General features: G+C 40.5%; 9 protein-coding genes across 24 annotated transcripts; 8 read left to right on the top strand and 1 right to left on the bottom strand.

The window, feature by feature from the left end:
* The first annotated feature begins 48797 nt into the window (after positions 1-48797).
* LOC125885915 (galactosylceramide sulfotransferase-like) lies at positions 48798-54166 on the top strand. The gene is made up of 3 exons (XM_049571746.1): positions 48798-48912; positions 50856-50995; positions 52988-54166. Exons 2-3 carry the CDS (start codon positions 50868-50870, stop codon positions 54132-54134), a joined length of 1275 nt encoding a protein of 424 aa, XP_049427703.1. The 5' UTR covers positions 48798-48912; positions 50856-50867; the 3' UTR covers positions 54135-54166.
* Positions 54167-91032: 36866 nt separating this feature from the next.
* Positions 91033-130128, top strand: LOC125885909 (phospholipid-transporting ATPase ABCA1-like). Of its 4 annotated transcripts, none has more exons than XM_049571732.1 (49): positions 91033-91206; positions 95210-95318; positions 96373-96466; positions 97608-97749; positions 97983-98101; positions 103027-103148; positions 105605-105796; positions 107796-107885; positions 113097-113340; positions 113451-113590; positions 113683-113799; positions 115182-115376; positions 117044-117252; positions 117336-117512; positions 117605-117827; positions 118094-118315; positions 118422-118626; positions 118756-118869; positions 119059-119233; positions 119355-119486; positions 119581-119720; positions 119833-119970; positions 120087-120316; positions 120409-120481; positions 120624-120826; positions 121000-121048; positions 121241-121345; positions 121625-121773; positions 121880-122004; positions 122597-122695; positions 122808-122997; positions 123104-123198; positions 123311-123343; positions 123452-123557; positions 123808-123882; positions 124497-124666; positions 124782-124959; positions 125133-125248; positions 125355-125499; positions 125650-125773; positions 125890-126019; positions 126200-126383; positions 126533-126639; positions 126992-127133; positions 127346-127480; positions 127616-127719; positions 127842-127934; positions 128069-128312; positions 128403-130128. In XM_049571732.1, exons 2-49 carry the CDS (start codon positions 95253-95255, stop codon positions 128544-128546), a joined length of 6804 nt encoding a protein of 2267 aa, XP_049427689.1. In that variant the 5' UTR covers positions 91033-91206; positions 95210-95252; the 3' UTR covers positions 128547-130128. The 4 variants fall into 4 exon arrangements, with proteins under 4 accessions (XP_049427689.1, XP_049427686.1, XP_049427687.1 ...); XM_049571729.1 differs by having other exon boundaries at positions 121241-121354; XM_049571730.1 differs by having other exon boundaries at positions 91033-91210; positions 121241-121354.
* A 1240-nt stretch (positions 130129-131368) lies between these two features.
* Positions 131369-133599, top strand: spink4 (serine peptidase inhibitor, Kazal type 4). Its single transcript, XM_049571755.1, has 4 exons — positions 131369-131507; positions 132344-132375; positions 132816-132928; positions 133417-133599. Exons 1-4 carry the CDS (start codon positions 131456-131458, stop codon positions 133460-133462), a joined length of 243 nt encoding a protein of 80 aa, XP_049427712.1. The 5' UTR covers positions 131369-131455; the 3' UTR covers positions 133463-133599.
* Positions 133600-134001: 402 nt separating this feature from the next.
* Positions 134002-142579, top strand: stra6l (STRA6-like). The gene is made up of 18 exons (XM_049571745.1): positions 134002-134239; positions 134548-134620; positions 135025-135125; positions 135331-135461; positions 135576-135696; positions 135810-135855; positions 136056-136181; positions 136358-136431; positions 137659-137767; positions 137893-138046; positions 138255-138330; positions 138500-138581; positions 139000-139048; positions 140495-140612; positions 140726-140845; positions 141194-141357; positions 141616-141759; positions 141985-142579. Exons 1-18 carry the CDS (start codon positions 134211-134213, stop codon positions 142191-142193), a joined length of 1926 nt encoding a protein of 641 aa, XP_049427702.1. The 5' UTR covers positions 134002-134210; the 3' UTR covers positions 142194-142579.
* Positions 142580-143080: 501 nt separating this feature from the next.
* Positions 143081-161289, top strand: tdrd7a (tudor domain containing 7 a). 6 transcript variants are annotated; one of them, XM_049571733.1, is made up of 22 exons: positions 143081-143186; positions 144858-145065; positions 145232-145376; positions 145505-145622; positions 145745-145849; positions 146231-146268; positions 147022-147062; positions 147432-147602; positions 147866-148594; positions 148838-149034; positions 149677-149869; positions 150048-150159; positions 150340-150551; positions 150882-151016; positions 152343-152426; positions 152584-152718; positions 153184-153294; positions 156178-156358; positions 156646-156815; positions 158219-158412; positions 158606-158766; positions 160297-161289. In XM_049571733.1, the coding sequence occupies exons 2-22, from the start codon at positions 144862-144864 to the stop codon at positions 160527-160529; spliced, it is 3669 nt and encodes a 1222-aa protein (XP_049427690.1). In that variant the 5' UTR covers positions 143081-143186; positions 144858-144861; the 3' UTR covers positions 160530-161289. The 6 variants fall into 6 exon arrangements, with proteins under 6 accessions (XP_049427690.1, XP_049427692.1, XP_049427696.1 ...); XM_049571735.1 differs by having other exon boundaries at positions 143102-143186; positions 144861-145065; XM_049571739.1 differs by lacking the exon at positions 143081-143186 and adding an exon at positions 143344-143541 and having other exon boundaries at positions 144861-145065.
* A 3778-nt stretch (positions 161290-165067) lies between these two features.
* On the top strand, positions 165068-192592 carry tmod1 (tropomodulin 1). Of its 3 annotated transcripts, XM_049571749.1 has the most exons (13): positions 165068-165366; positions 171363-171446; positions 171619-171702; positions 171941-172077; positions 176883-177039; positions 180300-180416; positions 182613-182702; positions 184516-184646; positions 185655-185762; positions 186143-186286; positions 186827-186971; positions 187720-187819; positions 190297-192592. In XM_049571749.1, exons 4-13 carry the CDS (start codon positions 171955-171957, stop codon positions 190313-190315), a joined length of 1134 nt encoding a protein of 377 aa, XP_049427706.1. In that variant the 5' UTR covers positions 165068-165366; positions 171363-171446; positions 171619-171702; positions 171941-171954; the 3' UTR covers positions 190316-192592. The 3 variants fall into 3 exon arrangements, with proteins under 3 accessions (XP_049427706.1, XP_049427704.1, XP_049427707.1); XM_049571747.1 differs by lacking the exon at positions 171619-171702; XM_049571750.1 differs by lacking the exons at positions 171619-171702; positions 187720-187819.
* A 1091-nt stretch (positions 192593-193683) lies between these two features.
* Positions 193684-218182, bottom strand: cplx2l (complexin 2, like). The gene is made up of 4 exons (XM_049571754.1): positions 217901-218182; positions 216378-216462; positions 198393-198571; positions 193684-195377 (listed from the first exon to the last, which is right to left on the bottom strand). The coding sequence occupies exons 2-4, from the start codon at positions 216406-216408 to the stop codon at positions 195186-195188; spliced, it is 402 nt and encodes a 133-aa protein (XP_049427711.1). The 5' UTR covers positions 216409-216462; positions 217901-218182; the 3' UTR covers positions 193684-195185.
* Positions 218183-245791: 27609 nt separating this feature from the next.
* gne (glucosamine (UDP-N-acetyl)-2-epimerase/N-acetylmannosamine kinase) lies at positions 245792-270347 on the top strand. 5 transcript variants are annotated; one of them, XM_049571740.1, is made up of 15 exons: positions 254699-255143; positions 261753-261776; positions 261887-261958; positions 262154-262302; positions 262492-262738; positions 262994-263201; positions 263294-263446; positions 263540-263752; positions 264405-264492; positions 264822-265032; positions 265563-265692; positions 265803-266024; positions 266365-266547; positions 268578-268694; positions 268883-270347. In XM_049571740.1, exons 1-15 carry the CDS (start codon positions 255105-255107, stop codon positions 269116-269118), a joined length of 2292 nt encoding a protein of 763 aa, XP_049427697.1. In that variant the 5' UTR covers positions 254699-255104; the 3' UTR covers positions 269119-270347. The 5 variants fall into 5 exon arrangements, with proteins under 5 accessions (XP_049427699.1, XP_049427701.1, XP_049427697.1 ...); XM_049571743.1 differs by having other exon boundaries at positions 261753-261793; XM_049571742.1 differs by lacking the exons at positions 254699-255143; positions 261753-261776 and adding an exon at positions 245792-245948.
* Positions 270348-272946: 2599 nt separating this feature from the next.
* Positions 272947-285277, top strand: clta (clathrin, light chain A). Of its 2 annotated transcripts, XM_049571752.1 has the most exons (7): positions 272947-273231; positions 273979-274007; positions 275879-275996; positions 276269-276380; positions 279195-279248; positions 282530-282565; positions 284063-285277. In XM_049571752.1, the coding sequence occupies exons 1-7, from the start codon at positions 273054-273056 to the stop codon at positions 284232-284234; spliced, it is 699 nt and encodes a 232-aa protein (XP_049427709.1). In that variant the 5' UTR covers positions 272947-273053; the 3' UTR covers positions 284235-285277. The 2 variants fall into 2 exon arrangements, with proteins under 2 accessions (XP_049427709.1, XP_049427710.1); XM_049571753.1 differs by lacking the exons at positions 279195-279248; positions 282530-282565 and having other exon boundaries at positions 272949-273231.
* Positions 285278-288358: the final 3081 nt, after the last annotated feature.

The following is a 288358-nucleotide window of genomic DNA, read 5'->3' as shown; positions in this document are numbered from 1 at the left end:
AGCCTAATGTGATATACTATACTCACCTCCTACTCATAGATCCAATCAAAGCCTGTATTTTAAGGCTGAGTGAAAATCTAAACAAATATTTAAACAATAAGCCACTCAACACATTGTACAGTGATTTAAGAAGAGCTTAGACACGTTACTGTAGAGCACACAGAATAAGCCTGAAAAAGCTTGGCCTTGGATGCCTTATTGCTCTTAAAAAGGCAGTAAAACACTCCAGTTTGAAAACAGAGGGAACATAAATGTTGAATACATATTTTATTTTTAATGAGAGATATCAAAAAATGGTTGCTAAGCAACACAGTCTGTTTGACGTTCCCAGTATGATTCCAGAAAATTTGCCTCTCAATTATTTCTTTACCCTTTTCTTTTTCTATTTTTCTTTTCTTCTTCAAAAATGTGAAACACAAAGCACTGCGCTCTGATGATTCTCATTCTCAATTATTCTTCCATTTTAAGCAGTCCAAACAGAACTGCAAGTTTTCCTTTTGAACTGGTGTTTCCCTGCCATGGTGTTAGGTGCTCAAACTGCTCATTTATTACAGATGTCTGAAAAGCATCTGTAATATCTCTAAGTGTTTATCCCTCTGGCTCAAGTGGAAGTTTGAAGTGTTGTAATATGACTAAGTCATGATCTGTGGTAGTCTCTGTACGTGTAATTTGCACCTCATAGCCAGACAAGTAGTTTCAGTCTTGGACAATTCAGGAAAAAAAAGTATTCCCTGGGCTGTTTTTGGGATTGTTGCCACCTGAAATGATTTCAAATTGCAATGTATGTTGCGAAAATTGCAAAATAGTTGTGAAGCTATCCAGATTCACGACCTATTATTATATCAGAATCAGAATCAGAAATACTACTATTATTGATCCCTGAGGGGAAATTATGAATATATGCATGTGTTTCCCACGGAAATTAAGCTCTAGCAAAAGTTCACTAAGACAATACTTTTCATGCTCAGGCTGTAAGTTTCTTTCTCGATGCTTTCTTAACGCTTGTTAAACGTTAGCTTGCTTGGGGCGTCGGTGGCTTAGTGGTAGAGCAGGCGCCCCATGTACAGGGCTGTTGCCGCAGCGGCCTGGGTTCGACTCCAGCCTGTGGCCCTTTGCTGCATGTCACTCCCTCTCTCTCTCTTCCCCTTTCACACTTATCTGTCCTATCCATTAAAGGCAAAAATGCCCAAAAAAAATCTTTAAAAAAAACCCCAAAACGTTAGCTTGCTAGCTTGCTGCTGCTACTCGCGTCCATGTTCACCCACACCCGTTTACACTGTGCCGAATTGGAACACAACAACGCGAAATTCCTTACTGCATCCGTACCGCGCATGTGTGTACGGTTTAAACGCGGAAAAGAGCTGCGCGAATATTCTGCAAATCCGTCCCGCATTTCCGCATTGCAGCAGTGAGAATGAACCTTAAATATGGTTCTTTCTCTGTTGTAGTTCTTTCTTGCTGCAGTCATCCGCGCCCTCCACCTCCCCTCCCAGCCTCATTTGCCTCAGCAGTCAACAGTGCCTCAGAGTCATCAGCCACCCCCACCACCGTGTCTGGACTCCATGAGGGGATTTATCTTGCTGCTGCTCAGATGTCCCTCGATCACAAGTGCCAAAGACTTCTGTTAAATCTTAATCAGCACAAATCATCTGTTAATCTGTGCACTCATATTCTATGTTATCTTTACAACACTCTTCTTTCTCTCTTGATTGAATCAGAATCACAGATGATAAGCTGTTGCTGCTTTCAGCCCAGCGCTAAAGGATGCTCCAGTGAGCTACTCTCCTCCTGCTCTCTCTGCCCGGTTAGTGCAAGCTTACACAGCAGCAGCTGCCAACATCCAACACCGAGACATTAAATGGTCAAACAGCCTCACACTAACACCAAAGCAGTTCAGCTCTGTTGTTAAACCTGTTAATATTAGTGGGTAACATTAGCCATGTGATGCCAACAGTAAACCTTGTCACTGTGTATGTCACTGTGAGGCCATTAAATACATCACGGCATGTAGACTGATACATTTTTTCATTGTATTACCAGTTTGTTCAGTTGCGTCATTTTGTCTTCACTGTGTCCTACAGTCGTATCTCACTTGAACTACACTGCACTGCCCCTACACTTTTCAGGGGTACTGCTTCGTTTTGACCATATCTGCAAGCTTTCAGAAAATAAATACAAATATTTGACAAAATAAAAGCAGAGTATGGACAGAAGAGTCCTTCCATGTCCACATACTTATCTAACATTATGCATCAATGAACTGTTTGGCAACCAAAATACTTAGTTGAGGTCAGGGAAAGATCATGACGGTGGTTGAAAGAAAAAGCTGATTATGGAGAAAATGTGGAAACCCATCCATCATGCCTTCATTCCAGACAGATAACAGTAATAAGTAATATTGACAAGCCAGTAGAAGAACTTGCCAGGTAAATGAAAGAACAGGTTGTTTTAGACGTATGAAGAAAAGATGATTCATTTTTATATAAGTGTACCTTTGAAATAAACAGAGACTTGGTTTGTGACTTCTGTGTCTGATATTAAAGATGACAGTCTTTATTTCTGAATCCTGCCGTCTGCACAAACAAGCATTGATTTGTACAGAAATTGCAGCAGCACTTTTAACTTGCGGGTCATCTTTTCTCTTCACTGCATTAGATGTAACCTTGTGTTGCTCAGTGATACAATCAGTTCCGTCCTATGTGCATAGATAACACAGGAACAAGAACATACAATGTACACTTTGCTCAGATGATAGCTTAAAAAGGCTCTGAAGCACTCGCCTTGGATTTATAATTGCGACATTATCATCATGACTGGTGATGCCGTACTCAAAAGAAAAAATTGTGGTGTGTGTGTGTATGTGTGTTGTGTTTGCACTGACTCTGAAGCATTTTTGGCCTGCTTATTTTGTTGCAGTGACACAGTGAGAGGAGATGTGTGCAAAAGATTGACCACTAGCTGTGGCTGGTGACCAGAAAGAAACAACCAGAAAAAGTTCAGAAAATCAAGGAAATACACGGGAGACATAGATGGAGAAAATGACGGAGACTGCCACAGAGATTCAGAGATACAGAGACTCATTGGATGCTATTAAAAGTTGAGAGGCAGACAGAATGAAACAATCCAGAAATGAGAATTTAATGAAGACATTTGGCACTTGTCATTTTTATCCCTCTGCATCTCGTTCTCCCATTCATCTCTCTTATCTATCTCTTATCCCATTCACTCTGTTCTCACACAAACATGCATTCACTTGAAACACAAGCGGCACACTTAAACAATTCACTAAAAAACACACAGCCACTGCAAAATGGAAATAATGTGCAAACACAAGTAAATAATCAGTGTTTTTATCCTAATACATGCAGTGCTAACACATACAAACACACACATTAATAGGCTTTTTTAAAAAACAGTTACGCAAATGCTTTAACCTACATATATATTCATACATGCAAGCTTCAACATGTTTAAAATGCACATGCAAACTAAAACAAGAGTTCCCAGAGAGGGCAGTGGAGTGTTTTCAGTTTAATAACCACCAAGCTAAATTAGCTTGAAGTTTTTTTCAATCACTTTCAAAAGTGTGATAATGAGACTACACACACACACACACACACACACACACACACACACACAGAGCAAGAGAGAAACATACACTAACACAATTTTTATTCATTTCATCAGCCTCAGTGTTTGGTGAGGTAATAAGTGCCTGTTTATATGAAAAACACCCCGCAGAGATGTAACACTAACAGAAAAATCTTTCACACATAAACAGGTGCACATAAACACACGCGTACCGTATACATTATGAATATTGTTAACACACGGCCACATTAAACACACGCTCAGCAGCAAAAATGATCAAAAAGGTGTTTCGCTCCTGCTGAGATTTGTAACGAAGGGAACATGGATATGAACACAGCGTCTGTGAGGCAGAGAGAGAGGGCAAGATGAACAAGAAGAAAATATGTTGAAATAAAGAATAGCTAAAATAAAGAAACCCCATACATGCTCTCTTTTTTTGGTCCCATGGTGACATATTTTTGAAGCCTTTCAGGAACCATCTCCTATAGGACAATTTGCATTGAGGCTCAGTAATTACTGTCAACATGCATGTCTATAGTTACACGCTGCTCTATGACACTTCGATTATTAAAATACATTAGACAGACATCATGTAAACAGCACCAGAAGACATGTCACAGGAAGAAAAACATGGGTGAAAATGATTGTAAATGGTAAAATGGACTGCACCTGTATGGCGCCTTTCTAGTCTTCTTGACCACCCAAAGTGCTTTTACACTACTGAGTCACATTCACACACGTTCACACACTGGTGGCCAAGGCTACCACACATGGTGCCACCTGCTACTCAGTAACTATTAACACACTCTTAGACACCAATGGAACAGCCATCTGGCGCAGTTTGGGGTTCAGTATCTTGCTCAAGGATACTTCGACATGCAGACTGGAGGAGCCAGGAATCGAACCCCTGATCTTCCGATTGGTGGATAACCCGCTCCATAAGATTGTTGTTTGAATTCCATTTAGCTGCTTAAGTTTCAGGGTCCTGGTATGTGTTTCTTTGCTCACAGACACACTGTAATTACTTCCTGGGACACTTGAATATCTGCTGTGCAAAAAGCCTTTTAGCAAAGCATAAGTTTCATTACAACATGGAGGGAACACATATGAGATGGGGAGTTTGGGGGGGTCCTCTGCTAGATAATTTTGCCTCAGTTCTCGAGATTCTTTATCCACCAATTTGTGCCTTTTCTGTATCAGGTTATAGTGGAATTATCTTTAATTTCATCACAATAAAAGTCCTCTGCTACCAACAAGCTCTTATGATACTGTGCACTTTTGTTTTTGACCTTTGCCAGTCATGACTGCTTAGCCTTTATTTGCTTATAGTCTAACATGATTAATAAAATAAAGCTTGAGAAGCAACATGTGATAATAGAAGGTCAGCGTATTGACCATATTATTGGCAGCGTCAAAACTGCACCATTATTGATGGCTCCACAAAGCACAGGGCTCATTATCTGCCATCAACACACTTGCAGTGTCACATTTCATTAATGAGTGTGCATCACGAGAGGCCACCCAACCAAAGTCTGGGATATTTCCCTTGTCCACAACTCAGCTGGTATATGTAATTGATTATATTTATTGTTGATGCTTCTAAATGGCTCTAATATCAAACAAACTGAAAAATGACAAGTCATTATGCTTTACAATATCCCCTTATGTCCATACTAACCAACAACAATAAAAATGGTTTGACATCTCATTTTTGGAATTTAACCCATAGTACAGCTACGGTATACCCACACAGATGTTTTCACTAATTTTGCCTGAGTAGAGCTCCTCACAGTGGAGAGTGACTGTGATTGACTGACTGACCTTGATTGACACCCTCATGTTGGTTTTGTTATACCTGCGAAGGCATGAAAATGATAATAGGTGCCTAGAAATGGTAGACATCTTTGACATGTCATAGCAGGAGCAATAATGACTTTAATAATGGCTGCAGTCTGTCTAAGTGTTCCCGAGCCCCCATACTGTACATGCTTGCTCATTACTGTTCATGTAACTGATTACAAAAACAACCATTATAATTATTATCAAGAATGTAAACAATTAAATGTTTCTTTTTTATTCATCCCTTGTATAAGTAACTTGACTCTATAGACCAGGGACGTCAAACTCATTTTAGCTCATGGGCGACATGCAGCCCAATTTGCTGTCAAGTGGGCCAAAGCAGTCAAACCATTACATAATAACCTATAAATAACAACCTCTTCAATTTTTTCCTCCAAGTACAAGTACATGTACATTCTGAACGTTTATCCATTTATAAAACAAATGAGTATGTACAAATTCAACAGTATGTCTCCGTTTTTCCACATTCAGTCAATCTACTACTCACTGTCATTACATGAGCATTTCCTTCATCATTTCCCACTAAAGTGGAGGATATTGAAGAAGCAGAATAAGTTACCCCCAGCCTTAGAAATCATGTACAAATCTCAAGTTTTGTCAGTGCCTCAGCAGCAGGGTTCCACCCATACTGTTTTAAGATAGAAGTCTGACACAGATTCTTTTAGACTTAAGCTACTGGTTGACAATATTTTGCATTTTGTATTCATTGTTATTTTAGAGAACCATTTTCAGTCAGGGTGGAAAAGCCAGTATTTTACATGAAGTATCTGCTCTCTGTTTAAATTGCTCCTGAAACCTGGCACTTCTTAGCCTTCACAATTGCATCAATATTGGGCCAGTTCTGGCCCCCGGGCCGTATATTTGACACCCCTGCTATAGACTTTCATCATAGCTAATGTTCTGACACGTAATAGCTGTAAAAAGTCTGGTGTAATTAATAAGAATAATATTGGTTGTAGTCTTGTTCCAGTTCTGGGGCCATGTTGTGCAACCTGGCTCTATGGTATTAAGGCTTTAATAGGGCAGTTTAATGGAACAGAGCCATCAGTTACACTTATGCTTTTTTCTTGCTATGTCTTACATGACATAGGTCTGTTACACTGTATTTCTGATGTTTGCAGTGGTGTTTGATCATGTCTGTAATGGTGCAATGGTGTTTTTTCACAGGCCCTGCACACACCCAAGGGTTTTCAGTTATTCTGGCTGGTTAGACCTCTGCTAAAGCCTCTGCTATGTGCCGATAAGAATGATAAGGGTTTATAAGCAGTCCCATTCTACAACAGGCGGGTCATGGAGATATCAATCAGGCAGTCTGTATGTACCCACACAGAAGTGAAGTTTTACCAGGAAGACTGAGTGAAAACACCTGTGGCAAAGCATGAGTTGACTTACTGTAGGTCAGTGTGCAGTCTCACAGGAGCATCTCTCAAATGAAAAGGCCTGCAGCTAAAGACACTCAGAGGACACTCTTAATAAAATACCGCCGCCAGGATATATATATTAAAATTTGCCCAGTATAAATATTCTATAGCTGACAAGTGAGCTAGATAGCTAAATGTCCATTTAAAAAAACAAACAGAAAAAAACCTATGTCTGTAATTAGTGGCACCCTAGCCTACTTTTAATATTAGTTGATATAGTGTTGTTGTTGTAGTGTTGTTGTTTGTTTGTTTTATACATTAGAGGCCATGTTCTCTGTGCACTCAGTCTTAGAGCTCTGAAATAAAAACTTAACGAATCTGTGACATTTATAACCAATGTAACAATTATTTATTAAAGGTTTATTATGCAGGAAGTCCGGTTACTGTTTGTAAACAGTATTTCCAGCAAATAAAACACTGCTTGGCTCGCAAATTTGCATTTTTTAAGCACTGTGTCCGCAATTTTCGTAGCTTCCTCTTTGATAGGCGCTGCTTACCGTCTCGTTCCTGGTCTAGTTACTTATTTATAAAGTCCCAACCTCACCTGCGCACTGTGCCCTGAGGCCTGTACTGTGAAGTAAGCTTTGGAGTAACTAGCGAGGTAACTTCAGGGTTGACTCAGGGTTTGCAGTACCACGAAGCTAGTTCTCCTTTTACCGGGATATATCACCGTGGCAACTTATGCTGAACAGCTAACCTGCTCCGGAGCAGATTAACGTCAGGGTATGGGATCACAGCCTGTCAACATCCCGACCTCTGACCAATCAGATCACTGAAGAAAAAGTATCCATGGACAAAATTCCAGAGTCTCAGGTAAAGAAGAGGAGCTTATACATTGTTACAGGTCAGTAGAATCGCTTCATTGTCCCAGGGCTCTATTTCCACTGGGTTTGAAACAGCTTCTAACAAATGGAGATCGTTTACAACACTAAACACATGACTTTACCAGGTACGCACGTAATTTAAGTCTTGGCCAACGGTGAGTTTTTGGATAGGGTTTTCAATGTTTCTAGATTTTCCTTTTTAAGATTTCAGATTTTCGTTTACATCTCAAGTCGTTGACATTTTGCTGTCTTGTTGTTGTCGCAGACACTTAAACTAAACTAAAACTAAAACTTAAGCTACAGTACCACACACTAAGAGTGGGATGTAAAGTGATGATTGAGATGGATTACTTTTGTATAAATCTCTACTTTTTTTTTGTTGGCAAACCCTGCATCATATACCTTTAACTGCAAGACATTTTTCAAAAAAGTAGCTATGATTCATTGACTCTAAACCAATCTGAGTCAATCTCTACAAACATCCTATGCCATGTTTCTCCACTGACCACAGTCATGTTTAGTGTATTAAGTTAAGGGCAACAATAATAGTATAATATATATGGTATATTGTTTATTTGTTGTTTTTTGTGCTTTGTTGTATTTCAGATAGCCTTGTGTAACATCTTGGCCAAGGGACTGCAGATGAAAAATAGCCTCTTGGCTAATTCTGGCATTTTTATACCATGTGTATTTATTAATTTGCACTGTCCCTTCTTTAATAAAATAAACTAAAATAGTATAACTATAACTGTAGCATGAAATACAATAATGTACAGTATTTATTTATTTAGTATTTTGTGCAGCAATTCTCACAGCTACAATAATACCTTCCTGTCACAGTGTGACTAGATATAGTTTTTAAAAAGCTTACTCCCTTTGTGCAGATATGTTTCCCCAGCACCTCTTATAGGCAGCTTGTCAAAATAGCTATTTTACTTTATACAGTCATACATAATGAATAATACCCCACACTGCTTTACTTGTTTGTCCTGCTACCTGTACCATATATAAGCAGTTACTGCACAGTATGTAGAAGAACTGAAATGAGTATGAACATCCGTAAATACCGATGTTTCACTGTTTCAGTTGGGTTTTATTTTAATCTTTTACAGGAGCATTTCCTGCTGAAGTATCTCATTAAATCACTCTGACATTAAATACTACAACCCTGAGAGACTTGTGGATTCTACCAGTGCAGTGAGAATGTAAAAACATGTCCTGTTTGGTAAAGCAGATCTGTGTTCTGTGTTCAGGTTAGTTTACTGTCATAAGCATAACCATTAATTCTGCCGCATAGTAAGAAGCCTGCTCTGCTAGGAGTTACTTTTTATTTGTCCTCCATATAACTCTGAATAATACATATTTGGTTTGTCAGGTGTGATTGTTTGCAAAACACGCGTGGGACTGTGCAGGCGTAATTTAGTAAAGGAATGTCAATCAAAATATTTCTCAAATTTACATACCAAGATTAAAGCTTCAGGCGGTGAAATGTTTCTTATGAAGCAAACAATATTGGGCAGAATTATATTTCCTCACTGCAGATTTGAGATGGCGTACACTTGTTGTCGGTGGTGTTCGACAGATGCCTAATAGACCAAGTGGAAAGCTGACACTGCAGCTCATGGAAAGTTTCAGTGCCATTACCTCCCCTGCTGCTCAACTGAGCTGGCAAAATTTCTCAGCAACCGGCTTCAAAGCGAGGATGTATCCTGGCAAATTTGGTGGTCACAGTGGTCACATGACACTGAACACATCAGCAATTTCATCTGCAGGAGCCAGAGGCAGAATATTCTATTCTTTGTCTGAATCTCTATGAGATTATGCATTTGGGCTCCTCTTGTATTTTGGCTCTGTTGCCACAAATGTATGTTTTATTTGATCATACAACATTCTGTTTATTGCATGTTATAAATATCAACAATATCTAACCTTTTTAATTGAAATTTCTTATATTAAATTAATTATTGTCTCCACTGTAATGTTTTATTTCTGTTTGATCTCAATAATGAGCATACTAGGACTGATGTAATGTTCTTTCATGTAATGGTAATACTGTTGTTATCCCATACATGCCAGTACAGCTGGCTGGATTTCCTTAAAATAAAAATGAATCATAAGTCAGTGACAGAAGGAGATACAGATGAGGGAGAGGGGAGCAAGGGGAGGCTGGTAACAAGATGGAGAAGCCGAATATCTGGATTTGTGTTGCCATCTCATGGCCATGAGGGGTAAAACAACATAACAAGGCAAATGCGTCACGAGCACTTGGGCTATTTGTGACTGAAAATGAGGGCAGAAAATAATGGGCTCATAACACACAGTAACAAGCACCCTCATCACCCAAATCACTTTAGGAAACAGCTGGGCAGAGAAACACAGCTTTTGTTGTAGTTGGACAAAAGTGAACTGGACAAACTGTACCCACCGTATGTTTAGTTCAAATCACTGGTTTGTGCTGGTATTATTCTAAAATAAGCACTGAAAAGCGACTAAATAGCTTCAAAACAGTTCTACCCTCTCAAAAGCACCACCAAAAAGACACAGAATACAACCGCTTCACTTTGGTGAGACCTTTGGTTGGACAGATGTGACTATGTGTCAGGTTTTGTCTTTATCAGGTTATACAAGCTTTCTATCATTAACAGCAGCAGAGCCAACTGCAAGTTTGTTACAGTGATAAAACATGAAATGTTGCATGTAAATCATTTCTGTAAAAGACAAAACAAAAGGGACAGTTGCAAATCTTACAGATCTTTGGGGTGATTACACACTTGGTTCGATACACTCTTACAGTTGCTATAGACTCTTGGATTCCATTTGTCCTCAGCTTAGCAGATCTTTGCTGTTTGTTGTTGCTGCTCTTGGAGTAGAATCTTTGGGACAGTTTAGGATTTTAAAAATAAGACATGCAGTTGATTTAACTGAACCCTTTACCTGGCTCCATTTATTACAGGAGCTGTATACTGCATTTAGAGCATCTTTGTGATTCAGAGTCTGAGCAGGGATTGTCTGCACTGGCTAGCTAGCAGCTAACAATGCTAACAGCACAAACAGCGCAAACAATAGCCCCATTTCCACCAAACACTTTCGGTATGGTACCTTTGGAACCAAAAATGACCCTTCAGACCTAGACCTAGACCTAGATCTGCTTAACTTTTCCACCACAAACAGTACCCTTAAATGTGGGCAGGGTTGTTGTCACTCACTGCACCATCTACTCACTATATTTCCTCATCACCAGTGAAACAGAGGGAAGTCTGCACCTCATTTATTTTTTATTTTATATACTTTATTAATCCCCCTGGGGGGAAATTCAATTTTTTCACTCTTTTGTCATTAACACACAGTTCCGAAAGACACACACATGCACAAGCAGGACCTATACATGCACAAAGTGGAGAGATGTCAGAGTGAGGGTCAGGCGCCCCGAGCGGTTGGGGGGTTCGGTGCCTTGCTCAAGGGCACCTCGGCAGTGCCCAGGAGGTGAACTGGCGCCTCTCCAGCTACCAGTCCACGCTCCGGACCAGGGACTTGAACAGGTGACCCTCCCGTTCCCAACCCAAGTCCCTATGGACTGAGCTACTGCCACCCACATTATTGTCCACAGAAAGAGGTTACACGCTGACATGTTCAGAACAAAACAAAACAAGCTGCAGTCAGAGTCTCTCTCCATGGGATATTTTAAAAAAGTAGGTTTGTGCATTTAGTCCTTCTCAGGCAAGCTCAGGGGTTTAGTGTTGCCAGAGTCAGCAGGGATGACCCTCCACACACTTTTTTTCTCCAAGTGAGGAATAGAATATATCCCGTTGGAAACTGATATAAACGCTTGAAGATCCACTCATTATTACAAGTGTATGTCATATATAAACTAAAGTCATGGTCAAAGCTGTCACAGAATTTCAAGGTGTGTTGATTGATTCATGTCGTCACCTCATGTGTTGAGTAACATTACAAGTTAACATTCCACCTTAAAAGACGCCGGCAATCGGCCCAATGAATGAAGTTATTTTTTTAGCAAAACATCCTTTCATTTTATAGTTACAGTTTACTAACAAAACTCTCCACAGTATGAACAGTGGTTACATGAGCCTCAAAACCAGCCACAACTCAGCCCTGAGCAGAGTGACCCTCCTCTATTGACCAATCAACAGACTGCAGTGTTCACAGCTCCACCTTTTGGTACCAGATCTGTGTGCTAGGTACCTCAACAGAGGGGGTGACCAAAAATGGGGACAGTCGGAACATTTTAAGAGATATGGAAATATGATATGGTTGTTTTAAAACACATCTACTCCGTCTCCCTCATGGTGGACAGTCATTCTCAGTGTTGTTAAGGGTTCAAGTTTCCACCTCACACTTGTGCAGCATACATACATACATACATACTGGATCATGAACTAGCAGTTTGAAAGTATGCACTATCCTTAAACTCAGATTGAAAGTGAGCACTGACAAACTTTTTCACTGCAGCAGATGAATATGAAAACAGTCTAGTGTCAGACTCTGCATATACATCATTCAAGGTCAAACATCCAAGGGAAGTAACTATACGTATAATAACAACACACATTTTATGGGTGGCGGGTACTTCAGTAAAAGAAAAAGAGGAAAATAATTTCCACCCACAACGGTCCCCACATTTGACTAATTCTGGACCCATCAGGGACTGGGTGTGGACAGTTCTATGCTATTTACTAAATCGATGTCAGGTTGATGTCTGCATTACAAGTACTGCCGTAATGTTAACAATTTCTCTTGCCTTTCTACCGTCACAATTCCTGCTGCATGCTTTAGGTTATCTCTGAGCTAAAAAGAGATCCATCAGAGATAATGGCAAACCTGGAGAGGATCGGTTTCTTCTCCATTATGTTTTTTTCCTTTCTTTCTTTTTTATTTCCTGATGAAACATATAAAAGTAGGATGGGGATGCTTCATGAGGAGACGTCAATCAAACAGACACCCCATTTGTGAACATTTGATCCAGACGCCTGAAATTTGCATAATGGTAACTCGAGCTCCACTTTTGACACTTCTCTCCCCTGCTACGTTTGCAATTCTTCAACACTTACCTTCTCTCAACCCTGCAGAAAATGTCTCTGTCTGCCTTGTTATACTTACGGCAAAGAACCAACTTCATATGTCGCACATTAAAAGATGTCTCCTGTCTCTCCGTAGCTTTATGTTACTTAGCCAGAAAAATTCTCACTGAGGTTTAACTCAGCCAATGAGCTGATTTCTGCATCTGGAGCAGCTCCCTCCTCCTACAAATGTTTGTTGAACTAAAACTCCACCTTGCTTTTTTTAAGATTAGGCTTATGGAAACACTTATAACAAATGGGCAGGCGCAGTCTTTTAGCTCAAAGGTGGGACAGCTAATGCCCCTGCAGTTCACTTAATAAAAAAGCACACACACATACACACACACACACACACGCACCAAACTGGATGGATAGACCATCAAAGTGGGGTTAGACTCTTAGGTGCTCCATGTCCTTTGAGTCCTTAATTATTGCACGCCTGCAATTTGTTACCCTGAAGGAAAACCAGGCTCACCGAGTCCTTGTCCTTGTGCGTGCAATGCACTTAGTGACTCTTAATGCTGACATATTTGTACTTCTGTCTCCTGCTGATTCAATCTGTGCTGTGAGAGTTTGAGAGTCAAAGTGTTGACACATTGATAATAAAACGTTAAAAGAACCCTTTTGGAATTTAATTTACCTTCTTCTGTGTGTTTTGATGCTTTTCTTTTATCTTTACACAGACATGCCTTTTCAACTCACTCCACACAGAGGCAAAAAAACCCCCCCACACACAAGTAACATGAAAAAAAAATTAAATTTAAGATGTATGTCATGTCAGGTGGTCTGTGAGTTTGCCCCAGCTGTCAACACTAAGAAGAAAAGACTGTGTGATTTCAAGCCATGGACAAAAGGACAACCGCTCGGCTGTAAACTGGAGCGTGATGGACACCATTCATGAGAAACGAGATCAAGGAGAAAACCTGCTTTTCATATTTCAAGCTTCAATCAAGGTTAAAGTCTTTGCTTTTTTTCACCAAGGGGAGTCGAGTTAATATATACAGTCTGCTGACTGATGTTCAGAAATAATCAAAGGGCCTGTCTGAAATGATTGACAGACTAGCTTTTGCCCCCACATACACAGGTTGACAATTGACAAGGTCTTTATGTGGCTGCTGCTCCAGTGTGATCAATGTAAGCTGTGTGTGATGAATATTTGCTGAGCTCCTCAAATCCTCTGGCTCTGTGATCTTGAAACAATTTCACGATGGCAGTGTTTGAAACGGGAATATTCCGAAAAATTAAGTATCCTCATTTAAAGTTTTTTTTTCACTTTATATGTTTCTTTTTCACTGTTCATAACCAACCACGGACACCTCACAACTGTCACCCACCCCCTTCACACACACACAAATACACGTGCTTTCCTCTGTCTCTTCTCCTTCTCCTTTAGGTGCTCGTCAGCATGTTTAGCACAAAGCATTGTCCCTCATTTGTGTGTGTGTGTGTGTGTGTGTGTGTGTGTGTGTGTGTGTGTGTTCTCCATGTGAATGTGTTTGCCGCCTGCAATGAATAATTAGTTTTGCCTTCACACTGAGTTTGTCACACTGTGTTTGTGTGTGCGCCTCTCTTTGCGTGGGAGTGTTGGCGGAAGAGTTCATTTTCATTTCTTTATATAGAAACACATCAAGCAGGCAGCTGGATATTTTGGAAAAAGGCTCTGATGGTCTGATTCAGCACAAAGTACTGATATAGATATAATGTGTGTGTGTGCGTGCGCGCGCCAGTCGTGCACACATGTTCGTGTGTTTGTGTATGTGTAGCTGAATGTAGGACAGTTACCTTTGTTCTGGCATCCCCCGTGGATATCATGGCATTTCAAGAACACACACACTGGTACACAGGTGCGCGCACACACACACACACACACACACACACTCAACAAAATTACCAAATTCCCTTCTCTGCCTTGACACTCCACTGCAAGTTCCACTTAACCACCTTTTGCATCTTGCTGGCAATTTAAAAAGCTGATTAGCAACCTAATCAATTATTGATTGTCATTTCACTCCACAAAGAATATGCCAGAAATAACCCCCCTCACCCCTCTCATGTCTTTGGGCAAGAACGTGTCTTTGCAGGGGCGTCTTTATTGAGACAAATGATCCTGTACTAACTGTTTAGACACATTATCAAATCCAGGACACAGGACCAATTCACACATCGGCCCTGGGACACATTCAGCTCTGCAAATGTCACCTTGATGAAGCCATCTTAAAGAATACAATACACAATCAGCTTGTATAACACAGTGCAAAGTGAGTGGTGAATGAACTCATGGGATTGTTGTCTTTAAGTAAACTGTTGGACAATGGAGATTTAAAGCAATGAACTCATAAGGATAACCTTTACCGCTTTTTTAAAGCAGTGCTAATTTGGCCACTTTAATTCTGTCTTCATGCAAGTGTGCTGCATGTTGCAGCTGGAAACAGGGCTGATGAGAGCATGCAGTACAAACGAGCCAATCAGTGGAAATGCTGGCAAAAAAAGTGAATGTTGGGAGTTGGTTCATTGCAGTAGGTGGCGCTAATTCTCCAGTCAACTGCCACAGCAGAAGAGGGCACGACAAGATGATGTAATTAAATAATTGCCAGTCAAACCTCAAAGAAAAAATAGTGGATGCATACCAAGGGAGAGAACATTGGACAATTGAAATTGAGATTTTTGAAGAACTTATATTACAGCTGGTGTTCTTTGAACAGTTCTAGTAACAACCCTGTGTGCAAACAAAAGCATAGCATGTTAAAAGCCTTGAGGGACAGTACGTCATGTTGGTGCATCATCATTTATTGCTGGAACTGTTTCCATTGTATTTACCTTTTATCAGTATACAAACTTTTCAACCTCTCCCAAATGTAAAAACCTTTCTGCAATGTTTTGAAATTTTCTTTTTTTCAATGTGCAATTGAAAATGCGCATTTAAAGAGGTGGATGGAAATGTGCCTAATGTTTACACACTTTAATTTGATCCAATATCGAACCCATGCAAACCAACAGGCCACTAAAAAGCCTGTTTACTTATAGTCACTAATGGAGGCATGTGTGAAAACCAGCAAACAAGTGATCATACCGGGTATTCTGGCACATACAGGTGTAAAAGCTCGAAATATATCCATCCATCCATCCATCCATCCATCCATCCATTTTCATTTGCTTATCTGGGGCCAGGTCGCAGGGGCAGCAGGCCGAGTAAAGCGCCCCAGACATCCCTCTCCCCAGCAACGCTTTCCAGCCCCCAAGGCATTCCCAGGCCAGATGAGATATGTAATCCCTCCAGTGTGTTCTGGGTCTACCCTGAGGCCTCTTACCAGTGGGATGTGCCCTGAACACCTCCAGCAGGAGGTGCACAGGAGGCATCCTGATATGATTCCTGAGCCACCTCAACTGACCCCTTTAGACATGAAGGAGCAGCGGCTCTACTCCAAGCTCCCTCTGGATGTCTGAGCTCCTTGCCCTATCTCCAGGGCTGAGCCCAGCCACCCCACGGACGAAACTCATTTCAGCTGCTTGTATCCCCGACCTCATTCTTTCGGTCACTACCCAGAGCTCATGACATTAGGTGAGGGTTGGGATGTAGATGGACCAGTAAATCAAAAGCTTCACATTCCAGCTCAGCTGCATCACTGCAGAAGACGTACCAAACCGCCGATCCATCTCATGCTCCATTCTACCCTCACTCGTGACCAAGATCCTGAGGTTCTTGAACTCTCTCGCTTGAGGCAATGACTCTCCCCCAACCTGGAGAGGGCAATCCACTGGTAAAGGTACAACAATGCATTGAAAATGTATCTTTTATAAACGCTTTGACAGGGTGGATGGGTGGAAGGCTCAAAGAAGACAGAAAGAACTATAGTCCCATGTGGGATTCATTGGGGGTGTAAACTCCATTCATTGTAGATTGCTGGATTGCCTAAATTAGACACAGACAGGCACAGAAAGACAGAGTGGTATAATGAAATATGATGTCAACCCATCAATGTAATCAGTCTATTTGCCCTGTGGGCTAGCTCAATAATGGCTTTAAAATTATATGCTGTTAGAGATGGCGGTGACAGAGAGTGAGGGGCATGGAAAACTGAGATGACGCAAATAAAGTGGAAGTGTGAAGACGGGAAAGTGAGGAAAGGAAAGAAGGAGCAGATAAGTTTAAAAAAAGGAGGTATGGGGAGATAAAGAGGAGAGGAGGTATGGGGAGAGGGGAGAGAATAGGGAGTCTGAGAAGAAGTAAAGTGAGATGAAGGGGCAGGAGTGAGATCATGTCAAAGCAAGAGGGCAAAGAGACAGATGAGAGATGGAGTGGAGAGGTGAGGGGATGAGAGGAGGTTGGGAGTTCATTATAGTAGACTATACACGCCTGCACTCTCTAGCAATTATCTACATATAGTGTACGAGAGGGGAGGTGGAGTTTACTGTGCCTCTCAGGGGGGTGGCGGATAGCTGATGCTGTTGTCCTCCCCACTGCACCCCACCGACACCCAATGCATATGTGTGTGTTTGCCTGCCTGTGTGTGTGCACGCTAACAGAGTTTTACTGGACTCTCTACAGCGCTGCAGTCAGCACTAATTGTCTAAAGTAGATGTAGTGTTGGAGAGCGTGAGAGAGTGATTGGAAGAAGAGAGAGTACGGGGGGAGGAAAAAACAATTAAGAGACTGAGATAGATTAGGTGCAAGTGTGTGTGTGTGTGTGTGTGTGGTATCTTAATGTGCCCCAAATGGCCTCACAAGGTTAGAGTAGTATCTGATTCTATAAGATGCTTCTTAGGTTGAAGGTTGAAGAAAATATGTTTCAGGTTTCAGGAAATGCAGCTTTCCAGTTTTAGAAATTTCTGGACAACACTGACATTTTTTTTAACAATTAAACAGTTACAAATAAATTGTTACATGTCATCAGTAGATAGTGTAACAATAAGCTGTCAGGTTTGAAATGAAATGAAAAGCTGATTTGCCACAAACTAAACTTTAGGTTGAGGATAGCCTTAACACTTCAAAGATCACATCTATAATTCATTATGAGGGAATTTATAGTGAATAATAATGCATTTATAATGCTCTATGACTGCACTCATAAACACATATAATGTTTTCTGATGCACTATATCAGCAGTCATTTTAAGTGTCAAGTGTTTTATGGATGCTCTTGAGTAGTTTTAAACCAGACATTAACTGAAGGGGGTATAATGCATTATGAATACCTATACTCACCTAAACACACAAAAACTGCAGTTCCTCTAATGGCCACTTGAGGCTGGCTCTAGAAGCGAGTCCATCCCCATAGATCCCTATGTTAAAATGCCTAACATTACAGCAGAAAAGTTGGACATGTTTACAGCCTGGTACAAAAAATGATTTTGGTTCTTACAGTTAGCTTTCAACATTCATGACAACCGTACGTGGGTGAATTTTCATATAACTCACTCGTTTACATTTTATGAAGCCTTAAAGTTATGCATATTTCAGGGCTAGGTTGCTTGAGTAACAGGCTGTCTGCAAGGCATTGTTACTGGCCCTTTTTACACAGTGATCGCACGATAGGGCTACTACACGTCAGCGACGCTTTCTAAAACAATAACAAAGGCAACAGTAATCGTTTATCATCTCTGTTATGGTGGTTGATATCGTTTTCTGCTCGGAGGGTAAAGAGCTCTTGATCGTCATTGTCTCCCCAGTTGTAGACATTTTGGGCTGCTGTTCTTCTTTGTGTTAGCTGCTAACTGCTGCTAGCTGCTTTTCAACTCCCCCTGTGGTTGGTTGCACACATAACACAGTTTTGTTGATCTTGAACAGTGGTTTGCAGCTTAGCAGCCGTTTTGGCAAGGTGTCCCTAGTAGCCAACACACAGCAGACAGAGTTGCAGTGTAACAGTTTTTTGTATCTATTTCTTCAATATAAAGTAATCATGAATATTGTGCTCTGACAAATGTTTGCACTCCTCCCGCTCCACTCTTCAATTGAAACATTCCCCTCAGGCCTGCTTTTTAAAATGCTGCTAGCCAATAAAAACCCCCACACGTCCCTTTGGTCTTCACATCATCTAGTACTTTGCTAACAAAGCTAAACGAACTGTAGTTGAACTCTGTGCTGTTTATATCTTTGTCTGCTGTCATCAACATGCACAGGCATTTCAAAGGGCCGATTTTCCCATTTAAAAAATAGGTGGTATTTTTTTAATAAGGCCTTTTCCCCTCTAAATAATAGTAATTGTTCTCATACTACCCTACGACTTTTTTTTCTGCCCCACTCTTCTTAACAGCTGACCAAGTGATCAGCATTGATAATAAACAGAAGCAAAGGAGTGTGTGGACCGAAAGAGAAAGGATATTAAATAAATCCAAGTGTATGTTGAATGTGCTGTACAGAAAATGAAAATGTGACAACAAGACATTAAAGAGAGGAATGATAATATGAAGACGGTGGAATAGAGATAACGTCCTAATGATAATGATGCTGTTTTCCCATGTCTTTTATTTATGCTGCAAAGACTCATCTCCTCTGTACGCACATCCACTCGAGTATTCTCGAGCCATATGGAACTATGCATATTAAAGGAAGAATATTCTCAGGGTGTGAATATGAAAATGATGGTGCTAAATTTAGTGTTGTTTATCTATGTAATGTTTTCCACTACTGTGACCAGTGATCCCTATGCATTGTGGGCTGCATTTCAAAGTGTTACTAAACATTTGACCACGTTATTTTATCTGTCTCTGATCAGGGCAGTCAGTCACTGGTGGTGAACTACATGTAAATCAGGTTTTCCAGATTTTAATTTAGGGGAATGCCAGATATCCTAAAACAAATAGTATGAATTTATAGTGGGTAGCACATTTAACTGAAAAAAAAAAAACCCCTTTGCTTATGTTGGAAGATTTTTCCCTTATGATAATTCCCAACTGCATATTATGATTCACCCACACTTTAATTTCCATTTCATTTCTGCTTCTGACAAATGAAAAGAGAATTCAAATTATTTTTCCCAAACAAGTGCACTTGGGGACGAGCAAGAGAGCAACATTTACTTGCTGCAGGAACAAGAATGATTTGAATTTTGGCTCCGTCTGAAGTCTGAAGCCCCCCATAGAGAGTAGCTTTCAGTTGAGTTTCTGGAGTTGCTGTCATTTATTTTGATTAAAAATGTGCAGTAATGCTGGCTTAAGATTTATGCTCCATCAAGGAGAAAGAGACAGAGAGAGATAGATATGGGAAGAATGAGAGTCTTGCATTGGATTAAAGTAAAAAGTCAAGTTAGGGGTCACCAAGATTACCTTGAAGCAAGAGAAGCCAAAACGGGAGAAAAATATGCTCATAATAAAGTGTCAGTCAGGGCAAAAGGCCCTTCAGTAAGACACTTAATCCAGGGGCACTGGTCTCCTGATGATTGGCTTTACAGCCCCTGACAAACAAAACGCTGTGCAAAAAGTCAGTCCTCAGTATCCGAATATCCAATCTCTGAATATTTCTGACACATAAACTACTATTCAGTGCAACAAGCTATGGTCTATGTTTAGAAAGACGATGAGAAAGACACACACACACACACACACACACACACACCCCTCCCTCTGTGCTCCATGATCCCTCCCTTCCGAGTTTGTTTCCCCTTCCCCTCGGAGCCTCCTAACGACACATCCCCTCCCGCATAGCAGCATACAGTTACATACAGCATAGTTATCATAGGCTGACCAAACATCCTCTTTTGCCCAGACATGTCCACTTTTCATGTCCCGTCTGGGGCGTCCGGGGGGTGTTTATAAACTGATGATAATGTCCGGTTTTCCGTGTTAGTGTGTGTGTGTTAGAGTGCAGCACGGGCCGCATATTTCTGTCCGAACCCAAACCGAGCCCGACATTATTTAATGACCAAAGCACTGAGTTTGTGTCACACAGTGGTTACAGGCTATTTAACAGGCCGGGCGTGCACCTCCATGTTTGAGACGGGAGTGGGAGGCGGGAGGTCCGACACTTCTAGTGAGAGGAGAGGGAGAAATAAAACAAAACAAAATAGGAAAAACCTGTCTCCCTCTTTTATTTTATTTTCAGCGTTTAATCAAGGCGGAGGCGGGCGGCTGGAGGTCCGAGACTTCCAGCGAGGGGAGAGGTAGAAACAAACAGCCAATGTGTGTCTGTGTGTGCTATGTTCAGGTGTTGTCACCTAAATAACAGTGCCCAAGCAATAAACAGGCCAGACAATAGGATTTTATTTATTTTTACACTACATTTTCAGTGAAAGCTGACCGAATCCAACCCGAGCCCGAATACAATTTATAGCTACATTTCTGACCAAACCTGGCCCGACCCGTCGGGTACCGTCGGGCTCGGATTGCCACACTCTAGTGTGTGTATGTGTCCCCTATTGGGGCCTATCTGAATTTCTGTCTTTGAGAGATATTATTTTGTAATATAATTGAATTTTCTATCCATACATATAAATTTTAAATATATTAAAATTATAAGGCATCTTTGAGTAAACTGAGAGTATCATTTAAGTAGGCTATGTCGTGGCCGTCCTCTTTTTTGGAAATCAAAATATGGTCACCCTACAGTTACCTATGTCACAACATCTACAATAAAAACTAAATATTATCTGTTCAAAACAAAAACTCTGCTGTGTCAACATCACTTTTCAGGCCTAGATCTTGCCAGAGCTTTCTCCATCGGTCAAAAGAACTGAGGAGACAGAACATGGCGGCGCGTGAGAGTGCAGCGACTCTTAGCTTTCTCATATATAGTTTTGTCCGCGTTTTTCTGCTCATGTCGAGCATCGGCACCCGCTCATACCTGATGCTACGCTGCAGCTAGCAGGCCGCACTAGCCACCGGCAGGACAGAAACATTGAGTCCGGTAAGAGGAAAGGTGGGGGAGTTGGTATGTTTATCTCCATAACAACTGGTGTAACAACGGCAGGATCATTGCTCACCATTGTTGTCCAGACCTTTAGGCTCTCTCAATATCCTGCAGACCATTCTACCTGCACCGGGAACTGAGTGTTGTCACCGTCTCAGCTGTCTACATACCACTGGATGCTAATGTTAGCATTGCTCTTAGCTTAGCAACCATTGTAAACAAACTACAGCACGCTCATCCCGAGGGCCTTACAAACCGCTTGTACGTTCAAATGTGGTTGGGACGAGGAGCAGAGGAGTGTCAAAATGGAGCGAGGGGATTAGACAGAGGGTAAGAGAGAGAGAGAGAGTGCAAATTTGAGAAGGAGTAACTTTTTGGTTGCTTTTGCTCTTCACATTGTGTAGCTAGCATTATTGGGCCATAACCACCATCTAAATGATGTTAATAATAATGATCAGTCTTTCTAAACGTAGACCATAGCTTTAAGTTAGGAAGTGTATCGTCAGTCGAACCCTGGAGACGGTCTAAGTTCTATCCTGAACTCTTAAAACAGCAACTAATCTGATATAAGCAGCATCTATTAAACTGCCACGAGGGAGAAACCGGCAATCAACGATAAACAGCAATTTCCCCAAAAATCTGTATTTTATAATCTAAACCAACTAAGCTCTTATCAATATAGAAGAAACCTAAATAAGGAGCCCTGAGATAATTCAGTACTGTCAAGGAGACTGATGCATGAAAACATGTGATCTAATTCACTGTTGGTCATGACTATCTGCACCAGCTCATTTCTGTGTGGTGTCACTGGGGTACAGTTATCAAAACATGGCAGAGAGACTTCATGACCTCGGGTCCTCTCCCTGCTGAAATCTAGAAGAAATTGAAATGTGTTCATCATACGAGTTGCTGGTATTCTCCTGTGTAAAAATGGCAGATAGCAAGTCATTTATGTAAGGCGGCTGTTGAGAATATGAAGAATGTTTCTGCAGATGTGGTGATAAAACTAAGAAAAACCAACAATGACTTTTTAAGGAAATAATTTATCAAAGTTAATAAGACTAAAATTGTGGCCAAGATTATTGAAGACATTTTTCATTACTGGCCAGTTTTTGATACTTAGTTGGTTCTCAACAACAAGACAAGACTTTAGGTTTGATACCCTTCCCTTGTGGTGTAACTAATAGCTTATTTTGCATGGTGACGCAATTGCCAAGGGTTTCAAGGCATCCATCTATGTGATCCAAAAATAATTTACTCTGACGACTAAGTAACAAATAATCAGTTTATTAGCAGGTAGTCATGGAAGATTGAAAATGCCCAGATGAAAACAAATCCAATGAAGAAATAAAGTGAAATACAACATATGATTAAAAGCATGACAATGAAAACATGTTAAAAGAAGAATTATTTAGCTTTTTGTCTTTAATAACTGAATAAATTATTTTTTTCATTTTTTTTAATGCCACATTAAAATCAAATCACAACACTGAAAATAATGTGAAGAGGAGTATTGCATTTTGGTGTTGTCCAGCAGGTGACAGCATAGACCTGGAATGCCACGGAATCCAGTCAGCAATCTCCAGGGCTGAAACATTAAGCCAACAGGGAAGTGCCAACAACTGCAGTTCCTCGAATGGCCACTTGAGGCTGGCTCTAGAAGTGAGTCAGTCTCCACAGAGCCCCATGTTAAGATGCCCAGCATTACAGCAGAAATAAAAATGTTTACACCTTGGTGCAAAAAATGGTTTTGGTCTCTACTGCTAATTTCAGCATTCATGACAACTGTACAGAGATGAATTTCCATATGACGTATTTGTTTACGTTTCATTAACAAAGCCCCTTCATTATGGATTTGCATTTTTACAAAGAACCACACAACAGTCACATCATGCTGCTCCAGTGTGTGATTTTAGGTAGCATGCTGGCATTGCTGAAGCAAAAGAGGCATGATGGATGTGAAATGGAACAGTGTCGGCCTCTGGTGTGGTATATAACATATGCGTCAGTAGTGCTTAATGAACAATAACAATGGCATTAACATAGCAATAACAATCATTCATCATCTCTATTATATGGCTGTTGAGCTTGTCCTTTGCTTGGAGGGCAAGGATCTCCCAGACCTCGTTGTTTTACCAATTGGCAGACATCTTCAGCTGTTGTACTTCTTCTCTGAGTTAGCTGCTAACTGCTATCAGCTGTTTTTTTTTTAAATCTCCTAGTGGTGGGTTGCACACATAACACGTCAAAACATCACACACATCTCATCCATTGTCCCATCCTGCCAGCTGCCCCATTTACACAGACCTTGCTTTGGCACTGTTACTACCTTTGATGCCGGCTTAAAGACAAGACAACTCTGTCCCCACATTCCGTGACTGTACCTTTTATATAGAACAACGAGGCAGCATAACAATATGAAATTCCCGCCTTGAAGAGATAGTGTAATGCAGGATTTATACTTCTGCATCAAATCAACGCCTTAGCCTGACATTTACCTCCCCAGAAATGTAATTACACATTGCAGCAACGCAGACCTCTTGTCTATTTTTGTAAGCTGAAACCATTTCCTTCAGTGGAACCAAAGCTTTAATTTACTTTATTTTCACAGGTTAGAAACAATAAATTTTGAAAACAATAAAGCCTCCACAAAAACAGCATTTTAAGTCTTGTGTGAGATTTATCCTGGCTTCATATGAGCAGAGGGAATATCTGCTTGTCGCTGTGTTAACTTATACAATGTAAAATGCCATAGACTTGTGCGAAAACGTTAGCATGTTGTTCTTTCGGGAAAAATGTGTCCAGCAAAAGTCTTTTGTCTGTGAATGCTGCCAGTTATAGTGAAGCCAACTGTGTGCTTGTGTTTGAAATTGTCTCTATTAAGACATGTTTAATGTGTGTTTTAGGTGTGTCTTGAATCAACTAAACTTTACAGCACTTCACAGAAATCTCCTTCGCCGACTAGTGTTTTGGAGGTGTAACTGCAGAGTGACAGAGACACATTCCTGCACAAGTATAAATGCTCACAATGGCGTAGACCACGGGCGTAGGCCACGAGCGTAGGCTGAGGCATAGGCTCTGCATAGAGCTGATACACAAGTATAGATCCGGCTTAAAAGGGGCTTGTGAATCAGCTCCTCCACAGCTCCACCCTCTCATCCAAATATGGTCATTTCTGGTTCCAGAAAGCCAAGAAGGCAACACCACAAATGCCAAACTTGAGGCTTCAAAACATGAGTCTGCAAACTAATGGGTGACATCACGGTAGCTATGTCCCTGCCAAACAAAAAAACACCATCTAAACAATCCTATGTTTCATTTTCTAAATATTTTCTTAATCTTTCGTAAATAATATTTCGCTAATTACCTATTAATGGCATACCATCATGTTGGCAATTTAGTTTTTCTTTGTGTGTACTGTATTTCACCATTCAATCACTCCCAATTTTGTAAAATGTTGCAGTGGCAATGCAGGATGGATGAACCCTGTGTATTTTTGGAGGAGAGGAGAGATAAGACAAGAAAAAATATTCAAAACCTTTCTCTCTAAAGGTCCCTTTGACAGGTCAACCCAGAGGCAACCTCTCTCTCTCCCTTTCCCCCTCTCTCCCCCTCTCGTAATCGACTTCATATCCAGACTCTGTATGGTGACTCAGGTTACATTTCTCTGCAGCAGCTTCAGGATATCTCTCCAGACGATCTGAATGTCAGCCAGGAAGACCAGTGACACAATGTAGCCATCTGACTCACCGAGACTTTTTATTGTTACCAAGTGGACATATATATACTCTCCCTGCACCCAGACACTAACACACCCAGAGGTGCACACACAGTCATGTTCAGGCATACACACACACAGAGAAGTGCTATCATGGCAGGCAGGAAGTCAATGACCTTTGGCTTTTGTCAGTTGAGAGGGTGAGTCACACATATATACACACACGGGAGACACACTCCTGATGTATCTGTCTGCAACCACAAACATGAATAAAGAAATGAAGAGGCAAACAAGGAAATTCATGTTAATCAGTGTTGGGCACATCACTTAAAAAGAAATCAATTACAGATTATACATCACTTATTTTGCTTTTGCATATTACTCAGCAGCAAAAGTAATTGGTTACATTGCTTGTTATGCGAGCCTTGTTAAATATAGCCAAGCGGCAACCTCCAGGGCTGAAAAATGAAGCCAACTCTTAAGTGCCAAAAACTGCAGTTCCTCTAATGGCCACTTGAGTCAGTCTCTACAGACCCCAATGTTAAAATGCCCAACTTTAAAGGAGACATAAGCATGTTTAAAGCCTGGAACAAAACACAAGCTAGGTCTCCATATCTAATTTTGATTTTTAATTTTTATGTAACTCACCTGTTCACATTATATTCAGGCCTAAAGTTATGTATAATTCAGGGCATGGCCGCTTTGAGTGACAGGCTCTCTGCGAGGCGTCACCACAGTCTCTGAGTCAGAGCCACTCCTCCACAACTCCACATGCTTGTCCCGTCATGGTCACATCTGGCTCCAAAATCCCAGACAGCGATTGCCCAACTCCATAAACTATGACACCTTCAGCCTCTGCATCATAACATATCCAGCACCACCCAGCTGGCACTGGATGTCATTATGACATCAGAAATATGTTGGACTCTCATGTTGGACAGATGTTAAATTTTGATTGGGATGAAAGTTGGGTTGATGATATTTTAAATGTCTAATGATGTTAGTAGTATTGTAGTACTCGAGATCGGTCTTGGTCTTGAGACTGGTCTCGAGACCATTTTTTGAGGGTCTTGGTCTCATCTCAGAATCGAGGGCATTTTTATTTGGTCTTGTCTTGGTCTCGGACTGGACAGACTCAGGTTTTTTGAACGAGACCGGTCGAGACCACCACTGATGCTTTTTGTCCGTGCTTTACTGATAAGAGTGAAAAAGACCATCTCAAAAACAGCTAATAACTTCAAATCATTGGTAGCATAAAGATTTCCCCCAACTGCAGCTGCTACCTGCCCTGTGTCAGAGTGAGTGACTGACATGCCCCCTGCACACAGAGGATGGAGACGGCAGGAGGAGAGGCTGTATGAACTCTAAGATTTGTTTCATTGTGCTCTGCAATAACAGAGCAGATATTGTTTTTGTTGTTATATTTATTTAACCCTATGGGCCCGAACGACGCATAGTGCGTCCAAATTCACACCTGTTCTTCTCTACTGATTTTCTCCTCGACCGTCAAAGCGAGAAGCCACGCATATCACGTGAAACAGCGGAACTGTAGCTTTCCGACAAGGCCAAGCACTTGTCGGTAGTCCAATGTTTTCACAGCGAAAAAAAAAATGATAAAGTTACACTAAAATTATGTATAACAGAGCTTTCATACAGCTCTGCACACACATTACTCTTGGATGGATTACTCGCGAACACAGGCTCGCACAGAAATGCCATGCATATCATGAAAGCGCAGGACTAGAGCTTTCTAGTGATACCACACACATCATTGTACTGTCATCCCATCACGCTATAAATCCAGATTAATTGTCTACAAAATAAAAACCTAACGAATTTCTTTACAACCCATTATACAGATCTTGTTATCAGTCACTTCATATAGTGAGAAATATCGTATCTTACCACGTCTTAGGCTTGTGTGTGTTTCTCCCTGTCTATCCACATTTGTAGTCCGGCTTTCAAGATGCAAATATCTCCATATTGTCCAGTTGACACTCCATCAAACTTTGTATGACAAGACCAGCCACTTCACCTTTGCGCACCCAGACAACAGTAGCCTAATTATGTGTGCATGACAGGGCCGTAGCCACCATATACATTGAGGGGGACATGTGTCCCCCACCAATGCCCAAAATGCCCCCCCCCCCAATATATAACTGAAACTGAAAAACAAATATTATCTTGGAGGACATCATTGCACTTGGTTGACTATTTTTCTATTATCTTAGATGTAAATATTGCATGTTCCCTTCAGATAAAACACATTTTTGACTTGTGAATGAGTCAATGGAATTTCTTGCAATAATTAAATAATGCTGGCAATCATGTCCGCCTGGCACAAACCACATGTTTTGGACAACTGTGAAGTGACAGAATGTCCCACCATCATGGTTCTTATAATGCCAGATTCCAGAGAGTCTCCCCTCTTCATATATGGCAGAATATGTCATTTTCCAATTTGCTATGTTGCGATACATGTAAAAATGTAAGAATTTAGTCACACAGATTTGTTTTTTTTCATTGATATACAAATTAATATAAAATACAGACACATAGAAGGACATGAAATGATGGCAAATCTGGTTAGCCCAGATTGTCCTGGAAAAAAAAACAAGATATAGCATGTGTATGTAGCCTTTATAATGACTGTGATATGAGCTTAAAAGTAAAGGCAGCAAAAATACCCCAAAAACGCCTAGGGCCCATAGGGTTAAAAGCAAACTTAAATTAAAAAAACTCACATTTTAATGATTTTTATGATTTTCCTTTGATATATATGGTCTTGGTCTTGTCTCGGTCTCAACCTTCAAAAGTCTTGGTCTTGCCTTGGTCTCGACCTCTAAATGTCTTGGTCTTGTCTTGGTCTCGGTACCCTCTGGTCTCGGTAATGTCTTGATCTCGGTTGGTGCGGTCTTGACTACAACACTAGATGTTAGAACTTCACATTATTTGGACATTACTGTTGTACATGTTGCAGACGTTGGGTTTTCTCCATACCTCACGATTAAATGTTGTTATTCTAACATCAAGATGACATTGGCATGAGATGTTTGAAAGGTATTGGACTTAACAACACAACTTAAAACCAACAAATAACACTGTCATCTGTCTTCAGTATTCTACATCAAACAGGCATTGTCAGCGTGGGTTTTCTCTGGATACTCCGGCTTCCTCCCACAGTCCAAAGACATGCAGGTTAATTGGTGACTCTAAATTGTCAGTAGGTGTAAATGTGAGTGTGAATGGTTGTCTGTCTCTCTGTGTCAGCCTTGTGATAGTCTGGCGACCTGTCCAGCGTGTACCCTGCCTCTCGCCCTATGTCAGCTGGGATAGGCTCCAGCCCCCCGGCAACTTCCAACAGGAAAAGTGGTTACAGAAAATGCATGAATGAATCAGTATCTAACGACATTGTTGGCCAGACCAACTGATATTAACTCTTTTCCCTGATCCCGATAATCAGCAACAAGATGATCCCAAAAATTGTTGAGGTAACAACGCATTACTGTATCTGTAATGTAAGTAGTTACAAACTGTATCCCTTACACTACACATTACTGAAAAAGTTATGACTATAATGCTTCACAAAGTGATGTTTTACTGCCCAACACTGATATAAATGTACATGCACATATAAATTACACCAAACATATATTCTCCCCTCCCCTCTGTGGGTCAGTTCAACAGACACACACACAAAACTCACAGCGTGAAAACAACCTCAAGACACTACGAAGCAAAAGAGATTGAGAATGAACAAAATCTGAGACAAAGATAAATGACAGGAAAGATGGAAAGAGCAATAAAAGAAAAGAGTCATAAAAAGGAAAATGTTACAGCAAGAGAAGAAAAGAGGAGAGGGGGAGATAGAGAGGGGAGAAAGTAACTCCCAGCAGACTTCGGCAATTAAGAGCACCTCTTTAAGGAAGCTCTCAGTGACTAATGGATGAGACACACAGACATACACACACACACTGCAGGGGATGAGTGATGGGCAGATGTAGACATTTAACAGCTTCTTTAGTACCATCTTTGCATCTTTTCTTTCATTTTCCTCCCATCTCCTCCTCAGCTTACTTGTAATAAAATCTGAAAAACATTATCTTCCCGTACACTGTTTCCCTGCCTGCCGCTTACACCTCTCTTGATATTATTAAACAAGGGAGGTGTGCACTTCACACAAGAGGCACAGATAATAATTGGAAGTTTGTAAGGCCATCGTCACTACCAATAAATACTGAAAGATGATGTCAGTATACATTAGATGTCTTCCTTGCAGCATGCTACTTAGGAAACAGTTTCATTTCATCACTTTTTGTGCACAAAGACAAGTATTTGTTAATGACCACAATCTGTATCAGAGTTCCATTTGCATAAATAGATTGACTCTGCAGTGTCTCAATTAGCAGCAATGGGATGCTTTACTTCAGCATGCAGCCCCACTTTGTGATTTAGGCTGATTAGATGAGTGTGTTTTTACATAACTTCGGCATCACATTAATGGTTGTTCACTGAATCTACATTTCTGCTTTCTCTTTGCGATGTAGCAACACTGAACTGTGATGAATGCAACATAAATGTGTCTGGCTGGATTACCCAAACAAAATGATTCCCTGTATTCTCAGAATCAAATCAAAGTAAGGTTCAATGTTCAGCGTTTTGCTGTGTGCTGTTGTCCAGCCCTGTCTGCTTTACCTTCTGAGCCCTGAGTGCACCAGCAGCTGTCTCATGTTGTTACAATCAATCCACTTGCACGCATTGCAACATGGCTCATAGTATCTATATTTATCCACAGGTCCTGTGGCTCACAGCGAGGGCCCCGACCGGGTTGTTTGTAGTCTGGAGATTAGAGGAGCCTGCTTGTGTTTGGAAGGTCACAAGTCACAAGTTCAAATCACAGTCCAGGCGTAGAAGATGTTGGTGTTGCAAGTTAAAAATGCTGTTAGTAAAATATGGCTCTTTAGTAACATCTAGTGGTAGCTGTTGGGTACAATGACAAAACTTGAGCTACATGTCCTCACCCTTTCTTCTGATTCTTTTTCTTCTTAACCCCAAAAAGATTATAGCCAAAGGTAATAATACTCTTTTGTTGTTTGTGTGATGCCAGTAACATATAAATTTCACTTTAAATACTTGAGAATAAAACAATGGATAAAGAAAAGTACAGTAAAGTATAGTCTACATGCTAAAAAATCAAATTTCTACATGTATAACAATAAGCATGACAAAGCAAATTCATTGTTAAGGTACAGTTTATTTGCCACTGCCCATAAATAATTACAATTTACCCTCTCTGGCAACAAGTCCTCAAACCCATACGACCAAATGCATCATTTGTTCCTACACTCTTGTATGACCTACAGGGACATGTCCTAAATTAGTGGGCCTAACAAGTAGGTTACCTTTAGAAAAGTCATTGTTGAGCATCATCACCACAGACTGTATAAAATAATTGATGCAGCCACTGTAACATCACCATTGGATTTGTGTATTCCCATTTTGTAGCCTCATTTTGGCTGTTGCCATCTTGCTTTTTGGAGCCAGAAGTTACCATGTTTGGACAAGAGGGTGGAGAAAACCCTTACGCTAGCTGCTAGCCTAGTTAGCACGGTTCATTCACAGCTATGGTTAACTGGGGTCCATGTCATTGGTCCAACAGCCCATTGGTTCGACATCCCATTAGTCCGACTGTCCGTGGTGCTGAACGGCTCGCGACAGGCATATGATGCGCCGCAACCGGCTTTTTCATTTTAACCCACACCATGATCTTTTCCTGACCCTAACCAAGTGGCTTTTGTGCCTAAACCTAACCAGACCTTAACCACAGGGCATCATGATGATTTCGGAACAGACTTCGGAACATTGAGTTTAATATGGTCGGAACAATGGGATGTCGAACCAATGGGCAGTTCCCGGTTAACTGTGGTAAGACCAATGCTAATGCTAGTTTTAACTCGTGAAAAACAGGCTTAAAACCAAAAATGAAAATATTTTTACTGGGAAAAATTGAAAATCCAACTCCTTAGGGGGTCTGTTAGTACAACCAAATGCGACTTTTTTAGGTGACCAAACTGTTACAGTTAAATTTAGTGAACTGCAAACACTGTAATAGTGACGGCTACAGCTAGTCCTATACTCCGTGAATGTGCTGTTACACCATAGTTACATCACTGAAAGTGGTCACACCCTTAATTTTGGACAACTTTACATCTTAATAAAATGTCAGCAGGTGGGTAATATAAAAAACCCTACCCCATCCTGAATGTCATGAATAGGGAAATCAACTAAAGAGACAAAAACTGTTTTTTGTACCAGTCAATAAACTTTTTTATTTCTGCTGTAAAGTTGGGCATTTTTAACATGGAGGTCTGTGGAGATTGACTTATTTTGGTGCCAGCCTCAAGTGGCCCTTAGAGGAACTGCAGTTTTTGACACTTCTGGTTGGCATCATTTTTCAGCCCTGGAGGTTGTGGCTCAGTTGTCACATTAATGGAGGCCAGCCTAACGTAAAATTACATATATCATGACTTTAAGTGTGTAATATTACGTTAGTTTAAATAAACTAACTTTCACTCGGCAGTGACAGCAACAGCAGTGGGAGCACTGTCCTGTGTTTGTTTGACTCATCCATCTGCCCCAGCCCCCTCCCTACACAGTCTTTAGCACTCTTTATACTACATCACCTGACTTCTCTCTTTGCTCCCATCATATTTTATACGGCCACTAGACTACTAAAAGCAAATATGGGTTGGAATTAGCTACTTGTATGTCCTATGGTGTCAGTTTTTGAGTTGATGGCAGTCCAATTTCTGGGGCTCAAAGTGAGGTGAAAATATTACAAAAATATTTGGCACAGTTAGAGGCACCAGAGGGGGGTCCAAACTTAATAGAGTCCACTGGCCCTTCCATGTCCTCTACCCCCCCACCCCCCTTAGTGGAGAGCACACTATAAGTTTCCAAGATATTTTGATATTGTCAACGAATATAGAGCTGGACAGCTTGTGCCTGTGCAAACAGCTTGAAATCTCAGCAGCCACAAACAAAGGACTGACTGGCACTGATCAGCAACACTTACAAGCCTTCAACGATAAATTACAGTCACTGCGTGCAGAGGAATATTACAGATTGCACCTTAAATTGGGTAACATTCTCCCCGAACAACTTCTGCAGTGCTGATTGTACTGAGCTGCCAGCAGTGGTGATTGCACTTCCCAGGTGTGAACATGCTGAAATGAAGCAAGCTCTGTAACTTTTAACAAGCTCAAGAAAGCAACTGGGAGCTGTAAGCTGTGCTTTACAAACCCTCTTTTGCAAAGGTAACAAAGCTGTGTCTTTCCATTGAACCAATTTTGCTCCTATACACTATTGGATATGACTTAAGAATTACAGTTGATGCATAATGATGAGAAAGATGATTGGCTATAGAAAAAGATAACACATTAGCTTGGAGAGACTGAGTTGGGGTACCTGAAATGGCATGAAAACGAGCATAAAACACCCAGCCACTCCCCATGCTTCATTGCTAAGAGCAAGGTTATAATTTCTTTCATATCATTTTAGTTTTGATTTTGAAGTTGTGATTGAATCATTCTCTCATCTGGTGGTGCAATTACATTTTTAATGGGAAACTAAATTGAGTTGAAATTGTTCCCTGCATTAAAAAAAGCACTGCCTGCCACTTTGATTGAAGGATAAAGTCACACTTTCCTTCTCACGTTTCCCCTCTCCTTTTTCATGTTCACTCCACCTGTCTTTAGAGATTCATCTTATCTTGATGCTGCTGTTTATTTCCACACAATCCTTTGTCAACCATGGCAGCTTTTGAAGTGGCAGACTGAAACGCTTTGCCATGCCCGACTGATTAATCACTTCATTTCTGTGTATGTGCTGTCAGTAAAGTTTCACTTTACTTTATAAACACTCAGGTTCTCATCATCAATAATGTTTGATATTGTTTTATCGCTCCACTTTACTATATCTTTTTGAAACATGCGTATACGCCACAGTCACAATTCACTACCAGCGCCACCTACAGTGATGGATGATGATGATATATCGTGATAAGATAGATGATGATATCCTGCCTGAACAGAGCAAACAGGAGACGCAGTCAGAGAGAGAAAAAGCAAAGGTAATATTAGATAGCGGGGGAGGGGAGGGTGGCTCTGAAAAAACAACAAGAGGCAGTATTAAGAGAAAAAGTGGAGATTAACAAAAAAGTATGTGCAGATCCTAAGATGAAGAAAGTGCTGAGATACTTAGATAAATCATACGCTTTCAAATTATTACCTCTCTTCAGTACAGTTATTAAGGTCTTATTTTTTGTCCACTGTGCAGTAAGAGAATCTTTGTGCTTCGTGACTTCTCTCATTAATAGAAAACAGGTGCAAAATGAGCAGTAACTGCACCAATGAACACTACTGGACTTCAGATGCCCAAATAATTAATTTTCCGATGTCCTGTGTTTGTATTCTTCCCATTTTTAGTTTCCAAATTGTCATCAGCTAATTCAATGAGAAATCACTGCAATTAGTTTTGTATTAAAAAAGGACTTAAATTCTTGAATCTGTCTCTATCTGACATGCTGAAGTAAGAGACCGCGCAAGAGTTAAAGGATTAATTAGTGAAAGAGACCAAATGTAAGTGTGTGTGTGTGTGTGTGTGTGTGTGTTAGAGACACTTACACAAAAAATAAAGAGAGTGAGAGTGGAAATATCCTTGTGAGACCTCTGTATTTACTGCACTGTTAAGCAGCATTCATTTATCTTGTGAAAACCTGCAACACACACACACACACACACACACACGCTTATACACATATGGCCCAGTGAGGGCCTTCTCCCCAGACAGCTCCTCTAATTAGCTCCATTTAAATGAATGGGTTAAGCAGAGTTCTTTTTACAGTATGTGCTGGCACTACTAATGCAGCTTATTTCACTGCCACACACAGACACAAACAGACACACATACTTCCACAGAAGTGTATACACATAGATTTAAAGCACCATTTCCCCCCTTTTTTTCAAATAAATGGAACAGAGGCATCCAGGTTGCTTTATCTGGATTTCTATGCAGAAGAAAAGCTGGCAGGGCTGTCGTGAAGGAGCTCCTGTTTTCGTATTGGTATGGGTTTATCTTACATTAGAGAGCACTGACGCTAAAAGTCCGCACAAAACCTAGATGTCACCCAGCTGCTTGATGTCAAGACAAACAGTGACATAAATACCATAATCACCATGACTCATAAGACGGGTAAAAGCAAGGAGAAGCATGTGGAAAAAACAATGAGTTACAGCAATAAGGAGGTCGAGAGGCAAGATCCCAGGCTGTTCTCATGCACTGCTCAGGTAATGCACCAGAATTTGTATATAACCCATGTAATAAGGAAGGTTGTAATCACTTTTACTTTGCTAAATGAAATCAACATAACTTCATGTTAAGTACATAACTTTTTGCTAAGTATGTAATGTGACAACACCCAACCATGTTTCTTTTCCTAAACCTAACCTACATAACCTTACTTATAACTCACCTAAATGTAACCTATGTTAGTTTACTTGCCTTAACCTAACCCACATAACTTAATGTTAAAGGAGCAATAAGCGAAATTCATCATTCCTAGATTGAAGGAATTAAAAAATTGCTATGTGAAGAACTAAAGGTGTAATTTCATCTGGAGTATAGCATGACCTCACACACCCTCTCTCTGTGTTGATCTCCAGTCCCTTGTTTACAAACCGGTCCGGCTGCGCGTTCATGTACGTTCATGTGAATTATTTTATTAGCAGCTCTGTCCCAGCAATGGGTCAGGCGTTATGGTTGTGTTAGGCAGCCCAGCTAACATTTGCAATTAGCATTGTAAAATGTAGCCTGGCGGGCAGCCTGGCGGGCTGTTTCCCTGCCTACTTCAATGATGATGGTCCCTGTAATAAATGTAATATATTGGCCGAGATGGAGGCGAGGCTCAGTGACTAGAAGAGCTGGTAGAAGCGCTCCATAGCTGTAAGTTACTCCAGTAGCCGTAAGTGCTAACTCCAGGAGTTAATGCTAATGTCCCTACTCTTCTCCGTGAGCCATGAACCGGTTTCACTTTTTTCCCCTTTAAGTAACTTTATGCAAAATATGTAATGTGGCAACGCCCAACCATGTTTCTTTTCCTAAACCTAACCTGCGTAACTTTACTCATTTAAACCTAACCTATGTAACTTTATTTGCCTACATCTAACCAACAAAACTTTACATTAAGTACGCAACTTTATGTTAAGTACGTAATGTGATGATGCTCAACCAAGTTTCTTTTCCTAAACTAATCTATGTAACTTTATTTGTCTACACCTAATCTACGTAACCTTATTTATTCAAACTTAACCTATGTAACTTTACATTAGGTACTTAGAGTGACAATGCCCAACAATGTTTCTTTTCTTAAACCTAACCTAAATCTGACCTATGGAACTTTACTTTCCTAAACCTAAATTACCTTAAGCACATAACTTTACGCTGAGTACATGATTTCACGTTAAGTACGTAACGTAGCGACGCCATTCATGGAGAATTAATTCGTTAGATATCATACATGAGGATACATTGCAGATCCAAAGAGGAAAGTAATGATAAAAGGAGGGAAATAGCATTAGATGGAGCAAGTATAGGGGAAAGAAAGAGTAAGGAGCAACAAGGGAAACTGGAGTAAACAAGATTAAAAGAAGAATGAGAGACAGAGGAACGATAGTGGAGAGATAAAGAGGGTGGAGACAAGAAGAGGACATGAAAGTACGGCAGATATGTGTGGCCTGTATTTCACAAAGGTGTTTAAACCCTATTTAAAAACAAAATGATGAATTTGAATTTTAAAAATGATATGGAACAAGAAGAAACTCCCACAATTACCTTTCCTACAGGTTCAAACTCCCCCAGATCTGGCACTGTAATAATAACTACCCATCTCCTGCAGACACTCCTCTGTCCAAAACTACATTTACTGTGTTTTATTGCCAGCTTAAGTGTCTTAACAGCTGCCCTGACCCTCACTAGAGTGACAAGAATACTGCTGACAAGACACAAACTTTATTCTTTCACACTTCTGGTCGTAAACTATACACCCATAGACCTCGAAAGTGTGGAGGGGGGCACACACCCTTTCAGCAATGCAAAACAATACAAAGGGCCTCAGACCCTGTATGAGCTGTTTTAAATGGCAGCATTCGCCAAAAACACAAGGCCATATAATTGTACATCTCTGGTATGATTCTTTTCTCCTCCTGCTACGTTTCCTGTCTGTACTGTCACTCTCCACTAGAGACAAAATGCCCCCAGGTATTTTTTAAAATTCAGAATCAGAATTAGCTTTAATGACCAAGTATGTGCGAACATACAAGAAATTTACTTCTTGTATGTTCACACTAAAACAATAATGGCACAATAAAACAAGAATGTACCAAAATTCACTGCTAGTGTTTTGAATGACTGTTTAGTCTGAGAGTTGGCAGTTAACTAGCCTTAAAACAATATTATTACATTTTCCTCTTCACCATATCCTCATTCTGATCCAGAAGCCCCCAAACAGCTGAAGCCACGTTAAGCTGGGACCCATACATATAATGCTCCAACTGGAAAATAAAGTTGCATGGACAAAAACAGGCACGTCTGGGGAGACAACCATTCACACCTACAGTGAATTTGACATTGACCACATGTGTTTGGACTGTGTGAGTAGTTTGGAGCACCCAGAAGGTCCTGGATTTCAACCCAGAAAAAAAAATCAGGAATTATATCATACTATGACCATGGAGCCTGAAACCATCCTGACATGTCCTGGAAAGTTCAAGTCAGAGTTGAGGGGGAAAATGGATACAAATAAATTAAGAGAAAACAATCCCAAGAATTCTTCTTCTTGATCAACCATTCCTTTAAATAGGACACATTTAAACACAAATGGGAAATAAAGCAAAAAAAAAAAGACATTATGCACAAAAGGAAGACACCCAAGAGATCAGTTCTGTGTAAGACAGTCCTTAAATCCTGAGTGAAGTTTATTGCTGTTTATTGAAGTAACTTAAGAACCTGAGTCAAACTCGTCAAAAACTTTTAAACAAACTCTGTCTTACAGTAATGAGCACACTGGAACAAAAACACACATAATTCACGATTTACAAGTCTCCCCTTCATAATGAGCATAAATTCTTATTATTTCCTTCCATCATTCATCATTTGACATCCTTCTCTGTGGCATTAATAAGTCATGGACATGCTTTTTGGGCATAACACCTCCCAGTACGCTGGCAGGGGAGGCGGGCTGGTGAGAGAATGCGTGTACCTCCTGAAATATTTAACAGCCCCGTGTTCTGCAGCTGTTAACCTGCATGCACTGTGTGGAGACATACTGTGTGTGTGTGTGTGTGTGTGTGTGTGTGTGCAGCATATAACCTGATTACAGCTCTGATTACCTGTTGGGATGGTATGAATATTTTAAATCCTACCAAATCAGGTCTGAAAGTCAGTGATGATGGAGATGTTAATGAGGATGATGGTGGAAATAATGATGATGATGATGATGATGATATTTGTGTGATAAGTCTCCAATTATTTATTCCATTTGCTCCTGTTTCTTTTGGACGTCCTCAAAAGTTTTGACTGTATAAGAGAAATTATTTACGTAATTACTCAAAAGAATGATTTACTTATTACTTATGATTACTTATGATTAGAAATAATCGTGAAACAAGTTGAGCTGTGTTGTTTCAGTCCTTTAAATTCCTCCACACATCTCCCATTTTTTCAGCATGATTTTCAGGCAGGATTTGTATTGAAAAAAAAAATCTCACGAGTCATTATTTGAATAGAAAAAAATAGAAAAAAACTCTACCTGTTCATAGTTTTCATTGGCTGATGACCACCCAGTTGCCAGAAAAATCATTGGTATTGGGGATATATTCACACATAATTATATGGTGGATATGTTGAAACTTCATGCTTCAACAGTGCTGTGGTTCACATGTGGTGGCACAATCTCATCAGGAAAACCAGAGATGTCCTGGTAAAAACCAACCACTTTTCATGGCACAATTCCCACCAACTTGTCACACAAAACACCCCCGTTTGACGCCTAAAAAGCAAATTACAATACACTGATGGGTTACTACAAAACACCATTTGGAGCCTGCAAAGCCACTCGAAAAACACAAACAGGTTGCTGCAAAACACCCAAGTGAAGAGCCTTAAAAGTAGATGGTAAGACATTGACGGTTCACTACAAAACACCATTTGGAGCCTGAAAAGCCACTCGAAAAACACAGACAGGTTGCTGCAAAACACCATTTGGAGCCTAAAAAGCCACTGGAAAAACACAGACGAGTTGCTACAAAACACCCAAGTGAAGAGCCTAAAAAGTAGATGGGAACACACTGACAGGTCACTACAAAACAACCACATTTGGTGTCTGAAAAGTTGCTGTAAACACGTTGACAAGTCACCACTAAACAACCATGTTTGGGGCCTAAAAAGTAGATGGGAACACAGTGACAGGTCACTACAAAACACCATTTGGAGCCTAAAATTGTCACTAGAAAAGCACAGACAGGTTGCTACAGAACAGTCATGTTTCAAGCCTAAAAAGCCACTGGAAAAACACAGACGGTTGCTACAAAACATCCATTTTTAGAGCCCAAAAAGTAGATGGGAACACATTGACAGGTCACTTCAAAACACCATTTGGAACCTAAAAAATGCCACTAGAACAACACAGAAAGGGCGTTACGAAACAACAAAGTTTGGAGCCTAATAAGCCACTGGAAAAAAAGACAGGTCGCTACAAAACACCCATGTTTAGAGCCTAAAAGTAGTTGGAATACATTGAAGGATCACTAGAAAACACCATTTGGAGCCTAAAATGCCACTAGAAATACACAGATAGGTCACTACAAAACAACCAAGTTTGAAGTCTGAAAAGTAGATGGGAACACAGTGACAGGTCACTACAAAACATCATTTGGAGCCTATAATTGTCACTATAGCCTAAAAAGCTGCTGGAAACACATTGATGGGTTACTACAAAACACCATTTGGAGCCTAAAATGCCACTAGAAAAACACAGATAGGTCACTATAAAACAACCACGTTTGGAGTCTGAAAAGTTGCTGTAAGCACATTGACAAGTCACCACAAAAATCCATGTTTGGAGCCTAATAAGTAGATGGGAACACAATGGGTCACTACAAAACACCATTCGGAGCCTGATAAAGCTACTGAAAATACACAGACCAGTTGCTACAAAACACCCACATATGGAGCCTCAAAAGCTGCTGGAAAAACAAATGGGTTGCTACAAAACATCAGTGTTTGGATCCAAGCCACTGGAAAGACAGCAATGACTCGCTAAAACACAACTGGGGCTGTTTTGCTCTCGAACAGTGGTCTGCAGCTTGGCAGGTATCTTGTAACATGCCATTCACCATCCCTTCCATTGTAGGTCATTGGCCTCAGCTGAGTTAACACCAATAGTAGTAGCAGTAGTGATGCAATTATGTAAAGATAATATGTGGTTTTTTTTCCCCATTCAAATCAATTGTTACATTTTGAAACCAACTCTTTTAACAGGAATGACATGTTGTGTCTGAATGACTTATCACTATTCTAGTCAACTTCCTGTTAAATTTTGTTGTGCAATGACACCAAAAAATATTTTGGGCAGCTTTATGTGCCTGAACAAGAAAAATCAATTTCAGGTATACAAAGGACTACAAACAAAAAGCATAGGAGGAGAAGAAAAAAAAAAGTTAAATGAGAATATCCTTTTGAGTATGGATAGATGAAAGAAGCTTCTGTGCGGACACAGCAGGCCAGTCACCCTACCCATACTTGTAAGATCAAATCAGAAATAAGAGGTTTACAGTCAGATAAAGCTCAAGGCTCTATGATGCAGAGCTTCCTGAACAAAGGCTCACTGGCTGGGGAGAAAACAAGTTTCTCTCCAGCTTCAAATAACAAAAAAACACAAGTTGTTCCTCCTCTTAGTCATTTGAGCCCACTGAAACTATGTGAAATCGCATTTGTTGCAAAGTAAAATGTTGCTTTGAAAGCAGGACAGGCAGCAAGAGAATGGAGGCAAAACTAGCGGAGAGAGACGGGAAGAACAAGAGAGGCAAACTAATTAAGGAGAGAGTGGCAGAGAGAGAGACAGGGAAGAGAAGGAATTGAGTCAGACGGCTTTATTTGTCGGATGCGTGTGTGTTTGGACATGCTTGTCTAACTTCTAAATCCTCTGCAAAGTCAGAGGAGTCTTTCATTCCCAAGATGAGTAAACATTGGCCCACGTTCTGTCATCACGACTGCTGCACCTTCAACCAAAAACAGCCTGTTTGTTTCTCTTTCTCTCCCCGTGCCAAGAGCCCATTTTATAAAGAACAGATAGCAAGAGAAAAGGAGTGAATGTTGCTAACAAAAAACTGTTTTTAAAAATTTAAATATTGTTCCTCACCCCTCTGCTTAATGAGAAAATACAAAGGGAGGCAAGGAGATAACACATACAGGCCATAATGTTCACGCTCCCTCACACACACACACACACACACACACACACACACACACACACACACACACTCGCCCATCTCTCACTGTATGGGATGCACAACTTATGAATAATTCATGTTCCAGATGTGGTTATTATTAAAGACATGGTTCTGATTTCTCATATTCTTACTATTCATATGCAAAGTTAATGTTTGGTTAGCTAGTAGGATATCCTTATTCATTTATTTTGCTTGGTGGGGTGAGTTTATCGCCCATCCTCCCTCCCTCTGTCTTATCTTCTTATTCACTCCCCAGCACCCAGTGGAATCTGCTGCAGTGCTGCAAACATATCAGGAAACACATGTACCCTATACGTAGCCGTTACCTGCTATATTTTTCGCTACAGTATGATACAGATACAGGAAACCCAAGAGAACATATCTCTCAATACACTATAAAAATCTTATCTACTTAGCTCCATATCCATCAAAGCTACACTGAAAGTTTATGGGACCAACAACTACAGTGTTATTCTTCATGACCTCATCCCAGCTCTCTACAGTACTCTGGTGAATTGCCTGCTGCTGTTGGTTTGCAAGCCACCAGAGCGCAGGAGATACTGAGGTAAATATTGGCCTGCTGGACCCTCAGGGCAGTTGTTTGTCCATAAAACACAGCTCATGCTGCACAAGCTGTTTGGAAAAATTTGATGGAAATTGGATGCGTTTTGTGGAGCTGTAAAAAAAAAAATGGTTGTAATATACTGGAGGTCGCCTTGTTTATAGAGGACCATTTCAGAATCAAATGAGGACCCCATCTTTTATTCAAACTACTATCTTGGCCTCAAACAAATACTGTAAACAAATACTGGGGTGCAGTACTGTTCATATTACTGTAATGATGAACACAACAAAGGCCAGAGGTTCTTCGTAAATAGTTTGTGGTAAGCTGAAACGGTAGGGATGTTAAGGTGCCTCTTGCTTTCAACCTAAATCCTGATTATACAGTATATATATGATTATAGAATTTTCATTAACATATATTAAATTTAATAAATAATAATATGACAGGGGGCGACACGGTGGTGTGGTGGTTAGCACTCTCGCCTCACAGCAAGAGGGTTGCTGGTTCGATCCCGGGCGTGGGAGCCCTTCTGTGTGGAGTTTGCATGTTCTCCCCGTGTCAGCGTGGGTTCTCTCCGGGCACTCCAGCTTCCTCCCACAGTCCAAAGACATGCAGATTGGGGACTAGGTTAACTGGTGACTCTAAATTGTCCATAGGTGTGAATGTGAGCGTGAATGGTTATTTGTCTCTATGTGTCAGCCCTGCGATAGTCTGGCGACCTGTCCAGGGTGTACCCTGCCTCTCGCCCGATGTCAGCTGGGATAGGCTCCAGCCCCCCCGCGACCCTCAAGAGGATGAAGCGGTTAGAAGATGAATGAATGAATGAATAACATGACAGAGCTTTTATTAACATTAACACAATGATAGCACAATTTTTGCTCAGTTTGTGGTCACTAAAGGGAGATTTAGTGCGGCAGACCCTACGGTGTAGCCTACGTGGCCTACGCGCCATTGTGAGCATATATTCTTGTGCAGTGGTGTGTCTGTGTCACTCTGCAGTTACACCCTCCAAAACACTAGTCAGCAGCGGCAGAGTTTCTGTGAAGTGCTGTAAAGTTTAGCTCATTCAAAACATGCATTAAACATGGCTTAATAGAGACAATTTCAAACACAAGTACACAAATTAGCTTCACTATAACTCACAGCACTGACAGACAAACACTTGTGTTAATCCGGACACATTTTCCCCACAAATATAACATGCTAATGTAATTAGCACAGGCCTATGGCATTTTACATTGTCGAAATTAGCCTAGAGGCTAGCAGACTTTTCCTCTACTCATATGAAACCAGGAACAACAGCAACGTTTAACAAAGGTAACGTTACAAAATTCAGCTCCATTACAACTCACAAAGTGCACTTACAAACAACTGTCTTATAACACAACACTCAACACATTTTCCCAACAAATATAAGATGCTAACGTTATTAGGAAAAGCCTATGGCATTTTACATTGTATAAATTAGCCTCACAATCAGTAGAGATTTCATCTGCTCATATGAAGCCAGAATAAATCCCAAAGTATAAATCCCTGAAGGATAAATCACTCACAAGACTTGCTGAAGAATGCTATTTTTGCGGAGGCTTTATCATCGACACAATTTATGTTTCTTATTTGTGAAATTAAAGTAAATAAAAGCTTCATCTCCACTGAGGGAAATGGTTTCAGCTTACAAATATAGACAGGAGGTCTGCGTTGCCGCGATGTGTAGTTACATTTCTGGGGAGGTGCAGGTCAGGCTACGGCGTAGCTCTGCATCAACACAGAGGAAGTATAAGTATAAATCCCACATAAGACCACTCCAGTTTAAATATCAGCTGTATAAACAGCCATGGCTGGAGGCATTATGTTTCCTGGTTGTCTCTCCGTCTGTTTATCTGTCAATCTGTCTATCCCGTTCTCGTGAAGTCAATGGCCTCTAGTTTTGCAGACCAATGGCCTCTAGTTTCGCACCTGCGCTTCGCCAACTGGGTGTGGCCAGGCGGATTTTGCAAGTTTGGCACACCGTAGCTACTCCTCTTTCCCACCTCCGTCCCTCCTACCTGCGCCAGAAAAGTAGGAAAGAGGGAGGAGAGAAGGCGTGGAGTGGGTTTTACACACATCACACCAATCAAATGAGCCCCTCTCCTCGCCCTTAAATGCGCCACGCAAAGGCGTAATGAGAGTTTACTCAATTCACCATGGCACAAGAGAGCAGCAGCGTCAGACAGCCAAACTTCTCCCAGGAGGAAACTGATGTTTTGGTCCGGGAGGTCCAAGCTCACAGTGTCTGAATATACGGAACTGCGAGCTTGGACCTCCACGGGCTGATGATGCAAAGGTAGCCTGAGAGGAGGTCACCACAATTGTAAATCAATGTTGCGTTTCTCTTGTGCGCGCGCGCTCTCTCTTTCTCTCTCACAGTCTCACTCTGTTTCTTTTCTTTTGACTTTTCTAAGATGACAGATGCTGAATATATACTCCCTATCTGATGCTGTGGCTGTTTGTGGTTGGCTGAGAGGGATGTGAACTCATTAGTTTGCAGCTGTGTTAATCAAATCAGGTTGGGTTTCCATTACGCGTGCCAAACGTACCAAACGGTGCCAGTCCCCTTTGATCTGACATCAGATGTGACGGGACAGTCGGTATAGAGATACATTTATGTGCTGATTGCAGATAGTTGCATTGAATAGTGGTTTTCTGGCTATTTATTGCATCGTTAATGTGCCTGATATTCTGGAAACCTGCCTGTGAGGCTTTGGTGACGTGTGCACACTGTCCGCCCGTCAGCCAAACTTCAGCTTACACCGGCTGCGCTCCGCCTGCGCTGACAGTAGACCTGGTTTCAGCTGGCAAGCTTTTAGCGCACCTTCGGCAAAGCCTTTTGGCACGAAACTGTCACTGCAGCAAGCTGGATCTGTCGACACTTCACCCTGCTGCGCCGCCACACCCATCCCAGCGCACCTCGGTCTGCCAAACTACCAAACTGAGTGTGCCTCGGGTTGCGCTGCTCGAAACTAGCTCTGCGCACCCTGCGCCGCGCCGGGAAACTAGAACCCAATATCTTGAGAATACCTTGACGAAATTTCTTCAAATTTGGCACAAACCTCTACCTAAACTCAACAATGAATAGATTTTGGTGGTCAGAGGTCAAATGTTAAGGTCACTGTGTCCTTGCAGCTGTCTCTACAAAAGGATCTGGACAGACATGAAACTGTAACTGCAACTTCAGGCATTTTAGTTTAGTTGATGTTATGTTTACATGGAGCAGATTCTGAAATAAATTTCCATTTAATCAACTGGTAAACTGGGGAACAAGGGATGAGGGGGGTGAGTTTGGGACAACAGCCCATTTTTGCCTCGGGACTTCCTAGGGGTTTTTCCATCCCTGGATACCATAAATCCTAAAAAACATCAATATGGTTTTGAGATGCAGCTGCTGAGAGTTCAGATCAACAGTGGTCAGTGCTGTCGCCCCCTCAGCAGCATGGAGGGCAAAAACAGAGAGTGACGGAGAGTGTGTTAAAAAATAAATACATAGACTGTGTCACTGATAAAAAACAGAGTTAAACTAACTTTAAGTTTAACAGTAATAATGCTAAACTTAAAATGTGTAACTCACCCAACACCACATCCTGACTGATGGAACAGCTCCAGTGATATTATGTTTGTTCATGGATTGTCAGATCATCATCCTCAGTGCAAGTCTTCAAATCTTGAGTGATACACTCACTGACCACTTTATAAGGTATACCTTGCTAGTACCAGGTTGGACCCCCTTTTGCTTTCAGAACTGCCTTAATTCTTGGTGGCATAGATTCAACAAGGTGCTGGAAACATGTAAATATGGACCAAAATCTCTGAGGAATGATAGCATCACACAGTTGCTGCAGATTTGTTGGCTGTACATCCATGATGCGAATCTCCCGTTACTCTATTACTCTAAGGTTACTCTATTGGATTGCGATCAGGTGACTGTGAAGGCCATTGGAGTACAGTGAACTCATTGTCATGTTCAAGAAACCAGTTTGAGATGATTTGAGCTTTGTGTCATGGCGCGTTATCCTGCTGGAAGTAGTCATCAGAAGATGGGTACACTGTGGTCATAAAGGGATGGACACGGGCGGCAACAATACTCAGGTAGGCTGTGGTGTTTGAACCATGCTCAGTTGGTACTAAGGGGCCCAAAGTGTGCCAAGAAAATATCCCCCACACCATTACACCACCAACACCAGCCTGAACCGTTGATACAAGGCAGGATGGATCCATGCTGTCATGTTGTTTACACCAAATTCTGACCCTACCATCTGAATGTTGCAGCAGAAATCCAGACTCATCAGACCAGGCAACGTTTCGCTTCAGCAGGTCATCTTGACCATGTCTACCTGCCTAAATGCACTGAGTTGCTACCACGTGATTGACTGGTTAGCTATTTGCATTAATGAGCAGTTGAACAAGTGTACCTGATAAAGTGGCCTGTAAGTGTATACCATATACAGCAAAAGATACACAACCCGATTTTAATGCAGAAACTCATATTCCAACATAAAAGAGTAACGATTGTTTCTCCACACATAAAGTGAAAAGGGCTGAGTGTGATGGAGCGATGAGGACATTTTGTCAATTGTGTTTTCAGTAAAAATTCTCTGACTCACAGTGTCTGATTTACGAGCAAGTGATGCTTCATGTCTGTAAAAACACAGTGTAACAAAATTCATGTAAACACAGTGTAGTTGTTAGGTTTGTGTGTGCACACGGTTTCATGGTAACTAACACTGATGACTAATATGTAACACAGTGAATACACGTTTGTAATTTTTCACATTCATCAGATGAAACACATGCTGTTTATTTTCCCTAAAACAACTTCACTGTCTACAGTGAATAAAATATAATAAATCAATGTCAACGTCTGCTCAAAACTGAAAAACGAGTTCATTACCACAGATGAATGTTGTTTGTAAGCAAACAAAACTGATTTCAGTTTAATGACCTGAAGTATAAACACCGTCTTTATGGTCTTTTTTTAGGAACAGAGAATAATTGTCGCTGTGAAATGACTTCTGCTACAGATTAGTTTCTGAAACACTTAATTATCCTGCAGTATGTTAAGATGAAAAAGGTTTTTTATTTTATTTATTTATTTATTTATTTATTTTATGGTGTTTCTCATTTACAGATCCATAAACTCCACAGCTGACTAATGAGCAGCAGTGCGGTGCTGGCACAGCAGGACTTAAAGGGAACCAACACAGAACTGACAGTGTCACTCAAACAAATTCCCAAACTAAGTGTTTGGCTCTGTTAATGGCATTCAGACTAGTGGATTTCTATTTGTGTTCTCCAAATTTGGGCAAAAAAATCTGCAAGCCTTGGCAGCAGTTGGAGACTTTTTTGAAATGGGACGCCAGGCAGGAAACTTCTCCTGCAGAGTAATTGGCACGGTTCCACCAAACTTGAAAACCATGGTGTTTTTGTTGCTTGAGCTTAAACTCTGAAACTAGTGACCATTTCCAAAAGCTGAAACAACAACAACAGCCCATCATTACAGTTACTCCTACAACTGATCTTTATCCTAATGAACTTCTCAGCCTTCCCTAAACTGTTAATGTTAATATTCCTGTGACCATCCTCAGTAATCTCCATGTTATTACACAATCATTTCACTGGAGGTCACTGTCACACAACTGCTGTACAGAAAGAGATGCATTTGATGGAAAAGGTATTCTCTGTTGCATGAACAAAAGGAGAACAAACATCTAGAATGCCACAAAGTGTATTGTTCACAGAAGAGCAACATTGTTGGAGGTACTGTAGTATTCAAAATACCTAATAAAAATGATCGTTATATTTGCATCTGCACTGTCATAAAATGGAAGAGATTGTTTTTCAAAGGAACTCACTGACAGCTGCATGTTGTAAACTAAAGTTTAAAAAAGGGGAAATCATGCAGCGATGACCATAAATGATCATAAATGATGTTATCTGATATTAAAGCCCTCTGGTGCCACTGGGGCTCAGTGCCTCTTAGTGTGAATAGAATACACAGATGTTTTGCAAAGGGGCTAATTATTGTTATGTATATAAACCAAAGTGTATTCTTTTTGCCCTGACTGCTTGATTTAATGTCCTAAACAGACTCTAGAGTTCAACACTCATGCCACCATGATTACACCTGCATAACCTGGCACAGTGGTATAACTCAAAGAACAAAGATATGTTTCAAAAAGCCCAGAACAAACTGTAACAACACCAGTCCAAGGAAAAAATGGCCACACATCATACATTTTGTAGAAAACTACAAAAATAAAACCATAAAAACAAGGTTTGAAATACGCATCTCTGCCTCCGTACTGCCTCAGCCCATAATGCAACAGGCAACATGCAAATCATTTTCAAATGAAAGTTACTTTTTTACTTCTGTTTATTACATTTTTAATCAATTTTTAATGACAATGCATTTAAATGTTAATGAATTCAATGAAAATATAAAAAGTATTTCAATTAAATTTCAGTAAAAAATGTCTCTCAGACAGTTACACAAACTAATTAGGTTCAGTCCAAGGACACATATTAACACAAATATTCAGCAGTTGAAACTTAATATGACCCTCAAGATTGTGCAAGGTCTATGTGCAAATTATTTTACCAGCTATTTTCAGTATGTTCAGGACTCTAATGAGTATGAGTGTATCTAATGTGAAACAAAGCAGTCTAAAAAGTAAAGAAGGGAGAAGCACATTCCTCCACATGAGGGGGAGGAGCCGAATAAAATCCCAGAGGAAATTCAATCTGCCCATTCTCTGAATAGTTAACAAAACAAACAAAAAAAGAAAAACAGCAGAAAATGGACGGTTCTAGGTTTCTGGTCTGGTTTCTAAATTTAAGTGTTTTTTAATTGTACTTTATGACTTTATTTCTTTTTCTCAAGTGCATTGTTGTAAAAATTGGATATTAGAAGCATATGTCATTCCCTATTTCTGGCTGCCTCCCCGGCTAGACTTCAGGACTGTATTGGAAATAAGTCATGTGACTTTATTCATGTATTAATGAATTGAATTTTAGATTGATTTATCAGATACATTTAGTCAGTCAAACATGCTGTGAACATGTGAAAGGTGATCTTCTAAAATTTGAAAAGAGCAGCAGCTGTGTCAGTTAACTTGTCCATTTTCAACAGTCTGCAATAAATTCATAAAGCAAAGATAATTTCTATTTCCATTCTGAGTGAAAGGGAAATCACCTCAGTTTGGTAAAACACTCAGTTGAACGATGAGATGAGGGCCTCTGCTGAGAGGAGAGGATACTGCAGTGAGGCATGACAGCTGGGATACCTACGTCCTGCCTTGTCTTTGCACCTGAAACACAAAGTCTGATACCAGGACAGCTTTTTGTGTCCAATCTGATTTGGTTACCGTGGAGATAGCAAAGTTTGGGCTCAGAGTATCATCCAGACTACAATAAGGTAAGCAAGGCCATAAAAAGATAAGATATGCAATAACCGCCATGACAAGACGAAGTTTGATATGTGAGTCCAGCGACTGGCATGCCACATAAACAGTAAGTGTTCACTTCCTTCTCTGTAAAGCTAACGAGATGTTTTGATTATCATCCGTAAATTTAAACTTTTAAAGAACATTAATTATCTTTCTTTTTTTGTCTTTACATGGCAGTCCATGTTTTGTATTGTATGATCTTTAAGTCATAAAAATGAGTGTAAAATAGAGACTCATACGCACAGTAACACAATGATTACAATAGTAAACATGAACACAACAGATATTTATTGTTTTAGTCCGTTCAAAAGAACAGTACTGTGCAGTTTTGTGTAACAACATGACATGTATATTGTATTTTTTGTTTAGGACCAGCTTAAAGATATTGTATTTAGATAGACAGATAAATAGATTGATAGTTTAGTCCCACAACTGCTACAGCAGATATGCTCATGGTGGTAGTGCAAATTTGTGGTTGACAGTGCAGGTATTGCAATGGAATTGGTGATTAAACTCAGTAAGAGCAGTGCAGGAGTAATGAATACTTTGCTATAGATGATATGAACGCAATTAAACAGGAATATATGTACAGATACCAGTGCAGATGTTTTTTTTTTTAAGTAGAAGTATTGAATAAGTAATGCTGGAAAATACAAAATATAAAAAGCACAGAAGGTTAAATATGAAATGCTAGCCAAGGATGAATATCTAAATAAATACAAATGCAAACAGGGTGTACATATCAATAGAAATTCCACAAGGTTAACATAACCAGTAACCAGTATTTATGTGTCTCCTTAGAGAAGAGCAGAGTAGAATCATAGAAGCAAATGTGACCAATATAAAGCTTAGTGACGAAGAAAAGAAAAGAAAAGAAAAGAAAAGAAAAGAAAAGAAAAGAAAAGAATCCTGAAAGACAAAATACTCAAAACACGTCTGGGTTTAACATTTAAAAATACCATTATAAAGATGGATTTTCTCCAGCTGCATGCTAATTAGCAGTTTTGTATTCTCTGGGTTTAAAGTATGCTGACAATATTTTTTGAATGTTCACTTATATATGTAAAAAAAAAAAAAACAGCCAAAAAACAATAATTTGGCTAATGTAATTCTGCAGAGAGAAAATATGTCATTGATAGAATTAAGCATGTAGGAGAGGTCAACAGATGTCTCCTTGTGGTAATTACAACAGAATTTTAAAATGGAAAAAGGAATAATTACGATTTGTTATGACTATAATATATAAACAGAGTGTGTCTCGTGCGTGATTCGAATAATTCTCTGCAAATAATATCAATTAAAAATGATCTCACATGATTATAAACAGTGATCACTGTAAATTTGTAGTATTATTTAAAGTTGAATCTAAGTCAGATGGGAAGCTTTATGCGCCCTTTGTGTCTGAAAATTACAAAATGTTTTAAATTAAAATGTATAATATGCTCATGTTTTCAAATAATAACTTCTAAAATATGTATATTTTAATGATTTATTTTAAACAAATGCACTTTTAATTATATGTTTTACTGAATTTTCCTTATTTTTTGAAGAAGTGTATTACACAGGCATGTGTTGCCATGAAATATAATCGAATACTGTATGTCTCTGAGTATAAAATGGGGACAGACTGCATCATGGATTGGTTATTAAGTTAAATGAGTCTTTGCTCTGTTTTCAAGTTAAAAGATATTCTTAATGACTTGATTTGTCTGGATAAGAATAACGTCAATCTTATATATCAGTTCCAGTTTTTCATTTTTATTAATTTATTTGAAGCATTGACCCGGCACTGAAATATTGTAAATTATTAAATCATATAGTCATTGTGTGTTATTTGTTAAAGGATGTGTGGCATGAAAACGTTGTCCCTGCCCTTCCATTCTTCCTCTTCTCATGAGATGATCTTTTTCAGTCCGCTGTTACGATGCACCAAACACAAGAGAGGCCGCCGTGGCAGCTCCTGGTCAAACGTGTGACTGTCGCCAGCCTGCTCATCAGTATAATTCTGCTCTACTCTCTTTCAGCGTTCCACATCAACATCAGTCCACCAGAGTAAGACTTTTACATACAATGTCTGAAAATACAACAGACCTGTATATTGACAGTTATCAGGAAAAAAAAACAACTGTCAAAAAAGGCATTAGCATAACTAGCAGCCAATTACAAGGTGCAGAATAGATGCAAAGGTAAAAACAAGACATAACTTTTAAACTTCTTTGATAATCGTCTCATATTGGCTTCAGCCTTTTTGACCTTTTATCTATACCTTATTGACCGTATCTTCTAACTTCAGCACCTATGACTATTTATGACCACTGCAAATGTCTTTATCTATAGATATTACTCCTGGAAATGACATGCTCAAAGTATCTGTGCCTCAATTATCAGTTGCTTCCCTTCACTTTTTCATTCATAGAATTCAATATTGCTGTATTTATGAATGAGGAGGTGAAAAAAATGCAAGAATAATCTTTCTGAAGTTGCTTAAATTCTTGTCTTGTCTTGTCTTGTCTTGTCTTGTCTTGTTTTCCATCTATGAAACAGAAAAATGTTTTGCCCGATGGAAAGACAAAATAACTTAAAGAAAAAACTTAAAAGAACTTATAAAGATAATCCTGGCAAAACCTTTTTCCCACTGTTCTTACGTCATAAACACAGCAAAGAAAACAATTCAGATCAGACTTAGAAAATGGATCACTTCTCACTTGCCTTCCTTATAAACCTCATGGAAAAGTTTCATTACATTTAGAAAACTGAGCTGAATACAGTAGCACCAGGTTGACCCAAAAATTTTACTTTCGGCATTATCCATTCATATTTTAGTTTCTTCTGAACTTTGCAAATGTAATACTGTGACTCAGGTAGGGGGCTCAGGTAGGAGGTAGAGCGGGTCATCCACCAATTGGAACATTGGCGATTCAATCCCAGACTGCTCTAGTCCGCATATTGAAGTATCTTTGGACAAGATACTGAACCATGAATTGCTCCAGATGGCTGTTCCACTGGTGTGTGAGTGTGAATAGTTACTGAGTAGCAGGTGGCACCGTGTATGGCAGCCTTGACCACCAGTGTGTGAATGTGTGTGAATGGGTGAATGTGACTCAGTAGTGTAAAAGTGCTTTGAGAGGTCAGAAGACTAGAAAGGCGCTATACAAATGCAGTCCATTTATCATTTAGAAAGAATTGGTGCAGCTTCATATCAGCTTTCCACAACGAACAGGTAGACTTTCATAAAACACCCACAAAAGATCATAAAATGATTTCACCTTATGCGCCATACTGGTAATAGTATCATAAACAGTCAACTGTGTTATAAATTATAGACTTTGGAATCAAAGTCCAATACATCCAACTAATTACTGTAGACACAAACACAGTGGTTGCCCTGGAGTAGTCTGAAGATGAACCTCACTGCTTCCATGTGTTCCTCTTTTTTATCATCTTCTGTTCTTTTCTTATTTGTTTCTTTTCACTGCTTATAGAGTGATTGCTAATTATACAGATGCAAATAAAGAGGGGAGTATGTGAATGTATGGTATATTCACTTACTGGCTTAAGATGTGTTGTGTATGGCACCTATACGTTGGACAAAATTACCTGTAATGAATAACAGTAACATAATCTTGGCATGTTGAGATTTCACATTAAATCTTGTATTCAAGATTGAATGTGAAATCAATCAATCTTATATTCATCACCTTTGAGCTACTCTAAATTTTAATTGGCACAATTACATTCGAAGGGCAGCTTGCATTTATTACTGTGGTGAGAGTTGGTGTGGTGTAGAACAGGACGTACAGATCAGTCTTCAGATTTCGTTACATTTTATTGACACTGTGTTTGTCTTTTATACTGTAGCTTTAGGCCTTCACAACACATTGTAAACTTGGCATTTTGGTTTCGAAATGTAATGAGATGGGAGAAGTACGACACACTATATCTTTTAAATACCAGCACACATTATACTTTTTAGTGCAAAACTGTAACCATGCTATTATAAATTATGGTGACACTTAATAATTACCTCATGCTTACTTTTTCTAGGCTCCCAGTGCCTCACTCTTGTGCTCCCCAACCAGACCAGCACAGCACCCAGCCAACCACAAAGAGCTCACAGCAAGACAATGACATCTGTGTTCCGAAAGTAGATATCATGTTTATGAAGACCCATAAAACTGCCAGCAGCACCTTCCTCAACATCCTGTTCCGCTTTGGAGAGAAGCACAAACTCAAATTTGCCTTCCCTAGCAGCCGTAACGACTTCTTCTATCCTTCGTCTTTTCACCGCACGTATGTTCAAGGCTACAAGTCTGGAATGTGTTTTAACATCATGTGTAACCACATGCGATTCAATGCACCCGAAGTGGCCAAAGTGCTGCCCAGAGACACTTTCTACATCACGATCCTGCGAGATCCAGCAGAGCTCTTTGAGTCATCCTTTCATTACTTTGGTCATGTTGTTCCTCTGACTTGGACAATACCAGGTGAGGATACGATGGCTGAGTTCCTGCGTGATCCAAACCACTACTTCAGCAAAAGTGGATTAAACTCCTTTTACCTGAAGAACCTGCTGTTTTTTGACTTTGGGCAGGACAACACTCTGGATCCAGACGACCCCCATGTAGAGGAGAGCATCAAGGCCATCTCTGAGCGTTTTCACCTAGTCATGCTAATGGAGCATTTTGAGGAGTCACTCATACTGCTTAAGGATACTCTCTGTTGGGAAATGGATGACGTCCTCTTCTTCAAGCTCAACTCTCGTAAGGAATCCATTGTATCTAAACTGACTCCTGAGCTTAGGGCGAAGGCTCTGCAGTGGAATGCCATTGACTGGAAGCTTTACAAATATTTTAACCACACCTTCTGGGAGAAGGTGGAGGCTTATGGAAGAAAGCGTATGGCAGAGGATGTCGCAGAGCTCAGGAGGAGGAACATGGAATTGGTGGAGATCTGCATTGAAGGAGGTCATGCTGTCGACGCTGGAAGCATTCATGATGCAGCCATGCAGCCGTGGCAGCCCATTGGAGAGAGGTCAATTGAAGGATATAATTTGAAAAAAAATGTAGACAAAGCTCATCTGGAGTTGTGCCGAAAGATGTTAACTCCGGAAATTCAATATCTGACAGACTTAGGGGTTAACTTGTGGGTCACAAAGCTGTGGGGACATGTGAGGAAGATCATTAACTTATGATGAGATAACTGATAACTGAGACAAAAGAGCTGAAGGAATTTGGGGGTGATTTTCTAGAATATTTACCTACTTTTGTTCCATATTACCACACTGATTTTTATGACCTGACTTTTTATTGTATAATGTATTTATTGGAGTCTGACTCAGATGTACAAGAGCACACAAGTGTCTCTCTGATGGAGTATCTGAAACTAGCCAATTCAGTGCAGAGCCGCAGTTTCAAACCTATTACAATCCAACCAGTGGCATCTAGAAACAGCAGCAGTTAAGAGAGATGGATTATAATGGATTGTAAAGTAACAGTTCACACCAATATCAATAATACATATTATTCCTCTTACTTGTAGTGCAGTTTATCAATTGAGATTGTTTTGGTGTGCTGAGTTGCGGAAATATCAGCCTTATAGATCTGCCTCCTCTTGAATATAATTGAACTAGATGGCACTTGGCTTATGGCAAGGCAGCCTTATTTGTATAGCACATTTCATACACAAGGGCAATTCAAAGTGCTCTACAGAGCAATACAATATAAAAAATAATAAAGGATACAGACAAGAGGAAAGAGAAAAAGATGTAACAGTTAAGATACTTACTAAATGATTTACATAAAACATAATAAAGGATACAGACAAGAGGAAAGAGAAAAAGATTTAAAAGTTAAGATACTTACTAAATGATTCACTTTTTTTTTTAAATCACCAAAAATACCAAAAGTGCAGACAAGGGGTGCAAAGATAAAAAGAATATTTTAAATTGAGTTCAAAAAGAAGTTTACAGTCATTACAGGGTGGAGTAGGCACTGTAAAAAAGGTATGCTTTTAGCTTTGACTCAAGAGTGCTCAGAGTCGCAGCTTGTCTAGCATCATCTGGGAGGTTATTCCAGGTTTGTGCTGCATGAAAACAAAATGCTGCTTCACCATGTTTTGTTCTGACTGTTGTGATCATCAATAAGCTGGCCTCAGATATCCTCAGGGTCCTTGAAGGAACATATGTCAGCATGTCACAGATATATTTGGGCAGTGAGCCACAGAGTAATTTATACACAAGCAGCAAGGATTTAAAATCAATTCTAAAAGTGCTAGGTAGCCAGTGTAAGGATTTTAGAACCGGAGTAATGTGGTCCTAGTTTTTGTCAGGGCCCTAGCAGCAGCAATCTTGAATAAGCTGAAGTTACCGAACAGTTTACTATGAAAGTCTTACAAACAGACCATTGCAGCGATCTAATCTACTGGAAATAAAGGCGTGGGTGAGCCTTTCAAGGTCTTGCTTTGACATTATTCCTCTGACTCTATGTTTTTTAGATGGTACTAGGCAGATGAGGTTATGGATATAATGTGGCTGTGGAAATTTAAATCGGAGTCCAGGATAACACCAAGGTTCATTGTGTGACTCTAAGTTATAAGACAGAGGAATGTGAGATGAGAGCTGACACTGTCTTTTTTTTATGGTCCAAAGACAAGTACGTCAGTCATATCTCTGTTGAGTTGGCGAAAATTTTGATGCATCCAATCACTGATTTGCTTAATGCGGTGACACAGACACTCTACAGGTCCTTAATCACCTGGTGAAAGTGATATGTATATGTGCATATCATCTGCATAATTATGCTGGGCTACTTTAGCGTTTTGTATGATTTGGCCTAATGGAAGCATACAGAAATTAAACAAGAGGGGTCCCACAATGGACCCTTGTAGGACCCCACATGTCACGGCCATCTGGTCTGACTTAGTTACCAGTCAAGATAAAATACTTCCCGTCATGAAGGTATGACTTGAACTATTTAAGGACAGTTCCAGAGAGTCTGACCCAGTTTTCTAGTCAAAACTACATAGGCGTAGGATTGGGTAGGGACACGTCCCTACCAATATTCAGCCCCTTCTATTATCCCTACCAATATAAACACTGGCTGTCGGCATCAGCTCAATACGGTACACAAAGGGTTAACAATCGTTGGTGTCTACCATACGTCCCATCTCTAACCTCATATTGCTCATCGATTGGCTCTACCGTTATTTTGGTAACATGTGATTGGTCCTCCCCAGCGCCGCTCTCTTTGTGGGTACGCTTCACCGTACAGTTCACGGCAGTTTGTGACGGAACAACACATACACGCGCGTCACCACACCGGAGCAGGGTCTGCCCACTGGTCTGACATCCCATTGTTCCAACCATATTAAACCCACTGCTCCGAATTCCCGTCCCTCGGATCACTATTACCAACCCAACTGCAGACCGAAGGCTGGTACTGAAGTTACGCCCCTTTGGAGTATACTGTTATCAGTTATCAGTGTATATTCATGTAACTGATAACATTAGAGAATACATTAACCAAGACATTCTTGTATTTAGTGTAGATATCTAAATATGCATTATAAAGCAGTGATCAGTTTCACATGACGTGAAATTGCATTAAAAAAACATCAACTTACAGGTCGCCGCCATGGAGCACTTTTATGTCCCTACCAACGTGAAAATCAAACCTACACCCTTGCAAAACTGTGTGGTCCATTGTGTCAAAAGCAGCACTTTAATCCAACAGCAATAAAACAGAGACTTTGCCTGAGTCAATGTTCACACGAATGTCATTTATTACCTTTACAAGTGCAGCCTCAGTGCTGTGATGGGGCCGAAACCTGACTGAAACTTTAGCTTTAAATGTTGCTAAGTTGCTGGTAGACAACTTTTTCAATAACTTTACTAAAAAACAGTAAGTTTAAATTAGGCTGATAGTTGTTCGGTACAGTGGCATTAAGACTGCTCTTTAGGAGAGGCTCAAAGTGCTGTTGAAAACTCAACAGCAGTGTGTCTTTTCAGAAATCATTATCTAGTTAATCAAGATAATCCACAGATCTTGTTGTGAGCAGTTTCATGTAGGAACTATTTTATTTCTCCCAAACTACACCTGCCAACCAAATCACCCCGCAGAAGGAAGCATGCATCTACTCATGAACGATAACCTAGACTGATGAATAGCACTACATGTATGAGACAAAAACATGTATTTTTGATTTGGGGGTGAATTGCCCATTTAAATTCATCTTTATTTCTGCATCCAAATGTGTGTGTTTGTGTATATGAGATGTTACATGTTACAAGTAAATCTACATGTTGACATATTGGTAAGGCATAATCCTCTTTTTTTCATGTTTTTTCATGTTTTCTTGCACTTTACCAGAACTCACTTCAAGCAGGAAGCTTTACATTTCATTCTTTGCCTCTTAAACAACTCAGCGTCAAACTAGGTGTCTGCACTTAATGTATCCAGGATCTTTATGTCTAGATAAAATTGTTTATGTTTGCCCATGAGCATGGAATGATGTTCAAAACTGAATTAAACCAGACATGCAACCTGCTCTTTGAGACTTTGTTTTGAATACCAATTAAAAGTATGTATCTGCTTTAATATAGGTCTGACAAGCACTGCTTTTCAAGGGATGTTTAAAAGGCAGCAAATGACAACTTATCAAAAAACAAAGAGACTGTGCTGCTGGCGTATCACTCGCAAACACTGCAAAACTTGGCAAAGCGACAAGGGGACAAGTTGCTTCTTTTGTAAACTGATTCACACAAGTTTTAGACTTTGACTGACAGGAAGACAGGAAATCTTGACAATAGAAAATCTTATACTAACATTTTTGCAGATCCCACTTGTCATAAGCACATAAAAACAAAAAATATAACAGAGAAAACAAACTTCCCTAAAAGTGTGCCATAACACAATAACTGAAGGATGATAAGTTGATAAGCTGGCAACATCTTTCTGCAGTAAGACAATAGCACAATTTATGCCATGCTAAGGCATGAAGTCCAGTAGAAGTATGGTTTGACTGGGTCATGCTGATGTCGTGTAGTGAACGCAACCTAGTATCTTTACCTTTTATTATGAATGCAATATGATTTATAAACCCCCTTCTCAACAAAGAACTCCTTTCTGTCCTCCTTGCCCTTTACACACAGTCTGAGAAGTACAGGCCTGCCAACTGAATTTTTATTACCCTGAAAAGCAGTTATACAGTCCCACCATAAACTAATTTGGCATGATTTACAGTGGTACCAAGCTACAAATATATTCCAAAGACTATATTAGGCTGTAAGTTTGATCATTAATGCAATCTGGCAGTAAAGAGAACTCTGTTGTCAGGATGTTTGTTTCACTGCAGCACTCCTACGCCATAATAGGGGCAAAAATGAAACTCCTGTGTTGTGTTTAAGGCAAAAATAATGTACCAACTAAGACTGAATCAGCCTTTAGCAGAGCTCCCTCCCACAATCAGTGTTAACTTGTCCCTTTCACTACTGATGCTAAGAAAGTGAAGATACATGAGACCTATTATACTTCTCTGTTATTTGCACTGCACGGTCCAACATATGTTTATTAACCTGATTATTTTATCTGGACAACCCTGAAAATAAAAACATAAAAACAGTGAGTGATCTCAACAATTATCATCCTACCTCCAATCTATTTTTGCTTGGCAAATGTCAGGGAGGGTGACACGGTGGTATAGTGGTTAGCACTGTTGCCTCACAACAATAGGATTCCTGGCTTGTTGGAGGTAGGATGATAATTGTTGAGCCCTCTTGTGTGGAGTTTGCATGTTCTCCCCGTGTCAGTGTTGGTTTTCTCCACATACTCCAGCTTCCTCCCACAGTCCAAAGACATGCAGGTTAATTGGTGACTCTAAATTGGCTGTAGGTGTGAATGTGAGTGTGAATGGTTGTCTGTCTCTATGTGTCAGCCCTGTGATAGTCTGGTGACCTGTCCAGGGTGTACCCTGCCTCTCACCCAATGTCAGCTGGGATAGGCTCCAGCTTTTTTTTTAGCATGTGAAGGTTCTTATCCCAGTTTGTGTGGACTTTGCTTCTTGTCTCGTTCATTAAACCTCTTAAAATTCAACTCTGAAAAGACAAAGGTTCTCTTCATTGGTGCTGAACATATCTCAAAACAAATTCAGCCACTCATCAGCCCCCTCACTCTGAACATACAATCAGGTGTAAATAATCTAGGTGTTATTCTTGACAGTAATTCGACCCTGGAGCAACGTGTGAAGAATGTAGTCCAGTATTGTTTTTACCAGCTGAGGAATATCTCCAAATGTAGGTCCTTTCTGTCCTATGTGCTCTTATATCCTCCCGCCTTGTTTACTGTAGAGCCTTGTTCACCTGCTTAAACAATCTATCTATACATCAGCTCCAAATCATTCAAAATCAAAACGATCCTCACATATCACAGCTATTTTGGCCTCCCTGCATTGGCTTCCTGTCTCTTTCAAAATCCATTTCAAAGTTCTTTTAATTACATACAAGGCTCTCAACGATCTAGCACTTGAGTATAAAACTGAGCTTCTCAAACCGTACTGTCCAAACAGGCCCCTCAGGTCTGCTAGTCTGGGTCTTCTAATTGTCCCAGAGTCCAGGTTAAAGACAAAGCGTGATCGAGCCTTTTCGGTTCTTGCTCCTCGGCTTTGGAACAGCCTACCACTGAGCATCAGATCAGCTGACTCTGTTCACGTCTTTAAATCTCATGTGAAAACTTACCTTTACAGATTGGCCTGTCCGGACTGTTGATGGACTTATTGTGTGTATCGGAGTGTATGTATGTATGTATGTATGTATGCAGCCATATTTTTATGTATGTATGCTTACAGGTATATATGTGTTTGTAGAATCACTTTTGTTTTGTATGTTCTTCACCTTGGAAAGCACATTGTGTTTTTAACGTCAGAATCCTGGGAGTGTTGTTTCATAGGGAACCATAAATCCTTTACTTTGCCCATCTCTTTTTTTTTTTTAAAGATATTTTTTGCCTTTAATGGACAGGACAGGTAAGTGTGAAGGGGGGAGAGAGAGAAGGGGGGATGACATGCAGCAAAGGGCCACAGGCTGGATTCTAACCCGGGCCGCTGCGGCAACAGCCTTGTACATGGGGCGCCTGCTCTACCACTAAGCCACCGACGCCCCAACTTTGCCTATCTCTGAGCTTGGCAAAAATGGCTCGAGATGTTGTCAGGTTTTGTTTAGAAAATTCAACTTTTATTTCATTATTGTCTCTAGACCAGTGGCCCTAAGCAGCTAAGCAGCTTGTATTGCGTAATGGGCAGGGCTGGCTTTGGCAAAAGTTGAACATCATTAGTTGATCATTGACAGTCCCTTGTAAATGATCAACTGATGGTGCATTCAATTTAAAGACTCATTCATCTGCTCTCAGGATTAATCATGTCGCATAGTTACTGCCATTCTTTTCCATCATGATTAAAACTGTATTTGTATTAAACCAGGAAAGGCTTTCCCTGGCTCTTTCAGTGGCTCTCTCATACAACGCACAGCTTTTGCTTTTTTAACAGTGGATTAGACTCAGCGTCATATATGTGAATATAGAAATGGGCCATGCTCCATTTCACTACCATGACAAAAGTTATTACCAAGTGCTGCATGGATACTGACTCATTTCTATGTCTGTAGGTGATGTAATTCCAAGTCCTATGTTTGTCCTGCAACAGCCCTGCAAATAATCCTCCTTTATGAAGCCTGTTTATGTATGGCACCATGTGGATTACTGTACACCTCTGTGCCAACATCGACTTCAAAGGCTACACAAAGGTTTCACAGTGCTATATTGGATTGCATTAGATTGCATATGGCCCAAATACACTGGAGACTATGTTCATAGCACACATTTGTTTCCTTTAATCGCCCCCATTTGTGCCCGCAACTGATATTTTGGATTTGCTTTGATGGAAGTGTTCTCTTGGCTTGCCAAAGCTCAAATCTGAAGAAATGTTCAAAACTGGTCAAACTGTTTGGCTGTAAAGTGAGTTTTCTTATCTATATTTAGTCTTTGGGCACATGGGACTGCAGTTTGTTTTCTATATATTTCATTATATTTTAGGGAACAGTGCTCCCATGTGCCCAAAGACTAATAAGATTTTTAAAGTATACCACTGTGTAAGTGGATCAAGGTAAATTCCAGGGTCAAAATTTGGGGCCTTTGTGTAACATCATCACACAAAGTAGGGTGAATCTCTGCTTCTGAACATGCTATTGAATGAGGAGGTCGGTGTCATCTCCAAAAGGACAGTTCTTTGTCTCAGTGCTGCCGTCACTGCCGTTAGAACCTTGAGCACACCTGCGTCTTATGGAGCACTGTGAACGTCAAACCCTCCTAGTCTCAGTCCGTCCCCCATCAGGTTTATGAAATGTGTGCTGTCATTATTTGACAGAATCTCCTGCTTTTTTAGCCTCAGTGACATAGTTTATGTGAATGAAACCATCAGCCAGTCTTTGTATTTCTCTTTATGGGCACCACCTTTGTAGATAACTGGCTTCTTTACCCCTCAAACATGATCACCACTGATTGCCCATAATGTTTTTGAAAGACTAAGACCTGCAGGATGTCTCTTTCTGGCACATCATCAGCGGGCAAACTGTTCCAGATCACTTCTGCAATTTATTTGAATTCAAATATACTGCTTAAATGTATTGAAAAAGTAAGATAATGATAATAAGATTAAATATGCCCAAAGTTGCTGATAGAACCAGCCAACCCACAAAAACTTAATATCTCCACCCCTTCATCTCCCCCACGCCATGATCCCCTATATGTGTCAAACTTAAAACAGCCAACGTTAGAAATACTAAACATATGGTCTATACAAAAGAACTTATACCCAGTATAGATGTGGATACACACACAAACTTTAAGTGGCAATTTGGCAAAAACATTAGGTGTTGGGTATGGGTACCCCAATAACAGATATATTAGAATATCCTCTGAAAAAAATGTTTTAATGTTTGAAAAAATGTTTTATAAAGAATGACCTCAAAAAATTGGAAAAAGACACCAAATACGATAGAGAGGTGTACATTGACCTTCCAATATTAACACTATTAACCTAGACTATGTCACTGTATAATACCAAAACTGTGCTTTTGATCTTAAGAAAGAACGTGAAGGTATACTTTTAATATGTGATTCAGGAGGATATTAGGACCAGTAAAAACTATGAAACATTACTATTGCAAATTCTCTTGGTTTGGGCCATTTGGGGGTTAGACTGACTGGACTAAGACTCACCTACAGTATGTCTGTACCAGATTTCATGACTTTAGACCAATCAGAACAACAGTTGTGGCATTTTTCCTTATAATGTTTAATATAATCTTTAAGCACAAGTACTTCTGGCGGACGCGATCAAGAGTCCATCTTTATAAACTCCAGCAGGGTGACCAGGCATTGTTAAAACGTTTACAAAAATACCTAATATATCAGCCTGAATAAACATAGTAACATATATGGGTTCATATATTTAATTAAGTGTCAGCACCATAGCTTTAATAAAGTGTTTCAACAACATATCTGTCACATATACAGAAACTTGAGGAAAAATTTCAGCAGAAAATTCAAAGTTTAAAAAGTTAAATATTTCTGTAATTGTTGTAATTCTTCTTTTTTTCAGCACCACTATGCATCACTTCAGTTCAGCGTGTCCACTAATTATCATTGAGAACACTTAAATAGGAATATTAAAAGGGCAGAGAGTGTCCAGTGTGCTTGCAATTGCATTACGGAGATTACCTTGATATATGGGAAGACATGTATGCAAGTGAAAAAAAATAAAAATGAATAAATAATTTAAAAAATAAAATAATAAAAATAAATATAAAATAAATAGATAAATTTAAATATGAAATATAGAAATAAAACAATAAAAATAAATATAAAATGAGGAAATTTTAAAACAAATAACTAAATTAGAAAATATGTAAAGTGCAAAAAAAAAAAAACCAAACCCACAAATACTTTTGTTTTCCTCTGTCTTGTAGAAGTGCTCTTTTACAGGCAGGACAGTAGATGGTGCTGGAGTCCAGCTTTTCTGCTGCTGCTGCTGCTGCTGTCCAAGGGGAAGAGGATGACTCATTCCACAGTTGCAGACCTTCTGGTGACTTAAAAATGTGATTATGTAACAAACATGGACACTGGCATACACACACACACACACACACACACACACACACACACACACACACACACACACTCAGTACACCCACAAATGAAATAAAAGACACACATGCTGGCTCACATGGAAGACCAAACACCAAGACACATGCAAACTGTTATACACTCTTGGGCTGTGACATTGTCCTTCACAGAGAGAGGACATAATGCACCTCTGAGACTGAAGTGGCTCAGACGAACCAGACTAGACCAAGATAATGTGGCCTTCATACACAAGCAACAATTATGGGAAAGGCTGTCAGCGTCACATTACCGGGAATGAGTCGCTGTTGAAATGATCAGTGCAGACAGAGAGGCAGAGAAGCAGAGAGGACTGAGTCATTTCAGGGTCAGTGAAGTTTCACTTGGGTCATGGATTTTGTTAGAAACGAAAGAGAGAGAAGATAGGTAAGAGACAACAACAAGTACGTGATTTAAAGACATTTCGTGAAACAAGTCGATTTACATTTTCACTTCACGTCATGAGAAGTGAAAAACAGGTTTCATTTCTCCTGACAGAGCTGTTGCATTGAACATAAAATCAAATACTACGAATCCAATGTACCTGCTTCAGTTTCAGGGTCCTGTAATTGTACATGCTGGCTCACTGTCATGGCCTAGAGGGACAACAGACCTTTTTCACGGCAGACATTTTGACATGTAGTAGGAAAAGCACAGGTGGAATATATTAAAATTGCCAAAGCATATAACTCAAACAGTACAGTGATTCGATTTTGAGAGTTAGAAGCAGTGCTAATAACCAAATTCAGAATTTATGGGTAAAACACAAAGATAACAAACTCTAAAATGAGGAATGTTGAACTGTTCAGAAATACCAGAAAGTTCAAACTGAAAAAGCTTTTTATTCTGTTCTTTTTCTCTCCTGAATGGAGCAAAGACATTGAAGGCCATTTCTCTAGGATCAGTTTTATTTTTGAAATTTTGCATAAAAGCTTATTTCATGGGCTAGACTATTTACACTGCAAGGTTGAAAGATAGTTTTGTCAATTAAAGGTCCAGTGTGTAGGAATCAGGGCATATATTGACAGAAATGGAATATATAATAATGACTTGGTTTTCTTTGATGTATTATTTCCTGAAAATAAGAATCATGGTGTTTTTAGAATGAGTTGTTTATACCTACTTAGGGAGCTGGTCCATGTTTATGGAGATTGCTATGTTAACCGCCATGTTTCTACAGTAGCCCAGAACAGACAAACCAGACACTGGCTCCAAATAGAGGCATTCACGTTTTTGTGTTTTCACATTGGCTACTGTAATTAGCAGCCTAACTGCTTGTTGCAGATGGGCTTCTATGGTTGCCAATGCAAAAACACAACAATATGAATGCCTCTGTTTGGAGTGTTTGAATAAGGCAGTTTCACATTACAAATCAGTGTTTTCCCACAAAACACAAACCAGTGTTTTTACCGGTTTTAATCATCGGGTCCATTTGTTTTGGAGAGGAAGAGACCTCTGTGGATAACGCGGCTCCGAGTAAAAGCCTCCTGAACATCTCGATCAGAAAAAGGTGAGCACACATTAAGTTATCCAAGAAAAAGGGTAAGCACACAATAGCAAGTGGTGCGCAAGCCGCCTGTCTCCGAGATGCCAGACAGCGTTGAAGATACACTGATTTATAACCTTAAACTGCTTTATACTGTGTTTTTACTGATTTGTTTTGGAGAGGAAGAGACCTCTGCAGATAATTAAACTCCTGGTAAAAACCTCCTGAGCAGTAAACACTTACTGGGAGAAGTTTCAGCTGGTTGCAATCTGCAGTCCCCACCACTAGATGCCACTAAATCCCCCTAAATCTTACACACTTCAGTTTTGTAAAACAGATTCTGTTGATCTAATCATGGCAGGAAGTGAGTGACAGGCTAACATCTCCTCTCTTGATCTTTTAACACAGATACAGAGCTATTTAGCCTATTATGGTGAGATATCCCACAGGTCTCTCCCACGCATGCAGAGACAAGCAGCTGACAATAACATGTCTTGCTTCCTAAGAAGTATCTGTGATTAGACACTTGCTGATGCACGTCTGGGCACACAGCCAAACTAGAACTGTCTTCTTGAATTATTTGGATAGCTTACAATTTCAGAAACATTGTTCTCCTTAGAGGATGGTCTTAAAGGTGCAATGTGTTGTGCCTGACCGCATGCTCCAATGACATGGGGGGCAGCACTTTGCCAGTCTGTTACTGTGTAGGTACTAAACCTCTGTCTCTTGCTTCGGTAAAGTTACATTCAACAACAGGTAGAGGCCGGAGACGTTAGGCTACATTTTAGGACACTCAGACATTTCTAGCATCAGCGATGCAACTTTCAGAATTAATGCTTTTGTTGTGTGGAAGGGATTGTGTTGTTTTGTAGTCGCTGTTTTGTTGGCCCAAACTTACGTTTGTTTTGCTTGTGTGTTAGAGGTGGTCCAGCTACTCATTTGGAGCAGCTCGCTTTACATTTGCATTATATTCTGTTTTTGTAAATAAATCATTGTCCAGTTTATATTGACCTGCTCTCCTCTGTCCTTCCTCCAAAAACACCCGGTAAACATTTTATATGTTACTCCCCTCATCCCCTGGGCTCAAATGGGGACGTAACAATAACAATTAAAATATGACATATTATTATTCATTTAACTGTCCAGCATTATATTAGAATTGAATCTCCACCTTGAACAGATGTTAAGTAAATTTAAGTACAATGTGCTGATGATTCCTCTCTGTCAGCCCTCGCTGTTAGTAAAAATTGGAATGCAGGACTTTTACTGTGCAGTATTAATAATTTTACTGTTATAGTGAATCGTTTTACTTCTTCTACCCGTGCCAATAGCCTACCAACATTCCAAGCTAAAACACACCTGTTGTGTCTACTCTCAGTCAGAAACACAGTGAAATACACAAACTGGATGTATAAATTTCAAAACAAGTGTGTTAGACTCTTGCTTTTGTCACCACGGTTATAAAATAGAGCACTGATCTAATCAAGTGCATTCACACAACACGCATGTTTTGAAAGGGCACTGCACCAGCAATCTAAATTTACAACCATCAGTTATTAGAAAAAGAGCAATCTGTTAACAGCAGGACTATATGCATAAAACTGGACCAAACTGCAGAAACTCTGAGAGCTGGTCAAAATAATACTGCTGCAAAATCTTCTAATCTTCATGTGTGGTGTCGGCGAAATCACCACTGGCAAAGCAGTAATGTCTTGATAGAAAGCAATCACTTTTCATGGCACTATCCTGCTGGGAAAAAACCAACAATGAACAGCAACAAAACACCCATGTTTGGTCCCTGAAACGCCACTGAAAACACAGCAATGACTCACTAAATCGCAACTGGTTTTGTCTGTTGATCTTGAACAGGTGTGTGCCAGTCTGCAGCTTGGCAGAGCTCTCACCTAGGTGTGGTGTCATTCACTATCCCTTCCACCTCCTGATACCAAAGTCAGCTCATAAGAAACGGTAATATGATACATATGTAACATGCAAATGTAACATAGCCTAGTTGTGGTTTGCAGAAACTTACAGTGCCAACGTTTTCCTCTGGCGACTGGACTGTGGCAAGCCACACTAACATGAACTCTTGTTTTGCTTCTTTTAATCATCCTATCATTTCTTCGCTGGCAAACGTGGTTTCTTGCTGGTTGCGGGTGTTTCAGACAGTGATAAAGATTGCTTGCCGAATATAATGTGTTTTTAAAACAACATATTAGTGTGGATGTAGCCTTTGTGTTCTACTTGCTACTAACTGGGGGCTAATCTGCTGCATCGTCCGCTCCTGACTGTGGACAGACAGGACGCTACAGTGAATTACTATCACCTCTTAAGGCACAAGTGGTATTACAAGACAGGACGGGCTGGTGCCAGCTGGTTAGCATGTAACCTCTAGAAACAAATATGTGTATATGTCTGCAGAATCTGTGGGCAGTTTTCTGGTTTCTGTTTGTGGTCCAAATAGAATTGAACAATCATGTTCAATCAGCAGGTAAACAGTCTCTGTGGATAGGCTGACCGCATCGGCCGAAATGCAATCTCAGAACCAATCGGCTATCATCTGAGGATAATTAAGCTTCATATTAGCTTTCTTTTCTAATTTATCTGCATTCATAGGCAGATATGTGTTTATAGAGATAAGCCAAAATGAGCGGTGCACAGATGAGGAAGTCTTGGCCTAGTCTGGATCTCCCAAAATACTGGCCCTTGCCCCCAGAGGCTTTATCATCATCCAGCACAAGTTTCAAGATTGGTTTTAAAGACGTACATACAAAGATGTCTTTGATATAACATCAAAACTGATTTCAGTATGGTCTCATGAGATCAAATGTGAATCTTTAATAACTGGAAAGCAAGTAAGTACTACTTTAAAGGAACAAAATGGGATGCAGAAAAAATGAAATACTTGGGATTTAATTTTAGGAAAAGCTTGTGAGATTTGTATGACAATAATGACTATGTCTTTGAAAACAAATTGCAATGGGATTTTAATAGATGGAGGTTAATGATAGAATATTAAATCGAGTAGGGGACAATAAAAATAATGGTACTCCCACAATTCTCAGTCCTGTTCCAAGCATTACCAATTCAGATACACAGTTCAAAGTTTAATATATGGAATAAGATGATTTCAAATTTTATATGGAACAATAAAAAAGACAATTAAATTTCAATTTTGCAGAAAAAGAGAGAAGAGGGAGGTCTGGGTGTGTCAAACCTGCAAAATTTGCAGCACAAATTCTCACAATAATGAAGTGGATGAGCCCTAAAACAGATGCCAAATGGATTCATATAGAAAATAAAATGGCAACAATATCAGTTAGTACCCTACCTTTGATTGGAAGAGCAGCAATGACAAAGAATGTAGGGCAGAGTAAATGTGTGTCAGACACAATCAAGAATTGGAAACATGTATGGAAAACTTTTAAAACTGATAATGAATGTGTCCTCCTTTGAGAAATGACACAAGAGCCCAACAAGCATCCTGGTCACCTGGGCAAGTAAAGGTCTGAAAACATACTCCCGTGTGCTCACAAACAATTCATTACACACTCATTTGAAATGATTGCAGCTAAATATAAAGTGGACCAAAACTGTTACTTCCTTTCAAACTCCCACATTGTTCATTTGAAAGGGTTCAAACTGAGACATTGACCGCTTCCTCAAAGCAAACAAAACAAGCTCTTGCATGGCTACTGAGGACATGAGTCATAGTAAGACTGCTGCTTACTGTTTTTCCCCCAAATGAGAAACATGTGTTCAGTCAGGGTCACATTCCTGAATAAGATGAGCTAGTTTGACTTCTCCTCTGAACCCAACACAGAGAATATATCAGCAAAGTGTTTTCTTTTGGTTTAGACACACAATATGTTGAATTTCATCCACTTCCTTTTTTAGCATAAACCGGCTACGTGATGTGGATGCACAAGGATGAACGATCCCTCCAGGTTCTCTGACTAAATGATGATGGAATACTGTAGTCGATTTTCCCATTCCCCCGGCCAAAACCGCCACATAACAGATTTATTTCTATCCCCAACTCATTAGACCAGAAAATCACCAAACCAGCTTACTCTGAGTCCAAACACGTGCGCTCGTGTTTACGTTCATGTGTACATCTTGTTGCTGTAAGTCGTTTTAGCCTATTGCACGAACTCGATTTCCTAAATATGTTTACTCTTACCTCTGATTCAGGCAGCATACATTTAAAGACAGACTCACTTTCTAAATACTGGTGGAATTCTACATTTGATGTTAACCTTCCTCCTATATCCCATGAATCCTGTCAATTACTTGTGAAATGAATCATTTCTCTACATTTTTAATGATATTTCTTGTTTTTACTCTCTTTATATGACTTTTTTTTTACTCTAAAGGACATTTTTATACAATTTCTTCTCATAATAATGACAGTAATAGCAATAATAAATGATATTTTTCATCCCCAGTTGCCTCTTTCTTTCATTTGCTTTTGAGTAAGTGAAACTTCACATCTACTGGTGAAGCTGCATTTTTGGCCAAAGGATGGAGCAGTATTGCCATGCAGCGGTGTTCATCAATTCTGATCCTCATCCCCCTTTCCTCCTCCCGACTTCCCTGCCTCCTCCTTCCTTCCCCTCCTCTCTCACGTGGATGCGGCGAGAGCAGCATGAGGGGAAACGAAAAAAAGAGGTTCATGTGTTTCTTACTGGGGCAGCTGTGCTGCTCTGCTTTCCCCCTCTTTCTTTCCTCCCTCCTCACCTGTTCTATACATCTCCGCTCTCTCTTCTCCTCATTTTGTCAGGCGTCTTCTGAGTGTCTCTGTCTTTTTTTTTTTTTTTTACCTCATTTCTTTTATTTATTGCTATCTTCGCTGCCCTGAGGGTCTCTTCATCTTTTTTTTCTGCTGTTTCTCATATTTTTTCTTCATCTTTTATATTCTTTTTCATCTTCCTGCTTTTTTCAGTTGAATTCAAGGTCCCTGGCAGAAGGCTCACCTTTGGCTTTGTGCGTGCACATGAATGCCCTTGCAGTGCTCTCATTGCCAGAGCTTCCTTTCATCTTTAAAAAAAAAAGGTTTCTCATCCTATCCACTGCCCAATAATAGAACCAGCTTTACAGCGCACTGCTGGGCAAAATTAAAGCCCTTTCTGCATTAACATTGCAGGAGCTGCTAAAATATGTTATTTTGAAAAAGCACAGGCTACAATCAGGCTGGACTGCGTGGCTCTACGGCTGAACACTGTTGCCATGATGATTACCAGAGGATATGTTAACCCAACTGGGGGCAGGGAAGAAGACTTTGAACTATTTTGTTTAATTTATCTCACAGACAGAGACAAACGTTCATGAGCAATTTGTAGTGTAATCTTATCCAACCTTAAAGGAACAGTTCAACATTTTGTAATGTTCGTTCCCTTTGTCTCTGAGAGTTGGACGGGCAGATGGATGCTCTTGTGTTTATATGTTGTATCTTGTTTGTTTATTGTCGTTTTTACACTGGAGGATTTTATTTACATTCAGACAGAGCTGGGCCAGCTGTTTCCCTGCACTCCAATTCTTTAAGCCAATCAGCTGCAGGCTGTGGCTGCAATGTGTAAACAGACTTGAGAGTGGTATTGATTTGTACATCAAGCAAAGCAAATGAACGTATTTCCCAAAAATGTCAAACTATTCCTTTAAAATTCTAATCGTCTTGCCATGTCATCATGCCAGTGAGCATACCAGCAATAATCCCGGCTCTCCTGTAGTCTAGAGAGGATCGCCTATGTTATTCAATCCCTTCTATAAACTCTCTCTCACTGAGTATTAAGTCCTCCACACTGCCAAAAATAGCCATGGGTTCTCCTTTGGGAACTACAGCAGAGCTCTGCTGTAATAATCTGTGTGTGTGTGTGTGTGTGTGTGTGTGTGTGTGTGTGTGTGTGTGTGTGTGTGTGTTTGTGTGTGTGTGTACAACGATCCATGCCTACAAGAACAAAGCTGTCTTCATTAGCACGTATACATGTGCACACGTTATTCCTCAGCATTTCATGTTATCATGTGATGTTCACCCCGCTTTATTCCTGTTCTGCTGAGAGCCCAGTGCTCCAGTTTCAACATCCAGAGACACTTTCACACGTTTGACAGATTAATCCTTTGACGTTAAGAGATAAACAACTGCCAACAGAGTTTCACCAACTGCAGAAGACATTACAGAGCTGCAGCGACAGTGTAACCAATGTGTTTTAGCACATGTAGATTTCTAAATGGCCACAGAAGGCGTGTGTGTGTGTGTGTGTACATGAATAACTTGCATGGGACATAAAATGTTGCTTAATCAGCAGAGTCAGACAGAGGCCCCGACAGGAGAAAACCACCACGGCAGCAGAAAGAGAGAAAGAAAAATATGGGACAACTATTTCATATGGCCGGGCGGGAGAGGCAAACGACAGAGAGACTGGACAAACACAACAACACAGCATTACCTCTCTCTCTAAACAACAGACAAGAATTTCCTATAATAAAGTGGACAGGCAAATTACAGATTGGAGGAGGCAGATGTAAAGTATGGGAGACAGAAAAAACACAAATACAGAGAAACAGAGAAAAAAAAATAAAACAGATGACCCATCTTGACCTATTTTATCTTCAGGTCAACTTGTAACTCATTTCAGACATGCATGAATTGTTTTTAAAAAGCATGAAACCTAATCAGCAACAGTGACAGTATGTGCATGTGTTACTGTTAAGGTTACCTACTTAATTCTTTTAAAGTCTGCACAGAGATACTGTTCAAAACTACCGCTGAAGGCCTTAAGCACCATAAGGTAATTATGAAAAGAGTGCAAATCTAATTTCTAAGACACACGGCTGTATGCAAACACACAATGTAATACTGTAAAATGTAATGACCCCTCTGTCCACAGGCTTCCACCCTTCCTCTGTCTTCAGCTGGTGCCAGTCAGCCGGTCTCTCACTCTCTCCCACTAACAAACATTTGTTTGGTGTTTGAGTTGGTGTAAATTTTGTTTGTTGTTGCATCATGCAATATTCCCACACTATCCTCCACCCATTCCTGCTTCAAGGTCACCACTGATGATGCATACAGTCATCCCTACATTGTTGTGCTCCTGTGTAATGCAGGTTCTCTGGTGTTTTAGCTGTCTGCAAACACATGAAACAGCAAAGGAGCACTGTCAGAGAAACAACAACAACAACAACAATAACAACAACTCGTATTGTTATTTATATGAGTTAAGAGACAGCCAGCTCTGTACAGTGAAACTGAAACATATATGTATGAGTTGTTCATGCTCATGTACCATGATGTTCTACATTTTGGCTTACCAGAAGCTACATGTGACCTTTTTGGTTGTATTTGTGTCACACAAATTAGTTATGACACCGAAAGTAAAAGCTGCAAATTTATTTATATATGAGGTGATCATCACAACACACTTCACACGAGGGAACTGAAGGACACTAAATTTGAGTTCTCATGTGTGACTGTCTGTCTTAAACGTTTCTAAATTCTTGTTCCCCAACAGTTGGACCAAACAAACATTGCCACTGTCATATTCTCTGAAATCTCCAAAGAATCTACGTCTGGGAAACAGTTTATTAGATTCTTGTGTTATTTCGGGGATTCCACATGCAGTGGGAAACCTGAATAATCAGACCGAGAAGGGAACAGCAGACAGACAGATAGAGAGAGAATAGACAGGGGTCAGTGTGGCCGCCAGCTGTTTGGGATGAATAGTCCATTATATAGAACAGAGGGCAGCAGATGGCTAGTCAGCACACTGGTACACACACACACACACACACACACACAGAGTAAATTTTAGACAGGCGAGAGAGAATACTCACATGACCAAAGCCAGAAAAAACAATCTGAGTGTTGACATGCAATAATTTTAAGTACTGTTTCGATGTGTCTGAGCACAGAATGGAGGTGGAGTGGGATAAAGACCAAGCAGCAAGCAGCTGATGATTGTTTATAATATGTTTAATATATGTGCCAAAAAAACAAAAGCAAATTTCTTTTAAGTGGCACAAATCCTGTTCTGATTCTGATTGCAGTTTCATGAACGGCCTCTTGAGGCTGAATCCAAAACAGAGTCAATCCCCATAGACCTTCATGTTAAAATGCCCAACCAGCAGACATTAGCATGTTTACAGCCTGGTACAAAAAAAATTGTTCTAATCTTTATAGCCTTTTTCCCATTTATGACAACTGTACAGGGGGTAAATGTTTTATACAATTCACCTGTTTAAATTTGTCCTAATATGGTCAAATTCTGGCTCCAAAAATCCAAGATGGCGATGGCCAAAATGTCGAATTTGAGGCCACAAAATGGGAGTTCACAAACTAATGGATGACCTCACTGTAGTTTCACCCATTATTTTTATATAGACTGTGGTAAGGACATGTAAAATACAAATCCTTGACTTTTGAATATAAATAATTATCTGTTTGATGAATCATTGCTGCTCACAGCAATAATTTACTTTGTGTAACGTAATATTTTACATTATACATGTTCTCACATTTGCATTCCTCTACATCTTACATAGGTTAAATCCTCAGATGCGCAGCAAGTAATGCACTTTTTCTACATTGTTGATTTGTGTGAAACAATAGCAGAAGAACAGAGCAGTTACCGAGAGCAGGGAAATTTCATTACAGTGAAATTTGTTGACAGAAAATCTACACACAGAGCATTTCACCCTGATCGTTATCTCTAAAAAACTGCCCTCTCCAGTAAAGACAGATGATGTGTTAAAAATGCAGTTGAAACATAAACAGAACATGCAGAGTGATTTACTGTGTATATAAACTGATAAGTGAGATTAATAACCATTGATGTGTGTGCTCTGAAACTCCAACACATACATGTACACACACACACACACACACACACACACACACACACACACACACACACACACACACACAGAGATGCGAGTTGATGCAAATTAATTCAAGATTAAATGCTCTCATATGCAAACACTAACAGATGCTCCATACACACATACACACACACACACACACACACACACACACACACACACACACACACACAGAGTTCTTGGGTCAGTTATAAGTTCACCATGGTCGCCCACTGGCAGCACAGTATGAACACATTATGCAACAGGCTGCATTCAACAAACAGCTTTCACCTACACTCAACTTTGCAGTGTATGCAGCACTTATACGCTTCCCTTAAGTTTTTATATACATGTTAATCAGTTTATCATAAGTGCTAGACACAGTGTATACAGGCTCATGCTGTCTTGATGTGTGAATAATATCTGAATTTTACTAACTCACACTGCTCAGTATGATTCTTTTGAAAGCTTCATAAATCAAGGAAATGATTTTGCTGTGTTACAGTATGCTGTCTCGTTAGCACCAGTCGGCTTCACAGTCAACTGACCAGTGTAAACACAGTCCTGCTCCTGACCACTGAGGAGCTGTGGGCTGTTAGTGCCACTGGCTGTTATTTTGACATGACATGGCCCATCCATCAATAATGTTTCCAACTTTGTTTCCTGCTTATCTGGAAATTTGAAGCATCCATTCAGATCTGACCAAAGGAAATACTATAAACCGATCCATCCAAGATTACATTAACGTCATTAAAAATTCAGCTTCTCTGACTCTTCAGTGCGCTGAGGTCAGCCTCTCCTTCAAAATGCCTTTTAAGTCTTGAGTGGATTATTGGGTATATGGTAATAAAAAGGCCACAAGAGCAAAAACAGAAATTTAACATAATGTCTAAATAGTAATTCAGAGAATGTGAATGAATACTACAATAATCTCACTTGATTTAAAACTGATTTAAAGGTATTTAAAATCAATGGACACTAGTTATTAATCATCATTTTATATGGCTTTTTATGTTTTCACTGGTATTTTCTCACTTTGAAGCCTATAGTAAATGTTTTTGTTCAACTTAAATATTTTTTAAAGTGACAGTTTACTCCAAAATCAATATTTTTTTCCCTCCTGTACAGCTATTTCTCAATCTAAAATTATTTTGGTGTGAGTTGCTGGGTGTTGGAGAGCTGTACAAATGTCTGCCTTCTCTCCTATATAATGGAACGACATGGCACTCAGCTCTTCCCAGAAACTATGACTTGGTTACTCAAGATAATCCACAGAACTTGTTGTTAGCAGTTTCATGTAGGAACTATTTAGTTTCTGCAGAGCTACACCCATCAACCATATCACTGCGCAAAAGGAAGCGCACATCTACTAGCTCACACTGTCATTAATATGAGCCTCTTGTCCATGAGTAGATGCACACTTCCTTCAGCACACTGTTACAGTCAGCAGGCATAGTTCAGTAGAAAGAAAATACAGTAAATAGTTCCTGTATGAAACTGCTCACAACACGCTCTCTGGGTTGTCTTGTTATCCTGAGTGACCTGGGCTCTCATTTATGAAACAGTCCATGCTAAAAATGTATGTATGGACAAAAGCAAAAAAAGGAACGCACCAAAACATATTCAACAGTTTCTAAAATCAGACTTCCACCTCACATCTGTGTCACCAGTTACCCATCTCCAGAATGTTTCGAAACATGGGTCAAAGGTTGAGGGGTTTTTTTTTTTTTATGAATTACAACTATTGCATGGGAAGTAGCGTATACATCTTTCAGGCCTTGTTATGTGCGTACCCAGTGTTTATAAATGAGACCCCAGGTCATGATTTCTCAAAAGTGACTTTGCTGTTGAGTTTTTCAAATATACATTTTTGTGTTTTTGTTTTTGTTTTGTTTTTTGGCACTTTGAGCACCACAAGCTGAGTGCCATCTACTTCCGTCATATTTGAGAGAAGGCAGACATCTCTACGGCCAATATCTTCAAAACTTGGTAACTCACACTAAAACAATCTTGCCTGATAAAGAGCACAACAGTTAAGAGGAAATATTTGTGTTCTTGAATCTGGGGTGAATTGTCCCTTTAACATTCATAATTGTCAGTTGCACTGTGTGTAAAACGCTCTATTCTTTTTAAGATCTACATTTCTTTACTGTGTAATGCAGTGATCCAGTAATCCCAGTACGGCTTAACAAGCTTTGGCATGGCAGATAATCGTAGCATGTCATAGAAGGAAAATCACAGGTAATTAATAACATTAACAAGGGCTGCATCCCATTTAGTCGTGCTAGTTTAAGGGATCTGCTAGTGTGCATAATGCCTCACTGGTTGGGCTTAATAGGTGTGCAAGTGGAACGGAGTCATCGTTAATGACATTCGTTCCACCTGGGCTTTTCCTGACAAGTCAAATGCTCTATGAATGTGTCTTCTAATCCAGTACCATTATACATTTTTTGATATTTATACCTTCATACTATTTTAAAGGATCATCCTCAGAGTTCAGACTTTTTCTTAGAAAATCCATAAAGGCACAAGTGATGTCATTGTAGATAAGGAAATGAAAATGTCTGTCCCTTTAAGAAAACAATTGACAAAATCCCTAATGGCACTATGCTCGCTTGGGTTATTTAGCTTTAACCCACACCACATGACTGCCTCAGAGACTTTGCATTTGACACATATTGTTTAAGAGGATGTTTGCTGACGTCAACACAGCCACACCTTGGAGACTCTCTGAACCAGCACGAAAATACACACACACACACATTCATGAGTCATAATGCTGCCAAATGCAAGCGGGAGCAACATTTGAGTTTGAGGAAGAGAGGGTTAATATATTTCTCTGTGCCAAAATAAATCTGAAACAAACTGCCGGCCATGACACAGTAGTAATATCTTTAAAGTGTGTTTTCAGGTCATGCTAAACTGCTGCTCAGTGTCATCTGCGGACATTAAGTGCTTTGGGCACTGGTGGGTCACAAGGAGAAACACCTAACACTTATCACAACTATAACTATGGTCATCTGTGTCCTTTGTGTTTTCATCGTCTTAATGATAACAATAAACTGAATGTGCCCAATGAAATGTTCAGAGCAAAATATGTTGCATCATAACAGTGTCTGCAACAGAAGTGATGCGTTTATTAATTTAATTTAACAGCAAATTCAGTGTGTCTATATAAAATTGTGATCGTCTTCCCGGAAGAAATGCAGAACGAGATTGCTTTACATATAGATGCCTGGGTAATGTGATCTGCTATAGGTATTGTCTTCAAAGTCATGCATGCTATGAAGAATGCATGAAAGAGGGAAAGTCTTGGACATCCTCGACCAGAGGTCAGCAGTTTGCCTCAGCCAAGGGACAGTGGTTTTTCTAGTATTGTTCATGGGAGGAAACCAAGATGTACACTAGCGCTTGAGACCTAACTGTATATTTTTACTTCTTTATCTCCTTGAATGTTGTTTTTAAAATCACACTGAAAAGAAACCTAATGATTGGTTGATGTTTGAATTCTTCTAAGCCGCTGTAACAGACAGATGCTGAGAGATCAGAATTTGATCAGGTCCACATCAGCCCAGTTGCCTGAAGAAAATGTTTGCATTGTATGTTTTGCAAACCACAGATACATTACATTTGTACGTTTCATACATGTCATATCACAGTACTAATGTGACGCAGTATTTGAGCTGACTTTATCATCGCGAGGGGAGGGCATGGTGGACGATGTGACACTTAGGCAAGAAGTCTTCTCCCAACCATAACCAAGGGGATTTTGTGCCTTAACGTAACTACACTAGCCTAATGCCACTAGTCTCAAGAAGAGAGCTTCATAGGTCTGGTAAAGTCACTTCTTTCTTATTTCACACCCCCAAATTATTTTCATTTTTTAACTTGTAGTCTTCAGCCCAGGCTGACGCAAGTGATATCACTTGAGGCAATTTACACAGAAGGATTTATCCTTTGTTTTTTCTTATAAATGCAGCAGCATTCTCAAACAGACTCTGATGTGTAAAATTGGTGGAGTTTCACTTTATTAAGATAAGCTATAGTTGGGGCGTTCATTAGCTAACCTGGTAGAGCGGGTGCCCAATGTGCAAAGGCTTTGTCCTTGCTGCAGTGGCTGCAGGTTTGATTCCAATCCTCGGCCCTTTACTGCATGCCATCCCCTCTCTTTCTTCCTCTTTCATGCTAACAAACTGCTAATAAAAAATAGTCAAAGCCACCCTTATTCATGGACTAAAGGGGCACAAAATATTAGCAACAGCTCCATTTCAAAAGTGAACACCAAGACTATAACAAACAGAAACAAAAAACAGCACCAAAAAGGCGAGGAAGACCATGAGATGCAGTAAAGATAGCTTTATCATCAAACTAGCCTCTCCTTCCAAGGTCAGAGACGTACTTTCATGCCCAACAATACCAATAACTATGGCCTCAAATGGACTGATTCAACACCTCTTGGACAAAGTCTGAACAAAATTTGAACATTAAAAACTCACACAATGAAGCCCATTTTTTGCACAGCTGTACCAACGTGTGACACAGTGTGTGCGTGAACTCTGGAACTGTATTAGAGCTTGTTTGTGTTGCTTAACACAAACACTAAAGTTTTTCATCTACAAAAGGTCCATTTAGAAAGGAAAAATGAAACGGTACACAGTGCACACATAACATTTCAGAAATTAGTTTGGGTCATGAATCCTGAGAATTAATTCTTTTCGAGCACCACACAGACAAGTATGTCCGAGGCCCGGAGCTGCAACAATGGCCTCATTCAGCAACTGTGTGTAAGTAGGACACTTTCTACAGGAGCTAAAGAGCTCCATGTCAGCTGCATGGGAAATCATTATTTAATATGTGCCTATAGGTCACACAGTGGTGCATGCACAAACATGCCATATACAGGGTGCCATGGACAGTTTGTTTACAGTAAGCATATGGATGAAACACCATATCATTTATACTGATTGTGTAACTAATTGAGGTGCTGGGGGAATTCATAACTGGGAAATTCATAAATTGTTGTTTACACCATAGCTGATGGTCCACTTTGAGGTGACCTACATTCTTATCTTATGACTTCCTCTTAGACAATTAAAAAAAAGTAACAAATAATGCATAGAGGCCATATTTCTTCTTGGATGGCTCTCTGTAATGAGGCCATGCAGGCAAAGCAGTGCTCCTTCGTTGAGACAGAAATGCGACAGACCTCTGAGAATTTCTTTCCGTGTCAAAACAAAGAAAAGCTGATTTATTTCTTATGGAGCACAGATTGACATCTCCATTCAGTTCTGAGGAGAAAAATCCGACAAGCTCTCCAAGTGTAATGTATAATCCATCCTTTACATAAATTCATAGCTGAACCTTACTGGGATTCTTGAAGGCAGTCATTCAACCAGATTCCCCTGTGTCCCTGCATAACTCTTTCACTTGCTGACCTGATTCATAGTTCATTAAAGGTTATAAAAGAAGCTGCAGGAACTCTTGCTATTTGTTCTAATATGATCTGTAAATGTATGAAAAAAATAAATCCACTGAGTTTTAAAGTCACTATAGATTACCAAAGACACAGTAAACATCTAACTGATGGTGATTTAAAAATACTCTGATACAGCCCAGAGGAAAATTCTGCTGCTCACAACAGTCTTTTCTTTGTTTCATCAGAAATAAATCAGCATCTTATTTGGAGATTTCTAAATGCTGATCTGTCTCTCCTAACAACCCACCACCACCCATTGGGAGCAAAAGAATAAATCTCATAGGCTTCTCAGAGATGATCACTGAGACAAATATGTGAAATTGTGCCGGCTCATATATCAGCCAATCATGTTTTCTTTTGGATCTTGTTGTTATTTCAACAGCTGATTATATCAGATGAATACAGATTACTGCAGTGAGAGAGGATTTTAAGATCTTGAAATTAGGATCGGGCTTAGATATGGGGACGGCTATTTGTCGGGAGCTGTAATTAGGAAGTATGAGAAAATGGTCAGAATACTGAGCACAGCTATGTCTAAGACAAATAGGCTGGACAAAGAAGACATCTTATTTTAAATTTGTATTTGTATCTGGGAATGCACCCTTTAATTTCGTTAAAGATTCATAGACATGCTGTAAAAGAGACACAAAATATTCTCAAGGTGATAAACCCACAATAATCAGCTGTTTCCCAGCTTCATTCCTGCCTAGTAACCATTTCCAGTAGCTCCGGAGCCTTTATTGTTCTCCTCAGCCGTCCTCAGTCAGGCAGTGACATCATTCCCCTTTCACCCAGTTCTCTGATGGCTGCAGTGCGAGGTAACAAGCGGTCAAACCACGATGCATTCAGGGACTTTTCCAAAGCTCGTACATCTAAGTTAATTGTTAAATATGGGTTGCTCCTGCTGAGAATAAGTATTAAAAATAACTGAAACATGCAAACATTATTTTCTAAGGGATCTGACGTTTATTACACGCACATACATGCACACACACTCGCGCGCACACACAAATTGAGGTCATAAGTTACTTGAACTGTTATGTAGCATATGAGTGAATGCACAGACATCCATGAGCAACCGCAAAGGCTGCAAATATATCAATACTGTCTTGAGAAAGACAGCATTTGTAATTTAATATGTGCATGTGAATCAGCTGATGAGAGCAGTTTGTGATGAATCTACAAATATGGAAAAAGGCAAAAAACTGAAAAGTAAGTTTTATTAAACTAAGTTCTGGTGTGTGCTTTTTGCCTTAACACTGCAGAAAAGAGAAGATGCATCAAGCAGTTCACTGACATTTGATGTACTCCATTCTTTCAAAAACAATTTGAAACAGGCCGAAAACTTAAAGTCAAATAGTGATCATCAGTGGTGAGCATGAAATACCACACAACTACCACACCAGCCTAGGCTTAGGGTCAGTGAGTTCAACTTAAGTATAACATGAAGCTACTGTAATCAATATAGCTCATGAATCACTGCTGTCTTGATCAGCAGTCGTTCGTTTGCTTTTCCAATATTTCCGACAGCACCTGAAGGCCACATAAGTGCCGACGTTGCACGCTGGAGAAACCCAAAACAATGTTTATCTAACACACAATTTCCTGCGGCCGAGGTCATTTTTTATCCGTATCAGTATCATTTATAAAGATGTTTCCCATGCTGATGATGTTTGTGCTGCAGCATCTCACGTTTGATATTAAAATCCCGTGTCTCGCGCGGCTCTTTCAACATTCCGCATCGTCTCAAAGACTGCTGTTGTATCAGTGTCAAAAACATACGGACAATCGGTCATTTTTTCAGTGCATCAGGCAGATGTGACACATTTCTTCAAGATAAATTTAGGCAGTCCGTGCACCATCCCCCTCCTATCCTGCTTATCTTCATCGCACTCTGTGCTGGGGTTACTATCGGACAAACCTCCTCTGCTTCTTCATTCTCTGTGCTGGGGTTACTATCGGACAAAGCTCCCATCCTCCTCCTCCTCCTCCTCCTTCACTTCCTCCTCTCATCCCGCTTGTCTGCACCCGCATCATGCAGACATACCTTTATTTTGTCTTTTTAATTGCACCATTGGGTTGATGTGTTCATGTGACACGCAGTTTTATGAGCTCGACAGCGGTGGAAACTGAGACATGTCGCATTTTAATTTATTTCTACAGTGAGCGCCGACAGAGCAGCTGCAGGTCTATGTCGGGTTACTATCGGTCAAAGAGAAAACGAGGAAGCTGATGCACTTTTCTGTCTGCTCGCTTCATAAAAAGAAATGGAAAATATTTCAGTCATTTAAACCGAGACACAACATCCCTCAACCAAAGAAATATGGGATGGAGCGATCATTTTACATCAACAAGTGAATCAACAGGCTGTCTTCAGTGAGCCCAGATTCTAAAACCCAAAATACAAACTGAGTTGTCATTATGCAAAGATCCAGTAAGATACACAGAAGCCCAGTTTCTTAGAAAGAGATCAGCTTCTTCACCTTAATTTCTCTGCTCAGACCTGAACTACAGTGGCCCATTTTCTCATTTCCCCTGACTACAAGTCTCTCAAGCATCCCTGGAATTGGCTCCAGTGGGTCCTCCTGCAAAATGAAGAATATGCTTCTGCTACCTTAATTTGTCCCCCTGGAACAAGTGTTCACGTCAGGATATAGGTTCAACACTGATAGAAAAAGCAAAGTGTCTCTTTTATTGCATGTCTACTTTTCAGTTCATGTACAGTTTTGATGGTGATGAATTTCTGCAGGTATCACAGCCCTGTCTGAGTGGTGAGTAAAAGCTTTGTTGCTTCAGCAGCAGACTCAAACACTGCAATCACCCAGGTGCTCACAGACATTAAATCCCTCGCTTGCTTCTTACCGAGCTGCATGGTTTCCTGCAGAAGCTGTGAGCATCCATGGCTGCTCGTAATTGTTTTTGCATGTTGCCCTGTGATCACACTTCATTTCATAATGCAGTGTTAGATAGATAAAAATCAGGCATAGATAGGACAATCCAATTTGGATCATATTGTTAGATGTTCGATCTTGTGATAAAGTAAATGTATGCTAACTGTAATCTCAAGGTTGTGAAGCTATTTGATGGATGTCTTGATAATTATGACATGTTCTACTTCAATGATCTACCATGTTTTAAAGCTTTAAATGTGATTACAGTGATTCTATATCCTTCTACGAACATGAATGGTGAATATTTTCTTGGTAAAAGACAATGATGGCTCATTCAGATACAGTATGTACCGAACAAATCCTCCCTGAGGCATTCACAGTCCTTGTTTTCTGCATTTTTTTTTCTTTGTATATACTTTATGTGTACAAAAGCTGTTTGGTCTCCCTTATAGGCATGCAGTCCACTTTGCTGAACATCATCCAACTCTGTGAGCTGAAACATATGTATCAATAAGGAAGCCAAGATTTTGTCTTAATCCTCAATGTATTTAACACACACAGACTACTGACTGGAGTCCTCAAGAAACAACCATTATAGCAAAATGGTAACTTACCTCTTCTCAAAACATTATTAGGTATGTAATTAATGTCATCTTCACATTTTGTGTAGAATGAAAAAACAACAACTTTTCTTTAACACAAACTGCAGCTCTCATCCCAAATACAAGCTTATTTACCATAATTTAGCATTTACGATGAACCATCCGGGGTCATTTTGAATGTCATCACTTTTTCCTTTTATTTGTCTTCCAGTAAAAAACTAGATGAAGACCTTGTTCTCAGTATGACCCTCCTGTCAAAGTTAAGGTGGTGCAGTGAAAGGTGAATGATGTTTACTTAGAACAATCAACATCACACATTTCAGGTAGTTGTAGCACACAACTTGGTTCATACTATGTTCATAGTACACTGGCATGTGACAGGAAGAGTAAACATTTGCACTGGAGTGTTTAACGTCAGCAGCAGCAGGTGGAGTTTTCCTTGAAGTGCTCAATTTGATTTGATCGTCATAAAATGTTTTGTTATGAAATTGTGTCATGTTTTTCAGAGTTTGAACGTTACCTTAGTGAGGAGCAGTATTTAAGGTTATCAACAGAGCAAGAGGAAATCTGTGTCTGTCTCCCTCCTGAACTGACATCCCCATCCCCCATAGAGTGTTCATTCATTCATTCATTTATCACCATAAATGCTTCTCCTGTTAGGGGTCGTATGGGGGCTGGAGCCTACCTCAGTTGACATTGGGTAAGAAGCGGGGTAGTCGCCAGATGATCACAGGGCTGACACATAAACATTCACACTTACATTCACACCTTAAAGAGTCACCAGTTAACCTAATCTGCATGTCTTTGGCCTGTGGGAGGAAGCCAGAGTACCCACAGAAAACCCACGCTGACACAAGGCGAACATTGAAATCTGCACAGAAGGGCTCCCGCACCCTGGGTTCAAGCTAGGAACCCTCTTGCTGTGAGGCGACAGTGCTAACCACTGCACCACCATGCTGCAAACAGTGTGTGATACTTTGAATTAAGACCCATGGCTAAAATGAACATGATAAATGGTTCCATCAATTGAAACTGCACTGGGTGTTTTTGACTGGAGTCCCCCAGGACCCCAACACATATGTACTTTTAAAAAGGACCAATTAAAACAGAAATAGAGAACAATGTTGTGAAGTCATAGAAAATCAAAACAATTGAATGAATCACTGATATGACAGAAAATATACCTCAGGGGTCTGTCGATACCCCAGTTGGTAGGATTGTCATACTTTTTCAGTCACAATCCCAAGACATCCCAAGAGCCTTTTATCGTCCTAAGTGGGTTACAGTCCAGTGATCCCATCAGCCCTGAGTGTGGAAGCTACCTCACGCTGAGCCAGCCACAACAAACCATTGTTCTCCAGCCAGTGGGAATAACTGCGCCTGACAGCGCACTACACATAATCGCAATGAATGAGATGTGAACTGCTGAACTGTCTATAAAAAGGAGAGAGATTTTTATCCATTGCAACACAACTGGCTTTATTTTCCTCTTTCCCTCCAGTATAATCTAATAAAAATGGGTTATAGTCGCCTTCAGTCTCTGTCGCCAACTTTTGTACTGGACTGGATAGAGGGGAACACTTTGTACTTTTGCATGTTTGGAATCTGTCAAGATTTGCAGTGTAGTGTTTTCAGATGTCCTGAAATAAGACAATGAATGCCTATTAGTGACCTCTGATCCTTCAGAAAGGGCAGTAGAAAAAAAGTTCTGCAGAAATCAATGAATTCTTACATTGTTCTGGTTTTATCCTTAATGTTTGTGGTTGTTGTTTTTTTTCTATTTTTATTTATTTTGGGTTGTTTTGGGAAAACTTATTTGGAATTAATTCATTTATTAATCATGTACATACAGATGATGAAAAAAATACCTTAAATGGCACATTTAATAATAATTTGCATCACTTTTTACACTCTATTCAATTGTATTTTTTAAGAGCAAATGTAATCAGTCTCTTTATTAATGGATTTGTCAGTAAACCAGTTAGCTGATTAGATTTAACCACCAAGGAGGTCTATAATTATTCTTTAATACAAAAATATCCTTTTAGAATCATCATCACATAACTCATAACATATGACCAGTTGTGCATCAGTGATCTTATCAAACTCAGTGGGTCATGAGCACATTTCAACACTTAAAAATGACACTACCTTCAATTTTCCTCGGTTACCCTGGATTCCTCAGATATAAAAGGAGCTATTGTACGACTCAGTCATCTTGAATGATTATCATCCATCTTCATGCGTGCAGACAGTTCTGGAGCTTCTTTGATGGATTAAATGACTAATCACTCTGATTGAGGATCCTGTTGTAATGAGGCCCCACACTGAGAGACCTCACTGTACCCCATCTGCAAGTGGAGGAGAAAAGGTTTCAAAGTGACTCACGTTTACTGTCTCCTACACTTTGTTTCATCTTGTACTATGTCATATATTGAACACCTCTATATCATATGCTATATCATGCAAGTGTGTAGGTTTTGTTTCAGCATTGGGGGGGCACATATGAAACCAACACATTCTCACTCCGACCTCGTCACATATTTACGTGCTTGGTCATGGACTTTCCTCGTCCACATACGACGTGCAAGGTACTCTGGGTGCGTCAGTTGTTGACGTTCTGGGACACCATGTCAAGGTCTGCCTATTACATGCATTGTCTTCTTTCACTTCTGTTTTCACAGGAAATTTAATGTACATACATTCATTCATTCATCTTCTAACCGCTTCATCCTCTTGAGGGTCGCGGGGGGGCTGGAGCCTATCCCAGCTACATCGGGCGAGAGGCGGGGTACACCCTGGACAGGTCGCCAGACTATCGCAGGGCTGACAGACAACCATTCACGCTCACATTCACACCTATGGACAATTTAGAGTTATCAATTAACCTAGTCCCCAATCTGCATGTCTTTGGACTGTGGGAGGAAGCCGGAGTGCCCGGAGAGAACCCACGCTGACACGGGGAGAACATGCAAACTCCACACAGAAGGGCTCCCACACCCGGGATCGAACCGGGAACCCTCTTGCTGTGAGGCGAGAGTGCTAACCACCACACCACTGTGTGCCGCCCCTAACGTACATACAGTCTCTTTAAAAATAAATGCACCACGTCAGTACAACACAGCAAATCGATGTTATTTCTTTCCTTCAACCACAAACACACATGGTTGGGTTTAGGCAACAAAAGCATGTGGTTAGGTTCAGGAAAAAAGACTTACAGGACACAAACACCGCTATCCTCAGTGAAAGTCTGTGTTAGTTGGACCTATAGAATCTTATTGGACACAAACACCAGTCTCCTGAGTGAAAGTCCGTGTTTGTTGGACACTCTGACATTCGTCACTGTAACTTTCGTCCTTGTCCTGCCACGTTTCCCCCTGACGCTGCTAGGCACCATAAAACTATAACGGCAACCGGCTGCATATCATGCAGACATTCAAGAACACCTTTTTTTGTTGGTTCAAATCACTACCCAGGCACCGGATTTGGACGACTTCGGAGTGACACCAGGCTCATGAAACAGGGGGTTTGAGGGTTCTTGACCAGACAATACCACAAGATGTCAAACACCTAATTTTCTGCATTTTTGTGGATTTGTACACACCGATTTTTGCATTCTCTGTATCAGTTAATGATTTTAATAAATTTAATTTAGTCAAAATTTAAGTTCTCTGCTACTTTCATTTTTTATTTGGGAACAAATGCACATGTTCCGAATATTGAGGGGGATGTGTCTCCTGCGCCCCCCCCTGAAATCTATGCCTATGTGTGGAGGTTATCATGCTCGATTATTTTCTCAAACTAAATTAGTTGAAACGTGTTGTGATCAAATGATTAATGACAAATTCTGCAGTTTACTCAGTTAATACTAGTTGCAGTGTATTGAAGAACTTTGTAGTCCATTGTACTTGAGTGGAACAATACGCATATTGGATAACTGTGGGAAAGTCCAACCATGTTTGAATGAGGTCATTCGGGTAAAAAATAAAACAGTTCTGAGGAAAAACAGAGCAGGAAAATGTTGTTGTCCAGCATGTCACTGGAGGAAAAGAACATACATTGGAATAGACTACAACAATAAAGCAGAACTGGTGGGATGTTTTAGGTAATCTGCATTTAATTTAAGCACCTTTCTTTTTTATCACAGCATATCCCCACTTGGTATCTACAGATTTAAGAGGAAAAGGAAGAAGAAGGATTTACTTGTCCACCCTTGCCTGTGTTATATTTAAACTAATTGCACCCTTAAGCAAAGAGAACAGACTAAAAGACAGTGGAGGCCCACTGGGCCAGATAATCACTGCCAGATGGCTGCTGTCATGTTCTTTGTACATTAGTTAGCCTGGACTGTACATCGGGCTCCTGCAGCTTTTCTTATACATCAACATAAGCCAACCAGTAAACAAATAGGATTAGCGTTAAACGGAAATGCTGATCTTTATTCTGAGGATTTGTCAACAGGGAAGTCAAAAGGTCTATTATGGTGAGAGTGTGGGGGTTAGCTGTGGTCGATTTTTTCACCTTGTAATATGCAGTGCATGTACAGCATGTAGCACAGTTGAGAAGAGTACAACATGTTCTATTTAATGCGCCACTCAGTTGTTTCAACTTCAAGCATATGTGATAATCAGCTGGCATTGTTAAAGTGTAACAAAAGGAATGCTCGTGGTGCAGTTGTTCCCCCTCTCTCTTGACCCCTACTTTATCATCATGCCTCTTATAATTCTTGGTCCTCTTTCAGACCACCTTTTAGTATGTGTGGGTGGCAGGCAGCCAGAGATCAGGGTCTGATGACATGTCAGGTGTTTATAGTGGCTCCCGAACACAACACTGTCGGGCCATTTAGAGCGGTCCAGTTACCCAGTGGGTAGTAGCCATGCTCAACACAGTCTGTCATTGTTTAGCCACATTCAGTGGGGTGGAAAGGTTTTTGGGACACGCTCACTGAGCAACAAGAGAGAGAACAGAGTGCATTTTAACTTGGTTCAGGAGAACACACATGCTTCAATGCTCGTCATGTTAATTCTTCTCTTGGGAATGTTTCTATGAATATTCAATGTTTTATATAAAGACAGGTTTTAAAGGGGCATTCGTTCATGCGTGTCTTGCTTAACAAAAGAAAAAAACACATAAACCAAAAATAGAAAGTGCCACAGTCTCCTCTAGGCTCAGGTACAGTCATTGATCAGAGTGAACGTATTGTTAAACGGAAGCACATACATTGCCAGGACGAAACCAGTCACAGCTCTCATCAATCTACTTACTTACTGATTGGTTTCTGGCAAAACAAGAGCATGCTTTAATATTACATTAATTGGTTGAATTTCATTGGTTTCGAAATATTTGATCCCAGATAGAGTGATTTAATGCATTCAGTGTGCCCAAGGGGAAATGAGTTGTTTATCATTGAGTCAATCAAAGGCAGGGCGCATGAGACATGAGCAGCTACAGCAACAGGACATGAGTCACGGCAGCACGAAGTGATGAAGGTTAAAAATAACAGTGCTAGTGCTAACCATGAGTTTTAGGTTTACTTTCACACAGCATTTTACAAGTGAAGACAGTTTTACGGTGTAGTTATAGGCATCTGTGACTAAAAAAATCTGATCAATCTCGTTGGGATTCCTGGAACAAAATCTTTTTTGGGGTGGTCCATTTGCTTACTCTGAAAAATATGAACTGAAATCAAACAACCTAGCTTCGTAAAAATCACATAAGAAAAGTTTGAAATAGACACAAAGTTTTAACTTGCTGAGAAACCAGATGTGAAGTGGAAAATTGTATCTCTGAGTGCAGACGGTAGAAACAGCAACCTAAAATCATCTGCTGAGTTATAATGCAACAACAGCAAAAGAAAATTACACAGCACTGGTACAGTATGTTGTGCTTTGCTCTAAGCATCACTGCAAGTGGCCTGCTGTCCTCACCCTGCTGTGATCTGAGTCCAGGTTTGATGGATGAAAGCGGCAAGTGCAAATGAAGGATTGGCAAGTTAACCATCCATCCATCCATTTTCTAAGCCGCTTATCCTTTTCAGGGTCATGGAGGGCTGGAGCGTATCCCAGCAGACATTGAGCGAGAGGCAGGGTACACCAAGGTTGCCATTCTGTCAAGGGACTAACACACACATACAGAGAGACAACCACATTCACACTCGTGTAGGGGAATGCTTTTTAGGAAGGAGAAAGAGGGGAAGGATGTCAGAGAGGTGACATCTGACTCCAGAGAGGTTTGCATGGAGACTTGGAGAGAGAACACTGTTACAGTTTGAAGTCTGAAAATTCCCCTTTATAAAAATAAAAACTCAAAAGTTGCATAAGAGAAACATGGATATGAGAGGAAGGGCGGAGGGCCCATGAGGAAACACTTATAGGGTACATAATTTGGTGCTATGCCCTTCTGGCTGTAGAGTACAGTGCTATCTCGTATATGCTTACATAATTCTCAGGGCCAGTTTACAATACACAACATTTTACATATCTGTATTTTTTATCCTTGACAATGTCCATATTATTAACGCTCATTCTTTATATGTGGAACACATTATTATTCATTTACTTATTCTACTTTATTCATATTTAAGAATGTCTTGTTAAAATCATTCAGGACATAACCATGAACCAATTTAAACTATGACTATATTAGAGATGAAGATTATTGTCAGTGTTTTATTCTCTGATTTTATTTCAGCCGCTATTTTTGTTATTTGATATATCTGTGTTGTATGTGATATATTGTGACACTGCAATTTCTCTAAGAGGGGAGACACTATGGGTGAAAACATAGTATTTACATGTCAATTTTGAGATTTTGGGCTATTTTTCTATCATAATATGTCTTCTTTCAGACTAATGCAAACAACAACAACAACAACATCCAAAATACACAGTTGAGCGTTTATTTTAGTTCAAATTTCTGTTCTGCAAATTTCCAAAAGTGCATATTTAATTAAATAATGTCTCATATACACATTTAAATATACAATTTCAGAAAATTTGTAATACAAAAAAATATATATTGTCTTAACGTAAGCAGTCAACTTAAAAACATTTCACTGTGCTACCGCTTAGTTAACATTTTTGTGCCTACAAATGTTTGGAATTTTTCCAGTCTATATATTTAAAGGCCATTTTCTCAAAATACATTTTATCACCACTTCAGTAGCACAACATACACTAAACTGTCCAGTTTTATCTATATTCTGAGCATTTTTGTGGAGAGGTTTATTAAAATATCATTTATAACCTGATTTACATTACATTTTCTTTTGTGCTGACAGCATTATTCAGTGATAAAAAGAGATATCCAGAATTCCCTTAGTAAAAACCTTTGACTCTAATGAGTGAATTTTGAACCTGACAATAGCAAATGTTCAGACTTCTGCTCTGGAAAGATTTGCAAATCAGTGCATATTTAATTAGATAATTCTCATTTGCATATTTTAAAAAAACTGAAATACAAAAAATAATTGTCTCACTGAAAGTAATCGACAGGGGAAGCTTCATGGTGATGAGAATCAGAATCAAGATCAGAAAAGAATTTGTTATTTTGGCCAAAAAGGCTTTTTGATTACAAGGGATATGCTTGGTTTTTGGTGCACACATTAAATATACAATATTAAGAGGAATAAAAATAAGGGAAAGCACTGCAAATCTTAACAACTTAAACATAGAATAGAAAAATTAAATAAAAAATGCAAAGATAATTCTAGAAAGTAGAATGACATGAAAAATATGTACAATATAGTTGTTTTAGGATAACAAGATACACAGCTTTGTACAGGATGTGCCAAAATATTAAGCAAGGGATGTGCAGACATTCATAGTAGAGCATTATGTGCAATGTGCAATGATATTCCACTCCTTATGGCTGTTTCTCAGACCAGCTGTTTTTCTTTTTTATGATCCTCAAAGACATGAACCTCTTCTGCTAATTTTTTCTTTCAGCAGTCTTAGTAGTAGAGTTTAAGGTATCTTTAATTATCATCAATTGAAGATATCTACATGGTCCTATGGGCCTAGATATCTCAAACTTGAATTATGACTAGTCAAAATTAAATTGTAGATGTCTCAAACTGGAATTAGAGATATCTCCACTTCAGTTGCAGATATCCACAATAAGAATTGCAGATATCCGCAACTACATTGGAGACATCTATAATGACAAACCCCATACACATGAATGGCAAACGTAGTTTGAATCTTAGTTGCCAAAACTGAATTACAGATATCTGTAATTAGAGTTTTGAGTAGTCAAAATCTAATTACAGATATCTGTAAGTGTAGTTTTGAGTAGTCAGAATGACGTTATAGATATCTTCAATTAAAATTCATACTACTCACAATGACATTACGACTAGTCAAAATGGAGTTGTTGAATTTCGGATAGTCAAACTTAGCGATTAAATGTTAAAACGGCCTGCCATAGGAGACAGGCAGCACAGTGCATTCATGAGGTGTTGAGGTGCTGCTGGCCCTTTAAGAGATGTTTTGACTCCGCACGTGCTTGCCATATATGGGAGCAGCATCAAACGGTGACCGTTAGTTACCTCTGCTCCGCTCCGCATCGAGCAGCACTATAAAACCCTGCCGGAGGAGAAAAAAAACAGTTTTGTTAGACACTGAGACACAGAGCAGCGGAGATACTGTGGAGGAGTTCACTTTATTCACCATTTATAAATTGTTTTGGACGAAAGGTTTCAATTTATGAGAAGAGAAAGAGTGGATATTAACACCGTTCAGGATCAAGGTCGGTGAGTTTGGAGTCTTTTTCGGGGGATGGGAGTTTGGGGGCTTTATGAGTTTCTTTGTTGGACTAACAAAGAGATGAAAGACACCGTGTTACACTTAAAACATTTTTATTTCACTGTGTCGTCATGTGTTGTCAGCTTAAGCTTCTGTTGTGCTTTGAGAAAGTGAGCGTGTAGAAGAAACATTTTGGTGTTGAATGCAAATTTCTGGTCGACGTAATTTTTTTCTCATTTTAACGTCGAAAAAATGAACAAGAATTGCAATGTGCTGAATGGACGTTTTATGTTTAAAGCAATGTCGTTGTTTGGGTGAAATGACAGGAACTGTCCTTGCTGGGTTTTTCACTTTTATCATGTGTATCAGTATCCTCTTCCACCGTGCGTGAGGACCAGTGTCAAGCTAGCTAAAGGCAAATACAGGACTTCCGGTTAGGCACTTAAAAATAAAAGCCTCTTTGTGGCAACCTATTAATGCGATACAGATAATGAAATTAAAGAAGAAAATGAGTTGTATGAAGCAAAGCTTTACACTCTCTCTTAATGTTTTTCAGTTTAGAGTCACGGTGCAATTCTTTTACAAAGAAACAGAAAAGTATATAACAGCACCTAATTGCAATTATTTTCCAAGTCACATTTTTGCACCTTAACGCTGAAAGCACACTCACCTCACTTGTGGTCTCATTTTGCCTGACTTGACGCTGCTTTTGGTCAGCATCGCGAAGCTAAATGACCGACAGTAACCTCATTGCAATAGAACAATGAAACACAAGTCGCACAACACAAGTATATCTCAGTCAGTCAGATGCTTAATTTTAATATCCTGTTACAGTGTTGACACTGGGTGGCAGTGGAAAAAAAGCTCCTTAATGACAATTAACAGTCGCCTGTTTTTTTGTTGTTGTTGTTTTTATTCCTTTCGTGTTTTGGTGTTAAATTGTCTCAATGTATGTGGGGTCACTGTATTATTTTTTATTGCATTTATCGATGTGGATGTCTGCAGTCATGGTGCAGCGTCGACGACTTGTATTCTTTTCTTTCAAGTGGGGTTGAAGCAGCAAAACATATCTTTCATGTAAAGAAAAGACAGTCTTTTGTCGTCTCTTTTGTGATGGAAAAACACGAACTGTCCTTCTTTTGATTAGTTTTACATTTCAAATGAGATGTCCAGTATGTTTGGGAAGCAAAGAAGACAATAGAGTTGAGACAAAAATCCTGTATGAGATGACACGTGAGCGAGGATTGATGGTAAACAAGTATTAAAAATGAAGATTTTTTTTGTGTGTGTGTGCCGCTAGAGGCGCCCTGGCTCTGCACCATTTGGGCTGCTCAACAGTCACCACAGTCCCTCTCTTAATTCTGCATAGTACGATGTATTTTCACCACAGTGTTTGTCGAGATCAGACGATTCATGGGGGGTAAATTCAGCAAGAATAACGTCTCAAGCTTCTCAGATAGTGTGACTGCAGAAAAAAAAATCATTAAAATCAAGCTGATGCATGTTTGATTAAAATCAGGTCTCTCACTGGGTGATGAACATGTAAACACGATGCCATGTTAAGATATCAGTCCTTAAGTAAAGGTGGGGGAGTTGTGGAGGCACAGTTCATTTCAGGGATCAAAACTGATATCCAAAAACTGGGGTTTAATTAGTATAAAAAAAAAAAAGATAAAAACCATTCATTGTGTTTCAGTTGTGTATATTGTATATGTTGTTGTCCAACCTCGCATACAGCAACATTGCAGACCACAATATGGCAGTGTAGCTGGTGTTTTCCCCCTCATTCATGTCATAGGATTTGTGCAGCAGTGTATTAGAATACATTCAGAGAAGGAAATCAACATCTAGGCTACTGTAAAAGCAGATAAAACATCTATTTGTGAGTCAAGACAAGCCTGTGCTCATGTTGTTGCTTTTAAGCTTGCAGCAATATAGGTATTAATGTTGTTTCTATTGGGCTGTATGAGCGTGTCATATTGTGCCTTTGTTAAATCACCTGATCTGCTTCACATATTTATTCACTGAAATGGTCAGCTGTTTATTCAGTGAATACCTGTTGGTTTTAATCATGCGTTTACGCAAGTCCAGGGTAGGTATTTTACATTGTTTGTCAATGAAATTGTTGAATGTGTGCCATGGCTGCTGCCATTAAATCAAGTGACTCTTAGAGAAAACAGATGCACCAGTACAGGAGATTTCGTTCACGGCCACTGTGTTGTTTGTCCATCCCAAAGGTCCTGTTGGTTTTTATTGCAAAATGTCATACATTCCAGTGCGATCTTGTTTTGATACTCATCGTCTTTTTGGCCATTCCCGCTGGCAATTATTCAGTGCTGTAAAGTATACAATCTGGCACTGATGTTATAGATTAGATTCAACCTGCCAGTAAGTGCAGACTCCTGGGGGAGTGGTTCGTTGTGACTACAGTTCATTATAATTACATTAGAATTAAATGTGGTGTAAAACCATCGACAACTGAATTGGTGGTGCTTTTTTTTTTTTCAACCCGCAAGCAAATGATCAGCGGAGAGCAACATCACTGTGTCCTTGACATTGTTGTGCTGTTGTAAAACTCTCTATGACATCCTGTCAGCTTTATTCTGCACACAGGACATTCAGAATAATAAACACGATGGCCTTGGTCCTCTGTCTTAAGAACTTGAGGCAACAGTATAAAAATAGTAATACTTGTTGTAAGATATTATTTGGACTTTAAACATTGTAAAGTACCCATTGTGTTCATTAGCGCTTGTGAATGTGAGAGTTTTTGTGGGAGCTGGGATTAAATTCACAGCTAAAAGTTAAATGTAAAATTGCTGTAATACAACTTACCGTCTTTACGTAAACACTGTTTAAGACCTAGGCCATGTTTTCCTCATGTGCTGTAAAGTATGATGACCTTAATAAAGGAGTTAAGGGTCTTCTTAACCCCTGAATGACCAACCTGATTGTTGTGCTTAGTGGCCAGGTGTCTGTCTCAGAAAACAGGATTACAAAATGAGTTGGATAACTCCATGTTTCTGTTTTTTGGGCCTTTACTTCGGCCGAGTCAAAAAACAAGTCCGAGCACTAATCCAAGGATTTATGAATCTGCAAACAGAATTTCCAAAAAAAAAAAAAAAAGGCTGGAAAAACTGTGCTCTCCAGAAACATTTTCATATGAGATGAATCACATGCCCTTTAGTAAATCTGACAAAGCCCAATATCAAGCAAATTACTGTAAAAGTGTATCTGCTTATTAGATTACTTTGAGTAAGCCCATTAATGCTGTTTAATCAGTGGGACGTTTTGTTTAGATTGAACAATGGGTTGTATGGATGTTTTCTTTCTTGTGACGTTCACATCAAATGTTGTATGACATGAGATACTGAGGTGTTAACAGGGTGAAAATTGTGTGCGATGAAAAGATTACCACCAACTTTCACCACATGAAAACTGCCCACCACCCACTCGTCCTCCCAGTTTGTGTAGCTCGACCTTTGGACAGATGAGTCTACATCAAGTGGACCTGAATCTGCAGCGTATAACAGCCTTACTCAGTCATCAGACCACTGTCTTGCTGTACTTTTGGCTGGTCTGCGTTTCGGAACAGTTTTTATTCGATAGGTGAATTAAGATTGTTTTCTGTCAGTCATGATTCTTTGTTTCTGATGGCAGTGTGCTGTATTTGAGTTTTTATTTGCTTTTCATGACGTATTGTGGCATGATCAACTGGATGTTACAGCCATATTTGGTATAGTTGCATGTACATGGTTGTGGCGTCTTGATGTAATGACTTTCTGTTCTGTTTTCACATCAGTTTTGTGCGTCAATGTATGTGGGATTTCTTTTTTTTGTAAGCCATATCTTTTTCCACAGGACTTGGACTGTAGAGGGTTAGTTGGTTGCATTTGTTGTCGCAGGAAGGAAAGTGTTTTTTGTTGACTTTGTGAACACTGGTTTTGCCTGTTGCAAATGTAAAGCTTGCAGTGGTTGACCCTCTCTTTGTGTTTTTGGGTTCGCAGTGAGGAGCTGGAGCGTGCTCAGTGAGGTTGGGAAGACGTCAACATGGCAGTCTCCACTCAACTGGGTTTACTGCTTTGGAAGAACTTCACCTACCGACGGAGACAGACTGTAAGTAGGAGTCTTTCAAGCTACTGACTCATAAAAACTGGACACACTCAAATATTTATTTGGTTATTTGTTTTTTAATCAATTTATTGTTTTTAAATTTTGATTTTATTTATGACCACAAAAACATTAACCTTTATTGTTAGATTTTTCTTTCACAAGTCAAAAGAAGAGAGATACTTTTTTCCAGTACCATGTGACTGGTAATAAGGGCATCACAAAGGCCCTCTAGATGTGTATAACTTTGCTCATTGATATGTATTTTCTAATGCGTATGCAGCTCACAACAGAGGAAATGATGTAATTCCCCTCCAAGCCACTTGGGCTGGAAAGCATTACAGTTTACAGATCACTGTGAGTCAGTCAAAGATGTGATGATGACAAATATACATGTGAGACCCGTGATTGTCCAGTTACCGTCTCGTGCTGGTTGATGCCCACACACTCAAAGTTATGTAAATTAGATTCGGTCCCAAGCTGTAGCATACTGGGTCTTTCTATGTGATGAGGCTATCTGCATACAATTAAGCCACAAAGCAGAAACTCTTCCTCAGAGTGACCGCTGTGGCTGCTTGACATTAAGTCCAGTTATTTCCAACAAAGGAATACAGTGCATTTTCTAAGACAGAGTCTTTCTTTATCCCCACACTGCATGTCTGCCATGCTGGTTAAGTCTGAGACACAGGCAGCTGACGGAGAGGGGCCATATGGAACAGATGGACATAGTCCTCTAAACCCTGCAGACCTTGCGCTCTGTCTCGCTCTGTCTCCCCTTATTAACCCATATACTTTACCCAGACTCATGGTGGGATTAATGTTTACAAAGGACAACAGCTGATAGCCCCCTCCACAAACACATGCACCCAACTCATGATGTTTTTTTTTCTTCCAAAGCAGTACAGATGATCTTATCTGAAAATACACAAAGGAAAACTTGTCACTGATTTGGGATGATTAACTGATTTGTTTCACAAGTTTTTGTTTCCTAAATGTGCAACATCTTTTTTTACTTTCTTGATTAACTTCTTTCATCACCCTTTTTGTCTTGCTTTCTCAGATCCAGCTGCTGATAGAGATAATCTGGCCCTTGTTCATCTTCTTCATCCTGATCTCAGTCCGAATACATTATCCACCCTACGAGCAACATGAATGTAAGCAGACAGGGAGATTGATGGAGGGGAGGGTGGTACTCAACAGTTTGTTTTTTGTTTTTTTTTTTTTTACTTCTGTCAAATCTAATAGGAGAATTAGTTTAATTGCTTTTTGAAGCTTTCAGGTTTCAATCAGTTTTCAATACAATAGTGTATGTTGTAGTGTATTGTCTCTTTTTAGCCATATTTGTTCTTGCCTCTTGGTTGGATCAGTGTTCGTCATCCAAGGTTTTAGTGTCATTGCCACAACAAGATCGGTCAGATTTGTCAACATTTGTTTGCACTGTGTGAACGCGTGATAGGACCTTTAACTCCTGGAACAGTGGGTTGCTCAACTTTGGCCAGGTTTCAACTCAATATAAGATTGTCACTGGTCAAAAGCACAAAAATGGTATCAGCATTTCAAAAGATATTCTCTGGTTTATTGAAATCCTGCATGTATCATCGTGATTCAGATGGGTGTGATGCCTTCATGCTGCACATGCAACCTTAGAAAAGTTTGTGCACATTAATTTCCTATTTGTAAAAAAAACAAAACATAGATACAATTGTCTTGTCACAAGTCAGTCTGATCCTAGTTAACCCAATAAACTCAAAAGAAGTAGGTCAGCCTCTTGACCCCCTCCTCGCCTTCTACACTTATCTCGTCAGTATAATAGCCAGTTAACCTCAGTAAGTCCCAGCAGTAGCAGTTAAGTTAGCAGATAAGAGCACAAACACTTGTAAAGATAATGTCTTTGCTTGAGACAGCTGAGTAATTATTTACACACAGTAGAATATGTTTTAGGCATTTAGGTTTGTTTGGTGGAGAGTTAAGTGGTGAGGCTAATTACAAGACATTTAAAATGGAAACAGACGACTTTTAAAGCCTTTTGAGCTTTAATTTTCATACCCGGTGGCAGAAAGAATCTCAAATAGTACGATTACATGGGCACGAATAACTCGTTTATGAGGCCCATCCTGGTTATGATCATATTTGTGACATGGTGTTCACATGAGCACGGCGAAATCAGGTTATTTATATTCCCCATCTACATCTGACTTCCTTTTTAAGTGCTAGACAGCTTTCTGTTTTATTTATATTTATGTCTAAATTTAAAACCTACCATAAAAAGTACTTTCTGTCCCTTTCCTTTTACAGGCCATTTCCCCAACAAGGCTATGCCCTCAGCGGGTACCCTGCCCTGGGTACAAGGCATCATCTGTAACGCCAACAACCCCTGCTTCCGTAATCCCACCCCAGGCGAGAGTCCGGCGGTGGTGGGAAACTTCAATGATTCTATGTGAGTAACACGGCCTGAACTTAACATCGCTGAGTCATCGTTCAGTCAATGTGCTGTGCATATAAAAATGCGTCACTGTGCATTAATATTAATTAATCTTTTTATCAAAACAATCATTCTGACTCAGTCACAGAATGTATTATTTCAGAAAACTGAGAAAAGTTCCTCTCAGGCTTTGATTTCTCAGGAGATATGAAACAAACTGATTTTGCTCTTTGTGTGAACGTCACCAGAATCTCCCGTCTGTTCATCGATGCCAAGAAAATCCTGCTGTACACCCAGAATGATAAAAGCTACGAGGGCTACAAGGGACTGTTGAGGGCCCTCAGGAAGATGCAGAAGAACACTGCTCGTAAGGACAAACCTTTGATTTCTTTCCCTAATATGGAGTTTTTGAATGGTCGACTGATAGATCATGTCAGTCACCCGCCCATTCACATTGATCACCCATTCATCCATTTTTCTAGGCTGTATGTTTGGACAGAAAAGAACACTCCTACACAACTACACATGCAGATATGATTCGTGTCAGTGACTCACACCTACAGTTTATTCACACATTGCTGTTGAAGTTGCTGTGCTTTAGCTCGGGGAAAAATTCATGGAAACATATTGTTTACCAAAGAAGCAATGAGTGGTTTTTGTCAGGACATTAAATCTTTGATGATGATCTTTTGATCCTTTTATTGACAACAAAGTAAATTATATTTTTTTCAGCCTACTGATCATTCAGCTACCTGAAATGGTGGTCTCACAAAATGGAGGACCTCTGTCTGTTCTATATTGTCTCACATGTTGAAATACTCCATGACATAATGTTTTCAAAATGCCCATGTGAACAACAGAAGTGAAAGATACTTGTTTCAAATGTCATTTTCATTGCTTAGGATTTATATTGTGAGGCATGCAATTCAGTTAGTACAAAGTGAATGAAACTTGATCAAAGCAGATCAATAAATCAACAAAAACGAATTAGCAACACGTAAAATCAAGATGAAGTTACTGCTCAAGGTCCCTTTTGCAGTATAGCAGCTGACTGCGCTGGTGTTAGCTCGCAGTCTTCAGCGCAGCATTCAGAGTACAATATGTCCCTTCCTTATCACTGCCTGCCAGCTGTGGTGGGCCCCTCTCCCAGAAGCCAGTGGGTGTTTCAGTTCTCTGTTATGATATGCCAGCGGCGGTGGTACAGGACAGGAAAAGCAGAAAATTGTGCACCACCCTGACAATCATTATAGAATCACTGCACAGATCTGGTAGAAATGCAGAGTTTTCCTGACTGGAATGTTGCTGCTTCCTGTCTACGAGGGGCGTCGGTTACAGATGTGATTGTGCTATGCATTTAATTGTCATCTTAAATATAGGTGCTAAGGTTTGTGGAAGAACATTTTAAAAAAGAAATAGGGAGAGATATTTATCTCCCTGACCTTGGCTGTTTTGAAGCAGAGAAAGGTCATCTTGCTAAAATAACATCTTGTTGATGACTCCACTGTGCTGACTCGGGTCGAAGCAGCCTGAAAATAGGAAAGGGGTCGTATTGAGCTCTGCACTTACTTTACTGCGCTTGAATAGAAGTCAACACAGTGACTTTTTCTTTTCATTTCAATCCAGTACCCATTTGTCTGACGTGAGAAACATGCTGCGAGCAATCTCTGTTTTTTACAGGCGACCATGTTGACACAGATGACCAGGACAAAAAGAAAATGGAAAACATGTAATGACATTATGAAAAAAATACACTGTATTAAATGGAGGATATTAACACAACAAAGGACACAACAGTGAAAGAACAGTAAACAGCAGTGACGTAACCACTGACCTTAGTTAATTGTGATGGTTAAATAAGGGAGTCTAATTAGACTGGGTGTCCTTCTGTTTGTTCCATTAGTGTTGCTTTGCCACAGAAGTGTTTTTCTGATACACAGTTAGTTTCTATAAATAAAACAAAGGGGTATAAGCTTGGTTTCACATCAGACCCTAATGTAAGGGTAAATTGAGCAGCATGTACCTTCAGAAATTGTGCAACAAAGCAGAACAATCAAGGTTCTTGTGTTTTCAGCTACAGTCTGGTTTACTAGCCCAGAGGTACACTATGTTATGCAACGACCTCACAAAGCATAGCATGACCTGGCAAAGAGATTACACATCAGAGCAAATGAAAAAAGCTTCTATTCATTTTAATTGTAAAAAGTCTCTCAGTGTGATTGTGTGGTATGGGATGTCCTCTTCTTTTTTTGTGTCTGTCCTGTCCATCTTGTTAGCAGCACACATTAGAGAGAGATAGATCTTCATCTGATCTACCATCTGTGGGTCAGCACATTGTAACTGGATTTTTCTGTTCAGGCTTTTTTTTCTGAGCACTTCATCACAATTGATTTCTAAATGCACAGCTCAATCCCATATTCCACTCTGTATTCCTCCGTAATCCACGTGAGGGAATGCACTGATGTGGCACGGGGACTGCCATGCATGATGCAGGAAGAGGTAAACAGAGCGCTGCAGCTGCAGAGCGATGCTTTGGGAAAAACAGCATGGATCAAAGACCTGAGAGTCGAGACCCTCACATGTACGTTAATAATTCAGCAACCGACGGGGGTCAGCAGCGAGATTTACACTGACAGGGAAGGGGCACTGTGAAGGGTCAGGGAGAAGGATGAGCTTTTTTTCCCCATAGCATGACAACATAAATCACGCAGCACACTCTTTTAGATGAGGTCTAATGCATTCCTGCTTTAAGAGATAGTACACGATGAAAAAGAAAAGGGTTGAGATGAGAAACTTTCTCGATATTCAATGGATAAATTATTTAGAGATAAGTTTGATTGTCAGTGTTGAGCTTTTTTATGTGCAGCGGGTTTTATTTTCTTATCTTCCCACCTGTCTGTCTTCACAAAAGTGAAGCTGAAACTGGATTTGCATAATAGAGGAGAACATCCTCGCCTTTTTTAGGCTGTCACCACCTTCATGTTTTATCTGGCTGGCTGCTTTACAAGACTCCATTTGATTCAAAGGCTTCATGTGTCTGAGCTTGATCTTATAAAATGGAGACTGTGCAGCTTCATTTCTTGAATAGTTTGCACATATATTGCATTCATTCCTTATCACCTTAACAGTAAACATCAGCTTGACATTTAACAGCTCAGCCCTTACTTTAACCTTTAACCTAATTTCTCTTTACAACAAGGTCCTCCTAAAATAGCTCACTGGGGAAGAGAGAAACAACATAACCTCACAGAAATATCCTGATTTTGGACGTCTTACAAACAACTCACAGAGTCAGATGTGCTCAGATACCGTCCAACAAGTTAGTGCTCCCCCAGGTGTCTACATCAAAATAAGACTTAACTTAACTTCACTGCTATTAGAATTCGATTCAACCATCTTTTCCTGATCAGAAGTCACTGGGCATTCAGGAATGTTACTTCATGCTTGTCAGCCAGGTTTCGGTAGTTTTGAGAATATGTGCTTCCACAGAAATCGCAGCCTGTTTATGGACCAGTTTGACCAGTGAAGTCACCGGTTGCTCAGTGTGTAATGTCAGTATTGTCACATTTACGGAATAGGAATAGGAATAGGCACCGCCAGGAGAAAGCACAGACTTGTGTAAGTGTTAATGTAGGGCTCGCTCTTGGATGTAGCTGGCACTAACATAGGAAAAACAAATGCAAACAAGGTTTGTCACTTCTTTTGTTGTCTCACTTCAGAAAAGTGAGACAACATGCTCTCTTCTCCTCTCTGCTCCTGATAACTCAGAGGATTTAAACCACTTAGGCAGTGCAAACAAAGACAGATAAGATAAAACAAGGAAATTGACTACAACACGCAAGCACCTTTGCTGACTGCACAACGAGACTTTCCATCCAGTCTGGTCTGTCCTCAAGGGCCTTTGGATGCAATGCACCATGGGAGCTGTGATTTCCTACTGGGACACTGATTAAACCTTATTAGCACTCCCTGGTTGTTCACCCCCGAGAGTCGAGGTCACACACATGCATATACAGGCACAGGTGCACAATTACACACACACATGCACAGAGGCCCATGGAGAGCACTGATGGTAAGGATGTATGTGCAACACAAACTCCTACCTCAAAACCTAAATAGCACAGCCACAGAGGCAGTAGGGGAGAGTGACACCACACATGTGGCCCCTGAACACACACAGACACACTGTTCTCTTTCACTTCCTCCCAGGGGAGGTTCAGGACAGTTCAGTAGAGGCAAAGTGTTTCCTGTTTGTGTGTGTATATGTGTGTGTGTGTGTGTGTGTGTGTGTGTGTGTGTGTGTGTGTGTGTGTGTGTGTGTATCCCATAGCTTTAAAAGAAGTAAAAAAAGATAAACTGGAAATGAAGGGAAGGGAGGACTCGAGGGAGTGGGAGTAAGATGCTTACTAACATATACAACAAAAACTCAGCTTAGCAAGAGAGCAGAGCTGTTATCATTCATTCTTTGTAATATTTTTCATTCTGTTAATCTACACTAGGAAAAGAATATGTAAACCTCGGTGTGAGATATAATCAGTAAGATTTATGCGAACACAAAAGTGTGCAGTTACACTACAGATAGAAACAGCGCTGTTAATAACCAAAATAACAGCCTGCGGGCTGCAGCAGCTATTCCTGTTCTGTCTGCATGATTCCCCTCAGTGTCGCCCAAAGTCCAGGACAAGTTCTGGTACAACTTGTGAGTGGTTGAAGGTAAATGGGGTAAGAAATGGCTCCAGTGTGCAGAAAAGGAGGTGAAAGGTAGAAAGTGGAATTTAGAAAAGTAGAGTGTGAGAGACGGGAAAATTGGTAGGCAGTATCTGGACCAGAGTGGAATGCCCTGTAATAACCCCGGTGTACAAAACTCAGAGCTTAAGAGAAGAGAGCAGTGTGTCTGTGTGCGTGTGTGTGTGCGCGTACAAAACCGCTCAGCTGACTCAGGCCAGTTTCAGAAATGGCTTGACTTCTTTGGAATGCAGCAAAAGTACAAAAAGCTCTCAGAGTGTAGAGACGACTGTTTGGAATTAGATGTATTTTCTGGATGTCTCTGAATATTTAGGCATTTTATGAACAGTCACTTTACAATATACACAAGAATGCATTTTATTATTATTTTTCACATGATCATGAGTTGTGAAAGTTGTCTGCTAAACTCTAAGGTACAGTATTTCGTGCTGCTGTGTGACCTGGTATTATGAACCACTGAAGTAAGATGTCTTACGTTTTATACCAAAGAGAGTTTTGTGTCTTATAGTATGTTGATGAACTGCTTCCATGTCTTCCTCCTTTCTTTAGGTTTCAAGCTAAAGGACTTTTTGCGAGACAATGAGACCCTTTCCCACTTCCTGCACCACAACGCTTCACTTCCTCATCACGCGCTGAAGCAGATAGTGGAGGCTGACGTCAATCTGGAGAAGGTAGAATATTACGATTTTTCAGTGAGCTGATACAGAACGATGAATACACAGAATGATCACAAAGACACACACACATGCAAAGAAAAAAACTGAAGGTTTGCTGACTCAAGTCCCTCTTCCCTGTTGTCACCTACCACTACACATAAATTCCAAATCTGTGGGAAACATTGCACATATTTCAAAGTTTATTCATGAATCCCGCCCTCCCGTCCGTCAACATTTCCCCATCAGTAAATGACAGTGATTCACTTATTGGTTTGAGATTTAGTAACACAATAAAAAGTCAATTGTTGTAAATTTAATTATTGAACCACATGGGAGAAGGCTGAATGTCGCAGGCCGCCACCAGTATCAGCTGCCCCTACTGGCCGTGGCAGACAACAGCACAGTATTACTTTGTGTGCACCCTTTTTGTTTGTCCCTTTTCACATGTGATAATCATACTCCCCTGGCCACAGTGCGCGTGCATAAATACAATGACCTTGGCTTGATAGCATCTGGTGGGCCGCAGGACTCTGCTGTGGCACAGCTAAGCCCTTAATACCCAGTAGAAAAACCACTGTGGGTGAGGGGTAGCTGGGCAAAGAGGCTGTTAGGCATCAAAGGCCCCCCTCCCGTTCGTGTCTTTTTTCCCCCACATAGAAACAAATTCTCTTTTGGATAAGAGTCTATAAGTTGATTAATATTTCTGGCCCCTTCCCAGTTTCATTTCTCTGGTTTCCATATTTCTCACTCAAGTCTCCTCTCCCTGAGTCATTGTTCTCTCCCGTGCTCAGTTTCATTCCTCTCCTTATGTGCATAATTTTTTCCCTAGCTGACATGATGATCTATTTCCCAGCAGCCACACACACACATACGCACCTCTCCCATTAAAATCAAGTGGGTTTGTATAACCCAATATCATACGCATACGTCGACAGATCCTGCTACCTACATCCACCTCAACAACAGCTCCCAACCCGGCCCACCACATTATCCCTGCTTTGCAATTGGAGCGCTGGTGTCACATGACTGCTCCTCTCCCCTCTTCCCTCTCCCCCCCATTTCTCCTCACGTGCAGAGACAGAGGCTCAAAGACAAACTCACGTTACACCGTCTGATTCCCTTCTACCCATCCCTTTTTCCCAGACATCTATTGATCAGAGAAGATGACCATCCATTAGTCTGTGAAGGTCATTCGGAACATTACTTAAAGAGAGGAAGGAAATTTAAGGAAAGCTTATTACTGCTGTGCCTCTTGTTATATGGAATACAGTCATTTAGTCAGTTGCTAATAGCAAACGATGAGACGCAAGAGAGGAAACACATAAATAGATTATGATAAAAATTTCTTAAGGGAAATGTATATTTTCAGTTTTCCATCGGACGTTGAGTGTGATCCCCACTCCTCCAGACTTCCCGTTGAAAGCCCTGATGTTTTTCTGGCGAGAAGATTACCAGCTCTGTGTGTGTGTGTGTGTGTGTGTGTGTACAGTTTGTAGTCTGACAGACATGATGGCATAACACAGACTGGTCAAGGACATCTAGATGATAAGTCAGTGTGCTTCCCTCTCACTCCGTCTCACTCACACACTCACTCACTCACTCACACAAAGACACACACTCATATGTGAACATCTTGACTCTGACAGAAAAAACAGAGCATCCGTCCAGTCCTTGAACACTCTGATGTCCCAGAAAGGGGACGTTCTGTTACTCCGTCTGCACAGGCGCTGCTGTGCTTCCTCTTCCAAATGTGTTAAATCACTTTTGAAAAAAATGAGGGAAGCATTTTTAAAATGACAAAGATGGTTTGATCATAAAAAAATATGTCAGTTTTTTTGTGAGTCAGATGAGTCTCTCGGTGCAGAGTTATACTTGGATTACATTTCTTGTGAAGAAGTCCTTGGCAAGCCCCACCGTTGACATTCATGACATTTCTGTCCCTTATGGTTGCTCGGTAACATCTTCCAGTGAACATCATTGTTTTGTTCTCATACATAGCTACATAAGAGTCTGTTAAGAGTCAGGACAAAGCATCTAGAGTACTCTGTTGAAACACAAACAGCCGCACTCACCACATATTAATGCAATATTACCTGTGAAGGCAAAGTATACCAAGCATGATGTAAACATACTTATCTATATCTTTGTGTTTGCTTCAAGAGATTTTTATGCTCATGGAAGGGAAATAGAAATGATTGTGCAGGTCCTTACTGAATAATTATTGCCAGGACACTCTTTCAAAGCAAAACAATTTTTTTATAGTGTTAACTTAAACTGAAGAGTCATGATATAACAAATCCAACTTGAAGGAGATCAGTCCCTTGTGCCACTGTTCCACTGTGCCAGATGTACATTTTCATAGATATTTATTTTTTAATATATATTTCTCTCCACCTCAGCCATCACAAAGTTCTGAGCACATATAATTCTGTACTCTCTCTGAACCACTGTGTATTTTTTTCTCTGTCCAGGTGCTCACCAAAGGTTTCGGTTTCCACCTCAGAGACCTCTGTAACACCACGCCCCTGGAGGAGTTTGTCCACATTGCCGACCACAACGTGTCCCGTATGACCCAAGAAATTATATGCAAGTCCTCCAGCGACTGGCTAAACAAGGCCCAGAGCCACTTCCTATCCAACTTGGACTTCCTCAAACCAATTCGGGTAAGTTCATCCATTGAGTCAAACACGTTGGCTAGTTGCTGTTTTACAGTAGATTTGAATTTCGACATCCCAATCAAAACCCACTGACTAATTCAAAATAGAATAAAATGTTCTTTCCAAAATGGCAGTCAGACAACACTGTAAAATACTTTCAGTTGTGCGAATCAGTAATGACCAAACCAACAAAATAAAGACCACACTATGATAAAATTGATCTGTAGCTTGTCAGTTGTGTTGACATATTTCACCAGGTCATGGTGTCCTCCCATCCATTGTCCAAAAAGACACAACCTTCCTGTTTTAACTGGAAATCACATAATGTCATTACTGATCTGTGTTGCTTCACTGCACAGTTGGGTGTCCACCAAAATAGGCATCATCAGGTTGCATTAGTGCTGATATTCCCAGAAAATGCAATATTCTTCAGTCAGCTGGGAGTCATATTGTTTGGGAAACAACAGATGTGTCTCCTGTTTTACAGGCAGAAATATTTGTTTTCCATATAACAACATGGGTGTTTACTGAATATGAACTAGGACATCATGAACAAGTACACACATTCCACACAGAGATGGAAACACACGCCCACAATGCAGAGACTGATTGCAATGGCCCTTTGAGGTCATTTTATTGTGTCTTCTAAATGGGAGCCACTGACTGTGACACTCACATTATATGACAAGGGGACTCACCAATCAAAGCCAGACACCCTTGTTCACCCATTATTGTAAATCCTTGTTCCTTTAGTCCTTTCTGTTAACTGTGAAACTTTGGGCTATCTGCATTGCCTTGTTTTCTTTACTCATTTCCCGTCAGCCTCTCATCCGCCCTCCACCCTCCCCTGTCCAGCGTCAGCTCTCCTCTGGCTGTATCTTTCCCCCTTCTCCCATAAAACCCGTGACCCAAATGTGAGTCACGATGGTGAGGGTTGGCAGGAGGTGAAGAAAACATCGTGTTCCGTAGTGCTGATCTGGGGTGGAAGAAACAGACAAAGGAAGAGAGGCAAAGTATCATTATTGAGTCAGCAATTCTTTATGGCCTAGAACCTGTAGAGCTGTGTTTGCTGTCCTGTTGAAGAGATTAAAGAAGCTGCTCTCTTGTCTCTTGATATGAGAGCATTATCATTTCCTGATTTACTGTGGACCTCATTCACCCAAAACTCAACTTCCTCTTTGTCGTCTTCAGAGGAACTCACTTTCCAGAATGATGATGCAAGAATGTAAAATCCTTTCCAAGAAGAACAAAACTGTGCAAAAAGTGAGGGCAAGAGGTCTTGCTCAAGTCAACGTCCTCCCATTAGTTGCTCAGTGTGTGGGCGTATGTGTGTGTAAGAGAGAGAGAGGGATAGAAATCGTTAGGTTAAGAGAAAACGAGAAAGAGGATTAAGCCAAAACGAGAGGGAGAGAAAGTACTAGAAAGCTACAATATCTTTCTCTCTTGCTAGACAGTTGTTGTGTCTTCAGCGACACCTGTGCTTTATCAAGTGTCAGCCTTTCCAGCAGCTGACAGTTTAGTGTGATAGACGAGAACACACACACACACACACACACACACACACACACTCACAGTTTGACAGACTGGAACATAAGAGGTCAAAGCTACGCTGACCTGTTGTTTTTTCTTGGTTCCCCTCTCCCTTAACCTTTGACCCCAATGTTTTTCCTCTTCTTTTTCTCCCACCTCTCCTTTACCAGAGCTTATTTCTACCTTCTAACCTTAAATATAATACTAAAGTGAATAAATGAATAAAAAAGGAGGATGATATAGATGTTAATAAAGTATTACATGATAAACAACAACTAAAAATATTATTAAGATGATTAAAAATGGGCTAAATGGTCAGCAATAATTGGAAATACAGTTTCCAGATTATCAGATTATTATAACCAGCCTTTGGTTGTTTGTGTTTTTCCAGGATATGTTAACTGTGCACAGAAACAAAAAAAATTACAGTGTAAAATCTCTGCAACGCAGTAAAGATGGCTTTTCTCTCTAACAGAAGGATGTGAGGTCGGATCCCAAATTCGTCCAGGAAGTCTCGGCTGCAACTGACAATCTTCTGGAGAGCCTGGGAGCACTGGCCGTGGAGGTAAATATACCAAACACACACACACACACAAAGAGAACACAACCCACACGTTATATCACACAGGCCTACTGAAATATTTACTTCCAAAGTTCAGTCTCCAAAGGGTAATGTTTAAAATCAATTCTTACCGAGAATCGGCTCTCTGTGGAGTAATTTGATTACACACAAGTCACATGTAGTAGTAGTGCAAGCTGGGTCAGTTGGGTCACGGCCATATTGACAATACTAACACATATATGTCTGCACAAACTGATTCAGGGAATTTCATCAGCCAAGGCCCCAAGGGGTTAACAGGAGCAAAGAGCAAAGCAGAAAAAGAGATTTTTAGAAAAGCTGCTAATGTGGTTGCATGAAAAAATGCAGTACTGACGCATATTAACGATACACTGCTCCTCCTAAAGGTCAGCCAGCCACTGTGTAACCATATGGGTCTTACATTTCAACATTCAGCCATGTTAATATAGGCTTTGTTCCACCACAGTGGGCTCTGACCTTCTGCGGATCCCATTCTCCCTCCTTATTCTTTTTCAAGTGACGTAGGTTCCACCTCAGATTACTTTGCTGCATAAAGATGACTAATAACTAATTTCAGTCTACATCAGAAGGTCGGCAGAAATATCTTTCTCAAGCTTAAAATAAGAACAAGCGGTGTGAAACGTGTGAAAAGAGCCTTACTCAGCCAACCACCAGGTGCACTGTCTTCACTGTCTTACATACACTCACAGTATAGGATCACACGCACGCACATCCGCACGCTCTCATGCTAGACCTGAGCTTATGTAACCCAGTCGTAGCTGCAGTCAGCGGTGCATAGACACGAGCACAACACAACCCCCTTTTTTCTCTCAGGCTCCATCTATGCTGAGTTGACAAAACATAAAGACCCAGCTGGGTGTGCACGAGTGTGTACATTTGCAGGTGTGCAACACTTCCTGTCAAAGCAGCTGTAGGGACATCAGTGAACTTGTCTTTCCACCATATCCAGTTTTTTTGGCCTAGCACTGTGTGAGGTCAATGATTAACATACACAAACTCATGAAGAATGTAAAAGCCAAAATTAAAAGAATGTTTACCAAAATCATTCTTGCACAACTTCCTCCCGGGTTTCACAACGTTTGTGTTTGTGTCAGAACCAGCTCTTGTTGTTCTTGTGCTTGCTTTAGGCTGCTGGTACTTCAGGTATGACATGTTAACACACAGCTGCATATTCACTAAAAGAGCATCTGTTGAATCACTGATTATTTTGTCTCTAACATAAACCATTCCTCTTCAGTGTGTATTATTGAGTTAGAAGCAGATTATATGGGTTTACTTAGCTGGTTGGTAGATGAGGTAAGCGGCTGGCAGAATGGAGACATGCACTCATGTAACCTCTACTTCCTAACCAGTAATCATCTGCAGGCTGCGCTTCAATCCAGGGCTTATCACTGTTGGAAGGCAAAAAGAACCACATTTTCAAAATGTCTCTTCAGTGGTCAAGAAAAAGCTCATTTTCACATTGTGAGCCATGTGACGAGCCACATTAAAGTTCTGCCAGTGGAGCGAATATGTAAAAACACAACTTTGTATGCACTTTGAAAGGCCTGTTCTTGGAATTTTACAGAGCCAGTGTCAAGGAGAAAGTCTGAAACAAAATCAGTTGCACTTTAAAAAGTGACTATTCCTCATCAGTAGTGCTCACCAGCCATGCTCTTGATTTATTGTTAAGTCCTAATTAGTTTTGGCATTCTCCTTAACTCTTTTTCTGTTTGTAAGTAGCTTATTTTGTTTAGCTCAGAAGGCTGGCACTGCAGAGATTTGAACTCCTAATAATCTAAACTCCCACTCATTCCCAGATTATCACAACAAGTTATACAAAACCCTTCATTATGAGTGCTAGTATTTAAAGAAAAAGGGTAATTAATTTCCCCTATTGCACGCCTAACAAATGCGTACTCTTTTGAATAATTTATTCCAACTTAAATCAACAGGCTTCTCGGGAACATTAGTGACATTTATCTTCTTTGTATTGTTTGCCCTAAGTAGCTTAAGCAGTTGCTTAGCGAAGCGATGGAGAGTTTGCGGATAAACTCTAGTAACCTCTTTGCTCTAAAACCTGATCACTGTCATGGAGAAATGTACAACCTGATATCACGGAAGATCGATCTGAGTCTCTAAATTCAACTGAACCTCTTCAAGAGCTGATAGATGATATGGTCAGAATACAAAGATGTGTTATTTTACTGAAGGCTTTGCACAGATGCTCATCATCAAAATTTTCACATCCATTTGCTTTTTGCTTTACTCTTATGCCTCTGAATATCCAGATCACAACCTGATTTAGATGTACAGTGGTTTAAGTGTATCATTTCATGTAAAAAATTAATTTATGATTGGTGCCGGAGCTCTAGCTGTGTGCTGGAGTGGAAACTTGAACTTTAGTAACCTCACACAGGCTCAGCTACGAGGTTACTGTGGGACGATCCTTTTCTGCTGCCTGCCCATCTGTGTGTGTGTGTGTGTGTGTGTGTGTGTGTGTGTGTTTTTCACCTAGTCACCTAAGTTAACATGGGCATCATCCCTCTAGGGAAATGGCACACATACTCAGTCACACAAAAGTGTTTTCAGCACAGGCAAATGAATACTCAGTCGCACAGACCAACAGAAATTTTTGGCAGGCGCAGTCACACGCACAGACATCAAACAAAAACCTACTTTAGAAGATAGTGGTTTTATTGTGTGTGTGTGTGTGTGTGTGTGTGTGTGTGTGTGTGTGTGCGAGTATTTGACACCAGAACAGGAGGAACAAAATGGTGTCTGAGGTTTCTGTCAGTCATTGCTCTGTTTTTGCAGCTCCTTTAGCCTCAGGCAACAACAAGACATACTTACATTTACAAGTTCATATGCAACACATACACACCCTGAGACCTTTACAATGCATGAACACTCACAGACAGCCAAACAAGAAAACCACCAACACCCATACCCAGATATGCTCCCAGTGCATCACAACACGCACAGACACAGTTCTTTGCGGGTGAAAGAGCAGGAAAGAGACGATGTGATGTGGCTGCACACTCAGCTGCAAAGCAACGGCATACAGAACATTCTCAGGGAGGGCTTGTGTGTGTGTATGTGCGTGCACATTGGTGATCCGAGACGCAACAGTTCTCTCAGTCTCACTTTCGCTTTGTTGGAAAACAGTGTTGAATATCTTGTCGACGGGCAGAATAAGAATGACATGCTGCAGACTGGGCAACACTAGTTGATTTGAAATTACACAGTCCACTCAGGAAACAGTGTTATTTGTTCTGAAACAGCCGTGCATGGCGTGTCCGCCTGCTAATGTGTTTGTGCGTGCATGTGTGTTTGTATGTCAGTGAGTGATGTGTTCTCAGCAACAATTGTCAGTATAATAACGCTCTACTTATGGCGCCTGCGGAGGTTTGCCTATTTGGAGAATGACCGATAGTAACCTCTCTTTGTTCTCTGCCATCCAGCCTTCTGTGCTCATTTCCACCTCTGCTCTGCTGCAATCCCATTTCTTTCTTTTTCTTTCTTTCTTTCTTTCTTTCTTTCTTTCTTTCTTTCTTTCTTTCTTTCTTTCTGTCTTTCTGTCTTTCTTTCTTTCTTTATCTCTCAGTTGCTTGTCAGCTATCTCTTACTCCTTCCCAAATCCACCTCAGGAAAAGGTGTGATTTACTCGGCTTCTATTCCTCGCACTCGTAGCTGGAGCTTATCGTAAGCCCAAGCAGCCTCCCGCAGTTCACGCTTAGGAAACAAAAGCTTCCCTCTTCTTCCACCCTTTCTTTGTTTTACTTGCACGATAACACAGAACCCCTCCTTTCATTCCTTCCCTATCACGAGTTGCTGACATAATTGCATGTGCAGTTGACCAGTTTTGAGACATCAACGGGGAACTTGTGGCGACTTGTCTCTTGACCTATAGTAACCTCTGTGTGAACCAAAATGAACTCAGTACTCCCTTCCGCATTATGTAACACCGGCTTCTTTGCTGATGTTGGTAGAATATTAAAGATAGTTTCTCTGGTGACCAGAGGAAATGGTTTTGTCGGTATGATGAACATGAAAATAAAACAAATATGAGATCTGTTTAGACTCAACTGGGTAGATGTAAAAAAAAAATAAAAAAAGAAGAATTCCTGAACAGCAGGAAAAAAAGGAGAGAAATACTTTGTGCATTAATGTGAAATATTGAAACTTATGTAGTTTAGTTCATCTAACTTCTCCAAAAATACTTAACTTATACTGAAGACTTGGTGGTATTGTTTCACAAAACTCCACCAACATACATCATGGTTGCCTTTTACGTAAGAAACAGTGTGATAACAGGCAAGTAACAGTCCAAATGATGTGCTACATGCTATCTGACCTCTCCTCTAGAGAGAGACACACACACACACACACACACACGCGCGCGCGGGGGGAGACAGGACTGGGTACAGCAGTTAAATTTATCTTAGTCAGGCAGACGGCTAAGTGCTAAGTGTCTCCACCCAGCAGCGCAGCACTTGACTCCCATGTCTAGAATACCACTCATAGTGCAGCTGATAACCTTCAATAGCTCCAAAACTACAGCGTCATGCACAGCACACTCTCACACATACATGGGGGCTTCTTATAAGCTGCCTCTGTTGTGACAGGTGATAGCCTTTCTAATGTAGATGGAGATGTATTCATTTCACTTTTCACACTGTGAGTTACAGTATATGCGACATGACAGATTCCCTGAAGGATGAAGCATGTACACAACAAGTTGAAACACAGCTGTGATGACACATGGAGCAGATATGACATGCAGTAGATTCAGCAGACTCGTGAACAGCACAGAGGGACCTTGTTCTGTTGCTGGAGGCTGATGTCATTTAGGGCTCCTTTCACAAAATGGATCTGTGTATTTACATCATTTTCTACAGAGTGAAAAAGTACAACTTTTCATAACCCCTGTAATTTAACCCTAAAGTGTGACCATAAAAATAACCCCCAGCAACATATCACAAAGTGAGAGCATTAGTGATTTAAATATTAGATTGTTTAATGCTTAGAGGCAATGTTTATCATCTGAAATGTGCTGCATGGCTCTTGGAGATGTGTCTGAATGTATTTTTGTCCCCTTGAAATGACACACTCTACATATACTGTGTGTATACATTATGTACCATCGGCCAACCACCATCATGCTAATGTTTCTGTTTGGGTCTCTCTGTCCAGCTCGCCAGTATGAAGAGTTGGAAGGACATGCGTAAGGAGATCCTGTATCTAACTGCGAATGCCACAGGCTCTCCAAACCAGATGTACCAGGCTGTGTCACGTATCGTATGTGGACACCCTGAAGGAGGCGGCCTCAAAATCAAGTCTCTTAACTGGTATGAAGACAACAACTACAAGGCACTATTCGGAAACCATGGCAACGACAGCGACAATGAACCTCTTTCTGCTTACGACAACTCTTCCAGTACGTGTCCAAACCACCTGAAGCAACCTTTTTTTGTCCAAGGTCAGTCATTTACAAAAGGATGACAGACAAGGTTCAAGACTCAACATGTCTCTGTTTTTATATTCCAGCTCCGTACTGTAACAACATGATGCGGAACCTGGAGTCCAGCCCCATATCCAGGATGATCTGGAGAGCTCTTAAGCCTCTGCTCATGGGGAAGATCCTGTACACCCCAGACACTCCAGCCACACAGAGAATCATCCATGAGGTACAAAAGCCCCCTCTCATCTTTATAATCCCCATCAGAATCATGAATGAAGCCCCGCTGAATGAGACTGAGAGTGTTTGCGTGTGTTGCAGGTTAATAAGACCTTCCAGGAGCTCGGCGTGCTGAGGGACCTCGGAGGGATGTGGGAGGAGATGAAGCCCAAAGTTTGGAACTTTATGGAGAACAGCGAGGAAATGGACATGGTCAGGGTGAGTGGGATGCACTGCCAATACACACGTACACACACAGACACACATAGGTGTGTTCTCTGTCTTCTTCCTGTTTACAGGAGGGGTTTGAAGGCAGTAATCTGTGCATCTCTGTCACTTCAACATAATTATGTGATGTAGGAAGGACCATTCAACTTCTGAAGCCTCTGCAGAGGTCTACACCCAGACTGCTCTAGTACAGATTCACATAGTGATTATATTACAGAATGTCTGACTGCACCGGATGTCACATAATGAGTGTATCCTCTTGTTGGCTCTGCACGGGATGATTAAAGAACTTGCAACTATGAAGAAAGAGGACACAAACAAAGACATGTAAATTTTTCATACTCGCTGGTGTCTTGTGAAATGCAAGAACGAGAAAAATGAGCGACTAATATCCAGACAGAAAATTCAGCCGGAAGGGCCAAAGAATTAAGGTCAACCATAAAACCTGACTAATTAAAACAAAATACAGAGGAATATTAAACGTGGTAATAGAATGCAGGTCATGCAGCAGTGTGAAACCATAAACTTGGCCTCATTTAAACCATTTGTCGTCGCTCTGTTGACATCAAATGGAGACAAGCACACACAGTGGTATGTATACAGTGGGTATGACATTACTGTCACTCTACCAGAATGAGCCATTTGCTACCGTGTTCTTATGCAAAAAGTCTGTATCAGATTCCATACAGCTCTTAACATGGCTCTTCCTGCCGAGAAATGCGCATCACTCCTGGTTTCATATGCAAATTGCATGAGCACCACTTCCACCTAGTGGCAAAAGGTGATACTGTAAAGTACAATACATTGTGAGATATTTGCGAAGAACATCTATACACAGTCCAGGACCTCTAAATAACAATTAAAACATTAAAATAGAAAACTTTGAGTAATGTTTCTGTCTGATGAACCACCATTTGTATTACTAACACTTAATTTTCCATTTTGTACAGTCTGTCTCTGCTATTTTAGCCAGTGTCTGTCATGTAATAGTTGTCTCTGCATGGGGAACAGGAAATGGCTGTGATAATAGAGATAATGAATTTGAATAAAGGCTGGAACAGACGTAACAAAAAATCTAATGACAGTAAATTAGGTCACAAGCCACACAACGAGATACACAAACACACATCGGTAATAAAGGTCACAGAACCAAACAAGCCTAAAGACATACAGTGATTATTCACTGTTTATATTTTTCAGTTTTGTGACCTTCATTTTATAGCTGAAGAAGACATAGGTTAATAAATAAAGTCTTATGACATGAAGACTCTGAGCCACCTGTGACCTCTTTCCTATTTTAGGTTTTCTTTATCATAAAAGGTAATCGTTCATTGGCTCTCTATAATTAACAATATAAACCTTCTTTTTTGCAGACCCTGCTCCAGAATAACGCCAGTGCTGCGTTTTTTAATGCCCAGCTCAGTGGGACTGAGTGGCGTGTGTCAGATGTGTCGGCCTTCCTGTCTAAGGTCTCAGAGGACCAAAGGCCTAAAGGATCCGCCTATACCTGGAGAGATGTCTTCAACGAAACCGACCAAGCCATACAGACAATCTCACGCTTCATGGAGGTTAGTGTATTAGTGTATTGAAATTGAACATATTCATTGCATAAAATGTCAAACAGAAGTTGACCTCAAAGACAAAGAATGTAGAGCATGTTATGTTTTCATATACAGACATGTAAAATTCTATTACTGTGTAGCAGGCAGCTCTTGTTTACAGGGACAGAGACAATAAACCCACATTTGTATGGGTCTCAAGTTGTGTCTGTATAATAGATGTTATCTAATATCTTCCATTTAGGTCAAGATGTAAGAAAACCTAGTGGGAAATAGGTTAAATACTGTTTGCCCAAATAGGTAATTGCACAGCGTTTAGCTCCAACACAACTATAAAAAGCCTTGAAATCAAATGTTCTCTCCCCTTCCTTCCTTCACCAAATCGAATCACCTCCGTGCTGTGTATCTCACTGCTCCCTGCCTCTGTGTTATGGGTCACTATGACAGAGCCAAGCCGAAGCGAAAAACAGCCACCACTGAACTCTGGCCAAATCTTAATCGATTGTTTGTGCCTTAGTGAATTGTTGTCTTACTTATCTGTGTCAGCGACATTCTTCATTGAGACGTCTATAAAATGAGCATCAAGGTTTAGCGGTAAATGTGAACTAATAGCCTTGTGATGGACCTCTGATATATAATGATGTAATCCATAATGATCAGATTATCTAAGTGAGTAATGATGTCTTCCATTCCACAGACTGATGATGTAGACAAGTGATAAAATGATGACCTTCTAGCTGATTTCATTGTGGGTTTGAATCCACCTCATGATCCAAGACTTTCCTATGGCTCCTAATACTAGTATGGATAATCTAATAAAATGCACAGGCAATAAACATTTAGACAGAAGGAATTTTAAACCGTAACTTGAGGTCAGCTAGTTATCACATGAATTCATAACACCATGAAATGTCTTTGAGTGTCTAGCAATGCTGCAAACAATCTACTGACCTACTGACTGTGCCTAACCCTTTAAGGAGATCAGATAACGTGTGTAAACCACATTCCTTACATTAAAAACTATGTCAAGGCCTCATACAACCGTACATGACTGTCATGCCTGCAGCATTAGGAGTGCTCCTGCTGTATTTTCATTATGCTCCCTGAGCTCATTGGCTTCTCACACAGTGTGAGGCAAGATGGTATAAGTCAGCTTATGTCAGCTATGTGAAAGGCTAATCTGTGGGAGGTCTCAACAAATTAGCTAAACAACCCTGGTGTGGTTACTAGGTGTCCACACAAGGCACAGGAGTTTGTGTAAGAGGGTATAGAGTTCATTGTTATTATGAGCTTGTGAACAATATGTGGGAGAACTGCACGTGACTGTGTGAGCAGGAATATTTATGATTAGGGTTGAGGAGTTCATTAGTTTGTTTGGAGCAGACACCCAGAACGTTTGATGAGGCTCCGATTAATTATAATCATAACCTTGCCATTAAGACCAGAACATTTTCACTACTTATAAGATGCTCTTAATTAAAAAAACACTTCCATGAAGGACATTCAGCTTGTCTAGAGATAAAGCTTGAAACTCTTCTGCTTTTGACTCTCTTGTTTTCTTTTACCATCCTTCTGTAACTGGTTGGCACAGACCTTCACACACCACTTAGACCCAACAACACCTCTTGTAAATGTTACATCTCAGAGTAAAATAACCCGTCTGTTTTTCTTTACAGTGTGTGAACCTGGACAAGCTGGAGCCAGTGGCCAATGAGGAGAGACTGGTCAACAAGTCCATGGGTCTTTTGAACAACCAGAAGTTCTGGGCTGGAATCGTGTTCCCTGACATCGCCCATAGCAACAGCACTGACCTGCCTCCCAACGTCAACTATAAGATCCGCATGGACATTGATAATGTGGAGAGGACAAACAAGATTAAAGATGGGTAAGGAGCTGATATTCAGTTGCAGACCCTTTGCTGATTTTTGTAAATGTTTATGAGCTTACCAATTTCATCTTGCTTTGCAGCTATTGGGACCCCGGTCCCAGGGCAGACCCCTTCGAGGACCTTCGGTATGTCTGGGGCGGATTTTCTTACCTGCAGGACGTCATTGAGCATGGAATCATCAGAGCCCTCACTGGCAGCAAGGAGAAGACGGGCATCTACATTCAGCAGATGCCCTACCCCTGCTATGTTGATGACATGTAAGTTAACGCTGTGCAAATTTAGACACCAGTTGCACCTTCTACTGTACAGTTAGTTTAAACTGTAACCATTTTTCTTACTTTTATCACAGTTTCCTGCGGGTGATGAGTCGGTCAATGCCTCTCTTCATGACCTTGGCGTGGATGTACTCAGTAGCCATCATCATCAAAGGCGTGGTATACGAGAAGGAGGCCCGGCTCAAGGAGACCATGAGGATCATGGGACTAAACAACGGCACCTTGTGGCTCAGCTGGTTCATCAGCAGTTTAATCCCACTCCTGATCAGCGCTGGCTTGTTGGTGATGTTATTGAAGGTATGTGCACACACACATACATGTGAAGGCACTTTGTCATCATGCGGGAATGTCAGCAAATTGCAGAAAACAAATGACCATATTCAAACTGATCATTGCAGATGTTTATACTCAACATGTAACTCGATAGTCACTCTGTTTATCCGTAATCACATCACCTCATTCACTAGAAATGTCATCGAATTGTGGGAAACAAGTGATGTCATACTGCTGTAACCAGGAAACTATTTCATTTTCTTTTTTTTGTCCCCCGTCACCCCTCTCAGATGGGAAACCTGCTGCCTTACAGTGACTCAGGCGTGGTGTTTCTTTTCCTGGGATCCTTCGGCGTTGTGACCATCATGCAGTGTTTCCTCATCAGCACCCTGTTCTCTCGCGCCAATTTGGCAGCCGCCTGCGGTGGGATTATTTACTTCACGCTCTACCTGCCCTACGTGTTGTGTGTCGCCTGGCAAGACTATGTGGGCTTTGGAGCAAAAATAGTAGTGGTGTGTGGAATAAATTTAATATATACATATGAATGCATACAATATTTTGTGTTGAGCGTTATTTTTTTCTCTCAGCTTAACTCTGGCTTCTCTGCTCTTCCACCAGAGTCTGCTGTCTCCTGTGGCTTTTGGTTTTGGCTGTGAGTACTTTGCCCTGTTTGAGGAACAAGGGGTGGGCATCCAGTGGTCGAACCTGCTGGCCAGCCCTCTGGAGGAAGACAGCTACAACCTGACCACCTCCATCTGCCTGATGCTGTTTGACGCCGTGCTCTACGGAATAATGACCTGGTACATCGAAGCTGTGTTCCCTGGTAAGTTGGGGATATGATTTACAATTGTGGTATTTTTTCATTAAAGTGATAAATCAATGATGTACCAATAAATAGTGGGAGTTGTTTTGGTGTGTGTCACTGAAAACAAAACAATTCACTGTATTCCAGGTCAGTATGGGATCCCCAGGCCTTGGTATTTCCCTTTCACCAGAACATACTGGTGTGGAGAAAAGGAGAACAACAACATCTCCACTCCTCTGTCAAAGAAGGGCAATGCTGAAGGTACATATCATTACAATTATTACTTTATATTTATCTTTATGTTTCCTGAGAAATTATCAAATATAAATCTATTATCACGGAAATATTGTCACAAAACTGCAGCTGGATGATCCCCACCTTTATGCGTCTTTTCAAACCTCAGCTGACATTATTGCTATAATGTCTTTATCGTCTTTATTCTACCCACAGCCGTGTGCAGTGAGGAGGAGCCGAGCCACATTGAGCCAGGTGTTTACATCGAGAATCTGGTGAAGGTCTACAGCCATGGAAACAAGCTGGCTGTAGACGGACTGTCACTGAAGTTCTATAAGGGGCAGATAACCTCCTTCCTCGGCCACAATGGAGCGGGCAAGACCACTACTATGTAAGATTACACACAAATTATCTGCAGTACATTTACAAGCATCTGAAACTAGTTTTTGAAATCTACTCAGTTGAGATAGTATGTGGTGGTGACTGTTGCATCCCTGCCCACTTTCTGATAGGTCAATCCTGACGGGCTTGTTTCCACCCACATCGGGCACAGCCTATATCCACGGCAGGGACATCCGAACCGAACTCAGCACCATTCGGCAGAATCTGGGCGTCTGTCCTCAGCACAACGTGCTCTTCAGCATGTACGTATACAGCATCAAGAACTAAATCCTTTGCTCACTTGTAGCCTCTTGTGTTTTTTGTTCATATCTGAGTTGTTGGTTTGCTGTAATGCAGGCTGACTGTGGAGGAACACATCTGGTTCTACGCCCGTCTGAAGGGGCTGCCGGAGGAGAAGGTGAAGGCCGAGATGGAACAAATCGTGAATGACGTGGGTCTGCCTCACAAACGTCATTCCCGCACCAGCACACTGTCCGGTCAGTTTCATTATTTTGAATTTCTTCATGTTTTCACAAGTAATGCTTCACAGAGGGATTTCATGTAGATAGTGGTTTTGAAAACTGTCTTATCTTCCTGTTGTCTCTGTAGGAGGGATGCAGAGGAAGCTGTCCGTGGCCCTGGCTTTTGTTGGGGGCTCAAAGGTTGTGATCCTGGATGAACCTACTGCTGGCGTCGATCCCTACGCACGCAGGGGCATCTGGGACCTGCTGCTTAAATACAGACAAGGTAAACACAACTGATAATTAGTCAGTAACAGTGGTTATTAATTATATTCAGTATTTGATCTAATTAATTCTGTAGTTTGTAAGCTGAGTGTGTTTGTCCCTCTGATCCTCTGTCAGGCCGCACCATCATCCTGTCTACTCATCACATGGACGAGGCAGACATCCTGGGTGACCGCATTGCCATCATCTCTCACGGCAAGCTGTGTTGCGTAGGCTCCTCACTCTTCCTGAAGACCCACCTGGGCACAGGCTACTACCTGACTCTGGTTAAGAGAGACTACGACTTGACACTTCAGTCTTGCAGGAATTCAGCCAGCACCGTCTCCTACAGCAAGAAGACTGAGAAGGTACGAGAGATGTTGTGAAGAACAAGTTATCTCACTTCCAGCGTTGTTAAAGACAACAATGTAACATTTTTTCTTCTTTGTCTTTGTTTCAGGAGGACAGTGTATCAGAGAGCAGCTCAGATGCCGGTCTTGGTAGCGAACCAGAGAGTGAAACCACCACTATTGGTAAGAAGTGACACTCAGTTGGCTACTTCAGAGGCAGACAATTGTAATGCTTTTAAATGACCTTTGGAAGGCATAAGACATTGATGTTTTATAATTCCTGCTCACCAACCTCTCACCCTTTCTGCGTATTTCTTTCCTACAGATGTGTCCCTCATCTCCAATGTGATATTCAAGCATGTCCCTGAGGCTCGTCTTGTTGAAGACCTTGGCCACGAAATCACCTATGTCTTGCCCTACCAGTCAGCTAAAGACGGAGCCTTTGTGGAGCTCTTCCACGAGCTGGATGACCGTCTCACCGACCTGGGAATATCCAGCTATGGAATATCTGATACCACCCTGGAGGAGGTAAGGAACAGTTGTCTGGTGTAACTTGAGCTTTCATAGTAATTATGATCCAAAGTAGGATGAAACTGATGTAAAATATGTTTTGTGTGGATGGATTTTTCAAAAATATCCTTTTGATTTGTTGTTTATATGCTTCTGCCAGTGCTTTAATCGCATGTCTTCCAACTCTGCAGATTTTCTTGAAAGTGGCTGAGGACAGCGGGGTGGATGTTGAGCTCTCAGGTGAGATTTATGAAGCATTTTCAAGATGGACATCATTTAAAAACATTGTTACACCCGTGTTTTGGACATAAATTAGTAGAATCAGTAATTTCTTTTAGGTCATTGGATTATTGCAGATATATCTTTAAACAAAAGAGAAGACTTGAACCTCAGATAGTTAAAATGAACATGTGTATGCTCATGTGGCTGCAGATGGAGTTGTGCCGACAAGGACTCGTCGTCATCATGCGTTTGGAGACCACCAGAGCTGCCTGAAGCCTTTCACCGAGGACGACTTTGACTTCAACGACTCTGAAGGTGACCCAGGTAGAACTGCACTACCCAGCATGCAGTGCAATGATAGCAACAGTCACACTGCTATGATTGCTTTTACTCTTTGTTTGTACACAAAGCTGTATTTTTCCATAAAGGAAGCATAAATCGTATATTATATATATATCATATATTGATTTATGTTGCAAAGCAAAGAAAACAATTTGCAGTTGCAGACGTTCAGTTCAACTTAGTAGCAATATCACAAAATCAGGACACAGACAGGACAAGTTTGCTCACGTGTGTTGTGTCGTCTGTGTCTAGAATCCCGTGAGACCGACTGGCTCAGTGGAACAGATGGCAAAGGCTCATACCAGGTCAAAGGCTGGAGTTTGAAGAGACAGCAGTTTGTTGCACTACTCTGGAAACGATTTCTCTATGCCCGGCGCTCCAGGAAAGGCTTCTTTGCTCAGGTATACTGCTGCTATTTTCATGAAGACGAACATGTTGTCAATCTAGGTTTTTCTGCCTTGCATCAACCACACAAAATTCTCACAACAATGTCATGCCTCTTTTCAGATTGTTCTCCCAGCTGTGTTTGTGTGTATTGCCCTGGTGTTCAGTCTGATTGTCCCTCCATTTGGGAAGTACCCAAGTCTGGCTCTGGATCCCAGCATGTATGGAGAACAGTTTACCTTTATTAGGTAAAAATATCAATCCGTCTTTCTGGAAAAATTGCATTTTCATTAATTTATCTCTAATTCTTGTACAAAACAGATATTCTGCACGTTCTATACATTTATCTGTCAAAGCACTCAAATCATTCTCTTTCTCTGTCGAGAAAAAGAAACAAATAAAGCTTATTCTTTAAATAAACGTGCTATTTCCATCTACAAAGTGCACAACTCATTAAATATGTAAAAGGTTACCTAACTGCACTACGGTTTGCATGTTACGGTAGGAATGTATTTTAAGCTCAAAAGCTTAGCAACATACCAATGCTCACAACTGCGCTCAACACAGATGTTAAAGGGTTTTATTAAAACTACGGTGAATTAACAAATCAAAATCCAAGTTTCAAAGGATTATGGTGTTATGAATTGCTGATAGAGCTATTTTAGATACTGTAATAATCAATGAGTAGTAGAGGTGTCCAGATGATTGCACATGTTCTTATAGTCTTAACACAATCTCAGCAGCTGGACAGCTTAATTCATTCTGATTGTTAAACATTATTTGTTTGTGTATTTCTACTTCAAGACAGTTAAAGGCAATGGGTTCTCTGTGTCTTTGTAGTAACGACATGCCTGAGGACCCTCACACCAACAAACTCCAGGGAGCTCTGACAGAAAACCCAGGATTTGGAACACGCTGTATGGAAGGACAACCCATACCGTGAGTTTGGAGAAGAAAAGTTAACACATATTTAGGAAATTAAAAATATATACAAGTAGATCTACATGCAGTTTTACATATGAATAAAAACTTGTCTTTCTCTGTGATCCAGGGACACTCCCTGCACAGCAGTTAAAGATGAGTGGTCGGTCCCGCAAGTCCCTCAAAGTGTGAAGGACATCTTCGACAACGGCAACTGGTCCATGGAGAATCCCTCTCCCCTGTGTGAGTGCAGCTGCGAAGGACGCAAGAGGATGCTTCCAGAGTGTCCTGCTGGTGCTGGGGGACTCCCACCACCACAGGTCAGTGACCTCAAACAATTAAATGTCAAACTTAAAAGTGTTCATCAATACAAAATTCTAAACTCAAAAAACAAATGTTAATGAACAGTTTTGTCTGTGTATCCAGATGAAGATCAGTGAGAAAGACACTCTTCAGAATTTGACCGGCAGAAACATCTCAGATTATCTGGTCAAAACCTACGCTCAGATCATTGGCAAGAGGTAACATTCATCTTGCATTTGTAACACACTTAAAGTAGTTCAAAGTCTTGCGTCATCGTATTGTGTAACGATGCATTAAGCACTGAATCATTTTTTGTTCTTCTTTTTTCAGCCTAAGGAACAAGATTTGGGTCAACGAGTTCAGGTACATCATCAGACATGATCCATCTTGAGCTTTTTTGTCCATAATATCGACCTGATTGCATCTCAGCTTTGTCTTCCACTGATATTAAAATGTTGGTGCTTTACACAGATATGGTGGATTCTCACTGGGCGCCAGGAATTCTCAGCTTATGTCCCACACCGGCGATGTTGATGATGCGATTGCTGAACTGAAAAGACGTTTCCGTCTTGAGAGGGTAAGAGATTTCATCACATCATTGTTTTACAAACTAAATTAACTAAATTAATGTACAAGGAAAGCTTACTAATGTGGTTTCAGCTAGTCAGGGTAAAACACTAACTGCTGTATTTCCATATTTTTATATTGTTACAGTTACAGCTGGTTTGAACAGACTTCTGTTACTGCAGGTCTGAACAGTGTCAGTTTACTCATGTGCTAAGGAAGCCTCTTTCTCTCTCTGTCTCTCTACTTCTCCCACCCTCCAGGGAACTGCAGCAGATCGTTTCTTTCACAGTCTCTCCAGTTTTATCCAAGGATTGGACACCAAGAATAACGTCAAGGTTAGCACACACACACACGTGCACACACACTGGTTATACAACAGCACGTGGCTCAGTAGGTTACCTTCAAGCTTTCCTCACCAAATTCTTCAACAATGCTGCTGAGTGGACACAATATGCTTCACACACTCAGTTCAGAGTGTGTGATTTGATTGCATAACGATTGATTTCTGCACTGTGGCAGATTAAAAATGCAAAGCTTTCACTCCACGCTGCTGATGCATTTCTTGCTCATTTTTTCTGATACATGAACTACACATAATGTGTATTTCTCTTTGTTTGTATCAACTTATATTTGTTGAGGATAATGGTAATGACAACCCTTAATTTGCACATTAATTCTTTACATTTTAGGCATGTAGGAAATGAATCAGTGTAAAGCAAGTGCTGCTGAAATATTCCTGTGAATTTAGGAAATGAATAAAAAGAAGGAGACAGAGTAGAGGCGGAAACATATATTGGGAAGAGAGTTGTGTGAGGTACTTAAGAAATACATATTGTAATCTTTACTCTTGTGCAGATTTGTGGCTTTCAGCTGATGACGAAGCTACTACTCAACTTCCTGTCTGCTTTATATTCAGGATACACAAACTAAAATGCCTCTCTATCTCCAGATCTGGTTCAACAACAAGGGCTGGCACAGCATCGGTTCTTTCCTCAATGTCATGAACAACGGCATCCTGCGGGCGAGTCTGAAACCCGACCAAGACCCCACCAAGTTTGGCATCACTGCCTACAATCACCCGCTCAACCTCACCAAGGAGCAGTTGTCACAGGTCGCACTGTGAGTATCACTGTTAATACCGCGGTACACTTTAAAGTTATAACCTCTCGTTGACCTTCGTTAAGAGACGTCACTTCTCATTCTCGCTTCCTTTGCTCTGTTCTTCTTTTCGTAGGATGACGACATCAGTGGATGTGCTGGTTTCCATCTGCGTGATCTTTGCCATGTCCTTTGTCCCTGCCAGTTTTGTAGTCTTCCTCATCCAGGAGAGAGTGAACAAGGCCAAACACATGCAGTTCATCAGCGGCGTGCAGCCTTTCCTCTACTGGCTGGCCAACTTTATCTGGGATATGGTAAGACATTTCAGTAGAGCTTGACCCTTGGCCCCATTGGCTCCTCCCCAAACTATTTGAAATATTACGAGAGAAATTCCAAACATATCTGGAAATCATACAATTATTACCCTCATAGAAATGCAGTGTAAAAAAAAAACGTACTAAAGCCTCTTTCTCCTCTGCTCCTGCAGTGTAATTACATCGTCCCTGCCACACTGGTCATCATCATCTTCGTGTGTTTCCAACAAGACGCCTACGTCTCCTCCACCAATCTGCCGGTGTTGGCACTGCTGCTGCTGCTCTACGGGTAATTTCAACATACACAGTCCATTTCTTTTGGCTCTTCCTTTCTTTATTTTCTCTATTTCTCTAACCTCTTCTCATCTAACATGATCTCTACGTTTCATCTCCAGATGGTCGATCACCCCTCTGATGTACCCAGCCTCGTTCTTCTTCAAGATACCCAGCACGGCCTACGTGGTTCTGACGAGCGTGAACATACTGATAGGAATCAATGGCAGCGTCTCCACATTTGTGCTGGAGCTGTTTGGAAGCAATGTAAATGATGTCTCCATTTCATTTTGATTTAGATAGAGAAGTAACCGACTGATTTAAACTTGTCAGTAAAATGCCAAGTAAAAAATGACTGAGGTTTAATACTTTACCCATCATGATTGAATATTAAACATCATTTTCTTCCTATTTCAGGAAATTGGTGGCATCAACGACATCCTAAAGAACGTGTTCCTCATCTTCCCTCACTTCTGTCTGGGCAGAGGACTGATTGACATGGTGAAGAATCAGGCAATGGCTGATGCTTTGGAGAGATTCGGTAATTACAGCAGGCCTCTTCTACCAAATACCACGAATGTTTCATCATTAGTTTTGATATGGGAAATAAATCTTAACATGTTTAAATGTTCTCTGGTTCTGCCTGTGTCTCTGTAGGTGAAAACCGGTTCCGCTCTCCTCTGGCCTGGGACATGGTGGGAAAGAACCTGTTTGCAATGGCCATAGAGGGCGTGATCTTCTTCTGCATCACTGTCCTCATTCAGTACCACTTCTGCTTCAAGGCCAGGTGGGTGAAACCTTCAATACACAACTTAAAAAAGACAAAAGCAAATCACCTTCCAGAGTTTTCCTCATAACATAGTATCCATAACTAAGGGATTTGGGATTTGGATTCCCTCTGGGTGAAGGATTCAGCTAAGTGTCCTGAGTGTGACCTCTCTTCCCTCTTATGCCTGTAACCTTTCAGGTCATCCACCAGTCATCTCAAGCCCATTGGAGAGGAAGATGAGGACGTAGCCAGAGAGCGACAGAGAATCCTGAGCGGAGGAGGGCAGACAGACATCCTGGAGCTCAGACAGCTCACCAAGATTTACAAGAGGAAACAGAAGCCGGCAGTGGACCGACTGTGTGTAGGCATCCCCCCTGGAGAGGTACGATATAGTACAGTTTGTGTGTTGTTAAAATTATATTTGTAAGAGGACGATACAGCATGATCACCTGATACAATGTGCAAGATATAGTAAAGGATATGTGTACTCCTGTGAAAATTAATCCTGGTGTTGACTTTCTTCTGCTGCAGTGCTTTGGTTTGCTGGGGGTGAATGGAGCAGGGAAAACCAGCACCTTTAAAATGCTGACAGGAGACTCTATGGTCACCAGTGGAGAGGCCTACCTGGCTGGCAAGAGGTAAGAAAAATCCAAAGATTCGTATTAAAATAGATATATTCCTCAAGTTCATTCATCCTACCTGACTGGGTGAAGAAAGTAGCCACAACACTGTATTTTTAGCATCAATTATGTAATTAAAGGTACTTGAAATAAATACTGAATCAAGGCAGAATAAAGCCAGCACGCCCTGCTTCTGTTGAGATAATGACTTGAAGCAAATTCTTTTAACAAACTGAGTTGGCTCTGGGAATTAGCTTTCTTTCTTTTGTGAGAAAATGTTCAGTACAAGGCTGCATTTTGTTTAAAATATATATTTGTCCTTTCTATTGAAAATAATCATTTTCTTCTTCATGTGTTTGTCTCACTTCAGTGTAACTACAGAGATAGATGAGGTGCATCAGAACATGGGCTACTGTCCTCAGTTTGATGCCATCAACGACCTGCTGACCGGCAGAGAGCACCTGGAGTTTTATGCCATCCTGAGAGGAGTGCCTGAGAAGGAAGTCTGTGAGGTCAGCAACAAACAAACACGTTATGTATTTATTAATATTGTATTGGACTTACTGTATTGGTCTTTAATATATAATTTTTTGTAGTCCACTGTGGCATTATGTGGGTTATTGGTACAAATAAACAAACAGACTCTATCGTTTATCAGTAGTTGTGTATGATAATAGAAAAAGAAGATGGTTGACACTCATGAAAACTTTATCCTGTCCACTAGGTGGCAGAGTGGGGCATCCGGAAGCTGGGCTTGGTCAAATATGTGGACAAGGCAGCAGGCAGCTACAGTGGAGGAAACATGAGGAAACTATCTACTGCCATCGCTCTCATAGGAGGTCCACCTGTAGTGTTCCTGGTGAGTGGAGCATGTTCAAAGAAATACAAAGTACTTTTTGAATTATTTTGTGTGCAGCAGAGTGACCCAAAAGTTACTGAAGACAGTGGATGTGTGTGTTCAGTAAACTGAGTATCTGCTGTTTCCCGTTCACAGGATGAACCAACAACAGGCATGGATCCTAAAGCACGTCGTGCTCTGTGGAACGCAATTCTTAGCATCATCAAAGAGGGACGATCTGTAGTCCTGACCTCCCACAGGTTAGACTTAACATCTGACTGACATCTATCCAATTAATTAAACTATGTATTACTGTTGTTCATTTAGGAATTTACGTCAACATGACTAACCTCATTCTGGTGTGTGCCTGTGTGATTTACAGCATGGAGGAGTGTGAAGCACTTTGCACCAGAATGGCCATCATGGTCAACGGCAGGTTCCGCTGTCTGGGCAGTGTGCAGCATCTCAAAAACAGGTGGGAATAAATGACAGGATAGCTTTTCACAAAAGCTCACACACAAGAAATTAAAAAAAAAAGAGAGACTGTTTTCCAGTTTATAAAATCAACAGTTCAGTTGAACGAAACATGCTTTGTTGCATTCTTATCAGGTTTGGTGATGGTTACACCATCATCCTGCGGGTGGCTGGCCCAGACCCAGATCTGCGGCCGGTGATGGAATTCATCGAGCGGGAGCTGCCTGGCAGCACACTAAAAGAAAAACACCGCAACATGCTGCAGTACCAGCTGCCCACCTCCCTCACATCCCTCGCACGCATCTTCTCCCTGCTCTCAAAAAACAAGGAGACCCTCAGCATAGAAGACTACTCCGTCTCACAGACAACGTTAGACCAAGTAAGCACCCGAGGCTCTGGCTATAGCTGGGTTGTGATTTTAGTACAGGCTGAGTCTAATTTCTCCTTCCTCTTCTTCTCCCTCCCACAGGTGTTTGTAAATTTCGCCAAGGACCAAAGTGACGAGGACCATTTGAAAGATGTCCATCTGAACAAACGGGACGCTGTGGTAGTGGACATTTCCCAGCTAAACTCTTTCCTCACAGACAACAAGACCAGGGAGAGCTGTGTCTGATTCCACAACATACCATCAGTGGGAGTTGCTATGCTTCACCCACCCCTCCCCCCGACCTAGAAAATATGGACCACTAACCCACAGGGGGGAGACGAACTATGTCCTTTTTTTATTTCTATTTTTTAGTCTTTTTTAATTGTTATCATTTCTCAGTGGGCCTGCACTTCAGCGCACAGCCTCTTGAAAGGGCAGAGACTGCAGGTATCGTGACAGACACTGAAACAATGAAAACTCAATGCAAATCAATGCAAGAAATATATATAAAGATATTTAAGATGAGAAGATATTCCTGTGAGGGTTGAAGACCGGCGCTTCTCCTTCACGAGATGGACAGAAAGAAAGTAAAGACTCAAAACACTTGAAGTGACAGCAGAATTACGACGCTGCGCTAGCCTGGAAAGTTTGTAGCCCTGCTACTCACTCAACGGACATGGCATCGGGGATGACGGAAGGAAATATCTCTTGTTTTTAATCCCCGTTCCTAAAAGTAGTTAGCAGTCGTCAGCAGGACTGTGTACGTGCTGCTCTGTATCGTGAAATCACGACAGCGTAAAACAAACAAAAAAAAGTTCAGATCATTCACTGCCAACTGCTGAAAGACGGTCTGACTACTTTTTTATTCAGGGTCAAACCTCTCTCGATCTCTCTTCATCACCAAGCGCAGTGGTTTTTATCACGCAAATGATGGTAAAACAGCATCTTCAATGCAATCGATTTCAGTCACAATCATGCAACATGTTAATTTTTACTAATTAGGTTTTTTAAAGGTAATTTCATTCTAATAGACTTAACCTCTATGGAGTTTTTTTCCCTTTGTTTGGATGACAATTAAGATTGATAACAAAGTTGTCTTTTTTATTTGTTGTTCCTTTGTGTCTTTGACATTGTCCAGCACAGTGCCTATACTGTATCATGGTGGAGAGAGAAATCTGAGCACTCCATTAAAACAACAACAACAATGTATGTAGGCTGCCCAGGAATGTACAAGACAGACACCAACATCAAAGCACAAAAAAGTTCTTTTTGTGAAGGTGATGAAAGAAACTTGACTGTTTTTCTAAAAAAAAAAAAAAATGTGTCCTTTATTTTCAAAAAACATAGAAAAAAAATCTTGTGGTTGCTTGATGTCTGTACAGGATGTGCAGTCTGCTATACTGGCTTGTTTCTACTCGCCCTGCTCTCTTTAAATGAACTGAAGGTGACTCAGAGCGGACGCACGGTGACCATCGCAGACTGGCAGTTGTGACTTCACGTGAAAGCTGGGGATTGCTGGAGGATTTGGACTCGTTTTTCTGAAAGTGCATTGGAAAAATATACTGCATGCTTTCCACTGGGCCACACACCCGGACTATCAGCACTTCTGTGTGTGTGCCGAAGCATGCCGACAGATCGGCTCGTAAAAGGACTGGAGGCAACTGAAATTTGTGCTCCATTGTTGTGGGATTACTGGCACATACAGTTTGTATATGTGGCATCTAAATTCTGTTGTTTAAAAAAAAAGAAAAAAAAAGGAAAATCTGTATCTAAAATGTGATTTTTGGCAATGAGATGGAAATGTTCCTGCAGGTGTAGTTCTCATACACAGTGAAGACACAGATCTTCTGCTTGTGTGAGATCTTTTCCAGTAACGTGTTTTTATGTGTGCCTGTGTGAGGGCGCAATGGGAGCGTTTTACGACCTGAGCCAGTACCAATGTGGATATTATGTACAGTAGCAACTTTGTGGTGTCAAGTCAGAAAAAACATTGTTACCAGTGGAGTGAACAAACAGTATCTGTGCCAAATGGAGCTGAATATATATCTTTGATCCACCAGCATAATATAGAAGAGGCAACTGTTTTGTAAAGCTTTGATTTCAGTTCTCTACCCATCGTCAGCAGCTCGAAACAGAAAGCTCACGTGTAAAATGTGCGCTCCCTCGTTCAGTCTTCATCAGACTGCAAGTTTTTTCTTTTTACTCATGTTGCCAAATTCTAACCCCATTTTCTGTCCACCTTAATAAGCTGCCACACTGAAGTTAACTGTACTGTTACTAACTCAAATTTTCTAGACGTGAGGTTGAGATGCTTAACACAAAACAATGTTTCCAGAGCTAGTCGACAAGCCAGACTACGCATGAATACGGGACCACGGCAGTTAGAGTTGTGCTTGTAATGCTTTCTAGTCCATAAAAAACCCAACTCGTATCCAGGGTTTAAATTGATGACAGATTGTCATTACGGGTTCTCTGTGTCATATCAAATCTTGGAACGCACCAAAACCCCTCAGCTAATTGCGAGCACTTTATCGACTTCATAGCCTGTCGTGTCAAAGATGTAGAAGTAGGGATTTGGGTGTATCAGACAATTTAAAAACAAACCGCTGCACTGGAACACAGGTATAATTCAGACGTAATGAAGCTATGTCGTTGAATCACAGCGTTTGTTTGAAACCTGAAATGGAGAACAAAGGCTGACATGCAACGAGAGACATGAGTAAGATAGTGAAAGAGAGACATGCAGGACAGAACTACAGTGGTGATTTTTCTCTTCTCGTGCTCAATATTATTATTTGTTTACATTTTTAAGTATTAAACAGCTGTTTGAGTCTGTTAAGCATTGTGTATAGTTACTCTTTACATTAATAAATAAAAAATTCATACATTTTGAACAAAAAAAACCTGATTGTTTTGCATTTTGTTTGTCTGTTTGTGAAATGTGAAATGGGAGTTTGTAGCCAGTGACTGAACAAAAGATACTGTATGTTTGGGCGTGAATGTGTTAATTTGAGCTGATGACTATAAGTTTCTAGAGTGTGCATGTGTTTGTGTGTCTAGTTTCACCTGCTGCGTTCCCACACACACACACCCACGCCCACACAAATACATTGCCAGAGTTTTCTGTCACTTTTAGTTATTCACACACCGACATCATGATTGGAAGAGTTGTTTTTCTGGGACTCCTGCTCATCTGTGTGGCTGCAGGTAACAAAGAAAACACACTTTTTTGAGATATTTTTGCATTCTTGTTTGAGGGTTTTTATAGATTTATGTCAAAAGAACAATTTCTAGAGATTTCTATTTAGATGCTATAAAATGAAACACGCAGTGTCCATTAAAGTATTCACCCCCATTGGAAGCTTTCATTTTTTATCATCTTGCAAAATTATGTCAGAGGGGTTTTAGTGTGGGTTTTTTTTTTTACAATGACTCAACAAAAGTAGAAGTAAAGGTAAAAACAGATATCTACGACTTGAAATTAAGAGAAATATTCAAATATGAAATACTTGTTTGGATGTTTTTTATAAGCACTGTGCGGTATATTAAACACTCACATTTGAGGATTTCAACGCCACTATTTATAGTGTCATAACAGTAATGGATCAAGAATAGTACTAACACTGACTATTTTAAAACAAATCACAGTCAGGTAGAAAATATTTTTGCACATTTCAGCCTATATCTTAAATTTTAAACAGCCACCCTGTGCATGATGTACATTTTTAATATCATTTTTTTAACATTTTAATGTAATTTTTTAAATCTATATTTATGTACCTCTATGCACCAAATCACCAAAGCAAATTCCTTGTATGTGAAAACCTACATGGCAGTTATCAAGATTCTGATTTTGATTCTGACTGTCCTTATTTTGGCACAAATTCATGTAGAATTCAAGTCTGTGGGTGAACACTCAGTTTTGCATGCTGTTGATATTTTTTTCAGTATCAGGTGGCTTCATGTTCTTACACATAAGCAGGCATATGGAGTCATATCATGTACACATGTTTGGGTTAAGAGATCATCTGCTTCCTTTACAGATGCTGAGGAGAAATCTGGATTCCTGAGAAAGGTGTGTGTGCATGTAAGAGGTGTTTAATGTGGACTGTGGTTTAAGTGTCAGAAAAGGAGTGATATGAATAATAATGTGTGTTACTGAAGGAATTTTAAGCGTACATCATGAAAGCTGAGCTAAGGCATGGGTGTTGTTTCAAGATTGGGGTGGACATGTGAAATGAAGGGTTTTGGCGTCCTACACTAAAAAAATTTAAGTCTCAAACACCTAATTTCCTGCATTCTGGTGGATTTTTTTTTTTTTTGCAACAAGTGCCTTTCTGTGTCAGTTTATGGTGTAAATTCTCTTAATTCTGTTTTATTGGGGAGGACAAACACTTGGGGCGATGAATCACCTGCGTCCCTGCTGAAATCTACACCTTTGTGCTGAGCTTTCCAGTGAGGTATAGAAAGAAAGTAGCCTAAGTCACTCCAGCACCTGTGTGTATCTCCTGGCAGCCTTCCTGTCCTGATGTGGAGCAGATAGACGCCTGCCCTCTGAACCTCGCCCCTGTGTGTGGCACTGATGGAAACACTTATGCCAATGAGTGTACCCTGTGTGTCCAGAGGCAGTGAGTACACACAGCTGCTCCACTCTCAGGACAGTCACACATTAGCTCAACAACATCCATGTTGACTGTGAGGAGGACAAAGTGTTGGTGGTGGATGAATTTAAGGACTACAGTCACAAGACTGAACCCTGAACAGGCTGTCAGCAGCAGCTGATTCAAATGACTGGAAGCTTTCCACTTTATGATTCATCTCTTTGTTTTCACACTTAATGACCTAGTGTCATTAGTCATTACTGTTTCATTTTTCTGATGACCAATTCTTGAAAACATAGATTTTTTTTTTTTTTTACAATTTATCTCCACTGTTGCTCGACTTTACTCCCACAATCAGACACAATGAGTTTATATGAGGTGTGACTTCCAAAAACAGTCTTTTAAACTGCCTTGTTTTCAATCTAACCACCAACACTGATACAAAGTTGAACTGAATCTCAGCTAAGCGAAAAGGAATGACTCACAGCCATGTCATGTTATGATCCTCTTTGCAGAGCAACCAAGACGGACATTTTGATTGCCAAAGAGGAGAGCTGCTGACCTGCGCAGGGGATGAAGCCAAAGCTAAAGGAACCAATCCAGACCTGATTATCAACCCAACACAGATCTGTGCAACAATATGTCCCAAACTTTTGTGCCATTGCAAACAGTAATAAAACTTGCCCAGCAGTGAACAACCTTCTGTTTTTTATACACATGAATTGTGGATCATGTTTATGGAGGGAGTAAAAAAGTGAGGGAGTAAAAATCCATGAAGAGGAAGTTAGTAAACGCTTTTTTTGTTGCTGATTTGCAACAGAGGCGATACAAGGGGAAAGGAAAAAAGAAAGGATATTGATTTAGGTCACATGATCTGAAAGCATTCCTTTGTAAAGTGAAGGCAGGAGGTGAATGATCAGTTGGTTATCTCCATGGGAGAGCCAAATGTTTACACTCCTGAAACTGAGTAACACAGTGGTCAATAATATTCAGGTGTGTGTGTGTGTGTGTGTGTGTGTGTGTGTGTGTGTGTGTGTGTGTGTGCGTGTGCGTGTGTGCGTGTGTGTGATGAAGGCAAACGAGAGAGTGTGAGGAAATGCAACAGCGAAAGAAGCACAGAGCAACACACTGGCAGAGAGGACAGTAAAATACAGAGAAATGGAGTGTTGAATCCTCAGGTCAAAGGTCAAAATGTGTGGGTCACGTGGTTGAAACTAGGAAACAGAGAAGTGGTTTCAATCCTGTCACTTCCTTCATCTACACAGTGTAGCAGGACAAGCTTATAAGACTTCAGTAAACTGACTTATCAATGATGATAAGAATCCCAGCGAACAATGGGTGAGTACGCACTGCAAATACTCTGCTTACTGCTGCTAGCATTACGATACTGCTCCTTACTCTGTCACTATCAGCTGTTGGTTATGATGTTACGCTGAGTTATGATTAACAACCTGGATCTAGCTGTTTTGAATCAAGACAGAGCGACAGTGAACCTGAACCTGAGTTTATTGATGTATTATGAACTCATATTATACAATAGTAATGATTTTTTTTAACCTTGTTTGCTCAGTTGAGTTTAGTTTCATTTTGTTGAGCCTAAAGTTCAGATCAGTTACATTAAACTGTGCTACATCTTGTTTCTCCAGGGTCGCCAAAGTTCAGGACTGTCAAAATGGAATCTCAGTGGATCTTTTCCTGCACCTGTCGCTCATACCAGCAGTAAGTTGTCCTTTTATCCAGGAGTGAAGCTGGGGGGAGGGGCTCTGGTGGTCCAACCCCGAATGTTTCCTCAAAAGCACCAAAACTTTGCAATTTGCAAAACAGAGGAGGACAAACTGAGGAGGGATCCCTCTTCTAGGACGGACAGACATGCCATAGATGTCATGTGACTACTTTATCTGTAATTAATGAGCAGGTAGATACAGCAACTTGATCTTAGGACACTTGCAGGGTGGATCAAATGTGAGACCTTGTTTTTACAAGATGACTCCTCAATTCAGTGAATCGTCCTGCCACCTTGAACATACAATATAAGTCAACTTATTTCCATTTCACACACTTTCAGCAATGCTAACAAAGCATTGCATTGTTTGTATATTATCTATTGATTTTTTGTCTTCCAGCTGGTGATCACAGGGGTGCTCTCGTTCCTCCAGAAGAGAGCCAAGAGACTGGCCATCGACGACAGACTGCCCTTCCTAGGCGGACGTTTTGCCATTGTGGTGTAAGTCAACAGCAGACAGCAACTATGAATGTGGAGAGAAAAATCAATAGTAAATATCTGTTTTAATATCACAACTGACGTGTCTGAAATTCAGTAGCTACTGGTGTCGTTATAAGCAACAGTCTACCTGTATTTCTGACAGGCTTCATTAGCAACCACATGATCAGCGATATGTTCTTGTGTTAATGATTCCACTGTGTTTCAGTCCTTTGGATACGATAGGCAGCCTCAGTAATCGTTGGTCCTATGGGTTTGCATTTGGTGCCGTGTCCTCCAGCGTCCTGCTGCTCTTCTCTGAAAATTACGTCCCCTTCACTGTCCCGCCCTGGGCCAGAGGTACTCCCATTGTTTACCATTGTTGTCCAGGCTCTACAATCAGACCTGTTTACTTTGCAGATACAAGAAATAAACGCACTAACTGATGTGATGTTGTCTGATTGTTCTTCCCAGCTATATTGTATCTGGTTGGAGCGTTAGAGGTGGGCCTGGTCTATCTCCCTTTCTTTGCCTGTCTGTCCACACCTTTCAGAGCAGCTGGGGCAGTGCTGGGAATATTCTACTCTCTGGCCTGGTAAACAGCCACTCATATATGTTTTCTTTTCTTAAAAATGTGGCAAATAACAGCAAAGGGTTTCTTTAGTGTTTGTCTTTCACAAAACATCATGTCTCCCTGCTTGTTTTTAGGATCACTGTTACAGTCTGGGATACATTCACCTGCCCCAATGGTAAGGTAGGTGAGTATTCAACTCATCATGAATGGTGTTAATATCATGTGCCTGTTGCAGCGTGGCCTCCACCAAGAAACCAGCCTCCTCCCTCACACCTAAATAAATCAGGCTCTACAAAACACTGATGTATGAAGAGTGACCTGTTGGTATGTGTTTGAAATATCATGAGAAAATGTGACAGACTTTGTGTTTGGTTTTAAAGATTCTGGGTAAATACCAAAAGGTGATTGTGCAATGGCCCTGCATCCTCTCCCTCATCTTCCTCATGGGGCGATTTATCTACATTCTGGTAAAAGCTATTCGAATTCATCTGCAATTGGAAGAAGAGGTCAGCATGCCTAATGCATAAAATCGTTGAAATCATTCTTGCTGTGTATTTTTAATGTAGATAAAACTATTGATCGATAAACTAGTTTGTGTTTTATTGTGAAATGTATGCATGTTATTCCCCCTCACAGTACAGTCTGCACTGATTATATATCAGGTTTTTGTATCTGTTGTCAGGACCCTGAGGAGCTGACTGAGCACCACCAGGTGCAGCATGTACTAAGACTGCTGAGGAAAACACCTGCACAGAGGTAGATTACACAGTCATGTACAAGTCCTTCTGGTTTAAGTGGTGGTTTTCAGTTCTGTTGGTTGAGCAATACATTTTTTCTGCATGATTTAACGGGTCTACCAAAAATTTTGAGCACTTGACATCAGTAATTTTCAGAAACAGAACATAAAAATCTAGTTATGAGTCTTTTTGGCCACCTTTCAGTCACTATTTATCATTCATTTCCCTAGGGAGATGAGTATATGCAGAATGATAATCTATCAAAGTAAAAATTCTGTTTATCAATCACAATTATTTATTCATTGCAGTGTGGTAATTTAGTTCAGTGCGTACCAGTTTAAAGCCTGGTACGTTCAGGTGCTGTTTGGCTGCAGCACCCAAGATTTGGGAGTCAGCTTCTCTACTGCAGTGATATCATGAGTAATGTCACATGGAAGATGTTTTACATGCAACAATAATAATCCTACATGCCACAAAAATTGTAGTTGCAGCACAGTCTTCTGCCACTTTATGTCACATGTTCTGGTCATGTCCGAAACGAATTCATTTCTGGGATTTAATATTCAAAACGTTTTCAGCAATGTTTGGATGGCCACAATACATCAGCTACACTGCCTGTTTCTCCTCTGTTTTTTTGTTTGTTTGCTTGTTTGTTTGTTTTTTCCTCCTTATTCTCCGCATGCACTGTCACTATATAACTCAGGACTTAAGCACCTGCCCCTCAATCCCCCCTGCTTGTTCCTTACTTCCCCCTTGACACACTTTGGTGTATCACGGCCCTCTCTGACTCATATTAGGAAGTTTTTCCAATAAAGGCTGTTAGGCTAGTCTCCAGGGAGGGTGGGTGACAGTCACAACCACGCACAGTATGAGTATAAAATACTTGACTGCAAGATTAACAGTGCATCAATCTTCATAAGAAGCTTACACCCTTTTGTGGCGCTAAGATACGAAGACCAATGCAGACAGGTAGAAAAAAAATAAATAAAAAAGCAATGTTTGGATGGCTGGTTTTCCCGTCTGTCCATGTCCAGCACCTCTAGATGGTAACTTAAGTAGAGCCCAAATGCACATTGTTTCTTTTTGCTCACTTCTGGCCAGAAGGCTTGTCCTGTATAAATGGAAGGATTTTTCACCTCCATTATGTGAACATTGGATTAAGGATGTTATGTATAATTTACATCTGGAGAAAATCCATTGGACACACACATGCATAATTGTTTTAACACCCCTTTCTGTGTCACAGTAAGCCCCTCAGCTGGTTCCAGAGAAGAGTGTATGAGTGGGATCCCCACTTCAAGTTTCCCAACAGGATCATTGGCACCGTCATTATATCCCTTATAGGCCTATATACGGTACGGCAAGACATCTCCTGTCATTTAACTGTCTCATCCATACACTTTGTCTTGGACAAGTGTTACACACACACACCTTATCTGAGCATCTGCTGTATATACTGATGTTTGTGTCATTTCTGTAGATGACCCTGGCAGACTACAGTCTCAGCAATGTGACTTTTGACAAAGCAGAAAGGTGGAAGAACACATTAAAACAGCTGGTTGCCTCTTGTAACCAGACTGAACCTCTGGAAATCATGGTACCACAGCTGGAAGAATTCATCCTCGTGGCTAGGAGTGAGTTGGTCTAACCCCCCCTCATAATCACGATCTGATTGATGCTTCATTCTTGTGTATGGTGGACATCAAACAGGTTTTGGTGACATTTCCACCACATTTGTCCTGCTTCCTTGGTTCTAAAGATAAGAAAAAAACAAAAATCAACTCTCCACTGCGGCCTGATAAATTTAACTAAGAAAGATTGTTGCTATTTCGTTTATTTCAGGGTCTTGGTTTGCTACCACCATCTTCGCTAGTCTCAATTCTGTGGCCTATTGCTTCCATGTCTTGGCCTGTTACAGGTAAGAGACCTAATAATAGATATAAATATATAAAATGTATTGAAATTCTAAGATAACTGTCTAAAAAAAGTAAGTAAACTGATTTAGTTTTGGAAAGTTAGATGAAATTTCCTAATTAGTTATTACAAAGAACCTCATAGATGAGTGACGTGGTGCACTGTCGCCACAGAAAACACTTAAAGCGGCTGTGGAGGGGACAGAAGACTTTTCTTCCTGAGAGGTTTCGCAACCCCAAATCTGCTCTCAGCGTAGTAAGTAACACACACACACACACACACACACGCATGCAGCAGATGGCAGGCAACTCTTGGGCAAATTTGACTTCAGCTTGGCACTAAAGACCCAAACCAGCATTCACAATTACGACACTGGCCCCAGTTTCCCCTGTTTACAGGCCATGATGTGCGTCACAGTGTATGTCATTTACATACTCTTTGCTCCTCGTACTGAAAACCATATGGCCACTGCACCCCACCAGCAGGCTCTACCAACACTCACACTGGCAACTACTTTCGTATTTAGTATTTTGTAGCTGTGGTGATTCAAATATGCAGAGCATGTGGTACTCTACATGTGTGAATGTCTTCACCTCATTTAATTTAGCCTTTTTCTTTATTTTATTGCATTTAAAATAACTTTTATTTTTTATGTTGTTTTTTGTTTCCACAGGCTTCCATTGCAAGATACTCTGGTTGGCAAATAGCGTTTACACTGTGGGGTAAGCTTTTTATCTCCTGAAACACACAAGGAACTGACATGTACTACATGAAATTAAAAAACAAAAACAGGAGATGAGCAGATGTATTTATATCAGCACATGTTATGGGACTGAGCCCAAAATTTGCTTTCCTGTTGAGGGAAAGTACACATTAACAGGCGTTTTAGACAATGACTAACTTCAGTGACTAAGCTCATATAATAGATGCAATCAAATGAGTTCAACTCATTTAAGGGATTTTGGGTTTGTCAGTAAAACTTGAGGTAAAGCCCATCTCATGCTGCAAAAGTAATTCACTGGAGAGCTTTAGTTTTAGCTTTGACCGTCAGGGCAATGTAACAGTGGTGAGAAAAGCACAAAAGTCTGGTAGTTTTCTTTGTGATAACAAAAATAAAAAATAATCCAGCTAAGATCATGGGCGGATTCTTAGACAGCTGTCACAGATATGCAAAAGGCCCCACCACCTTTTCTACTTAGGCGGAATTTATACTTCTGCATTGAATCGATGCCACAGCAATGGCGTAGGCTCTGCGTCAACATGGAGCCTACGCGGCAACACAGACCTCCTGTTTATTTTTGTAAGCTGAGACCATTTCCCTCAGTGGAAACGAAGTTTTTATTTACTTTAATTTCACATATAAGAAACAATAAATTGTGAAAAAAGTAAAGCCTCCACAAAAATAGCATTTTGAATCTTGTGATTCATCTTTCAGGGATTTATACTTCGAGATTTATCCTGGCTTCATATGAGCAGAGGAAATCTCTGCTATTAGCTAGGCTAATTTATACAGAGTAAAATGCCATAGACTTGTGCTAAAAACATGTATTTGTGGGGAAAATGTGTCCAGATAAAGACAAGTGTTTGTCTGTGAATGCTGCGAGTTATAGTGAAGCCAATTTCTGTGCTTGTGTTTGAAATTAAGGTCTCTATTAAGCCGTGTTTTTGTTGTGTTTTGAATCAACTGAACTTCACAGAAACCCTGCCACTGATTACTGTTTTAGAGGTGCAGAGTGACACAGACCACAGCACAAGTATAAATGCTCACAACAGCGTAGGCTACAGCGCAAGGTCTGCTGCACAGCTACAAATCCCACTTTAGGCTCGTGGGCCTGAGCCCAGTAAGCCCATTCAGTGATTCATCCATGGCTAAGATCCAGTAATTGGTATCAAACCTCCACAAATCAACATCTCAACAAAACCTTAGACACCTTTTAATGGAATACCACTAAACATGTTTGTAGAGGAACATTTTACTCAGCCATTACATTTGTTGATAGTGGCCATGTGAAAATATTACAGGAGTTATGCATGGATGGATCTGTAATATTGTCCTACTGCACAGAAAAGACTTGTTTTGAGAATGGAATAGAAAAATGACAAAACAACAGCACAGTCACACCACATGAGTAAAATATGAAAATGTCTCTTCTGTATTTTCTCTTTAGGCTACCTGATTGTCCATTTTATCCACTTCCTGTTTGCTCTGCTGTTCGTCTATGCGCTGGTTCTTCCCATACAGCATGGAAAAGCACTGAGCATGCTCAGCAACCTGGGGCTTATACTGTAAGGCTGCTTTCTGTGGAGTTGTGGATATATGACTGCATGTGAATGGATGGTTAGATTGATAGATAAACATGTTGGTTGATTGATTTTAACCTTTCTCCTGTGTCTTTCAGTTTGACCATCACTCTGGTCATTGCCCTGCTTTTCCTCCAGATAGCTCTGGTTCAGATCTTCTTCCTTCAGGACAAAATGTCTCCAACTGATAAGCAGAAACCTCTGGCTATCAACAACAGGTTGGTATATTTCAATACAGATATAACGTAAGCGCCGACCATGAGACCATCAAACCCAGGTCCTCCATTTGGCAGCAAACACTGACCACCAAAAAGGGAAGTGCTGGTAATAAAGGTCAAAACAGAAATTAGCTGTGGACTGTTTGATGACATAATGTGATGATGGTGAAGCACTTTCTCACTTAACCAGTGGTGTAAAGCAGCTTCAGTGACTTGCTGACACAAGCAGATACAGAATGAATATGTTACTTTTAATACCTATATGTTGAACGTTAATAGAACAACTGAATGTCATTCAAAGTGAATCTGTAGTAGCTGTAAATCACAGTTTCTCTTCCCTCTCTTCAGGAAGGCGTTCCACTGCTTCAACTACTTCTTCTTTTTCTACAACGTGGTGATGGGGATCAGCACCTGCATAATGAGGCTGTTGTTCAGCATTGTGACAGGAACGTGGCTAGTGTCCCGCATAGACCGGACCATTATGCAGAGAGGATATGAAAGCTTGGATGCTGGTAAGCTTAACTACAACCTAGGCTCATGTGTGACAAAACTTAAATATTGGTTCAAGGAGTTAAGACGTTAAATGTCACAGCCATTCATTCTTGAAGATCATTTTCTTCCAGGAGATGGCAGCATTTTACAAAACATCAGAGGAGTTTTTTTCATCAACACATAAATTCAGTGCTATGTCTCATATATGGTGTGTGTGTGTGTGTGTGTGTGTGTGTGTGTGTGTGTGTGTGTGTGTGTGTATTTCTTGCATGTTTCAGGCTATGGTACTTGGATTGGGATGATCTTTGCTGACCACTACCATAACAATCCAGTCATGGTGTGTTTCTGCCAGCTGCTGGTCTATCACAAGCTGGAAAGACACACTGCATCTGTATACTCAACATTCAACAACCTGCAGTCCGGTCAGTACTGTGTGTGTGTGTGTCTGTATGTGTGTCTCTTAAATTAACAATCTTCCACTAAATAACTACTACTGCTACCACCTGGACACTATCAAAGATACACCAAGTGATGAAACTAGTAATTTTTTTCTTTAAATTAGGTCCCACTTCATTGCATTTATGCATTTGTTTATCATAATTATTTTTTCTTAGTTTTTAGTTTATTAACTTTAAACTTTTTCACAGAATCCCCTGTGAATAGCCGGGCCAGGACACGTTGGATGTTGGCATATTCCCTACTGCGGAACCCTCATTTGATCCTGCTTAGGAAGCACCACCTCTCCCAGTCTTCATCAGTACAGTCAGACACAGTGGTGCAGGCTTGTGTCATGGCTTCTCAATCAAAGAAAGTTTTGCTACCAGAGATCATAGTCACACCAGCAGAAGAGTGTTAAAGAAACATTGCCATAGATTGTCATCATGTTGTGACCATGTGGTGTTTTCAATACGTTTTTTCCATCTGATTGACAAGTTATAATCTGATTAATGTGATCCATTCATCCGTAGGAGATTTGACTTAAGGAAACTGTGAGAACCTGTATTGTAGATTGATTGTTTAAATCAAGTTATGTTTTGAACTGCTGAACAGTATATGGACACGGTCAAGGTTAACTGTGGACCTTTGTACATAACCACAGCAACCTCTCTGCCACGTATTCTACTAGTGGATGTGGTGCACTACACCTGGCTGTTTATCCGCCTAAATATGTTTAATTTATTAAAATCATGTGAGCCACACCATACAGCCATTCTGCCTGTTATTCAAGGTTTTTGTTATAAATGTAAATGATAATAAATGTTTATACACAGCTGCTGTGTATTCTGGATGAACATACAATATGTGCTCTGCATACACTGGGCCTGAAAACAAGCATGTGTAAGTCTCTACTTGTAAATATGTTGTTTATATGCTGCAAAATAGAAATGGTAAAGCTGCATCAGTGTGAATGACTTAAAAGATGTCAAGGTGATTCTAATTAATGTTTTAATAATTTATTAGCTATGTTAGCTATATTTTTAATTCATTAGCTATGTTATAAGTACAAGTATGGAATGCTGAATGCTGATATTTCCGACACCACTTAAAAGCAGCATATTTGGACTATTTAGCTATATATATATATATATATATGTATATATATATATATACATATATATATAGTCAGTCACATATAAAGTGATGCATTTAGCTAGTTAAATGCTCATTAGAGAAATGTGAGAAATACATACGTTCAAAACCAATGCCAAATACAGGCTAAACTAAAACACACCGGTAGTGACCTTTTGAACTTGTGGGCGTAACGTTAAACATGCACGTGATTTTGAATTCGACTTTACCAAAGACACCACTAAGCAGTTTGGCTAGCAAAATTCAGTGAAAATTACAGGTAATGTAAACATAGAAACGTTATTATCAGCCTTTACACTTGAGCTAACGTTACTGCACATCGCAAATAACTTTGACAAGTTTGTAAAATGTCATTTGTGGGCTGAAACAACAAGCTTCAACGTCACTGCAACGTTAGCTGCAAACGAACAGTTAGCCGTTAGCCAAGCAGCTAACGGTCACGTCATCAGTCTTTAAAGCAGCATATTTGCGCTATTTAGCAAAAGTACATACATCCAACGACCGTTTTCCACAAGATTGACTTACCGATCACATTTAAAGCGATGCATTTAGCTAGTTAAATGTGAGGAACATTTAAGTTCAACATCATATGACCATGTCAAATACAGGCTAAGGTAACGTTAAACACACCGGTAACAGTTAGTGACCTTTTGAATTTGTGGGCGTAAGCGTGCACGTTACTTTGAATGCGACGATACTGAAAACACCACGTAGCAGTTTGGCTAGCGAAAGTTAGTGAAGGTACAGGTAATGTAAACATAAACAGTTTTATCTGCCTTAAAACTTGAGCTAACGTTATTGCACGTCGCAAATAACTTTGAAAGGGTTGTAAAATGTCCGTTGTGAGCCGGAGCAACAAGCTTTACTTTACAGCTAGCTGCAAACGAACAGTTAGCCGTTAGCCGAGCAGCTAAGTTAACGGTCACATCGTCCGTCTATCGGTTAAAGTTAAATTAGCGGCAGACATCCGTTTTTGGACCAGACCTATTGTCTTCATGGATATTAAATTCAGTCTGATAACGGATCTTTAATGTTTGACGCCTCGCAACGAGGACATAGACTAAAAATTTGCCTGGTGGTTTTAGTAACTCTGCCTTTTGTGTGGCCCATAAGGTTGCTGGATATTGTAGAATCCAGCTAGCTGTCTTTGACATTGTGGCAGACACTGAGCTAAGTTAGTTTAACCAGCCGAATTTTGCTCTTTAACTTAAAGAGGAACTCTTGTGACATTGTAAGATACAAAAGTTGTGTTAAATGTTTGCTTGCTCAGATAACTTACAGTAAACAAGAATGTTTAGCCAATGCAGCAGCTTAAGCACAAATGTTTTATTGTATATCAGCATCAAATCCACGAAGCAGTGTTGGTTTCAAATCTTAACTTTTTAGAGCGTTTTTCTTAGACAAAATTAAGGTGGAGCCCAAAATCCTGAGTCTGTCCCCCAGAACTCTGTGGTTAAAATGACTGTGCCTGAAGGCCCTATTAAAAGTCTTACAATGTGTTTAATTTTTAATAGTAGGCCATAAAGTCATCATTCTTGAATATGAATTTGTGAGGTCATATTTGCCACAAATATATCTAATAAAGTCCATATTTCTGATGTTACAAATCTTTAAACCTTTCACTGAACTTATAGCTCTCTTAATTTTATAGGCGCAGTTACCTGTTGGCTAAATATAGATTGATAGCTATATGTCAACATAAAACGAGACCACATATAAACACCTTACGTTTATAGTTAGCCTGCGGTGCTTCAAATAAGTAATTAATTAATTGTCTTAAATTATTTTGAAAAGGTCTTTACAGCATTCATTTTAAGTGTCTTATAGATGTAGACGACCTGTAAGTGCTTTTAACTGATGCTGTACTGTACTCGTGCATTTTTAACCCCACTGATTTTTCGTCCGTGTTTCTTTTTCTGTGTGAATTCAGCAGGATGTCGGACAGCGAGTCCGTAAAGAAAATGTTGCGGTCTGTTCTCCAGTCCAGCAAGGCAGGTGTTTCTATTAACACTCTCCAGTCAGAGTACCGCTCACTGTGCGGAGAGAGCATCCCGCTGAGGAAGCTGGGCTACTTGAAACTGGAGGACTACCTCAGGAGCATCCCCTCGGTGGTCCGCCTGGACTACCGCATGGGTGAGGTGAGGGCTATCATTTTTATTTACCCAGGTTTAAGGCCATTGTCACCTCGTTGGTAATTTGCTTCCATAAACTACTGCCAAAAGGCCAGCTAGCATGAGCATAGAACCGATAACCTCTGTAACAAGTTGTGTGTAGTTCGTTAAATTCAATAAATGTGCCCTGTAGATGATGTGCTTTGCTGCGGTGTGTCAAGAGACAGCCCACATTGCTGAGCTGGTGGCCAGGCAGAAGAGCCCCAAGAAATCTTGTCGTGCACAGTTTGTCAACTGCAAGATGAGATTCAAACCTTCCAACCCATACATGCTCAATGGTAGGAGACACTTGTTACATTTCATTTCTTCAGCGGGTGATTCCTCATCATTTATCACAGCTTTGTTTGTATCTCATTTCCTTTATTCACCATAATCTGACCTGTTGTCACCTTTCACATGCATTTAGTGAGGCCAAGGTTGTCTCTCCGCCAACCCTCAGCTAGTAATATCTCTAACTGGATGCATAACCGTCCTCGATCCCATGGTGGCTACAGAGGAGGTTTCAGCGCCTCAGGAGACTACAGGTAAGCATTAATAGTTTCCATCAGGTGTTAATGAGCATTAAATCTTCAGTCTGTGCTTCATGTCTAGAGACTTCCAAAACGAATAAACTGACGCGTTTGCTCATGTTCTCCCCAATCAAAAGGCTGTCGGACCCAAGGTTCAGCTCTGTTACCCCGGTGGAACACAGACGACCAGCTCCTCAACCAGCTCCTCTTTCCACTGTAAAGCAGTTGTTAAAGCCTGACAGGTAAACACACACATGTGGACAAACATGTCGCTACACTCAGCTCTGTTGAATCAAAGATGTGGTTCCTCTATGCCCAGTATTCACTTCAGGCAAGGATACATTTTCAGTTTATTAACCATAACTATGTAAGTATAAAAGTTAGCACGCTAACACCACTTTTAATGGTATTTAACATTAAAATATTTCTCATGGCAATTATTTTGATATATCAGCAGTGGTATAGTAGAAGCTATCTATAGTCAAGTCTCAAATTATGGACCACTTAACCAGCCTCTATTAGCTTATTATTTTATCAAGTTCTGCAGCAGGATGTTTGTATTGAATGACAGCTTGTTGCTGTGAAAAGCACATTATGCTTAAAGACTGCTATGTTGCCAACAGGAAAGAGGAGAGCTTGGCAAACTATCAGAAGATCAGAGGTACGTGGGACCTTCTTGGTGTGTGTCCATGTCAGTTTCAAAGCATTTTAAATGGTTCCCTTTAAAATAAAATTAGGTTTTCAAAAATTGGACCCACTTGTTTTTTCAGATGTCTGTGCTTTTTATTCCCATGAGAATATTTGTGTCAGCCAGCCACAAGTGGCAAGAGGTTGGGTGCAGGAACCAGCTCTAAATTCATAACCAACAGCTGCATATTAATGCACCATTCAGGCAGATGGGTCAGTTAGTCAGAACAGAACATTTCAGACAGGTGTATAATATAGACATTAGACAACACTTTCGAAACAAATATTAGTTCATGCTCACCAGATTAACAAACAACCTGTAGAATCAGTGCCTGTACACATGCCTCATCTTTAACCGCTTTGAAAACATGAGGTCAGGCGCTGGTTATTGCTCCTTTGCCTGTCTGTGCCAACTTTTAAGAGCGCAGAGGCAGGTTGCATCTGAGGCTGCTAAGCGACCATAACCAGTACCCAATCACAGCTTACCCACCAGAATCCTGACTGTAAAGCTGATGTTCCTGCAGGTGTTGTTTTGCAGTGTGTATTAGAATATTGTCTTTGGGACAGATGTAAAGCTCTGAGTAGCCCTGTAGTGAAATGATCAACTTGTGCTCCATATTTACCGTGGACTGACAGATACAGAAGAAGGGAACGATATCTGCTGGCGGTGGTTGGTTTTTCCTTTTACCGATTAACCTTTTTGTCTTCCTTTGCACAAATTTCACAGAGAAGCCTCCAGAACAAGTCTCTAGACTTGGCCAATCCCAGGTACAGTAAAAACATTCTCTGTGCTGGCTGTGTCCCATTTCTACTTGTATTGACAGTTTACATTTGATTTGCAGTATATTGGATTTTGTGTTGTTTTAACTACATCCGTAATACATATACACATATGTGAAGAAAATGTGTCTGTTCGTCTTATATGTGAATGATGTCTGTTTCTGTTTTTGCACCCCAATCAGTGATGTCATAGCATTTCTTTTCCTTTACTGCTTTTAATGAGTTAATTTTTATTAGTTGATATCTGTGTTTGTTTTATTTATTTGATTTGAGGCAAGAAACTGTGAAACTGGTTTAAAAAAACAATAACATGGGGACATACTCATAGTGATCAATCATGTGAATGTCCCCATGCAGTCTGGTTCGTATGACGTGGAGCTGGTGCAGAGCAGAATCACTCAGGTGCTGGAGAAATACTGCAGTGGACTGTGGATGTCGAAACTGCCCGCAGTCTACAGAGAAATGTTTGGTGAGAGCCTCCACCCTCAGGTGCTCATAGATCTGGAAAAGTGGACGGACGTCAGTATGGTGAGTCAGTAAGGTTTTTTTTGTATATGTACAAATATTTATTCCAACCAGTTAAACAAAGTAGGCATTGTGAAGCCTTGTGAGTGTATAGTTTGAGGCCTGTACAAACTTGCATATCTGGTCTTTAAGTGGAAAATATCTTATTTGAATACAGGTAGTTGGGTTTTAGGTAGAAAAACTGTTTTCCAAATACAGTTGAAGGTTCCATCAGAGGTTTAACAGCCTTAACAGGAACTGATAGGAGTTAAAATCTCTTTCCACAGGTGGAGCAAATGCAGAGCACCAATCGAGCCGACCGCCTAATCTACCCTCCTCTGCCTTCTAAGCCTTGTGTTTTCCCTGGAAGTCCCAACACCACCACGCCTCCGACATCGCCCTCTGATTCAAGAAGAATCAACACACTCCTTTCTTTACGCCCATCAGCTACTGAACAGCTTTCCAACCCCCACTGTCCCCCCCCCGTCCCTAAACCAAGAGTTTGCCCCTTGGCTAAGCCCACCTTCATTTTTCATCCACAACTTGCCCATGACCCAGCTCCTGCTTCACCGAATCCCCCATGTGTTAATCCTGCAGTCAATGGTGGATGTAAAGATGATAACAACTTGCCCGCAGCCACCCTCAACCACAGCCAAAACACTCAGCCCTCAGCTTCCACCTGGACTTGGCCTGCATCAACCAACGCTCCTCCACTGGCTTCCTCCATCCAAACCGACCCTGAAATTTTACCTCTTTTGAAGGTCACATTCTCTCCTAACTCCAATTCTGCCCCTTGTCCTCCACCAAAATCTCCTGCTGACGTTGTGTCAGCTGAGTTGCGTGAGAGAATAAAGGAGCTTCTGTCTAAGTACAGTCAAGGTCTGTGGGCCCATGCTTTGCCCAAACTCTTTATGGACACGTACAAGACACCATTCCCCGAACACGTTTTGGACAACTTGTCTCTCTTGCTGGATTTCTGCAGCGTGGAGTATCCTATTCCGCATGACAAGAGAAAGGTAAATGAATGAGATGACACAATATATACCAGAGTTAGCGCTTTGTACAAGTTAAGTCCTCAACAGTAGTGTGAAGTTATCTTATTCTCACGTTTAATGCTCGCTCGATGGATGTTTTTCTAACAGTACAAATTATTTCTTCTTTAATGTGACCTTTAACTCTTTGAGGAGCTCAGGTTACATGCTGGTAAACTATTTGTGTCTGTTAATGTGTTTGTTGTTGATGTACTTTCCTGTGGGCAGGCCATTCTGTATTTCTCCAGCAGAGCAGACATAGAAGCCACAGACAGCCAAGACAGCCAGCGAGGCAAAAGCCATCCCCTTCCCTCTGGCCTGGAGGTCCTGGGTCCTGTAGTGCCTCCTAGTCTGGTTCTTCCCTCAGAGCAGTACCCCTCTGTGCTGATTACTGATGCCCAGAACAGCAATGCTGTTACTGTAAGGTGAGACACACTTTATTCTTGCAGACATGAATGAAATTAAGTGTTCCTGAAGCTGTGTGAGGATTTTTTTTTAATCTCAAAATATTAACATTTATGACTGATGTAGGTGACATGTACATCATGTATTAAATCAATAAGCTTCTTCCAGTGTAGGGTGGTTGCCTACTCTAAACAATGTTGTATTTGATTGTGCACTGTTGCAAAATGTTAGTGCAACACAAGAACAGGTGGTTTTTGCTTAAAATGGAGAGCAATTATTAGAAACAGCTTTTTCTCTTTCTCCACCTTGATCCACAAGCACCAGGTAGCACATGCATTGTCTAATTTCATCTCTGCAGCTGCAGGATCTGACCTTCTGTTTAATATGCCAGTATTGTGTGCCAAGGTATTACACTGAACTTCTGAATAATGTTGTTGACCTCTCCTTCCACCTCCTTAGTATTTCTACAAGTATTTATGCTATCAGGCCTACAAGGGTGTGCAGAATAATTTTAGAACAGCTTTATCTTGCTATCTTAAGAGAACAACATAAAAACAAAAATATGAGCAACCACTCGTGTTTGCTTTGTTAATGTAACATACAGGTTAGTGTCTTTGAAGACTACCTTGCACAGATTGAGAAAAGTTTGTCTTTCTGTTCAGGTACGTAGGTGAGGTCTACTCCAATGCCCAGGAGGCCATGGAGCAGGCCATGTGCTCCTTCTACAACCAAAACTCCACCCACCATTCTCTCTCTAAACCTGTTGTTGGTCAGCTGGTGGCAGTAAGAGGGGAGGAAGGAGATGAGCTTGCAAGAGCTCAGGTCGTGGAGGTTGTGGCCCCTGACAAGGTCAAGGTAATCTGTTGTTTTCGTTAAGAAAAATATTCACAATGTAAATCATAATCTAAACCAAAACGACTCTGGGACACAGCTTGTGGTGATCTTCAGTTTGTTGAAGGAAGACATTTGGTAGCTACAGGATGGTGTCTGTATTTCTGCTGCAAAAGAACTTTTGTCTGTCTGTCTGTGCCAGGTATACTATGTGGACTATGGCTTCTCTGTGGAAACCAGTGAGACTAATCTGCTGGACCTGCATCAGGACTTCCTCTCCCTGCCGTTCCAGGCTATCAATGTCAGACTTGCAGGTATAAAGAGAAAAAGGAAATGATGTTAGGACTTGTTTTGGGTACAGGAGAACCGACAAAACGTTTACATCAGCCAATAGATGTACAGTGTAGGTTCGGTATCACTACTAATAGAACTTCTCTGGTCCTTCCTCTACCTCTTCCCTCTTCTTCTCATCTCTCTCTCTTCCTTTCTCCCAGGTCTCGAGGCATTCAGCTCCCATCCAGAGGTGCTGTCTTTACTGGACAAGTTGGCAGTGGAAAAGATCCTGCTGATGGAGACGTTAGAGCCACATCAACAGAATAATACGCCTGTCACAGTGTTGTACGACACTTCTCAGGCTGAAGACATCAACATCAACTCAGCCTGCCTGAAGGCTCTCCGAGATGTGACCATGAACAACCCTCTGACTGTAAGGATTAGTAGAGTGTAATGCATAAGATCAAGGAGAGCCCTCTGTTAGAATAACATTTTGTGTATGCATATAACAAACCTATGCATGTATAAAGCCAATTAAATGGCAGCAAAGGGGCAGTTTCCCATTTTTTTAGCTCAGATCTACAAGTGAGTGGTGCTGTTGTACTATTGTCATATTGGCCTGTGTGTGTTTTGGGAGTTGTGTTAATTAATAGGGGTCTTATTCAGTTGGAATTCAAACCAGCAGATGGTCAGCCATGATTGTTAGGTCCTCAGTGTTAATCATCTGTGTGTTATCTAACATCAATCTCTCTGTTACCTGTAGGTAAATGTTACCTATCAGGATGTGTTTGTCACAAATGTGTGTGCAGATGGTATCATCTACTGCCAGCTGCCTTCCAGAGGAACCACAAGACTCCGCAAGCTGCTGGAAGAAACAGAGTCTTTCTTTATTTCCCAGGTAAATGAGTAATGGAAAGCATTTTATGTTTTGCAGTGATGGTATATTGAATACCAGCAGTGTAGTTATCAGGTGTCTGTTCAGTGGGCTGCTTGATGCAGAGAGAGGCTGTTTTCTTCTCAAGATAATGCACAAATTCAATGAATGAGCTGTTTGAATTAACTGTTTAGTCAGTGCTATCATAACTATAGTCAGTTCACTGAAACATGCAGCACTTTCCAAAGCTCAACTTGCTTGGTGAAAACAGGCCTGTAAGATAGGATCTACACCTTGTTTTTATTCAGAGGCGTTCCAGTGCTGACGGAGCAAGGCAAACAAGGTTTTACAGTCATTGAGTTGTGATGTGAGAAAGGGGAGGGATGACTTTATCCAAATATTTAGAGCAGGCATAAACCCACACTGAATCACAAACACAATGCTGTTGCCACACATCTTTGAAACCCTTCAATGTGTGATGCCACATCCCAGTTTTTGATGAAATTGGGATTTTGCCTTCGATAGTTGATGATGATCATGTGAAATCCATGACTTCAGTGTGGCGTCACAAAACTTTAAGTCAGGATTTCTAATGCGTACACACTGAATTCTTTGCTTTACACAAGCAGTGTATTACACAAGCTTCAATAGTCAACTTTAAACCACTTAATGGTTTGGCTCCCGAATACATTTCATTTCCATATCTGGTGAGGTTGATAGGAGCCCCTCTTCAAGGATGGTCTACCTCTTTGAGACAGTCATGGGCTGGCTTGGCTTGGTTTGCTTTAGTTTGGCCTGTCAGCCCAGCACGGCAGGGATTTGTGTCTCCATTACAACAGGGCTCCCTGCTTGAAGGTGTCTTTAACTGATAACAGCTTCTCTTGAGTGATGACATTTCAAAGCAATAGGCTGATCAATGGCTAAACTTGCTGTTATTTTTGTTGCAAGTGTTAAGCCATCACACAGCAGGGCAGGTAAAACAAGTTTACCTGTTGGAGGTGAGCTGTTTGCAGTCGTGCAGTAAGAGCCTGTTGTCTGCAGCTCTGCATCAACATCTCACTTTGACTGATTCTGCTCTGCTGATTTAGTGATTAACACATTTTATTTCCTATAGATTCTTCACAATAAAAGCTCCCCATTATTTTGTTATGTTAAAGCTTTTATTGTGAAGCAGCAAAATAAGGAAATGTTGGGTTTTCATCAGCAGTAACTTAACACGACTCATACGTTTCAAAGCGAACATGACACAGGTCTGTCTAGCTACTGTGTTTGATTTCACACAGCTCAAAAATTCCTCTCAGGAAAGGTAAAGAGTCTTGATAATTGTGTTTTTGTAATTGTTCTTGTTAGATGACGTCTGAGTCCCTGGTGTCCAGACCCTTTGTTGGCAAGCTCTGTCTCGCCCGCTACAAGGGAATGTGGTCCAGAGTGGAGGTAAGAATAGAATCAATGAAATATATTTTTTGGAAAATCTTAAAAGCATATGATAATTTTGGACATTGAAACTATGGTGATGTCGTATTGTTGATCAGAAGAGTTTGAGGTCATATTTCTTTGACACCCACAGACATGTTGTTGCTCTTGTTTTCAGATAACCACCATGTATGGCAACAGAGTGATTGAGATCCTCTACATTGACTTGGGTGTCTCAGCAACTGTAGAGGTCACTGATCTTCGAGAGATCCCTCCCCTTTTCGTCAAAAGCTTCATCATCATCCCACCACTGGTCAGTTGTTTCTGTGTGTTTGTTGTGGCGGCAGCAGATGCACCATAATCTTAACCAGTCCAGTGACTGCAGGAGCATATTTTCCTCTGCACATTGATTTGAAGCTCCTGCTACTGTATTTACTGTAAAGGACTCCTTTTTGATTCCTGGACAAAAGTTGGGCTGTCATCGTGCTTGCAGTGGTGTACCTCAATATTATATCAATATTTTAAAAATATTGAGTTTGAAGCAAGTCATTGTTGATAAATTTTCACTGTTTCAGGAGACACAGTGTAAGACTGAGACTAAGGAAGCTTAATTTTTTTTGATAAATTGTAAATGTGAATTGCTGTTTTGTTGAACATGTCTGTCATTGGCTTGCACATCAGCCAGCATTGTTTCTAAAGATGATAATGTTGTGAATCGGTCTAAAACATAACTGTGCTTTTTTTTTTTTTTTTTTTTTTTGTGTGTGTGTCTCTTCAGGCTATCAAATGTCGCCTGGCTGATGTAACAGTTCCAGAGGGGGACTGGAGCCCAGAGGCTGTTCTGTGGGTGAAGGAGGCGGTCCTGGGTTCTGAAGACTGCAAAATGAAGGTAACATACTGTAATTCCCCTTTTTAACCAAAATTAGCATGTGGATGAGGGATTTTAAACACAAGAAAAGGTGTATTTTCCGGCAGCTATCAATGCATCGCACTGGCAAAGGTGCTAAAATTAGAGCAATATGAGTTTTGTATTTCCATCACTGCAAATAGGAGCTGGAGCTCATAAATATGCGACTACTGCAGAGTCATTTGACCCGGGCGTGAATACTGATTGTAACCTTTCCCATTACATAAAAAGCCAGATGTTAACAGGTGTTAATGGGTTTAGTCCAAGCATCAGAGTTGGGAAGAAATTTGATCTAAGTGACTTTGACCGTGGAGTAAATGTTGGTGCCCCCACGTTAGACCCTGTTCAATATGGTTGAAATGCCACAGTATTGTGGCAAACCGCGGTACACAATAAATATATATATATATATATATATATATATATATATCTCCTCTAAACTACTGTAGGCTACAGTTAAAGAGTAACTAAACCCTAAAACCAAGCTGATAATCATTGTTTCTGGTTGTATAGTAGTGTTACTGACTGATCCTGCTCAAAATCTTGACAGTTTAGTGCAAACTGTTGAAAATCTACATTTTATTTTAAAAATGTGCTATGGAGTGCCCTCTACAGCTTGAAACCTGGTTACTACATTTGAATTTACATTACATTACATTGGGGGCGAATGACATCACTAACCGTCCATGCTAAAGCCTGCCCTCCTCCCTTTACTCCTCCCCTTACTATAAAACCATTCTGTCAGCAGTTATCAAACTGATAGCGAGTAGGTTGGATCAGAGCAGAGAGAGTAGTAGAGCAGAGAGAATAGTTAGTAATTTGTCGAATTGTATTGTTAGCATAGTGTATTTTAGTGTACGTTTACAGTTAGTAGTGTGTTTATAGTATTTAGGTTAGTTGGTCAAGGAGGGGCACTGAGGCTCAGGAGTATATGTGCGGGGTGGCGAGGGAGGGATGTGAAGGGCCACTGTGCGGTGAGAGAGAGCCGAGCCTCGGGGGTATATGTGCGGGGCTGCGAGGGAGGGATGGATGGATGGATGCATGCGGTGGGCTGCTGTGCGGTGAGCCCAGGCTCCCAGAGAGGGTGAAATAGAACCAAGTAGGATAAAATAAGTCAAAGTGTGGAGAAGGGGACCGGCTGAGCTCCGGCCGCCTTCCTTTCTGCCTGTGTGACACAGTTAGGGGCGGTTTTCCAAGCCACCATTGGCACAATGAAAATAAGTCGAAGTGTGAAGGAGAGAGACCGGGTAAAGAGGCCAACCTCCGGGGAAGTCCTCTCCTCTCTCCCTGCAGCGAGGGACAGTCTTCACTCCGCCTCCTTCCTCAGCACACTCCTCAGCAGAAATACCGAGTTAGCAGGAGAATAAGTTTGCTGAACAATGGCACAGGAAATGCAGCCAAAAATAGCACTTCCAACGTTACTTGTAACGGCTCGCCCCGCTAAACAGGCTGAGAAAAGAAAGTCGGAGGCAGAAAAGGCTGCAACGAAAAAGGCTTTGGATAAAGCGAGAGGACAAACCACACATCAACATCGGTGCAGCTTTTGAACGGTGGAGGCAACTGAGGGAGCTGAAGGGCCTGAAAAGTGATGCAGAGTTTGCTGTCTTTCTGTTGGACAGGTAATTATTTGTTTGCTTCGGGGGGATTTGTTATTTTACTCGGCTATCCTCTGCCCTGCTGACTCCTACCTACTGCAGGATGCGTGTTCAAGTTTGTGTGGGGCCGTGGCTTTGGATGGAGCACTGACGGGAGGGGGAGGAGGGGTGGAGCTTAGAGGAGGTGCTGCTTTCAAATCTTGCTAGCTCTCCAACATTACCAACTATAGCATTAAAGTCCCACTGATTGTTACACACCTGAGAAATTTGTTCTCTGCATTTGACCCATCCCCTGAGGGAGCGGTAAGCAGTAGCGGTGCCGTGCTCGGGTATCGTGGTGATCTAACCCCCCAATTCCAACCCCTGATGCTGAGTGCCAAGCAGGTAGGCAACGGGTCCCATTTTTATAGTCTTTGGTATGACCCGGATCGAACCCACAACGGACGGCAGACACTCTACCGCTAGGCCACTGAGCTGTGTTATGATAAAGTTAAATAAAAAGTTAAACTAGGTATTGTTGTAATTGAGTAGATTAAAGCCGACCCACTAGTGCTTTTATTTTGAAGCACCCGCCTCATCTCAGGCAGGAAGTGTTGATGTATTTGCTATGAACTGGAAGCTTCTGGTCAATGTGAGAGAGTTAAACTGTTGCTGCTGCACTGTTAAATGTAAGGATTTATTAACTGTGGGCTGGAAACAAACTAACAGCTCTCCAGGTCACATATTAATAGTATTTGTAAGTCGCACTGGTGCTTCATGGTCTCATAATGTGACTAGATAGTCATGGTCTAGAGCCCTGCAGAAATGACACAGGCTTCGCTGTCTCACACACCATCACTCAGGATAAAGTTTTCTAGCTTGGTAGAGGAGTGTGTATGACATACCACGTTTTTTAGTCTTTCTTTGTGTTTGTCTGTGAGAGGGAGAGAGCCACAGGAGGGAGCAAGAGAACCAAAGTGAGTCTCATGCTGGTGGCTTAAAAAAAGAGACGTGATAGTTTATACTCAGTGTTTACGATATAGTTATACATCCAAGGAGGAACAAGCTGCAATACATAGGGTATATTCTGTGTCTCCAACCCCAATTATATAGGCTTGACTGCTTGAAGCAAAACAGTGTTGATCTAGCTTCAGATATGCCAAATATAAACACTGCAAATCAAGCTTACCAGGAAGGCCCTGTGAGAGAACAGCCCCAAACAACAATGGTTACTTCACTGTCTCTGTATCTTTATATGTGTTTGTTTTCTCCCTTTGTTCCCTCATTTCAGATCTTGAAATTAGACCAGCACAAAGGGGACCGGCTGGTCTATATGTACCTCTTCATCGGTGCTGACGGTCAGGAGCTGGATAAGAGCATCAACCACCAGCTGGCCCAGTCAGAGCTGTGGCAGAAACTCACAACACAGAACAACAACACAATCGCCAGCTACAACAGCAGTGTGGATACAGGTAATAATATTTTACATCAGACACATAGTCTATTCTAGGTCTGGGATGACCCCTGTATACAGTCAGCATTTGTATACATGAGCTTGTGAAACTTTTTGAAAGAGTCCTCCCAACTGTTCACCATGTGAAGTCAAGGTATCAGGACGGTCAAACATCTTTTGTTATTGTTGGATTTATATATATTAGCACAATGACTTTGAAATAAATCTGGACTGTGACATTAAAGTGCTGACTCAGCTTTAATTTGAAAGTGCTTTGCATGTACCTCTGTTTTTACAAATGTCTAGGTCTCAGTGCTCTGGTGGAGAAGTTGACTCTGAGCAGCCCTGTCCCACAACCTATTGTCACGGCCTCAGCCCAACCTCTTCCCGGAGCAGAGAACACTCTCTCTGCAGATACAGCCACCAAAGCTGAGATGCAGCCACTTCCACTGCCTCCCCCGCTGGAGCTCCCCCAGGTATGTGGAGATGAACACACTGTCTGTATTGGCTCACCTGTCATGGGGGGTAGATGTAAAATATGTGCATCATGGCTTGTCTTCAGGTGACAGTCAGTCATCTTTATCATTTTATGATTCATCATTTGTTAATAGATTTATATTCAAGAACAAGATAACTTCAAGGTATACCATGTGGGATTTTCCTAATAAAGGATGCTACTGAGTGAAAACTAACAGAAAATTAGGACATACACACAGTACAAGTACAGTAGTACAGTACAGACGTTCCTGGGCATATTGCCCTCAGGCAGTAATTAAAAACAAAAGAACGAAATAAAAAATTAAATGCGAAAATAGTAAGGAAAAAGACAAAGTGGATAAAGCTTTTTCAAAATGAGTCTAGGGTTGCCTTCCACCTCTGCTGCTTCAGGAAGGACAGGATGAAGAGTGACGCAGAGTTGGTCTTTTTCTGTTGGACAGGCAGATGTCAGCGTTTAGCTTAGTTAGCTTGCTTAACATTTGTATTACAACAAATATCATGTTCCTACAATAGTAACTTGCAGTGTACATATCTGCTGTCTGTTTCAAAGTTATGTTTGCAAACAGTAAGTGTCTCATGGATGATGTTTTACTCTAAGCTGACGCAGAAGTTGGTGTTGCATTGGTTCCCTCGTCAAAAAGCCTATGGGGTTATCCTGTTGGATTTTTGATTATTGCTAAAAATAAGCTCTGTCGCAAACAAACAATTTTGATACTTACACGTTGTGTTCAGCAAGATAATCTCCACAAATGAACACCACTTTCATTATTATTAAAGCCTAAATGCAACTGCCTGAAGCAAAAAGCTAACGTTGGGCTATAAATGAATTTCACTATGGTTGCATGACCCAACGTCACCATCATAACAAGACTAAAGCTGTGTTGGCAGCGGCTCTGTGTGGTGATATTCTGTAGTCTCATTTAGCCACTTGTTAGCAACCACCTTTATTAAGATGTATAGAAGCTTCAGAGTTCATGAGTAGAACAAAACGTGAAGGTCTGCAAAGCTTGTGTTAACCACAAACTTTATTGCAGGCATCAACCAAAAACTCATTAAAAGCCACTGACTTTGAGACGAGGGAATCGTGAGTGGTAAAATGCTAAGTAATTTCCGTGTTTTAGGACATATTCCTGGGGCACCCTAATGGATCAAATCTAAAACAAAGCTCACTGTCAAAACTACCAATTAATTTTTGTACTAGTGAGCTGTAAGTTATTTCAGTTGCTGCTGTGTCGTGTAAAAGTAATGTAAAGTTTAACAACTTGTGGTTACAGCCTCAATATAGTTCATTCTGGAAACCTCATTCTGTGAACTTCAGAATGTGAATATTAAACAAAACCTGTGGTAATATACACTTATTCTTTTCCCTGTCTTCTTTCAGCCTGGTCAGAATATGGACGTGTTTGTGCCAGTGGCCTGCCACCCTGGTTACTTTGTGATGCAGCTATGGCAGGACCTGTATAAACTGGTGGTGCTGATGGGGGAGATGATCCTCTATTACAACAAGATATGGAAGACCAACTCAGCCCCGCCCATTCAGACAGGAGAGATCTATGCTGCCAAAATAGACAAGAAGTAAGTGAAAAATGTGTTTGCACCTGATTCAAACGTGACATTAGGCTTGGGCGGTATCACAGTATTAAGTTATAACAGGGTATATAGAAATACTGATGCTATGATTTTCAATACTGTCAAAAATACAGAGATAACAACAAGATCTTGCTATTGTCTGATGATTGGTGGTTAACTGATGCCTGCCTCTATCCAGCTGGCACCGTGTGCAGGTCAAGGGGATTCTGGCCAACGGGCTGGTTTCTGTCTTCGAGTTGGACCACGGTAAACATGAGCTGATCCGCAGTGCTTTCCTCCGACCCTTGATAGAGGAATTCAGACAACTGCCCTTCCAGGCCATCACTGCACAACTGGCAGGTGAGTTAGATCATAATTCTATCAGTGGCTTTATTGGTCATCATGCAGTAAAGCTGTTTTATTTTATATGTAACAGGTAGGGCTGTACCCAAATATTTGGATATTTGAATATTCGTTTCTATGGGTAGGTATTCATTATGAAAATTTGGTATTCGATATTCGTTTTGTTATTTATTTATTTATTTTTATTTATTTTTTTTTACATATTTTTTTGGTGCTAAATGTAGGCTTTCTGTTGTTGGTAAATGTAGGTTATCAATAAAAATCAAAACTTTTAAATTGCATTGTTAAAAATGTGAAAATATAGTATCGCCTACCAACTGAGCTTGTGTGCACGGCACGCTTGAACGCATCTGTCTGAGGCTGTGGATCAATGCCAAGTTTTACCACTTCATCACTATTCCCTCTAACTTGTAGCTGTTTTTTCGTTATCTATTGATATGAATTATAGAACTGTTTTTGTTAACGTTTGTTTCCCCCGTTTCGTACAATAAATTATTGTTTAAAGTTTCAACAAGTTTCTTTTGGAGTGCGTGACACAAGTGTGTTTTGAAAACGGCCGCGGACTGTCACCTGCTCAACGCATCAGTACCTTCGGATGCCATGACAGTAATTAGTCAGTAATAATGTCAAAATATCATTTACAGACCGATTTAACAGACGATCACTGCTGCCCGACCCGCAGGTCCATTAGTGGGTCCCGCGGGTTACGGGTCGACCTGCGCATCACTACTTAGTTCAGTCTTTAAATGCTGTACACAACAGTAGACATGATATTCTATTCAGGCCAACAGAACCAGCAGCGCAACGGCACTACAGTGCACGGCACTGCTGATTAACTATTTTATTACAGCACAGAGTGTCTGCCAGCAACCAATTACTTGCAGAGGCTTCCTACAACTTGTTTCAGCAGTTCCGATTTAATCAGAAGACAATTAAACAGGATGACTAGCCAATGTGAAAATCAAAAGAAAGCATAGAATAATGTACTGAAGGAGACTGTTGTGCCATCACATTTTTTTTGTGGTTTGAGAGCAAAGATCCGGTTGCTGCTGTGCAAAACTCCGCAATACAATTAGGTCCGAAAAAACCCCGGAGGAGTGCTTCGCAAGGAGTCTTTGAAAGGAGCCAAGCCTGGCGTAAAACCGGAGAGAGCAGGCAGCATGGCGGCAGCACGGCCACAGCACCCCCACCCACCCACCTGTCTGCCCGCCCGCCGTGAACAAATATTCGAATATTCGTTAAAAATTCTGCCGAAGGTCCGAATGTTAAAAAATGGTATTCATGACAGCCCTAGTAACAGGTAGTGTAATAAAGTCCTGTTTGAAATTTAGCTAATAAAATTTAAGTAGTTAAGTAGCTAGTTGTAACAATACATCGCTGTAAAGTTGATGAGGCCTGCAACTAACAGTTCTTTTCATTATGAGTTAATCAGCTGACTGACTACATGAATCACTTCCCACCTTGATAACACAAGGTTGAGCACGTCAGGTTATCATTGTGATTACTAATATCCTGTATGTTCGGCAGGTATTTCACAGCACCAGTGGTCAGAGGAGGCCTCCATGTTATTTAGGAACCATGTTGAGGAGCGAGCCCTGGTAGCCCAGGTGGAGAGTGTGCCGGAGGTGTTGGACGTTAAAGGTAAGCTGTGGGAACGCAAGCTGACAGTTTACCTGGTGGACACTACAATGGAGGACAGAGACCTGTGGATTCATACCATCATGGCCGATATCGACAGTGAACTTTCTTCAGCAGCCTAAAAAGTCTTCTCTGGAACTGAAAGTTTGACAATAGCTCTTTTCCTGGATCTTTTCATTTTCTTAAAGTGGTGAAAGTGCTCAGTGAACTTTGGAAGCCGAGTCACGATCTGTGCCTTCGGTATATTTTCAGTGTTCTGGATCTTTCTCCCAGTCAGACTTGAAAGAAGCACTTTTTAATTTTCAAGGGCCTTGTCATATTGAGACAGGAGATGTTTTGTTCAAGAGTTATTTTTTTCTGAATGTACCGATTATAAAAAATGTTCAATGTGTTTCAGAAGCACTATGGAGTGCAGTTGTACTCAGATTAATGAGGAAAAAGATGGAAACATTCCACGCCATCAGATATGAGTGTTGCCAGTCTGACAAGTAAATCCACCTCAGTTTAATTCATCAAACTTTTTATTTGTTCAAGTTAAGTCACCTGCATGTTGCATGTTTTTTGTGTTAATTATTACTCTGTTTCCCCATCTAACCTGTTTTTGTTTGCTGTGCCTTTATGCATGCAGTTGTATGGCTTATTTTGCACTTAATTTTGTGTCTTTACACATGTTTTTACATTAATCCAACTTAAATGACTTAACAACATCTAACTCTTGTTAAATTTTGTTAACTGGCTGAAAGGATTGTTTCAACATGAAAAGCTGTTCACACTGATGTGTTCTATTAAAATGTGTAGCCAAATGAGGGTGTACTTTAAATGTTTGTTTTTTCTTAGCGTGCAGAGATCGGCAAGTATTCTGACAGTGTGAGCTGCTATCTTACGGTGAACTGCCAGTGGGAAAAAAAAAAAGTTATAAAGAATCATTCTGTCAAAATAGACAACCGATTGTTAATTCTGTCTGGTGGGTAAAAAAGCATAAAGTGGCTTTAAAGTGCCAGAGCTCTTTCTGTCACCTTGGAATTAATGAGTCAGTATGACCAGCCAGTGGTAAACAAGTTTTAAATTGGTCTCTGTCAGATGAGACGACCAACAGTTAAAATGTCCTCAAAATTAAGGCAGATCATTTTAGGTTTTCCTGACCTTTACATGACATGCACCCAGCAGAATGAGCTATCCTCATGTGACACTGTGAACCTTCTTTTTAAGTACATTTTAATTTAATTTTGATAGCCGTTTCCCGTCTGACAGGATAACAAAGGCTACCTCACTTCAAACACTCTATTTCACTGGTCTCTCATCCTGAGAGAGCGGCTAAAGTGGTCAAAAAGACTAATTGTGTAATCTGAGTAGAGTATATCCATTACTAACCTGGACACATACAGATATGTTTGCTGCTTAAATTTGTCTCCTTGTCCAATTTGTGATGAAGATGGAGACTGGGGCTGCAGCATGAACATGCTTCAGGGCTAAAGAGCAGATATGGCTTGGTGTCACACAGCTATGGCACAGTGACCAGTGGTGGAAAGCAACTAGATTGACTTCAGCACTTTTGACGTGCTAGTGTATTTCCATTTCCACTGTAAGTATTTCCATTTCAGATTTCCATTTTTACATTATTTTCCTCTTCTACTGCACTACATTTTCCCATACATTGACTTGACAGATTGAGTTACTGGTTACTTTTAATATTAAAAATTTCCCCTTAAAAAAAAATACAGTTTTGGCTCGTGATCCCTTACATAAATGTAGCATCTACTGAGGGTACCTTGACATGTTTTTGATGTCTGAGTTGTTCACAGTTCTGCCATATTACTGTCCCCTCAAAGCTTCTCAGATGGTGGCATTTAATTAACAAACATAATTTTGAGAAAGGTCCAAAAACAGTTAAGTTTGTGTAACAGGAGTGTGTTTTTGGTTCTTTCCTCATTAGTCATCTCATGACCCTCTTAGATATATCTTGTGACCCATCCCATGGGCCCATTATCCAGGCTGGGAATCACTGCTGGGAAACTACCTCAGAAGCTGACCAGTAACAACATGGACTTCAGGATACATCATAACTTAAGTATAGATAAACTACAAAAACCCTCCAGGGCAAACATACAGTACACTTTAGAAAGAGCAGAGCAAGCGGAGGCTGACGGAGCAGGTTCTTGAGGTATCTCACTGAAATGCTGAAGTGCTCATGTCAAAGAAATCTCTGTTTTAGGCTGCTAGCAGAATCTCTATAGGGATGGCATTGTTGATTGGCTAGGTGCAGAGGTGGAAGAAGTCAGACCTTTTACTAAATTAAAAGTAGCAGTATCGCAGTGTGAAAATGCTCTGTTTTAAGCCCTGCCATCAAAACATACTTAAAAAAAGTACAAAAGTATACTTAAAGGTCCAGTGTGTAGGATTTAAGGTTGTCTATTGGCTGTTTTTATTAGTTAGTAATAACTTGAACATAAGAATCATGTTTTCATTACCTTAGAATCAGCTCTTTGTGTCTACAAATAGAGTGGGTCCTTCTTCACTGAGTCCGCCATGTTCTATACAGTGGCTCAGAATGGACAAATCAAACATAAGCCCTTTTAAAACAGGAATTATAAAATTTGCAGGAAAGCCCAATCAGTCTTTTTTCAGCATTGGCAGTATAAAAAAAATCTGGGAGTGCAGCACAGAGCCTCCTACCTACTTTTGTTCATACAGAATGTGCCTTTTTCGGGGCAATGGGGGCGTGAGCAAGTGACAAAACGTGTAGCTCAGCGTGTGACGCAAACAGTGACGTGAGAGGGAAGCCGCGGTTGGTCAGTCCTTCGGCGATTCTCTCGTAAGTCGGCCTGTTCTTCACTGTCCCCGTTATTTGACGGTTAATGGCCTCTTCGTTTGTGAGGGCAAGGAGGGTGCGCAATTCCTTGTCTCCCCAGTTGCTCATCTTTATATTGTCTGTCAGGTTTGCGTTTCCCTCTTGCTACTAGCTGCTCGCTAATTCCTGCGATCAGCTGTTTCCTTTTTATCCACCACCAGTGGGTCACACGTGCGGCGTCCTCAGCAGCTCCTCCCACAAGTCATCAACAGCCCCTCCAGTTGTGGAAGGCCGCCTTGGTCTGTTTAAACTAAAAGGGTTCCACCAATATGACTACCCTACAGGGCGGAAAATTGGGCATCTTGGATCAACTCGCCAATCTGGCTCTGTGTGTCTAAACGCTCGCAGCTTGCCGGCAAAATGGCCCAACATTCGCGGAAAATCTGGCAGTGTAAAAGGGGCTATGGACTCTAGATAGGGCCATTTGCGTGTGCACGTCAGCCACCGTAGTTCTACTCACTTTGCAAACAGGAGTTCCAGTTCTGCAACCTGATTCCTAGATGCCACTAAATCCTACACACCAGACCAGGGATCCTCAACTTGGTTTGCCCGTGAGCCACTTAATGCAAAATGACAGTAGATAAATAAATAAATAAATAAATAAATTCATGTTTTCAACCTTTCAGTGTTTGCTGTTATAACTCATCTTTGCAAAGAGACAAATCCAGTCACAGCAGACCGGTACAGGTAAGGTGTACGCAGTGGCGTTTCAAGGATTTGAGACCATTCAGGGCTCAGCTCGGGCCTCTGTCGGGGTAAGACCACAGCGGGTGCCACTCCTGTCAGCTAACAACTGGAAACTGAGGCTACAGTTCACATAGACTCACCAAAACTGGACAATAGAAGATTGGAAAATGTTGCCTGGTCTGATGAGTCTGGATTTCTGCTGCAACATTCAGATGGTAGGGTCAGAATTTGCCATAAACAACATGACAGCATGGATCCATCCTGCCTTGTATCAACGGTTCAGGCTGCTGGTGGTGTAATGGTGTGGGGGATATTTTCTTGGCACACTTTGGGCCCCTTAGTACCAACTGAGCATGGTTTAAACACCACAGCCTACCTGAGTATTGTTGCCGACTATGTCCATCCCTTTATGACCACAGTGTACCCATCTTCTGATGGCTACTTCCAGCAGGATAACGCACCATGACACAAAGCTCAAATCATCTCAAACTGGTTTCTTGAACATGACAATGAGTTCACTGTACTCCAACGGACTCCACAGTCACCAGATCTCAATCCGATAAAGCACCTTTGGGATGAGATGATGATGAATGGGATCATGAATGTGCAGCAGACGAATGACTTGAGTCCAGGTGTACCATCACCCCTTTGCCCTGGCTTTATTTTGCATTTCTTTTATTTATGGTGTGTTTCACCAGATCTGTCAGTCTAACCACTTTTACAGTAAAATATTTTTACACAAGAATCCATTTCATGTTTGGCCTAAGAGAAAACGAGACACATTGCTGTGCTTCATTCTGCCTCTGTTAGGGGAATCTCTAAAGCTGAAGCACTTTTAGGAGTCTTCCTCTAGCCTACATGTAATGGAGTATTTTTACATTATGTGAGTAGCTCCACCACTGCATCACCACATCCTGTCGGTGTGTCACCAAACAAACTGCTGCTCTAACAAGCTCCAGTGCGTCAAACTTAAGTAGGCTTATTAAGTGTTTTAACTGGAAAATAGGGAATGTGTCCGATAATGGGCGCAGACCACTTCATGACATCACTGGAGTGACAGGGCAGCCGTGTTGGGGGGGAGGAGGAGGAGGAGGGAGGGAGGAGGATCTCTCCCCATAAGTTTACTTTGCCCTTTGCGGGAGATGAGATTCAGCCTCCGCTAACCTGCCGAGAGACGACCAGGGCCGGGGGAGGAAACTTTTGCGAGCACGCTGTCAAATCTGCTGAATTCAGGATTATCTGCGGGTCATGGACGCTTTAGTGTAGCTGGATTTTTTTGTGTGCGGATTCCCGGCTTGTGCGGCTGCAAGCAGAGCGGACCGCTCCGTGCGACTCCAGGCGGCTCTGAAGGAAACCATATCTGGTCAAAGTATTCGTTGCTGTCACACAGCGGGACTGTCCGGCTATAAATAGCGCTGGAGGAGGTACGGAAATAAATGCAAAAATTGTACTGCACACTGTTTAACAGGCAAATTAGTGAAGATCACACATCAAGGTTAGAAAATGTTTAGGGCAACACCTTTATACTACCTCCATGAGGTCACTGGGAATAAAGAGGGCTTCTTTAGTAACACAGAAATATATTTTTAATTCACCGTTAGTGTTTTCCATTCTGTTGGAGGATGTCTTATTGGCTATTGTAGGCTTCACTCTGCAGGTCCCAACACTAAAACTGCTGCACAGAAAGAGACACAGTCTTTGCATTTGCAGCAGCTTGGGGGTCCTTGATGCAAGAAATATCTAAAAATGTCTATTGTGACTAATTAGATGATGTATAATAACTGTTTTACGCAGGGTTCACCTTACCTTTAAAACTTTTAGGCAAACTTTAGTCAGATATAAAAGCACAAAAAGTAGAAAGGCTTGATGTAAGCTGGGGTCATGATCTTAAATGTCAGCTTGATAGGATAAAAAATCAATAACGAGTAAATGGAGCCCTGTGTCCTTTGATGGGTTATGATTTTCCTCTTTAGTTTAGCATGGCTGTGCATACTGTGTTGGTCAACCTGGGACAAATAGCATCTCTGGTCACCTTTCTACGTGCTGTTTCTCACTCTTTGCTATGAACTCGTTTTTGCATCGTGTTTCACCATCTTAAACATGCATACACACATTCAGAAGTCTGTTCTTCATCTCTTGGATTAGTAATGTATCATATCAGCAGCTAGCTTGAGGCGACATTCTGATTAGTGAAGTGACACACACAGATGACTTTTTGACCTCTGCAGAATGCACAAATGGTCAGACCTCAGGTCCAAGGCAGTAAGCGAGCTGCTAGGCCCCTCATTAAACACCTCATGATACATGACTCCATACTGGTCCCCACAGTGGAGACGGACGACACAGCAGCCATCACCGAAGGGTTTAGATCCCTCAGCACTAGAAGTTAGTAGAATGAGAGAATGTCTAAACATGACTCTCAACTACACATAAAATGTCAAATAAATGGTAAGAACTTCACATGAAAAGGAAACTTCCTGTAGTGTCCTCATCTATTTTGGTAAGCATCTATGCATTGTATGTAAGTGGACACCCTTGTTACTGTCACAGCAGAACACACACACACACACACACTTCATCTTTGCCAGAGAAAAGCCGACCAGTTGCCTCTCAGCTGTTTTCTTCTGAGCTGTATCAGATACTAACAACTGCAGTCTAGTTTAGACAGACACCACACAAATGTCAAAATAAAGCTGTAATTCCTACAGAAGATAAATAACATCAAGCATGATGGAGGGTTGTGTTTATCCAGATAGGAATATTGTGGTTACTTTCTGTTACCAAGTCCACTGGTCCACCTTCAAACCTGCAGGTAGCATCTAGTTAGAATTATCAGGTTTACCAGATTAGGACATTTAACATGTTTAGAGTTAATTTTTTTATTTGTATCTGAATCTATGAAATATTTCCTTATTAAATTATGTAGAAATGGAGGTAGTGTCTCTTAGTTCAAGCTCCTATGCACAGGCTCATTATGAGACAAAAGGAGCAAGTCACGCAGATTTTATTGTGCTTTTGCTTCTTTATATTGTTGTTCAGCATCTCTTAATGTTGTTTTGTGTCTCTTTGTAGGTGTTTTGTGTCTCATTGTTTTGTGTCTCCTTGTAGGTGTTTTGTGTCTTGTTGTTTTGTGTCTCTTTGTAGGTGTTTTGTGTCTGTATTTTTGTGTCTCCTTTTAGGTGTTTTGTGTCTGTGTGGTTGTTTTGTGTCTCATTGTTGTTGGTTTGTGTCTCTTTGTAGGTGTTTTGTGTCTCTGTAGTTTTGTGTCTCCTTTTAGGTGTTTTGTGTCTGTGTGGTTGTTTTGTGGATCTTTGTGGTTGTTTTGTGTCTCTTTGTAGGTGTTTTGTGTCTATTTGTGGTTGTTTTATGTCTCTTTTTAGGCCTTTCGTGTCTCTTTGTATTTGTTTTGTGACTCTTTTTAGGTGTTTTGTGTCTCTTTGTGGTTGTTTTGTGTCTCTTTTTAGGTCTTCCGTGTCTCTCTGTGGTTGTTTTGTGTCTCTCTGTGTTTTTTGCCTGTTCTTATAGTTTTTTTGTTTCTCTTTGTGGTCATTTCGAGTATCTTCCTGGTCGGTGCCTGTGTTAGTTTTAGTGACATTTTGCAGGTGAAGGCCAGGCGGGCCCCCTGACACATTGGGCCCCTGGGCCTTTGCCTGGTAGGGTTGTTCAGTAATCCATCCATGTTCTTGTGTTAACCAAGTCAGACTTAATCTCAGAGATGACATCAGTAAATCCTGGACTTCCCAAACTGAAGATATGTCAAGTCTAATATCCCACACCCACACTGCTCATGTGATTTCTTCTTTGTCATGACAGCTGTGAGCTGTTTGACAACATTAAGCAGGAAGTCATCTGTTGTAGCATCTTAAGATCCACTGCTGTGCTGCTCTCAGCTGTGTTTTATGTGCTGATTTATTGGCTGTGAGAGTTTTTGGCCACTCTGAGAGCATGTGTGAGTTTAACAGAGATTTATATGTATTTCACAGCTAAAAAAAACACTGCAGGGTTTATGTTTAAAACTAAACTGAAAGATTTATGAAGAAAATGCTGTTGAAGCAGGCACTTTGTTACAAGAGTTGCTGAATCGGGTGTAAAACAGATATTTCAGTTGTGAACTGTGAAAAACTCTGCACTCCTTTGAAACCACTTGTCATGTAACATCAGTTGAAGGTTTTACACACATTTTCAGCTGATTAATGATCCTGTATTAGTGCTGCTATTCATAGAGGCTCGAGGACTGAACAGGCCTTGTGTAGAAGTCAAGGGTCGAGTCAAGTGTTTATGACTTCACAGGGTACATTGAGGCACAGGTCATTTTTATTTGTCTTTCCCCTCTGCCCGGTGAATGTCCTCCAATGAAGCAGAAGCTTGTAGAAACGTTATAAATACAGGCACGGGTCTGTTTGATATCATCAGAGCAGGTCGGCCTGTTCCAGCAGACTTGCAACGTTATTTGGAGCTCAGCCCAGTTCTTCATCTTTGGTTTTGGAAACTTGTCTTGTCGTGGAGCTTAGAGAAAGCAGAACAAAAAAAAAAACGGCACGCTTGACTCCACCTGTTAGGAGGTTAGCCAAAACACACTTGCTAACATACTTAAGATCAAAAAGAAAAGTTTGGGCTCACATTTGCACTCACTGAATGCAACATTTTCTGCACATCAGTTGGGTTTTTAAGCTACATCACAGCACTTTCTGCCTAATTTGAGCACATTCTCATCCTTTGATGCAGGCTCAGTAAAGTTATTATTAGTGTTGCCATGTGGACGTCCATCAGCAGCAGCTCACAGCACCTTTCAAACCCTGACCCACAGATTTAAGAAACCGGGGCTTAGAGGCGGCACGTATGCTGAGTGTTTGGTGCTATGACCCACAAACGTTCCACTGCAGTTCATCCATCATCAGTCATCTGGTCCCACAGCCAAGACTAAAATGTAGAGGGTGAGAGAGAGTAAGACAGATGTCTTGTCTGTCCACACTGCCAGTGCAGAAGGAAAGCATGAGAAAAAGCAAAGGTTCAAAGGTTGACTTTTACATTTTTCTGCTGAGTGCTTTGAAAAGCGCAGAACAGCACTTCAGTGATATATGACAGATGGGTCAGCAACAGGATATAATTCTGGGAGGAAACAGAGTCTTAGCGTAGACAGTCACAATCACAAGTGAGCAGGTGAAAACTTGGCGCTAGCTAAAGGCCTGTCTGCCGTTATAATCACATAAAAGGGACATGTTCATGTTTTTTACCCGCTGCAGCGAGTCACACCTTAGCAGTCTGTAGCTGGACTAAGTTTTTCTTCTTCTGTTGGTCATCTCTCTATCTGATATAAGCTATAAGCCACATTTTTCGTGTCAAACATTTTCATGACACCTTCCACATTATCCAGATAGATTCACCAACACCAAACCAATCACACGTTGAAAAACAGCCTGGTCTAGGTTTCATTGTCTCTCTTTTCAAAATGAGTATTTAGATGAGGCAGACATCATCACTCTTTATATTACAGAGAGAATCCAGTTAGTAAATAATGTTATGGTATTCAAACCAATCCTTACAAGTTAAGGCCACATGTGCAACTTTGTCTGAGGGCTGGGTGAAAAGGAAAAAATGGAATGTGAATATTAATGACCAAATAGATACTGAAATTGCGACGATATTACATTGTTTACTGCTGGTGTTTTTTCAAAATCTTTACATAGTCAGATTTTTGATCATCATCAGTGATGTGGATAATGACTAAGTGGTTAAAGGCAAATTATAGAACAATCTGGTAAGTTCAGAAAATTACATCACTTTACTGTAATACAGCCTTTATTACGATATCCAAAAAAGACATGTGACAGTACCACTATAATATTTATTTATTGCCCAGTCCTACCTTAGTGCTAACTTTTTTCTAATGCTTTAAAATCCTGCTCACCACAAATACATTTCCGATACTCTTGAACATTGATATTGGCAGATGTCACCATAAATTACACCATGTAGTAATTTAAGGACCAATCCCAAAATATCATAACTCCAACAAAGAATTATCCCTTGCACCCATGGAAGAGCAACACCAGTGTCATATCACTATGTCAAATATGAAGCTACAATTAACAGCCAGTTAGCGTAGCATAGTACAAAGACTGGGCACTGGGGGAAACAGCTAGCTTGGGTCCGTTCAAAGGTAACAAAATCCACTAACCAGCACCTCTGTATCTTACTAATTAACATCTTGTGTAAAATTGTGTAAACATTTGTTGTGTCATGAGGGCTTAAGTGCCGGACTATTTCTTGCTAGGCAACCAGCACATATTCAAAAAGGTTACTGCTCCCAGTCAAGCGGCAACTTCTGGGTCAGAAAAATTAAGCCAACATCAAAGTGCCAAAAATTGCAGTTCCTTGAATGGCCACTTGAGGCTGGCACCAGAAGCCAATCAATCCCCATAGACCCCCATTTTAAAATGGCTGACTTAACAGCAGAAATAAACATGATTACAGCCTGGTACAAGTAACGGTTTTTGTCTCAATCTCATTTTATTAAGGGTTAAAGTTATGCGTAATTAAGGGCTGGCTGCTTTATATGACAGGCTGTCTGCCACCCCTTGCTCCTCCATAGTGCCACTCTCTCACCCAAATATGGTCACTTCTAGCTCCAAAAAACCAAGATGGTGATGGCCGCAATGCTGGACTGGAGGCTTCACAATGGGAGTCCTCAAACCAATGGGTGACATCATCGTAGCTATGTCCACTTTTTTTTTAGTTTATGCTCCCACCCAAGAAATTGTCCAGCACAAAACCCTGGTAGATGGATTCTATTAACTTTGGACAGAGCCAAGCTGGATGTTTTCTCTGTTTACAGTCTTTATGCTAAGCTAAGCTAACTGTCTATAGCTTCATATTAGCTGTACAGACACTGCTATCAATTTTATCATCTGCCTTTCGGCAAAGGAGCAAATAAATGTAAAGCTTTTTCCCAAAATGTCAAACTATTCCTTTAAGACCAGCTGGCTTGAACAAATCTGATGATATCGAAGTTAAAATGGAAAATAGCAAGTGTTACCTTGTCAGGAAAGTTGGAACTTTAAATAATAAATCTTCTACAAGCTAGCCAAACACTTCTACATGCAGTTTGAATAGAGGAATGTGAAATGAAAAAAAAATGAACCTTAAGTTTATCTGTAGTAAAAACAGCATCAGATGGTTTGTGAATTTATTGTCTTAATACACAACTATTTCAGACACGGTAGTTCAGTGAGGAGCTACTAAAAACTGCAAAACAGTTTTTACGACATGACATAAAAATTGAAAAACCTACTTGTCAGCTACTTAAGGAAGAAATGAAGACTGGGGAAAGGGAAAAAAAGCAAGCAAGCAGTGGAATATGGTGTGTAATGTCTTTCTCCATAGATGACTGAGTTTATCTCTGTGTTTCTGCCTCCTCCAGGTCTCTCTCTTTCCCGGGAGCGCTACAGGCACTTGGCTGCCTTCACTGTTAATTTACCCCTGAGCTGATCTGGGGGTCACTGAGGTGAGTGCAGCAATGTTTTTATGGCAAACAACAACATCAAATGACACTCACCAAAGCATGTGGTATTTTTTTTTCTTTTGGCAATTGACCATCACTGTCAGCTTTGCTTTGCTCTGGTCTTTTAAACACTGTTGTATTTTATCTCTGCTTTCTGTGCTGTCTCTGTCCACAGATATAGATTTTTTATTCTCAATCTCCCAGGGTCTTACAGGCTCCTGATCTCCTACTTTTTTTCTTATTTGGAGGGGTGATTGAGGTGAGGGAACTGTTTCAGTACCTCCCAGATCCCTTTGTGTGTTTGCAGAGTAAATAAATACATATACATTCTGGCAGCACTGAATCTCACACCTCAGACACATCTCTGAAATCCTAATCTGGCAAAGAGAAAACAAAATAATGATGATGATGAAGACTGAAATAAAAGTTTGATACATTCCATATCAGCTTTTTTTTGTATGCATACCATGCTAAAGTGACATTACCCACGTCTCCAGGTGTGCTGTCCATCATGTCGGTGTTGAGGAAAGAGATGGAGAAGTACCGGGACATAGACGAGGACGAGCTGCTGAAGAAACTGTCAGAGGAGGAGCTGCAGCGATTAGAGGATGAACTAGAGGAGCTGGATCCTGATGTAAGTTTATAATATAACATCCATAAGGAGGAGTTTCTGTCACTGTGTTGGTGTCAGAGGAGAGTTATGGGGTCATACAGGCTTAATAGAAGCCCCTGATGTAACACACTGCAGTGTGATGCATACTGCTTTAACTGCGTGTCCCTGTGTTTTCATCTGTATTGTTGTTAGCTAATGTATGTTGGAGTAAAGGGCTGTAATGTAAATAATGGTGTCCACAGTGTACAGTGAGGGCTGATGGTGCGTTGAATGCTGTGTAGACAAAAAAAAGCCAATCCATAATCTACCAGCAGGCAGTTAGTGTTACTGCGCAGTGTGACCATTAGGCATGGTAGAGTTTATATTCTCTGACTGCCTGTAGTCAAACTTTGGGGGAGGTGTAAGATGTATATGATGACCCACAGTCTGTGGTGTAGTTCTACAGCATGTTTGTAATCTATGTGGCAATGGAAGAAATGTTACATCCAAAATAATTAGATCAGTGGGTCAGTTCTTATCCAAATGACCCCTAGTGTGTTGAATATTAAGGTAATAGAATATAAAAAGTAGGGATATTTACAATGCATACAGGTGTATATATTGTCACGTTGACTAATTATTTAGTCCATTGATAGGAAACGTATCAATAAAATGTTTGCATTAATTTCTTGAAGTATTATTTCAATAATCATGAAACATTGCCAAACATGGGTGGTGTCAGCTTCTCAGATATGTGGCTTTTATTTTCTCTGTTTTACTTCATTGCAAAGTGAATGGATTATTCTTGCAATTTTCTGGCATTTTATACACAATTTTGCAAAAAAATCAATCAATCCAGATAAATTGATACTGAAATTAAATACATTAGTAAGAAAGTATAGGAGACACTGTTGGTTATTAAGGACAAAGTAATACAGAGATACATTTCAGAAAATACTATACCTTTTATGGTGCTAGCTTTTCCCACTGCTTAGTCGTCTTCTTTCCTCGTATTTACAGTGTTTCTCTATTAGCATTAAGTGCATCCCACAGGAGGCCAACCTGTTCTCATTCTCAGGTCTTAAGATACTGACGCTTTGTCAAACCTGTCGGCACCTCAAAGCAGTGCACAGGGCAACCTTTAGTGCAGTGGTTCCCAATTGGTGGGTCCGGGTCCAGAAATGGGTCCCGAATCCATTCTGAATGGACCGCAAGTCACTCGCAAGCGTGTCAAGTTTGTAAAAAACACACTTTATTTTGAATTACTGTGAATTTTATATTCAAATTGAAGTGTCGTTCCCTGCTGTAGAGTGAGAGACTAACAGACAGCTACATGACAGAGACAGCAAACTAGCCCACTGACATGGCCAAAGGCAAGTATGATGCTGCACACATTAAACTGTGTGGACCTCGTACTAATGACTAATGAAGGAGAAATCTGGAGCTGTTAGTCATTATGCTACAGTAGATGCAGTGCATCAGTTATGCTTGTGTTTAGCTTCTGTTGCTTTTTCATGAGGTGTTTATCTCTGCATTTGATGCATCCACCGCCAGCTTTGTACCCTTAGTGATGTCTCGTGGGTCGAGGTGGTGACAGCAGTCGCAATAGCTTTCTGATGAATGTCTAACTGCTCATAAAGAGGCTGAATTCCCCTCAGTGGCAGGGGGATGACTGGAAGGGTAAAATGAGCAGGACTCTGTGTGTGTGTGTGTGTGTGTGTGTGTGCGTGTTAGCAAGACTGATGTCAGCAGTAGGTGTCCAGAGGGAATCCATGACGTAAACAGAGGAAACATTTAGAGACAGTGCGTGCCGTGTGTGCGTGCGTACCTTGTTTGTACCTATAAATGAGGGTAACCCATTACACAACAGTCAAGTGCCCATTTGCTTTGAAACACGCTGTAGCCCTCCCAATAAGGCTTCCCACATCAGTTCCAGTAAGCTATCGAAAAAGTCTCATTGTTTTGGACTAAAGAACAACGTGTCTGCCAACTGTACTGTGATTGTAGAGAGATTAATTTATTTTGAATCATCTAGAGAACATTTTGTGTTTTTTGCATGTACACTACAGTCATACTATTACACACTACAACTTGGACTGGTTCATACTGTTTACTTTTTCTAACCATAACATCATTGTCACATCTGGCATTTTTTAATCAAAACAACATCCTTTTAATATCTGGAATAGATTATTACGGATCTGACCTACCTACTTATACATTACTGATAACATTTCTCAACCTAAATTAAAAAAAGATTTTTTTACTAACCCACTTAAAGCTGCCATCATTCATATTTTTTACTGAACATTTTAACATCTTTCAGCTCATTGTTTTGTTTTTTATGGCCTGCAACTTTACTGTTTTGGTTCATTCTCAACTCAAGGCAGCTATTTCCAGAAAAAAACAGATCTAGTAAACCCACTGTGCACTACCTGCCCAGTACAAAACGGCTCACAGACTAAAGCCCCTTTTACACCGCCAGATTTTCCATGAATGTTGGGCCGTTTTACCGGCAAGCTGACTGGGCTTTCCTGCAAATTTGTACAATTCCAGTTTAAAAAGGGCTTAAGTTAGAGAGTAGCTAGTGAGCATGGTTGAGAATTTAGCAGCTAAAAAGCCGGGGGCCAGTTGCATAAAGCACCTTAAGTTTGCTTCTTAAGTAGATTTTCCCTAGCTGAGGAAATTACTTAAGGGTGTTGCACAGAATCTCTTAAAAGGTTTCCTTAGTCAAGGAAAGATGTTAAGGCATTTACTGCACTGAAAGAGATTTTACAACCATAAAATTCTACCGTTTCCATGGAGATGGATGGATTTGTTTGCTTACACTAGCGCTTGTGACAGTCTATCTGTTAACGCTAACTATTACATTTAATTAATTTTGATTTAAGTTCAAGCATGCACCTGAACAATTTAGTTTTTTGAATAACCTACAGTGAATATCAAGTGAAAACTAACTTGACATTGATTGAGTGTTTTGGGGTTTTTTTTCTGTTGACAAATTGATCCTCATTTTGTGCGGGTGCTTGTATCCAGATGTGGTTCTTGTCTATCACCCCGCACACTTTTGGGAAGCCGGCACCATCAAAGAAGTGTACCGCTATGTCATCCTTCTCTTGTTGGGACAGGAACCTCACTATGGTGTTCGCAGATGGGTGAGGGTGTTTGAAACCCAGTGCATGATGCAGCACACCGTTGACTTGTGTACAGGAAATGCATCGCCGATAGCTGATTGGAAAGATCCCGTTGCATAAACCTGCAGAGCAATCATTAATTGTAACAGGGCTGGAAATTGAGTGATTCAACTTCAGACATTTACCAAAATCATAAATTTATTGTGCTAAATCACTTGCTCATCATGAAGTGTGTCCATCTGGTTCTCCTGGTCACAGAACGCTCTTCTCCGGATGCTGTCATTTTCCTCATTTATTGCCATAAACTCAGCCAGGTTGCAGTTAAGATGCAGTCAGAGTTAGCTTGTGTTTTTCCTTACTTTAGTTGCTAAAGTCCCCTGTGCAATGGTTGAACAAACTTTGAGCAGTTCCTCAAGTATAAGACCAAGATAAAGAGGAAAGCTTCAGGAAACCTTAAGGAAAAGATAATGCATGTTTGTGCAACTGATTTACTTAAAGGAAACCTTAATTCATATTTAAAGGAAAATCTTAACTTAAGGTGCTTTATGCAACCGGCAGGTATTTTTCTCAAAAGTTGGTGGAGGCCAAAGGAGAATGAAATTTGGGCTTATATTCATCAGGTCAGCAGAAAACACGACTCCAAGTAAAGTAGAGCTAATGTTGCTCTGTATCTGCTGAAGCAACTGTTTGCTACAGTAAGTTTGCAATATCAGCTTTTTTTTAAGGTGATAATATGTCATGTTTTCTGTTTCCAAGTAGCCAAAAGTACAGTACAGTATGGTGAGGATGGGAGAGGAAGACAGAGAGTCTCATGCTGTTAAAAATAACATACTGGGACTGAGAGTGTGCCTGTTATCTATAGCTGATACAACGTGTGACATAAAAAGCCTGGCAGTGACGGTGTGATATACTCCTGGCTTCACTATAAATACTACTGTATGTCACGTGAACACTTATGGACCACTGCTGGAATAACTGAATGAGAGACACTAAGAAGAAGAGAGAATATTCTTGTACCTCAAAAGAGTATATCTCAAACCAGACAGTGTAAATTGTTCAGCATATTTTTGTTTGCTGGTGGAGGAATAATGGTGAGAAGGAAAGAGAGTGAGAGAGACATGGAGTCATGAAGAGAGAGAGGCTTCTGAGTGCTGAGAGGACTGATAAGATACGAAGCTATAAGTAGCACTTGTAAGAGCTTGTTTTGAATGTTGCTGTAGGTTGAAAATAATGTGGTGAGCAGCAGAGCTCTGGGAAATGTCCAGTACAAAGATACTGTACCACCTCCTCTATGTCTGTCACACTTTGATTTAATACTGTATTACTTTTGTTGTATTTATGTTCCCTCCCTGCTAAAAAATAATCTTAAATTTGTCAAAAGATTTACCTCGGGTTAAAGATTTTCTGTGTCATATAAATTACCACAAATCATGTATAAAGGATTTGTGCCTCACCCCTGACTGGAGTGCTGCTCAAGAAGAGTGCAATCAATGGTGCCACTGGTGCCTGAAAGATATATAATGGAGATTAGTGTTTTAATAAGTAGTATTATCGCAGCAAGGAAGAAACTCTGGAGTCATTTGTACTGCACTGTTCTGATGTTGCAAGGCATTACAGGACTTAACCCGACAGAAAGGAAGAAATGAGACATACTCATAATTCTGATACCCAGCGCCAGTCCTTTAAATGATGTCACTTCTCATCCTTGTCTAGAATGCATTGTTGCCAGCTGGGATGCGGCAGAAGGACCAGACCAAGAAAGCTCCAACGGGACAATTTCAGAGAGATAACCTGCTGGCCCATCTGGAGAAACAGGCCAAAGAGCATCCTGACAAAGAGGACTTGGTGCCCTTCACAGGGGAGAAGAGAGGTATGAGCTTGGTTTCTCAGGATGTCTATACTGTTTGGTTTCCCTGAATATTAAAGAAAACAGAGCTATCCAAGTATGTGAGGTAAGGTCACCATGGATATACAAGATTCACATTAACTCCCAAATTACTCATGACTTAAACTAAACCACAAACCTTAAAGGGGACCTGTTATGCTTTTTCTTATTTTCTGTCATAGATACAATGTTGAAATGTCTTGTGTGCATATTAAATATGGCCAAAATTTGAAATAACGATGTAAATGTATGTAAAAGTAATCCACTTTTTTCTACTTTTGAGAAAAGCTGACATCAGCTTCTGATGGATTTCTTTATATGGTCATCTGCTCCAGGCACGTTACTGCAAGTGTTTACATTATGTAGCCCACACTGCTACATGTAGCTACATGCTAACATCAGGGAAACCTGTAAACTTGGTTGCAAATGTTGTTCATATCTCCACAATTTCTGATCACTTTACTGCCTGAACATGTCTGATTGTGAAGATTTTAGTTTAGAAGCGTTTATTGGTGATTTCTCATGATAGAAAGTGCTGCTATACTCCGTTACAGTCATTCCGCAGGCTAGGAGATATGGCAGATCCAGCAACACCGGCCAGTCAGAGCAGAGTGGCCTTTTTTGGGAGGGGGGCTTAAAGAGACAAGTACAAAAACAGAGCATTTCAGACAGAGGGTGAATACAGGTGTATTCAAGCAGACAGTAATGGACAAATAAAATGTTTTTAACCATTAAACATGTTCTAGTCGAGACCCAAATTACAATTATGAATCTGAAAATAAGCACATTAGGCCCCCTTTAAAAGTTGTCTCAGGGAACCCTAAAAAGCCCTTTTGATTCACTGAGAGGTGATTGGTTCCACACGACCTCCCTCACCAGGCCTTGTGAGGCCTGTTAGCATGCCAGCACCAGTTTAGTGTGGACACAGAGGTGTGTGATGGATGGCGAGAGATACCAGACATCTCTATGTGAAACTCTAGAAGGTCTCCCTGCTGTCACTTTCGTCATGATCCTCTTTGCTGGTGTTGTTGCATTAGTGCACTTGTGAAAATTAAAGACAGCACGTTACAGTTTAATCTCACAGGCCGACTGTAAAACTGCAGATGGGGAAAGTGAATGAGTAACAATCCCTCAACAGCTCCAGTCAAGGTACAATTAAGGGAGGCTTAATGGCTCCTAGTTCTTCTTGTGAAACAGCTGGTCTGCTGTGAAACAGGGCGTGAGTGGGGAGTGGAGCAACAGCCGTTTCCACACCCTGTTCAAAGCTGTCTGTCATCACTTTGCTTCATGTTTCCTTTATACCACTCCATTTTTGCTCACCCTCCATTCACACTGAAACAAAGCTCACTACAGGTTGCTCTAAAGCTGGTTGATTTTTACTTGTCACAACCTTAAACAGTGTGTTTATCAGTGTGGAAAGACGGAGCGGTATAGATGTGATCAAGAAAGGACACCAGTGACTTTTTTAAAAAGCTCTGGGTAACATCTCGCCACTGTGTGTATGTAGGGGTCAGAAATGTCTCTCTGAAACTTGAGGAGCTGACCACACAGACACAGACATAGCAGACCTGTCAGTAACGACACAAAGTTCTGGGTCTTTACAGTGTCGACAGCCTGCGGTCAGGTGTGACCCGATGAAGGGAGACTCGCTCCAGACGGCTCAGCTGTTATGTAAGAGTTGGACAGAGACCTCTGTCTGATACTTCACCTTAGTTTGACATTTGAATTTGAAACGCAAACTACTATATATACTCTATTTCATCATGACTTCAAACAAGCTAATTGTCTTCAACATTGTCACAATACCAGAATCCATTTGGAAATTTTGCATATTTTTACATGGCAAACATTACAAAACATGCTTATATTCAAATCTCCTCCACTCAAAAATGTGTTGCCCCTATTTTTATATCCCCTAAAATAGATCTTTATGCAAACTTTGATCAGACTTCTGATATATAGTTACGTAATAACAATGTGAAATCACTGTAACATTATAGCTGATATTACTGTATGTGTCACAACCCTATGTCAGCAACTGTCAGTTACAAGCCAACAAAAAGCTAACTACACTTAGCAGAGCAGGCTCCTTGTCTGAGTCTGGGTCTGACTGAGGCTCAAACGTTAAAGCTGAATCTCTCTAGTGTTTCCTCAAATGCTAACACTAGCCATCCTGATGCATGCTTCTCTATTACCAGTCAGTGACTCCCATAGCCAGACCTATCTCTACACTTCCTCTCAGTGCTGTGCCAGCGCTGCAGAGAGCGGAAAGCTAAAGCAAAACCTACTGCAAGCAGCGTGGTGGGTGGGATGCAAGGCCACATCCAGAATTTTATTGACAGGGTAGAAAGAGTAGATGTACCCTCTGCCCCTTCTCAGAGTTGTTTTTTTAATTTTATTTATTTTTCAATGCAGAACAACCATTTCAGGAGATGAACTCTATGACAGCTCCCAAAAAGTGAAGCCAAAGCATCTTGTTTGCTCCCTGGTGGCTGGCTGCAGTATAGGTCATAACCCCGCTCCCCTCCATGTTAGTGGATGGGACACAAGCCAAACAACAAACTGGGATTACACATCAAATTAATTTTTCCCAAACATGGTTTCTGTCATTACAGGTAGTTCTTATCATGCTGATGTGTGCTCAAGTGTTCATTTTTCTGTTACGTTTGGTTATAACTAGTAATTTGATGTTACAAAATGAGGGACTGTGGTCATGATTGACAGCGCCATTGAGCTAGCACAAAGATGGCAGCAACTTTATCTGAGAAATTTTGGCTTCATTTTTGTAGAGTGCAAGTAAGTGGAGAGGCATCGTCCATCTTTATCAGGTATCATTGTGTCAATGGCACTAATAATTTTAAACAGACTAAACTAAAATCAAATGAGATATAAAATCAAATGAGAGATCAGAATAAAGCATATGTCCAGCGGCCATTTTTTAAAATTTATTTATTTTTAGGTGTTTTCACTTATTTTTCTGATTTAGACTGCTTCTCAGGACTGTTTAGACTTAATTAACATTAAATGTACCTGTACAGGCAGGACAACGTACACTCAAGTGTCTTCATGTGATTACTAGTAACCTGAGCAGAGGTGTTAATTAGCAAAAGTGAAAATACCTGTGTGAGTGTGGAGGGGGGACCTTTTATTTGCTAATTCCACGGGAGAACAAACTGTCTCCAGGAAATACATCACAAGTAATGTATGTTTGTGTTTTGTATTAAAATAGTCCACTCCTGTTGTAGGGAAAGCCTTTGTGCCTAAAAAGAGAGTGGACCCCATCATGGAGAATGTGACCCTGGAGCCGGAGCTAGAAGAAGCCCTGGCTAGTGCCACTGATGCTGAACTCTGTGATATCGCAGGTAACACAACCGAAGTCACTCACATCTCCTCACATTCACATGTACGTGTTTATGCATAAAGGCTTTGATTTCCTTTTCCTTTTATTTTTCACCAAATTTACAAAAAGGCTTTAAAAACAGTTGTATTTACGACTTTCAGAGGACGCTACTTTTACTACAGTTTTACAGTAAAGAGTCCTCATATAGAAGGCAGTTTGGTACCTTCAGTAGGAGAATATAAGGAGAAAAATTGTGAGAATTTCATCTGAATCCAGAATTTTGCATTATTGTTTTACACCTGATTTGGATGTTATCAGCTCATTAAATGGCCATTATCTGTGCTTTTTTCAGTCTCATAGATGATTAGAAGGGGCCTGCCACTCCTAATACTAGGTTCATAGGCAGTTATCAGCCCATTGAATGGTCGTTTGCATATTCGACGTTATGAATTGGTTGCAGTTTTGTCAGGTTTTGCTTTCACTTTCGAAAGAATCATGTGCTAGGTTTAGGAAAAGATATCATGGTACATGAGTTAAAACTGAACTTGAATTAAGTTAACTTTGGCTTTTGGTTTCACCGAGGACACAAAATCCACTCTCCTGGGTGAAAGTCCACTATTTGTTTGACCCATTAACCTCCCAACACATATGTTCTTAATGGTAATACTGCCTCACCTGACTTCCTCCTTTGCCCTCATCATAATTATTACAGCCACGAGAGATCGCCATCTAACAGTAAATGTATTTCAAATGTATTTTAAACTTTAAAAACTAACAAAACAAAAGACAGGCTAGCACACACACATCCAAAATAGCATTTGAATGAATGACAATCACTAACTTGATTTGATCGGTGGAACACGCTAAAGTGCAAGTGTCTGATTATTCTTCATCCTCATCTTCTCTCACTAACTAGTGGCCTAAACTTTCCCTCATTCATTCACTTTTTCCTTAACCCAGTTCTTCTCCATTTCCTCTAGCGCTCCTTTCATCTTCCTTCCACCCTTCCCCTTCATCCCTCCATCATACCTTCCATCTCCTCCACCTCCTCCATCCCTGCTGGATATCTCTGTTCGCTAGTTGAACACCATCCAGGGTATCTGTAGACTGCACACAGTGTTTGCATGGAACGATTCTGGTCCTCTTGTCATGTTCATGTTGTCGGCTTGTGTTAAGCAGACGTTAGCAAAAACCATGCAGCTTGACTCAGTGACACAGGCCCTTAGATCTCTCTACTGTACATGCATTACACAGGGGCTTTCATCGAGTCTGTGTAATGTATGGCAAATGTCAGCGTCAGTACTGTGGCAAATATTTTGCTGCATGTACAAAGCTTTAACATGTTCATTGTGAAGACGACTGAAAATATTCATTTTAAAGGCACAGACATCTCATTAACCTTTGAAATCTGCTGTGAAAGTCTAAGAACAAATACTGACAAATATTTTGTTCTAAAAAGTTAATTAGAAGTAGCAAGCTATCATTTTTAGCTCACTTGTGATAAGTTGGAAGATTCTAACTATAAATGCTTTATTAAATCTCTCTGTGAGAGGGCTTTATTACAATATTTAAATACATTTAGCGCCACCCACTCCCGGAGTCTCTACTACCTGCATTTGCATAACCAAAATTTATTACCAAACAATACTGCTGCAGGAATATTTAGGAGCACAAGAAGTCCCTGGAGTGGCTGAAGGTAAGCTGCTCCACTTCTCCAGAGAGCAGCTTGTTGGCTTGTGTTTCCAGCTGTTTATGTCTTTGTAAACTGTTCTGTTCTCTCTCAAAATTGTTTTTTCTTTAATGTAGCGTGCCTGCTTAATCAAAAATCATATTTCAGATTCACAGCTGCCAGGACACAAGTAGGATTCCTTAAGTTGGAATTCTTCCCAGGCTAATACCATCCTTGAACATGCAGATGGTGGAGTAGCATGTTTATGTGTAGTCAGTCAGCAGAGCCTAGACCTCAGCTGTGGGCTGCAGGAACCATATTACCAATGAAACCTTACAGTATGGAGCTGCTTGATCGCTGAGATGGTGACTGTCAGGTTTGACTTGCTTGGGATGCTGCAAGCGCTGATGTGCACTCTGTATTAGCATGGTGGTCGATCATTAAATTTATAGTCTTCATCAGCATTCCTCTCTCTGTCTCTCTGTTTCTTCTTCTGACCTTTTGTTTATTCCTTTTGTTCTTTCCATCCTCATTCTTGCTGTCTTCCAGCCATCCTGGGTATGCACACCCTGATGAGTAACCAGCAGTACTATGAAGCCCTGGCCAGCAGCACTATAGTCAACAAGCAAGGCCTCAACAGTATGTAAAACACACACACACACACACACACACACACACACACACACACACACACACACACGGACTGAAACTTATGTAACTGAGTATTTTGTTTGTTGAAATCTGCCAGGTGCGTGAGCTGTCTTCACTCGGTTCAATCGCAGATACATTTGGTGCAGGGATATCCAAGAAAAAGTATCCTAAAATAACGCAGATCACTCAACTAGTCTGACGGAAAAAAATCCCCTCATTCAAGAAAAATGTCGAAGTGAGTTGACTTGGATTGGAATCAAGTGGAATGATCTCACGTTGGCAGAATGTTGCTTTATTTTACCAAAGATGATCAACTCTGGATTTTTTTTTCTTTTTTGCACTCCATGCATGCACAAATATAGTTACACAGCTTAAAACTAAAGGATTAAAAGTGTATATAGACACTCGTCTCGTACATTGTCCTATAGCTCCTCCAGGAATTACTGGTGATTCATCTGTTTACCTTTCATATTACACTACACAGTGTAAACCGTGGTATTCAGATATTATTTCACACACACACACACACACACACACACACAGAGACACACACATGTTAATGAGCCATTGTTTATCTTGAATGGCGGCCCATCCTATAGATTCTCCTCCAGCTCTAAACAGAGACAGAGGCCGAGCGTGTCACTGCCAAATATGACCAGCTTTCAAAGGGAGAGCCAGCTGTAAACGTCTGATTCGCCTCTTGAGATTGTCAGTTCCTTAGTTTTTTTAGTGCTAGTACAAGAACATAAAATGTGATGGAACAAGAAGTCTTTTTTTTTGTTTTTGTGTGAGCATTGTTTCACTTGAAGACCTCTACTGAAAGCAAACTTGGATTGCCAGCTTTTGACTTGAGGATCACCTAATAAACTGAATTTAGTATAGTCTTACAGAAATAACATATACTGACCAAAATGTCGGATCAAGCTGATTTTATAACTTACTGAAACAACTTCATTTACTGACATATGAAATAAAACACACATGTATTGCTCCAGCAGGCCTCAACAATACATTTACTGCAGGTCACTGCCAAGTATTTTCTAAAGTAAACTGTTGTGTTTTATCGTCGTGTCACTGCTGCACAAAATATTAAGGGATTAGAAACTTGTTTGAGTTACTCAACATCACATCTGCTGCTGTCTCAGTAAAAGTCATAAAGATTAATTGCCTGTGTGTTTTTTTACTTCTTCAAAAATTGATTTTCATGACATATAAAAATGATTGGAAACTGACTCCTTTGAAAGTGGGATTAAAAAACAAAACTGTATGCTGTGGTAAATGGTCAGCACATACTGTATGTTAAATATACAGCACATGACTTGTAGTGAATGGGTTAAAATATGCAAAAACATGGAGTGGTTTGTTCTCTTTTTGTGCTCTGGGAACTATAAATGTAAAAATGCTTTCTTGTCAGCTGAAGGGTGACGTGCTCGTCTGTAAACTGAACAGTTTCCCTTCTGAACCAGCAGAGAGCCCCATAATCAAGAGTAATATTTAACATGATCTCTGCTTGTGGGAAAATGATGTACTTTCATGAACAGTGCAGATTGCTATGCTTAGTTTGGCACAGACTGGAGGTAGATGATGTGTGAACAGCGTCCCAAGCTGTCAGCTGTCCAGATAAAACTGCTCACAGTGTTTGCTGAGGCAGATTTAAATACTGGCAGTCTTAAAGTCTTAATGAAGACGTGTGGGGAAAGAGCTACAAACATGTTTAAATAATAAGTGTTGTTCCACTGGTAAGACTAGTGTAATTAGCCTCCTGCTGTACATGAGAGTGTGTACTGTGACTGTGTTGTAGGTGTGATCCAGTGCACCCAGTATAAACCAGTCCCAGATGAAGAGCCCAACTCCACTGATGTAGAGGACACCCTGTTGAGAGTGAAGAGGAACGACCCTGACCTGGTGGAGGTCAACCTCAACAACATCAAGGTGAGTGTGTATGTGTATATACTGTATGTGTGTGTGTGTCAAAAACAACAGCGATTTTTATTTATTTTGGATGTAGATGGAAACTCAATGATGTTGAAACTCTTATATGAAATGCCTGTTCTCTATTGAAGTCATATGTCCCTAATAGTATTTTTTCAGTACTTACACTAAAGAAAACTAAACTTTGTCACACAAAAAAATACATATGATATTTCATGTTTTGTTTTGTTTTTTTATGAAAGCAGACACAAACTAACCTTGGCGCACAAAATTTAGTTTTCACATTTAAATTTTGCAGATGAAATTTAAAAAGGTAGATTTAAAACATAAACTCCTTTTTAAATTAAAAATATAAATCATAAATATGTGAAATGAAATCAATTTAACCCTTTGAACCCTGAGCTCATTGGTGCCATTTCTTTCAAAAACATGGGGGAAAAGGCAACGAGCAACTTGGTAAGAAATGTCCCACAGATTGCAAAAAAATTAATAGATTTAGGAAATTATTTTTAAAAAAAAACTACATAAAAAAATAAAATTCAGGGAAAACTATATTAATATTATTAATAATATTACATTTCAAAATTATGTTACAGAATTATAATAATTTTTAAGCACTCTTTCCAGGTCATTTCCTGGTTTGTCTGTTTTCAATCTTTTTTCTTTTTTTTTCTTCTAATTTTCTTGTTTTAATTTTCTCACTACTAATTTCATGCTAATATTTTTGCCTCATTTTTTCTTTCATTGCTCATTGCCTTCTTTTCATGTTTTTAAAAGAGATCAAGCCAAATTGTTCAGGTTTCAAAGGGTTAATTCGATTAAATTTTCTTTGGAACACAATACAACATTTATTTTGTCTAACACATTTTTAACAAAACAAATTTTTTCTGTATCATGACAAATTTTGGATTTTGTGTAAAGAACATCCATTTCATGCCACAAAATCTGTTTAATAAGAATAAATAACGTAGGAAACATGGGTTAAACTGTAATGTTGTCTGTACCCAGAACATCCCCATCAAGACTCTGAGGGCGTATGCTGAGGCGCTGATGAAGAACACTGTGGTGGAGAGGTTTAGTATTGTAGGCACCAGGAGCAACGACCCTGTAGCATTTGTAAGTCACAGCTGTTAACGCTTAACATGAAATGCTGCACAGAATTTGTTTTACCTGATTTATTGCTCCATTTCTTTTCCTTTCCCTTTTTTTTATAGTATCAAACTATTGTTTCAAAGTAGGAAAAAAGTGTCGCACTCCAAACTTGTGTAAAATCTTAATCTGATGTTTGATGTGAGACATTAGTGGCTCTTGTCATTTTGTTTGAATTAATTTGGCTGAAGCTCCATTTTCTTTTTTCCTACCTAGTAGACAGATGCATAAAACATTTCATTTTGATGTGTACCTCATTTTGGCAACCAGTCGTTGGAATAAACAGCACAGGGCTGCACAGCAGTGAGTGAATTACGATACAGTGTGTGCTGTGTGTGTTTCCTCAGGCTTTAGCAGAGATGTTAAAGGTGAACACGTCGCTGAAGAGCCTGAACGTTGAGTCCAACTTCATTACAGGGACTGGAATCCTGGGCCTCATAGAGTCATTGCAGTTTAACACCACACTACAGGAGCTCAAGATAGACAATCAGGTACCAACACCTACACATGCACACAAGTGCACACGCACAACCCACTTGCACTGAATACAAGCAGAGTCATACACACTTACCACGCATATAAATGTGAGTGTGTGTGTGGGTATGCGTGTCAGGTACTATACACAGACCATCTTTGCCACTTCAGTCTAATGCTCCCTGATTACATTGTCATGTGTCACACTGCATCTGTGACTCAGCGCTCACTCATTAGCTCAACTTGTTGAATGATCCTGCTTCCTTTGCCGTTTGGCTCCACTGACTGACTGACTGATTGAAATGACATAAAACTGAAACTGAAAAAGCATGTCACCCCCTGCCACTTTATCCTGTGTTGCCATGGAGATCACCACCTAATGCACAGTGGCACAGTTTGCAGAGAGGATGTCAGTCATTTTGTGTACTCATCTTATTGTCTTTCCCCCAAACGTTTCCATCTCGCTACCACAAATCTTCTGTTACCCACTTGTAATTCATCTCCATACAACTCTCCTCCTCCTCCATCTCTCCCTGCTCTCTCTTTTCAAACTCCAGAGCCAGCCACTAGGCAACAAGGTGGAGATGGAGATAGCCAGCATGCTGGAGAAAAACAACACGCTGTTGAAGTTTGGATATCATTTCACCCAGCAGGGCCCTCGCCTCCGAGGCTCCAACGCCATGATGAACAACAACGACCTGGGTGGGTTACACACACACACAATCAATTTATCCCCGCTCTGAGAAACTGAATTGGGAACATGACAGAAGTTAATGAACTGCATTGAAACTGATAACATTTCGAGCACATATTGTATTATATTACTATATGATTCACCTCTCAGTGATTTGGTCGGTTACGTAAGTTATACACAGTGTTTCAGTAGTATTGTGTTTGGCAGTGTCGGTTGTTCAGTGCGTCAGTGCTGACACTTTATCTTCACTATATCTCCTCGGGTTCTACTTTAATCAGACTCTAAGAGAAGAATCAGAGTGATATCATCGGCCGGTAACTCAGTAGTACGGCCAGAAAGCCTCAGCCAATCAAAACAGAGGCTGCTTAAGTTATGACATCATTGCTAAGAAAAGAGTCTGTGCATGAGGGAACTAAATGAAAGTGGCAGAAGAAATGGTTCATGCACATGCGGTTATTTTAGTTGCTGTCTATGTACCATACAGTTGAGTAAACTCCTCTTAGTGAGTCTTAGTGCTTGTTAAGTTTGTACTGAAGTGCTCTTGAACGTAACCTGAGAGCCAGTAGGGATAAGTGTGAAGAGACTGTCTTCACTTCTGCCAAAGGTTAGAACGGGATCAAGGTGAGGTTCGGAATAATGATTACATTTGGCGGTACATGGTCCTGTAGTGTGCTTGTATTGTGTCACTAACCATTTGACGTCAAGTATATGTGTCATAATCTTGTCATCATGTTTTCCTCCCCCGTCATCTTTAAGCTCGGGTCGTCAGGTCAGAGTCGGACGGCTCCTTCACCCTCACTCTTTCCGTCCCTGAGCTGGAGAGAGCCTTCGGGAAAAAGTTCAAGTCCAAGACTAAGTAAAAAAAAGAAAAAAGAAACACAAACACTGTTTGACCGCTCAGCCTTGCCTTCCTTCTGCCAACATCACCCGGTTCTTTTCCAGACCACTGGGAACCTCTGCCACCACCTGTCATACTCCTCTGAGAGTGTCTGTTGCTTCTCCACAGCACCTTTCATCACTTTACTTCTTTTCATCTTCCACTCGTCTCCTCTTTGCAGAGACACTGACAGAGTCTCCCAAATTTAGCTGGTGATGCTTTCTGGTCCCCACCATAGTCAGAATATATTTTTTGTTGCCTCAGTTTCTCAACATTTCACATGTGAAAGCCTCTGCCCAACAAGGCAACAACAGTACAGAAGCCTGGGAGGTCCATAAACAGGGAACAGCACTTAAGGGATACATAAAAAATCAAAGAGTACTAAAGATTTGCTCATCACAAGTAAAAGAAACGTAAACTTGACTTTGAAATATAACTTAAGGTATTTGAAGGCTAAAACAACCTGTGCTTTCGAAATAAAGAAGACTAAACATCAGATAAGATTAATTTCCCAAAATGGACATTGAAAATGCAGAACAGAGGGGCCTGAGCTCTGCTTCTGTCATATGTCCTAGCACAGATCCCCTAACTTTCTGGGCTACAACATCCGCTATGTACCTCTTCTGTCTCTGACATTTGGTTGCACAGGCTCCTACAGAGACCTTCATCTGTTCTCAGCATCTCTTTCCCAGTAATAAATCAGTGGTATATCCTGTTCTTTGGCCACTTTATTTATTTTTCTCCTTGGCCTTTTTACTCACTTGACCATGCTCTTCAGCTGATTTACTGTTTTTACTGTTCCTGCATCGTCTGGAGACATTTAGGCTCCTCTGCTAAGCCTCTGTCCTCGCTTCTTTTAAACACTGCTCTTTTCCAAAGCTGGATTGTTAACCTGGCAAAATGGGCTACTGCCCTGGGTCCCCAAACCCTCAGCAGCCCCAAAGTCATCAAGTTCACTGTGTGGCAATTTGTTTGTAATAATTTAATGCTCTGCAGACTTGTGTCTTAATGCACCACTAAATTATAGTATGAACTAGAAGGATAAGGCCCTTAAAGGGCAAGTGTGCTGATTTTACACACTCTAGCCCCTTTTACACTGCCAGATTTTTGCGATTGTTGAGGCAAGCTGCAAGCGTTTATACACACAGAGCTAGATTGGCGAGTTGATCCAAGGTGCCCAATTTTCCGCCGCGTAGGGTAAACATATTGGCAGAATCTTTTTAGTTTAAAAAGAACGAGGCGCCCTTCCGCCATGGGAGGGGCTGTTGATGACGGAATGAGCAGCTAGTATCAAGAGGGAAACACAAACCTGACAGACACTGTAAGGATGAGCAACTGGGAGAATGAAAAAAAATCTGCAGCTGTGAAGTTAGAAAGAAGTTATCTTACTAGACCTCTGCAGCCCGCTCCTCATCTCAGCTTGAGGCTAACAGCTCGAGGCTACATTAGCCACTGCTAGCATAACACACCTGAATCTCTGACCAAACTGTCAATGGTTGAGTTGAATTGTGCGGAGTGTAGACACCAGGTTTTGACAGGGAAGAGACGATATCTCTGGTTTTTCTGGCATTGATTTTGATCAGCATTTTTGAGTTTAACAATGTTGTAGAAGTGCAATGCTAAATTAGAGCACTCTTTAAAGGCAATTAAAGCAACACCTATAAGTTAAAATCTATTTTTAACGTAGTACTGGTCCATATTGTTTTAGCATATATTGTCATTATCTGCTGTATTTTGCTAAATAAAATTGTGCCCAGTCAAGTTGCCACAAACGAATTAATGATGAACACTAAGGGTCAGAAGGGGCATGTTAGTGAAGATTCTCAGTCATCCAGGTCATGGTAATTTTAAGTGCTATGTCGTAGGCAACTGGACTTGATTGTGTTTCTTGAAGATGTTTCACCTCTCATCCAAGAGGCTTCTTCAGTTCAGAACTGGGAAGATTTTGGGAAGACTGCCATTCGACTGGTTGAACCTAAGAAGCCTCTTAGATGAGAGGTGAAACGTCTTCAAGAAACTCAACCAAGTCCCGTTGCCTACGACATAGTACTCAAGGTCAGGAAGGGCCCACACTTCATGTTTGTCCTTGGGCCATAGTATAATAATCCAGCTCTGCTCTTATCAATGTCTTACCTTTTTTTTCCTTCAAGAGCTCCTGTCAAAGCCGTTTGCTGCCACTTAAAGACAAAGTTCTGTAACTTGAATATTTCTGTCCTGCTGTTTGAAGCTGTTTACCTCATTTCAGTTGCCTCACTTTTCTGAACTCATGTAAAGCAAATAAAGCAGACCCACTTTGCTGCGCTTTGGCCAAAGTTGTTGTTGATAATGATGATGATGAACTACTGTCTTGGATTCTGTTTTTCTAATATTTTTCCTTGTATCCTTTTCATCCTCATCTTTTCACCCCTTTATCTCCATCTGTCATTCTCTCTCTTCTTGTTTCCCTCCATCTACAGTAAGAAAGAGAAGGCTTGAGGGAGGACCCATCTTCCCTAAGTGTCGGACGAATGTGTAGAAACCAGGGCTACCCTCAACCCTCTGTTACCCTTGACCCCTGCCATCTTTCCAAACTCAGTCCTGTAATCCTCTCGGCCTCACACCTCCGATGGCCTACTCAGAAGACAACACCCACCACGTCAGGTTCAATTGTCTCTGAACTCTTTGTGCTTTCCAGACTCTATTTTAGTAGATATTAAAGGATCCAAATGGGATGAATCAGCAGTGTCATTCTGAGCTTTCAGCGCATGCAAAAAGTTTCATTGTGAGCTTTTTTTGTGCTTGTCTTGACTCAGGTTCCAGGGGTGAACATTTGCTGTTGCTCTGTGTACAAACTAACCAGGCAAGGCATACTTTGTCTTCATGGATCCTTTAACATCTCCTCAAGTGTCTAGATTCCTAAATAGAGGGGGCTGGAGGTCTGGTTTTGAATGAGGGCCTATTGGAAGGTGACGAGACACTCTTAGGAATCCCTGTTTCTATTGATGAGTTGAATTAATACTAAATATTATTGTTATGCTGTAAATGAGTTGTGCTGTCATTACTGTGGTTTCCACAAGCTTCTGATGTTGCGTCAGGGTCAACATATAAGGTATTTTCTTTCAATTTTACACAAAAGCCAATGCCCCCTTTTCAATTAGCTTGACCAAAAAAAAATCTCTGAAAATTACTGTGATATTGGATTTGGACCTGATCATGAAAATCTGATATTACAGTTCTTTTCTTATTCGGTTTAATCGTTTTTTTTTTTTGACTCTCAGTCCTCTGATACTAAGACATACAGTAATGGACAGATTAATAAACCTGGCTACTGTGAGATTTGTCGCTATATACAGAATATATTTATTTGTGACAGACCTGGGAAAGAGTCAGACGCCATTCAGATACTTAATATGTTGGATTGATTGTGCTGGATAGTGTAATAACTTGTGTAAAAATGCTTCTCTAAATGAAAATGTACACTCTAATTACGTCGTTATAGTATCCAGCATTTATATTAGCAGTCCCTGCAGAACATTCCTGCTAGCTGGGAATGACAACTGCCAGTTCAAGGTTTATTTACTGATGTTAAATTTTCTATTAACCCACTGTAAAATATCCACTGTGTTGTTATATAGAATTTATTATCTACCATCCATTATGTACATCAGACTATGTAGACCTAAAGTAACTGCAAATATTTGAATGGACTTCTGTTACTCTTTAAACTAGGTCTGGTTTGTTGATTGTTGTTTGTGTTTATTTGTATTTACTGGAGCTAAAACGTGTGGTTAATTACAAAATGGTTGGTACTGTTTTCTTACGGTTTGTTACAGGTTTCACATTAACGCCTTAATCCAGGGTTGGATTATTTCAGTAATGGATGGTGGCACAGATTTAAAAACACAGGAAACCTCTAATGTCTTTACAGCTGTCAGATCACACAAAGTCCATCACTTTTATTTACATAAATCAAATGTTAACAGCAGTTTCAAGAACGCTTGTTAGCTGTGACGGGTCTTAAATCAACCGCCAAACATCTGACATACGGTATTACGCTCTGATACTGGATGGATCCTTTAAGAGTTCACGATGGCAATGTTCTTCTCATCAAGGGCAAAACATGTCTGTGGATACAGCTTTATGTCCTTGTAAACAACTTTGACTACACATCCACATGCTGGTAACGATGAACTCTGCTGTGTATTTTGCGCCACTTAATGGAATTTCTTCTTTCAAATTAACAGCACAATGAGAAAAAGGAGGGTTAGCTGCTATGTAACCAGGAACTAGAGCTAAAATGTCGCTGTCTGAAAATAAAACAGGTCCAGTAAGAAGTGCTCAAGATGAAATGGGTCTGTGCTTTTCTGCTTAAAGAAAATCCTCGACTCAAAGGTAAATCTGACCCTATTGTACCATCCATGTTTGCTTGATGTCAACAACTGTACCTGATGCTGACTGAATTTTGAAGGGTTCGATAACCCATTTAATGTTATTTAATATCACTGCTTTGTTGCTTTCTCGTCAGTGCTGTGGGTGTTGTTCAACAAATGGTTATTGTGGATGTAAACATTTGTAAAACAATAAGTAACTGAATGCAAAAGGCAAAGGAGGACAAGGACTCCTGCCAATCACAGTCTTTGTGTGTCTGGTTCTTTTCTTCTGTCTACTGTTTTCTGATATTTTAGTGCTTGACTCCGTGTTTTGTTAGATAGTTCACCTTTGTTGGTTGAATTTTTGTTTAATAAATAAATAAATAAATAAAGCTTGAAAATAGGTCTTTGTCCTAAAACATTCATTGCCTTTGGTTGGCCATGTACAGTGCAGCGTTCTTTCATTTAGAGACAACAGTGACACCCTGTGGCGAAATGGAGGGAATACATGAAGTCAGTTGGAACATTTCTCTGATTGTTGCCCTCTTCAGATCAACAACAGTGTTGCACCTCTCTTAATTAAAGTACAGCTGCAAATGCAGTGAATGAAACTTAAATCGCATTTACTTTTGACTTCTGGCTCTCCACAGAGTTAAATTCACTTTTCAGTGTGTGGAAAGCCTTTAGAACCCTTTATTATTATTATGAAGCTTGTTCCCATCTATTAAATAGTTATATCATTCTCTTTCACAAAAGTGACTTAACCAGGTTGGTGCCTGGTGTTTGTTAATTTAAGGTGGGGAAATACACAGTTCAGTTTTGTTACAGTGTGATAATGGACTTCTTTGGAGTCATAGGAGGGCCATTACAAAAAAAAACAAAAAAAAACTGGGGGCAAAAAATAAGAATTTTTTTTAAAAGTGGGAATATAAGATGAACAACAAAATATATAACGTTATAAGCATTTTCATTTATTGGTTCATTCATTTCTGTATATAATTATTCATATATTTGTGAAAATATTTATTTTTGTGTTTTTAAATAACCTTTTTCAGTATTTTTAAATAATATAGGAAAAAAATACAGGAATTATAGGGAAATGTATTTTTGTCCCTTTATTTTTCCTAATTCTTTTCCATATTGCTTTTACAATTTCCTATTCAACCTGCTACCACATTAACACTCCACTTACACAAGTCCACGCTGTGTCTACTTCCTGTTGTCGGCACTAAAAGGTTTCACGAAAGCAGCATTGACAGCTCAGCCCTTCATGTAATAGCAAAAGATCATTAAAAAGCACTTAGATACTTGTTATTTGCTCACTGTATTTTATTAGGTTACGGTATGTGTAGTTGTTCCTGTTATTTTGTCCATCCTTGTACGACACTGTCATGACTCAAAGAAACTGGCTACTGTATCTTTTACCTGCCTGTTTCACGTCTGTTTTGAGCCGACCTCACACGGCAGAGAACAGAAGATGACACATTTTTAATGTCTGTGAACAAGGTTTTAAGTTTTTATTGAATCTCAGGCAGAAACATACATGATAATCTTTTATTGCTCAATGGCATAACACGTCACGCTCAGCAGCTCATTCTCACACCTGAACCAACAATAAGTAGAACTGAATCGAGCATCACTTCATGTCTGGTTTTGCAGTGGAACTAAATCAGTAGCCAAAGTCACAGTGTGTGTATGTGTGCGTGTATGTGCGTGTATGCATGTGTATGAGTGTATGTGTGTGTGTGTGTGTTGAGGGAGAGTGGTATCTTTCTTGATGCAAAATCCAGACTTATAGTCCACTTTCTAAGTGTATACTGCTTATTATAAATACATATTTCTTCTTTATTCATACAGATTCACTCAGTATTCTCTCCCTAGTAGTAGATCCTGATAGTAATAGTATATATACTGTAAGTTCTGGTTTTATGGCTGAAAGCTTAAGGTTTTGGCTGTTTGTATTAACGGCTACATGATCATTCTTCATCGAAACAATGAGCCAACAAAAAAAGAAAACCCTGTAAATGAAATTTCCTGAATGCATACATATCATTTTTTCATTACTGATATTATTAACGGTTATATCGACACGGTAGTGAAAACACACTCAAACTTAGGAGTTATTGCCTTAATATTTTTTGCATGATAAAGAAGAGGATAAAAGGGGCAGGGCGCAGTGAGTTTTTACATATTCACACAACAAACGTGTTCAGACAAATGGCATGCAAGACATGAGAAGGAGACGCACTGAACAAGGGGAATAGAAACATTTTTTAAACACTACACTACATGAATGTTATTACACTGATGTGTAGGGGAGAGAGACAACAGGTCCGACAGGGCAGAGAATGTGTAACACTGTGTGCAAAAAGTTTTACATAAGTTTCAGACATGGTCGAACACAAAACAGTAGCTTTAGGAGCACACAACAGTAGTCTTTAAATTTCCTTTTTAAAATATGGCTTATCAAGTTATCACATCTTTTCTTATTTTAGAGACAGACACACAGTAAGTATAATAATTTCATATAATATTTTATGATTGTTTGCCCACCTTGAGGCTTGTAATATTCATTTATTTATTTATGTACAAATTGAGTGAACAGCGTGGTGGACACGGATATTATTTTTCAGTGCTGCGAGAGAGCTCTGCAGAGGAGAGAAAAAGGAGTTTAAAATGTCTCAGACTAGAAGGATAAACCATCTAACATTGTGTTTTTTAGCCCCTCTGCTCGCTGTTAGCTTCATTAGCGTAACATAGCTAACTTTAACGTTAGCTAACGTTCACCTGGCCGTCTAATGGCTGCAATTCACACTGCTGGTTCACATCTGATTCATTTCCCCACCATAAAACTTTGTCCAAACACCAACGCTCCCATGCCGGATTAAATTTCATGTTCACATCTGTCATGTGGGTGGAAACCTGATTTAAGCCAACCTTGTGAATGTCGCCTATTAACTAAGCTAGATAACGTTAGCGTTAGCTTGCAAGCTAGCCTACTTCTTCAGCATGTCTTGCAGCGGGCCTGGCAGGTATTTCATCACTGTGTCCATGATGCTCTCTTCTTCCTCCTCGTCACCGCAGCCAGCCGGCACGGCCTTCTTGGGTCGAGTCAAGCTGCCCTCTGCGGGCTCCTCTGCGGCAGCTGCTGCCTCGGCTTCAGCCTCCTCGCGCTTTTTCAAACCATACTGTTGGTCGAACACAGAAAGAGACATATGTGGAAGTTAGAGGAGTGAAGGGTGCAAAGGTAATGCAGATATTTACCAAGTGGCACCAAGGCTGAAAAATGAAGCCGACGCCCAAGTGTCAAAAGCTGCAGTTCTTCAAATGGCCACTTGAGGCTGGCTCCAAAAGTATAAGCCATCATGCTAAAATCATGGATGTATTAGGAGACCTGGATACAGCGATGAACCCAGAGCCCCATTCAGTCCTATAAGAGTTGCTCAGTGGTGCATGAAGCCAAATGGTTTAACTGCCGTGTCTAAAATTACCCAGATTATGCAAGGATTATCGGTACTACTTCTGCACTCCAACAAATAGCAGGTGAATGAGCGGTAGCAGGCTAAAGAGCTCAATTTAACACTAACTTGAATGGGGATAAAATAATTGAATCATGCAGCTCTTCTAGACTTTATAAGATTCATCAGACCGAACGGATCAAATGCTGATAGTGAAATAAGTCATTTTGCGGGGGTTGTGATGCTCAAAAAAATGTATCCACTGATTTACAGATGTCTCTTTTACCATGTAAGTCAATGGGAAAGTCTTTATGAGCCACAGGTGATCACACTAGGGACCCAGAAATTGCAGTACCACTGTTTGACCACTACGAAAATTGGCTTCAAAGCCTGGCGCATTTCCTGGTAGCCTGGTTAAAATGCACAGCTTTATACATGCTTACAGCCTGGAACAAAGAACCCTTTTGGTCTTTGTAGCTAATCTAAACATTCGCAACAACTGTACCAGGAGTGATTTTCTATAACCCACTGTTCACATTTTGTTAAAGCTTAAAGGTGTGCGTAATTAAGGACGGGCCGCCTGAGAAATCGGCTGTCTGCAAGGCTTTGCTACAGTCTATGAGTCAGATCCACTCTTCACTTTCTTCTGAATATGGTCACTTCTGGATCCAAAACTCCAAGATGGAAACAGCCAAAATGCCAAACTCGAGTCTTCCAAATGGGATTCACCAAATCAAAGGGTGACATAGCAATGGCTACTGTATGTCCATTATTTATACACTCTGTTACAATTACAGGATTGTACAAACCAAAGTTCTCTGAACATCATGTTATTTGATGCATTATTATCTGTTAACTGTGCATTTAGTGGGTTGGAGCTGCAGATCTCCTAAAGAAATGTGGATCGATTCTGTCAGTTGGACAACACAAACACATCTGCTGAATGTGTCATTTCCAAATGTCTTTAACATTTAACAGCTATTTCTTTCTTGATGGTTTCTTTCTGGGTCCAAGTCAGTCACATTACCTGCAATTTCTACTGCGGCCACTACGCCAAACATCGCATCTAAACATCTATTACTGCAGCTTTAATTGCCTTCTGCTGAAGCTGTGTGTTTATGTGTGTGTGCCTGCTAATGTAGGCTTAAAAATACTGCACATTGAAAATATAACACTACATCCATTAGAATTGGGTTTAATTGAATTGAATGACGATCTTAAGGTGACATGATTCGCTTTAAAAGCCGGCGCTTCTATTATTTCAGGTCAGATATATTAGATTATTGTAAAGTCAGAGTTTACAACCACTTAGATGGTGATGTGAGTTGGTAACTTATTATTATGATAACTTCAGTATGACATGAATGCAAAATATACTGAACACTGAGATCACCCATCCCATGGAGCCCTGTTCTGTCTTCCTGTTTTGAGCAGCTGCTAGCCCTTCTTTTTTTGTCTTTGTATTCATCTTGCTCCTGTCTGCGTCTTTCAACAAAGCTTTGCGAGATGTCACAAACAGAGTAGCTATCTTCGGTGCTGCTTTTCAGTGTTCACACACCGTTACAGCAGATGTCACAGACTTGCGGTGTGAATTTGTTTGAAAGGCACGCAAGAAAATTCACAACAGCTCTGAAAACTGTTGCCAACAAAAATGTTAATAATTTCCCAATAACTGGATGAAACAGCACTGCACATGACACTATTTGCTCTGTCGAGAAGTCTGAGCATGTGTAAAAAAAAAAAAAAAAAAAAAAAAAAACATTCTTCAGCTGTAATATGGACATTTCTCGCAGTATCTGGCACAAAGCTGTGGATAAAACTGAGGAGGAAGCTGACAGAACCCCTTCAGTAACGAGCACTTTGGGAGTTGTTCCTCACTCTTTGTTCTCCTCCGGGAGAACTTAAGATGAACAGAGAAGGTGAGGAGCCAGGGGAGGAGTGCCGCTTTTCATCCCGCTGATTCACAATATTCCCCTCAGACCTGCCCCACCCACAGACTGGCTGTCTCTCACACTGCCTCTGCAGTGAGGTGAGTACACTGCAACCCTCACCATCACAGCAGCCTCGCAGCCTACTACATCAGTGGAGAGGGGAACTTAAAGCAAATACTGTCTGCGTATGAACCTAAAGTGTAGACATTAAAATACACATTATACTAATTCAGCCATTAACGAGTACAAACAAGCCTCCTAACATCCCGTTGTTTTGCCTAAAGCATTGAAGTAGTTTACTGAACAAGAATTTGGATAGTGTTTTGCATTTCTAAAGCGTTCCTCTCTGACCCACTAGTTTATGTCTAAAAATTCAGATTTATTCTTATTAATCATCGCGCCTCATTTCGCTCATCTACTGCCTTCCTCTTCCCTCACTTCTGCACAGCTCCTTCCTGATCCTCCACTGATCTATTTTAAAATTACATAAAAGCAAACAAAAATAGTCTGATGATAGTCTGTCTCAAACACAGGTCTGTTATAAAAAGGGTTTAGCTGTCATGCAGCCAAGACGAGAAGCCTTCAGAAGCTACTTAGACATGGAAATACAGGACGGCATCCAGAATCATCACAACTTCTTACATGAATGTGGCACAGTTTTACAGTGATTTTTGAAATTGCTCATCTGATTGCCTTCACACCAGTTTAATGTTCACATTTAAAACTGGTCTTTATTTTTATTGGTAGCCTATTTTCTGAGACCTACTGACTCAACACCTTGTGTTGGGTAAATTAAACTAGACTGTCGTCATACCTTATCCCTGATGCCTTGCCTCATGCTTTCCCTCTCGGCCTCCATCTTGGCATATTTGGCCTTCCTCTCCTCCTCCTGCTGCCTCAGCGCCTCCTGTCTCTCCTCCTCTTTCTTGGCTGCATCAGGGTCCTCCTCCTTCTCCTCCCCACCCAGCATCTTGCCCACATCAGGAGGACCTCCTGAGAAAGACAGACATAAAAAAACAACATCAGAAAAACACGAGGCGCGATGACAGCTCCAGCAGGCCTCTAGGACTGAGATATTGAACTAATAAATTAGTCTGTGAGATGAGACGTCCAACAGAAACAAAACAAGCAGATAAATGGACTGTGGAATATACACAAAGATGAATTTACAAACCTCAGGTGAAGCCATAACTGTTATTATATTGTGCCAATATTGAACACTGGTTGATGTCAAGTTTAATAACTTTGTTCATTTTTCTTTCCAAAGTAGTTGTGAGATTTTTTTTCTTCCCACAGGACTGTATTCTGTCAGTGGAGCTTTTTAAAATACAATTTAGACCATTAGGGAACACTTTTTCTCTTTTAGACAGGATAACCCATTCTATGGAAACCCATCAGGGACTTCATTAAATAAAAATAATTTCACATTATAATTTTCCACATATTAATATGCAGTAATCCAATTTGCATTTTCATTTTCAAATATAAAAAATTTAAACAATGGACATCATTTTCTATTTATGCAAGTAAGCAATATTTAGTTAAAAATAAAAATGCAATCTGTCATTCCTCTCTTCAAGGTGGGTTTTTAATTATGACATCACTTCCTCATTCACCTGCCGACCTGGGCCAAGGGCATGTTTATCTGAAAACGATGTGCATGTTGCTACGGTTTTCAGGTAGAACAACATTTTCCTTGAAACAGTGCGCAACAGTGTGCAACGGGCTTTAAGGTACGTTTTTTCTTGTTGGGTAGCCGTGTCAGATTTGTACCCAATCAGCAGCAACGTGTATGTTGGAGCCATAATATATTTTTTGTTTATTTTATTCTTATCTTAACACAAGGTAAATATGTAAATATAAACATACACATGCAGTAATTAAACTGAACACAGGGTGGGGCATTCATGTGTAAAGGGCATATAGGTAAGCTCCAGGTAATGGGAATCAGGTGTGTGATACGGGGAGCAAACAGTTATTAACCATGTTGTGGTAGCATTGGTGTGTAAAACTGAATTTGCTGAATGGAATAATGATTACATATGGGCAATTCTGTCGCCCTTTGGTGATATGGTGAGCATGTATATTGACAATAAATGGATCACCCAATCCAGTGTAACCTATTTTGTTCTTAATCGTATCCTATTACTACTGTTCTATTGTTATTTCAACAAGGCAGTTTTCCTGTGAATCAGTTACGTTAAAACAAATGTGTTGTAATATAATCTCCTTTCTGTTTGCATTGGTAGGACGAGTATCATTATCTGCCATTTAATATGTTGCATTCATTTTATATTTCAGATATTTATCACTCTCAAAATTTTCTTTGGACAATATTTGGAAGTATTGATTCTGGTTTTTATAATGTTTTCCTGCTTTATATCTATATTGACCATCTTCTTTTTGTTATCTTCATAGTAATTTTTTTTTTCTGCATCTGATCCCTTTTAACTTTTTAATTTTGCACAATTTACTGGAGATGGTAGCAAAGCATTTCACAGCACATTGTGATTATGTGGCGAAGAACTTTAAGTATGATGTTAAAAAGAAATATCTGACTTAACATTTGTCGATGCCTTCACTCTGTTGACAGGCTGACTGCAGACACTCCATAACGGGTACATGCCCAGTATCCCTAGTCGTGACTCTGCATTCCCCTATGCAGCAATATAAGGACAGTTATGAACACAGACTAAAATTTTTTCTTAAGATTTATTTGACGTTTTATGTATTCCTTTAAATTAAAATGTGTTTTCTGTCAGTTTTATTCATATACAGGATCTAAATGCAGTTTTAAAGACAATGTGCAATGCTAATACAGTTCTGATGGAAAAAAATCCCTTTATTTAAAAGTCTTTGTCACCACATTTCCAGAAACATTACTGAGGACATGACTCATTGTCCTCAGTGGTAGCTACAGCCCTGATGGTTTCCTAACTGAAGGTCAAGGGCTGTGAGAGCGCATACAGTATAAATATGACTTCTGCTTATTACACAACAAGGCACCAGCCCTGGAATATGTCTTACGCAAGCCCTCTTACTGTCGCTATAGGAGTTGTACATCCCATGAAATAATGCTTTGTGATACCGAAGCAGAAAAACGCTGAGCTTTGCAAACAAGAATAAGCTGTCAACAGGCATCAACAGAAAAGAAAGAGATGAGGAGAAAAGCCAAAGGTCTGAGGGATTTGGGCAAACACAGGAGCACATAAGTAGTGTGGGCGAGGATGGAAAAAAGAGAAGAAGAAACAGGGACAGGGGCGATGGGGAGTCGGTATACCACTGAAATTTGTGACAAAACAAGACATATTTAGGAGAAACAAGAGAAGCATGAGGAGAGGGAGAGAGAATCTGTCAGAAACTATTGAGTCCAATTAGATGAGCTGTTCCAGTTAGTGGGATTAGCCAGCAGTTTCTGTGGGACCTGATGGAGAGGGAGAGAGTGTGACAGTTGAAAAGATGCAGGGAGGGGAAGGAAAAGAGGGATGAAGAAAGAGAAGAATGAAAGGGAGGGTTAAGTCAGGCCGAGAAGGAGGAGGAGGAGGAGGGGGGGAAAGGTTGAGAGGCAGACAAGGGGTATCTGAGGAGAGAAAGAAAGACAGAGCACTTCTTCAGTCTGCAGCTGCCCCCGGTATCGTTTGTATTTTTGACTCATCAGCATAAAAAAAACGAACTGCAGCAAAATGCGGAGAGATAAAAGACAGGAGAGAAGGAGGGGAGGATGAAGTGGGATGGGATGAGTGCAAGAGCAATGAAGGAGAAAAAGAAAGGGTGAAGGGAGAAATAAAAACATCAGGGGAACTGCAGGCTATAAAAACTAAGTGAGGTTTACAAATTCTTTTGCTGACCTTTTAGAAATTTGATGAAAATGTATGCTACATTTATTAGAATATGATTTAAACATGAGAGAATTTTTTGGCACATTTCCATCTACACAAACTGAACTAACAGTATAGATTAAATGCAAAGATAGGCATCAATGAGAGACATTGCAGTTGTACATTAACATAACATGCACAATCCATATAGACACCAACATAGGATGGATGTAGAAAAAACAACTATCACGATATTTTGGACCAAAAACATCAATATTAACATTGTGACTATATTACAGGGTTGACCATTGGTGCTTTCCCAAAATATTTACACAGTGAGGAAAAATAATAGAATAAAAAATCAAAAAATAATGTGGCTATAAAGAGAGAGTGGGTGAAAGCTATGGCTGCTCGATCGTGGCAAAAATCATGATTGCGATTATTTTGGTTCAACTTTAAAATCACGATTATTTACCACTATTACTCATTAACTTTGGAAACTTCATGCAATTACCGAACTTTTCAAAGTCTTCTGAACAGTGGATTTTCTTGAACTTTATATATTATTTTACTGAAAAACAAATAGAAAATAAATGTAAAAAAATGACATGAATAAATAAAATGAATAATATATAAATATAAACCCAGCACAAGAGAAGAGCCCTGTGCTACTGTCAGAAAAGCGATGGACTGCGATAACTCTGAGCAGCATGGGAGTGAATTACAAAATAATATTTTTGAATATATTTCATGCTGCCTTTTCCCTGAGGGTCTGATTAAGTTGTCAAATTTGTCCTTAGTCACTTTTTAGAAATACAGTCACTAAGAGGGTCTTAAATGTTACTGAATCTAGCTAGAAAGCTGGCACCACTGAGCGCACCATTGTAAAGGAAATGGGTGTGTTGGATTTAAAACACAAGACAAAATTAAGAAATGAAAAGCGAAAAATCATTACACCTTGTTTTTTTTTAAAGATGTTTTTGGGACATTTTTACCTTTTAATTTACCTTGATTATCTTGTTTTTATAATCGTTAGAAGCCAAAATCAAAATTGAAAATAAAATTTGCTTAATCGCCCAGTAAGTAAAGCTAATCATAGAACAGCTAGAGCGGTGATGCAGGCGCTGTGCGGGACCATCGTGGCGAGGAGAGAGCTGAGCCAGAAGGCAAAGCTTTCAATTAACTGGTCCATCTACATCCCAACCCTCAGCGATGGTCATGAGCTCTGGGTAAAGACCGAAAGAAAAGGTCGCGGATACAAGCGGCCCAAATGACTTTCCTCCAAGGGGCCGCTGGGCCTTAGAGATAGAGTGAGCCTTAGAGAAGGAGCTCAGACATCCAGAGGGAGTGCGAAATAGAACTCCTGCTTTTGCATCGAAAGGGGTCAGTTGAAGTAGTTCGGCCTTCTGATGAGGATGCTTCCTGGGCACCTTACATTAGGGGTCCAACTGGCAGGAGGCCCCGGGGCAGACCCAGAACACGCTGGAGGGATTATATATCTCATCTGGCCTGGGAACATCCCAGGGTCCCCCAGGAGGAGCTGGAAACCATTGCTGGGGAGAGGGGCGTCTGGAATACTTTGCTCAGCCTGCTGCCCCACGACCTGGCTTTGGATAAGCAATTGAAAATGGATGGATAGAACAGTTTGGTAGGCTCAGAAAATTACATCACTTTACTGTAATGCAGTCTGTAACACCAGGAAAAGACAACACAACAATATCAAGATATCCAAAATCAAATACTATATCTAGTCTCATATCACAATATCGTAAGGCTCAGCAATATATTGTTATCATATCAATATTGTGACTATATATCCTCTTAGATTGTGTATCGTAATACTGTAAGTGATGTCTCTTTCTGGTTTTAGAGGCTGCATTACAGTAAAGTGATGTAGTTTCCTGCTCTAGCTTCTCTTTTATTTGTCTTTACCCAAGTCATTATATCTACATTATTGATGACTTATTTATCAAAAATCTAACGCTACGTATTTTGTGAAAGCACTCGGAGTCAACCCTTAAATATCATCGCAATGTCAATATCAAGGTATCTGGTCAGAAATATGGTGATATTTAATTTTCTCCATACCACACAATATCAATAATAATAAACTATCTATATACTGTCCAGCCCTGTTTAATCTAAATGAGTGACTCACAGTCTTTGGACACTTCATTTAGTCCATATTGTGTAATACACTGCCAACAAACTGGGAGAGCATGAAAGCCAAAATGGCTGAAGAGACAAAGAAGATGGCCACCAACAGAGACTTCAAGTGTATCACCAATCAGTGCTGTGTACACCACTGCACAGACCATGCTGTTTAATGCACAGATGCTTCCTGGGAGCTGCAGAACACACCACAACAATGAGGGCTCAGCACCAAAGATGGAAACTGAATAAGACGTGAATAAAACAATCACATTAATGAGCCACTTGGATTTGAAGTGAAAGACACAGATGAGACAGAAACACAGAGGAAGTGAGAAATCTAAAGTAAACTTAGGTGTTGCTGCATCAGCATTTGATGATCAGCACAAAGCAGCTGACACAGCAATATTTCCCCGACCATAATACACTATCTTCATCAATATCTGTCCTCTTACAAGTGTGTGTGTGCGTGTGCGTGAGAGAGGGAGATCGTGAGGAAGAGAGGGATGTCTTGAGCTAGAGAGCATATACAGTGAGAGTTCCTATACACACATGTGGATATGAATAATTGCTTAGCTCCATTTTAGGCTCTCATGCATGAGCACTTGTGTGGCTGAGCAATTACTTTCAATGTGTGTGAGTGTGCAGATACAGTACGTTTGTGCATGGATAGGCATATGTGGACACAAATTATGTATGCAAATATATCTGGTGTGACTTTGCATTAATTATAAATTTTGCAGTGCAACCGATATTTAAGAAAGTGGCTTATTACCCACTTAAGTGTTACTCTGACTTTAATGACCACTACACATTCATACTGTATAGTCTGTTTTATCTTAATTGCGTTGCTAGGAAACAGCTTGCATGCAGTTTATTTCCTGTCAGCTGCTGATATAAGCAAACACTGCAACTGCAACAGGGATTCAAATTGGACCAATTAAGAATCAGTGCTTGCTGCTGAGTCTCTTTGTAGTTGCTTTGAGTGTCTTTGAAGTCCATGTGGGTCTCTTTGTAGTCATTTTGTGTCTCTTTGTAGCCACTGTTGGTCTCTTTGTAGTTGTTTTGTGTCTCTTAGTGGTTGTTTTGAGTCTCTTACTGACTCTCTGTAGTCTGCGGGTGTATTTGTAGTCATTTTGTGTCTCTTTGAAGTTGCTTTGTGTCTCTTTGAAGTCCATGTGGGTCTCCTTGTAGTCATTTTGTGTCTCTTTGTAGCCACTGTTGGTCACTTTGTAGTTGTTTTGTGTCTCTTAGTGGTTGTTTTGAGTCTCTTACTGACTCTCTGTAGTCTGTGGGTGTATTTGTAGTCATTTTGTGTCTCTTTGATGTCCCTGTGGGTTTCTTTGTAGCTGATTTGTGTCTCTTTGAAGTCAATGTGGGTCTCTTTGTAGTCATTTTGTGTCTCTTTGTAGCCACTGTGGGCCTCTTTGTAGTTGCTTTGTATCTCTTTGTAGTCCCTGTGGGTGTCCTTGCGGTCATTTTGTTTCTCTCTGAATCTCCTGTTGGTCTCTTTGTAGTTGTTTTGTGTCTCTTAGTGGTTGTTTTGAGTCTCTTAATGTATCTTTGTAGTCTGCAGTTGTCTTTGAAGTTGCTTTGTGTCTCTCTTAAGTCCCTGCTGGTCTCTTTGTAGTCATTTTGTGTGTCTTTGTAGCCACTGTGGGTCTCTTTGTAGTTGCTTTGTATCTCTTTGAAGTCCCTGTGGGATGTTTGTAATTGTTTTGTGTCTCTTAGTGGTCATTTTGAGTCTCTTTGTATCTCTTTGAAGTCCCTGTGGGTATCCTTGTAGTCATTTTGTGTCTCTCTGAAGTCCCTGTTGGTCTCTTTGTAGCTGTTTTGTGTGTCGTTTTAGTCCCTGTGGGTGTCTCTGTTGTCATTTCGTGTGTCTTTGTAGCCACTGTGGGTCTCTTTGTAGTTGTTTGGTGGGTCTTCATGGTCATTTTGAGTCCTTCTGTACTAGTTTCTTTGTGTATACTTATTTTGGGTATTTTTGTAGTTGTTTACGCCTCTTTGTCATCTAGTCATCTTATATCCCTTTGTGGTTCTTTTACCCCTTTTTGTAGTCTTGGTGAGTCTCTGTGTGTCTCTTTGTGGTCATTTTGAGTCTCTTTTATGTCAGGACGTGTCTCCTTAAGTGATATTTTGCAGATGAAAGCAAGAGAGGCCCTTGACACTCTGGGTCCCTGGGCATGTGCCCGTTAGGCCTGTTCAGGAATCCATCCATGATCCACTGATATACCCTTTTCTATGATCTGTAATTTTATTCAGCAAAACAATGAGCTTGCGCATACTGTGAAAATCAAAATTAATGTTTACATGGACTGATATCCGCAGTAATGTCAGAATATATCCCAGAATATCCCTGGTGTATTTCAGATCTCTCAGAGCCAGAGTTAGAGCTTATCTGACACACTGCAAAGAGGATTCGCGATCAGTTGATGATCTCGGTACCTGAATATCTTCAATAGGGTCTATGTAAACACCGCTATTGAATCCCGTAAGTGGAGCAATGACTCACAACTATTGTCAAAAGATTCCCTTCCCATGCATGGCCCAGAAAAAGCCCTCTTCTAACTACACACTGCCAAACCAAAACAAATTTGGTCTGGTTTCACAAAATCTTATTAGCACATTCAGATGGTCTTTGTTCAACTGTTAAAAAAAGAAGGATCCTGAGAGACAAAGCCCTGAGTTATATTGAGCTATGATCCCAGCTCATGCTTTGTGAGCCATTACAGAGATACAGCAATGTCCTTTCAAACCAGAATTATTCTATTAAGCTCTCAGGCATCACATAAGCTGTGTCGAGCTATGTTTTTTGATTAAAGTGTCTCTACACTTTACCCCTGCATACTCCATGAGGTTGTAGTAGCTGTCAGAATGACATTCAGTATATTAGCTAATAAAAGCCTATAATGGAAAGTCGACAGGTTGGCCTTTAGCCTTCTTTCAGAATTTTTGTATAATCCACATTATATTAGAGGAGTCAACATCGGCAAAGACAAAGCAGTTGAAAGCAGCTGACATGTATATTTGTATGAAATCTGAAAATGTGATGTTTAGGAGTGGACTTGGACGTCTGTAACACTGGTTATCCATTACCTTTCATACACATACAAATCATCTCCAAGATGAAATCAGCCGATCCCTGGGGTAAGGGTTTTTTGTTCTGTGCTAAATTCAACTTTTTAAGACATTTTCCAACTTTCCCAGCAGACCTAAAGTTATACCATGATTCTGTTCTTGATACTTGGACATTGCTTCACGGCTTAGATAAAAGGTGTCATCTCTCTAATCCCTTCCTTCTCAAAGTTCTTTGGTAAATCTTTGTTAAATCCAAAGTCTCGAGGGAAAGAGGCAAAGAAGACTAACCTTAGCTAACTCTCCCAGTGCTTGAACCTTTGACAGCATCAGATAAACAGTACTTTATCTACTCTCTTCCCACTCCAGGTTCTCAAGGCAAATCCCCTCTCTGACTCCAAAGTGTGGTGGGAAAGCGGATGAGTGTAAAAGATCTAGGTTTGGCCTCCAGGACAGACAGCCATTGTCTCAACACAGCTTATTAAACAGCAGGAAAAAAATGTGAGAAATCGGTGGAAAGGGAGGAGAAAGTGTGCTCACTGTTGTTCCGCTGTGTAATTGGTGGCAGTTATGCTTTGAGTCAGCTTAAATTTCCCTGGAGCCGCTCGGCACAATGTATCAGGGCAAGACAAAGTGAGACAGCTTTATTTTACACTGGGACTTTAGCTCACAAATGCAAGCTCACCCTCTTGACCCACAGTTTTAAAAATATCAGCTGTTGTTTTGTAAGTTAAAGTGAAAGATAAGAGTGTGAAAAAAGTCCAGTTGTTGGCATTATACGTTTCTGTAAACCACGAATACATTACATTTGCATGTTTCGTATATCATATCTTGTCAGTCCAAGGTGGAGGGGACGGTGGACGGTGTGTCACCTTGGCAAGATAGCAGCAAGGCTGCAGACTATTGTTCGAAACCAACAAACAACAGTTGTGTTTAGGTTCCTAATCTAGGTGTTCTGTAGCAACCCATCGGTAGGAACACCAACGCCGTCAGTCTTTACCTACACATGGCTGCTTTTCCCACAGGGATTGCGCCCCCCAAACAGGGTAATTTAAGCCAAAACATTATCCTCTTCTCACCACAACCAAGTGGTTTTTGTGCCTGAGCCTAACCACTCATCAACCACACCAGTGTTCAAACATATATTTTCAGTGTATCTTAACTCTACCTATTAACTTGCAAATGTAACATATCCATGATTTGGTGAGACGTACAACATCTTTCTGGCTATTGAGCTGAATTTTCCCCACAAATTCCTTTCTAAAACATCAGTATTTTTCATCGTGGGAACATTACAGTAATGTTCATGTAATTTCCTCTAAAACAGATGTAATGGTGGAAATTTTGAAAATCATTTTACTTAAAAAGAAACACTTCCTTATTTTCATTAATATATGATTGTCAAATTTGTCGCTGTTATTTCTGGTGATTTCTTGATTTTAATTTGCAACAAAATTAAAATCTTTGAGTTTTATATTCATGCTTTTATAGGAAACCTAATTAGATTTAATTAGGGATAAGGGAATAAGGAATAACAGATTTAAAGGTCCAAAGATAATAAAATTTTAATTTAAACGTACTGCAGTTGTTTTTTTTCTTCTGTGACTGCACAAACAGCATTAACATCTGCATATTGCTGCTGTATTATTCAAAGGATCCGGACATACTGTCAAACACACACACACCCTTTGTGCTGCAGGAGGAGCTCAAGGTCAGTCCGCTGAACTGAATCTAATTTGTTTGAGTAACGCGTGAGAAGAAGATGGGGAAGTGTGTCTGTGTCAGCGATGGAGACCTGATTCTCTCAGCCAATCATATTAGAGTGCTGCTAAATGTGATTATCTGCACTTTGAGGAGACGAGGTGAGGGGAGAACGTCTCAAGGTGTCTTCTGTTTTCATTTCACCTTAAATCACACAGCTTTGTCTCACTTAACCAGTGACAATGTCACCCATTAGAGCAATGTGATGCACTTCTCCTGACACATTGTTAGGCCTACATGTCAACATATGATCTTGTGTTGAAGTTAGATTAAAACTGTAATAAATAATGATTTTAAAAAATGATGTTAAAGGTTTTGAATGCACAAGTGTGTTGAAAAACATGGAAGCTGAAGTTGAAGGCAAGACAAACAATGTTATTATAACCTTGTTAAAATGCTTTTATTAGCAAGAACAGTGGTAGACTATCCCTATATTCTTTAGATGGCCGAGTAATTTCATTAACAGCTGTGGACTGTACGGTTTTGTTTTTTGGTTTTTTTTTTTGCAAAATAGTAAAGCATACTAGTTCAGGACTATTTTCAGCTGTGGAATAGTACACATTTGATGCACTACTGAGTACTGCAGCAGGATGGACTGTGTGTGATTGGCCCGAAGTAAAATACAGCATCCATGTCGGTTGTAATGAAGAAGTATGTTAGCCAGAACAACAGTGTGGCTCACTGATGTGTTTCTAATTGTATTATAATAGTTTAGGGGCAATGGAGGAGGTCTGTGGCACAAGCCGACAGTAGAAAGTAAATTTATAAACCATCAGGCTTGATGTTTAATGTTAATTGTAAAGAAGTGGATCAGCTACGTTTAAATATCATGACAATGTAGCGTTAGCTTGTTTCCTAATTCTGTGTGTAACACATGGTGAGCAATTATTAAAAAATAATGCAAAACACTGAGCATGGTGGTGTCAACTCTCGGTCACTTGTCTTTTCTGCAAGATGCAATAGTAACAAGCTTTTCAGAAATGCTTTTTACAAGCACATCATTTTTGCATCGTTTTACAAACCTAAAAAAATAAATAAATTGAAAAAAGCACTGGCAATTGCCAAAAAGCTTTAGTCAGGACAAGGACGCTCACTGTCATACACTATTTTAAGTACCCACAAGCTGCACTAACAAGCCAAGCGTCTTATCAAAAGAGCACATACCACTTTTGGTGTCAGCCCAGAGGGAATGAGTCATTGATCCTATTCATATGTGCATCTTCATTTAGCTGTCCAAAATATGACTGTCTCCATCTTTTTTCAAGTCAAGGCAATTTTAGCAACCCTGTGTCCTACAACTTGTGTTTGTATGTTACTAAATTGCTGTCTTAATGACGTTGTGGCAACGTAATCAACTTTTCCTTTGGGCGAGGAAAAATGCATTCATGTACCATGTGGGCTTTGGAAGGAGGTGACTGGGGAGGACAGTGGGCGTATAAAGTGCAGGGCCTTAAGGAGGCCCTCTCTAAATGCAACTCCAGCATGGCCTCCCATCGCCTTTTTAGATACATAACACTTTGATCAAAAGGATGCTTTTCTCTCCTAAGATACAATTTCTTCCTCAGATTTACCTCCTGACATTTCTTTTACAGTTAAACTTTCTGAACGAGTAGTAAGCAACATCTCACCTGGTAATAAATCCAATCCAGCCCACAAACACAGAGGGATCTAGACTCACTGCTGCTGATGCAACTAATGCCTTTCTTATGTAACTGTTTAATAATATTGATGCAACTTGTCGATTAAGTAGTTTTAAAATTAAAATAAACTGCACCCCTGGCTCCCTATATTACATTTTGGGGGTCACCACCGTAGCCCACAGGCTCTTACAAATTCTCAGCCTGTAAGCAAAACTTATTAAACTGTTCTTCATTTTATAGTCATTATTGTTACTACATAATTAATCTAGTGCTGTTGTTATTTAGGAGCAGTGAAACAGACCCTCACAAAGCCTTTACACCTTACCTTAAATTCTTGCTGTGGTTTCTCTGTGCACGGATTGCTTCTGCTCCTAGGCACTTCAGTGCTGACTCTGCACTTCCCAACTCCTAAAAGCTGAAGCTAGTTTGACAGAATACGGAGCTGTTAAGTGAGGTAGACATTAGTCCCAAGGCATGGAGCTCAATCAAACCCCGAAGGCCTCAGGCAGCAGTCAAACTTTGACTACATCAGCAGAAAAGTCAGCGTTACACAGCCAGCAGGTGAAAGGTGGTTTAATTAGAAAATTAATAAATATTAAACTTTTGTATTATGTCTCATTGCTAAATGTGTAGCTTGCCAAATTAGAATCTGCTGCAGGAATATAGAGTCAGGCAAACATTAACTATACTTAAATGTACATTATAACATCATGAAATCATTACCAGGTTAATTTCAAGACAAATCTGTACATTTTATAACAAGAAACATTTGTGTCAAGAGGACTGTCAGCTCCTGTCTTCACACAGTTAATATTTTGGCAGCACTGTGTCCAGTTTGGTAGGATATCTGTTGGACTGATTTACAGCACCAGCGATGGCACTACTGCAGTGTGGGATGCAATGGAGTTCAAAGGAAGTGGGATTTTAATTTTGAGCATTTTTTTTTTTTTTTTTTTTTTTGCATTAACACTTTCATTGATACAAGGTGGTGGCTGCCGATCATTTTTTACATCTTGTGGTTTTTGTTAATTATTCATTTCTTTGTGGTGTTCCTCATCCATATCATGGGTGTGAAGATAAAATGTGTGTGTGTACAGTGTGTAAAAACCCTTTAAGGTAAATGTGTGATTTGTGTTTTGGACCACAAAACTAAAATCAGCCCTATCTCCTAGCAATTTGATTTTTATACAACTAATTTGAAATGGCAAATCAATTTTTTAAGGGAAACATAATGCAGAGCAAGTTACACTTTATCAGCATGAGAAAATGTTGTTAATTAACATACCTGGCAAGACACAAAACTGTTGATGCTGAACATATCAGCAAAATGTTCACTGACAACCTTACCTTTTTTATTAACATTTAACCAAAATCACAATCTTTCCCTAACCTTAACCTAAGTGTGCACTCCTAAGAGAGGAGTCTCCACGTGAACCCACAGTTCTGGTGTTAAGTTTTCCAAAACATATGTAGCATTCCTAACACAAGAGGTGGTGATGGAAAAAACAAGGAGATCCTTCATCGAAGCCATATAAAATTCCCACCAGATTTCAAATACATTTTAGAGATGTGATGTAAAAGGTTCCTTGACAACCATTTTACACCAAGCAAAAATGTGCATGGAAATATCTAAAAACTGATTTTATGGGTTTTTATAAATGCTCGCGCATTCGTACAGATGTAAAAATATTTTGGCAAATTTCCGCCTGCGTAAGTGTATGCTTCAGCTAATGTCATACCTCTAGGTCATAACTAGCTTGCTGCCACAACGGGGGAACGTCTTTGTAGTTGGGTGTCTCAACACCTTCTATACGACAAACAGTGTGCAACTACCGCAACCACGTACAAAACACACGATGAGATCTCCCAGCAGCTGGGATATGATGATATGATGCCGATTTGCACTTGCTAACTCTTTATGTTGGTCAGGGAGTGGGGCTAGCCACAACAGCTAGCCTTAGCATCAAACTTGGGGTCAGATTAATTTATGAGTTGTGTAGTTAACATTAGCTCCTTTGACTTTATCTGTCTGACAAGGTTTTTTGTTGTATGGAATGTACATCAGCTTTTTTTTTAAACTAAAACGTAACAGAGCAACGCAGATAGACTGCACTGGACTCACTGTGCATAGATGTCATGGGGAAAATTCATATGTGAATTTGCTGTATTCCCTGAACAAATTTTCATGTTGTACTGGTGAGAAACAGCTTTAAGTCATTTTAAAATAATACTTTCCAGTTCCAGTAAATTGTAATGCATGCAAGTGAGAAATTAACTCCCACTTTGTGCTGATCTATAGACATTTTTATAATCTAATAACCTGTATCTATGAACCACTTTCAGGGGTTCAAAGCATTAATGTTAAGCAGTGGATATAATGTGCCAAGATGAAGCATGCACAGAGAACTTCTCACGTTTCCACAGTTTTGGCTCATGCACTGTAGATTAAAAGCTTTCTCTGTCTGAGCCTGCCAGCTGAAGATACACAAGATATGTAACACTTGCACTCACTGACCTACAGTAAGACAGAGAAATGGCTATGCAAAAACCTGTCCATGAAAACTCATCTCTAACGTTTGGTGTGTGTGAATTAAGGATGTAAAATAGGCGCGACTATCTTTCTATCTTCTACACTGCTGCCCCAAGCTCAGCAAGTACAAGTCTGTGTTTGCTTCTCATATCTGATCCTCAGGTATCCAATGAGAACATTCAAGTCCAATATGCTGTTTATTAAGTGTAAGACGACATAAGTTTGTTTTCTCCTACACAGCTGACCACATGTCCAGTGGACATTTGTAATCCCTTTGTGCTGTTGTTTCTCATTCTACCTAACGACCTTTAAGAAGTTCAGTGTGACAAGTTTCACCATAAAATTTGGTTCAGAATTTAATGTTATCTGGTATCCATGCTTTTTATGTTGCAACTTTCCAACTGTTTAAGTGCTGCAGCTGTATGATTTACCTTTAAGTTGCTTTCTTCTGTTGTCATCACAACTCAACAGTACCTGCTGGTTCCATCTACTGTAACTAAAGAAAAGACAATGCAGCACAATATGGCACTAACATGGCTACTGCAGAGGAGACCCTCCAGCAAACATCTGAACTCTGCAGATGTACGGCTTTCTGGATCTGAGTCCTGCTGAATCATCGCAGTTTAACATTGCTCTGTTTTCATCCAAGTATCTGTAACCCAAGAAGCCTTGGAGGATTAGTTAATGCACTGGCAGCAACCTCTCTTTCACGGAGACTCGTCCACACACTCATCACCTAACACACTCAGTGAAACACTCAGCGACAGACAGTGTAGCAAAATCCACACCTGAACAGAGGCTTAACAAGAGCAAGGTAACAACAGGCCAAAAGACTGGACCCCCAGTAGATTCAGAGTAAAAATATAGCTTGATATATTTTTTTTATTTCTTTCATTAAAGTTGTTTTATGAGGTTAACTTCAAAACCAGTTTTTCAGTAAGATGGCAGACACACATGCAGCTCTGTATGTAGTGCATTTAGTGTCCTCATGAGCAGACATGCTCACACAAGAGCCAGCAGCCATCTTAGCGGTTCTGTGATGCTGTATATAAAGACTGATGGCGTGACAGCTCCCCAAGGGTGAAGCCAAAACATATCGATTGTCCCCTGGTGGCTGGCTGCAGTATCGGTCATTAACCCCCCTCCCTTCATGTTAGCAGATGGGACATAGTAAAAGATACATTTAGGTCAAATAAATGTTTTCCAGTGATGGTTTCTGTCATTTTGGGTGTAGGTCATATCACACTGATGTATGTTCAAGTGTTGTTGTTGGTTTGACCTAGTTATTTGATGCTTTAAAAACAGGGTGTGATGTCATAATTAACAGCGGTGTATGTCAATTGGTGGACTCGTGATCAATGGCGCTGCTCGTGATTGGTTTGGATGGATGGATGGGCAGGAACTCAATATTTCAAATGTCGTCACAGCACAAGATAGCAGTACCCGCATCCAGAATAGTTGGGCTTTATTTTTGTAAAGATGGAGAATGTAGAGATGCCTAGTCCTTCTTTACACTCTATGAGCTATAGAGGCACAGCAGTTCCTTGCACTAAATGCTAACACTGATGTTTAGCTGGTATAATGTTTACCTGAGATTAATGTGTTAACATGCTAACATCTGCTAATTAGCACTGAACAAAGCACTAGTCTGAAAGGAATGTCATTTGAGGATGTCTATATCTGAGGATATTAGAGGATCACGACAGTAAGTGGGATCCATCCTCTGAAAACCATGAATGTCCATGCAACATTTCATGACAATTCACCTAATAGTTTTTGAGATATATCAGTATAGAGCAAAGCCATGCACCAACCCACAGGCATTGCCATTCACAGAATGCTGCTAGTATGCCGAATAAGAATGGTGTTATCTCTCTTTCAGGGAAACCAATCTTAAATAAATCTTAAAATGTTGCCTTTATTTGATAGATGACAGTGAAGCCAGACAAGAAATGTAGGAAGGAAAAGTCAGCAAGAGTCAGAAAACAACAGAAGTCGCCAGCCAGAATCACCCCGAGGACGTGTTGGTTTCACAGTACGCAGCTGAAACCACTGAACCACAGGCACGCCCAATAATGCAGCCCAACTGAAACTAAATGTAATTGATTAGTGCAAACTTTTCACCAATATTGATGTATTGACTAACTTGCACTGACCGTAGGATTGATAGCTTAGCTAGATTAATTAGCTGGCTAATTGGTTTGTTTCATTATCGGATTTTTTTTCCCCCCTCAGGGAATTTTAAAGGTCCAGTGCACTGTCAGCATTTTCCCAGACGTATCTGTGGAAAGAGGTCACTGTGTCCCAGTCAGTAAACATGGACCAGCACCAAAGACAGCTTGCGCTGACAGCAGAATAATCACCCTGACAGGCATATTGATTAATGGAGACACACACACACACACACACAGACACACACAGACACACACAGACACACACACACATTATTAAACTTTCTCTTTCTTCCATCCTTTCTCACTCTCATCTTACAAAAATCCATACCCTAAAGTAGGCTTGTGCAGCCTCCATAATTCATCTTGCCTGGAGATGCAGATGTACCCTGTCCTATACAGTATCTATAAAACATCTCTCCAGCACAGGCAAGGTACAGGCGCACACAGACAAACACCCACACTGTCAAATCTATTCCCAAAGTCCGCAGGCGGAGTGCAGCTCGGCTTCTGCGGAGTAAAAACCGGCATCCAATGCAATGCAGTTGATTTAAGAATTCATAGCGCAGACACGAGGCACAGCAGTTATGCAGAACGAGGCAGTGCCGGCATCCTCTGCATCCCAATGAGGAGTAGGGGCTCAGCTGTAACTCCACATCCCAACTGTAACTGCCTGACACCTCTGTAACCTGGACAACAACAGCTCAGCATCCTGCACGACTGATCAGTGTGTGTGTGTGTGCGTCTGCTGCATTACAACTAGTGGTGCCACTTTCCTGCCTTTCTCCTTAAAGCTATGGCTGACAAGGGGGATGAATTACAGGGCCACGATGAGGACTAATTAGGGGGCAAATAATAGCTAAGATAATATTCTAAAGGATAATACCTGAAGGCTTTAGAGGACAAAAGTCTTGTGGAAAAAAAATGTTAGTCATAGTTCTTGGCAAAATAGCCCTTCTCTATTTCTCTAGCCTGAAAAGACGCCAACAGTTGGCTTGAAAAGCAAAGACTGCCTGGTAATTAAAGCCAAGTGAAAACCTCATAACTTCATGTCATCATATTATCAAGATTAGGGGAAAATTTGCCTTTTTTGCACTTAAAAACTCCTCAAATCTCACTGAGTAAACTCAAAAGTGCATGAAGATCAAGCTACTGTCCTGAGAAGGTGACATTTCAGACATACAGGGTTTTTACTTGGCAGGTGCTGTCCTATTTCATCCGCAGCAGCCTCGTTTCCAGCGACTTGATGCGCTTTTATTGAATCACTGCACACAAAGACACTTTTTCCACAAAAGCAGAAACGCAGAGCACCAAAGCATGAACAGGTTTCCATAGTCCTGATCGTATCAGGTTATAAGAGTGTGCCGTTGTCAAGGACTTGACCAAAATGATGTTACGCCCTGCCCTTAGAGGTTTTTAAAGGATGGATGCAAAAAGAGGGAGAGACGGGGGTGTGTTAGGGAAGGTGGTGGGGCGTAGCTGATGTTTGAAGTAGGGAGTTTGGTGCAGGATGGATTATCTCTGTCCAGCGTCCCCACAACTACCGGGCCAGTACTGGTACAGTACTGCCGCTGTTGCTGCTGAACAACCCTTTAAATCCTTTGCACTGCAGTGCTGTTAAATCAACCTCTAGCCCGGCGGACTACTCACCTCCCAGCGCAGCTTTCATTACAAAATTCATGATGAAGCAGTTCTGTGTTCTCTTCCTTCAGTGGTCACGTTATCGGGGACAGACCTGCAGCCAGGGGACAGAATACACAAGCTATGACTGCATGAACACCACTGTTGGGACATGCAGTTTCACTCCAGTAGTTTTCATACACAAGTGTTTGATGGGATGGGGAGGACGACGACGATGATGGTGATGATGAGGCTCGATGCGGACAAAAACGACCTCCAGACTGAGATCCCTGTTTGGCAAAGGACAAAGTAGTTCTTCCACTTTTACAATAATTATACACATATACACAAGATCACTTTAACTCCTGAGAAATAAGAATTTACATCTTAAACAGCCCCAAAATGTGATCAATTCTAAAAAGGGTGACTAAACTAGGTTAAGATGGCTTTGCCATCCAGCACAACACCTTGTCCTGAGTTACTTCGAGACACCTGCGCCCTCGATTTACAACCAAAACTCCATCTTGTGTGGATTTCTGCTGACGCTGCCTGGCTGCCTGTGATGTATACTCATGGAAATAACTCCCAGAAAGGGGGCAAGCAGAGGCAGGGTCAAAGATGAGCAAATGGAGGCACGGTTCATGTCAGTACTGGGCCTTAGAGAGCATCTGCAAGGGCATTACACGAGTGAGAAAAAAGGACTTTTGTGATAAGCAGCTATGCTTTCCTACAAGGTCCTCTCATTTGTGAGTTTACATTGAGTATTATGGCACTGTATTCTCCATGATATGACAATATAAAGTGACCCAATAATCAAAAACCTTACATAAAAAATGTTTCTATAATATTGCTGCTGAGACTTTGTGTCTAAGGTACTCTGTGAGTTTGCAGACCTGGAGATACTTCATGGTCAGTAAAAATCTCCTATGTCATCTTTATAATATGATATTTTTTATGGGAAATGCAGAGATTAGACCCGAGTTTTAAGCGACCTTGTTGTACTTCATGGTAATATTCCTCACAATCTTTTTTACGACATGACAACCCCACGTAGTTTTGCTGCATTTTACAGCATCACTCTGCCATTGCGGCACAGACTCTCAGGGAAAAAAAACCATCCCCCTTAAAAACTTGCTGCACTCATTACATCGCCGTTTCGTCCTCGAGTCATTTTCATTCGCCCCAAAGTCAAATCTGCACCAGCTGAGCGTCCTTATATCATTTCCTGGTTCCCCTTCACGTTCATCATCTGCAGCAGCATCAGCACCAGTTTCTCCTTACATGAACCCTTACAGTATTCACTCACAGCTCCTGGTGCGGTGCAGCATTTCGGCACAATTACAGCACCGTACTGTATGTACCCCCTGTTAAACGACTGCACCTGCATGCTCAGATAGGCTACACACACGCACACACAAGCCAGTACGCTACATGCGCAGCGTGGAAGTGGATGGATCTTTGACCAAAGCGCTCGAGCTCATCACCATCCGGTCCCGTACAGTGAAAGCCGCACACAAACATCCCTTATCTCTGGATGCTCGGGCATCATTTACCTTGTTTTGATCCTCTTCCAAATCTTTGTCCCTCCAAAAAAAAAAATAAGCCTCGTCGCAGTGTTATAATCAGCCTCTTTCTTCTGCTTCAACGAGGGGGACAGAAAACACAAGTTGTGCGTCTTAAGAAGGAGGGGATTGCGCCTGTGTGTGTGTCTTCCTGTGCGGCTCTCAGTTTGCAGACATGCCGGTTGTGTCAGAGTCAGGCTGCAGCGGCGGAGGAAGAGAGTCTATCCCTGCAGGACGAGATGAGAGCATGCAGAGGGAGAGAGGGGGAGGGAGGGAGCCAAACACATGAATGTAATATCACCCAAGTCAAGGTTTCTTTTTATTTCTCAGTATTTCAACAGAAAAGAAACGTCAAAAAGTACTTTAAATGTGCTAATAAACTCATGCACATGCTTGGGATCATAGTAGATGACACCATGCAAGATGAACACTCAATCAGCAATATCACAAGATCTGCTTTCGTGTCACCATAGGTCTAAATTCATTTGTTCTCAGTTCATTGAGCCATGCCTTTAAGGTTCAGGGTTGCTTTTATTGTCTCTTGAAAGAAAAATGTATCTTGGAGTACAGGAATATTGTTGCATAAAGAACAGACAGCCACAAAAAGGCACTTAATAAATAGAAATGTACTTGGAAACATTAAAAAAGAACCCTCTATGCACAAACATATACTTTACTGTTAAAACTGCATAGTATGAAGGTTTAAAAACACCAGTATCAGTGTACAGTATTGTCACCATATAAAACTGAGGCAAACGTTATTCAGTTTCCTATTTACACATCCGGCAGACACAGAGCAACGTTAGCGTTCACTTAGAGTTGTGTTCGTGTGAGTTGTCTCCTTTTAGCTCTGTTTTTGTCTCCACCAATTCCTGAGGGAAACATCTGTCTCTTTAACTGCTAAATGCTCCACTGTTCTCAGCTGTGTATGTCTGGTGTTTGGTGCAGAGCAGGATGTCTACAGTGGGTTTATCGGAGCTTTGATGAGCTGCCTGCTGAGAGCAAAACAGTGATGTTGCAGACAGAGCCCTATGCAGGACTGTTTTCTTACTCCTGCCCCCACTGGTTTCTGACCACTACCGTCCTCTCCGGTAATATGTGTATCCCAGACTGTCAGATTTTTGTAGCTCATTTGGCCAAATAATTGTTCTGTTTCATCGTTATAAGCCCTCATACCTTTATACGTATGTATCTATGGCAGCACCAGTAAACACAGGCTGTTCTAGGAAAAGCTGTGCAACCAAATTCATATGTATCACACGTATTTTGAAAGGCTGTGATCACGTGACCAATGTGCTAACGGCAGTGAACAAGAAGCCAGTCCCAAACACTTCTAAGGAGGCAAGTTAGGGTGGTGGATGGGTCACAACAAAATGGACTTTCACCCAGGACTTTCCCCTGGAGTCCCACTTTCAGATACATGTGAGCTACGAGTCATTTTAAAGTACATCCTCACCATGTTTATTTTTCTTAACCTAACATCAGTAACTTTACTTGCCTAAACCTAAAGACACCCAACCATATTCCTTTTCCTAACCCTAACCACAGTAACTTTTATTACCTAGACCTAACCTCTGTAACTTTACATTAACTACATAACTGCACATTAACTCTAAACCTTTGCATTACAAGTAATCCACCTTACCATTAAAGTACTGAACCAAGCACCTGATCGCTGTGTATCTACAACCATATAAAAATACCTAGGGACGTACCAGTAGGTTTTGACAGGATTACCTCTAAACTGAATGCAGTTCTTTTAACTTGAGTTGAATGTATTGGATATCTGAGATTTGTCACAGGAGACCGTTTAGTTGGGAATTGATAAAGAATTACAGGAGAAAACATGTCAACTTTTACACCACAACAGTTCATAAAATATGGGCAGAAACAGGAGGATGCACACAACTTGTTTCATCTACCCAGGTACAGGTACTTTCCTCACAGCCTCTTCAACCCTGCCCACTGGGTGATTGAGAAACACAGGATAAGTCAGAAGCAGGAGGCAGAGAGAGGGAGGTCACACAACTTAAAATATTCACATCAATTTAATTGTTGGGGATATAATCCTGAAAAAAAAATCACTCATCAGCCTGCTGGTTTTTGTCCAAGGATTTAGTGAATTTGTTTAGCAAGCATAGTACCTGACCACGTAGGGTTCAAACCTTTGACCGCTGTATCACCAGAGCAGATGACTTACTCACTGTGCCAAAAGGAAGACATGGCCTATCATCCTCCTTCTGACAACTTGAGGCAATGATGTCATGTGCAAAACTGAAGTTGGGGCTCCATCATGACATGTAGTTCCTTGCAGTGGCCAGAACCAATGAAGAGTTGGAGCTGGAAAGCCAACTGGAGGTCAAGAGGGCTCAAGCTCAAAAAAATCTTGAGCACCAGACCTTCATCATTAAGGACCTGCACAATGCATTGGAGCAGATGGAGGGAGAGAAAGAGGGCTTCGAATCAGAAATGGAATCGGGGAGTTCGGAGCTCCATTGCGTAAAGCAGTTACATGCAGTGGCTGAAAACAGCGCAGAGATGAGCGGTGCAGCTGTTTGACATGGAAACAGCAGTATTTGAGGCTTGCTCAAGAGCAGAATTGCTGGAGCATTATCTGGTATTTAGAGGGCTCAAATTGAAATGATAAAGCACAGACTAAGCCAGATGAAGGGAGCAGAAGGAGGAAGCTAAGACTCTGAAGAGTTTGCAAACCCACCATTGACTGCAGCTGGAGGATCAGAGAGCACAGAGCAGGAAGATAGCAGCAGCCTTAAAAAAGGCAGAAGAGCTGCTGGAAATTGAGCGCCTCTGCTTCAAGCAGGAGGAGGAATCCAGAGCCTCCCATCTGGCAGAAATGGAAAAACAGAGAGAAGAGAATAATAAGCTCATGGCCTCTCTAAAGGAAGCTGAGCTGGAAATTGCCCAGCTGGAAATGACTGAGAACAACAACAACAAGAACCTCATGGCTGCTCTAAAGACAAAATTCGAAAATCAGCTGCATAGTGACTGTCTCTGATGGCAGCAGGAGAAAACCTCCCTGCTGGAGGAGACAGAGTAAAAAAGAGCCTCCTTTGTGTCTCAGTTTAAGGAGCAGAAACAAGGGAACAATACCCTTGTGGATGCTATGAGGAAAGCTGAGGAGCAGTTACAAAGTCATTGTAACATGTGGCAGGAAGAGAAGCCATCCCTCCTTCAGGCCACAGAAAGGCTGAAGGAGACTCTGCAGGAAAAGAGGCAGGCCGAAAGCACCATGAGGTCACGGGTGTATGATCTTGAGAGCCAAATTAGCACAAAGAAGAAGAAGAAGAAGAAGAGAGGGAGAAGTGGTCCCACCTCTTCTGATGCCTTGGTCCAGAATTCTACGAATTAAACTTTCAGGATATGTTTAAGGTACTTCTGAAGACATTTCCTGGAAGTTTCCTGATGATTGGCTCAACAGTTACGGTGTTAGGTCTATTAATGTGCTGAGCCACGCCCCCTCTAAAGTTCATTTGTCAATATACTCAAAATACAATAAGATGTCAATAAGCTTTTGAACATTTTTGATCATTTTTGTCCAATAATGATCCACAGAAAATGTGGTAAGAATCAGACCTTTTTTAAAGTGTTATTTATTTGTCTATTTATGTGTTTTTAGTCTTAAAGCACTCACATCAGTCAAAATGCTGGTGATAATATTCTGAAAAAAAATCTCACATCATTCTGCTGGTTTTGGGTGTATTGTCAAATATTTTGGTGACATTTGGTCAAAAATGAGATGAAATAGAAAATGCTGTGCATCCAGTACAAATTGCAACAATCTTAAATCTTAAATGAGATTCAGGTCTGAGTCCATGATTTCTGGTCTGGACCATCAGCTGAGTGCTGGCTCTCCTCTTTCGTCCTTGGCTCCAAAAACAATCACTTCAGTTCTGTCTTTGTTTAATTAAAAAGAAAATTGGCACACCCAATCACTGATTTGTTCAATGCACTCAGTTGGAGCTTGTATTGGACCACAGTCCCCTGGTGACCTGGTTATGTTAATTTGTGTATCATTTGCATAATTATGGTAACAAATTATGTTATTTTCCATAATCTGAGCCAGTGGTAGCATGTAGATGTTAAACAGAAGAGGTCCCAAAATGGAGCCTTGGGGAACTCCGCATGACATTTTTGTACACTCAGATGTATCATTATAGACACAAAGTATACCCTACCCTTTGAGAAGGACTTGAACCAGTTTAATACCGTGCCAGGAAGCTCCACCCGGTTTTCCAGTCTGTCTTTTAATATTGTGTAATGTTGTGGTCAACCATGTCATGTCCAGTAATAATAAGGCTGAAATTCCAGCATTGTCTGTGTTTAAGTGGATGTCATTAAATACCTTAACAAGAGCAGTCTGAGTGCTGTAGTGTGGTTGGAAACCTGACTGGAAGACATCAAACCAGTTGTTTGGTGAGAGGACTTGCTTAATGTCTAATCTGTTCACATGGTGTTTATTCTCAATAAACTGGTGGTTACTTCAAGACAGTGTGATCTTTGACTCAAACATAAAGAAACTGATTTCTACAATTTCATCTCATAAAAATCTGCAGTTCATTTTTTGACTGACAGTTCCTGCCCACAGCAATGTTTAAACCACATGCCTCCACAAGATTTGTGTTGGGCCCCTGTGGGATCCCAATGCAGTCTTTTATCTGTAAGACCAAAACAATGAGCTGAAAGATGTTAAAATGCTCTGTAGAGCTGAGAGGATATATGTCGGCTGATGAAACTCTAGGTTCCTTCTAACAAGTGCTTTTCTCATTAGATTTAGTCATTTGATAAAGCAGTTTTGACAACTGATTGGGGAGAAAGAAGGGCCATGTGTTTGTATTTTGTTACGCACTGATAAAATAAAGATACACTGATATGTCAGCCAGGGAATGACATTAAGTAAAAACAGCTCACTGACAGATTGTCATCTCTATTCTCCAATCCTTTTTCTAAAACTAAAAGTGACAATGACAAAGCTCTATAGTTATAATAATAAAAGGCTCGGAAAGACAGTGTTCGTGTCTCTGGCAGGTAAAATCAGGTCCTTAAGATTTTTTGAAACCTTTATATTTCATTTTCTGCTGGCAGACCAGGGAGCTACTGTGGTTTAATGTCAGCTCAACAGTCCCTTGAAAACATTTTCTTGGCAAGCAGGAGAAGACTTTCTGCTGCTGCAGCATATAATGTGATGCTACAGCTACCCACAGAAGTCAATATTAGATCTTTCACATAAATGGATGTATCACCTGTTGTGAACATATATATATATATATATATATATATATATATATATATATATATATATATATATATTTACAAATTTAAAGGTCTAGTATGTATAGGATTTAGGGAGACCTATTGGCAGCAATGGAATATGATGTTCATAATTACATTTTCATTAGTGGATGATCACCTAAAACTAAAAATAACTGTGTTCCCTTCAGATCAACATAGGGAGTGAGCCTAATGCATGGAGCCATTGTGTTGCACTACCATGTATCTACAGTAGCCCAACTTCTATCTGTGTATTTGATTGTGCAAACTGCAACATAATGCATTGTTATCAACCAGTACTACAAACAAGGGCCTGGCTAGAACTGATTTTGCAAACAGTATCTTGGTTTTCCGACTTGTCCTGGAACGTGGTCAGCTTGGGTGTGATGTCATTTTAAGCTCTGACTTCTGACTTCCAAGGTAAATGGAACGCAGCGTGTGTCCAACGGCCTCACCCCCATCCCCAACTCCACCCTAACCCCTCTTTTGATCTCTGCTGGTTAGCTTTGATTTGTCTATTTTGAGGTTGTTTTGTAACACTGCAGGTGCAGATCTCCCAACACTGTCAAGGCACCTTATGACCTCTGTGTGGTCACTATAGATGATCATGCCTATACTGTTTTACTATTTCTGAGATTCTGAGACAGTTTTGAGATCTCCCAATGACGCATCCATAAGCAGCAGGTGTCTGTTTCAGTGGAACCTGGGCAAATGTGGTGGGAACGCAGGCAGTTCTTGTAACAGTGTCAAGGTCCTCCTTGAACTCTGTGAATTCTGTCCCATAAAAAATATACACAGACATTGTACAGTCTCAAGATTCCCTAAAACCACCATTTTCCTTAATATGACCCACCCCGGTGGATCTAAAATCCATTTTAAAAAATATGTGTCAAATTTGGCCCAGAACAGCCTCAATGTACAAACATTTGTAGCACCTGTAGAAAAGTGCACAATTTTTATAATATTTTCATTTTTGCACATTTTGGGTCACTTCGGGAAAAGTCAGCAAATTTAAGGCTAAAATTGTGGCATTTAGGGTGTTTTCACTCCTGTCCAGTGTTTTAACAGTTCAAAATTGACATTAAGGGTTAACATGTTACCAGTGAATTGTTGGGAAACACAGTTGAAGTTGAGGTTATTCACTGTCTTTGTGGTCTTCTGATTGCCTTTGTCTCTTACCCTGCTAATGCCACTATTATCTCCAGAGCTTAGCAATTCACTTGATGAGTAAAATATTATCACAACCAATTATAATTATGGGGAAAAAAAAACAACTAAAATGTACGAAATTAATCATTAAAGCTAGATTAACTGATTATTGACCTCTCGAGGACAGAAATATTTCAAAACAGCATCACACCAAGACCATCTACATATGCTAGTTGTTAAAGCTAGTGATATAACTTGTTATGGTCTCATGCACCTGCCTGGTTACACATCCATTACAAACAATGGATATTATATAAATCAGACAAAGGACAAATATAAAGGACAAAGACAGTGTAATATTTATCCCTTCAACCTTACCTTGTTTCTGAAGCTCGACTAAAGCCTCAGCTCTAAAATAAGCCTTCCCTGCCCCCGAAAGTGCTTCCAATGCCCTTGCCTTTTTTTCTCCTCATCTTAACATTGCCACACTTTACACACATGGTGAGGCAGACAGGCAGAGAGCACAAAAAGGACCAAGGGGAGCTTAAACGGCTGTATCTCCCATCAATTAATCAAGACACAGGAGGCTGTGTCCAGTCAACACACTCTGGCACAAGCATCCATCACCTTGTTTATAGCCTAGAAACGCACACGCACACACACACACACACACACACACACACACACACACACACACACGTGTTTTTTGTTTTTTTTGTCCTCCACCATCACAGTATAGTGCGGCTTATTATTTATGTGCCTATGATTTATAGTTTGGTTTTACGGTCAGGAGTTGGCTACTTTTGCTCTTGACCTAAATCCACTGTACTACTGTTTCAAGGCTGAGTAAGAAAATATGACACCTTCCTCCACAGTCATCCCATACAGACAGCATATGCATGAAACAAGCAATGAACCATGCAACAAGCAATGAAGATACCACAACATCATGCACAATGCACTTCAATTTGTGTCTACCCCAAAAAGCTTGTCAGTAATAATGGTTTTCCAAATCTGCATGATTGTAAACTATGATTTGAACAGGATTTCACTATAATAACACAATATCCAAACAGCGAGGTGGTAATCTGGCATCCTGTTCTGTCTCTTTACGTAACGTGATATGTGTATGCTATTCTTTCTTGTTGAGTCTTTGTTAGTCTCACAACTTGAGTACCAATCATTGTATTTTGATTAATGTGGCCTGTGTCCAGGTGATGAGTCACCATAGATGTGTGCCAAAAAAGAAAGTTACCTGTCCCTGCCTGAGCTATACTGGAATGAACACACAGTGACTATGCTGAATTCTCTGACACTGTGGCAACCTATAAAACACACAATTACAATGAATGCCATTTGAAAACTGCATTAGCATTTTACACCCAAAATATGTATGGCAGAGCTCCACAGGGACTGCATGCCATTCGAAAAAAGGGCAAATTAACATAGCACTGCTGTCACCTGAAAACGCAGCTGTAGTGCTGTTTTTCTAGCTTCCAAAATCCATATTTGAATATTTTGAGGTGCATACATATTCCCTAACGTATTTGAAAATTAAAATTTATAGAAAACAATAAAGGTTTTAAAGCTGGAAACTTTCAGCAAAGAGCAAGAAAAGTATGAAAACAGTATGATAGACAGCAGTGCACCAAAATAAACAGGAATATTTGATAGCAAAGATGTACTAGTAAATATAAAAGTGGATGGACTACGACCCACAGTTAGTGAGGACTGAAAGAGCCGGTAACAACTGCAGCCTTCACTTTGTTCTTGAATTAGGACAATACCACTCATGTGCAGTACAGCTTTTTTATTTCTGGTCTTCCTTCCTCTATATGTGCATAATGGCCATTTTAGAGATACTTAGCCTGCATCTGATCTGCTGAAGCTGTTGCCCCGGGACAAAGAGGAGCTGATATTGAAATACAGCACGGCCTTGGATGCTGAACTTCTGCCTCTCGGCACTGCTGCAGTCAAATGAAAGGTGGATTATGTCTCAGGACAGCAACTTAGCGCCGCTGTGCCATTTCTCGAGGCAGGATGTAGCAAAGAGGCAGCGATTTAGGCGTCTGCATCAGTAGATCCTCAGTGAATGGCCTTTAGAAATCCTTTCAACATCCTTTTGAATGCATTCATTCTTAGTTACCTGCCATTAGCCGCATAACATCAGACCTATTTGCTGGATTGGTACATCCGTGTGCTTATGTTGTCAGTGATATTTCAGCCAGCATTAGTCTTTTTAATCTTATTTTCCCCACGAACATAGGATAAAAATAGCCTGAAATCTTGGTTCATGCATTTATTATTTCAGCTCCTCATGTAGAAATCACCTCTATACATAAAGGACCATTTTGCTGACAAAGACCCAGCTGTCTTACCTCATGGCCCCTATACCATCTCTGATTTATTAAGTACCAACTACCGAGGCATGTGGTAGGATATATAGGACTCTGTATCAAATCTCATTCACTGTGATATAATATGCAAGCTAGCAGGATGTCAGCTGACGCCATGGGGATACGGTCACTTTGAAGCTTTGAATTGTCTGAGGAACACTGATATAACCTGAGAAAGATTATTCAGAGGATGAAGCATGTATGCAGTGGCAGCCAAAAACATCCTTCAGGTTTTCGGAGGATAGCAGTGGGCATTACAGTAACTGCAATAACATAGAGCCTGTTAGAACAAGAGCCCAGTCAAATTGAATATACCTTGCAAATACCTTAATTAGAATAAACTCCCATATTATTTTAAAGGTCAGCTAACACAACCCAGTCTCATTCCCAACTTGCCAAATACTGATGCTTGGTTTGTGTCAGACACCAACATACCAAGGGACTGTTTGAAGGAGTATGGGACACACCAGGCATTTTGTTGATGCTCTGATCAACTGCCATAGTATAAAGAGCGAGGAAGTCCACATAGGGCAGGTGGGCGTGGCAGTGGATGGACACGCTGGTCATGTCCTAAAGTTATTTTAATAACAACGTATTGTGCTAGTTTGTGTAGCATACTATGCTAATGACTAATGTCATGTGACGTATGTGAGTACTGAAAACCTACACTCAAGTAAGAGAACTATTACTCCCATAAAAAAATGACCCAAGTAAAAGTGAAAAAGTATCTGGTTAATAAATGACTCAAAGTACGAGTTACTTTCCATTTTAACATTTTTTACAATGTGCGGGCCAGTGAAAAATAATGAGAGAAACAACACTTAATAAAACTTTTCTTAATTAATTAATAATCCTAGCTCCTTTTGATGAGTATTAATGATTTCAAAAGGCCAACAGACTACTGGCTACGAGACAAGTTAATGTCATTATCATAATCTCAAAAAATATCGCTACACATGAATAAGGAACATGCCCGTAGCTAACATTAGCTAGCTAACTACATTTCACCTACAGTATGTGCAGCTTCAGTGTGAGTGTGAAGATCTCAGGTTTTTCCAGGAAGCACAGCAAGCACTTCATCGTGTTATCGCTGTCTTTTTCAGAATTTGATACGATAAGTATGGCCAGATGTAGCCGGAAATTGCAGGGTTACCTCCAGAAAAGCTGTTAGGCCGGTGTGGTTTAGCAGACAAGTGTCTTTTTTAACTGGGACCAGCAACAGACTTTTTAAATTTTGATGTTAACAATGCAGCTAAGTTAAATTAAAACACATTCTTTATGTGTAAAAAGTAGCATTTGGTCTAATATGGATATTTAATATGCAGATTTGGTGTAGATTCATGATTGATGGGGGGCAAAACAAGATTTCTCCAAAAAGTTAGAAACTAGCTAGCTGGTGTGTCTACTGGACAAGATGTAGCTGTCATGGGGAGAGGAGCAGCATGTTGCCAGGGACAAAATGTGATGGAGAGATCTTATTGCAGTCTGAAGTCCCATTGGGGATGAAGAGGAGTCAGTAAATTAGTAAGTGGTTAATGTTAGTAACATTTTGTAGAGTTTTAACTCCTCATAGTTAACATAACATTTTCATCAGCTCATTCTCTGTAAATTCAAATGTCAGCTGCTGACTCATCATCTGTAACGTCACCATTAAAATCAAACAGTTTAACATTAGCTAACTGGTAACGTTAACATTAATACTTACCTCACTGACTTGGGTTGAATTTTCCATTAGCTGAGACTGTCATGAGGTCAGAGGCTGGCGACTCTCTGCTTGGATGTGTGTGCAGCCAGTTTATTTTCATTGCCATTCATCATCATGAGGATATCTTTCTTTACTCTCTAGGCTACTATGGTCTAAAAAAGACCTTAAAAATGGCCTGGATTGGGTCAAACAAACATAGGACTTTCATCCGAGTCAATGCTGAGTTATTTTAAGTTACGCACATTACGTCATCAAGACTCGTGGCCGGATGTCATAATGTACATATTTAACATAATGTGACAACACCCAACCATGACTAAGCCTAACCTAACTGGTGAAGGCACTAATTTACAAGATATCATACAAATGGTGTGCATCATTTTTCATAAGATGTCTTACAAACCATTGTATGAGGATACATTGCATGAAAGACCCCCAAAGAATTGCGCCTCAGTCTACTTTATTGGTGTGGAACAGCTGATTTAACTGCAGTATACATCACTTATTTTTTCATCTGTATAACATATTACTTTAGCATGTACATGACGATCTGGTTCACAGAAATGTTCAAAAGTGTAAACAAAAGCAGCGCATGAGGGGTTAATGTGTATCCAGCTCCAAAGGCTCCTTTGGAGCTGGATACTTATCCATCGGGCCACTGGGTTTGAGATGCTTTGAAGTAGTTTTCATTCATCATTTACAAAGTTCTGCTATTAGATTACAGACAGGTTCTCTCCCTGCAGCCTTTCTACAGCTGACTGGAAGAACACAGCTGGGCTGTCATTGATCTAGATAATTTTACAGATGTCCTTGAAACAAGGCTGACAGGGTTAAACTAAGCATGCACAATAAATCCAAAGTGAAGATACAGAGTTATAACAGGACTATAGATTTTTATGTTTGACAGGGTCAGCTGCAGGATGCAAGAAATTCCTGCTGACATTTTGTGGGTCCAATTAAACAATAAAAGTGTAACCAGGAGGTGCCTCCTTGATAAACCTTAGTGTGTCCCTGCTCTCACCCTATCCCCTTGCAGACCCAAGCAAATTTCTACACAGTTACTGTCCCAGAATAGCACAAAGGATTCATACATCACCCTCTGCTGTGTTGTATAAGGTGCCTATAATGATCAGCACTATGATAAAATCAGGAGCGACTTCTGAGGGTCTGAAAATGTAAATTGCCAAGATACATTTATAATGTATGTGGTGTGATGGAGGATTTGATAAGTCCTCCTAATTCGACAACGACTGTTTGGTCCTTGCTGTTTCTAGTCAAACTGAAACTACAGTCATTGAATCACTGCATGCTGAGGTGAACAAAGTGTGATGTCTGGGTGATGCCTGGAGTAACTGCATGACAATTTCAAATCTCTCAATGCACAGTATTCATATTTTAAAGTACAGATTACAATATTAATGATTTCACAGCACGTGCCTCCTTCTATTTGCTCAGTTTTTTTAAGCTTTATCTTGGCCGCCGTTTCCTCTATACTGTAATGGGTCATCTTCCTCCATCTGAAGGGCACAGTGGCCTCTGTCAGGCCGCTCTGTGAAGTCAGAGGGGAGGAGTCGTTAGCTTTGGATATTAGTCTGCTGTCCATCATCCCTGCTGCACTCTGAGGTCCCCAGAGATGCTGAGAGAGGGAAAAGAGGAGGCGAAGGGAGGGAAAGAAAGAGGGAAAGGAGGTGGAGGGATTGCATGTAATTGTGTGTGTGTGTGTGTGTGTGCGTGTGTGTGTGTGTGTGTGTGTGTGTGTGCGTGTGCGTGTCCATCAACCCGTAGAGGACCTCTGAAGTCCCAGACAGAGGGAGGTGTGTACTACTGCAATGCGTAAAGGCATCACAGCTTCATGGCTTCATGCAGTGAGCAGGCTGAATGACTGAATGACTGACAGACAGACACACAGACAGACAGACTGACTGACTGACTGCCTCAGGGATTTACAGCATGCCTTGCGAACTGGCCATATGAAATGAATCGCTCTCAGAATAGCTGACTACCTAGCTGACTTTATAGGCTTTTCTGGTGCGTCAAACATGTCCAAACAACCTCAAGTGATGCCATCGCGCAGGTCCACTGGGAGTTAGCTGTTCATAAATAAAAGCTAAATATACAAAGTATATGAGAAATATCCTTCTCAGCACATATTTCAGCACGTCATTTGGCATCCAGAACAGCTTGAAAATAGCTACTCAAAAAAGACTGAACAAAAACACAACATATAAAAATGTAGACAGCAAAAATGCAACTTTAAATTAGATGTTATTTTCCATTTATGCAGCAGGAAACTGGGTTAAAGGGAAGAATTGGAGTGTGCACACAAATTGGTCAGTTTTAATAATTGTGCAAAAGCAGTTATAGCTTTGATGAATCTATTCTATAACTTCCTAATTCATGATTACCTTTTAATGCTATCCTTATAATAAGGAAAAACTATAGCACATTTACTACTGTAGTGACACAACAGTAGCCTGTGCAGTTGCACTTTACGCTTTGTTTCCTTTCAATTATTGGAGTTGGCAAATTGTATAGAGAAAGAAAAATGACAATGTAGTCCTCCATAAAGGTATCCTCTCAGTGTGGTCATTTATTTTCAGCTGGACAGATAAAATCCTGAAATAATAGAGAAGATGTGTTCACATCTTAGACAGCTGTACTCCATCACCAAATTAACTTATGATATTTGCTGCACTGGGTGTCTTTTTTCATCTCTTGGAGCCTTTACAACGAATTGAACCATGTGTTCTCTTTTAAACATGGTAAAATTGAAGAATTCGCCAATGTGTTCAAGGGAAACCCCAAAATCAAAAATACACATTTCCCCTCTTACCTGTAGCACTATTTATCAATCTAGATTGATTTGGCGTGAGTTGCCGAGTGTGGAAGATATTGGCCATAGAGATGTGTGCCTTTTCTCCATTAAAATGGAACTAGATGGCACTCAACCAAAAAAAGAAATACATTTGAAAAACTCGACAGCAATGTCTCTTTCCAGAAATCATGACCTGGTTAAGGAAAGATAATCTACAGACCTTGTTGTGAGCAGTTTCATGTAGGAACTATTTTCTTTCTACACCCATCATCTGAATCACTGCTCAGAAGGAAGCATTCATCTACTTATTAACAAGAAGCATGTCCTTGTGACAGCACAAGATGTAAACATGAAAGGCGTCCTCCTCGGCTGAGTGATGATATTAGCTAGCTTACTGGTGCTACGTCTGCTAGCAGCAGATGTATGCTTCCTTCTGGCTGGGAAACAGCTGCCAGTGGTACTTCAATAGAAAGAAATAGTTCCTACATGAAACTGCTCACAACAAGGTCTGTGGATTATCCTGAGTATCTGGGTCATGGTTTCTGGAAAGAGACATTGCTGTTGAGTTTTTCAAATGTATTTTTTTTTAGCTCTTTAAGCCCCACAAGCGGAGTGCCATCTAGTTCCATTATATTTAAGAGACAGCAGACATCTCCACAGCCAATATCACCAACACTCAGCAACTCACACCAAAACAATCTATATTAATAAATAGCACCACATGTAAGGGGAAAAATATGTGTTTTTTTATTTTGGGGTGAACTATCCCTTTAAAAGACATCACAAAGTATATAGACTTATTGTTCAATTCAATATTAAAATCACTAAAATTTGAGTTACAAGGTTTTCACTCAAGTGTGACATCAGAGCTCGCCATATTGTGGTGTCAAAGATCATTCGCTCCCTGAGGTCCAACAGCAGGCCAAAGGAGCGGTGAAGGAAGCAGCTCAGTGTGACAACTGGAAACACTCCAGTGTAGGAGACAATGCTCGCTTGTGTTTAAAACATGAAGAATGACACAAACAGGTGTAAAACTGTGAGGTTACTGTATATGCTTAACCGGATTTCCTCACTTGGCCTGGATAAGTGGGACAAAAGAAAGGCAAGGTGCAGCTTACAGACTGAGTCATAGCATGGTGACAGTGCAGCTGGTATCATTCGTGCCATCGATGGAAAAACATGACCAGGACTGGACCTCTCCAGCAAAGTGAGTTTGTGTCCTCTCTGTGCCCAGGTGTCCCGATCACTGGACTGTAGTGTTTGCCTGTACTGTCCACACACTTTGACTGCAGGGTGTGGGCAGTGCAAATCATCGTGTTGCTTTCGCTCTCCTCTGTATCTTCCCCTGTACCTGTCTGAAATAGGAATAAAATACTGCAGGAGGCTGGGCCCCCCACTCTCCTCTACAAAAAACACTTGGAAAGCATCCAGAGCAGAGCGCATCGTGCCCTAGAAAGCTAGTGCAGTAGAACTGTCACGGAGCAATGCAGGGAAGAGAGGAACGTGACAGGACGGTGGGAGCTGGATTCACGCCCACCACACAACCAAATATGAGCAGGAAGGTAGTGCAGTGGACAGCAAGAGCAGAGATTTGGATTTCTCTGAGTAGATTTAAGATGCAGTTTTTGCTCAAAACCTGTAATAGCGTGAAATAGTGTTATGCAGATGGGACTGCCCTGTCCCAGTAACCCTCATGGAGTCAAAAACAGCTATTGTGACCAGATCAGATTAAAATTGATTTCTGTATCCTTTTAAAGGAGGACAAAAGAATCCTATTTTCTGAACTCGATCACAGCCCAAGTGTTGCCATCTAGGCAATACACTTATTCCCCTGAATATCACTCCAGTATTTCTTCTTCAGAGACTGTAGGGCAATTTTTTATTTGACACTATAAAGTGGAGAGATACAGTGGAAAATATATATATCTTTCATATCATGTTGAACCCCCAGAAATGTTTCAAAGGGATGGTTGGATGGAGCCACTGAAAATCTTGAGGTTGGCACACCAAAACCTAAAGCCATAATTGAATTTCACAAATTTGATTATGTAGTTTTCTATAGGCTTGTTAAAAAAATATGTCAATATGAGAGTTAAGGAACTTCACACTGATATACTTTGGTTTCTTATTTTACAATTAATATTAGTAATTATCTCACATACATAGATTTATACCTGTACAGTTAACAATTTGAATTCCACAACAGTTTTGTTATAATGTGTTATGTATCTATACATGTGTTAGGAGATTAATTGTTCTTTAAATAGATTGGTCATTATTTTCCTTTAAAATACAAATATACAGCTTTGATTTGAAGTACAATGATCTTAAGGAGCAAAACATTTACAAGCCATTGCAACTTTAGGGGAGACTCGTGGGTACCCATAGAACCCGTTTTCATTCAGATATCCTGAGGTTCAAAAGACCATGCCTCGAGCACGGTCCCCCCCATTTGGGTTGCCTGTGTTTACGTCATCATTACACCATTTTACACAGCAACCACTTCTTAGTCGTCGAAATCCGGTGCTTGGGCAGTGACTTGCGGCTTCAGACACTGACGAAAAATCCGTCCTTTAAAATCTGCATGATACGCAGCCAGTCGCCGTTATAGTTTAATGGCACTCAGCGGTGTTGGGGGAAACACAGCGGGAAAAAAACGTCAGTTAAGGCGGTGAAAGTCCAAGTAGGGTGGGCAGGAGGGTTGGTGGGTGGGTTCAACAAACATTGGCTTTCGCCCAGGAGAGCGGCGTTCACGTCGCGTAAGACTCTAAAACCAAACCCTGTTCTTTTTTCCTAAACCTAACCACATGCTTTTGTTGCCTAAACCCAACCACGTGTGTTTGTTGCTGATGGAAAAAATAATGGCAATTCGCATTGCGTTTATTTTGAAAGAGACAGTATGTAAAAAGTAAACTTCCTGTGAAAACGGAAGTGTATTTTGAACTTGACACGGTGTCCCAGAACGTCAACAACCAGGGTACCTTGCACGTTGTATCTGGATGTGGAAAGTCCATGACCAAATGTCGATATGTGACGAGGTCAGAGTTAGAATGTGTTGTACACAGACCACACTATAGGGCTGCTACAAAGTCCCTTCTTTATGCTGTCTTTGCATTTTTACACACAACCAGACAACGGTGGCATTCTGCTTCAATATGTGATTTCAGATAACATGCCGGCATCGTGGAAGCAAAAAAGGCATGATGGGTGTGACATGTAACACAATAGCGTTGGCATGCACATCGGCAGCGCTATGTAAGCAATAACAATGACATAATATGGCAAAAACAATCAGTTGCTTTCCCTGTTATATGTTTTCCCAATTTACCGACATTTTCCACCACTGTTGTTTGAGTTAGCTGCTAACTGCTATCAGCTTTTTAAAACTGCTGGCAGTGGGTTGCACACATAATACGCCTTCAAAATGTCACGCCTGTCTCCTCCATAGTCCCATCCTACCAGCTGTCCCTTTTACACAGATGTCATATCAGTGCTGTTACTACCTCCACTGGCATCTTAAAGGCGAGAAAATTCTGCCCCTCCCCCCCAATCTGCAATTATGCCCTTATACAAAATGGCGAGGTGGCATAATTGTGTAAAATTCCCACCTTGAAGAGGAAGTGTGAAAGGGGCTATCGATTGGCCACCTCACCGTAACTGATCAGCTTTAAACCAGCTCAAATGACATCTGAGCATGTAGTACAAATACAAAATGACATTGTGGTCAAAGTGCAGTGCTTCTAAGCTAGCTCACACACTGAATGCTTACATTACGTTATCATCATAAAGTGATACTGCCCTCTCATCCCCCCCTAAAGAGAAACAAAGGGAGCATAGAGAGTTGGATTAGGACCAAAGTGTCGTGTTCGCCCGAGGAGACAAAGTGCATTGGAGGCAGTTTCCAGCAGAGCACCCCTGACAGGTCGTCCCTGACTGAACAGATGCTTCTCTTAGGTAAACAAGAGGAGGTGACTGTCTGCAACCATTTAGACAAAAATTGCTGAGCAGATGAAGGTTGACACACATAGATGAAATTACCTTGTCTGTACTTTCACTTCGCAAAGAGAAAAACATTTTTTGCAAGTCAGAAGTGTAAGGAAGACACAAGGCTTTGTTTAAAGTGAAATCTAGTCCTGTGACAGGGTAGGTGTGGTTTTACATTTGGCAGCAAAAGGAAATATGACTTTTACCATCTACACCCAAATCTAATCTTTTCATGGCTATTCAGTGGAGACAAATCAGACAGGACTTCAAACATAAATTGTTTATACCTGTGTTAAAAGCACACTTGAAGCATTCAAACCTGGTTCTGTTTGAACTGAGGATAGAGCAGAGAAGCTGGACTGCCTGCAGAGCTGAACAGACTTCTGATTCAGGTGAGAAAAGTAAACAAGAAGATGAAGAAGAGCCAGCATGGAGAGTGATGCATGAGATATGAGACTCACCACCCCCAGCTTTTAGAGTGCTTTCTTGTGCGTGCAAGCGTGTGTGTGTGTATGTGTGCGTGTGCGTGTGTGTGTGGGCATCTGAGCGTATTTGAATATGTGTGTGTGCCCTCTTATGAGCACAGGAGTATCAAAAAGAGAGCCAACAAGTGAGAAAGAGCACAGAACAGAGACAGAGGAAAGTGTGTGTGCGTTTGTGTGTGCGGTTATGTGTGTGTGTGTGTGTGTGTGTGTTGGCTGTTCTGTGAAGTCATCCTAATTAATAGCCGAGAGTGTTTGGCTGAAAGCGATGTTCCTTAAATTAGAAAACGTTCTGTTGTCCAACTTGGCAGAATAAACTAGCTACTTTAGCACCCATGTTCCTCAGAGTCATAATAATGATATGTTAAATGTCTGTGCAAAATGCTTTCCTAGAATAAATGCTTCAAAGTACTACTTGTGAAAAATAAAAGCCATGATGAAAATATTATGTTTTCAACAAAATTAAACATCATTTACAGCATGCAAAGACCTTTCTTCTATCTATCTATCTATCTATCTATCCATCTATCCATCTATCCATGCTTTCATTAGTCGATTAAGCTGCAGGGTCTTTAAATAATAGTGAACATAAACCACACCAAAGGAAGCTGCATCAACAATACAGGGAATGGGTGCTATGTGTAGGTGTGTGTGTGTGTGTGTGGTGTGTGTGTGTGTGTGTGTGTGTGTGTGTGAGGGGAGGGGGGCGGGCACTGTGGTGCTGATTAAAGTGGACCTCGGTGCAGTGATCAATACTCTATGGGTCATACTTAGTAACTTTATGAGCCGCAGTTGTCCCATCTGCTTTTATTTTATGTGTCAGTCACCCAAGCCCCTCAACACCACCCTAACCTGCACTCAGTCACACACACACACACACACACACACACACACACATTCACTCCATCCATCCCTTCTGTGATAAAGATTGCGCTGACAGAGCAGTAACCACCCATGGCTCATGTCCAATGGGAAAGGGTGTGTCCATGTGTGTGAGCGTGTGAGTGTGTGTTTGCATTTCCCCCATATGTCCATTGCCATAGGATGACAAAGAGGGAATGAGCAAGCAGGGAGAAGCAGTTCTCCCCATGTTAAAAACACTGTTTGCAGGTTTTAAGTTTGCATTTCTTCACTCTGCATGTCCACAACCACACACAACACACAGACTAAAAAAATCTCTTCTTCTTCCTCATCTTTTAGTTTACAACAATGGCTGCTGGTAAGCATAAGGTAAAAAAGAGTGATGGATGGATGCACAGTTTAACTGTAATAAACATGGAGACGCTGAAACTCATTTTAAAACATAGAAATGGTGCTAGTGACATAGCTCAAATCTTTCCGAAGGGAGGATTTTAAAAGTTTGACGGTTTGAAGTTTAGTTGATTGATCCGTTTCTTCTGGCTTTATCAGTAAATACAATTGTGTATGATCCGCATAACAATTGAAATTTACAGAGTGATTTCTAATGATGTTACCTAAGGGAAGCATATATAGAGTGAATAGGATTGGTCCGAGCACAGAACCTTGTGGAACTCCAAAACAAACTTTAGTACATAGAGATAATTCATCATTATAATGAACAAACTGAAAACAATCAGATAAATAAGATTTAAACCAGCTTAGTGCAGAACCTTCCCCGTTAAAGGTTTTTTTGGGGGAGTTTTTCCTTATCTGCTGTGAGGGTCCTAAGGACAGAGGGATGTTGTATGCTGTAAAGCTCTAAAGAGGCAAATTGTGATTTGTGATATTGAGCTTTATAGATAAAATTGATTGAATTGATTGATTGACTTCCTGCTTTGTCACTTACTGAAGTGAAACATAAATTGAAATTAGGGCAAGTACTGTAGGGTGGAAGGTAAAGCTGAGAAAGGATGGCCAAGCATGACAGCATGAAACACAGTAGGCAGTTTTCTGGAAAAGAAGACAAACAAAAAACATCTTAACCTTTCCCATCAGACAAACAAAGGTATAGTTACCTGCACGAACAGTCATTAATATCAATCATCCCAATCATGATTGTGAGCCTGATGCCGCCATATAGCAGCAATACTATGAGACTTTCCATCCTGTTTTCTTTGCCAACTTGTGGGCCTTCTAAGCCCTTTGAGACAACATGCTGTGATCTGAGGCTCTAGCTACATAAACATAAACTTGAGTTAGCTGCAGCTTTTGGCTACAGTTAGCAGACAGCTAAACTATTAGCAACATTTTCTCTTCATCTCTTAAACATTTTGTCGATATTGACACGTGTTATGCTGTGTTTAAGTGTAAAAGGGTCAGTTATACAGCAGTAAAATGTGTAACAAAGTCAAATGTACATTTGTAAATTTAATTCTTATAATTACACAAAATTAGTTTCAGTTGTTATTACCTGACATGCTCAGGCCTCGATAGTCAATATGTGGAACATTTGATACTCTGATTTCTATATCCCTACGTTCACCTTTGGGGTAACCCCACCTATATAGGGGTGTCTCCAGACTTACTTCTCCCCTTTTGCTGTTGTACTTCATGGGAGATGTAAGCGACATTGCTCTTCTATTAATGTCCATCTTTTAGCACTGTTAAGCTGTTTTTATTTTATTTATTTGTTTATATTTTTCATTTTTCAGCCTAAACTTATTATATAATATGCTAACATATTCCCGTGTCACTTAATTTGTGTAGGGGCTGGAGCTGACATAATTGAAGATTATGTTTTTATCTCTTGCTGTCAGAGCTGTCAGGAGTAAACGGACATCACCTCCAAAGAAATCCACGGTCTGGGCCTCTTCATATCAACACAACGCAGACAACACTGAAGTCCACCAGCTACATATGCTCAGACTCTCTTTTGGACTCTCTTTTGATAAGTCTGTCTTCTTTAGTTTTTGTGCTGCCAGTTGCTGCCAGTGCTGAAATAGCAACTTATAATTTTCTGCCATTGAATCAGGCTTTCACCATCTGAAGAGATGTGCACTTGTAGACCAGCCAATAGGAACGCTCTCTCCCTGAAATTATCTCTGATTGGCTTTAGTCTCCCATCACAGGCTAGCTTTTCTAAAGCCTGAAGACAGAGTTAAGAGATGCAGAAGTCTAGTTTTCTCTCAGACCACTTGAATTACAATATACTGAGAGATTATTTTGATTTTTTTTTGCCCAAAACCCTGCCAACCCCAGCTTTAATATTTCTTTGAGAAAGTAATACACAGAAATAAATGAACATTTTAGACAGTAATAAAGACAGTACAGTTTTGTTTTGTTACAGAGCTTTGATGCCACTTAAGTTTCCTGTGGACACAAGAAGCATTTTGGCATTGTTTATTTCTATTGTAGCAATCATCTCACAGAATATAATAATATCAGAACCACTGCGAACAATACCAATTAACAATGACTTCCACCTGTGCTTTTCTTTGTTTTTGATAATGATTTTGAGGTGTAGAGGTGTATTATTCTAAACAGAGCCTTTTATGACATATTCTGTACTTTAATGTAAAATAATTAATTACATTGCTCACAGATCCAGAACATGCCACCCACTGACTCTGTGTCTCTCCTTTGTAACTCCTTGCTTCCAGGAGACTATGAATCAGTGTTTATTGATTATGTTTGTGTCTTGTCCTGGAGACAAACACACACACACACACACAGACACACACTCTCACACAAACTGCTGATAGCGAGCTTTTCAGTGCAGCGGAAATCAGTGAATACATTATATGTACACTCAGATGGGCCATGCATATTTGATGGCTATAAAAAGGTAAGGCTGGGGAGGTGGGGGTGGAGTTATGGCTCTCCTGCTCATTCTCGAAGTACAACACACTTTCTACCTCAGAAGGCTATGCATCACAATACAAACAGCACAGTGAGAACATTGCTCTGGTGGAAAACCATATTTATGACAAAGCAAGTAGCAGCCATGATGTTAAAATAAGCAGTAAAGATAAGTTTTTAATGTCAGCTGACTTGCTAAACACCCTTAAGCTATACTGGTTTGAGCTTATCTGTTGGGCCAAATATAGGCACAACAGATAAGCTTAAACCAGTATAGCTTAAGGGTTTCTTATTTAAAGTTTCAACTTCAAATATTTGCAGGGTGGGAACTATTTTGTTAAGATATATTCAACGGATGCCTAAGCTCAAAACATTTTCTCCTCCTCTGTGTTGCTCTCTTTGCTCCAGCAGAAAACGCCCATACAGCCTCTCCCTGCTTTACATGTGACTTTGCAGATATGATGTGTGCCCTTGAAAGAGACCTTGGCTTGCATTGCAGTCATGATTGCAATGGGAGCAGCACTCTGGTTACACTGCTGCCCCTCTGTGGGCAACATGGAGACGTGCATCAGCAGAGATCTGCACATGATGATTAAACTATAGCTTGGTCATGAGTTGAGGGAATCCCCTGATTGATTATGATATTCTGAGATGTAAATTGAAGTTAATCAGTTATTCGCTGCGGTATAAAAAACTGTTTAATATCTCAACTCTGCAGTGAAAAAATGGCTCTGAATGAGGATTTTTAAAAAATGAAAAATAGTTATTGAATTTGTGTGACAAGAACAAATGAAGAAGTGAAGATCATCTGGTGGAATCAGTTTTTAGAGGCTTTTTTTTAACCCAGTTTCACATCTTAGTAACTGTGCCTCCCTGACACATGAACCAGAAAACCCTGTGGTGCTAGGGTTGCCACAATATTCTTCCCCCAAAGTAGCAATAGTGCATATTATTCATAGAATTGATTTGTGGAAAGTTATAGCATCTGAAGCACCTCAACAACAAAACCCCACACTGACAAACAGGTTACTAAAACTATTATGCTGTGGCATCATTTCCTCATACCAGCACCTGCTCTCACCCAAATACCAGTCTGATACAAAAGCACACAGCCTCAATGGGAAGGAAAAGATTGTGCAGCTGAAACAAGTTTAACTTGAAGGATGATTTAAGTTTATTTTCTAATCTAAATGTATAAATGTATCTGATACAGGAAGCACTCACAGCCCATTATAGGCCAGGATGTTGATGTGGAGATTATATTCGTCTCTTAAAATGTCTGATAGTATTGCTCAGTTGGCGGTTACTCATGAGTTTATCCATCTGACAATCGCGAGTATCACTAGAGGCCAGGAAATGAGGCACGTATGTTACTCGTGGTTGTCAAAATGCAGCTAGAAGCCACTGTGGCAATTCTCCTTTAAAAAACAAAGACAAAGACTCTGTGTGAACTTCAGTCTTTTCTTACATTGGCAATTTCTTTCGGTGAGACTCCTCTTTTATTACCTCCTTATCAATAATGCAGCAGGAACAGTGTTAAAAAGTGGTGACCAAAGAAAGAGAAAAGGACAGGACATTAAAAGGAGGACAGATAAGGCAATGCTGAGCAGTAACAGTTGGTAGAGAATGAGGAAGAAAGAGAGTTAAAAAAAGAGAGATGCCTTTTGTGTATTCTGCATCACATGATCACAAATGTAGAGCAGGGAGGGGTGCTGTTAACCTTCCCCAAGGAGGTTGTGTTTTTGGTTTGGTTTGTTTGTCTGTCAGCAAGATTACAGAAAAACTACTGGCCCTTGATGAAACTTGGTGGAAGGGTGTAGCATGGGACGGGGAAGAACCCTTTGCATTTTGAAGCAGATCTGAATCATAGGGCAGATACTATTGTAATTATTGTATTTGTATTGTAATTGTTACTCGTTACTTGTGTATGGTAAGATGAGGTATTCACGTACCTTTTCATGTGGGTTTAAATTTGAATTTTTGAATTTATCATCATAAGGAAAGACATTTACAGAAATGATTTTGGAGCCTTATCAGAAAAGGAAAAAAAGGACCAATATTATTTCTCAGCTAATGATTTTGTGTTTCATCGCAGTTTTATAATAATTTGTAAACCTTGACTTGCTGTCACTTTTTTGTATGAATCTTGAAATCCAGCAAATTCATCATCAGAGGAACTTCACAGTAACATAGAATTAATTCAATTGACCATCAAGAATCCTATTTGTTGCTCATGCACTTATTCCAGAGAGCAGAAAAGTCACCAAGTCACCACACCTTTAAGACCATAAAAAATGACACTATAACCCGAAGCTTCTAGCCTCCTCTGCACACAAATAAAACCACATGACTCAGTCACAAGTCATGGACTCATGAGTTCTGTGCATACATGCCATGTCACACATTTTCAAACCCTCTATTTTCCCGTTCTCCCCCTCTCTCTGCTGTCACTGTCACTGCGGATATTGTTCAATATTTAATGGTCATGTAAAAAACATTGCAAAGTACAAAGACATGGAAATATGTAAAGCATAATGTGTTTTGGCATTTACTATTGTAAACATGTGGGTTACACAAGTTTTGCCACATGTTGTTCCAATTCATCAGCTGCTCAGCAGTAACTGCAGCTCAGGCCGTGTGACTGCAGTGGAGTACAGCCCTCTCAGTGCAGCCAAGCCCTCTGGACAGTTTTTCTGTTTTAATGCATCAAAATGGCTCAGTTCCTTCTCTGTCCCTCCACAGCTGCTGCGAAACTGATTCCATAGATGTTAGGGGAAGGGGGGGGCATGCTTCATGCATGTAGATTACATTGTAGAGTACCTTTGGAGGGAAAAATTTGTAGTTTAAGCCATTGCAGAAACGAATAATGTATTCAGGTGGTAGGGGTAAGCTAATTAAGGCTGTGGCGCCCCCAGAAAATTTTCAAAGGAGTGGCCAGATGGGGCCACTGAAAATCTTGGGGTGGTGTACCAAAAACAAAAGCTGTGACTGAATTTCAGGGATTTAATAAAGCTTTTAAAGAATAAAGGATAGTTGAAATCTATGTAAATGTGAGCAACATATCTTCAAACAAAAATGCACACAAGATGGTTTGTATGATATCCGACGAATTATACAACTTATTGTAAAGTTATGGATGTTAGGTTTAGGCAAGTAAAGTTAATGTGCTAGAACATAATATACTGAGAACAAACCTCAAGGTTAGGGGAAACTCGTGGGTACCCAGAGAATCCATTATTATTCAGATATCTTAAGGTGAGAGTTCAAGGGACACGTTTGAAAATCACCATACCAGGTCTCCCCCCCTCCAAAATGAAGCCTAATTTTGGAGCATTATTAAGCCCCCTTCCTGAGCCTCCCAAGCTAGCATGGCATGATTGGCACCAATGCTTGCCTTAGGTTGTCTAGTTTCAAAAGGTAATACTGTCTTTGTGCTATCTTAACAAATGAGCACTACAGCCTCTTAAACACAGTAATGTCGGCCTCCAGTTTATTCCACCAGGGAAGGCCAATGGCCATGGCCACCCTGGCCCCCCCCTCGGGGGCGCCACTGAATAAAGGACAGTATAACACAATAGCTACTTTTAAGAAATAGCTCAAACTAAGTGACAAATTAGAACAGAGGGGAAAAGTTAATTGTCTATGTACATAACTTAGTCGTGACAGCAGCAATAAGAACACAAATCAGTGCAAAAAGCCAGCAGCAAACTACAGGACAAGCATAGCCGTCATGCTTCTGAGGGTGTTAATGAGGTAATGCTGTACAAAGCATGGGTGCTATTACTATAATATGTTGTTTTAAAGAACTAGGGATTTGACAGTCATTTCCTACAGTAAAGTGTCACAAAATCTAATCAGATCATCTTCTCATAGGGGAAACTGTGGTGTGAATATAATGTTTTTATTATGTATGGACTCTCATGTGTGGACACAAACATTGCCGGATGACATGGTGTCCCATATACTTAAAAAAGGAATTTAATATTAAACCTTTAAATAAAACATAGTAGACATATCTTTGTGAGGTTAAATAAACATGATGTAATACTCAAATCATGACAAAATTTAAATAAACATCTAAGAACTAATAAAAACTGACACAGTAAGGAAGTAAGACACAATGAGTTCACAGACTGTAAAAAGTACTTTTTGTCATAGCTCATACTGTAGTTTGTGTTGCATTAGATAAATCAAATTTTGCTGAAGAATAGCAAGTGTGTCATGTTGACTTGTCAGGGTGTGCAGTACATCGTGTACATCTCTATATGTGCCAGTGCAGCGAGTCAGCAGAGACAGCAGCCAGTCCTGCAGAGCGACATCAGTGTTAGAAGCCGTGATACAGTGTGCCAGAGGCCAAGAGTATCCCTCCAAATTTACACACATAGACACACACACACACACACACAGACACACACACACACACACACACACATACACACAGAGTAATGTATAGCAGTGTTTTGTGATATGTCTCAGGGTTGAGTTGAAGGAGGAGGAAAGCAAGGGGGAGATAAAGTAAGTGCATTTGAGTCTCTGTGCACGTCCTACTGCGTCACACTCACGCACACATACACATTTATACACACACTCCTTCACTGTGACTCATCCCCCAGGCCACCCCCCTTACCCCATCTCCACTCAACCTCCACACACACCCAACAATCAATCTGTCAATGCCGCTGCTATCTGCTGCCCCCCTCTCTCTCCCTCTCTCTTTCTTTCTTTTTTCATTGTCATCTTTCTCTGCTTCACTCTCCACCTCAGCCCTTAATCCCTCGACAAACTTTCCTCATTCTTTCTTAACTTTTCTGTTTTCTTCAGGCAAATCCCACCCAAGCCTCCTCCACCCATCTCCCTCACAGGGCTCCTCCAAACCACCATGATGCTGTCAGTTCTTATGCAACCGCAGCCATGGTTGTGGGGGAAATAGCCCTGCAATGCAGCACAGTTATAAAATAGCAGCAGCCGCTATGGGGGCTGCAGCTGAGACAAAACGCTGCCACTTCCACCGCTGCTGTGTGGTTATTGCTCTGCACTGGAGCTACTGTTAAACACTCCTTTTAATCTTTAATATGTGAGTGTTTTTTTTTCTGTGCAGGCTGGGCTCATGCCCAAAAAGAAGAATGGGTGTTTTCTTCAAGGTCAAATGAGTGCAGCCGGGTGTAAGGACTGTTAACCATACATTTAACTCTTGTGGTTCACATATTCAGATCATACTGAGATTACATACTCTATAATAAACACATATACCACGCTATAAAACCTCAGTAATCGAGAACATCTGATTATACATAATGCATCATTTTATATTCAGCTAGGCCTAACAGAGTCTGCAAATATATCCTGAACAAATGTGTAAATATACAGATTTCTTTGGCCCCAGAATGGAGGCAGCATGTCACCGTAATGTATCTATAGAGCTACAGCTAATTTTGACTACTATTTATACTGTGTAGTATAGTGTGCATCATTTATTTAAACTAATGATATCGTGAATGTACACTCAGAATCTGCAAAATTTCGACTATCTATACCTGTGCAATAAATGCAGAGGAGTGGAAAGAATACACTATTTGCATCTTCAACACAGTGGAGCACAAGCATAAAGTAGCCTAACATCAAATGTAAATACACAGTACAAATACTTCAGTAGGCTACACCCTAGACCAAGCAGTAAAAGGTTAAATCTGTGCCGGTAAATCCCTGCAGCAGCTGACATGTTCCAAGACTTTGGGTGTGTCCTGATTCATCTAGGTTCTGAATTGAATAAGGAAACTGTGTGTAGTTTTAAGAGCTTCACAGTCTTAGGTGACACTGTGCTTTATACATTTTGAATATTCCTATAGCCTAAATTAAACATTTATTATCTTGTTATTTAGCTTAGTTTTATATTTGCTATATGTTGTATTTTATATTTGCTATGTATTGCTTTTTCTACTTTGTTATTTATTCTTTAAATAGTGTATGCTTTGTAGCTGCACATCTTCAACTTTGTATTGCAACTTCTGCAGAGCAAGTTATCTCAGGATAAATAAACATCTGTCTTATCTGATATCAGATAAGCTGCTGTTTTTTCAAATTACCACAATAACAACAAACCGGGGTTAGGTGCGATTCCAGGAATAAAGTAGGCCCACACACTGGGCAGAAAAAATGATCAGTGGCTTATGAATACTTATATCCCCCCTGGTACGTCCAGAAAGGTTAATACGCCCTTGTACACCAGTATAAAAATGTGTACCTTTAATGGGGGGTTTTATTATGAAGGTCAAATCACGCACATCCGGTCTCGTTCAGACGGTCCGCCCAGATATCGACAATGCGAACCCAGTGAGTGCCTAGATGCTCTGAGCCGTTTGCTAGTAACCACTGGAAACCCAAAGCAGAAGGGATTTAAGTGAATGTAACCACGGATGGTTTCAGCATGAGATGAAGCGACAGCGTCTCTGAATATTTGAAGGTATATTTTAATTACGCATCAGTGTGATAAAAATTACAGATAGCTTGTAGAGGGGTTGATAACTTTTGCTAACTGTGAGGTGGTGTTCACCAGCTAACAGCTAGCCTGAACCTCTACGCCACTGCGAAACGTTCAAACACTACAATTATAACACCCACTGATGATTATACAATGATGCCAATGGTGTTTTTATTACGTGTTAGGCTTGGCAGCCGGCTAACAGGCACTAGCATAACTTTGTAGCTAAAGCCAAACCGCAGTAACGGTAAAGACGCACGCGACACGAAGTCGCCCCCATTCATTTTTTTTTTTCCGTGGGACACGGGTGAACGGTTCCGCAAGGTATTATGGGATTCTAGGCGACACAAAACACTCAATTTGTACAAAGTTTAACATTTTTACTACATATATAACTGTTATATGAGGGAAAAATATGCGTGCACCCCCCCTCATACTAATTTGCCTTAAAACCGATAAGGAAAAAGTGACGTAGTTGTGAAGCGGACAGGAAGTTCAATGTTTACTTGCAGTGGGTTAGTGTCCGAGGTGGAGAAAGATGCCCCCTTTCTTCTTTAACCCCGGCTTCACGGATTATAAATGTTAACAGAAGCGAAGTGCTGCTTGTCATAGCGTCACATGAAAGGTGGGACAAAGTGCAGGTTGTTTGTTGTCATTGCGTTTTTTAAACAAGCAGTCTGCTTGCTAGCTATAATTGACACGTCCACTGTGACGAGTGAAGTAGTGGGGGCTGTGTTTAACGGTTTGTTCCCTTTCAGTGGGTCTCCTGCTTATTTGAGCTGACTTTAATGTTTGCTGAAACAGATATTTGTTCAGACAAAACAAAGCCAAATTAAAAAGATAAGATGAATAATAAGATGCTGAAAGGGCACATAGCTAACAAACATTTCTGATGCCCTCATGCAGAATAACAAGATGTACCTAAAGATATTGTCATACATTGAATTCCTTCTGATATTGGTTAAAATCAGCAGGCTACTCTACTGCAAAACATGCAGTCTGTAATCTTTGTGTTATATAATCTCACATTGTACCACTGGTCGACTCAGTTACATAAAAAAAACCTTTGGTCCCTGCAACTGGAGCATTACTGCCTTGCTGTGCCTTGAGTTGGTTGTAATAACATAATAAGTCACATGTTATTCCCTCCACGTGGCAATCAAGTTAATCCAGTGCAACATTACTAATGATGTTTCCTATTTAAGGTAATGGGTGTGTGCAAGAGATCCAGGTAGCATGTCATGCCTGAATTTTAAAAATATGCAACCACACCTACACACTGCACACTGGCAGTACCAAAAGTGTTGCTTGCTTATAAAGAACATTAGATGGCAGCATCTTATTAGCAAGTATATGACATACCTTCTTTTGTGTCCGCCATTTGTAGATCTTCAGTAACACTGTTAGATTGTTTTATGATACTTTATTGGTACCTTAAAACCATGTCTTCATAAGATAAGTAAAGCAGATCAGATATCTGCTCAAGGTCAGAGATAAAATGTTGTATGAAGAAAAGAAGTGGTAACTATAACTACTCTTAAGTTTTAAGTGAATCATCAGATTATTAAATCATATTTAGTGAGTTAACAGGGAATTTGGTTTTAAATACTAATTGTAGATTGGGTAGTCATTTCTTTTAAGACAATTTGGGAAGCTTATGATCTTGACTTTGTGGTAGTCTGGGAGAAACAGGTTGAGGGCACAGTTCATGGTCCATTGCTGTGTTTGCTCTTTGTTTCATCAGAGTAAATCTACATTGAACCGGCTCACTGAGATCAGTGTTTGATCTAGCTCGATGTAGTTTTTTCTGTGTCCTTTGGGTACCCGGATGTCACAACTGTGTCAACACTGAGGGCAGTTTACCCAGTTCACATTCATATTTACAGCCGGCTTGTTGAGGTGGTGCCAGCACTGCCAGTCCCTCATGTCAAATACAGAAATACAATATGTGCGTGAACTAATATTCACATGAGGTTATGTGACCGTCATTATGTCTGACATTATGCAGTACATTATATTTAGCAATAATATCCACTTCACAAGGTAATTCTGCTGCCCCTTATTATTATTAATGATTATTTTCATTTTTGATTAATCCGCTTATTAGTTTCTTAATTGATTAATTAGTCTATCAAATGCCAGAGAACAACCAAAAATGTCCATCACAATTTTCCAAAGGGGACTTCTTCAGATTGTTTGTTTTGTCCTTCAAGCTGAATGTAAATTTCTTGGCCTAAGGGCAAACTGGTAGTTTTACATGACTATTACAGAAAACTAAGCCAGAAGAATTCCCTTCAGGACATGGAAACAGTCTTCATGCCTTTAACGCCTTCAAGGTTGTTGTTTTGGGGTTTTTGCAATTTGCATTACTACAAATGTTAGTGTTTTGTTTTTTTTGTTGTTTTTTTTTCAGTTTAATTAATTATGCTACAGGTAGACTATATCATGTAGCCTAAAATAATTTATTCTATGTCTGTGCAGAGTTTTTGGGCCAGCGCAAAGTGCAGTGCAACTGTCATTGCATGGTTATAGAGCAAGACATGGCCAGTGCCCATGCTGTGAAAGACTGTGCGCCCATGGGCGATTAGGTCTTAGATGAGATGTGGTCAAGACATTGTTGGCGCATTGCCTTTTTGAGGCAGCAGGTCTGAAGTCAACAGCGCACTATTTTCCCTCTATTTAAAGGGTGCATTATGATGCGCCTACAAATGTGGGTTTGCAGTGCATGTACGCTCTGCTTGGTTCACACACCAGACACACAGATGGGTGAAATAATACATCATTAATGAGGAAATTATTAATAAAATGTGATATAGAGAAGTAACGCACACCAAGAGTTGCAGCAAGGTGCTGATCACTGGCAGTAGACTTGAAAGTAGAAAACAGGTGTTGCACACTCTGGCTCAGTGTGCATTTCTCTTTTATTCAGATGAAGTTTTGGCCCTCTGGCCTTCTTCAAGAGTATGATTGTTGATCTTGAAGACGGCCTGGAGGCAGAAACACCTTCTAAAAAAAGAGAAATGCATATGGAGCCAGAGTGTGCAACATTTGCATTCTCTAAAATGTGAACATACCAGAGAGTAGAGCAGCATAACTACATGTATTATTTCAGAAGCTAGAAGTTAAGTTTTGTCTCTGTCAAGTTTATAGCTACTACTACTGGTGCTAAAAACTGCTGCTACTACTTTTTAATTGTGGTCATTATACTCGCTGCAGTGACATTACGGCTTTTACTGAAATACATACTTAATTAAATGCATTTGCACAATGCACTTTAAACCATGCACTATGAATTACTTAAACAGGGTCCTTTGAGGTTTTGTTCAGTTTCCTTGAAATAAAAGGATATGACAAAGTTACCTTGAACTCTTTTTGTAAATTGAGAGAAGCAGAAGCACACAGGTCCCTGAACTCCTTAAATAAACAGAGAACACTAGTAATAGTGAGTCATTGAACACTCCTGAGAATCAGACACGTGGCACACTGCAGTATCCTGCATCGTTTTTATGGCTTTGTCATTATTTTAGGGTCTCTAGGGATTGACCAATGAGGTGAAGGCATGCAGATGGTGCAGTCTGTTAGTACTATCAGTGACTCTGTGGGGGCGTACATGTTGGTCAGTGGGAGTGTGCAGGTCTGCACAGAGACTGATTGTAACTGGGATGATTAACAAAACTAAAGGGATGAGCGGCACATAAAAGTAGCCTATATGGTCAAGAGTCTTTTATTAACAGTGGCGTGAACAACAACTTTTACCTATTGCTCCATTAGGCTCATAAAAAGACATGAAAAACCAAGAGTTTTATTAAGAGTTCATGTGCCACGAATGGAACCAATGTGTTTTAAACGTGACAAGTAATCAATACAGAACAAACACCATCAATCCATCTCTATAAGAAAATATAAAAAGCACTCTGTAGCAACACACAAACAAAGTTTAAGTGGAAAAACATAATTAGATGCATAAATAGCGTGTATAAAGGAAGCAAAACGCAATAGAAAAAAATGCAAGGGAAAAAACAAATCGTACAAAATGTTATTTAGAGTACCCCCTTAAAACAAACCCACATCTAGTCTTCAGGCTCGTGCACTGAATATTAGCCGAACCAACTGATCCTCAATGAAAAAGGCTCTCAATATTCACTTCATCCAAGCTCTATAAGGAACAACTTATTTATCAACCATGCTGACTATATGTACAAGCACAGAAGATAAGTAAGGAATCTTTTAATAATCCAGGAACCCAGCTGCTATTGCAGCCAATATGAGTATACAACCTACATACATGACCATACAAAGAGCCACACATTTAAGAGGGTTGTCTTGGAAGTTAGACTTTGTAGAATTTGTAGTTCGACATTTTGGCAAATTCGCCTATTGCCGTAATCCCTATAGTCATATGGGTAGGTACATTACCTTTAATTATCAGTCCCTGTTGTTCTGAGATCGGTGGGGCAGAGCTGCCTGCTGCTCAGCGCACAAAATGGAAGTGAATGGTACGGCCCCCTCTCTCCCTCAAAACTAATCAAATACACCATCGAATGACTCCAAAACACTCTTGTGGACAATTTGTAGCTTACACATTCACCACGCTATGAAATAATAATGTAATATTATGAGACAGAGTTGTTTTGAAGCCAAATGCAGAGCCGGAACGACATTCCAGACACACAGTACTTGCTGGGCGGAGTGATTTCAAACAGCATATGTTTAGTGCAGTTACTCCCGTCATCAAAACAACAAGTTTACCACCCAGTACACCACCACCATTCACTATGACCTCAATAATGAACAAAGTAGAATCATTACTTTCTAGACAATGTCAACAATAACCGAAAATTTATAAGCTTCGGGGGAGAAAAATCATGGTATAGCTGTTCTACTGGATTGCATTAGATTACACAGGTGTACCTAACAAAGTGGCCAGTGACTGTATGTTACATACATATGTTGATGGTGGGATGGGACGAGAGTACGCCTCAAAATAATCACCGGAACACGGGGAGAACATGCTAACTCCACACTCATAAATCACCACAACTCCTGAGGGAACAACAACATAAAATGTTCCCTAATAGTCTGTTTATTCCCAACAATGAGAAGTAATGCCAGTCACTTCACTATATGCTCTGGGCAAGCACTTATCCATAACATAACCACAACAACATTTGCATTTTAGCCTTATTTACCATACTTGGGTTGTAGGCTAATGTTACTCAACATGGAGGTAACGTTACAGCAGAGAGCTTGCTGAGCAAAATACACAACGATCACTTACCACATCTGCTCGTTTTGTGATGCCGACAGATGGTATGGCAGTGTCTCTCAAGAAATGCGTTTGAACCATTCCTTAGCTTCTGCGCTCCATCCTTTCACTGTAGTCCTCCGGTAAAAAATGTTTGGAGCAAACAAACATTTTCTGGACCGTTTCCACAGGCGTGTTGGGGTCGATGTCCAGCACAAATAGCCATTGTTTCATCCTGTCCGTATTTTTGGTCGGTACCACGTGAAACTTCACTCTGCTCCATGTCTTCGGCTTGTTACCGCAGTTTTTTACAATACATGTGTAAACCATGATTTACAAAAACACTCTGTAAACTTTTCTCAAACTTTCTGGTGCTTCCAGCAGACGATACCGCAAATGCAAGGCTGCAAGCAATAACAATGGCACTGTCTCAGGTGCGCACTATCACTCCACCCAGTGGTTTACTCAAGAAAGTAGTTCAGAGTATTTGCTTCATGTATCATAATGTTACTTAATTATACATTATTATTTAATAGCGTGGGGAATGCGCAAGCCATGTGTTGTCCACTAGAGCGTTTTAGAGTCATTTGATGGTGTATTTGATTAGTTTTGAGGGAGAGAGGGGGCCGTACCGTTCACCTCCACTTTGTGCACTGAGCAGTGGGCAGCTCTGCCCCACCGATATCAGAACAGCAGGCACTGACAATTAAAGGTAATGTACCTACTCACATGACTATAGGGATTATGGCAATAGGCAAATTTGCCAAAATGTCGAACTATCCCTTTAAAACAAACCCACATCTAGTCTTCAGGCTCATGCATTGAATATTAGCCGAACCAATTGATCCTCAATGAAAAAGACTCTCAATATTCAGTTCATCCAAGCTCTATAAGGAACAACTTATTTATCAACCATGCTGACTGTATGTACAAGCACAGGAATCTTTTAATAATACAGGAACCCAGCTGCTATTGCAGCCAATATGAGTATACAAACTACATATATGACCATATAAAGAGCCACACATTTTAGAGGGTCGTCTTAGAAGTTAGACTTTGTAGAATTTTAGTTGATTAAGTCTTAGGTAGTATATTTAAACCCAATCTGTGGATAAAGGGATTAGGCCTTGCCCAGATTGACTTCAGCCCTGCATAAAAAACCCCACAGCTCTCGCATTCATTCGAATGGAGCCAGCTTGTTGATACACCACAAAAAAACAAACAAGCAAACATGAAAAAAAAAAAAACTGGGTCTGGGCCCAACTTTTTTGAGACTGCAGTGCATTGTCATCTAGCAAGGTGTTGTGCTGGCCAATCAAATACGCGCAAGTGCACATTCTTGCAATATTAATTTGTAACATGGAGGCTGTTTATATACTGTTTACCTTACAATCATCTTGACAAAAGATGAGATAATTACTGAAGTTCAAAATCCTGTCTCATAGTGATGAATACACAATGTACTTCCAGGCCCGTCTCTGTTTGGTCAATTAAAAACATTCGTCTACATTGTATTCATTACAATGAAGGTATTCATTTACAAGAATGGCACTAGGAAACAGAACCCACACACATAGTGGTGGCACGGAGTTGGCTTCAAGGAACAGTTTTTTTTTCCAACTTCAGTTATACTTAAGAAACAAGGTCACACAAATGTGTGTGCCCCTTGGTAGTTTTCTAGTCTAAACAACACAATGCCTGTCTCTAGCCTGCGTCAAGACACTGAGACATAACGTCTTCTAACCTTTCTGATTAGAGAGGTCAGGACATCTTCACTTGCTGACAAAGTGAGGGAAAGGACAGGGTCAGGTAACCACCACATAGCAGAAACACATAACTATATTTTGAACCTCAGTTGTTTTTTTTGTTTTTAATTCACTGCACATCGTAACCGTTGTACAATATTTTGGTGCCTGATAAGCCTTCAGACTGATGGATCAGTTAGTTTTCATACTGAACTCTAAGATTATCTCGGCAATGCCTGAAGGAGCATGCACATTAATGTAACTACAAAAGCTGATGAAACAAAATGTCCTTAACAGCACAGGAAACTCAAAATTGTGACTTTGTATAGGTGTTCATTTCAGCTCAGGGAGGCAGTTTAATTTTGGCTTCAGTGGAAAATAACCTTTAAGCCTATTGTTATTAAAGAGGACTGAGGGAAATCTAGACTTCTGCACTTCCTCTTGTCTCGGTTTTCTGGCTTTGGAAAGTGCGGCCACAGGCCATTTTAGAGAGAGAAAGTGTTCCTGTTGGCTGTTTTACAAATGCAGATGCGCATGGCGGAGAGCTTTGCAGAGAAAGTTGCTGTTCCTGTATTGGCAACACTGCAAAGCAACCTAGAAGAGAGTCTGACAATAAAAAATAAAACACTTGTCAGTATCGGCAAAGCATCTCAGAGACGGAGAGAAAATGTTGCTAATAGTTAGGCTTCTGCTTACAGCTGCGGGTTCAAGTCCACTTTGATGTAGCTAACAATACCAAGAGCCTTGAATCAGTGTGTCTACTACAAACCTTGCTAGGAGGAGAGCTGGCAGCAGCTCCAGAGATGGACTCTCGGTCAGCGGGCACAGCAACCTGAATCCAAGCCAGCAAAACCCTCAGCGCTTGGGGACCGGACAGACTCCCCACTGGATCAGCAAACTGTCTGTGACTGCCATGACACTAGGCGCTGAGGGTTTGTGCTGGCCGTGGGGTGGCTAGCAAGCTAAGTCTTGTCTCATTTGTGGTCTGATAAACAGAGAGCGTGAGAGGGACAATAAGGGGCTGAGCAAATGAGCTACATGCAATTGTACAGTGAAATAGGATTAAATAAATCAGTTTATAAGAAACACGAGTTTGCATATGTCTGTGGTTGTCTGGTGTGAGGGGACAGAGGACAGAGAGAGGACAGTGGGAGCTGCAGGAGAAGAAATGTTCCTTGTCCACATTTCTGCCTACCCCAGCTTTAACAGATGTCTCTCTCATTGCCTTACAGAAATGTCATCAGTTCTTGTGAACTGCAGCTACGTAGTTTCTTTACCTACAGTTCTTTTACCTTTATTTCCTGGTTGGCACACTTCAGTTACACTTGAAAAAAAACATCCTGTTACTTCCTGGCTTCTGCGAAGTGCTGAATGACGCAAGTGCTGTTATACCATAAAGGGTTTTGGAGTGTAGAGTGAATTTTAGTTGAACAAACGCATGGAGCTGGATTCTGCTGTCACCTTTACAATACGTTCCATGTAAGTTGTGCATTTCCACAGCAGACTAAGACATGGCATTATTATTTCCACTGTACTAAAAGAAGAATCATAAAAACCAGTGCTGAATTTGATTAGTAATTTAATGTTTTCCATTACTTCAAGTGCTTTGCGCAGTGCATTACATGTATCCTTTCAAATTGATGTGAAAAAAACAAAATATTTCCTGTCATTGTAATGTTCTTACTCATTTTATAACAACATTTGGGTGGGGCACAAGCAAGACCTTTTAATCTGAAGATCACATTGTAAATTTTACAAATGATTTTCTTAATCTCACCAGATTTGTCTGAAGTATATGCTTTCTGACATTTGTCGTTTCACATAAGTAGCCAGTGATGATTTATAGAGACGAGCTTGTGTGCTGGATGTCTGGCACGATGCCATGTTCTTTCTTCCTCCCACTCAGCCAATCACGAGCTTTAATACAAACCAACCCAGCCCAGATCTCACACAGCCCCTCCCCCAGCTGTATGTCTGTGTCACCCTACCTCTCTCTCCTCTATTCTCCCTTCCTCTGCTGCTTGCTGGCTCGCGCATGCCCTCCCTCCGTTGCCTCATGCGGCTTGGCGAAAGGGAGAAATAAAAAAGATAGAGGGATTGGGAATAGACCAGAGATTTATTTTAGCGGTGAGTCCAAAGAGGCGTAGGATGGAAAAGCAGACGGGTCCTTTGCGCATAAACCCACATGTAAGTCAGATGGCCTTTTTCTCTCCTTCATCACTCTCTCGTATTTTTTTTTATCTTCGTGCCCCTCCTTCCTGTCTCACTGTGTATCACTACCTCTCTTTTATTCTGTGTGTAATGTATCTCTGTCTGCCTTTATCGCGGTGTCATCCCTGCCTTTGCTTTCTGCATGCGTCCCTGCCCCCATACCATAACACTGGCTGCTGATGCTGTCTTGTGATGCTTGATTAGAAGTCACTGGCGTGCTGAATGAGACTCTGGGTAAATCATAGTATTTGGTCCATGAGGGTTTTTTTGTGTGACCTGAGAGTTGAAGAAAAGCACAACAGCAAGGACAGGATCTTGCATGAATTTTGCTTTGACCAGGTCACGCAAATACTGAACTAAGTTGTCAAGCTGGCATTTACCTTGAAAGGCGTGGTGCTTTTGTGCCATTGTTGTTTTTAGAATGCATCCCAACTTCAGTTTTTTTCCATGCTTAAACAGAGGCTGTCCAAACACTGTCTTTACCTTCCCATAGCTCATCTGTGACTGATTTTAATGGGGATGATTAGCAAAAGTAAGGTGATGATGATGGTGATGGTGATTAACACCACAAAATTATCATTCAGCTGAGGCTATTAAAGTAATGACTTAATAGAAGTAAAACTAAATGGCAGTTTGTCTTCAGGGTGTCATAGGAAATCAGCCCGCATTATTTTTAAATTACTGAATGGAAGTACAAGTCTTTGAGGTTAGGTGAGCGTGGGTAGGCTGGTGTCGGCTGGTGGCTGACGTTGGCCAGTGGGATATTGTGTAAACAAATCTACTCTGTCAAATCTACCTCAGCCAAGTACAATGATTTGTCAGCAAAGGTATAGAAGATCCGATTTAAAAGTGGTGAAAAAAAAAAAAACATTTCTGTGGTGGCATTTGTAAACCTGAATAATAGCACTGTAATGCTATGTATAAAAGGTATTAAAGGATTTTATTAACACTCTTGCCAGGAAGTGTGACCAGAAGTCCTGTTGCATGTTGAAAATATAGTAATTGCAATGCCACATTTTCAACTTGAAATAGAGGTTATAATATAGTTAACTTAAAACTTTTTCAACTAAATTTTGTCCCGTTTAAATGGACGAATTTCTCCTGCATGCCACTAAAAATCTTGAACTTGAGGTAAAATAAAAAAACAATGAAACGGAAGCAAAACTCCATGAAATTTTATCTCCATTAAATTCGGAAGTTTGCGATCTGAACGGCCGATATCTATCCCAAGCACCACTAAAAGACAGGAAGTCTGCCTGCGCTGTGCCACTGATCGCTTGCTAGCTGAACAGGGTACATTCTGTTTCCTGACTGAAATTCTACTCTCACAATTTTTGCAGTTTTTTATTAAGTTAAGTATTTCATTTGAATACAATAAGAAATCGTTTTATTGTTGTTTTGTTGATTTATAATCACAAACTAGCAAGTAATGTCGGCTAGCTCCTTCACAGTCGTACTGTAGAGGTCGCACAAAAACATGAAATTGTTTGTCAAAGTCTGCATCATAACCACTTTCACACCGGTGTTTTGAGAGTGAATGTCGACGTTAATTAGGGCTGCCACGATTAGTCGACTAATCGATGACTAATCGACTATTAAAATAATTGGTGATTATTTTAGTAGTCAACTAATCGGTTTGAGTCATTTTTCATAGAAAAGTACTGTAAAAGTACCCCAAAATAATCTTACAGCAGCTTCTTATGTTCAGATATTGGCAGCTTTACACACTCTCCTGTGACAGTGAACTAAAACCCTTTGGTGTGAGTATGAAACGAGACATTAGATGACGTAATTTTGGGGTTTGGGCGAGACAGACCGACATTTTTCAACATTTTAACACATTTTTCGATGAAATGATTAGTCGACTAATCGAAAAAATAATCGACAATGAAAATAATCGTTAGTGGCAGCCCTAACGTTAGTAGAGAGCGCAACACACAAATCAGCTGGCGGTATTAGTCTGTTGCACATTTTTAAAGGTTGGCTGACACTTAGGATTTTTGTCATCATTGTTTAATCATCACTGTTGGTTCAATTAATTGTCTTCTCATGTTTAGTTTGATCAGATTAACCAATTGTAGGATACAGATAATTCAGTTTGAATGATTAATTGTTCCAACAAACTTGTTGCCTGTTGATTTTTGTCAATTAACTAATTGATTAATTAACTGTGATGTTACTGTAATGTGTATTCCTGCTGATGAATAAATTGCGGTGGCAGTAACTCACCAAAAAAATGTGGCAATCCGTGAGCATTACAGGTGAACATCTTAAAACATTAAAATATCAACTGTGCTAATGTTTTTTTTTTAAGAAGGAAAACTGAACACAGTTGTAAAACCTTGAAAATACACATTGCGTTTTGGTGAGAAACACTGAATGTAAACATACCTGTGACCAGTAAATTAGCAATAAAAACCTGTAAAATGACGTTAGCAGTGCACTTTACAACCTGATCAAAGTTTGTTCGGTAGCTCGTTCAACAAACCAAGATGGAACACAAGACATACTGTGCGTCCACACTTGTAGACTAGGAAGAGAAGGAGGCATTAGCCAGTGAGCATATGTTGGTTTCAGTTGGAAGTGTGCAGCTCTTTTGTTTTGCATTGCAGTTTCTGTCCAGCTGTCACTCAGCATCACAACAAGCCCATGATAGAAAGATAAATTTTGTTCCTTTTATGCAAATGAAGTGCAAGATGCAAAGAATTTCTCTCTTGACATAGACAGAAAACAGTGGCATCCAGCCCAGAGTATGCACAGATTAGGGTTACATCATTTATCCAATTCTTCCCTTTAGGTACTGATTTGTTTTTTATCCACAGGACAGGAGTAATATCGGGGACGCTGTTGTCAAAAGCTATGATGACACTTAAATAAATTATGTTTTCCCTGTGTCACAGAGTAAAAAGCGCTCTAATGTTATGAATGAGTGAGTTAGAACCTGTCATGGGATTGATGACAGGTGATAGATAGATCACACTGTACTGTAATCCAAGCATCTGAGATGTATAAGGAAAAACTCACCAGCCAAGCAGGCGAGTTTAGACACTATCTAACGCTGCCACTACCCAGTATCCTTGGATAACCCCTGGATATGTAATGAAACCTGTTGGCAGTTAGTAACGAAAAACGGACTGTTTACATGGCGCCACTGACGCATATTGGCATTCACTCTAAAGATGTTGGTTCTTCCTTGGGGCACAAATCTACAGACACACCTTTTTTCACAGATATTATGTTAAGTACTACCTACAATGATATAGGAAAGCATAAAAAGGAAAGCTCTGATTTGACACTAAAAAAAACGTATAAACGTTTCATTTAGTCTTAATTTAAGGTGCTTGGCACAGCCACGCCCAGGGATGAGTGAGGCTTTTGTTTAGCCAGACACTTTTAGTCAATGTGCACCGGAGAAGAATTGCCACACAGCTCAGCAGATGACTGTGGTTGACGTGACCCATTGTTTGTTTGCTAACACGTTTTCCTTGCGAAATTTCCATTGTTTCTTTTGTATGTATTTGATTTCAGCACCAGCATACACCAATAACAGCCTCCCCCACAAATAGCTTCAAAATATCTTCAGTTATTTTTTCTTTTTGGGATGCAATACTGATCTCAGCATTTAGCATAATGATGGAGTAGTAAACTATGGGATCATTGTAGGAATATGATGGGGTATTGCAGTGAATTTACCTGTGAATACACGCAGCAGCCCATTTACTTTGCACAGTGTGATCCACTCTACTCTATGTAGGGCTTTTGTGAACAAGTATTGAGTGTACCCAGTTGTAATTCTGATTGAGTAATTAAGGCCCATCATTTGTGGTAGCAACATTCATAGCACTGTTGATCCTTTGGTTCTTCACTTCTCCAACCTACAGTCTGCTCAGAGGAAAATATGCATATATTTTGCAGCCTGTAATGACACAAAATCTGTGCAACCAGAAATCTAATTCTGTAGAATAGTGTGATGGTGATTTCAATGTGCAGCTGAATCAGGTGTTTCACAGTGAAAGGACAGCAAACTTCAGATTGCTTATGGAAAATATTTGAATTTTAACACACATTTTACATGGAGAACTTAGTATTTGCTGAGAAAGTATCACTTCATGGTGCATCCCTTCTCTTTAGCCTTTGGTAGTCTGTGGAAATGTTGCCTTATTTCTTTCCAAATCTGTAGACCTTCATGTAACCTCCTCCTGCATACCTTGAATAACACTCATGGATGACAGTCAAGTTCTGCAGTAGTGAACAGCATTCAGGCGTTGGCATTGGCTTGGCGATAGCATCAGCCCATCCTAACAGTCTCATTGTTTTCAGGGATCTGGTACAACCTGTTCATGTCTAGCTAGATGCCAAGTTATACAGACAAAAAGTGACTTAGCAGTTTGACTCAGGGACATGAGCAATACTGGATTCCTGTGGTGTGCTTTTTGAGGCTGATCCAGATATAATATGCTAAGCCATGCCATAAATGAGATGGAATGGTATACGGCTGCATAGGGCTGTGACTGTGGATTTTTTCTTACTGCAGTGAAAAAACAACATAACACTAAAGTTTGGCGGTTTTTGGTGCGACACATATTTCCGAGTCCACTTGCTCACCCAAGCGACTCCCGTCTCCGTCTTTACCTTCTATGGCACAGCAGCCTTCATTGATGACAGGCTTGTACTATGGGCAGAACATTGGGTAGTAGCACATTTTTTCAATTGATTTATTGTATTGGCTTAAAATAAATCGAATGTGGTGATGACAGTGATAAAGGCGGTTATTGTCACAGCCTTTATGGCTGCATTCTTTAAGCAGCTGTACTCACATGACATAGCACAGTCCTTAAAAGGCCTTTTTATTTGTAGAGTTGCAATGTTCTCTGCTCTTCTTTGATAAGAGGATTTTCCATGTTGATAAACTCAATATCCCCTCCTTGTTTTTTTTTTTTTATCTCTCTCTGTGTAGTAACCAGTGCAATGATGTTTGATATGGCTCTGCAGGGTTGGACTAGTTTAATATCATCTCTTTTAATAATAATAAAAAAAAACCTCTATCCACATAGGCTAATGATTCTACATTTACCATTCATTTACACTGTGTTTTTACCAGTCAAATGGATTATTAATATATGAAAGGCAAACAGTTCCTGCCATGGCTCTCACAACACCATTTTTAAGTAGGGACAGACAAAATTACAAGCAGCATGGTCTGTGGTAAGCAATGGATCACTCCATGGAAAACATGGTGGGATTTAACATTCGTGCCTCAGTGGGAACCCTGTTTTTTTTTGTTGTTTTTTTAATCCTTGTTTGCTCGTTCCGATGTCAATGACCCCTCCGTTCCTATTCACAGAAGTGCAAAGGAATAAAATGCAGCTCAGCCAGAGGCTAAATCTAACCTTGGGAGTTTGTAAATTCCAAGCGGTCAATCCGCTCTGGAATTTGAGGTCCTTGTGATTTACCACATTGGCTTTAATACATACAGTACCTCTGTATGTTTTCTGGAAATGTTACTGCAAAGTTGTTGTTTTATATTTAAGACTTTGAACACACAATTGGGAAAGTACAACTGTTGTAATGCATTCACAGCAGCAGATGGCAGCAAGAAGCCATTGCCACTGAAAACTTCAGAATTAGTTATACACATTTGGATGATGTTGTGACATTAGTCTTTGGTGAGCACTGTTGACGGTTAAATAGGGGAGAAACAGTTCTTTAGTTTTTTCAGTTTTTTCGTTTTCAGTATTTTTCACAAAAGACATTTTGAAATGTCACAGAAGGAAACGCACAGGTGTAAATAATACAATGCCTGTCTGTTCTGTTTGTTCTGCAAACTGCTTCAGTTTTATGGTCCTGGTATGTTCATGCTGGCTCACTCTCACACTTTCATAGCTCACTGGGACTCCTTAATAGAACAGAACCATCATAAATGTTATTATTAACACCTGCTTTATAGTATAACAAATCAAAATGTCTGCTTTGAAGTTTGAAACAGTTCTAAGCCTGTGGCTGAAACTGTATCGTTGCAGTTTGTGCCAGGTGTGTTACATTACCAGCTCAAACCGTAATCATACAAAAGATTCTTGAAGGACTACTCAGTGATTTAATCTTGATCGCTTTACTAATGTCCCAGTATGACTGAAGTCACTTCGTAGGTCAGAACCTCAGGTGACTCCAGCCTGCTGTTATATCAGGGGAGAGATAATGGAAAGGTTGTTAACATAGTACTGCAGGGGATTTACCTAAGTTCACTCATAATTCACTCATCATCATTTCTCGTGGACATAGTTCCGCCCCTTTCCGATTAACAGCCAATAAACATAGAGAAAAGCTTCTGTGTGCTTCTCCCCTTGCAGCTGATGAGCCGTGACTTTGTCGCTCTCATTTATGGGCTGCTGTCCTTTTGAGACCAATTTCCTTCTGCAAGGTGACCAGGGTGTCCCAGGTGTGAGTGTGACCTTCACCTTGCCATGCAAAGCACTGTCCTAAAGCATGTTTCCCACCTCTGGAAAAAAAAGTGTCAGCATGTGTTCTTTGTTAAAAATGCAAAACATTTTTAGTGTAGTTGTGTTGTGTTGTGTTTCCATGTTACAGCTTCTGAATAATCGGAAGGCCCCAGTGAGTACGACCTGTGGGTGGGTTATGGTATTGAAAATAATGGATAATATTATTATGCTTTACCGACCCATTACTGGATCTCACCCTGTCTTTTCTGCATTGTTTTTTAGGAGCTTTACTATCTGAGAATGCAGAGGAACAGAGAAAAGATGGAGAGGAGAAAGACAGACGAGGACAATCAGGTATGGCTTCACGTCTTTGGTTCTGTATGAAAATGAGGGTTTATTTAGAACATTATGTGAAGTGAAGTTATTATTTTCAGTCATTTGTATTTGAATAATTAAACATAACTAGTGGAGAGAGGGGTGTGTTTTTATGTGCTCAACTAATGGTGTCTCTGTGTGTTTGTTTGGTCTTTAACCCTCCATTTGGTGTAGTGTAAGAGGAAGTTGAGGGTGTGTGTCGCAACATGCAACAGAGCGGACTACTCCAAGCTGGCCCCCATCATGTTTGGGCTCAAAAGCCACCCTGACGAGTTTGATCTGGAAGTTGTGGTGCTTGGCTCACATCTCATCGATGATTACGGGTATGTCCAACTGGCACTAAGGCGTCCTTCTAAAAAAGCAAAAGCTTGTTACAGATGTTGCAAAACAGTAAAGTAGTGTCTAAAGTGTAATGCACCAGCCAATACAACATTCCATAATTGCCCACAGATGTTCATTGTGAAACTCAGGTTTTTCGCTGACTTGCTCTTTTCCTACTTTCTGCTCCGCAGGAACACTTTTCGTATGATCGAGCAGGATGACTTTGACATCGGCTCCAAGCTCCACACCATTGTGAGAGGAGAGGATGAGGCTGCCATGGTGGAGAGTGTTGGGCTGGCACTTGTGAAACTCCCTGATGTCCTACAGAGGCTGCACCCTGACATCCTGGTCGTCCATGGGGACCGTTTTGATGCACTGGCCCTAGCAACTGCTGCAGCACTGATGAACATTAGAATACTTCATCTGGAGGGAGGAGAGGTGAGGAGGCAGGGCTCGAGAATATGAGAGATAAGTTCTAGTCACACCACGCACCGTGTGTATAGTATGCAGCCATATGTTTTCTTGTCTTCCTAAGAGTGGCACAAAATACAATAATGGATTGATATAATAATAGTGCAGGAATTTATGGTTCTTTTACAGTCAGTTTTTGATCCGATGCACCTGCCTGCAAGACTTTGTAGTAATATTACCAAAGAACAAATAACATGTATCTTTTATTTGTCTTTTTCCCAGGTCAGCGGTACAATCGATGACTCAATCCGCCACGCCATCAGTAAGCTAGCCCATTACCATGCCTGCTGCACACGCAGAGCAGAGCAGCACCTCATAGCCATGTGCGAGGACCACTCTCGCATCCTGCTGGCCGGCTGCCCTTCATATGATAAGCTGCTATCGAATAATCACAGAGACGACTACATGGATATCATCAAGAGCTGGCTGGGTACGTAGGGATACAGTCACGGGACAGAAATAAAGTGTGAGGCATTGAAATATGTTTGTATGTGATGTGTCGGGTGTTCATTCATGTTGCAGGTGACAAGGTGCAGGAGGGTGACTACATCGTGGCTTTGCAGCACCCAGTTACCACTGACATCCAGCACTCTATTAAAATCTACGGGCTGATGCTGGATGCTCTGCTTTCTTTCAACAAAAAGACTCTCATCCTCTTCCCTAACATTGATGCCGGTTAGTTTCACTTACTGCTTCCTTTGGGTCCTTTGTGTTATTCCAGGCTGTTCTGTGTCACTTGAACAGCCCCTTCTTTCTGTATGTAAACAGGAAGTAAGGAGATGGTGCGTGTGATGCGTAAGAAGGGCATTGAGCAGCATCCCAACTTCCGGGCAGTGAAGCACATTCCCTTTGAGCAGTTCATCCAGCTGGTGTGCCACGCCGGCTGCATGATCGGAAACAGCAGCTGTGGGGTACGAGAGGCCGGGGCCTTTGGCACACCTGTCATTAACCTGGGAACAAGGCAAACTGGAAGAGAAACAGGTATGTTTGATAATTACATGCTGCCTCTGCCACAATTTTTGTCCGGACTTACTCTCTGACTGAGGAAGGTCAAGAGATGGATTAAATCACTAATGAGGCATCGCACATGCTGTAGTAAGGTGCAGCTCTGCAAGGACTGTTTATACCCACCAGACTCCATTTAAATTAAGACCAATTTTAGTGTGTACAGAGCCAGAATATTTTCACATCTAACTGGGTGAATTAAGGATTTATTTCAAACAAACCAGTGTGTTTTACAATGATAAAATTACTGTTTTTTTTAAATAGAGTTCTGGGCTGTTTCCGGTTAAACAAAAAGGATTTCACTCTTAAACAAAAACATCTGTCACTGTAGGGATCCTTTCCATAATGTTGTCAGACATCTGTAATAATAATAATGTGAGCATGTGAGTGGCAAAAACAAGTACTTCTAGTGGATGTACATTAACAGTGCCAAATGTCCATGTCGTTACATTGCAGCCTGCTTCACCACTGCTGACTTTAGTGATCTTGCTCTATACTGGATCACTTTAAAACACTGTTGTTCCCATACATCACTTAGACACAAAGACAGGAAAATGGGGTCCAGGTTGAAAGTGAAAGTTTCCCTTCAACATCTACTGTATACGGATGATGTGTCTCTCTTTGCCAGGTGAAAATGTCCTACATGTCAGAGATGCAGACACTCATAATAAGATCTTCCACGCTCTGGAGCTGCAGTTTGGAAAGAGATACCCCTGGTATGATCTATATACTGTCGATCTGTCTTAACGGGTCTTTGTCCTCCAGTTTTGCTTGTAGAGCCTCTTTTCCTTTTTTCTCTCTTGTTCTAAAAGCACCGAATCTGTATTCTAAGTGTACATTTTTGCTCTGCATATTATGAAGGGTAACTTATAGCAACAAGTGAAATGTAAAGTTGAAGTTAGTTGAGTTAACTCCTGTCACAGCTTTATAGTTAAGAATAGAAGAAATTACAACAAAATATGAAAAAATACTATATAAATATGTACAATATATCTGTTTTATAATGATGACATATAAACACAAGTGCATTTCTGTTTCTCATCAGCTCTAAGATTTATGGCGATGGCAACGCAGTAGCCCGTATTCTCAAGTTTATACGTACCATTGACCTGGACGAGCCGCTCCAGAAGACTTTCTGTTTCCCCCCGGTGAAAGACTGCATCTCCCAGGACATCGATCACATCCTGGAGACACAGAGCGCTCTGGCTATTGACCTGGGAGGGACCAACCTCAGGGTGGCAATCGTCAGTATGACGGTATGCTGCATATACTGTAATCTTTTCGATGTAGCTGTAGCTCCTTTTTTTTTTTTTTTTTTTTAATTAAATATATTCTTTAGGGCATTTTAGCATTAATGGACAGGACAGGTAAGTGTGGGGGGGGATGACATGCAGCAAAGGGCCACAGACTGGATTCGAACCCGGGCTGGGTCTTGAAGGTGTTTCGTTTTAAATGGCTGTCAATAAAGCTTTGATTAAAACAACAAAACCTTACAAAGTTAAAGAGCTGCCTCGGTCGCTGTCCACTGTTACATATTGTGGGATGCATATGCCAGTGAAGTGTTTAGGGTTTGCGTACTGTAACACTGGTTACTGTTGGTTACTATTTCAGACATACTAAAACATCTCAAATACCCTTCTAGCCTACTAAATAGCTTGTTAGTATGGAAATTCAGGTGCAGTCTGTGTCTTCACTGTGATTCAACTTTGCCATCTTGTATAAAATCTGCTTCATGTTCTTCTTCTTCCCTTTTTTTTCCCCACCACCACTCTGTTTCTCTGTCCAGGGTAAAATAGTAAAGAAAAATACTCAGCCAAATCCAAAGACCATCGAGGCCAGGATGCAGCTCATTTTAAAGATGTGTGCAGATGCCATGCGGGACGCTGTCTGCCTCAACTGTAGAATTCTCGGTGTTGGTATGAAAAGACACTCACATTACTTAATGAATATGTGGCTTTGATGCTGACAAAAACACCATAAAACTATCATCTTGTAGCTCTTCTAACATCTCTCACCTACATTGTAGGAGTGTCCACGGGTGGACGTGTAAACCCACAAGAAGGCGTGGTCGTAAACTCCACAAAGCTGATCCAGGAGTGGTCCTCGGTGGACCTGAGAACACCCATCTCAGACGCCCTGCACCTACCTGTCTGGGTCGACAATGATGGCAACTGTGCTGCGTTGGCTGAGAGAAAGTTTGGTCAAGGAAAGGGGGTTGAGAACTTTGTCACTGTCATCACAGGAACTGGTGAGTCAGGATCTTTTCATTCATTCACACATCTGGTCATTCATCATCAGTTTAAACAGGCTTGGTGCAAGGAATTACATTTTGTAAAATTGTCATAATCCTAATATAAAAAATAAACAACTATGCAGTGGAGGATAGGGGGCATCATCTTTTTAAGTCTCTTAACTGAGCCTAGTCAGTATATTTTGTCATACTAAATGTCATGAGCCCTGTATCATACAGCAAATTGTAATCATCATTATAGCCTCATCTTACTGCACTGACTGCCTTTAACTACTCAAATCAGTTACTTAATTGCACTGACAATCTGAAGAAGTAAATACCTTGCCTCTGTGTGTAGGTATTGGAGGAGGGATCATCCATAACAATGAGCTGGTCCACGGCAGCACCTTCTGTGCTGCAGAGCTGGGCCACATCATGGTTTCACTGGAAGGCCCAGAGTGTCCGTGTGGCAGCAGAGGATGCATAGAGGCCTACTCTTCTGGCTTGGCCTTGCAGAAAGAGGCCAAAAGGCTGCACGATGGTGAGTGTTTGTTTTTGTGTGCGTGAAGATTCATGGAATGTGCTGGGACTCAACTACGCCCAGATGATCCAGAGAGTAGCTGTGAAAGGTGTGTCTTCTAAACATGGTGTGTGCTCACCCTGACATAAACTTGTAGTTTTGTTAAGTCACCTGCTGGAATTGCATGTGTATAAAGGAATAGTTTACCCAAAAACATTATATGCCACATAACACACACGTGACGCAGGCATGAATGTAGGTTGGATGGATTTGTTGGTTGAAGGAATTTAAAGTCATTTCTTTGCCCTTTTTGTAACTTTAAACTAGAAATAACGTGATCTCTTGCTGTTTTTCTAACTGCTGATTCTTAGAATATTTGACTTTGCGGAAATCTAGCTGGATAAAGAAAACCTAGAGCAGTGTTTATGTCAAGTTGATTGAACAGTCCCAGGATTTCACTAGCCTGGTGAAACGGTTCTAATCTCGCGAGCTCATGTTCTATTTCGCTCCGCAGATCAGTCTGGCCATGCAATCATAAAGGCGCATTCTGGCATCGGTTAAAGCTTACCGGGCCAAACAACTGTTTGTTACTTTGGGGAGGGCACATCATCAGAATAGGAGCGGAGTGAATGCATTTCATGAACAACCAACATGGCCACTGATTTTGAAACTGCTATGGTAAATGTGTTGAACGAACTGAAATGTATATTTTCTTTAAAAGCAGAACAAACAGCTGCACTGAAAACTTTTATTGAAAAAAGAAAGGATGTGTTTGCCATCCTTTCTACGGGGTTTGGTAAAAGTTTAATTTACCAACTGGCTCTGTTGATCGGGAAAAAGGTGGGACTCACTGAAAACCTAGTGGCTATTGTTGTTTCTCCGCTAGTTGCTCTCATAAAGGAGCAGGTCAGGGAAATGACCACGCTGGGAATCACGCCCATGCAACTCGGAGTCCACAGTGAGGAGGAAATCCACAAAGACGGCAACACTCTTTCACAGACATCATCACAGCTCATCTCTGCTGCAGTTTGCTTGGCTGTTTACAGTGGCGTTGTGCTAGCCTATGTCACACGTTTCGTTTACTCTGATTGGTTTTCCATCTTGCCAATTGCGTGAAGGGGCACTTTGAGTGACAGCCATTGATACCGCCCCTCGGGAATAGAGGACATGCATACTCCGTGTCAAGACCCATTCGCGTTTTGTGACTTGGGTCTGGCAACGCCAGGCTAGGATTTCACAGGCTGTTTTGGGGATTGTTGCGGCCTGATAAGCCTGATTTTATGGCAGCTTTTGTAAAAACATATATACATTTATAGACTTTTTTTTTTTTTTTTCGCATTGAAATTTTGGGGGGACATTGAAAATTGTGAAAATAGTTGTGATGCTGTGTTAGTGTTTCCCACAGAATTAGAATTTATTTGTGATGGTAGGGGCGTTGGTCGATCAGCTGTTAATGCCATGCGACAGAGCGCTGAAGGACCATCCCCATGAGAGGCTCTCCTTGTGCTCTCACTGCCGGTATAGCATGAGCGAACACAGCACGACATGATCTCATCACTACTCGTCATATTTTGCTGCTTGGGCAGTAGCCCTGCAGCAGCAAACGTCCGACACAGAGTCACTTATCTCACAACAAAATGGCTCGACTCTGTTGTTAAACCTGTTAATAACCATCGGGTAACTTTAGCTTTGTGATGCTAACAGTTAGCCCTGTCATTGTGTGTGTGACTCTGTCCCAGGCACAGAGCTCCGATCCCGAAGCAGCAGCTTTATAATAAGCAGAAAGAGGGAGGCTGAGCGAATCAATACACTGCGCAGAGCTCTACAATGAAATGAGATTTTACCCATTAAAATAGTCATATTTATGATAAAGTTACAGTGATTGGACAAAATTGCAAGGTTACACAGAATTCACAGGAACGGAACATTGCGAAATCCTGAAGAGACGGGCTAAATGTGGTTTCTCATCACATATCTCCAGTGACTTCATAACAGCATTCATCATTTGCATGCATACGCACATCTGACCTGTGTGCTGATGTGTCTTTCAGAGGACCTGCTGAAGGTGGAGGGAATGGATATGAAGATCACGGAGCAAATCACCGCTGCCGACCTCATCAACGCAGCCAGACTGGGGAACAGCAAAGCTCAGGCTGTTCTGCACAAAGGTCAGAGCGCAAAGCCAAAAAAATGCATACAAAACAAAAAAAGATCCAAAAATAGTCCTTTGTCACAGACAGGAATTATAAACACTTAACATTCTTAAAAACGTTATTATATTTCACAATCACTGGTCATCAAATCTGCTATTAAACGGGAAAAAAATCTAATTTCTGTCTTCATCTTCTCCCCTTAGCCTCCACAGCGCTAGGCGTGGGCATGATTAACATCCTCCACATAGTGAACCCCACACTGGTGATTCTGTCCGGCATCTTGGCCTCTTACTATGAGGCCCCAGTGCAGCAAGTCATCTCTGAGAGAGCCCTCGACTGTGCCCAGAGCATCAAGGTTATCGCGTCAGATTTGGAGGAACCGGCTTTGCTTGGAGCAGCTAGCATGGTGTTGGACTATGCAACCAGAAGGACATACTGAAGGATATCATCTTATTTACCAAGGACTGCTACCAACAAGAGAACTGCAAACCTGACAGAAGTACCTGTACTGCCCAGATAGATATACAGGCATATCTAAGGGATACATTTTAAAGGCTTGACAATGAGTTCGAACCATTGTGCTAGTGTTTAGCACGCTTGTTTTGCTTGTTAATTACCTTGATGAAGGCAGTTTTTCTTGTGGTTTCCACAAAAATGCAAATTCTCAAGCATGTCAGAATTATGCCTTCACTTGGCCAGATGATGATCAGTAAGTGGGTCCACTGCATAATCCGGAAATGTCATCACTCTTGTTTTTTTAAATTTAGGTCTGCATTTTTTAATTAAGCCCCAGGGCTTTTTATTTCTTTTTAACGATTAAGCATCAGCTTCTGAGTAAACAGTAACATCATCTTAAAACCAAAATTACCCTTCCAGGGTAGGACTAACCCGCTCTACTTGTAATGTGATGTGGGTGGATGGAAAAGTCATTAATGAAAGCTTGTTTCAAAATATTGTGACCAAAATATTGCTAAAACATTCTCCTGCAGCTTTTTCTCAGATCTCCTTGATCGGTTGCCGTCTCACTTTTTTATATAATCTTTTATGGAGGTTTTATTCTCAATTTGATCTGTGTTGAAATAAGGGTGACTGTCAAGTTATTATGTTACATTTCCATGTTTTGTTTTGTGAATTACATTATGTAAGTAATGGGGAAAATCTTTAGTACTTAAAGATGATGGTTGGTGTAGTTGCTAATCTTGAAGTCTTACGGGGTAAGAAATGTTTAATGAATAATCAGTTGAAATATTTAATGACATCTTAAGGTAGCAACTGCTTGAGCATAATAGCTGCTTTAGTATGAGGGCCTGACTGTGAAGCTTTTGTCTGAATCAGATGAAGTGTTGTTGTTTTTTTTTAAATATATATATATATATATATATATATATATATATATACACACACACACACGCATTTCGTCACCACAGACCTTACGAAGTTTTGAACTGAATTTGAAGTTTTCTTCACGCCTTTCGAATATATATTTTATCTGAAAAATATTTACATGGTTTGTATGTAATTACATACTCTAATGTACATTACATGCCAATTGAAATTTTTTGAATTCATTTCTTTGTATTTTGGGGGCTTATGTCCAAATATATATATACTGTTTTGTTTAAAATATACACAAGAAATAAACTTTATTTAAGAGAGGAAAGCATGGAAGATATGAATGTTCTGTAGAGTACAAATCCTGCTGATACTTTTTACAATGGTCCAATTCACAATATTGTTGCTTAGGGTGTTTATGCAGCTTCTAAGTTAAAGGGGCAAAAAGCAAAATCGTTTCACCGCTAGGTTTGCTGTTGTGCACTGCCTGTAGACCAAAACAAAGTGTGTCATGAGCCACTCCTCCCTCTACCTCTCACGGAGAAGAGTAGGAACATTAACTATAGCTCCCAGGAGCGTTAGCAGTTAGCACTAGTCGGCTATGGTCTGAGTGGGTGAAAGTTCGCTGCAAAGATCAGCCTCTCATTGGGCGGAACGAGCCACCCGCTGAAGTCCCGCCCTACCACTTCCGGTTGCAGTTTTCAACACGTCCTTTACTAACTTTTGTGGTGTTTGATCTTGCGGGGATGTAGCCATTTTTCTGCCATGGTTCGCGTCCTGTAGGTGATATTTTTGTGGGCATGTTACACCAAAACCTGTTTCCCCCCCGGCAATATTTTTGCAGTGCACCGTTGCTGTGGCACCGCCAAGAACGATTGTGATTGGTTGAAAGAAATACAAGCAGCCGGGGCGTTTTTTCCTCCAATCTTAAAGTGAGAGTCGGCCCACCCAGACCTTTCTTTTCTTGAGAAAGGTCTGGTGAGTGAGACTAGTCGGCTGCCACGCTAACGTTCCTACTCTTCTGCGTGCTCACGGAGAAGAGTTAGCGTTAGCTCCCGGAGTTAGCACTAGTCGGCTGCCACCAGCTACTGGAGTAACTTACAGCTATGGAGCGCTTCTACCAGTTCTTCTAGTCACTGAGCCTCGCCTCCATCTCAGCAAGTATATTTCATTTATTACAGGTACCATCATGCCATTTGCCATTGCTCACTGGCTGTAGCCTTTTATAGGGAGGGAGGGGCAAGGAGGAGGCGGCGATTCACATGAATGTACATGAACGCGCAGCCGGACCGGCTTGTAAACAAGGGGCTGGAGATCAACACAGAGAGAGGGTGTGTGAGGTCATGCTATACTCCAGATGAAGTTCTTAGTTCTTCACATAGCAATTTTTTAATTCCTTCAATCTAGAAATGATGAATTTCGCTTATTGCCCCTTTAAGTGTCTACACAGGAACACGTGCAACTATTTCAAAACACGTCTCTCTTCCTTCAGCATCCCTGAAATACCTGTAAAAAATATTTTGTGGAATTAAAAAAAAAAAAAAAAGTTTAATGTAAAAGATGAAGAGATTAAACAAGTCTGATATTGGGGTGATGTGTTTCTGGGGGCCCAGTAGAGTAAGGACGATGACTGAACTGCTGTTCCAAAACAAGTTTCACAATTGTAGATTTTACTTTTATCAGTGACTGCAAGTTTTCAGTCATATGAGACTCCTGGATATTTAAACTGAATAAAATATCCAGTCATGTAAGTACTGTAAATGGGACTTTTACGTAGAAACAGCAACTGCCCTCTAAAGCCTTGCTGATTTCTGCACTCTGTATCTCCAACAGAGTTAGAGTATATGAATCTACCACTATAGTCCTGACTGATAAGTTTTAAAGTCGGTAAGGTTCATTCAAAATCCGTATTTCACCACTTAGTCATCATGCAATTTACTAATGTGCCCTGGGAGTCATATTCAATTATGTTCCTCACTTGTTACTACAAGAAATAATAGCATTTTTCCATCTTTTTCTTTGTCTTCTTTTTAATCATTTAGCCCCATCAATTAGTTATCTTGAGGGTAAATTGCAAAGTTCGGAGCCAGGTAACAGTCAAGTCCTACATCCTTATTCAAGGCCATGATTTAGTCATATGAGTTACAGTAAAATGCTCAAATGGAGGAGACTCACCTTTGTGTTTTATGACCTCTGTAAAGTGAGCAACAACTGGCTTCATAGTTTTGTTCCTTTTTATTTGTTACAGCAACCCAGGTTTTCAGCTTAGAGCAACTTCTAGCTTTGAAATAGGAGTCCCATTTACAGTGTGTTTTATATGCAATATATTTCCTCCCAGCTGCATAGTCGGGTTAGTCCCTGCTTGTCACCTGAGCCACTTGAGACTATTCAGAGCTGTCAATAATTAACCACCATGGCATTGTGCTTGGGCTGGACCCAACACATGTTGCCAGGGTGCTTCGTCAGGAAGACAGGAGCAAAGAGGAACAAGGATCTCTGCTCTGATGAGACCAACATTTTAAGAAAAAAAACAAAAACAGCTTCAGTCTGCCATAAATTGGTAGAGCTGGGCACATAAATGGGATTTTTGTTGCAAGTAAATTCAGACATGTATTTAATATATATTTTGTATGAAAAATTTGCATAATATTAGCATATTACAGCATATGAAATATACAACAAATACATACAGGCCTAACAATGATATCAGGTTAATTATGTAGCAGTTGAATCTTGCCTAATCTCAGACTGCGGATTTTTCTCACAGCTCTGACAGCACGTAGCAGGTCATGGGACCCGTATGAAGCAGCGTTTACAGATTTGATTGGTTCCAGTTTGAGGCAGCTGTTCTGTAATTGGTCCTCCGTGCGATCACTCACCCGCTCTGGCTTGTGATTGGTTCTTCTCCTGTTTCCGCTTCGCTAGCTTTTTCGTTTTTTTTCTTTTTGTGTCGTCCTTCTTCCCGTTGAGCTAATCGATTACGGTCACCCGCGACACCTGCTCACAGTTTCTCATATTTATCCTCACGTAATTACACACACCATGGATGATTTTGACATGCTGAACGCGCCCGCCGCTGGGAACGGTGTCGGGTCGGAGGAGGACCCCGCTGCCGCTTTCTTAGCCCAGCAGGAGAGCGAGATCGCGGGGATTGAAAACGACGAAGGCTTCAGCATCCTGGACAGCGGAGAGGTCCCCTCGTCGCTTGGAGACCCTAACGGTGGGTGACTGTTGTGGTCAAGCAGAGGCAGTTTCTCCTCGTTAAATGTCACCATAGCCTTTCTATTTAACTTTTATGACAGGGTGCCGTGTGTGTTGTCAAACTGTAACTTCCGTTAAACCTTAATTTGGTCCTAAATGGACTCTGAAGCTGATGCTCTTTGGTCAGATGCTAACGTTAGCTTAGCCACCGAATTAGCCCAGTTGGTTTAGCTAGCGTTACCATTAACCCGTGTCAGCGCTATGTAAAATTGACAAATGAACATGAACACGAAGCGGAAAACTCATAATGGTTACTTAACTAATGTTTGTTTTATGAATATCCAACTGTCTGTAAAATGAATGAAGCTGTGTGATAACATCAGCCCTGCCGCTCTTGGTCTTGTCATTCATTGCTGACTGTTTGCTGGCAGCCCGACATGTTGCTACAGCCCTGGGAGCCAGCAAACCTTACAGCCAAAAGAGGAAATTGATGGAGCTTAACGACCTTTGCCCATGCCTGCCTCGTTTCCTTGAAGCTGTAGCTTCGTTGTGGTGTAGCAATTATAGTTAGTCAGAAGTGCTGACAAGCCATGTTATGAAATGTGTGTGTGTATGAAAATCTTGAGGATTCAGCAATAGTAAAAGAGTTAGCCAAGGTCTTGTCATGATAGAGGTTTTGTTGTTTTCTGCTTAAACACATCACTCATGTCTGCTGTTTTATTTGTCTACTTGCTTTCTAACATCTATTTTCATTGTATCTTTGCAGATGGTGCTGTCAATGGAGAGCTTCATGGGGTAATACTTTCACTCCTATATTGTCAAACTGCCCAATTATTCTGTCCTTGTGTCTGTTCCGCTGTATTTTGTGTGTATAGGGAGACTTTGACGGCCTATTCGTGCTCACAAAATACACTTGTCACACTGTCCAAACCAAACATCTTATCTTGGTTATTTGAGCTCTCAATGTAGGGCTTTTGCTTGCTGCCTTAAAGAGCTGTAATCTCTGGCTCTTCTAACTCCTCAGAGGATAATTGTGAGGACACTGATACTATTGTTTTGATAAATGGCCAAACCATGTTGCTTAAGTGACATCTGTCTCCGTAATGTTGCAGTGAAGAAAAACCTTAACATTGCTATGTAGAAATAGTCTTATACTGTAGGTATTAACTTACCCAATGTCAGTGTTGGGTGGCTTTTTATGAAAGCACAACTGTTAAAGAATACTCTTGGTTATTTACAGTTTGGGTCTTATTTTGATGGTTTTCTTAGTTTCTGGATGGATGGATGGATGTAACCAAAGTAATTGCTGAGATGTGGCCAGTAATTTTAACATTGTGCTGACTGAGTAAGTTGCTAAGATCTATGAACATGACAATATTGCTCAAAAGAAATCGGATAAGTAAAGAAACACTTGATTCATACCAGCAATTAAAACAGATTATATACACCACTTTATTTGGATGTAAAGCAGAAAGTTAGCCCACCTGAATTGCTGTTAATATTCCCAAAAAGATCAGTATTTATGCACTGTTGAGAGAAGGGCTTTCTGCCAGAAAGGGATTTCTTCGTTAAGGTTTGGGAAGAAATGGTGGTTTGAGTTAAAATGAATAGACTTCTGCCAGAAAGCCCCTTCTGGCAGAAAGCCATATAGACAAGCTTCTCCCATGTGTGCACACAACTACATCGAGTATGGAAGGTCAAAGTTGAACCATTACGTTGGCCTGAAAATTGTGATGGATGTTAACACTGGATCCCTTGTGATTTTTTTTTTTTTCTCGAAAAACTTTGGGTAACCTGGTGGTTTGTTGAAAATGTGTCTGACTGTTTGTTTCTTGGCCCATCTGACTTCATTGTGGTGATGTTTCCATCTTCCCAGATGTTGACAGTTTAAAGAAACGTTATAATCACTGAAAGGAATGATGACCTAAACTGCAAAATATAAAACCAAAATCGTAATAAACCAAAATTATCCTTTAATGGGAAATATTGCTGACTTTCAACTAGCTCAGTGTCATCACAATGGCAAATGTGTGGGGAGCTCCAAGCGCTGAAGGCATGAAAAGTTTCCCTTAAGTGAACTGATGAGATTAATATACAGTAGACTTGCTAATGGGATGCTGAGATTTGATTTTGTGGAGTGTTTTTTTTTTTTTTTTTTTTTTAATTTTATGCATTAGTTCTGCAGCTTCTCTTTGTTTAAAATATAAAAATACATTTGTAAGATTTTAGTGGTGAAGTGGAAAGAAAACTTGTTTTCTTTTAGTGCTGTAGCAGATAGTGTGATTTCAATGCTGACTAAAGAGGTCTGAATATCCGGCTGTCAGATTCACTCCAACTTCCGTTTTCTGTGCTGTCATTGCAACATTGTTGTATTTTGCACCGTCAGGACTTCTGACTAAAACCCAAAGCAGGCCAAATGAACTTCTAATAAATCCTCTCAGAATATAACTAACGTCTAGGAACAGAGGTACTGAATAAATACTGTAATTAGGATAAGAAATTGGCTGCAATTGAAAATGTATTTACAACCTTCAGATGACAGTTGGATAGATGAGTAATTCATATTGAGAGACTTTTTCACCGAATCTCTGTAACTGACATTGAGGAAATGTTTTTTTATGAAGTAAGACAATCGTCTCTATATCATCACCTCCCTTGTTTCTCAGGAAAGCAACGGTCCGTCAGACGCCTATGCAGCAATTTCCAATGCAGACCGGCTGCAGGCAGAACCTGAAAGCCTACGCAAGTGGAGGGAGGAGCAAAGTGAACGGCTGGAGTTGCTAGGTAAGCACAGACCAGAGTAAGTTAGAAGGGAACAGGACAGGCCACTACTGTCTCAAAAGTAAAGGTTGATATTATGAGACCTACGCCTAGCACTGGAAATTCAAACCTAGCAGGGTTTTTTTTTCCATAGTTTGTTGGTATGTTATGAATTTCTCCTTCCCTAATTGCCAGTGGTCCTGCCCTCATATTATTTCCCCCTGCTTTTATGTTTACTTTTCCATCTGTGTCTTCACTAATTTATTGCCCCTCACCTCGCTCTTCTCCCTCTCCAGATGAAAATTCTCGCAAGCAGGAGTCAGAGTGGAAGGAGAAAGCCAAGGTGGAGCTGGAGGAGTGGCACGCCAGGCAGAACGAGCAGCTGGAGAAAACCAAATCGAACAACAGGTACTGGCTTCATAGAGAGGTAGAGACAGGACACAAGGAATGATGGACTTGGGGAGGGCTGATATTACCATGAATAAGAACCCATTCACATTTGTGTCTGGACAAAAAAAAAAGCCAAGTCGATGATATGGAGGATTTCCAAAAAGTTCTTAAATCATAGCGGCAGTCTTGGATTTAGCCACAGGGGAACTTATAGCTGAATACTAAGGTTTGGCTCAGTGCATAGAGTCTCTAGCAGGAAGAGAAATGGATCCACCCTAGCCTTGAGGGTCGAGAAAGATATTGTGCTGCTTTCCCAGCAAGTCAGTGTTCCTATCCTTCGCTAGCCCAAAGTTTCCTTTAGTAGATTGTTCTCACATACTTGTGGACAATCTTGACGTCAAGATGTTACTTTAGGGGGATCCTGAGTTACTCCAGGTGATGAGCCAAAAACATGATAGTAATTGTTGTAGTATTGTAGGATCTCATGCTTCGACACACACCTTTTCAATAGCCCTGCCAACTAATACCACTGTGTGATGGTGTGTGTCTCCTTATATACATACACTTGTTATTTCCCAATTCAGCACTGTAGTTTCAATATCTTCAGACCTCTGCTGAAGGGTAGGCTAAAGTTAAAGGTGGAGTCTGCGATCCTGGAGAAAGATTGTTGCTATTTGAACTCAAAACCCAAACAAACACCCCTCCCATCAGTGCTCTTTCAGAAGCTCTGTTTTACTATCTCTCCTGCTCCCATTGCCTTTCTCTTTATACATTCATGCCCTTTCCCCTGTCCTGTGCACGAGCACAGCGTGACAGTGTTGTGTAGCTTGGTCCAAGCAACATTGTTTGTTTCCCGTTTGCAGAGCCAGGGCTGTTTATGCAAACAGGACATTTGTTTTTCAGTGCACACACAGAATGGAAAGCTAACAGGAGATATTTGCTGTATTTGGCAAAAAGTGTACTGGATTAGAATTGTAGACTCCACCTTTAATTTTACAGCTAAAGTTAGATCTTACTGTACAGTCATGGATGCTTAAAGCAACGATTGTACTTTGTTAATGTTATTATCTTAGATTTACCCCACCTGGCCATAAATTGGCAGAGGTGAAGGTGTGTGAGAGACAACCCTTAAGGGTCATTGACTTCAGCATGGGTTTGGATTATTCAAAAAATTCTAGTGTAATTAGAAAAATGTTTTTACAAATCTATAATGTCATGATGATACCGTGTTCCAAGTAGGAATTAAGTTAGTTGGTCTTGAATACTTAATAATAACAATGCTTCAAAAGACTGAAGTGTTGTTTTCTCATATGATTGTTAGATATGTAACTATTTAAGGATGTTTAATATGCCATTGGCTGGCATGTTTGTGCCCTTCAGCAAGCACCAGGTAACTCATCATTTTGTAGAGGTGAATTGGCAAAGTTTCTGTCTCGGTTTCTCCTGCACTGTAACGTAGCCCTGCTGCCCTATTAATAATGAAATACCTGCAGCCATGACTCCCTGCTCAACCAAACTCCTGTTTGGTGGAAAAGTGTTACTCATGGATAATCCTTTCATATGGATGGTCTTTGTCTGGTAAACAAGTAACTGATATACAAATGTAGAAAATTTAAGGCTGCAACTGACAATTATTTTTATAATAAAGATTAACAAATGACTCCAAACATTGGAGAAGCTGTCACTAGTAAATAATGTGGTGTCTTCCATTAATTACTTAGGCCAGAGCCACACTAATACGTTTACGTTTCAAAATAAAAACAACCTCAATACACTTGAGTGTTTTAGCACCGTTTTTAGAAGTAATCTCTGTCCATACTAACACATCTGAAAACACATATCACATGACCATTCACGCACACTGGGCATCCATGTGCTGATGTAAACAGGAAGCACATTGTCAACTCTGTGGTTGGTGACTTAGTCATAGAAAGATGGCACCAAGTAGGACCAGAGATTTCTTTGCTTGGACTGTCCACGAGGAGGAATTGTTACTGAAGTTGGCATGAGTATATGGCAGTCAATGGTCGGAAACTATAGATTAGGAGTTGTTACAAGGCAAATACAGCAACACATTAGAGCAGCACTGGGAGCATTAGCCATCACTGGAGAAAGCAATGGTGATGGTAAAGGAGCAAAGTAATCCACACAAGAAGAATAAAATAACAAATCTACAATCTTTAAAACGCGTCTTGACTGATGAGACCCAACCAGGAAGTGAACGTGGGTGTCAACATCATCGTTTTCAAAAGTGTCTGTCAACGCCCATCCAGACCAAAATGCAATCCTGGAGTTATCAAACTAAAACATGATCGGTAGCATTTTCAAAGGTCTCCATTTTCTGCAAAAACACTGGAATAGTGTGGACGCTAGACGTAAACGTAGCAAAAGTTATGTGTTTTTAAATGAAAACATTAGTGTGGATGTAGCCTTGTATTCATTAGCCATAGTTACAGTGTATCGCCAGGATTCAATTAATTACTAAAGCAGTTCAATGTGTTGAACAATTAGAACTTGATAGTGTTTTGAAGTTACTCCCTCACTTCTGGTATTAGTTTTGGATGTGAGGAGCTGATGGTGTATGGCAGATCACACAGACATGTAATTAAAGATTTCATGGGCGGGCACAATCAGCTGACAGCCTCCCCGAGCCTGTGAAACCCTCGATGCTGCGTTTAGAAGTCCTTCCCTGAGCTTTTGATGATATGTCTTAGCTTATTACTGTGTGGTAACCTATAATGCTTGTGTTTCCATCCTCTTCTTCCTTTTATCGCTGTCTCTCTTCTCTCCTGCCTTCTTGCTGCTCTGTCGTTTGGGCGGATGTTTGTCCAGGGTGCTGGATGAAGACTTCTACAAGCAGCCCTTCTCTGAGCTCATTGGTTATGTGTATGTTGCTCCAACTAACATCCTCCCTTCTCATTCTTTTGCCTTTTTTTTCTCCATTGTCATCATTAACTCCCAGCCTCCAACCAACCATTGACGTCATCTCATTAGTTAGGTCATTAGTTAACTCCCCATGTATTGCCATGATTTAACTCCATCTTGTGTTCTTTAATTCGTAACTACTTAGATTTTGAATTGTTTCACGTCATCTAGCTTTTTTTTTTCTTCCTCATATGTAAACCTCAGTCATAATTTCACCCCATATGTCTGCATGCCATTTGTGAGTGGATGCCTGTGAGGATTTGTCAGTACAGAGAATGACTGCATGCTACTACACACACACTGCCACGCTCCTCAGTCACATCTATGGAAATCAATTTAATTATTGCATTCTATTACTCACTTCCATACTTATCCTTCATTTCAGCAAAACATTTTGCAAACACATGACATGAATTTCCAACAATTAACACTGCTTACATTTATTGTATGAACTCTCACAAGAAGTGTTTTGTTTCTACTTAACATCTTTTCATAAGCGTGATGTTTTTTTTCCCCAAAAAAAAATAATCTACAGAATAAGGATCAGGAGTATGATGCGTGTAGATTTGTTTGAAGCAGTTGTGTGTGAATTTGGCATCAACTAAATTATCCCTTTTTCTTAATCTGTTCACTGAACAATGTGCAGAGTCGACACAGTTCATAGGGATGGTTCCTTCCTCTGAATCTTTACAAGTCAAACTTCCTACTCACTCTAACTTCCCGTACCTCCAGCTCTGCCACTCACTTATGTAAACACTAGGGCTATGTGCAGAACAGGATAGTGTCATGCTAACCGTACCACATGTGAAACAGAGTTAAAAGTTACTTAAATTTTAAATAGTGTGTGCCGGTCAAATTGTATTCCTTTCCTTTGGATTTAAATTGGATCCATCTGCAGGATTCAGAAACTCAAGTTGATACCTTGTTTTGCCTTTGAGGATATTTTATAATGTTTTTTTCAAGCTGCATAAAAGCACTTAATAGTCTTCTGAAATATCGTTTTGTTTCCATCTTTCTGGTTCATATGCTAATTTGTGATCAACATATAAAGGGTCAGAATTTCGGTTTCTTGAACTTGCAGATGTCCTGACTTGTGATACTGAGTCCAGCATTCACTATCTCTCTCTCCTTATTATTGGTGGTAAATGTAATGCACAGCAAAGATTTTATTGAGAACACCATTGATCATGATCACACAACTGCTTCAAACTGAACTGTGTGTTCATGCTTTTTAGAATGTTAGCTGCTCTGTAGCTACTGCTGTCCGACACAGTGACATGCTAATTTGCCCAGCTAGCTATCCAGTAGGCTGAGCTGTGCAGCCTTTGGTTTTGCTATTCAATCACAAAAGAGTGCACTTTAGCCTGCATTGCGGTGTACATGTTTTTTCTTCTAAAAATTCATCAGCTTTGCTTTTATAGGTCAAGGAAAGACCAGATTCTAGCTGTGTTAAAGGGACAGTTCACCTCAAAATCAAAGACATATTTTTTTCTCCTACCTGTAATGCTGTTTATCAGCCTAGATTATTTTGGTGTGAATTGCTGAGTGTTGGAGATATCAGCTGTAGAGATGTCTGCCTCTTCTTGAATATAATAGAACTAGATGGCACTCAGCTTGTGGTGCTCAAAACACCCAAAAATTACATTTGAAAAACTCAATAGCAATGTCTCTGTCCAAAAATCATGACCTGATTACTCAAGATAATTGAAAGACAACGTTGTGAGTAGTTTCATATAGGAACTATTTTCTGTCTACGGATCTACACCTTCCAACCATATCACTAAGCAGAAGGAAGCATGCATCTAATGCTAGCTCCACATAACACCACTAAGTTAGCTAACGTAGCTAACCTCGTGCTGACACAAGTAGGAGCCTCTCGTCCATGAGTTTGTGACTCACCACATCTACTGCTGGCACCACTGAGCTAGCTAACATTACAGCTCAGCCAAGAAGGATGGCATTACTGTTTTCAGTTCGCACTGACACAAGCCCAAGCCTCTCATCTATGAGTAGATGTGTGCTTCCTTCTGGGCAGTGATTTGGATGGCAGATGTAGAAAGAAAATGGTTCCTACATGAAACTGCTCACAACAAGATCTGTGGATTATCTTCAGTAACCAGGTCATGATTTCTGGAAAGAGACATTGCTGTTAAGTTTTTCAAGGTTTTTTTTTTTTTTTTTGCGGGGGCACTTTTAGCACCACAAGCTGAGTGCCGTCCAGTTGCATTATATTCCCAAAAAGGCAGACATCTCTACAGCTGATATCTCAAACACTCAGCAACTCACAGCAAAACAATTTAGACTGATAAATAGCACCACAGGTAAGAGGAAATAAATGTAGTTTTAATTTGGGGGTGAACTGTCCCTTTAAACTTGTCATTACTGTTATTTCTAAGGGTTTTTTATTAGAAATGTATAGCATAGCTGAAAGCTATTATTTACTAGTATTTTTTTTATTAGTCTACATAATGTGCACACCTCAATGCAGAATATGCAGCACATTGTCAGCATATATGTGGGATTGAGTCTGAGCAGTGTTGGTGTAGAGTGGCACTGAATTACACCACCTCGTCCTCCTCCTCCTCCATCTTGTCAGTGTGAGACCGTGAGTGGGACTCCAAGGGCCTCATTTATAAGCCTTTAGTAAGAACAAATGGGCTTGAATGATGTGAATAATGCACTTCCCACACAAATGCTGGGAATTAAAAAATGTGTCAAGAGATTGAATGCATCCCTGCACAGTCTCAGAAGAATGTCTATAAAGATTTGGAGGGAGTGGGAGCTGCAAATGTAGTTAAATTAATCGTGTTAATGTCTCGTGACGAGATGAAATGGCTTGCAGGTGAGCTTTTGAACATTTGATAGATCAGATTATTAGTAAGAGGATGTTGTGCTTGTTGTGTTTGACCCAACTTATAAGAAAATTACTAACACAGTTTTATAAATGAGACCCCAGGCCATAATGTCCTTGTGTGAGTAACATGGCACAAAGCAGTATTCACACAGAAATGTCTTTCCCACTCACCAAACCAAAGGCTGCACACTTAGCGTTTTGAACACTTTTGAAGGAAAAAAAAAAAAGAATGGAATTTTTTTTGAAATGTCGCTTTTGCATGCCGGCTTTCAACATCTGCATTTAGCTCATTTTGGTTGTCTTTCATTTCGTCCCCTCTCTCTCTCTCTTCTAAATTCTGACTTGTGAAACTGTTTCTCCCTGTTTTCTTTTCCTATGCACCTTAAAGCACACACATTAACCATCCTTGCTACCGCCTAGACCAGTTAAGTAAAAATATGAAACCCCAGAACCTCCAAGTACTTTATATTTTTGACCGGGGATAGATGCAGTTCTGTGTGTGTGTGTTAGATAATTAAACATTGCACAGATGATCCAGCTTACTATCCCGACAGTTAGATCCACTGCCTAGATAGAGGTTTGTTATAATGTCCCCTCTGTGATGTTGTGGTCCTTCTAGTTCCTTTTGTGTATTTGTAGTTGGTTGTGACGGTGAATGTTCATTGGCTTCTCATCCCCATTTTGCTTTGTGTACTGTGTTGTAGTTGGTAGCAGAGTTTGTGCCTGCAGGTTGGGTGGGGAATAGAAAAAAACAATCCTAAGTAGAAAACGGCAGTGGAATTATTACTGTTTGTGGGTGGGGTGTTATGAGGGCTTACATTTGTTTAGCCATAATCTGTGGCTTGCATCTCAAAATGTCTTGTGATAGTGGCACTGATCCATTTTCAGATTTAAGTTTTGTCTTTTCTTTTTGTTTTAATTTACTTTTGTTTTCAATTTAAGTGCTGTGTTGTAAGACCTGTAGTGTAAATATCATTTTTTTTGTTTGATAGATGGTTTAAAAACATCAAACCTTCACCAAGAAGACAGTAATTGATCTGTTCCGCAATTACGACACATGAAATCAAAGTAAACACATTCTTTGCCACTCTTCCAAATAGCCTGCTTTTCAGCCGCAGCACAATGCATGGCTAAGGCCCAGCAGTGCTTCAGTTCTTTTGGGCTTGGTTAAAAAAAGAGCTTGCCATTATTGTTCCATTTTAATCAAGGACAAGTATATAGATGAGCTCATCATCCCTATACTTGGGTCTTGCTGAGGAAAGTTGTAAATATGCAACCATGGGGCAAGTTGAAGTGTAAGGGTGCGGGCCAACTCCCCTCCCCCCAGTTCTGTACAGAACTGCATTTTTAACCAACCAAAGATGCTTAACAGACCTTACAGTTACTTTGTTTAGCTTTGGTTTGTTTTCTTTGGATTTCTCATCAGTGTTTTTATATGTACCTCCCTTTACTGTTGTGGAGAGTCAAAAAGACAGGTGACTGTACTGTAATGTGTAAGCAGAGTTGGGGGCATGCCACAGGTAATGAAACTGTTGTAGCTTTTTGCTCTTTGTGGGCCTAAAGACATAAATGGATGTCCATTTCTGTGTAGTGATTGGACTGTCCCGCCCTGAGGTCGACTCCGCTGAACCACCAATGTCCCAACGAGCAATCAAAAGGAAAACTTGTCTGTAGTTAAATGTGTTGTAGAGCTTTATGCTTAATAGATTTAAGGATTATCTCTCATATCCTGATGTGAGACTGAATTTTAACTTAACATATATATCAGAGGCTTGACTGAGTTTTCCACCAGAGCTTGTGTTGGTGATCAGCAGAGGACTTCCTTAGAGCTGTATGTGTACTATGCTGTATCTTGCTTCTTCCTCCACTGATTGTTTTCTGTTCCATGTCCTCTCCTTATCTTCTTCCCTCTTGCATATAGGGCGGCTGAGGAGGCCATGATTTCAGATCTGGACGAGAACAACCCCGGCACGGAGTGGGAACGGGTGGCTCGGCTCTGCGACTTCAACCCCAAGTCCAGCAAGCAGGCCAAAGACGTGTCCCGCATGCGCTCAGTCCTCATCTCCCTGAAGCAGTCCCCGCTAGTCCGTTAGGCAGCCAAAGCTGCCCAGGGCGTCATTCCATATCATCCTCTATCACCACACACCAACCAACCCAGCAGTCACAACCTGTATTCTGAAGACAAGGGGGCTTACACCCCTTCTGTGTACGCGTTTGCCATGCACAGTCATTCCCCCCCCCCATGGAAGGATATAGCCAGTGGTCCTGCCCTCATCCATTTCCACCTGGCAGGGCTGTAGAGATTAACCTTGAAGCACCAGCTCACCATTTCCTCCCCCTTAAAGGGTTTCCACCTGTGTGCACCTCTTCCACAGACCAAACAAGACCTTTTAATAATCACGTTTAACAAACTGAGATCAAGGCCTGTTAGATCGACACCAGGTCTCATGGTCTGTGGTCTTGTGCAACACTTGTGTAAGGGTGGTGAGCTGGGACACTAAAAGGGAAGGGTTGATGTTCGTTTGGGCCTTCAGCTACACTACAGCCTGCTTCACACGGCCCCCAAACAATATCATTCCCATGATGCTGTACTCTAACTCTTAACCTGTCAATCTCATGAATCTTTCTTCGACTTACGAGGGTTGATCGATGTTAAATGGTTTACTTCACCTTCTGTTTTCCCATCCTTACAAAAAAAAAACAAAAAACTTAAGAATTTTTCTTTATTGTTGTTTTTTAAGGACCAAACTCTAAGACAGAACTCCAAATTCAGTGTGTGTACTTTAAGCTGTGTGTGTAGAGCCTGCTTGTGGCATATTGTGTTCAATTTTCCGATCTATGCATTTCCTTTTGAAAAGCCTCTCCCCTCTCCAGTCAGGAACTGAACAAAGTCCAGTCATTACAATACATATGACCTGTTTGTGTGTGCGTTTAAACCTCAACAGTGTGTGTATGTACTCTATGCGTGTACCTATGTACATATACAGAAGGCAATATATATACAGTATATAAAATGTTTATGTCACTGAAATTAGACAGTTGTGGTTTTAAAGAGAACTAGATATTAGCCAGCTGTTGCTTGACCATGCGTGTTCATTGTCCATTTGATTTCAATATCAGTAAAAAGTGAATGAAAGCTGTCGTCCTGTCGTTCTTCAGCTGGATAATAAATGTTCATCTGTGGTTTAGGAATGTGGCTGCACTGAGTCAACAAAGTGTCATAGTGCTGGCAGATCCTGGAAAGATTTACTTGTAAGAATCCTGAACAACAGAGCACCCAAATGATTTCAGTTTCCATAGATGGCTGTGGAGTTCTCCATGACTTACCTCGTGTGATACAAACAACTTTCCCTATCTGGAGAAAACTGCCTAAAAGGGTATGAGGCTGTGCAGCATGCAAGCTCGAACAACTCTTACCTGAACCTAATTTGGGTTGTTAAAGGAAAGAAAACATAAAGAGGTTTGCAAGGCTTTTTGTTGTCCTGAATAATGTTGGATTTGTCTTTTCTTTGAGGTCTAAGCTTAAGGGCAGTTAGATATGTTTGTCTGTTTTCATGCAAAGTATTTTATCTTTGACCACCCCTGAAATTAATGTTAATGGAGGAGCTTTTGTGCTGTAAAGTCAGCTTCAGATGACACTGGCTATATTCCCAAAATCTTAAATTGAATCACACACTATGTGGAACTTATTTGGCCCAGCAGTACTTTTTGTTAGATATATCCAGGTTGTTGTGGCCTCCATCTCCCTTTCTCTTTGTACCAGTCAGTCTGTGTCAGGACGTCCCATGGTGGCGTCCAGTGGGATGTAGTCCATGGAGATGATGCATCGGGTCTACAAGACAGTGACGGAGCACCACCATATGTTCACCATCTTGCAGTGCACCAACGCCAACCCTCTGGATCCCACAGATGTCAACCTCAGCATGGTCACATGAAGATGAATGAACAGAACAAGTGTGTCCTTTCAGTCACTGACTCTTCTTTGTTAGGAGTGCAATAAAACTATCACTAATATTTTAGTTTTGTTCGTACATGACTTGTTCCTGACCCAAGCAGATACAGGAGAGGATTTCTTGGAGGCCAAAGTCTAGTTCATTTTCCACCACATATTTTTTACAAGGACTATCCAATAACCTCCAATGTCATCTGATCCGGCTCATCAGCCAGTGATGAATTCACAGCTGCCTGGTGTTTTACTCAGAATGAGATGAGGAGGAATCAAGGCAGGGCTGATGATGAGACTCTTGAGTTCAACTGAAAAAAAGTGATCAGCAAAGCAGCTTTGTCGCATAGCTGGCTTTTGGAATGTCAGGCTTTGATAGGAAGGTAAGATAGCGTGTCATCTGCATAACAATGAACGGATATACTATGATAAAGATGATTATATTGAAAGGTTAGATACAGTAAGAAAAGAACTAAGTAAATGCTTGAGGTCATGGTGATTAACACATTATCTTCCTTAAAACATACTTTCTGTCCCTACTTCTCTCCCTCTCTACTTTAGATTTTTGAAGATTTTCAGTGTTGTTGATGTAGGGAGGGAAACTGAGTTTGTCCTCATTATCTCCTTTGTGTAGCGTCATAACTAACGTGACACTTAGTGCAATGGTGGAGGTGGTTCTAACATTGCTAACAGGACTTTTTACATGTTTACACATCAATGTACAGTTACTCTTCCACTGTATTGAGGAACAGGCGTCAGAATGCACCACAGAAGTCACTGCCCCAGGTAGCCTTCTGGTTATAGCTTTTTTGGGCTTCTGATTGGCCAACATCATCACCTTCTTCTTTGCGTGGCTCCAGGGTTACAGTTATGTTGCCGCCTGTGTTTGGCATGCTCTTGACAGCGCATTAAATACATTTTTGCCTTTTCATAAGCTCTGTCAGCCTATCATCTTTCAGCTCCTCATGGTTCTTTCTCTGCTGTAGTTCTTTCTTGCTGCTGTCGTGCGCACCCTCCACCTCCCCATCACCACCCAGTCTTTATAGATTCATCAGCCTCATCCGCCTCAGCAGTCAGCAGCCTCAGAGCCATCAGCCACCACCACCAGTGTCTGGACTCCATTGGGGGGATTTATCCTGCTGCTGCTCAGATGTCCCTCGATTACAAAATATCTCTCTCTGGTGTCCAAGCGCCAAACACTTCTGTTAAATCTTAATCAGCACAAATCATTTGTTAGTCTACTCTGTACACTCATATTCTGTATTAAACATTATCTTTACTTCACTCTTCTGTCTCTGCTAAGCGAAATGAATAAACATAAATATGCCTTGGTCTGATAAAAGTGGGAACAATTCCAGAGAGTGATTTATAGGACCACAGACTGTGGGCTGTTGCCAACAAGAACAGTTCCAGTAAGTGACCAGTGTTGTGTCTTACCACGAAACCACACTACTTGTTAATGAGAACTGTCAGGTATGTTTTTGGTTAGAATGCTAGAACTCAAAATGTTAGGATAGGTTGAAAAACATACTTTTAAAACCTGAGAAATGGTTCAAGAAAAGACTGAAATCTTATTCTTTAGAAAAAAGGTATGTTGACCAACCCCGACCAGGTGTGGGGGGCCTTTGACAACACTTGAAGTGGGATTGGGCCAGAGATGAAGACGTTCACTGGTTTACTGTGAGAATGAACTGCTAATTCAGCATGTCGTTTCAGTTGATAGGATACTGGATGATTATGCTGCCTAATCCTAAACATTGACATTAATTTATCACTACTACTAAGTGACAGAACAGACAACTACATTTCACTGAAGTTATAATTTAAGATTTCATGGAACAAACTAATGATGACGATGGATTGATTTATTGTTGTGGCATCATCATTTTGATAGTTCTGTTTTGTTTACCTCAGTAATCAAGGGCTTTCTCCAAATAGAAACAAATCTCACACACCCTGAACAAGCTCAACTGTTACTTGCTATTGACATTACAGAATTATTTTGATATCACAGTGATAATAGTGACATAACAGTCTTACATAACAACACAACAAAGCCTTGAAAGCTCTGTTTCCAGGACAACAGGCACCTGTTAACATGAGATACACACACACACGCACACAGTTCTAATGCTTTGACAATATAACATATTGACATAAGCCTTCAAATTACGTATGTTCATTCAATTCCACGTCAGTTTGGGGAGTGTCCCTGAAGACGAGTTAGACTGGAAACTAAACCCTCAACCGCCATGCCTCTCCCTTTCCTTAATC

The sequence above is a fragment of the Epinephelus fuscoguttatus genome, linkage group LG3 (genome assembly GCF_011397635.1).
Source record: "Epinephelus fuscoguttatus linkage group LG3, E.fuscoguttatus.final_Chr_v1".
NCBI lineage: Eukaryota > Metazoa > Chordata > Actinopteri > Perciformes > Serranidae > Epinephelus > Epinephelus fuscoguttatus.
This window is presented reverse-complemented; position numbering and strand designations above follow the sequence as displayed.

Coding starts and splice junctions, on each gene's coding strand:
- clta (XM_049571752.1), top strand. CDS start 273,054: ATGGATGATTTTGACATGCTGAACGCGCCCGCCGCTGGGAACGGTGTC. Junction 274,008..275,878: donor TCAATGGAGAGCTTCATGGG/GTAATACTTTCA, acceptor CTTGTTTCTCAG/GAAAGCAACGGTCCGTCAGA. Junction 276,381..279,194: donor AAAACCAAATCGAACAACAG/GTACTGGCTTCA, acceptor ATGTTTGTCCAG/GGTGCTGGATGAAGACTTCT.
- stra6l (XM_049571745.1), top strand. CDS start 134,211: ATGATGATAAGAATCCCAGCGAACAATGG. Junction 135,462..135,575: donor TGTCCCGCCCTGGGCCAGAG/GTACTCCCATTG, acceptor TGTTCTTCCCAG/CTATATTGTATCTGGTTGGA. Junction 140,613..140,725: donor AGCAACCTGGGGCTTATACT/GTAAGGCTGCTT, acceptor TGTGTCTTTCAG/TTTGACCATCACTCTGGTCA.
- gne (XM_049571740.1), top strand. CDS start 255,105: ATGGAAAAGCAGACGGGTCCTTTGCGCATAAACCCACAT. Junction 255,144..261,752: donor CTTTGCGCATAAACCCACAT/GTAAGTCAGATG, acceptor TCCATGTTACAG/CTTCTGAATAATCGGAAGGC. Junction 263,753..264,404: donor GCAAACTGGAAGAGAAACAG/GTATGTTTGATA, acceptor TCTCTTTGCCAG/GTGAAAATGTCCTACATGTC.
- cplx2l (XM_049571754.1), bottom strand. CDS start 216,408: ATGAATTTTGTAATGAAAGCTGCGCTGGGAG. Junction 198,572..216,377: donor AATGAAAGCTGCGCTGGGAG/GTGAGTAGTCCG, acceptor TGTCTTTCTCAG/GAGGTCCTCCTGATGTGGGC. Junction 195,378..198,392: donor GGCAAGGCATCAGGGATAAG/GTATGACGACAG, acceptor TTCGACCAACAG/TATGGTTTGAAAAAGCGCGA.
- tmod1 (XM_049571747.1), top strand. CDS start 171,955: ATGTCGGTGTTGAGGAAAGAGATGGAGAAGTACCGGGACATAGACGAG. Junction 180,417..182,612: donor TGAACTCTGTGATATCGCAG/GTAACACAACCG, acceptor GCTGTCTTCCAG/CCATCCTGGGTATGCACACC. Junction 186,972..187,719: donor GATGAACAACAACGACCTGG/GTGGGTTACACA, acceptor GTCATCTTTAAG/CTCGGGTCGTCAGGTCAGAG.
- LOC125885909 (XM_049571729.1), top strand. CDS start 95,253: ATGGCAGTCTCCACTCAACTGGGTTTACTGCTTTGGAAGAACTTCACC. Junction 117,513..117,604: donor CCCTGCTATGTTGATGACAT/GTAAGTTAACGC, acceptor CTTTTATCACAG/TTTCCTGCGGGTGATGAGTC. Junction 128,313..128,402: donor CACAGACAACGTTAGACCAA/GTAAGCACCCGA, acceptor TCCCTCCCACAG/GTGTTTGTAAATTTCGCCAA.
- spink4 (XM_049571755.1), top strand. CDS start 131,456: ATGATTGGAAGAGTTGTTTTTCTGGGACTCCTGCTCATCTGTGTGGCT. Junction 131,508..132,343: donor GCTCATCTGTGTGGCTGCAG/GTAACAAAGAAA, acceptor CTTCCTTTACAG/ATGCTGAGGAGAAATCTGGA. Junction 132,929..133,416: donor ACCCTGTGTGTCCAGAGGCA/GTGAGTACACAC, acceptor TCCTCTTTGCAG/AGCAACCAAGACGGACATTT.
- LOC125885915 (XM_049571746.1), top strand. CDS start 50,868: ATGCACCAAACACAAGAGAGGCCGCCGTGGCAGCTCCTGGTCAAACGT. Junction 50,996..52,987: donor ATCAACATCAGTCCACCAGA/GTAAGACTTTTA, acceptor TACTTTTTCTAG/GCTCCCAGTGCCTCACTCTT.
- tdrd7a (XM_049571733.1), top strand. CDS start 144,862: ATGTCGGACAGCGAGTCCGTAAAGAAAATGTTGCGGTCTGTTCTCCAG. Junction 145,066..145,231: donor TGGACTACCGCATGGGTGAG/GTGAGGGCTATC, acceptor TGTGCCCTGTAG/ATGATGTGCTTTGCTGCGGT. Junction 148,595..148,837: donor TTCCGCATGACAAGAGAAAG/GTAAATGAATGA, acceptor TCCTGTGGGCAG/GCCATTCTGTATTTCTCCAG.